Source organism: Amblyomma mixtum, chromosome 2, assembly GCF_055824585.1.
Source record: "Amblyomma mixtum isolate Tamu chromosome 2, ASM5582458v1, whole genome shotgun sequence".
Lineage (NCBI taxonomy): Eukaryota > Metazoa > Arthropoda > Arachnida > Ixodida > Ixodidae > Amblyomma > Amblyomma mixtum.
Window position 1 is genome coordinate 108,229,870 of NC_143013.1, and position 208,258 is coordinate 108,438,127.

At 51.0% G+C, this 208,258-nt stretch overlaps 3 protein-coding genes, 1 long non-coding RNA gene, 1 other non-coding gene and 1 pseudogene across 16 annotated transcripts; 3 read left to right on the forward strand and 3 right to left on the reverse strand.

The window, feature by feature from the left end:
* Window positions 1-22,501: 22,501 nt before the first annotated feature.
* Window positions 22,502-24,937, forward strand: LOC149360510 (uncharacterized). 8 transcript variants are annotated; one of them, XM_089569302.1, is made up of 6 exons: window positions 22,502-22,835; window positions 23,481-23,520; window positions 23,612-23,668; window positions 23,781-23,931; window positions 24,048-24,213; window positions 24,585-24,937. In XM_089569302.1, the coding sequence occupies exons 1-5, from the start codon at window positions 22,702-22,704 to the stop codon at window positions 24,113-24,115; spliced, it is 450 nt and encodes a 149-aa protein (XP_089425428.1). In that variant the 5' UTR covers window positions 22,502-22,701; the 3' UTR covers window positions 24,116-24,213; window positions 24,585-24,937. The 8 variants fall into 8 exon arrangements, 3 of the variants coding, with proteins under 3 accessions (XP_089425428.1, XP_089425430.1, XP_089425429.1); XM_089569304.1 differs by having other exon boundaries at window positions 23,781-23,896; XR_016288327.1 differs by having other exon boundaries at window positions 22,506-23,291.
* A 31,698-nt stretch (window positions 24,938-56,635) lies between these two features.
* On the forward strand, window positions 56,636-61,180 carry LOC149360511 (uncharacterized; annotated as a pseudogene). Its single transcript, XR_016288330.1, has 2 exons — window positions 56,636-57,342; window positions 59,810-61,180. The product of XR_016288330.1 is annotated as an uncharacterized LOC149360511 (transcript).
* Window positions 61,181-67,399: 6,219 nt separating this feature from the next.
* On the reverse strand, window positions 67,400-67,472 carry TRNAV-CAC (transfer RNA valine (anticodon CAC)). Its single transcript has one exon. It is a non-coding gene; the product is annotated as a tRNA-Val (tRNA).
* Window positions 67,473-77,208: 9,736 nt separating this feature from the next.
* On the reverse strand, window positions 77,209-172,788 carry wts (serine/threonine-protein kinase warts). Of its 4 annotated transcripts, none has more exons than XM_089572366.1 (9): window positions 172,112-172,788; window positions 114,708-115,000; window positions 96,702-96,822; window positions 90,938-92,262; window positions 88,525-88,809; window positions 86,307-86,727; window positions 85,431-85,604; window positions 83,642-83,748; window positions 77,209-81,976 (listed from the first exon to the last, which is right to left on the reverse strand). In XM_089572366.1, exons 2-9 carry the CDS (start codon window positions 114,909-114,911, stop codon window positions 81,518-81,520), a joined length of 3,096 nt encoding a protein of 1,031 aa, XP_089428492.1. In that variant the 5' UTR covers window positions 114,912-115,000; window positions 172,112-172,788; the 3' UTR covers window positions 77,209-81,517. The 4 variants fall into 4 exon arrangements, with proteins under 4 accessions (XP_089428492.1, XP_089428490.1, XP_089428491.1 ...); XM_089572364.1 differs by having other exon boundaries at window positions 88,525-88,827; XM_089572365.1 differs by lacking the exon at window positions 172,112-172,788 and adding an exon at window positions 121,504-122,061 and having other exon boundaries at window positions 88,525-88,827.
* On the reverse strand, window positions 157,817-166,750 carry LOC149360514 (uncharacterized). The gene has a single exon (XM_089572363.1). It carries the CDS (start codon window positions 161,864-161,866, stop codon window positions 161,216-161,218), a length of 651 nt encoding a protein of 216 aa, XP_089428489.1. The 5' UTR covers window positions 161,867-166,750; the 3' UTR covers window positions 157,817-161,215.
* Window positions 172,789-188,571: 15,783 nt separating the features above from the next.
* Window positions 188,572-191,261, forward strand: LOC149360515 (uncharacterized). Its single transcript, XR_016288331.1, has 3 exons — window positions 188,572-189,104; window positions 189,172-189,288; window positions 191,027-191,261. It is a non-coding gene; the product is annotated as an uncharacterized LOC149360515 (long non-coding RNA).
* Window positions 191,262-208,258: the final 16,997 nt, after the last annotated feature.

The following is a 208,258-nucleotide window of genomic DNA, read 5'->3' on the forward strand; positions in this document are numbered from 1 at the left end:
AATGATTTGCAAAAAGTTGCCGACGTCATCCAAGGGTCAAGTCGCAACAATGATTTGCAAAAGGTAGCCGACGTCATCCAAGGGTCAAGTGGCAACAATGATTTGCAAAAAGTTGGCAACGTCATGCAAGGGTCACGTGGCAACAATGGTTTGCAAAAAGTTGGCGACGTCATCCAAGGGTCACGTGGCAACAATGGTGTGCAAAAAGTGGCCGACATCATCCAATGGTCAGTGGCAACAATGATTTGCAAAAAGTTGCCGACGTCATCCAATGGTCACGTGGCAAAATGATTTGCAAAAAGTTGCCAACCTCATCCAAGGGTCAAGTTGCAACAATGATTTGCAAAAAGTTGCCGACGTCATCCAAGGGTCACGTGGCAACAATGATTTGCAAAAAGTTGCCGACGTCATCCAAGGGTCACGTGGCAACAATGATTTGCAAAAAGTTGCCGATGTCATCCAAGGCTCACGTGCCAACAATGATTTGCAAAAAGTTGCCGGCGTCATCCAAGGGTCACGTGGCAACAATGATTTGCAAAAAGTTGCCGACGTCGTCCAAGGGTCACTTGGCAACAATGATTTGCAAAAGGTAGCTGACCTCATCCAAGGGTCAAGTTTGAACAATTATTTGCATGAAGTTGCCAACGTCATGCAAGGGTCACGTGGCAACAATGATTTGCAAAAAGTTGGCGACGTCATCCAAGGGTCACGTGGCAATAATGGTTTGCAAAAAGTTGCCGACGTCATCCAAGGGTCACGTGGCAACAATGATTTGCAAAAAGTTTCAGACGTCATCCAAGGGTCACGTGGCAACAATGATTTGCAAAAAGTTTCCGACGTCATCCAAGGGTCACGTGGCAACAATGATTTGCAAAAAGTTGCTGACGTCATGCAAGGGTCACGTGGCAACAATGATTTGCAAAAAGTTGTCGACGTCATGCAAGGGTCACGTGGCAACAATTATTTGCGAAAAGTTGCCGACGTCATGCAAGGGTCACGTGGCAACAATTATTAGCAAAAAGTTTCCGACGTCATCCAAGGGTCACGTGGCAACAATGATTTGCAAAAAGTTGCCGACGTCATGCAAGGGTCACGTGGCAACAATTTGCAAAAAGTTTCCGACGTCATCCAAGGGACACGTGGCAACAATGATTTGCGAAAAGTTGGCGACGTCATGCTAGGGTCAAGTGGCAACAATGATTTGCAAAAAGTGGCCGACGTCATCCAAGGGTCACGTGGCAACAATGATTTGCAAAAAGTTGCCTACATCATCCAAGGGTCACCTGGCAACAATGATTTGCGAAATGTTGCCGAAGACATGCAAGGGTCAAGTGGCAACAATGATTTGCAAAAAGTTCCCAACGTCATCCAAGGGTCATGTGGCAACAATGATTTGCAAAAAGTTGCCGCCGTCATGCTAGGGTCACGTGGCAACAATGATTTGCAAAAAGTTGCCGACGTCATCCAATGGTCACGTGGCAACAATGATTTGCAAAAAGTTGCCAACCTCATCCAAGGGTCAAGTTCCGACAATGATTTGCAAAAAGTTGCCGACGTCGTCCAAGGGTCATGTGGCAACAATGATTTGCGAAAAGTTGCCGGCGTCATCCAAGGGTCACGTGGCAACAATGATTTGCAAAAAGTTGCCGACGTCATCCAAGGCTCACGGGCCAACAATGATTTGCAGAAAGTTGCCGGCGTCATCCAAGGGTCACGTGGCAACAATGATTTGCAAAAGGTTGCCGACGTCATCCAAGGGTCACGTGGCAACAATGATTTGCAAAAGGTAGCCGACGTCATCCAAGGGTCAAGTGGCAACAATTATTTGCATAAAGTTGCCAACGTCATGCAAGGGTCATGTGGCAACAATGATTTGCAAAAAGTTGGCGACGTCATCCAAGGGTCACGTGGCAACAATGATTTGCAAAAAGTTGCCGACGTCATCCAAGGGTCAAGTGGTAACAATGATTTGCAAAAGGTAGCCGACGTCATCCAAGGGTCAAGTGGCAACAATGATTTGCAAAAAGTTGGCAAGTCATGCAAGGGTCACGTGACAACAATGGTTTGCAAAAAGTTGGCGACATCATCCAAGGGTCACGTGGCAACAATGGTGTGCAAAAAGTGGCCGACATCATCCAATGGTCAGTGGCAACAATGATTTGCAAAAAGTTGCCGACGTCATCCAATGGTCACGTGGCAAAATGATTTGCAAAAAGTTGCCAACCTCATCCAAGGGTCAAGTTGCAACAATGATTTGCAAAAAGTTGCCGACGTCATCCAAGGGTCACGTGGCAACAATGATTGCAAAAAGTTGCCGGCGTCATCCAAGGGTCACGTGGCAACAATGATTTGCAAAAAGTTGCCGACGTCATCCAAGGGTCACGTGGCAACAATGATTTGCAAAAGGTAGCCGACCTCATCCAAGGGTCAAGTTTGAACAATTATTTGCATGAAGTTGCCAACGTCATGCAAGGGTCACGTGGCAACAATGATTTGCAAAAAGTTGGCGACGTCATCCAAGGGTCACGTGGCAAAAATGGTTTGCAAAAAGTTGCCGACGTCATCCAAGGGTCACGTGGCAACAATGATTTGCAAAAAGTTTCAGACGTCATCCAAGGGTCACGTGGCAACAATGATTTGCAAAAAGTTTCCGACGTCATCCAAGGGTCACGTGGCAACAATGATTTGCAAACAAGGGTCACGTGGCAACAATTATTTGCGAAAAGTTGCCGACGTCATGCAAGGGTAACGTGGCAACAATTATTTGCAATAAGTTTCTGACGTCTTCCAAGGGTCACGTGGCAACAATGATTTGCAAAAAGTTGCCGACGTCATGCAAGGGTCAAGTGGCAACAATGATTTGCGAAAAGTTGCCGACGTCATGCTAGGGTAACGTGGCAACAATGATTTGCAAAAAGTGGCCGACGTCATCGAAGGGTCACGTGGCAACAATGATTTGCAAAAAGTTGCCTACATCATCCAAGGGTCACCTGGCAACAATGATTTGCGAAAAGTTGCCGAAGACATGCAAGGGTCAAGTGGCAACAATGATTTGCAAAAAGTTGCCGACGTCATGCAAGGGTCAAGTGGCAACAATTATTTGCAAAAAGTTTCCGACGTCATCCAAGGGTCACGTGGCAACAATGATTTGCAAAAAGTTGCCGACGTCATGCAAGGGTCACGTGGCAACAATTTGCAAAAAGTTTCCGACGTCATCCAAGGGTCATGTGGCAACAATAATTTGCAAATAGTTTCCGCCGTCATGCTAGGGTCAAGTTGCGACAATGATTTGCAAAAAGTTGCCGACGTCGTCCAAGGGTCATGTGGCAAGAATGATTTGCGAAATGTTGCCGAAGACATGCAAGGGTCAAGTGGCAACAATGATTTGCAAAAAGTTCCCAACGTCATCAAAGGGTCATGTGGCAACAATGATGTGCAAAAAGTTGCCGCCGCCTTGCTAGGGTCACGTGGCAACAATGATTTGCAAAAAGTTGCCGACGTCATCCAATGGTCACGTGGCAACAATGATTTGCAAAAAGTTGCCAACCTCATCCAAGGGTCAAGTTGCGACAATGATTTGCAAAAAGTTGCCAACCTCATCCAAGGGTCAAGTTGCGACAATGATTTGCAAAAAGTTGCCGAAGTCGTCCAAGGGTCACGTGGCAACAATGATTTGCGAAATATTGCCGACGTCATCCAAGGGTCACGTGGCAACAATGATTTGCAAAAAGTTGCCGACGTCATCCAAGGCTTACGTGCCAACAATGATTTGCAAAAAGTTGCCGGCGTCATCCAAGGGTCACGTGGCAACAATGATTTGCGAAATATTGCCGACGTCATCCAAGGGTCACGTGGCAACAATGATTTGCAAAAAGTTGCCGACGTCATCCAAGGCTCACGTGCCAACAATGATTTGCAAAAAGTTGCCGGCGTCATCCAAGGGTCACGTGGCAACAATGATTTGCAAAAGGTAGCCGACGTCATCCAAGGCTCACGTGCCAACAATGATTTGCAAAAAGTTGCCGACGTCGTCCAAGGGTCACGTGGCAACAATGATTTGCGAAATATTGCCGACGTCATCCAAGGGTCACGTGGCAACAATGATTTGCAAAAAGTTGCCGACGTCATCCAAGGCTCACGTGCCAACAATGATTTGCAAAAAGTTGCCGGCGTCATCCAAGGGTCACGTGGCAACAATGATTTGCAAAAGGTAGCCGACGTCATCCAAGGGTCAAGTGCCAACAATTATTTGCATAAAGTTGCCAACGTCATGCAAGGGTCACGTGGCAACAATGATTTGCAAAAAGTTGGCGACGTCATGCAAGGGTCAAGTGGCAACAATTATTTTCAAAAAGTTTCCGACGTCATCCGAGGGTCACGTGGCAACAATGATTTGCAAAAAGTTGCCGACGTCATGCAAGGGTCACGTGGCAACAATTTGCAAAAAGTTTCTGACGTCATCCACGGGTCACGTGGCAACAATTATTTGCGAAAAGTTGCCGACGTCATGCAAGGGTCACGTGGCAACAATGATTTGCAAAAAGTTGCCGGCGTCATCCAAGGGTCACGTGGCAACAATGATTTGCAAAAAGTTGCCGACGTCATCCAAGGGTCACGTGGCAACAATTATTTGCATAAAGTTGCCAACGTCATGCAAGGGTCACGTGGCAACAATGATTTGCAAAAAGTTGGCGACGTCATCCAAGGGTCACGTGGCAACAATGATTTCCAAAAAGTTGCCGACGTCTTCCAAGGGTCAAGTGTCAACAATGACTTGCATAAAAAGTTGCTGACGTTGAAACGCAAAATCTTTCGCATTTCTCCAATGCAGCAGACTGCATTGCTCTGCAATTTCTTCATATTTCGCTGGTTTTTTTAAGACTCCAAATTTTTGCGCGCGTGTTTTCTTATTTCGAATGATACGTTGCCGCCTGTCCTTCCTTTTTCGTCGCGTGTGGCTGCGCTGTTTTTGCATTCACAGCGTGCATGGATCACCCCGTAGTGTTATTCCCTTACGACCACTAGATAATTTACAATTGAATTTCTTCTTGGTGCTGTTTCAGTCTGAATAATCCAGCAATGGGTAATACGTGGAATGCACAGCTGTATAATCGCTGATAACCGCAGTTTTAATTCGCTACAACGCTTAAAACGGCTTTCTTCAAGAGCTGGGGTAATAAAAACAGCGTTTTTGCCGTTATGTTGCGTTTTTTTGTCATTCCTTCCCTAAACACTTCTTTTTTTATTGCGAGAGCAATACTAGTTGCACTTTCAGCCCGTTGCGTAGCGAGGCCGGTAGCTACCAATGACCTTTAGCATGACCCCCTGCTGTGACGTCATTCCATCTGCCGCAAAAACCAGGGGCCCAACTCGCGCCGTCGCGTAGCGAGGCCGCAGGTACCAAGCGCGGCCTAACTCCTTCTCCTGCCACGCGCGGCGCGCTTAGCGGTCTGACGTCACAGCTGCAAGAGCGGGGCTCCAACTTGCGCCGTCGCGTAGCGAGGCCGCAGCTACCAAGAGCGGCGCGCTTAGCGGTCGGTTCGGGTGTCCACCGAGATGACAGAGAATTACTGCGCCATTTTCTTTCCTCAAAAAGCGGTGCGTTCGAAGGGCAAGACATGGCGCAATAATTCTCTGTCATCTCGGTGGACACCCGAACCACAGGAAGGGAGGAACGCCACCATCCGTTCGGCGCGATGCCTTGCCCTTTGAACGCAACGCTTTTTGAGGAAAGGAAATTCTCTGTCATCTCGGTGGACCCCCGAACCGCACCGCACAGGAAGGGAGGAAGTGGGAGTGAAAGAAGAGGGAAGCTTCTAGGCAATCATCCGTTAGCGTCAGCCGCTCGTTTTGGCGACCGAGGCACGCATAAATCTCCCAGCACGTGGGGGCCCTCGTGTGGTGAGTATAATGCCATGTAAAAAAAAATGGGAATAACTTTCATAAACATAAGCTTTACTAAGAGCACTACCAAGACACACCACCAGCCAAACCAGGCGCAGCCAGGGCTATTGCTTTCGCAACTTACCGGGCTTAACCAAGCTAAGCCTCTGCCATTTTTTTTAATGCGATGTTGATTGCCTCAGGGTATAAAACTGTACGTGATGATAGATGAGGATGCCTAAATAAATGAGAAAAGGTTCGCTGATCTAATGAAATCGAGCAGTGAACGATGATGAGGTCCTTGTGTACAAGCGGTGTATGAAGCACTATTGTCGGGCGAAAGACCCGCTGCCGCCAGGTGCCGGATTCTTGTCGGCTTCAACGCCGGGCAAACCCACAGCAGGTGGTGAATGTCAGCCTCAAGATTTCGGTTCTTGCAAAGCGGACACCCGGGGCGGGGATATAAACCTTTGAATTGCGGCCACTTTCGTGTCACGGCCGGAGTTAGGGCAACCCCGACCCGGATCCTCCGAAGCGCAACCTCCTCTGCACGGGTAAGACCACGGGGGGGGGGGGGGGGGGGGGGGTTACCGCACACGGAGGGATCAGAGCACGTGTGTGGCGCCGGAGGTGTTCCTTCTTTGTTAAAAGGAGGGTGGTGTCGTCCAGAGTGAGGACACGAGGCGGAGACGGCGGAGACAAGGTTGGGATCACGAGGCGGGTCGCAGAATCTGCACGGCTTTGCGAGCTCAGCAGGTCTCAAAGGACCCACTAAATTCGGATTGGCTGCGGGATGCGTGCCGCGAGACGATGGATGTCCTGGCAAAGGCCTGGGGTGCTGCTGACACGTCGTAGTAGGCGTATGACGTGAAGGGCGTCGGTGCGGATGACAATGCGAGCCGTAGGTAGCAGGGGAACGGCGGCCACAGAGCAAAGTGCCTCTTGAACGGCAAGCATCTCCGCACAAAAGTAGGTATGAGGTTCCGGGAAGAGAGAGAGAGAACTTTATTTACACAGGAATTCGGGGCACCCACCAGGGTCCCCGCACGACCCCACTGCACTCAAGTGTTTATGTTCGGAAGGTCCATAACACTGGCAGCACGGCCGGTGGCGATGGTCTGCACGGCCGTGTCCTCCGAGCGCAGCAGGGTCTCCCAGTCCTCCCAGGTCTTGAGGTTCTCTAGGTCCCGCGGGGAGGGTCCGCCGGGCAGAGGGAAATCACGTGGAGGGAAGAGGCGACGGGTTCTGGGCATAGAGTGCATGCCGGAGTGGGGAAGGAGGGATGATAGTGGGCTAGGTTAAGGGGTGAAGGAAGAGTGTGTGTCTGTAGTCTGCGCCAGAGTGTTGCGTGCTTGTTATCTAGGGAGGGATGGGGTGGGGGGGTAGAGCTGGCGTAAGGTTCTGTACGCCTGGGTCAGCTCACTAAATGAGTGCATGCGCTCCTTCGTGAATCCCCGATCAGAGGCCACCTGAGCCCGGTTTAAAGAACCTCGGGCTAAAAGGTTGGCGGCCTCGTTTCCGGGATTCCCGGAGTGCGCGGGCACCCATATCAGCTCCACTTGGCGGGGCAGGGGTGCATCGGGCGAGTCCAGTATGCCAAAAGCAGGGACATGGAGTCGGCCTCGAGCAAAATTTAGAATCGTAGTTTTAGAATCGCTTAAAATGTACCGGGCTTCCGTGCGGGTGATAGCAAGTACAATGGCGGCTTCCTCTGCAGCTTCTGGGGAGGTGTCTGGAAGGAGAGGTAGTGTGAGGAGGGCGGAAAGAGAGGAGGCCACCACAGCTGCTGTCGCTTCATCACCCGTGCAGGCAGCATCCACCCATACGGCGTCCGGCTCGGGGCCGTACGCTCGATGGAGTGCCTTCGCACGGGCTCTGCGGCGCTGCTCATGGTGGGACGGGTGCATATTCCTCGGAAGCGGCCTGATGAGTAGCTCTCGGTGAAGGGATCGTGGGATGGCGAGGAGGGTTGGGTCGTTGGCCGGTGTTTTGATTGCGAGGGTGTCCAGGATATACCGACCTGTGGAGGTTTGTGTGAGCCTGATGTATTGGGCCTGTCGGTGGACCTCCACCAGTTCCCCGATCGTATTGTGGAGGCCCAGGCCTAGTGAGCTGTCTGTGGGTGTGTTGAGGGGAAGGTGAAGTGCTACCTTGAATGCCTTGCGAATCAAAGCATCCAAACCGTTTATGTCATGTTTGGATAGTTGTAAGTATGGGGTAGTGTACAGCACACGGCTGAGGACAAAGGCATGAATGAGGCGACATAAGTCGCGCTCCTTCATGCCTCTATGTCCCGAAACCCTTTTACCATTTTATTGGTCCTCTCAAAAAAGAGGTGAAAAAAACATAAAAGAAAGAGAGAGGATGCCTGGACCAGCAATGCTTTGCCAGGCTTAACGCCAATTCAAAATAAATGAAAAATAACTAAATGTTCCAAAGAAGAGAAAAAAAATTAAGCGAAAAACTGAGCATAAAAAAAACTCATAAGAAAAGAAAAGAAAAGTCTCGTCATAATAAGTTAGACGCAGGCAGATAGCCAAAGCACAGCGTGCAGTCCGCGAAATAAATAATAGTAATAAAAAAAGAGAAAACCCAAGTCACTGCAGTCATTGTCACCATAACAAAGAAAGCACTGAGCGCCGGCCAAAAAATAAAAATCAGAAGAATAAAAACCTAATCAAGACAAAAGAAAAAAAACGAAGTCACAGTCACTCAGTCAAGGACACAGTCACAGTCACGTAGTCAAAACAGAGTCGCAGTCACACAGTCAAGGACGTAGTCACAGTCACAGCCACGCCACGACAAAGCCACCTATGCTCAATAAAGGAGCACGGGGCGCTCCGCTGTGCAAAGCTTGGGGAAGAGAGATTAGAGGAAAGAGAGAAGTCAGCGTGAATAATTTGGAATTGTACTACTTATGAGGTGAACCATTTGAAGGAGAAGAGCACAAGCAGCAGGGTTTCGGAGAACGGAGGGGTAAACAGATGGTGTGATGTCCGATGAGCAGAGATTTTAAACGAGAAACTAAAGAAGCAGTAACGGAACAGTCCCGGAAGTAATGACGGATATTTTCACATAACAATCACAGGAACAAGTTGAAGATGGATACAGGCCAAATCTTTTAAAATAGAACGGAAATCTACCATGCCCAGTAAGTAACGTTATTAGAGGATTCCTGGGTAGACGAATACGGGGAATGTTAAGTGTATCAGGGATCCAGTTGAATAGTTCAGTGCCACCATTATTCTCGCGCCAAAAAATGCTCTATAAAAGAAGTGAAGAATGATACAAACGGGAACGAACGCAACGGTGTGAAAGGGTAGAAATATATAAACTTCCAAACTGGCCGGCACTACCAGCAGCTTGGTCGGCTAACTCGTTTCCAAAGATTCCAGAATGACCCCGGATATGAAATAAAAGAAATGGGGCTAAAGAAGACAAACGATAGAGATCTTTCTTAATTGCAATAATAGTCGGATTGTAAGAAGTTACTGAAGACAGCGCAGAAAGCAGAGGCAGAGAATCAGTGTGAAAATGAACAGGCGTAGAGGGAGGGTTGTGAATAGCATAAACAACAGCAGCATGAAAGGCTACAAGCTCAGCGGCATAGGCGCTAGAGGGTGGTTCTAAAGAGAGACGGTGTACTATCAGCGTCAAATGAAACGCGAACAAGCCAATTGAAACGCGAACAGAACAACTCGCAGATATTATACTACGGAGGCAAAAAACATGAGCAGTTGATTTTCCCATCGAAGCCGAAAAGACTGCTCTTCGGAAATGTTAAAAGCTCACGTCTGTATTTCATCTCCAGCCTCTAATATGCTTGATTTTTTGTGCTCGCGTTCCAGTTGTTTTGTTCGCATTTCATTTGACGCTGATAGTACATGGACAATATTTTGTGTAGAGCTAAGAACAACAAATGCTGCACCAGCTAAGCGAGGAGTGAAAGACCCATCAGTGTAAATATGCAGGGCACGTTGACAAGAAAAGAATACAGCTTCTTGAGAACTAATTTGAACAAAAGAAAATTTAAATTTTAATGAGGGATGGTCTGACCAGGGATCAAATAAAGGTTGAATGTGAGAGGGATCATAAAAATTATTGCCGTACACTACGGATTGGCGTAACGTGAAAAGCATAAACTCTGCGCATAACTGGTCCAGATAGATAGGCAGAGGAAGAACGTTTGCAAGAACATGAAGACAGCGGTTCGCGTAGTATGAAAGGCACCAGTAAGAGCCAGAAGGGGAATTCGTTGAAGCGATAAAACACGATCTCTTGGCCGAGAAAGGGGGCAATGAAACCACCAAGCTGGGGCGGCATAGGTAATTGTAGGGAGAATAACCTAATGATAAATTTGACGCATATGAGAAGGATAAACACGAAAATGGAAATGGAACCAATTAAGGAGCTTGGTGGTAGATGCAAGAATTTTCGTTTGCAAATAATTAACATGGGGAATAAAGCTTAAGTAAGAGTCAAAGACAACACCTAATAATTTAATACTCGGTTCACACTTGAGACTGTAAGTGTCTAGTCGAATAGTCGGCTTACGCTTGTGTAACGCCGGAGCTCCATTAAAAAACAAAACATAAGAACACTTTTCTGGGTTTACCTGAACGCGGAACGTGGTACACCAGTTTTGGATTAAAGTTAAAACATTTGAGCCCAGCGTTGACAACTCGCGGCTAGTTTTGCCAGGGATGAGTACAATGGTGTCATCTGCATATGCCTGAATGTGGATAGGTGAGGGCACAGGAAGGTTTAGGAGATCATATAGCAAAATGTTCCAAAGCAGTGGCGAAAGTGGTGAACCCTGCGGACTGCCGAGGGAAGAAGGCACAGAAAGAGTACAAGAAGGAGATTGATAAGTCAAATGGCGGTTATGAAGGAAAGACTCCAGAAGGGAATATAGATTTCGAGGGCAACGATGTTTTCGTAAAAAATGTAAAACCAGAGGATGCCAAACACTATCAAATCCTCCTCTGAAATCCAGAGAAATTAGAACCACAGGAATCTTTTCTGGAGGGTGGTGGTGTTTTTGCCATCGTTCTGGATGTGCAGGCCCAATACACGGAGGGTGCCAACCTCAGGTACCCGGTCACCATTCAGTTCAATGGCAATGGGGGAGCGGGGACAGCGGTGGTTCTTAGGCCGGATGAGGAAGAGTTCGGAGTTCTCTGGGGAGCAAGAGAGTCCGATGGTCCGTGCGTAATTTTGGGTGAGGGTGGCTGCTTCCTGTAAGGTGTTCTCTATGTCGCCGTCACTGCCGTGGGTGGTCGACAGGGTGATATCGTCAGCATAAAGAGTGTGCTTCAGGTGGGGAATAGTGGCCAATTTTCGGGCGAGGGGGATGAGGGTAATGTTAAAGAGAAAGGGGGAAAGGACGGACCCTTGAGGGGTGCCGATACTCTGAAGAGTGTAGGAGGGGGAAGACAGAGGGCCGAAGTGTATCTCAGCTGTGCGGTCAGTGAGGAATGCTTGAATGTAGGCATACGTGCGCGCACGAGCAGTCATGATCGCCTGATGTTCAATGCGATCAAAAGCTTTGTAGAGATCCAAAGCTAAGACTGCCTTGGTGTGACCCGGAAGAAGCGGGTCGAAAATGTCGTGTGTGAGTTGCAGCATGGCGTCCTGTGCGGATAGATGGGGGCGAAATCCTACCATGCTATGCGGGTAAAGATTGTTGTCCGCCATGTGACTTGTGAGTCTCGCTAACACAACATGCTCTAGGAGCTTCCCGAGGCATGAGGTTAGCGAAATCGGGCGAAGGTTTTGAAGTGTAAGTGTTTTGTTGGGTTTAGGTATGGATATTAAATTCGCGTGGCGCCAGGACTGCGGGAGGTTACCCTCCATCCAGCACTGGTTGAAGTATTTCGTAATGTGGGTGATCGATTCGTCATCCAGATTACGGAGCATGGAGTTTGTGATTTGGTCTGCACCAGGTGCGGAGTTGGCGCGGAGCGTCAGGAGGGCCGCTCTGACTTCCGTCTCCGTGATGTCGGTGTCGAGTGTTGGATTAGCTTGTCCTGTGTATTTCGGTAAAGGTATGGGGCCGCCTGGAGATGTGTACATGGTTTGAAGTGTGTCTAGAAGGGTGTCGGGATCGTCAATGTGTTCATGTGTGAGGCGTGTCACGTGATGCTGTGTTGCTGATTTGGTGCGCGTGGGGTCAATGAGGTGTCGGAGGAGTTGCCATGCGCGTTTGCTGGACAGGTTTCCGGCGATGCCGTCACATATCTGTCCCCAGTTGGATCGGCAGAGCTCCTCAGAGTGTTGTTGGATTTGTGTATGCAGTGCGGCCAGCCGCTTCTTAAGCGTTCTGTTGTGTTTGTTGCCTTTCCAGCGTTCCAGGATGCTGTGATAAGCCTCCTAGAGGTGGGCTAGGCGTGTGTCAAGGGTAGGTGTTTCCGTTGTAGTTTCAATGTCTCGCGTGTTGTGGTGAACGTTATGCTTGAGTGACTGCACCCATTCGTCGATGTCTGCGATGGGAGTGTCTAGGAGGGCGGTGCGTGCAGCGCGAAATGCATCCCAGTTAATGAGTTTGTGTATTGTATTTGCGTGACGGGTGGTTTGTAAGGGACAGGGATTTGTATAATGTAATGATCACTGCCCAGTGCATGTTGTGTTCTGCTCCAGGTAACGCCGCAGATACAGCGGCTCAGCGTCAGGTCAGGACTGGTGTCCATGCTGACACTGTTGCCGATCCGCGCAGGCGTCTGAAACGTGTTGTGCACAGTGAGTTGGAGGTTCTGCAAGAGCAGCCAGAGCCTGCGACCTTGATGTGTCGTGGTTGTGTATCCCCAGTCAGTATGCTGACTGTTGAAGTCCCCACCGATGAGTATGGGATGTTTCCCTGCTAGATGGTGTAGCTTTCGCAGAAGTGATTCTAGCGGTACCATCGGCAGGGACGGGGGGGTGGTATATGTTTTCTATAAATATAGAAGGAAGTGAATGTGTGGGATGTATAAGTTCTGTGACCACGCAGGGCGTCTCAGACGTGATGTGATGAGTTTTGTAGGTGAGGCTGCGGTGAATGAGTGTAGACGCCCTGGGTGTGTTAGTGGTATCCGAGTGTGTAGATGTGTAGCAGGGGAGGGTTGCCCGGTGTGCAGTCTCCTGTAGAAGTAGTATATGGGGCGTGGGTGTGATGGTGGGAAGGAGAAGTTGCAGAGGCGCGCGCTTTGCCCGGAAGTCGCGGCAGTTCCAAGTTAAAAAATGGCTGAGGCTTAGCTAAGGTTAAGCCTAGTCAGATGCGAAGCATATTGATGGCTAGGCTTGGTAAAGTTCCTCGCTTTGTTCTTCAGTTGTTGAACGTTGTCGCCGAGCCGCATATTGAGCACGCCGCTTAGCCAGACGTTCATCCCGCTCTTCATCGGTCTCTGTGGCACGCTGAAGCTTTCGCTTCTCGTTCAAATCAGCCCTGCTTCTAGGCGGCATCCCAACACCTGGCCGCCTCGTAAGTGCCCGGAGAGCGAGGCAAGCTCAGCTTTATACCGCTGCTGTAGCGTCACGTGGTCAGCTGCAGCGCCTCTGATGTGGAGCCTCCACCGCCGCGGCCGACCGCGCGAGCCGGCAGCCCATCTCTCCTCTGCTGTGACGTCATGTTGTCACGTGGTCAGCCGCCGCGCCTCTGATGTGGAGCCTCCACCGCCGCGGCCGACCGCGCGAGCCGGCAGCCCATCTCTCCTCTGCTGTGACGTCATGTTGTCACGTGGTGTCACGTGGTCACGCTAAAGGTCAATGGTAGCTCCACTGCCGCGCTCGACGGGTTGTAGTGTAGCTCTAGTAATATGCTTCGCATAAAAGGGTAGATAATTAGGGTTCCCCCCCGCCATATTGGATGGTGGGGGGATTGAGGATGGAAGTAAGACGGGTGTCAATTGGTATGTGTGGCTCAGGATAGGTGGTTTGTGCTTGCGGAGGAAGGATGGGGGGAGTGGAGGGGGTTTGAAGTTGGTTGAAGCGATGGTTAAGATTATGTTCCAAGAGCTCCATCATCTTGGTAAGCATAGCGTCCATGCGCTGCTCAAGTTTTTCGGTGAGGGTGGCGGCAAGGTGATTGAATCTGGCCTCGAGGCGTGCGTCTAGCTCTTTTAGTTTGTGGTCAAATTTGGCTTCGAGTGCTGCTAATTTAGCGTCTATTTCTAGGGGCACGGGAGTGGGTGTGGCGTCTGTGGTGCGTTGTTTCTTTGCAGGAGGGGTGCTCGAAGTGTGTGTCGATGATGGGGTCGAGTTAATGACAGCGGGTGCGGGTTTAGGGGGCATGGAGGGGGCGGGGGTGCTTAGGAGGGAGGAAAGGCTCCGGGAAGCGAAACCTGGACGTTTTATTCACGGCAGGCTTTTGGAAGGGCAGTAAATTGCAGTAGCGGTTTCGCAGGCCTGGATGCTTGCGTCAACGTATAAAACGATGGAGCCCTGCCGCAGATGGGCGTCTTGTTGTGTAATTCGTTCGCGAAGCGACGCCGCCGCCGCAAGGGTAGATGATGGCCGACGTTGATCAGTTGGTCTGTTGTCGCTTAGCTGCACAAAATGCCAGGGAGGGAGAACTGGTGGAGGCGGCTGTAGAATGGAGTGCGATGAAGCATATGCCCTGAGTGCACACGTTGCGTGTGTAAGGTTAGACTTGAGCCGGCGAGCATCCCGTCTTTGCTGCACCAGCTCATCTAGTGTATTCAGCTGCGCATGTTCTTGGAGCGCCACGATCGGGGTGATGCGGGAAGGCAAGTGATGACCCTCATTGCCTCTCGATTGACAGCTTCAAGGCGATCCCATTGAGCCCTCGTCAAATGCTGGAATTGGGCTTGGTAAACAAGGCGCGGTTGCACAACCGCCCGCACCATGAGAGCGGGCACCGCCTGTTTTAGGAGCAATGCGCCTAATCAGACCTAACGCCTGAATTGCTTGCTTTTTAGCTCGAGAAAGCCAAGCAGTCCCTGTTCCTGACCCGTGTATTGTCAAGCCAAAGATTTTTACGGTCGAACTTTGTTGAAGTGGAGTTCCGGATAGATGGAGACGAATTGGTGTCGCAGCGAGTTTACGGCGTCCCCAGCGGTTGGCAACTGACACGTACGTAGTTTTGCTCACTGAAAGCTGAAGACCAATTGAAGAAGCATAAGTCGACGTTATGTCTAGGGCTGATTGTAGGGCGGAGGCTTGAGTCAACAGATCGCGGTGTGTGCTCCACACAGTGATGTCATCAGCGTACAATAAAAACTTAATTTCATACACATCATGTAAGCGCCAAGCAAGGGGGATAAAAGTAATATTAATTAATGTTGGCGATAATACAGATCTCTGGGGTACGCCACGAAGAGGCACGAAAGATCCAACGGCCTCATCACTGAGGCGTATGGCAAAGTGTCGGCCTTCCAGATAGGATTTTACAAAATTGCGCACCCTAACGGGGAAATGCAGCATGTCAAGGGATTCCAGGATAGCAGCATGACTGATATTGTCGTACGCCTTTTCAACGTCCATGGCCACTACGGTACGCACATTGTGACTGCGAGTTGATGCTATAACTGTCGACGCCAAGACAGCCAGTCCATCTTCTGTACCTATGGACGTCCGAAACCCGATTTGGGCGGGGTGATAGAAACCGTGGTGCTCAAGCCACCACGACAGTCCTGTGGCAAGCATTTTTTCTGTAAGCTTGCACAAAGTGGGCATAAGCGATATAGGCCGGAAATTACCAAGGTCTGTCGGCGGCTTCCCCGGCTTTGGGATGGGGATCACAATAGCCGATTTCCAAGTTTCTGGTGCGACGCCTTCTACCCATACCTTGTTGATGGTAGCGAGGAGTTGAGGGAGTACAGCGGAACTCAAGTTCTTGTACGCCTCGTACGGAGTTGAGTCCGGGCCGGGTTTAGTCTTCCGACGGGCCTCATCTATTGCTGCAAGCAACTCGGGCATGGAAAATGGGCTTGCTATTCCCTCGGCGTCGGCTGTAGATGGTAGCCTATCGACATATGCCGGAATGCCAGCCAAGGGGGCCCCTGTGATCCTTGGAGGCAACACATCATACTTGGGGAAAAACTTCCGTGCTGCTTCTCTTGCGAAATCATCTGGAGTTAAGTTAGCAGCGAAGCATGATGTGGCCGCTGCGTCAGGACGACGGGAACCGTGTTCCATAGCGCGAAATGTTCGCCACAGAGAAGCATTCGATGACTGTGTCGAAAGCTGCTCACACCACGCATACCACTGCCTTCGCGACAGATCACGTTCATATCTGCGAGCCTTGGCCGTAAGATAATTCAGCCTTGTGCGTGCTTGTGCAGAAGCCGAGTCTCGGGAGGCTGCCTTCTCCGCTTGTCGGCGAGCCGCCCACAAGTTAAGCAGACCCACATCCGGTGCCGGGCGATTGACGTGTGTCCAGGTGACAGTTGTAGCCTTATTAAGCGCAGTTTGTATGCAGTCCATAAGTAGTGTAGATGACTGCAGAGAGAGATCTTCGAGGTTGGTGCGAAAGGTGTCCCAATTGACCTCAGAACACCTACGGCGTAATCGGCGGGCCCGTAACGGATGAAGACCGCAGCCATCGTTCGGTTCATGAAACCGAAACTGAAACAGCATGAGCGGATGTAGCGACTGTAGATGAATACCGCGAGGTGGTCCATGCATACAGAAAAGAAAATATACAAATAAAATGAGGTGTCTGTAGGTGTTCAAATGCTGAAAAAAAAAGGAGGGTGGTGGGGGCACGTAGGAGATACGCTGCGGCAAAAAACTGGATCGGCTGTTTCTTAACTTCCTTTACAACTTGAGGGAAAGCGCCTGGCCTTGAAGCAAATATTTAAAATTTTCATAACGAATCTTAGATAATTAACTAATTAGACGAAATTAAAAAACTTACTCTCAGGAGCGCCACGTGATGGGAACGAATTTGTCGTGGGTTGCAGCCAGCTTTTTTAAATCTTTGCGTCAAATTACGTGAAACTCCGTGTACACTCATTCGGGCTCAAAATAGTTACAGAGGTATGTATTCAACTGCATGCGCCAGAGCTGGAGTGTGGTATTTTCATTCAGTTCCAATAATCCTGTAAGGAAAACTGAAACAGCTTTAACGACAGCTTTTGTTTCTGGAACAGAAAGTCATTAAACCTTACTTGTTGCACTTTTTTCCCCTTGAACAGCATATATGAATGTCAGCGCAACACGTGTGAAGGTGACTCTGCTACAATCTGATACATTCGAGGCTGACATTGCCAAAAGCGCGTAAAGCGAACGTTTTTTTTTTTTTTTTGCAGCTGTTTCTCACTTGTGGCCAAACACGCGCGTGCTTCTAAGGCCAACGGCGCCGTTTCCTGCCCGCACCAAAGAATTTCGTTCAGCGCACATGATCCCGGATATATCGGAGTAGATATACAGGGTGTTTCACCTAAGGTTTTACAGAATTTCTAAAAATAGGTTTTTTGAGTAATATAAATTAAATCAAACTGGTTTTGCGGAAAGGGAATGGTGCAGTATCTCTCTCGCATATCTCGGTGGACACCTGAACCGCGCCATAAGGGAAGGGAGGAAGGTAGGAGTGAAAGAAGAAAGAGAGAAAGAGGTGCCGTGTGGAGGTATTCGGAAAAATTGGCGGGGGCTTATTTATTTTTTCTTTATTTAAAACATACTACAGTCATTGAATACCAAGCAGGAGGGCAATACAGGTCATAAGTAAACGCAATTCAGCGCCACCATTAGCAAGCAATCACAAAAAAGCAACACAAGCAATCATAAGCAATCAAAGGGTATAAAACGCGCAGCATGCAGTGCAAACACAGAAAAAGAAGGAAAAAGAAATGAATCAGCAAAAGCGAAGAGTAACATCAACCCAAAGCTTTTCGTACACGTTCTTCGAAAACTTTTACATCATGCGCGGAAAAACTTCTATTGGGAGTGCATTCCATTGGGAGACAGTGCGTGGAAAAAATGAGTTCTTAAACCTGTTAGTACGCGCAAAGATTGGTTCAGGTTGTAAAGATGGGAGTGCCGAGTTTGACGACCCTCACGTGGATGTATGAACAATCGCGCGTTGATACCAAGTTGGTGATTGCAGAGCCGATACAGAAACCGCAGCCTGGAAATTTTTCTTCTGTTTTGGTTAGCTTTGGTTAAGCCTGGTAGGTTGCGAAAGCAGGTGTTTTATACTGCATATGCAGCGCCTCTAGTGGGAAGAGCGCGGCGCGCCGTGGCAAGCGACCGCCGTTACCCCGACGAGCCGAGTTGCTAGCCCGTCTCTCGCTTCTGGTATGACGTCACGCTATAACGTCACTAGGGCCTCTAGCGGTAGGAGCGCGGCGCGCCGTCTAGGTGGTGTTGCTACGAGCCGAGTTGGTAGCCCGTCTCTCGCTCCTGGTATGACGTCACGCTATAACGTCACTAACGCCTCTAGCGGGAGGGGCGTGGCGCGCCGCGGAAAGGGGCCGCCGTTACCCGACGAACCGAGTTGCTAGCCCGTCTCTCGCTCCTGGTATGACGTCACGCCATAACGACACTAGCGCCTCTAGCGGGAGGGGCGTGGCGCGCCGCGGAAAGAAGCCGCCGTTACCCGACGAACCGAGTTGCTAGCCTGTCTCTCGCTCCTGGTATGACGTCACGCTATAACGTCACTAACGCCTCTAGTGGGAGGGGCGTGGCGCGCCGCGGAAAGGGGCCGCCGTTACCCGACGAACCGAGTTGCTAGCCCGTCTCTCGCTCCTGGTATGACGTCACGCCATAACGACACTAGCGCCTCTAGCGGGAGGGGCGTGGCGCGCCGCGGAAAGGGGCCGCCGTTACCCGACGAACCGAGTTGCTAGCCTGTCTCTCGCTCCTGGTATGACGTCACGCTATAACGTCACTAGCGCCTCTAGCGAGAGGAGCGCGGCGCGCCGTGGCAAGCGAGCGCCGTTATCCCGACGAGCCGAGTTGCTAGCCCGTCTCTCGCTCCTGGTATGACGTCACGCTGTGACGTCACTAGGCATGGTATGACGTCAGGGGTCATTCTCAAACGTGCCAAGTGGCCACCGCCACGCGAAAGGCCGTTCTTGGGAGTAGTATTCCTTTTGCAATAATAATTTCGGCCACCTGGGGATCTGTAAGGTGCACTGACATCGCCCAGCACACGGGCGCCGTGTGATGTCGGTGCACCTTAGAGCGCTTTTTCTAGCGTGAGCTACACTGGCCGAGGTTGAGCAGTTTCGCGTGGCTCCTGGAGAGCCGTGCTGTGCATGCGCGAGGAGCAATGACGTCACACGGCGCACAGCTGGCGTGCCTCGCCGCGCGCCCTCGCCTTCCTTTCCTTAAAATTATCGAAGTGTAATACGTTGACAACGTCACTTCTTCCACTCTTTCCTCTTGTCTTTTAACTCTCCCCTATCTGCACGTGGCAGCGGTGGTGGCTCGGCTCGAGCCAGGCGGCACCCGTGCACTTTCCTTTTATTGCGAAACCAATACTGCGCTCATGAACGGCCATTCGCGTAGCGGCGGCCGGTAGCAATGTTTGACCTTTAGAATGACCTCTGACGTCATACCAGGGTGAGAAATGGGCTACCAAGTCGAGTTGTCGCGCAGCAGCGGCCGGTAGCCACGCGTGACGTTTAGAATGACCTCTGACGTCATGTCATGCCTAGTGACGTCAAAACGTGACGTCATATAAGGTGACAGATGGGCTAACAAGTCGAGCCGTCGCGCAGCGGCGGCCGGTAGCCACGCGTGACCTGTAGACGCGGCGCTCTGCGTTCCTTCTGTTGGAGGCGCTGCGCTTTTGGTTTCGCAACCTACCAGGCTTAATAAAGCTAAGCCCCCCCCAATTTCTTTTATCCTTCTCTCAGTCGCAACAACAACGTTGTCAACGCCAACGCCAATGAACACAATGAACGCCGACGGTCTATGGCTTCAGCGCCGCGTTTCTAGCCAACCTTGTCAATGCCTGCAGCCCACATCTCTCTCTCATCAGCCCGCGTACCTATAAGCACGATTCAGGCGTCCACTGACCCAGGGAGCCATTGCACTTCCTTTCCATTAAAATGATCGGAGTGCAAAACGTTGTCAACGCCAACGCCAATGAACGCAACGAACGCCGACGGCCTATGGCTTTAGCGCCGCGTTTGTGGCACAACGTTGTCAATGTCGACGCATGCAGCGCACACCTGTCACTACCGTCACTTAGCTTAAAGCACGGTTGAGGTGTCCACTGTTCCCAGAGAGCAGTTGTCCGCCTTCTCTCTGGTTCAGGTGTCCACCGAGATGTGGACACCTCGCCCTCACCTTATGTTACGTATATCCGGCATAGCAGAGCTAAGCCACTGCCAATATTTTCGGCATAGCACTGTCAGCGGTGTAGTACATAAGAGTACAGCTAAGAAGTGCTATTTAGCAAGTTAGCTAATATTTGATAGCTAACATTTTAACTATTACTGATGGGCTGCTTATAGGGGCCCTGCAACATAATCTGAGTGCATTGTTTTGCTTCCTTGTTGTAATTGTTGAGTTATGGCGACGCTATTACCACCTGTCATAACACGCATATTTTTGTATTTAATATTTTAAGTTGCTCGAGAACCAAAATCATGGCACTGACGGTGTCGGCACACAGCGGTGGTCTTTTTTTATATTTGGTACCTGCATCGCCTTTCAGCATTACAGCAGGGATATTTGCAGCGTATATGACTTCAGCTGGCGGGCGATTATGATTGGATGAACAACTAATGACAAGCTAATTGTGTTCGTTAGCAAAAATATGTTATCTTTTGTTGTGTCCTTTTATATTAAATTGAAAAAAACTACCATCTTTTCTTACGCAAAAGCATTTCAAAGCTTGTTAGAAAAAAAAACCCCAGCAGAGGCGCTGGCTATTACTTTGCACCAAAGAACTTCGTGACCTCCTGCTGCGCCGCTCTGCCCAAGCTCCCGCCCGTGTAAAGGTCTGTCAAAGGCGGAGGAGCGGCTTCTGCTCCGCCTGTATACGAATACTTTGCTGTGCCCGGCAGCTCTGAAACACTTCGACCCTTCTTTCTCGGGCAGCTGTCCGCACTGTGCGGAGAAGTCTTCGGACATCTACCACATGGTGTGGGCCTGCCCCTCCCACCCTGCTATCCCCCCTCACCCCAACCCAACCCGGGAGGACTGGGAGGCGACCCTGCTCGGCTGCTCTGACCTGCAGGCCCAACGGGCCTTGGTCGGGCGAGCCTGGGCGGCGGCCGATGCCACTGGGGTCCCTAACTAGGGACCTCCACCTAGTATTTGTAAGGGCTGGCCCCCTCTGGGTCAGCTCATGCATAACCTCCTGTATTATACCTGTACATAAATGTTTTCCACCACCACCAAGCTCCACCCACAACCTGTGTCGCACTTCACCGCCGTGCAGCAGTTCCTCAGCGCTACTTGCCTTGGTATACAAATATCGTAAGGAAAGACGGCATCGCCTTGTTATCAGAAAGACTGCCAGCTATACTCGAGCAGCGACAAAGCATGCCTGCTTATGTTGCGAGCTTACGGCAACGGCACCGCTCGTGGGCGCTCCGGGCGACGAGCTCTGCTGCTGCCTGGCTGCCGTGGTTGTCGCTAAGCCTACAGCTCGTTTCGCGTCGAAGCCGCAGCGGCCGGCGCTTCGGAAGGCGCCTGCGCTATAATCAAAGGCCTACTCTTCACACCGCTTTTCTGTCAACAGCATCATCTCGCAATAAAATAATAGCGTGGTCAATTTCCGCTACGCCCTCAGCAGCAGAGCTAGCGGGCGCCAGTCTAGCCGGACCCCGTCGGGCCAGAGGCAGCTGCGAGGCGGTTCTCGCAACAAATTCGCTCGTGCCAAAGTTGTCCCTTTTACCAGCAACTCGGTATTGGCCAGTGACCCAGAGAAATGATATATTTCTCATTTTCCTATCCCAGGCTTTATTACTTACGTCAAGAACACTCCCCACGAAACACAAAACGTCTTACAAACGTCTCGGAACAGCTCCAAATGACTACAAACGTCTTGCGCTGCGTTCAAACGTCTCATATATGTCGACAAGAAGAAGTTTCCTCTGCGACGTCTCTTAAACATCTGCAGTCAGATGTTTTGCTGTGAAACTTCTGTGAAACATCTGTAGTAAGATGTTTTCTAGACTTGTTTCTAACACGTGGAACTTGAGACCACGTCAAGGAGACGCGCCTAGCAGTCAGCAGAGAGTTGCCGCCGTGGATTAAACATGCTGTAAATTACGGCGCATAAATTAGATGGCTCTCCTGCTTGACGTTTCGAAGAGCAGGCGCGCCGGTGCAAAGACCGCTCTTTGTATTCGAACACAGAAAGCGCGTTTTCTCCTACGGAGCCCGAATCACGTTCCACATCGAGTGCAGCTAACCCGCCACTCGTAAGGCTGGATTTAGGTAACAAATAATGGCCCTGAAAGCCGACGGTAGTTACGCGAGCGAAAAAATTTGCTTCATGTTGCGAACGCCTCTGTTACGCCTCGGCTAGCTGGCGGCAACACGCGGGTTGACAGGCGCAGCGTACGCTGCCTTCGCCGAGCTCGCTCGCTTATCACCCGCGCGCTATCGTGTCGGCAGATCTTGGAGGCAATAATCTTTCTTGAGTCACGCCGCAGCTTGCTGCTTGGTGTCGATCCGCACGGTGGCGATGCAGGCTAGTTTGTCAAAGTGGTTTTAACCGCTTCAAGCAGAAATAAATCTTAGTGCAAGCTGCAAGTGCTTAGTTTTACATGAAAGTATTAGATTCAGTTTGTTTTTTGGTTCTTTGATGATTTGTTTATTTTTACGTTTAGAAATTTAGTACTTCATTTGGCCATTTAGCGTTGCAGAGGCTAGCGATAGCTACGCGCGCGAAGTGGATGCTGCGTACGTTGTATGTACATTTCGCTGCGCAGTTTTTTCCGCGCTGGTTGGCACTTCACGCCGCTGCAGTTCGCAGTTTCCCCTTTTCCTGCGGTATCGTTTACTACCAGTGTTGCACTGAGATGTGAGCCTCGTTTTCCGCAAAAGTAAGTAACCTTCCATTTCTCTTCTGTGATGAAAGTGTAGGCCGTGCTTTAGCTAAGCCTCTAACGCGCCTGATTGAACGGTCGGCTAGTGTGTCACTCCTTTGGTTTACAAATCACAAAACAGTATCAGCCAGTGCTTTATATACCAAAGTGCTATTTGAGCTTTTGTTAAGTGGATACAGCTAGGCTGCTCTCGCATGCGAGTTGCTTTCTTTACCAAGGCGGTGACAAGGTGAACGTGACAAAGCTTCGAACCAACCAGCTTTGTTTAAGCGTACGTTGATAGGGCGCGTATTTTTTCCTAGACATTGATTAAAGTCTGTGCTCTATTGCATTCTGGCAGGGTTTTATTCTTGCCAAGGACTGTCATCTGGCCACCTGTGTTCTCCAATTCTCCTTGCTGTGATTGCCGTCAGTGAAACTCGTGTTAAAAAGGCTTTGGTTATCTTCACTAAGGTATTTGTTTGGGCTAGTCGGTACATTGTTAAAACTGAAGGCACAGCGCACGAAGGACCTGTCCTGTCCTTCGTGCGCTGTGCCTTCAGTTTTTGGTTATCTTAACTGCGTCAAGCTTTTATTTCTTTACGATTGAGAGCCCCGGCACAAAGGTAGTTTACTCAGTGGTGCTGCTCTATATGTGTGCAGGCTGTTCGACAGTGCAGTGAAGTACTACGGCTCATTGCAGGCATGGCAGCTTTTATTTTTTGGAAAACCATTGCACCGTGCACAGCTGGCGTTGTCTCTGCTTCACTGTGTGCATTTCGTTTTGGGTACAGGCTGTTCAACAGTGGTTTTCAGAGGACCTCCTTGCCTGCTCAACTTCTCAAGTTTTGGTAAGCACGCTTTGCAGCTGACACCTTTTCTTTCACTTCATGATTTCTTGTATAGGTCTAGGCTGTTTGCTAATGTTCATTCCACAAGCCCCATTATTTGTTTGTCCTTTAGAACCCCGACTGTTGGCCGGAGGAGCAAGGACCTGGTCTAGTTTCTCGCAAATTAATCGCAGCACCTTTTACTTGGTTGTTCAGAAGACTTGGCCTGGAGATTGCTTCAGTTCTGAGGTGGGAATCTGGACAAATGCTTCTTGTGCAGTGGTGTAAGTAATCTCTTGCCCGCTGTTTGAGCTTCATCGTATAGATTAGAAAGGGCTTTTTTGGCAATGCAGTGTTAGGAGCCTTATACACACGCACTTTTATTTGTCTTATCTTTCAGATGTGCCCCTGTGTAGCTGTCAAGGAAAGGTCCAAGATTTAACCCATCTCTGGTGTATACTGAAGTGATGCAGGTATTACCAGGACAGCAGCATCTCTACTATGTTTTCGTGCGACGGTGCTAGATGTCAACCATCAACCACTTTTGATTCGGTCACATCTTGCAGGTAAGAGAAAGCCCGTTTGCAAGATGCAGCTTAAAAGGTTCTGTGAGTACAGTGTGCATCACAGTAAGGCAGTGCACTTGCTATTGACTGCTTGGCTTTCAGTGTCCATGCACGCTGTTTGAATTTTGCTTCTGTTAAAGGCCTCCACAGTGACTGACTTCTTGAGTTTATGGTGAGCCGTAGCACTTTGCTGAAATGCCGCTTGCAATGACATACCATATGCATATATGTTTTTGGTTAGCTTATTTTATTGCCTGTGCTGTCACTCTTGCCATTTCCTGGTCTTATTTGCTTCCGACTCCTTATTGGCCATTCTACATGCACCTGACTGACTGTGCTTTTGGTTACTCTAATATTTTTCACTTCTACAGGCTGCAGAACAGAGCTGGATTTGACTTCCCCTTGTTACCGTCTAGTTGGCATCCTCCTTGCAAGAAAAGCGATATTTGGAACACCTAGCGAGCTCTTCACTGCCGTCCACATCACAGCAACTTGATCATCAACGCATCCGTTGTGAACAAGGCCCGGGGCCGAATGAATTTTTGATTTAACAATTGGTTGCTGCTGGACACTTTCCCGCCATCCAAGTGCTTACCGTTGTAATGTCAGCCAAACCAGTGAAGCTACCTCCTCCGTGGCTTCTAACATTAATTTCCTGGTCCCTTTCTTTTTTTGTGTGGGTGTATGCACTGGATTCAATAAAAAGTAACGCAGTGACTGAAAAGTGTGCTAGCACATGTATTTATGGCTCATTACTACAGCCGTACGTCCCTTGTAATGTGGGCTCATTTTTCGGGTCATTGCAAATCAGCTTTGAGTTCATTTTTGAGTGTATACCAGAAAAATGAACTATAACATTTTTAAAGCTTTAGAAGGTTTAAAGGCAGCACTAAAAATCAGTCTTGAAACGCGTAAGATATTACAGGCATCCATTTCGAAAAAAAAAAAAGGAATGTCTAAAAAAATTCTAGAAAAGTTCTACCTCAGAAGTTTTCTAGCCGTATACAAGCGTAGCGTTAGCAGAGCTAATAGAGGGCTAGTAAACGTCTAAGTCTAAAAAACTGCTTAGATGAAACTTCTTCTAGATGTCAAGCTTTTTTTTTCGAGACTTTTTTTTTAGACGACTATTAGCGCTTTTTGTGTTTCGTGGGTCTTTAGCTCGTTTTTATGACGCCGGCAGACGGGATCCAGGCTGGCCGGCCGGCAGGCTCGGCTTACTTCATGTTCGCACAAGAAAATACAAAAACAGAAATGCTACCTGAAAGGATGCTTTCTAGATTCTAGCAACGACAGCATGCCTGTACTAGAGTGGAGCTTTCGGCTCCTTCGCTCCGTCTCAGTCTAGCGCGCACGTGCTTGTAACCATGGAAACGACGCCGTCAGCGTCAGCGAAAACGTGTTACAGCGACCAGGAAACCATGAGACGCTATCTTCCGAGACGTTTTGGTGACGTGCTCGTGTACGCTGTTTCGATTGGGTCCCGCCGTGTGTCGTCATTTGGTGAGTGAAACGGTAAAGCGAAGACCGGGAAAATTTTAGTTGAGGGCAATTTTTTGTTTGCTTGTATTTTGAAAATTCATTCCTTAACTCCCGTTCTGGCGCACCGATTCCAGTAATTCTTTTTGATTCGGTATCTGCGTGTCATGGAGAAATCATCTAAAGCATATAAAAAATCGTTGCTGGGCCCCTTTAATTACTGAGAGGCGTGCAGCCCACCGTAAGTGATATCGACATCAGTTTTTAGAATTTCGAAAATGCGGTTACCCTCGGCGCTGTGGCCCAACAAATTTTGGCTATTTCGACGAGAGGTTGCTTTGCCTGTAAGCTTCTCGAAAGCGCATGTATTAGGGCTAAAGCTTTTATAGGCTCATGGATCACCAAAGTGCCCGCAGGATTTGTCCGTCCTCAGAAAGTGTCCGCGACGCCTGTCAATCACACTTAGTTTAGACAGTTAGTTATGCCATAATTGGTAATTAGTTACTACTTAATTAGTAAATAGTTAGGACTTAATTCGGTATCCTTTACAAAGCATTTACGGATATAGCGAAGACGTAGCATGTCGTAACGCGAAATTATGACGTGATCAGCACGTGTGCGTGACGTCACAGGTGAAGCTGACTGACGACATCACCGGTGGCGCGACTGATGACGTCACAGGTGGCGCCACTGCTCCCCAGTTGCGCGCGCGCTCGTCTCTCGTCGGTCGACGCTTGGTCCCCGGACTGAGCGGACGCTCGATGGTGCCGAAGCGCTGTCTCCTGCTGCGAAGCGCACTCAAAAGTGTAAGAAAGGTTTTCACCTAAACGCGCGTAACGTGACTTAAGTGCTACCCTGAATTTTTTTAGCGCGATGTAAGCAAAATTTGTTGCGCCACAGCCCCCAAAGTATCCGCTTTTCGGAAATTCTAAAAACTGATATGGATATTAATTACGGTGGGCTGCATGTCTATCAATAGTTAAAGAGCCTAAAAGTAACGTTTAAAAAGTTAACTATTCAATTTTAATTACCCACTTGCTGGTTAGCACGTCTTTGCTGCATTCTGATGGTGGTGGTGAAAATATGTTAATGAAATGGTTTATGAGGTTGTAGCCGTGGTTGGAGCTCTCAGTCCGGAACCCCATTGGCGTAGGCTGCTGTCCGGGCTCTTTCGATGAGTTGCTTTTGACTCTTTTCGTCCGAGCTGGACAGAGCTGCCTCCCACCCCTCCTGCGTTGGCTGGTTATTAACAGTGATCGCCTGATTTCGTTGGCAGGCCCATACCATATGGTACAGGTCCGCCTTCTCCCCGCAGAATTTGCATTTCATTTCATTTCATTTTATTACCTTAAAGGCCCCTTAAAAGGGGTGTTACATAAGGGGTGGCAAGAGTAAAATTGTGAGTCAAATGACTCCGGATCTATGGCATGTAGTCTTCGTGGGTTGTTGTAAGTGTTGGTCTGTAGCTTTCGGAGGTGTTGTTCCTCCCCTTTATCTAGTGTCTTAGCCGGCGGAGGGTACACCCGACGGGATAATCTTAAGTGCTGAAGTATGTCATTGTAAGTTAGTAGTGGGGTAGGAGGTTCCACGGCATCCGCACTGGGTGCCCGGGGGAGAAATGCTCGGGCTGAGGCATGTGCGCTCTCGTTCCCTCGGATGCCCTGGTGACCTGGTACCCATATTAAGTGTTTGTGTGTGGGTTGGTAGCCACGGATGTAGCTATCTTGCAGGATTTTAGCTGCTAGCGGTGCGACCCTGCCCCTGAGGTAATTGCGATACGCTGTCTGTGAATCTGTGAGAATGTATATTGAGCTAGTGTGTGTTGCAGCTAGAGCAATCGCCACTTCTTCCGCAGCCAGGATGTCCTGGCTAGCCAGTACTAGTCCGTCAACTGTTGTATTTTGGTGCACTACCGCGACGGCCGTCATTCCCTGCTCGGGACCCGCAGCATCGACATAGAACACGCCCTCGCGCCCGCCGTAGTGTCTTTTCATGGCTTCGGCTCGTGCTTGTCGTCTTGACTGGTGAAAATCAGGGTGCATATTCCTGGGTAGTGGAGCTGCCTTGAGTTGTCCTCTCCATGAGGCTGGGATGTCGGTTTTGGTGTCTAGCTGTCGGGGGCAATTGATGTTTAAATCACTCAGGACTTGTCGGCCAGTTCGAGTTGTGGAGAGCCGTACCACCTGCGCCGTAAGGTGTGCCTCTATCAGCTCATCGATCGTGTTGTGCACACCCAGTCGCAAGAGCCTGTCCGTCGATGTCGCAAGAAGGAGTCCCAGGGCCTTCTTGTAGGCAGTTCTGATTATGATGTCGAGGTTTTTTATGTCACGCTTCTTAAGGCGGAGGTAGGGCGCTACGTAGACGACGCGGCTTACAACGAAAGCCTGCACCAGTCGCAGAGTATCGTCTTCTCGCATCCCTGATTTGCGCGTCGTTATCCTGGCGGTCATCCTGGCGACTTGCTCGCTCACGAGCCGTAGTTTCTGGAGGGCAAGAAGGTTGTTGCCGTTGCTATTTATGTACAGACCCAGTATCTTCAGGGTCTGAACTTCCTTGATGGGTGAGTTGTCTACGCGGATATTGATGGTGTCTTGATTCTTGCGTTGACGGAAGACTATGAGTTCGGATTTTTCGGGTGAGCACGTTAGTCCACACGCCCGGGCATAATTTTGAACTGTTGTCGCCGCGGTTTGTAGTTGTTCTTCAATCATTCCCATACTTCCCGTGGTTGCCCAGATGGTTATATCATCAGCGTACAGGGCGTGGCGTATGCCCTGTACCTGATTGAGAAGAGATGGGAGGTTTAGGAGTGCAATGTTGAAGAGAAGTGGGGATAGTACTGCCCCTTGCGGAGTGCCTCTCGTGCCCATCTTCACTTGCGTTGTGTGTTTTGAGCCGGTGCTGATGTTGACGGTTCTGTCCGTAAGGAAATCGCAGATGTACGAGTAGGCTCGCTGTCCGCAGTTCATGCTGTGGAGGTTGTTGAGGATTGTGGAGTGTTTGACATTGTCAAACGCTCCCTTGAGGTGAAGTGTTAGAAGCGCTCGGTTACTGTTTGTGCGTACGGGATCAATGACTTCACGTTTGATTTGCAGAAGCACATCATGGGTAGACAAGTGTGCCCGGAATCCAAACATCGTGTGTGGCAGTAGCTCATTGTCCTCAAGATAATTGGAGAGACGCGTGTGGACTGCCTTTTCCATGAGTTTGCCTGCGCACGACGTGAGGGATATGGGGCGCAGGTTTTCGATGCTGATTTTCTTGCCGGGTTTGGGAATAAAGTGTACATTGGCTGTTTTCCATGCTTGTGGAATGGTGCCGGTACGCCAACATTCGTTTATGTAATCCGTGAGTTGCTGCTGAGCCTCCGTGCCGAGGTTGGCCAGAAGTCCGACAGTAATTTTGTCTTGTCCCGGGGCTGTGCCTCGGCGCATATCTGCTAGTGCTGCAATGATTTCCTCTGAAGTGAAATCTCTGTCTAGGTCTTCGTTCGGTTCCCCACGGTACTCCTTATTGTAGGGTTGTGGGTCTCGCGCGGTGCAGATATAGCGACGCGTGAGTTCATCCACGAGTTCATGATCCGTGCCTTGAAAGCTGTGTAGGGCTCGATGCAAATTTCTGTGTTGTTCACTTTTCGCTTTCGGAGGGTCAATTAGGCATCGCAGAAGGTTCCATGTAGCCTTGGTGTCTAGGCGGCCTTTGAGGGATTCGCACTTCGTTAGCCAATTGGTGCGAGCGAGGTCCCATGCGTATTGGTCTGCTTGAATAGTAAGCTTGGCTATTCGAAGTCTTAGTTTCCGATTGTGTCTGTTTTTTCCACCGTTTTATAAGACTACGTCTTGCTTCCCAAAGGTGTAGGAGGTGGTTGTCAACAGCTGGGTGGTCCTCCGTGGTGGCAAGATACTTTGTGAGCTTTTCTTTAAGGTCGAGAATGGAAGCCGCCCAATCTTCGTAGCTGGTTATTTGTTCGGATGTGGTTAGTTTGGTGTCCTTTCTGAATGTCTCCCAGTCTGTAATTCTGGCTTGCCCTCGTGGTTTGCTGTGCTTGTTGCTTTCGAAGATGGTCTGCAGCACGTAGTGATCGCTGCCTAGGGTCTCTCCTGTATTGAGCCACTCATAGTTGCGGGCATTGCGGACGAGCGTGAGGTCGGGAGAAGTATCCCGCGTTACGCTGGTTCCGACTCGCGTCGAGTGCTGCGGGCCCGTGAGTAGGGTCAGGGCCATGTCAGCGATGGCGGATGCTAGTTTTCTGCCTTTCGTGTCTTCCCTGGGGTATCCCCATAGGGGGCTAGAAGCATTAAAGTCGCCAACTATAGCTAGGGGAGCTTTTTGGGCTTCTCTTAGGGCTTTAAGAAAGATCACGTCGAAGGCTACGCGGTGCTGTTTGGGGCGACTATATATATTGAGTATATAGGTGGCCTTGCTGTTTCTGTGCTGTGGCAGTATTTTTATGAAGGTATATTCAATGTCGCTGTCTAGATTAAGGTCTACAGTGATTGCCGTGCATGATTTGTGGACCAAGATGCATGTCGAGGGATTTGTTTGATGTGTTGAGTATCCTCTGATCTTAGCCTCCATATTCACTTCTTCCAGGGCTATTATTTGCGGCGTATCGGGATGAGAGTCTATGTATTGCTGTAATGTTTCCCTCTTCCGTTTTGGTCCCCTGCAGTTCCACTGTAGGATAGTAAGTTTATGTCTACGTTGTGGAGCCATGCTGAACACTAGAAACTTGTGCCTCATCATGTGGTGCGCCCTCAGGTTGTAGATCTGGCTGAGTGCTTGGCAGACGACGAGTTCCCATTTTACCCTGCAGCTTTGTGCCTCTGTTGTGAGAAACATCTGATAATTCCTGAAGTTTGCGGTCAATTCTGATCTCCTGCGATTGCATCCTTATTAAAACTGGTTCGAGGTTTTCCATCACGGGTTTAATAACTGATTCGAACATACTTTTGATTGTCGTCTCGATCATAATTTGTAATTTATTTTCAATGAGGTCTTCAATTGTTTTTTCCAAGCGAGTGATGCGTTCCTGGGTTTGGGGGTGCTCTGTATATTGCTGCTTTAGTGCCTGCGATGGTGGTGCCTGCGGAGTTGGTGCCTGGTGGGGTGCGTCTGGTGTAGTTGCTTGCCTCTCGGGGGTGCTAGCATTTAACTGGTGTGGAGACGGAAGGTGTAGCTCTGCCCTATCTTCTTCCATCGGACATGCCTGTGGAGTCGATGGAGGTAATGTGTTGTTTGGATTGACTGCGATGACTAACTGCTGTTTCAATGTGCTATTTTCTGATTTTAGTTGTTCAATCTCTGCTTTAAGTCGTTTGTAAGCCAACGCTTCGGGGGAGGAGGCAGCTACATCTGCCCAGCTCACCTTGCTGCCGTTGCGCTGCTCCTTGTTATGGGGTCCTGTTGTCTTCTCGGCTGGACGACTGCCGTTGTTGTGCGACACATTATCGGTAGTCCCAGGTCCACTGCTTGAAGAGCGTGAGCCGGGTGGTGCTGAGTTGTTGCTGGACTGGTCCTGGTGGGTCAGTCGGTCCCCGCTGCTCGATGGACCTCTGCTGCCGGACCGGTTCCGAAGCCTGGATCTTGACCGGTGGTTGACTTCTCCTGCCTTGGGCTTGGTTTTTTGTGATGTTCGGTACTTGTACTTGCACTGATTCGACCCCATGGGATGTGGACCTTCGCAGACCGTGCACTTGGGTTGGCAGTCGTGGGATTCTGGTACATCTTGCTGACCGCACTGCGGACATCTTGACTTCTAAGGGCAGGGCAAACATCCGCCCGGTGTCCAAGTTTCCCGCACAGTGCGCAAGCTGGCGTTGTTTTCTTGTATAGGCGTACTGGAACCGCTTCACCGTAGTAGAAGACGTGAAACGGAACCTTTCTTCCTTCAAACGTGATGGCCGCCACGTTGGAGGAACCTAATTTTCTCACGCTCACCACTGGTGCGTCCGGGGAGCGAAGCGCGTTCGTGATGTCTTCGTTGGAAACCCTCGGGTCCACTTGTATTACTCCTTTGCAAGTGTCGTCGGAGGGGCGGAGTACACTGCCTGTGCCTTGTCCCCAAGCTGAATTTCGTGAATTGCCAGGATCTTTCTGATTATTTGGGCGTCTCGCACCCCGACGACGATGATGTTCTGTTCCCATATGGGCCAAACGTTGAGCTCGGCTGAGCCCTTGTCGACGCCAGCAGCAATGTGCAAGGCGTTTCCGACCGCGTTGCTTCCCCTGAATTTGCTGAGATCCAGCGTTCCTTTAGGTTTGATTATGATCACTGCATCTTGCTTGTCCAGACGCGGCTGCGGAGGAGGCTTCCAACGCTTGACTTGCGTGCGGGGCGTCTGCTGCAGCGGCGTATCCCCTGCCGCGGTGACGCGTCCATCTGGCGTTCGACCTTTTTGCCGTGCCGAGTGGTTGTCACGGGCTGATGCGCGTTCCCACTCTTCTATCTTGCGTTGGATAATCGCCTCCGTAACCTTGTCGAAAACTGGGGTTTTCGCCTGCGGCATGGTGACAATCTGCATCCCCTCCGGGTCGTATCCCATCAGGGTCGTCATGGTTTGCGGCAGAATTTGCCCGCGGAGCCGCGGCGGGCAGCTAAGTCGTGGCCTAACTGTTAGGCTTAGCAACTCGCGCGATCCGCTTGGTCTTCAAATTCTCGAAGGATTTGAGAAAACGGTCCCACCTGAACAAGGGTGGGTGGTCTCCTCGTTGTTCTGGAAGTGTAGCCAGATGGTGTTGCAGCGCTTCGGCAAATGCTTCGGGAAAGGATCATAAAATTCGGCGGAGCCGATGTGAGACACGTCCGCTCTTCCCGACTGCTGAGGCGCTTCAACAAAACTTGGGTAGGGCCTAGTTGGTACATGATGTTGTGAAGGTAAAGGATGCGCAATCAAAGGACGAACCACGAAGAAAGACACAGGGACACACACAAGTGTGTCCCTGTGCTGAGGCGCGTCTCCTGCATTCTGATGCACTGCACAGCTGGCAATGCCGTGCCGAAAAAGTGCCCTCTTCTAATTCAAAACCCTATTTTTAAAAATTGTGTAACGTCTTAGGAGAAACACCCTGTATACCGTATACAGTCGACGAAGAGCCTCGCGTTTAAGAGGGAAAGCGCTATTGGCCTTCCAACCTGGAAAATGTCGGAGCGTGCAAAAGCCTCTGAAGTTAGTTAATTGATGCGAGAAATGGCGAGAAGTAAACGGCATTTTAGATGCTGGTGACCTTCGCCAATCGGCAGAAATAAAATAAATATTGTCACGACCAGGTTTCAAAACACGCGGCTGCTCAGTTTCGCTGGCCAGTGCACGAGAGCACTATGCTATGGTCGCAGCCGATCACGCCTCTCGATGTGCATTACATATAGTCATCTTCATCAACTCCCATCTGTGCGCAAGTCACGAAAGGAAAGGAGACGCGCTTTAAATCGTGCTTTAAGGTGCGTGAGGTTGGTGTTTATTGGATTAATGGGTTGTGGGGTTTAAAAGGGGGAGATAAACACGTTCTCCCCGTTTAACCGCGGCTGAGCCAGTTCAAAACCGCGCGGACCCCACCCCGTGGTCGCGTACGCTACCGAGCGCACGCCGACCACGGCGGGCCTTGCTCTGCGGGAACAAAGGAACGACACACTGGCTGACACAAACAAGGCATTTATTGCTATAACAACAATAACGCCAGCTAGCAACAAAATACACTGAGGAATCTAGGATGTCCGACTCACCAGCACGGCTACGAGCGAACGTCCGCCCACGGTAGGGCAAAGGGAACTCCGAGGTCGAGCGGGACGGGTTCGGCGGGAGTAAGTTCCGACCGAGGGGCGCCCGTCGACGAAGAGCGAAGCTGCGAGCGAAACGTCCGTTCGCTTCCCGTTGCCGAGGGAGAAGAGACCCCGTAGCTCCCCGCGAGCGCGCAGCAAAACGCCATCCGTGGCGCTGGTGTCGCTGCGACGCAAGCGCCCTCCCCTGTTAGTGGAAAGTCACCGAACCGAGAGGAGTGCTTTGCGGAGGAGCTAACCACAGGGAACTAGCGCGTTGAGGGAAAGCGAACGCAGGGGACGAAAGCGTCCCCACATCCCCCCAACCTTAAATAGACCCACGCGCCTGCAAGTTACATGCTATGGAGGAGTCTCCTGGTCTTCATGCACTTGAGGCAGGTCGTGCAGCGGAGGTCACGCCGACAGGGTGCACGCAGTCTTCCGCGGTATTCCGAAGGCGGCGTGAAGGTCTCCGCTGGGGCGACTCGCATGGCCCGCGGACTACGTGCCCGCAGGCCCGCGAAGAGGAGGGCCGGTTGACCACTGCAGTCCAAGATTCCGCAGTAGTCGCCAGGGCAACAGCAGCCAGACGTGGCTGCTGTCTGGTCTCGCCACGGCTGCCCCGGATGGATGCGGCGAACAGGATACAGGCCGCTCCGTCGCAGCAGGCGGCAGCGAGACGATGTGCACAGGACAGCAAGCCGCAGTGGCTCCAGATCTGTAAAATTTACGAAACACACTCCGCATGCCTTTAACGTAGGTCACGGGAGGGGAAATGGTGTACACAAGGGCCTGGTGGCTCAATGCTCAACTCGCTAGCAAAATGTGTCGGGCGGCTGTGCAACGCAAAGTTCGAGTGAACAAAGCCCTTTCTTGAGTTGAACGAGAATGCTCGGTTCATGCGAGGTTAAAAAAACGGGTGGGCCAGCAAAGTGCGCCCCCTCTCAATACCACGGTCCGGTGGTCGTGTCACTTTTGACAAGGTGCAGGCGGCTATGAATAGCCTTAGGCCTCAATTCCACTGTGAAGGTCAACGACCCCCAACAAAAGAAAGACCCGAAACGGGTTTCGTGCGCGCAGCCGCGAGGAGACATCAGCGTTGTGGGGTGGTCCTCCCCGCTCACTGCACGAAGCAGCTGCTGAGTGATCGGCGCCCACCGTATCGGACGGTGTCGGAACGCCCGGTGCCGAGCTGCAATACCAGCGAGCTCGTTACGGCACCCGTGGCCCCAGGCCACCCGGCTCCCAGAGCCGCGACTCCCAGAGTCGAAAAAGAGACAGCGAGAAAATATATACAGAAAACTCGGACCACCCACGCGGCTTCCGTACTCACTCGCTTCGGGCTCGGCAACTCCGCGGGCGCTAGGCCTCGCGCTCCCTCGATGCGGACCAAGTGGTTCTTGAAGAAACTCCAGGAAGAAAACTTCACAAAAAAACATGCTGAGCATGTCGAAAAGTTCAAACATGCTGCAGCGCAATACACCTCGCACTCAAGAAAGCATGCCGCAGGTCCTAGCGATCAAAATTCACTCTAGGCCTAGCACTTGTCAAGTCCGGACAAAGAGCGTTCCTCGAACCGAACAGACTGTCGTCCAATGTTCCAAGAGCAGGCCCCACGTTGGGCGCCAGATGTGGGGTTAAAACTGGGGGGATAAACACGTATTCCCCGTTTAACCGCGGCTGAGCCAGTTCAAAACCGCGCGGACCCCACCCCGTGGTCGCGTACGCTACCGAGCGCACGCCGACCACGGCGGGCCTTGCTCTGCGGGAACAAAGGAACGACACACTGGCTGACACAAACAAGGCATTTATTGCTATAACAACAATAACGCCAGCTAGCAACAAAATACACTGAGGAATCTAGGATGTCCGACTCACCAGCACGGCTACGAGCGAACGTCCGCCCACGGTAGGGCAAAGGGAACTCCGAGGTCGAGCGGGACGGGTTCGGCGGGAGTAAGTTCCGACCGAGGGGCGCCCGTCGACGAAGAGCGAAGCTGCGAGCGAAACGTCCGTTCGCTTCCCGTTGCCGAGGGAGAAGAGACCCCGTAGCTCCCCGCGAGCGCGCAGCAAAACGCCATCCGTGGCGCTGGTGTCGCTGCGACGCAAGCGCCCTCCCCTGTTAGTGGAAAGTCACCGAACCGAGAGGAGTGCTTTGCGGAGGAGCTAACCACAGGGAACTAGCGCGTTGAGGGAAAGCGAACGCAGGGGACGAAAGCGTCCCCACAGGGTTTATGGGGTTTAACGTCCCAAAGCGACTCAGGCTATGAGGGATGCCGTAGTAGAGGACTCTGGATAATTTCGACCACCTGGGGTTCTTTAACGTGCACTGACATCGCACAGCACACGGGACTCTAGAATTGCACCTGCATCGAAATTCGGACCGCCGCGGTCGGGCTAGAATCCGCATCTTACGGGTTAGCAACCGAGCACCGTAATCACTGAGCCACCGCGTTGATGTCAACCTGCAAAAACGTGCTTCCGTATGATATTTCGTGGGCAATGTTTAACCACCAGCATTTTTTTTTTCAAAATTTCGGCTGGGTACAGCCCTTATACAAAAAAGAGGAATTTTCAGTTCAAAATTGCTATTTTATTGTAACAGACCCTCTGCCTCTGTATCCGGCACCTAGTGCCAGATACCCTTAAGTGTTTTTCACCGCTATAGCTTGTGGGAATCCTGGCTTTCCGCCGTCGCCTTTGCGCGGCTGTGCCGGCCGCCCGCGTTGTTTCTCCTCTTTCCCTTGCTCCCGCCTCAGGCGGTGGAGAGGCGGCTGGGTGACTAATCACTGCCATTTAGCCACAGCTCCGCCCCGGCTCCCCAAGGGCCTTTGCCATTGGCGCCTTTTGGCGGGAATCCGGGACCCGTTTTGGGCGGCCGCGCGCCGCGCGACCGTCCGAGCGGGGCCCAGAGAGAGAGATCCCTCCGAGACAGCGTAAGGTGCGTACGTTACTGTTTGTCCGTGCCGGCCTTTGCCGTTCGGACCAGTGCTTACTCGAGCTCGCCCGCACGTGTCCTCTGACCTGCAGCGGCTCGAGCCTGTTCAGCGGGGTCCAGCGACCTCTGACAGGCGTACCTTGCGTTGAATGCCCACTCTCTCTCGCAACCGGCCCAACGGTCGACACGAGAGAGAGATCACAGCACTGCCGCGGGGACATTCTCCTGCAGCGGCGTGTTAGCGGCGCGCATTACTCTGGTCGCTTCGTGCGCGCAGCGGAGCCTTGCTCCTCGCGCGCCCCCGGGACGGGGTGACGATTGAGTGTGTGTGTACTGCTGAAGGACGACGGGAATAAACGTCTCCTTTGTGAACTTGGAGGCCTATTTCTTTGCGGCGAATCGCTCTCCTCCCAGCGGAGGTTGAGTGCGCTGCAACGGTGTCCCAGTGTGTGTGTGGTGACGGCTGATCGGGGCCCTTGGCTCGCGCGAAGCTCGAACCCGCGGTGGGTGGTGGCCTGTGTCCACTTAGAAACCCACAAGCTGTCGCCGCTGCTCGGGGTCCCAGCTTCTCGCCACCCTCATAAATGAGGTCACCTTTGGTTCCATGCACTCATTGCATTCGAAATTCTTGTGGCTTTAAATTTTCGTTTACTTTACACCGCAGCGGTGGACCAGCGCTTTGAGCACCGTCTCGCATGCGGGAGCTGCGAGGTTCGATCCCCAGTGCCACCGGGGACAGACCAGTGATACAGCGGGTACAAGCTCGCCCCTGGGCTGGTGCTCGGCTTAACCGGAGTGAAATGCTTGAAATGGCCGGGTATATCACCCTGCCTTGTGTACACGAAGATACATCGTGCCATGACGCACTTTGGCCGAAGCTTCCGTTGCGCCATAAAACGTCATCATCTTCATCAACTCTACAACTTTTTACAATGTCCAAAGACACCGCAAGCACGACACCGCACGCCACGAAAATCTCCCCGCCGCGGTGGCGCAGTGGTAACAGCCCTCGGCTGCTGACCCGAAAGACGCGGGTTCGATCCCGGCCGCGGCGGTTAAATTTCTATGGAGGCGAAATTTTAGAGGCCCGTGTACTGTGCGATGTCAGTGTAAGTTAAAGAACACCAGGTGGTCGAAATTTCCGGAGCCCTTCACTACGGCGTCCCTCATAGCCTTAGTCGCTTTGGGACGTTAAACCCCAATGAACGAAACGAATGCAAAATACCCCAGCAGACGAGCAGATAAGCTTCTGGCGCGCATTAGCACAGGTTGTATGCTAGCAGATGATAAAACTCTTAAGCGCTTAGGCCATCCTCGATGGATCGTTTTAATGCGTTAGCAGCCAAACGTTATTAAAATCCGAGGTCGACATTCTAAAGTTATTATATTTGGGCTGGTACACTTAGGTTCGCTATATCTGAGGTGAACACGTTAATTCTTTATATCCGAGGCGCCAAAGTGAGGTTCTTCATATCCGAGGTAACCCACGAAAGTTCGTTATATCCGAGTTCGTAGCCCGGTGGGCCGGTTGACACCTGTCACTGGCTTCTGCCCAAGGGCGGTCGTCATTTCCGCTTGCACAAACTTCTTTAATGGTAACGCATTAGTAATGATACAAGCAGGTCATCTGGCAGGTCACCAGCAAGTATGCCGCACATTAAAATTGATAGATGCGTGACGCGCAGTTGCTCCAAGTCGATTCTTTTCTTTTGTTTGTTTGTTTAACAGCGGGAAGCAGGTAGAGAGCTTTTCCACCGAATGGACGACAGTATTTCATCGCTCCTCGGATGGATGCAGAAAAAACATCCCTGAGTGGGATCTGAGCCATCTCCGCCGGAAACAGAGCAGCTTCGCATCTCGGTGCTTTAGACCAACGGTTCCTCTGTTTATTCAATGCCGGCCGCACCGCTCGCTTCGCAGTGTGAGTCTTTCGGACGCCTGAATCCCGTGAGCTGCCGCGACGCGGCGCTAGCCAGGTGAAGTGACTCATCATCAGCAGCAGTAGCCTGATCACGCCCTCTGCAAGACAAAGGCACTATCATATCTCTACAAATAACCCTGTTGTATGCCAGCTGCGGCCACCCTATCCCCCCACCTTCTTAATCTCACCCGCCCACCTCACTTTCTGCTGCCCCCTGCTACGCTTGTCTTCTCCTGGAATCCCACTCCGTTACCCTTAAGGACCAGTGGTTATCTTCGCTTCGCATTACATGCCCTGCCCAAGCCCTTTTCTTCCTCTTGATTTAGACTAAGATGTCATTAACCCGCGTTTCTTCCCTCACCCACTCCGCCCTCTTCCGGTTAGCTTACACCTATCATTTTTCTTTCCGTACCTCGCTGTGTTGTCCTTAACTTAAGCTGAACCCTCTTTGTTAGCCTCCACGTTTCTGCCCTATAGGTGAGTACCGGTAAGGTACAGCTGTTGTATACTTTCCTCTTGAGGGATATTGGTAAACTGCCATTCATGATCTGAGAGAACCTGCCGTACACGCTCTACCCCATTCTTATTCTTAGCTAGTTATTTCCCTCTCATTATCCGAGTCACTACCTGCCCTACGTAGACGTATTCCCTTACCACTTCCAGCGCCTCGCTACCAATTATGAACTGCTGTTCCCTGTGCGAGGTTGTTGAACATTACTTTGGTTTTTTTGCATGTTAATTTTAGGACCTACGCTTCTACCCTACCAGTGTAACTCATTATGCTGCAGCTCATCTCCTAAGTGATTCAGCAATTCAATGTAATCAGCGAATCGCAGATCACTTGGGTATTCTCCATTAACTCTTATCACCAACTGTTCCCAATCAAGGCCTATGAATATATCCTGTAAACAGAAGGTGAATAGCATTGCCGAGATCGTGTCTTCCTGCCTGACACCCTTTCTTATTGGAATTTTGTTGCTGATTTTATGGAGGACTATGGTAGCTGTGCAACCGCTACAGATATCTTCCAATATTTTTAAATAATGTCTGCACATAGCTCGGCACACTCAATCATGAGCGCACTCATATCGCCTCACTCACACTCACGTCTGTGAGTGTGAGTGAGTGTGAGTGGACGTGACTGTGAGTGCGAGTGAGTGGATTTGAGTGTGGGTGGCCATGAGTGTCAGTAAGTGGATGTCAGTGGATGTCAGTGTGAGTGCGAGTGAGTGGATTTGAGTGTGGGTGGTCATGAGTGTCAGTAAGTGGATGTGAGTGTGAGTGCGAGTGAGTGGTAATGAGTGTGAGTGGATGTGAGTGTGACGTAGTGGATTTGAGTATGGGTGGTCATAAGTGTCAGTAAGTGGATGTGAGTGCGAGTGAGTAGATTTGAGTGTGGGTGGCCATGAGTGTCGGTAAGTGGATGTGAGTGTGAGTGCGAGTGAGTGGATTTGAGTGTGGGTGGCCATGAGTGTCGGTAAGTGGACGTGAGTGTGAGTGCGAGTGAGTGGATTTGAGTGTGGGTGGCCATGAGTGTTGGTAAGTGGACGTGAGTGTGAGTGCGAGTGAGTGGATTTGAGTGTGGGTGGCCATGAGTGTCAGTAAGTGGATGTGAGTGTGAGTGAGTGGATTTGAGTGTGGGTGGCCATGAGTGTCGGTAAGTGGACGTGAGTGTGAGTGCGAGTGAGTGGATTTGAGTGTGGGTGGCCATGAGTGTCAGTAAGTGGATGTGAGTGTGAGTGAGTGTGAGTGAGTGGATTTGAGTGTGGGTGGCCATGAGTGTCAGTAAGTGGATGTGAGTGTGAGTGAGTGGATTTGAGTGTGGGTGGCCATGAGTGTCAGTAAGTGGATGTGAGTGTGAGGGCGAGTGAGTGGATATGAGTGTGGGTGGCCATCAGTGTCAGTAAGTGGAAGTGAGTGCGAGTGAGTGCATTTGAGTGTGGGTGGCCATGAGTGTCGTTAAGTGGACGTGAGTGTGAGTGCGAGTGAGTGGATTTGAGTGTGGCTGGCCATGAGTGTCAGTAAGTGGATGTGAGTGTGAGTGGATTTGAGTGTGGGTGGCCATGAGTGTCAGTAAGTGGATGTGAGTGTGAGTGCGAGTGAGTGGATTTGAGTGTGGGTGGCCATGAGTGTCAGTAAGTGGAAGTGAGTGTGAGTGCGAGTGAGTGGATTTGAGTGTGGGTGGCCATGAGTGTCAGTAAGTGGATGTGAGTTTGAGTGCGAGTGAGGGATTTGAGTGTGGGTGGCCATGAGTGTCAGTAAGTGGATGACAGTGTGAGTGCGAGTGAGTGGATTTGAGTGTGGGTGGCCATGAGTGTCAGTAAGTGGACGTGAGTGTGAGTGCGAGTGAGTGGATTTGAGTGTGGGTGGCCATGAGTGTCAGTAAGTGGATGTGAGTGTGAGTGCGTATAAGTGGATTTGAGTGTGGGCGCCCATGGGTGTCAGTAAGTGGACGTGAGTGTGAGTGAGTGGATTTGAGTGTCGGTGGCCATGAGTGTCAGTAAGTGGATGTGAGTGTGAGTGAGTGGATTTGAGTGTGGGTGGCCATGAGTGTCAGTAAGTGGACGTGAGTGTGAGTGCGAGTGAGTGGATTTGAGTGTGGGTGGCCATGAGTGTCAGTAAGTGGGCGTGAGTGTGAGTGCGAGTGAGTGGATTTGAGTGTGGGTGGCCATGAGTGTCAGTAAGTGGATGTCAGTGTGAGTGCGAGTGAGTGGATTTGAGTGTGGGTGGCCATGAGTGTCAGTAAGTGGACGTGAGTGTGAGTGCGAGTGAGTGGATTTGAGTGTCGGTGGCCATGAGTGTCAGTAAGTGGATGTGAGTGTGAGTGAGTGGATTTGAGTGTGGGTGGCCATGAGTGTCAGTAAGTGGGCGTGAGTGTGAGTGCGAGTGAGTGGATTTGAGTGTGGGTGGCCATGAGTGTCAGTAAGTGGATGTCAGTGTGAGTGCGAGTGAGTGGATTTGAGTGTGGGTGGCCATGAGTGTCAGTAAGTGGGCGTGAGTGTGAGTGAGTGAATTTGAGTGTGGGTGGCCATGAGTGTCAGTAAGTGGGCGTGAGTGTGAGTGAGTGGATTTGAGTGTGGGTGGCCATGAGTGTCAGTAAGTGGATGTGAGTGTGAGTGTGAGTTAGTGGATTTGAGTGTGGGTGGTCATGAGTGTCAGTAAGTGGATGTGAGTGCGAGTGCGAGTGAGTGGTCATGAGTGTGAGTGGATGTGAGTATGAGGGAAGCTGAGTGGGAGTGGTCATCAATGCGAGTGCGTGGATGTGAGTGTGAGGGTAGGTGAGTGTGAGTAGAGATGAGTGGTGAGTCGACATGACTGGTGTGTGGATGCCAGTCGATGTGAGTTGTTGTGAGTGGATGTGAGTGGACGTGAGTGGCAAGTGGATGTGTGTGATGTGCACACCACACTGTCGAGGGATTTTTGTAACGCGGCGTGTCGGCAGTGGTGCGTCGGACAGCGGAGCGCCGTGCGTGCCAGCCCCGCGTTGCACGTGTGCGCGTGCGTATGGTGTGCCCGAGGCAGGCACGAGTAGCGGATGGCAAACCGAGGTGTAAAGGAAGACACCGCATCACAAGTCTGGTCGTTCAAGCGTGAAAGTGGCAGCTGTCGGACCTTGAGTTCGAGCTGCCAGTGACTTCCCTTGGATCATCGACGCAAGACCATTGAGCCTCATTCAAGCGTGGAAGCGGCAGCCGTCAGACTTCGGGTCTGTGCTGCCGTGGACTTCCCTGGAATCAACGATGCAGGCCTACTGCGATCACCACTTTGCTGCCACGGCTTCCTTAGATGGGCTGCATAGGCCTACGGTGTATCGGAACGCCGTCGACAGGGCCTGGCTAGGGTTTTCCTGCTGCAGCTGCCCAGTTCTTGGGGGCGGCTGACAGGAGTTCGTCAGCGTCTCCCGCGGTGTGCATCTCCGTTCCCCGTCTCCTGGCACTCTACAACCGCTTCCCCGGACGCAACGCCAGCGACGCATCGCAAGTCGACATCCCGCGTCTGTGCTACCTGCAAGGCATTCCCGCTCCACTTGGGACGCTTTGTATTTGGTCAACTCTCTCCTTTTTATCCCTAGTGTTGTACGCGTTGCTAGTCTGTGTTTTCCTTGGTGTTTTCGCTTCTTTTGTTGGTTCCTTCCCTTGAAAATATAAACACGGCTTCATTTTTTTTTTTGATTCGTTTGTTGTCTTCTTCGAACCTGCACGCCGAAGCGTTCCCCTCCAGCAGACGGGGACGCGTCACCCTGATTCGCGACAATATGAGGGGTGGGTGGACGCGTCAGCGAAGTTTGCCGCTTGTGTTTCGCGACGACAGTATCCGCTTAGCTGTTGTAAAGGCATTGATAACGGCCACTCCACTTTGGATCCTTTTTCCACGGGGAAAATCTGTACTTGTGGCCCATTCCAGCCATTCCGTGAGGAACTCGCTCGAGCTTTTCAAAAACACTCTCGATTTCCGACGCTGCGATTAGTGTTCATAGTCACCACTTACCTACAATGTGTTTATGCATACTCACGTACGCGTCACTGTCAAGGCAAGCTCATTATTGTAACTTGTACACCGTTCAAAAACGTGTCTAAGGAGCTTAGCTGACGCTAAAAAGGCAATCGTCGTCTCAGCAGCGAGCGTGGCAGCACAGGCGCGTAATATTCATTCGGGCCATTTAAGATGCGTCATAAGTGACCACTTCCTTCGAGCATCGAAACTGTGACAATGGGCGGCGGACGTGATACGTCCTGTATTACTGCGTCCTATAGGACGTACCACGTCCGCCGCTACGGAAGAGAGTGGCGCTAGTGAACACTCTCATAGTTTACTTACATCACACTAAATACCCCTGAAAGCTGCAGGTTAGACAGCCGTCGCCGTAGCTCAGTTGGTGGAGCACAGCACAAGAAATTCGGAGGTCGAGGGCTCGGATCCCATCAGCGGCATGTAATTTTTTCTTCTGCTTTTATTAGCCTTGCATTGATGAAGAACTACAAAAAAGACATCCCTTCTGCTCCTTGCTTTCGGTGGTGGTTGGCTTCCGTCATGTGTGCCATAACGAACACCTCTTTTACCCTCACCTGTATGCTATATTAAGGCGAAAGCCTTTAATGCCTCATACTGTCGTTAGCAGACGCGTCGGCAGCCGTGTCGACAGACGCGGCGGCAGGAGTGTCGACAGACGCGTCGGCAGATTCGTCCGCCTTTCGGCGTCACTGCTTAAAAGGCTCAAGGTTCCAGCATGAATAAAGGCGCATCTAGTGAATGCATGGGCTTCATAAATAAAATAAAAGGAGTAAAGTCAAGAAAATAAAAAAGTAAGAAAATAAACAAAATAAAAACAAAATAAGAATAAGATGTGAAAATAAAAATAAAAAAACAATAAAATTAAGAAAGGAGAAAACGTTGGTTTATGGGGTTTAACGTCCCAAAGCGACTAAAGGCTATGAGAGACGCCGTAGTGGAGGGCTCCGGAAATTTCGACCACCTGGGGTTCTTTAACGTGCACTGACATCGCACAGTACACGGGCCTCTAGAATTTCTCCTCCAAAGAAATTCAACCGCCGCGGCCGGGATCGAACCCGCGTCTTTCGGGTCAGCAGCCGAGCACCTTAACCGCTGAGCCACCGCGGCGGCCAAATAAAAGGGAGAAAAAAAAATTGGAGAAAAAATAAATAAAAACAAAATATTAAAGATAAAAAAGTAAATAAAAACAAACAGTGGCCAGGAAACGCTTTCGCCTTGCAGCACTTTAGAGAGCAAAGTGCCCTCTGAATTTTTTTTTCAAAGTTATTCCTAACACCGAATTTCTATATCGCTACGACCTTTGCACGCTTCATATATTCTGGAAATATGCCGAATGTCATGAACAGGTTAAAAATGTGGGCAAGAACCGCCAAAATGTCTTCTAAAACGAATTTGATTGCATTTATTTTGAGGCCGTCATTACCTCCAGCTTTACTTTTTTTTAGTCCGAGAAACGCTGAGTTGTCGTTGAAGCGAAGAAATCGCTGTCCTTGTTCGAGGCGCATAAGTAAGGTATATAGGACATATTGTGTTTGCTTACTTGCAATGTTAACGAAAAAAAATGGCTGAGGCTTAGCTAAGGTTAAGCCTAGTCAGGTGCGAAGCATATTGATGGCTAGGCTTGGTAAAGTTCCTCGCTTTGTTCTTCAGTTGTTGTAGAACGTTGTCGCCGAGCCGCATATTGAGCACGCCGCTTAGCCAGACGTTCATCCCGCTCTTCATCGGTCTCTGTGGCACGCTGAAGCTTTCGCTTCTCGTTCAAATCAGCCCTGCTTCTAGGCGGCATCCCAACACCTGGCCGCCTCGTAAGTGCCCGGAGAGCGAGGCAAGCTCAGCTTTATACCGCTGCTGTAGCGTCACGTGGTCAGCTGCAGCGCCTCTGATGTGGAGCCTCCACCGCCGCGGCCGACCGCGCGAGCCGGCAGCCCATCTCTCCTCTGCTGTGACGTCATGTTGTCACGTGGTCAGCCGCCGCGCCTCTGATGTGGAGCCTCCACCGCCGCGGCCCACCGCGCGAGCCGGCAGCCCATCTCTCCTCTGCTGTGACGTCATGTTGTCACGTGGTCAGCCGCCGCGCCTCTGATGTGGAGCCTCCACCGCCGCGGCCCACCGCGCGAGCCGGCAGCCCATCTCTCCTCTGCTGTGACGTCATGTTGTCACGTGGTGTCACGTGGTCACGCTAAAGGTCAGTGGTAGCTCCACCGCCGCGCTCGACGGGCTGTAGTGTAGCTCTAGTAATATGCTTCGCATAAAAAGAATTAAGAGCATCTGCTAGAGGCTTCCCTGTATGAGTATAGTATTTCTAGATCTGATTTGCTGGATTTAGTTCGATTTAAGAGTATGTTTAACGTGCTTCACAATTCATCACACCGCCGGGGTGGTTAGTTGGTGCGCCTACCAGGTGGATTTTTAAAAAGTGGATATGTTTTCTATTTTTGTTCAAATGACTGAGTGAACAAACAGGATATATATCGCACTTAAATTTATTAACATCTATGTTCTCCATAAGTTATATGCGAAAATAGCGTCACAATTTAAACTGGGTGCAGGAATAATAACCGACGAATTCTTGCGTGCAAGGTGAGGCGACTCGTAAAGCACGACTAAACCGTGATTGCAATGGCTCTCTGTTTATGTCAGGACAGAATTTCGCAAAAATCCAACGCAGTTTTCAAGCGAAGGTGTTCGGGCTCTTAAAAGGACGAGAGATTTCGATCGCCTGTCAGAGGTCTTTCTTAAAGGGGCACGAAAGGGTCCAGTCAAAAAGGTAGGAATTCCTGGGATGTTAATTAAGGGGCTCCGCTTCCCGAGTATCGTCTAGCAAGAATTTTTCTTTTATGACTTTTGTAGACGTTGAGTTTTCTGTAGTCAAGCTTGGAATTTCAGTGTATTCGCGCCTTTCACTCTCTCGTCACTTTTTGCACGCTCGAAAGTTGGCGCTTCTCGCGCAGGAAATCCCCCGGGGGGGGGGGGGGGGGGGGGGGGGGGCTTCCTGACCTGCCGAAGCGACGCTTCTGATTGGCCGCAACCTTGGTATCTGCGTGACGCCTGAAATAATCTAACCAATAGCCATATCTGAACAGAATTACGCAGAAGCGTGCTACGGAGGAGGGCGCGAGCATGAAAAAAATCGCCAGAAGGGCTCGCCAACTTTCGCGAGCGATTGTGGGTTGTCTGCTTTGTATAGACATGTATTATTTGGTTGGGGTGTTCGTGACGATAGAATGTAGCGACTGAGCGAGCTTAAGTATTCTCCTCGGAAGGTGGGGGTGGCGGGAAAGGATAGGCGGGGGACTGGAAGGTTACGTGGCATTGTGTAAGGCAGTGTTCTATGTCTGCATATGTGTGTGGACAGTTTGGGCACTGAGATGTGGAAGTGTGCCGGTACAGATAAAGTTTGGCTGGTGTACGTAGGAGATTAAACGGTATTCGGCGAAGAATGCGAGCTTCACGGATCGATAAGGATGGGTGTGGTGGCGGTAAATCAGCTAAGTCTAATTTTTGCTGCGTGTAGTATTCGTCGACAGTGCGTTTGTAAGCCCTGACCGCCTGCTCCGTCGGTGCGCTCGTCCATGGGATCCCCGGCGCCCGGTGTACAGTTTCGCAGGCAAGCTGGTGAGCCAGCTCATTGCCGGGGATGCCCATGTGACCAGGAATCCACCGAAGGGTCACCGGTCGTGGGCTTAATGCTAAGAGGGCGGCATCTAAGGCCGATCGGGTAGGGAAAGGGAGGGCTCATTCATGGAAGGCACGCAGAGCTGCCTGCGAGTCTGTATAGACAACGTATTGGGGGGCGGGGGGTAGGGTGGCAAAGTACCGTGGCCCATCTGGCTTGCCTCCTGGGACCTGAACCTGCAACGCGCCCTCGTCACCTTGGCCCAGGACCTATTAAACGCCTAATATAAAGGATGTTAATAAAAAGTGTCACACCACCACCACCTCGGACGGTGTTTCAGAGCCCCTTTAAGTTAGTGCCTCTGGACAAAGGCGCGCCACAGAAATTTCCTTTATGTACAGAAGACAAAACACGTGCCCAGAACGAGCGGACTGTGTGTTCCGCAGCTCCCAAAGCCGCTGCGACCAGGAAGGCAAAATACAATGAAATCCTGTGCGTTTAACTGAACATGCTTACATCCAGACCATTTTAAGTGCGCTAGCTTTTACTACTTACGTCTACCGTCGCGGTGGCTCAGTGGTTACGGCGTTCGGATTCTGCGGAAGGCGCAGAATCGGCGTTCGGCGTTCGGAAGACGCAGGTTCAATCCCGGCCGCGGCGTTTGAATTTCGGCGGAGGCGAAATTCTAGAGGCCCGTGTACTGTGCGATGTCAGCGCACGTTAAAGAACCCCAGGTGGTCGAACTTTCCGGAGCCCCTCACTACGGCGTCCCTCATAACCTGAGTTGCTTTGGGGATGTTAAACCCTTCATAAACCATAAACTGCTTACGTTTGTCAAGGACGCGTCTGTCTTCAATAATAATAAATAAATAAATTGGTTTTTGAGGAAAGGAAATGGCGCAGTATCTGTCTCACATACCTCGGCGGACACCTGAACCGCGCCGTAAGGGAAGGGAGGAAGGTGGGAGTGAAAGAAGAAAGAGAGAAAGGGGTGCCGTAGTGGAGGTTGGTTGGTTGGTAACAACTTTATTCATAGTCCTGCAGAGCTTTCGCCGACGGGGCCTTAGGTCTCCCACGTGGGGACGTCGAGGCGCTGCCTCGCCGTCGCCTCGCGGGCCTGCTGGACGGCCCAGAGTTGGTCCCCGAGGCTGGGGCTGCGCAAGGCAGCGGCCAACCGCGGCGGGAGGGTTCCGGAATTAGCACCGTGAAGGTTTTTGGTACAGTCCCAGAGCATGTGAGTTAAAGTGGCTACATTGGCGTTGCAGACCTTGCATATATTTGTCGGGTATGTACCGGGGTAAAGCCTGTGGTATAGTTCCGGGTTGGGGTACGTGAGCGTCTGCAGTTGTCTGAGGGTCACCGCGTGCGCCCTGTCCAGCTTGTCGCTAGGCGGAGGGAAGGTTCGGCGGGCCAGGCAGAGGGCCTTGGTAATTTCGTTGTAGCTGGTCAAGCAGTCTTTGGTGCTATTCCACGGACGACGGTCGCCGGCGCGGTTCGCGAGCTCGCGCGCCTTGGCGTGTGCCGTCTCGTTGCGGTTGCGATACGTCCTCGATACTTCTCCCATGTGCGCCGGGAACCATTGAATTCTGGTTTGGAATTCTACCTCCTGCTGGACTTGCCTGTTCCTCAGGACTTGGGCCGCTCTCTGTGAGATCCATCCTTTGGCGAAGTTTCTAACCGTCTGACGCGAGTCGCAGAGAACCACGGTGCACGTCGGATCCGTGAGGGCGAGTGCCACCGCCGCTTCCTCCGCCTCTTCTGCGCGTTCGCACGCTACACTTGACGTTATGCGCGTTTTGCCGCACGAATCGACGACCGCAACCGCGAATCGCGAGCGTTCTGCGTATTCCGCGGCGTCAACAAACCTTGTCCCCGTATCGTCTCCATGGCTGTGCAGGAGAGCTCTGGCCCTGGCCACTCTTCTTCCCCGGTTGTGTTCCGGGTGGACGTTTCGTGGAATCGGGTCGACTCTTAGCGTTTGTCTGATCGCGTTTGGAATGGCGACTTTCTGGCCTTGTTGTACGTGGTAACGGATGCCGAGACTTTCCATGATCTGGCGGCCTGCTGTCGTTCCCGTTAATCTTTCCAGTTGTGAAGTGCGCTGCGCCTCGGCGATTTCGCTAAGCGTGTTGTGAAGTCCGAGCTGGAGCAAGCGATGCGTGCTGGTAGACTCGGGTAGACCCAGTGCTATCTTGTACACCCTGCGAATGAGGACATTGATCTTGGCTTCTTCTCCCTTGTACCAGTTGTGGAATGCCGCAACGTACGCAATATGGCTAATGACGAAAGAGTGTATGAGTCGTGTGAGACTCTCCTCTCTCATTCCGTTTCTTCTGCTAGTGACCCTCTTGAGGATTCGCATGGCGTTAGCTGTCTTGTGCTTTAATTTAGTGATCGTTTCGCCGTTGACGCCGTTGGCCTCGATTATCATGCCGAGGACCCTAATTGTGTGTACTATCGGGATGGTTGCTCCGTTTCTCGTACGTAGTCTGATCTCTTCGTACTCGCGCTTTGTCGTTGCCGCATTCCGACCACTCCCGGGTGGTCTGCCCCTCTGCGTGGGGCGGTAGAGTAGGAGTTCTGACTTTTTCGGCGAACATCGTAAACCCGTACCCTCTAGGTATTCCTCTATTGTCTCGATTGCTAGTTGCAGTGCCGTTTCGATGTGACCGTCGCTGCCTTTGTGCACCCAAAGGGTTATATCGTCGGCGTATATTGTGTGCCGGACGTCTTTCAGTTCTTGTAGCTTTTCTGCTAGGCCGATCATGACCAGGTTGAAGAGCGTGGGCGAGATGACGGAGCCCTGCGGGGTGCCGGTGCTCCCCAGCGTTTGCTCTTCTAGCTGGAGGTCCCCTGCCACTAAAACAGCTCGCCTGTCTGTCAAGAAATCTTTAAAGGCCCCCTGCCCACCCGCGGCCAGCAGACACTCTCTACCTCACTTTGAGCGAGCCTCCTCTCCTTCCATTCCCTCCTCGAAATTTTTCTCTCCCGCTCCTCGTCGAGTAGGCTCGGCAAGGCAAAATCACCCCTTCCTTCTCCGGTGTAAGCCGGAGGCGTGGTGTCTGTGGAGTGCGTCACAGGGCGACGTCATGGCCCCGCCTTCAATAGAATTCTTTTCTTGGTTTTTGCATTTTCTCCGCACACTGAACGATCGAGAGGCGCGATCGGCTCGACCACCTAGACTTGTTAGCGAGCGCATCCTTTCATACATCTGTTTGTCATTCCCAGTTAACGAGCCACCTTTTCATTTTCTTTTAGGCCTCCCCACCGTTTCACGAGCGGAGGGGCGGAAGTCGGTTGTGTTCGAAACACACGGCGAAGCGCGGACCCGGCAACCGCCCGTTTGCTTTTCTCCATGCGTGTTTGTGTTCTGTGTGTTTGTGTCTTTTCTCCGCTCCAAAGCATATGTCATTCATTGGAGTCAAGGCGTACGCAAGATGCACGAAAGATAAGCGGTATGTGTGCGGAGCGGTAAAGTGGGCGAGCGAGGGAAAGGCTCTGCTGCACTACTAATTAAAACCTTGTTTTGGGGGGCTCGCATAGAAGAAAAGAAACTGAGAAGGGAGCGCGCACGCAGAGCGTCTCGTGACGGGATCACGGCGGGGGGGGGGGGGGGGGAGGGGGGGGGGGGAGGGGGGGGGGGCGAGCCAACTCCCTCAGTTTTACTGTTTTTTTACTTTTTATGGCTAGGGTTCAAGGCTGTCGCCGCACGCTCCCTCCGCAGTTTTTTTTTTTTTTTGTTCCTTCATGCGGGTTTGTAGGCATGAGCCAGAACAGAAGGCGCTGCGGAAAGCGTTGTGCAGACGACGCGACGCCAAGGCTACGCCCAACCTTCTCCCGTCAGTCAGAACGATGCACCAATGGAGTGCCTTTAGCGAAAGTAGCCCCCCCTGACGTCAGCGGGGTGCAGAGTAGTGGGCCGGGCCCGTTTTTGAAGGAAGGAAAGAACGAACGGGCTTTGATTTGAATTTTCGCAGCTTTTCGGGGCGCGCATGGCTCTAGTATTTTGCAGAGGTTATCTTCGATGCCTCATCTATGCAGTGGGCTTGTTTTTCAAAAATGTCCGGACCCTGGTCAGTGGCCCTTTAACGTAGTTGTACGTGCGTACACCAAGGTTATGCCGCGATATCTGGTGTAAGATCGCCGAGTGCGCGATTCTATCGAACGCGCTTTCAAGGTCGAGGCCGAGAATTGCTTTGGTGCCTCTCGTCTTGCCATCAAGAACGTGGTGCTTCAGTTGTATCATTGCGTCCTGCGTGGACAATTGTGGGCGAAATCCTATGATGGATGGAGTTGAGTTTGCGGGCCGCCGGGCAGCGGGCCATCTCCGTATCCCCCCGGGCGCCGCCGACTTGATCCTTATCTTAAGATGTTTTAAGCGGCATAGCTCTTAAGCAGACAGAGGAAACGCTGGGGTGAAAGGGCTGCCGCCCCAAAAGGTAAAAGCAGCAATGGCAGCGAGGGGTGCCGGAAGGGGATCCGTTCCGCGGACAGTGCGTACGAGTCGCGTACTCCGGCTATTGTCGGGGTTAAGTTCAATGACCCTTCGACCGCGGCGTCGAACAGTGCGAAAGAAAGCTTCAGGGACACTTGAGGGGGAAGCTCGTGTGGGAGGCAGCTGAGTGCAATTACGAATGGTCGTGAGGCTGATGGAAGTGGTCATTCGGGTAACGAGTTGTGATTACTCTGCCTCTGGCCGGAGGGCTCAGATGCCATCCTGTAGTGTTTGGAGCCACAGCTGATGGAAGTGGTGCTTGCGTGCTTTTGCGGTGTTGTCAAAGTGTTTTCACTGTGTGTGGAAAAGCGCAAAAGCGCTATCGGCTTCTTCAAAGGCATGCGGCCCTAGCGAGCAAACAAGCTCGTGGGTACCGGCGTGTCTTTGGTCTATTGAGTTGCAGAGAAAACGCTCTGATTGGTTGTAAGAAGCCCATCTCTCATTGGTCACTAAGTTGGTGCCCAGAATGCTGGGGAAACTTATTTAAGGAGGCGTTTTGGCGCCAAAGGGGGAGACTTGGGCAGGGACTCTTGGTGGAGAGTCGGAATCGCGAGACGGACAGGGTCTAGCTTTGCGCTGGCCACGTTCCGAAGGACGAGGAGCCGCTACGTGTAGCGCGAGTTCAGTCGGCCAGGCAGGACAGGGTTTCGTAGGGGCGAGCTCTGGCCTGGCGCTCCCGATCGTCCTGAATGCTAGCGACCACCCTGGTCGATGTGTATATGTGTAAATAGTTGTAAATAAACCCAGCTTGTACATTTCCGCAAAGAAGTTCGTCTACGTCTCATCTCCCCCCTGCAACGTGTCGCGCCCAAACGGACCCCCATCTCCACCACCACAAAAGAGGAAGACCTGAACCCGAGTTCAACTGGCGCAGTCGACAGGATTGGGCAGCGGCTTTCTGCGGAGGGTGAGCGACGTCAACTGCACTGTACAGAAGATTTTAAGCTGGACCAACATCTACGAAGAGGCTCCAGGATCTGCACCTTCAAGCGAACGAGGCTGGAGGTTCAAGTCAGCGAGCTGCTGTGAGAGCCGGGGCTCAACTCAACTGATGGTGGGTATGCCCCTTTGTGCTCTAAGTGGGCTTGCCAGCGGTTAAGCAATGCGTGCTCCATGGTCTTGCCGACGCAGGACGTCAGCGATATGGGGCGAAGGTTTTCGAGGCTCGGTGCTTTTCCCGGTTTCGGGATTAGTATCATTTTCGCAGTTTTCCATTGTTGCGAGAGGGTGCCGCGCTGCCAGCAGTCATTGATAAATGCCGTTAACTGTTCCACGGATTTGTCGTCAAGATTCTTCAGGGCGCGATTCGACACACCGTCAGGGCCTGGCGCCGATCTGCTGTGTAGGTTGTGCAGCGCCGTCCTGATCTCTTCTGCACTAAAGTCCTTATCCAATTCTACATTCGGATCCCCATCATAAGGGCCGTGTTGTGCAGTCGACGTGTGCGGCAAGTACTTGGCTAGTAACTGGTCGGTCACTGCATCTTCACCGTACTTCTCGAGCTCCCTGTGTAATAGACGTGCGAGGCAGTCACTCTGGTGGGATTTGGTCTTCGTTTCGTCCAACAGATACCTGAGCAGGTTCCACGATTTCCCGTTGTGCAGTTGTCCATCGACTGCATTGCATAACTCGTCCCATTGCTGGCGGTTGAGCGTTCGGCAGTGCTCCTCGATGTTGCGGTTGATCTCAGCTATTTTCTTTCTAAGTCTCCGATTGAGTCTCTGGCCCTTCCACCTGGCCAGGATCGAATTCTTCGCCTCGATGAGATGCGCCAGGCGGCTGTCCATCTTGTCAGTTTCAACCTCAGTTTCGACGGTCTTGGTTGACGCTTTGGCGTCTGCAACCAGCGAGCGGGTCCAGGCTTCGATGTCCGTGATTGTATCACCTGCAGATTCTTTTTGGTCTCGTTTCTTTCTGAAGTCTTCCCAGTCGGTCCATTGGAACTTTCGCTTACTGCCCTGCGCCTTGTCTGGCGTCTGGACGTATATTTCGACGATCATGTGGTCGCTCCCAAGGTCAGTCGACGTGTTTTTCCATGTGGTGGCCGTCGTCCCGGTATTTCGGGCGAACGTAAGGTCCGGGGTCGTGTCTCTGGTAGTAGAGTTACCGATTCTTGTCGGGTGCGCCGGGTCCGTAAGTAACATGAAGTCGAGTTCATGCGCATCTTGTCCGAATTGTCTTCCCTTGGTCGTGCTGTATCCGTAACCCCATGCTGTGTCTGCCGCGTTGAAATCGCCCCCTGCAATCAACGTCCGGGACCCGGCAATCTTCAGCGTCTTCTGAAACAGCGCACGGAAGCGTTGGCGGTGTTTTGACGGGCTGCTGTAAACGTTCAATATGAATATACTTTGTTTCCTCTGCTTGGTGGGTATCAGTTCGATGAAAGCGTGTTCCATCTGGACGCCACTTAGTTCGTGTTCAACGAATGTGAGACGCTTCCTAACGAGCGTGCATACACCCCTCCCCTTGATTTTGCTGTCATGCGTTTTGTAGCCAGTCAAAGTAGCCGCATTGGTGAGTGTTTCTTGGAGTAATATTAGGTCCGGTTTACGTGTTGCGTGCCGGATGTGTTGCTGTAGAACCGCCTTTTTGCCGGCGAAGCCACGGCAGTTCCACTGCCATATTACTATCCCTTGGTTGTCATTGGCCATGTTGATGCTGAAGCGAGTTGTCCGCCTGCCCTTGATGGTGACTCGGTCCCACATCACAGCTAGCCGGCACGTGTCCGTGTTGCGTGAATACGGAGTGATTCATTATTATCTGCATGTTTCCTTCGAGGTTAGTGGTCCTGTTTGCTAGCCCGAGGACTGTTGCGTGAAGGGTCTCAATGGTACTTTGCATTGTGCACAGCATTGTCTTGATGTCTGTAATTTCGGCTGGAACCTGGGTCTCGAAACCACCCTCGTGCTGTTGTTGTAGCGCGCGTTTCTTCGGGGCGGGCGCGTTCGCGTCCGGAACGCTCGTTGGCGCCTGCTGTTGTGCGATTTGTTTGTTTTGTTCCACCACGGCGTGCTCGCGTCTGAGTTCTTGCACCTCCAGCATGAGCTTTTGCACTAGTTCGCGCATTACCGCGTTCTCTTTTCGTATTTCTGCGTTCTCTTTCCTGAGCGCCTCTAAAATGCCATTATCGGCTTTGTGATTTTGCTGATTTTGCCCTGGGACTACAGGCGCTGTTACGACCCCCTCCCGCGCGGTGCCCCGGACAGTATCCGCCCAGCTCACCTTGGCTCCGGGAGTTGGTGTCCTGGATCTCGATGTTTTCTGATCGCGGCTGTCCCTTTGCCGGCTGCGGGAGCGGGATCCGTCACGCGAACTCGACGTTGATCTCAGTCTGGGCGGCTGGATGGGCGGGAAGTCTTGCTGCGTTAGTTGGGCATTTGCGTTTTGGCGTTCCCATCGTCGCCTGCGAATCACGTACGGAGTCTTGTACTATCGCGCTCAATATGAGTTGCAACGCGTGGTCATCGACCGGGGCTCGTTCCGTGGTGTGCCTCCTCCAAACAGTCGCTCGGAATTCTGGGAAAAACTTTTTCCTGACCGGGGGTGCTGTTGTTTCCTGGAACAGCAGTTTCTCCCAGAATTCCGAGCGACTGTTTGGAGGAGGCACACCACGGAACGAGTCCCGGTCGATGACCGCGCGTTGCAACTCATATTGAGCGCGATAGTACCTTGCCTTGCAGCCCTTGTCGGCCGTCATGTGAGCGCCGCCGCACAGGTTACACTTGGGCGAGCACTGGTCTCCCTTGTCGGGGTCGCGGTCTCCGCATCCCCTGCATATGCGGTTGGCGGGATTTGGGCAAACGTCCATGCGGTGGCCGAGGCGTCCGCACTTGTAACAGATGTCAATTTGCTTGCGATACAACGTGCAACGGACGAGTGTTGCGCCGTACCTGACGACGTTGGGCACCTTGAGTCCGTCAAAGGCAATAACGACCGTGGTCGTAGTGCCTATGCGTTTGGCCGCCAGTGCAAGTGGGTTTCTCGGGTTTACGATGTTCTCGTCCAGTGCCTGGGGTCCGTGCGCAATGGGGATGCCATGAATCACTCCCTTGGTTGTATTATCGGGTGCCGTTTCATACGCGTTGACTGCATGTGATTTTCCTTGGATGTCAATTTGCCGTATTTTGGCATAGCGGTCCGCGTTCGTTCGTTTCGCTGTGCTGACGACGACGATGTTCTGGTGTGAGTTGGGACAGACCGTGTCTTCTGCACCTTCGTTTCCCGTTATGCCAGCGGCTGCGAAGATTGCGGCGGTGACCGTCGGGGCGCCGACCTTAACGATGTCGAGACCGCCTTGTGGTCGAACCACGATTTTGATTTCCTCCTTCGGTAGTCTGGGCATGCGTCCCGCTTTAATAACCTTTCCTTTGACATTCTTGGGTTTCGTACCTTGCTGGCTGGTGCCATGCGCGTTCGTTCTTGCATCGATGTCGTGCGTCGAATTCGTACCGCGGTCTCGGGTTTTCGAACGCCGCTCTCCGGCGGTCTTCCATCCGGCTTCTTCGGTAATTTCTTCGGCGGAAATGTCTTCCCCCATCACTTGCACGTTCATTCTTGAGTGACGTTCGTCGGCTTGTGCCGCTTCGGTCAAAACAGTCCGTACACTTGGCACCGCGTTCGTCAGCGGCGCGCAGCTGTTGCGCCCGCTAGGCCTAGCGTCTGGCGAACGCGCCTAGGCCCAGCGAAGCTACGGCGTGGTCGGAATGCAGATAATTCAATATCTCTGAGAAGAATGGTGGCCCACCTCAAAACTGGGTATCCGTCGATGCCTCTCGACTTCACGGATCCGTTGGTGAAATATTGGCGGTAAAATGCTGTTGAAATCGCTGCGAAAACATCTGTAGAAGACAGAGCCGATGTGAACGCGTCCGCTCACCTCGGCGATCGCAGCGCCATCCGTAGTGGAGGTCTCCGGAATAATTTCGACCACCTGGGGATCTTTAACGTGCACCGACATCGCACAGCACACGGGCGCCTCTTGCGTTTTGCCTCCATCGAAACGCGGCCGCCGTGTTCGGGTTCGAACCCGGGTACTCCGGCTCGGTAGACGAGCGCCTTACCACTGAGCCACCGCGAAAGTCATATTGAAAAAAACAACAACCACGTGACAACACTATATCACATAGCAACAGTGGGCGCGTAGCGCCTCATTTAATTCGTATACCTTAGATCCGTTATATATGTGCCAGTATAACGGCCATCGAAGTGGACACCCCCCCCCCCCCCCCCCCCCCCCCCCCCCCCCCCCCCCCATTCCGAGGCCACCAATTGCATAAAATTTGGATGCCACCCGTTTGACACAGAATGTTCCAAGTGTACTGAAATGACTTGGCATATTCCTGAGGATAAAATTACCAATTCAGATGAAGTTCAAAGTTTCTGCGGGATTCGCAACGACGACCTTTCCGCCCCCAAAGCGTGCAGAGGACCTTCAGACGGCCATTACGGCCGAACCGTTTGTCGCAGGGGGTTCCGAATTGTGACAAACTATTCGTCGTCTTGTGATGCATACGTTTATAAATCTCATTAACTGATATAACGAGGAAATGTACCAAATATAGCTAAGGTGGCTGTAAATGCCAATAATAGTACCAAATCCATGAGGTAGATGGCGCTGCATGTTTCATAGAAGAAGGTTGCCTCGATGCCCACGCCCTCGCTTACTTAGAAGGAATATTTGCGGAAACAAAACACCAGAGGATGTTTGGATTTCGCCTTTTCCATGTTTGCTGTGTACACCGATGTAAACACTCGAAGCTCTCGTAGCTAACGCTCGTAAGTCGAACACTGAGGCAGTGTTGACGGAGAATTTTTTAACCAAATGTTATCGCTAGACATCGCGTGTTCAACCCAAAACACGCCCAGAATGTGTTCTAGACAAGCGTTTTGCCCTCCGTACGAATCGCTCCAAAAGAAACTCGCCGACGCCGCACAACGGTTTACTGCCGCCGCGTGCATCCCTGTATATGGAGACGAACGTTCAAGAGGCAGAAGATAACGGCGCAATGCTAGTGTTGGCGATAGCGGAAACAAAAAGACAAAAATAAGCGATAAGAATGCGCTCTCGAGGAGCGGAAAGGCCAATTCGTGCAGATCGCCGCGCATTTAGGGTACACGTTTACCGATGCCTCCTGGAAGTGAGCATCAGAAATACACCCTGGTCGGGTTCTCCGTAGAACTCGACTGGAGGCCGCTGAGGTTCGTGAAGCCTATTCCTTCGTACAGGGTGTGCGCTGCCTGTGGACTTGTGCGCAATAAAACTGCGCTGCTTCCTTGCACGCACACACTGTGCGAGTCATGCTACCAGCAGTGCGCGCAGGACGGAGCCCTCATCTGCCCGCTCGATGGCCACCAGTTGGAGGAGGATGACGTCTACCTGAAGAAGTTCCCTGCCGAGGAGCTGCTCAGGAGAGAGGTAAGGCGGAAAGGAGTTTGGGCATCTAATTCTACTTCACGCGGTTTATGAGTTGGCGCATTATGGACTGAGTTGCTTATGTCGCGTAGAATACAGCGCAAATTGTTTTCAAATTATTTGCTTCTCAAGGTTTCTACAGGTCGTAGAGACCTTATGGTCAGAGCGTCGTTCAACAAACTGAAAGTTGTGGTTAGGTGGGCGTGCAGTGCCGATTCGAGGTTAAATAAAAAATGCCGCGAATATGTCCGCTCAGTAGTGGAAACTGAACGAGGAATAAACAGGTTCTTCAAAAGTGAACCCTGCGTTCTGAACGCAGCCTCTTCGGAAATAACGACTGCAACGTATTCCAGTATTCTTGACTGAATGTTTGTCGTCAGCCGGATATACCTCCATGCAGCTGTCTATAAAGTGTAAGCGATGCTCAAAGTGGTTTCAAAGAAATGCCTCGAAAGGTATAAATAAATGCTTCGAGGCTTGCAAGTTAATCTAGTAGCATACGCGTACTTACGTACGCATCAAAGCTTGGAATCTACTGAGGTTGTCTTTGCGTACAGACACCGCATGGGTTAAAGTACGCCTGCAAGAAAAAGTTGACCAGAGCCTTGTGGTCTCCTGTGTTTCCTGTGCAGACAAAAACGGAAATTGAAGATTGAAAATTGGTTTTGAAAAAAGGAAATGACGCAGTAACTCTCTGACATATCTCGGTGGACACCCGAACCGCGCTGAAACGGCGCGGTTGATTATTTTCTTTTGAATATGTATTTATTGCAGCGAACAGGCCGAATCTAAAACAGGTCGGCTCTCACAGCTGTCTGTGTAGTATACCTCACTGAGTTGCACTCAGGATTAATGTCTGGTTTCGAGCCCCACGAGTAAGCTGGGCGCATATTAAGAGGCGGATCGGCATTGAAGTGGGGTCTAATGCTCACCGTTTGAGGGAGAGAGGGGCTGATCAGAAAAGAGGTAGCTGCGCGGTTGACGTAAGTGCGTGATAAGAGATTCGATGACAAGGCTGGCCGGTACTGCCACGAGCTTGACGTCAATTTGTTCGCTCTGTTTGCCGTTCGAGCCGCAACATCGAAGTGCGAGGTACGCTGATAAGTCTGTCTAATCAGCATTGAAAACGAATGCTACGCCGCGGTGGCTCAGTGGTTACGGTGCTCGGCTGCTGACCCGAAAGACGCGGGTTCGATCCCGGCCGCGGCGGCTGGAATTTCTTTGGAGGAGAAATTCTAGAGGCCCGTGCACTGTGCGATGTCAGTGCACGTTAATGAACCCCCGGTGGTCGAAATTTCCCGAGCCCTCCACTACGGCGTCTCTCATAGCCTTAGTCGCTTTGGGACGTTAAACCCCATAAACCAAACCAAACCATTTTTGTTTATTTTCTTATTTTTTATTTTCTTTTTCTTGACTTTACTCCTTTTATTTTATTTATGAAGCCCATCCATTCACTAGATGCGCCTTTATTCACGCTGGAACCTTGAGCCTTTTAAGCAGTGACGCCGAAAGGCGGACGAATCTGCCGACGCGTCTGTCGACACGGCTGCCGACGCGTCTGTCGACACTCCTGCCGACGCGTCTGTCGACACGGCTGCCGACGCGTCTGCTAACGACAGTATGAGGCATTAAAGGCTTTCGCCTTAAAAGAGAATTAAGTTTACGATTGTGCTGCTAATACCGAAATTCAGCTAGGTCCAGCGTAATCATTGAAATATATTTTAAACTGATGCCCCATGGTACTCTTCAGAGTCACTTTCTTCACAATTTGCGTGCCCTCCCATTCCACCTTTCTCTTTCCAAGTTTTTGACGGAGTCTTTCGACCGCACGTACAAACCGACGACAACGAAGGCTCCGCAAAGCGCGATGCTTCTGATGCGTCCAAAGGGTGGTCACGTGATAACTGTTCGGCACGTCTCCCTCCCGAAAACGGCGAACAAAGCCCCAATCCCGTGCTGGTTATGAACATGTTATCGTAAAGCAGACCGAAGCGTACAGTCTTTGTCAGAAGTAACCAGGCTGCACGTTTTTCTTCATAGTCGTATATTAAAGTTATGTCAGCCCTCAAGCTCTAAATCTCTGTATGGTAAGGAGAACCCCTGTTCTCACCTTCAGAGAACTTTTTGGTCTTTAGGGAAGCCATGAGGGCTCTGTTATACAAATGAGAAGCAAACCATGGAGCCTGGTTACGTTTGACAAAGACTGTACCTCGGCGGCGGAACGTTTCTCATAAACAGATCTCGCAGTGAAACTGAATGGATCCTAATGTTGCGGCGTGCACCCTGGAAAAACGGTCTGTGCTATGAGGAGTTAAACGAACCAGTGCTGCACATGAACTGTTAAAAAGGCATCTGTCGACCTTTGTGTCGGTTACAGTATAGATGCATAATATTAAAAGACCGTCACGACAGCCAAGTTCCTGATTCGTAATCACAATGGCTCTGGAAATGCTTTTGTTTACTCTCGCAGGTGAGGTGCTGGAACGAAGAAAGCGGCTGTGGGGCAGTGCTTCCTGCATCCCAAATCGTGCATCACTTCCAGCAAGAATGTCGGCAGCACTCCATCTGCTGTCCAAAGTGTTCGAACACAGTTCTCTGCAGCGACGTGTGCGCGCACTTGAGGTCGTGGTGTGGCGATACACCGGCGCCTCCAGCGTCCGAACGCGAAAGGGAGTCACGCCGCCAGGACGAGAGTGCAATTCTGACATCCTTCCAGCGAGTCTTGGAAGAACAGGGCGGACAGCTGAAGGCACTTCTGGAGAGGGTGCTCTCTGCAAGTGGCGCCAATAGCGACCGACTGAACGAAATCAGTCACGGTGTGAACAGCTGCCGAGAAGCGCTAAGAGAACTCTCGGAAGGCATCAGTAGCGTGAACGACACAGTGGGGCTGAATGTGGCTCAAGGAACGGCTGAACAACGCGACTGTCTGAAAAAATGCTCGGATGAAATAGCCGCATTCAGTCGAGACACGAAACAGCGTTTCAATGCGAGCAGGCTAACTCTCAAAAGCATTTCCAAAAGCATAGATGCGTTAGAAGTACTGCTCAAGGATAGCCTGTCAAAAGGGGACAGTGGTGAGGACAGTGACGAGGACAGTGACGAGGACAGTGGTGATAGCGGTTGAACGACTGCGGGAGGCTCCGAAGGAACTAGAACAAGTTGTAGGAACTAACAGTGCAATGGGCCGTGTAAACAAAGTAGTGCCCAAGTCACGTGAACTACAAGCATCTGTGTGCGAGTTGATCGTAAAGGGCGTAAAAAGAGTAAAACAAAGAGCTTGGTTGGAAGACGTGGCTGCGTACAGGAGCAAGCAGGCATACCTCTGTGACTACTGTATGTCCTCCGGTGTGCTGATTTGCAGTAGGAATGACAGTTTAGAGCTGCGTCCACTCTCTTGCGACATGGAGGACGTTGTGTAGTGGCCGCTGAAACAAATGATAAGCATGCTAGTCTTTAACTTAAAGAAAGTCGGTGCCCGAACGCTGCCCGTACCACCGATGGTCCAAATTCATCTTCTCAAAGACCGCAGGAGGGACACGTACAACACGCATTTACTACTTCCATATCGCCTTCCTTCGAAAACCTCATCAGACGGCTACGTGCAGGACAATCAGCTTCGAGTTTTGTTTGAGCTTCTGCCATGATTTGCGACTGAGACCGAGCAGCGGCTATGTCAGCTTCGTCGGGTTCAAGCTCCTTGCACATAGTAGCTGTTGAGCCAGGGTCAAACAGCCGGCGTTTGCGGAAGCTTCGACGTCTGGCTTCCTACGAGTTCACCTTGAGGACCTTCTCTTATTTTTTTTTTTTGCTTCAAAATAAAGTTGTCACTACCACCATTATACCTACGAGTTTGCTTCTGCGCGTATTTCCCATTTTGCTCTAATTTAGTTAAAAAACAAAGTGTCCTCACTGTTTTCTCTGAATCAAGCGAGGAGGCAAATCTAAAATTGGTGTTTAATAAAAGGCAACGCATTCTTCTTACGGTTAGAAATGTTGCAACTTGCGATGCTCCCTTGCTAATCCGTGCATCGCGGAGATTAATCTTCTGCATGAAATTTATTTGGTATACTCGTATCTTTATCTACCAGGGTGTAGAGTTGAACATCGAGATAACCCAGTCGAAAGGGACCGCTATTTCTTTGTTATAGCAGATGTTTTGTTACAGCGCCACGCAACCTTGATTGCATCTGTCGCATGCCAACGGGCTTACCTGCCACTGTGTACGTATACCGACTACAACACACCTGGCGTTCATTGTGCCATCGATGTTCGTTGTAATAGCCTTCAATACTCACATCTAACACCCGCCAGACGGCCAGTCTTTGTCAAAAGTAACCAGGCCGCATGGTTTGCTTCTAGCTTCTGTAGTGGAGCCCTTGTGACTTTCCTAAAGGTCAAAAGTGGTTGCAAGGTAAGAAGACCCCCAATCCTTACCTTTAACGACCATTTCAGCTTCAGGGAAGCTGTAAGGGCTCCACTGTACGAGCTAGAAGCAAACCATGCAGCCTGGTTACTTTTGACAAAGACTGTACGTACACCCACAGAATAAGAGAGACAGTACATTATTTGTCAACTTGATTTTAGTCGCCAAGGATGGAACGAGCTTGTTCCACTAGAGCCATTTGATCCTCAAACTGGTCCGCCGCCGCGGTGGTTCAGTGGTTAAGGCGCTCGGCTGCTGACCCGAAAGACGCGGGTTCGATCCCCGCCAGGGCTGTCGCATTTCGATAGAGGCGGGATGCTAGAAGCCAGTGTAATGTGCGATTTCAGTGCACGTTGAAGAAACCCAGAAGGTCGAAATTTTCGAAGCCCTTCATTGCGGCGTCCCTCATAGCCTGAGTCGCTTTGGGACGTTGAACACCCATAAACCATAAATCAAACTAGTCCGAGGTCAGGCAGGCACGGGTAAGGAAAGCGGGCGGATTGTTTGGCGATTGGGCATGAGTAGAGGCAATACTCTAGGTTTCCGGAAGGTGTAGGGTAGTTAGGGCAGGCTGGGGTAGCTCGGAGGTGATGTAGGTAGGACCGGGAAGGGCTGTGTAATACCTGCATGTTTAGCTGTATTCTACGGAGTATGCGGTATGAAGGTGCTGGTAGCACTGGGTAGCAGGGAAGGCAGTGTCTGGAGGGCCTCCCTGACGTTGCCATAGTGGGTGTTGGATGTTGCGCATGTCAGGATGGCCGAGCGGTCCAAGACCAACAGGACACGTAACCCTACTCAACGTGCAACCGTGTATCTCTTGGCCCGCATGTACTTTGGGGTGAAAGCAGCTCTTGGAGGAATGATGTCGCTGTAAAAGTGAGCGCGCGTCGGCGATTTCGTGACTAGCACCCTTTTCGGTTTGCTTCACCCCTCTTCTCATGACCACGTGATCGACAACACTCCAGAGCATGACAGCAGTGTCTTGTGTAATGAGTACGCTAGAACGAAGGCTTTGTGACGGCAGCCTTCTGGCCAACAGAAGTTGCTTTGTGTTATCGTCTTGCGCCGTTTCACCCTGCGAAACTAGCGAGACTTCGATAGCGCCAAGCTAAGCCAACGCATCGCCAAATGGTTTTACCTATGCAACTACGTTACAAAAACAGAAACTTGAAGGGAGGCTAAAGGGAACTATCAAACTATGCAAGAAGTGTAAATGATTTCTCGGGAAGACTAGCGCCATTTTTTCGGAGGTGGTGCTCGTAAACGCTGCCCGGCAGCTTGGTGTTTTGCGGTGTTCCTGAACTAAGAATACGGCTTGTTTTGTTCAAGTCAGCCAACGAACCACATTACCTACACGGCGGAAGCGGTTGTAAGCCGCATAGCGGCCTGAGCGACGCTGAAGGGCTTGCTCCCGAGACGACCTATTATGTGTTATCTATTGCAGAGCCCATATTTCCAGTTATGAATGGTAACTGTAATTGCAACTGTGCACACAAATGTACGGCGAAGGAGCCGCACGCGCAGATATACTGATCACGTGATGCTGGCGTACTACGGCTCAACGCAGTAGGCCTACACCTGCATCGCGCACCGATCATCGCGCAGTGCGTCTCTCTCGATGGTGCCTGTCACGACTTAGAATTTTCATATCGTTTAATTCTTTCATATCGCATGAAAGAGTTCGAAGTTAAGCAGGTCAAGTCACATGCGTATCGTTTACCGCAGTTTTTGCGGTTTGCTGTCCTGTTCCGGTGGAAGTAAAATCATACGTTGTGCCTTTTACCTGAGTTTATTAACATTTTAGTTCTAAGTACAGAAAACTAAGGGCCGGGTTTGCAGTACCTCCTCGGCTATGCCTCGGCATTCGGCTCCTGATTTGCCTGGTCCATCTCGGTCTACTCAATGTGCGCTGACAGGCACTTTTGCATCTCATCCTGATCGAAGTCTGTGATCGCGCGCTGAGCTACAGCCGCAGGAAGTCTCCCATATAAAGGACGTTGGTGAGAATCGAGCATTGCGATTGGGTACTGCAGGTTAGGAACGTTTGAGTGTCCTGTGGGAACGATCACTAGTGCCGAGAAGCTGCGTGTGTTGTCTTGTCGTGACAGTTATTGCTATATATTCAGTGCACGATCCTATTTCTTTAATTACTTTTTTTTTCCAGATGGCGCATATCATACACACATCCGTTAGAAATCGGCGAAATGGTGGATTATGTCAAGGAGGGGCCAGAAATTTGCAGTGCCCATGTTGTGCCCATATTCCTACATGTTGTGCCCATATTCCTACATGTTGCAACATACAAAACGAGTTCGCGTTTGCAGACAATGCGTTCAAGGCTTGATGCGGCACCGCACTCATAAAACAGAGGTACTATCAGCGTCAATTGAAACACGAACAAGCCAATTGAAACGCGAACAGCACAACTCGCAGATATTATACTAGGGAGGCAAAATACATGAACAGTTGATTTTCCCATCGAAGCCGAAAAGACCGCTCTTCTGAAATGTTAATAGCCACGCCTGTATTTCACCTCCAGCCTCTAATATGCTTGATTTTTTGCGCTCGCGTTTCAGGTGTTTTGTTCGCATTTCATTTGACGCTGATAGTACATTTACCATCCCTATTACGACACGGTCTCGGTAATTTCACGGTAACGAAGACACCTTGTTAAACAACGCACGACGCGATAGAAATAGAAAAAAAAAAACACTTGTCCTGGGCTTGTATACCAGGTTCAGCATCGTTAACGGACTTCCTCCCGTGCGCCTATACCATCCACAAAATCTGTTCAACATATCCGAGAGTTTGCAATTGGTACTAAGACTTCCCCGTTTGCGCAAGACGTCTATTTGCGATTTAAGTCCAGGTCGGTGCGAAAACGGTGTAACAAAAACATGTCGCAGCCGCATTGGAATGTCTTTGGATCTTCCCGAACGCATTCTCGGCGATCTGCTTCCGATTTCTTTTTATTATTTGTGCAGTCCACGATCACGCAGTGCTGTACCAACGACTACGCAACAGTGAACGGCATCCATAAATGATGCAAACCTTTGATTTGATTTATTGGGGTTTAACGTCCCAAAGCAACTGGGGCTATGAGGGACGCCGTAGTGAAGGGCTCCGGAAATTTCGACCACCTGGTGTTCTTTAAAGTGCACTGACATCGCACAGCACACGGGCCTTTAGAATTTCGCCTCCATTGAAATTCAGCCGCCGCGGTCGGGATCGAACCCGCGTCTTTCGGGTCAGCAGCCGAGCGCCGTAACCACTGAGCCACCGTGGCGGGGCTGATTCAAACCTTTAAAACGGCAAAAGTCTGGCGAAGAAGGCTACTCTGCAATGCATGAACAGCGCGACCGCGCAGCCCACTCAATCGAGGCTGGCAACAATGGACCGGCGGAAACGGGATGGCCATCCATGGAGGAAAGAATGTTTCCTTCCTCCATAGGGATGGCTGTTTCTTTTTTTTTTATTCGAGCTGTTTACCATTAGGCATAATGAAAAGGGAAAGAAAGTCATAAAAAGGAGTGCAAACAATCCTTGCTTAAAAAGCGGCAAAAGTTCGCGATAAAGCGATTATAATGAGTCCACTTGCGATAGTCGTCTGCAACGTCCCATGGCAGGCCTACCTTTCTTAGGAAGCGTCGTCTCACGGAAGCTGTAGCCGGGCAAGTCCACAGCAAGTGTTTTTCGTCACACTGGTCGGGCGCAGCACCACAATGGGGACACTTGTCAGTCACTTCGAAACGTTTGTCACGCCACCGATGACGCACAGAAGGAGTCAGAGCCGCTCCTGCCCGAATCTGGCGCACAGATACCTCCTCCTCCTGAGTGAGACTCAGGGGGAGAGGGTACGAACACGGAGGAATTCGAGCGCGTGTTCGCTGACGCAAAGCCTGTTTCTCGGAAACATGGGACAGGGACGGATCTGAGGGAAGAGGGGAAGGTGGCGGGATATCGGATGTGTCAAGGTGTGTCATTGCATCCACATGAATATTATGCGGATCCTGGGCATGCCCGCTAATCCAATGTATACGCACAGGACAGGGGTATTTTGTGCAAAGTTGGTGAATGGATTGTGTAACTTCGAATGTGCGCCGGACAGCCTTGAGCTGCTTGAGGGCGGCAGGGGAGTCGGTGTAAATGTGAACAATATCGAAAGTGGGTACGAGTGGAAGGGAAGCAATGGCATTGTGTATCGCCTGAAGCTCCAAGGCAAGGCGGAGCAAGTATCCGCGCTTAATGTAGCGCGGGAGTTAAGATGAGGATGGGAGGGACTGTAAACTGCAGTAACTCCCTGCAGTGCTGTGTGTGATGCATCGGTGTATATTATGCACCCTGAAGGAAGATGGTCGGCTGATATCGGCGTCGAAGCAGAGGAGCGATTGTCTATGAGTTGACAGTACGACCATGGAGGAAGAGTCTGTAAACGATGAAGCTGAAGCGACATCTTGCGTGCTCTGTTTGCCTCACGCTGGTCGATAATTTCACTTAATGTATTAAGTCAATTGAGCGTACTCTTGCAGACAGGGGGGTAAAGCTGAGCTAGCAAAGCGGTCCACGCATATATGTAAGTCGCCATCTTGTATTAACTCTTGTATTAACTCTATGGTTGTATTCACTCTATGGCTGTTGACGGCCAATGTATGGGGTTAGAGAGTATTTTCCTCCTCCCCAGCTTGCCTTCAATTACAGAAACCCCTCTCTCGCCATGGGCGTATTCTCCGCTCGCGTTTACGCCTATCTGCCTTCCTGCTCATTTAATGAAATGTGCAGTAAGCATATTTTATTGCCGGACATACTGATTGTAAAACAACGCAATCTTGAAACATACAATTTGTGGAAATTTGCATTTCTGCTGTTGTAGTCATGTTTAGAGTCTACACTAACCAAGCCCAGTACGATACGCTGTCTTCCCGGCATTCCCTTGCATGGTGGGTGAAGCACCCTTTAAGAATCTCGCATAGACGGTAATGTCAGCTTGGCCCCTAGGTAATAAACTCTATGCCCCCTAGTTGCCCCGCCAGTGCCCCAGTCATTGCAGCCGGCGACAGCAACGCCCCCGCATCTTGCTTACGTCACAGATCGGTGTTGGTGTATACAATCACTCCTTCTCCGGGTTTATCACGCAAAGAAATGTTTGGATGCCTGTCTTCGCGATGCACACTTGCGCTAGCCACCCGTTGCTTTTCATCTGTTACCGCCTCACCGTTTTGTTTCGTTATATGTGTCTCTTCCTGCAGTAAAGAACTAGTTGACATCCAGCGACCGAGTGTCCTGTGCTGCTTCTATGTTTTCGTCCTTTATGGTGGCGCCAATTAAGCTTATAGAATTTTTCGTGTGTGTGTGACGTACCTAAAAGAGAAAAACCAACCTGTCCCCATTCCTGCAACAGCCTCGAAAAAGGCTAGCAGTATGTTCGAAATAAATGAATTTAAAAAAAAAATATTTCTCGGCGTTCGAGGTCGGGAAGGAACAGAGGCCGGATAAACAAGCGCACGTGCGGCACCAACACAGAGTGGCGAGCAGTCATGACAGTCACAGGCTCACAGCTGGCATGATCATGGACGCCGCTTTGCCCCGCCTTCCTTGCGGACCAGAAAGCGAAGACTGAAATAGAAAAAAAAAAAAAAATGTTTCCGCCCGGGATCGAACCGGGGACCTTGCGCGTGTGAGGCGCACGTGATAACCACTACACCACGGAAACGGGTGGTGCACAGAGCGGTTGTTGTGGACTAGAATTCAGAGTTGAAATGCATTGCAAATAATTTTTATATAATCGTGTTGGTGTTGCGTAGTGCTCTCCTTGTGTCCCTAGTTGATGCTAGTGGACAGCATGGCACCGACGCGCACGCGTGGCCATAAATAAGGAAGCTTGGAGCGTTGCACGAGTCGGTCAAGGATGGCCAGTAGCGCAGAGCTATTCTAGGCATGAGCGCAGGCTACATCCGGGTTCAGGGCTCGGGACGTCCCTAGTCATTGAAAATCCCTGTCTCACACCAGACCGGTCATGAAGCCAGTCAACCGAGTCAACGCTCCACTTTCCTTCGTGTGAGTAGCGGATTCAAGGGGCGGGTGCCCCTTCCTCCCGATAAAGATTTAGAGAGTATTTTCGGGACGACTGTGTCCATCACACAAGAACAACGCAAAAAAACTGAGAACGACAGGACGAAAGACGCGACTTTGTGCATTGAAATACACTGAAATACACACCAGACTTTTGGACATGCCGTCCAACTTCCGGTGGACTCACTAGTGCCCTCTTCGGAAAGCGGGAATGCAGCATCCAACCGCCTAGTGGAATCAGTGGCAAAGACGGTACGTGCGTTTCGCTTTGACCGACTTTGAAGCATTTTTCGTGTATGCGTAGCCTCCTGTTCTGGAGCTCTCCACCTTAAATTTGTTACGATGAAAATCAAGGCAAGTTCATTGCGTCTGCGCTGAAAGAGTAGACGGAGTGCAGTTCAGTAGCATAGATCATGCAAGCGAGGCGCCCGGATGATACGTGCGCACCTTTCGATTCAGTTCGGTTCGGTTTGGTTTTGTTTATGGGGTTTAACGTCCCAAAGCGACTAAGGCTATGAGAGACGCCGTAGTGGAGGGCTCCGGAAATTTCGACCACTGGGGTTCTTCAACGTGCACTGACATCGCATAGTACACGGGCCTCGAATTTCTCCTCCAAAGAAATTCAGCCGCCGCGGCCGGGATCGAACCCACGTCTTTCGGGCCAGCAGCCGAGCACCATGGCCACTGAGCCACCGCGGCGGCTCAGTTCGTGCACTAGCGCCAATTGTATTGCCCTACACAGTGCAAGTGTTTCACTGAAGCTCTTTAATCGTGTTAGCTGCGACTGCTGCGGTAAGGCACTTAGGGAGCTAAATTTTTGGCAGCTATAGCCGGATACAACTAAGGAACGAAGCAGCAACTTCGCCTCCTCAAAGGAGGCCCTCCAGATTTTCGTGATGTCGTCGTTAATTCGCAATTTCCTGTCATGCGCAATTTATCCGTGGTTAATCTCTTGTCACGGTAGCGCGACAGTGCATTAACCACAACGTCAAGGAAATCAGTCGACGCCATTGACTGGAAGGCCTCCTTTGGGGGGCATTTCGCCGCCTCGTTCCGGAGTGTGTCACCATGTCTTGCCAAATGGGACTGCCACAGACTGCCCACGTTTCTAAAAAGTGGAACCCTCAGTTTTCGACAGTAATGTTGCTAATAAGGTGTTTATGAACTAACTATCCACATAACTAGAGTTACATCTGCTCTTCGCCGAACTGGTGCTAGCAACAGTATGCCGCGCTACTCAAGGTTTTGCTTCACAGCACATTCAGAGTCAGGTCTTTGGCCAACATCAGATGCTGTAACTAGAGCAGATCTTAGAGCGAGAACAAAAGAACCATTGGACATGGGCAGAATAACTTATGGCAACCCCAAAAACACTGATAATGGCATCGGGCCTTATATTAGTCAGGGAATGGGTTGAATTGTCTGCACGGGCGATGGTCGCCACGGAAGCTAGAAAAAGCCCAATATACAAATTATGAATTTTTACACATAAGGCGAGTTAAATGGTGGTAACAAGAGAGAGCTCATTGCTTCTGCCTGCCCATGGGAGAACCATTTTAGCTTCTGGCACTCTCGAGCTGACCAATGGGCACCACCTCTAACAAAAACCTGGGGTTCTTGACTGTTCACGATACGAACTAGTCGAGCGAGCCATCCAGTGAACGCAACGGCCGTCGTTCGCCATCGCGAATCGTGCATCGGTGCAACGATGATAAAGGAACAAACGGGCCACAGGTTTGTGGAAGAGTTTTTGTTTTATTGTTATTTCTGTGCCAAGGCAACACAAGAGCAGAAGAAAATAAAGGCTTCAGAGCAAAAAGAAACAAGGAAGGGAGAGAGACAGTGTCTTGTGAAAACAAAAGAAATGCAAAGCACTTCAAGAAAAGTGTCAGAAAGAAGATTAGAGTCTGAAGAAGACATGAAAGAGAGAGAGAGAGAAACAAAAACAAAAGCCTTTATGAGACATCCTCAGCATGGAAGCATTTGCGAGCGCTCTGCGTAGTTATGGCAGACACAAATTATGAAGGGACAAAAAAGGACAAGCGACACTTAAGCGGGGTGCGCTTAACCCTGTTGCTCGTCCCTTTTTTGCCCGTTCTTAATCTGCGTCTGTCGTAACTATGCAATGCCCGCGGATGCTCCCATTGGTCAACCAACTAGCCCGAACACAAGCTAATCCTCAGAATAACGCGAGGCTGAAAACTGTACAAGGCTTCTTTGTTTTGACTAAAAGCCCGCCTTCCTATGTACACCATCCTAGAGAGGAAAACAAAATTGGAGAAAAAAAAAAAAACTCGTGTTGCCCCCAAAAAAACAAATACACGAAACAAGACGCCTATATATATAAAACGAGAAGCTACAAGGAGAACAGGGAACAACAGTCTTATGTCCAACCAAAAATTTACAATATGTACACACGGCACAGAACAAATCAAGAAACAAAGAGAGTTACAGCAAAAAAAAAGACAAGGAAAGGCGGAAGAACAGCGAGGCGCTTCTCACGGTACTTCGTTTCTCTCGGACAGAAGTAGGGCTTGAGCCGTAGAGGCAAATCGTAACCAAAATCACATCTGCAGTAGTACCGCAATGGAACGCCACCCCCTATGCGATCACAAAGCAGGCATTTTCAAGCATCCACAGGTATGTATACATATGTCCCATAAATCAGTACAAAAACTAGTCAGCTTTGTCATCTTTCGACAAAACGACAAAGCCTCATCAGCGTCGCCCCTCGTGCAAATTACAAAACAGTGCAGAGGTCTTCACCCTGCCCAAGTCATCAGCACAAAAGTTGTCTTTAGCTGTTCGGATTCTTTCTCATATGCCTAGAGTGATACCCAGTGCATTTTTGTGACACTGTAACCTTCACAGCCAACAAATCACCCCTTGTGCAAACAAGGTTCCCGTAAACATGAGCAGCAGCAAGTCACAAATGCCACCTTTCCAGCAATGCTAAAATGGCGTAACAAGTTGTAAAGATGTTGCGAATTGAAGTCTAGTGTCTGTCCAGTGTGTTTCTGCTCTCTGTCCTTTGTGTGTATTTTAACGTAGTAATATGTCGCAGTCTGTGGATGTTGTAAACAGGACTGACATGACTTGCACACTTTTTAACTAGAAAAAATTAACAGTCGTTCACTAATGTGTTCTGTTGCCCGTACATGCAGCCCATGAAACATCGCGCAACGAAAAAGTTTTAACATCATCCCAAAGAAAGCAACACTTAGATTCGCTGGCACTATCGCCAATAAGATACAAATTCTCAGAACACATGATGGTTTGACACTGTGTTTCTATATTTACATGCCAAAACACAATGACTGAAATTTCAACTGAATGAGTATCTACAGCTACATATGTTGCAACTAAGAACAAAGCAGTGTTCTGTCTTTTCTGTAAACCACGTTCCGTGGGCACAAGCAGAAAAACCAGACTGCATCGCCAAGGCACTTTATCTGAGGCTACCGATACGATAGGCCAAAGCTTAAAGACACTTGTCCCCCCCCCCCGGTGTGTTAAAGGGAAGCTGAAACGGTTTTTTGAGAATTCGAGGTTATTGTAGAATTCGAATCTATCAAGCATCTAGATAAAGCACGAGAAGTATTTTCGCACTAGCATTTAAAATGGTGTCATAATCATCGATTAAAACCGCGACGATGTTTAGGCTTCTCCTCACTACGTTGGAGGAGTGCGGGGAAACTCGGCAGTGACGTCATTGTTGCCGAAATTTTAGATGTCCGCTGCTTATGCCTGCATGCTGCTGTGTCGTCAGATGGCACCAAACAATGCATCGTGAGCTTCACCTTCGATGGCATCGATTTTCTTTCATGGAATAACCGTTTCTTCGCTGGAAACGTACTGTCGTCATACGTGACGTCATTATCGGGGCCTCTGCTCATCGCTGTGCACTTCAGAGAAGCATGAACGCCGACGACGACTTTATTCGGTGATTACGCCACCATTTCAAATGCTGGAGCAAAACGATTTTGCAGGCTTTACCTGCACGTTTCGCACATTCGACAACCTTAAATTCATCGAATTCTAAAACCGCTTCAGTAGCCCTTTAAGCAATTTAAGGCACAATTGGCTGCAAAGAAGTTGCGTTATAAAAATATCCACTCCAATGAAGCAGGACTTCCAGGAGCAATTTGTGTTACAAAACTTGAGCCATGAATTTTCATCCCAGTGCCTAAGCGACACCTCTAAAAGGTCATTTTAATGAATGCTGGCATGGTAAGCGTTTATCACTTTGTTTGAAAAACAAGACTTGTTCTTGTTTCACATTTACAAATAATGTTCATGGACCAGGAAAAGAAGGCCTTTGCACCATCACAGACGGACAAGACGACCGACGCTAGCACAAACCATGCGGAATTTTCAAAATAGAACTGCGGTATCTCATCGAGCAGTTGCACATTACATGCTGTCAGCGGGCCATGGAAACCAACGGCAGACACCAGAGCGCAAGTTTTCAAGACGAGGGACGGATAGAGAAGAAATGCTGTAATTCACCAGGTAAACATGCGTCAGTCTGTGAGGCCAAAATGGAGTTAACGTGAACAACAGTTGCTCCAACGGCCTTCTTCTCTTTCATTCCATTAGGTGAATATTAAGTAGCAGAAAAACACATGAGTGATCAAGGGTTTCTTCTAAAGTGTACTCACTCATCACCCACCGTAGCGATCCTTCCTACCAACATACCTGAAAATCTGTCCTACACTGCAGCGTTTCGTAAGTACCGCACAATTCAGGCATCAACAATTTCACTACATAGACAGGTGCAACCAAGCTTTGTTCGGTTTTTCAAGTGCTGAATGCTCACAAAGCACCAGTGGAGGCAAGTGCGTTACCTAAAGCAAGCTCTGCAAACAGGCACACAAGCGGTGAAAACATAAAGCGCTATTAAATCAAAACGCTTCAGAAATATATTAACACTGTTCGTGACCCTAGAGAGAGTGCTAAAAACACTGCCCTTGCATTTCGAAACATACAGCCCCCCCCCCCCCCCCCCCCCTCCCATTCCACGCCTGCATTTACAAGACATCAAGCGCTGTGCTACACCAACCTAATGTACTGCAGTTCCCCATATGGCACGTAAGAATACATTTGTAACCCAACACAGGCACAGGAGCACAGCAGGTTCAACACAGCCAGCAACCAATTCACAATTTGTTGGATGCATTTCTGGTTCAAACAAAAAACAAACAGTTCCTTGTGCAAATGCAACTCTATGTCCTCACAGCCTACTCTGCAAGCAGCAAGGTGACACGGGTAGAAAAAGACCATCTGCAGCGATGAACTTAGAATTTCTGCGGGGTGTCTGAAGCCCTTGACAGTCAGTGAGGAGCTGGCCTGAATGAATACAGAAAGTACCATGTTTGAATGACAAAGATGCAAAGCAGCTAATTTCACTGGAAAAGTAGCTTTCATCAGCTAAAAAAATGCCAGGAAATGAAATAGGCATATCCCAACCGCCAGCCTTTTCACTAGCAAACTGTGATAATGTAGATAACTTTTGTGTGTGTGCGCGCACGTGTGTGTGCATGCGTGTGTGTTTTACACACATCTCAGAGGCTAGCCCCCACTGCCATAGCCAGCAATCACGGAGTCCGTTATAGCACAGGCATCATCATTAGTACCAGGAGTTCGAATCACCAGCCAGGAAAAAAAAGTTCCATTTCCAACTCCCAATTTCTCAGCCATAAATGTCTTTTGCTGCAAAACAAATGTCAACAGAGCCAAAGTGTCTAACTACATTGTGATGAAAGGTTGGACGAAACTGCCCTCAGAGTCCCTTTGAAGCAGGGCAACATCTACGCACCGTCACTACCAGTAAGGAATAGTCCTAGCTCCTACCTAGCATACAAAGGTTCCCCCCCCTTCCCCCCCCCCCCCAAATGAATCCCTATTTCACCAGGAGAGCAAAACTAAGACCTCGTTACGGCTTGCGCACACTTCCAGCTTGCTTCTATTACAGTAATTTCGTGCATTCTGACAGAAGAGCACTACGAAACAGCGGAAAATGTCAAATGTCTTTTGCTGCAAAACAAATGTCAACAGAGCCAAAGTGTCTAACTACATTGTGATGAAAGGTTGGACGAAACTGCCCTCAGAGTCCCTTTGAAGCAGGGCAACATCTACGCACCGTCACTACCAGTAAGGAATAGTCCTAGCTCCTACCTAGCATACAAAGGTCCCCCCCCTTCCCCCCCCCCCCCCCCCAAATGAATCCCTATTTCACCAGGAGAGCAAAACTAAGACCTCGTTACAGCTTGCACACACTTCCAGCTTGCTTCTATTACAGTAACTTCGTGCATTCTGACAGAAGAGCACTACGAAACAGCGGAAAATGTCAAATGTCTTTTGCTGCAAAACAAATGTCAACAGAACTACATTGTGATGAAAGGTTGGACGAAACTGCCCTCAGAGTCCCTTTGAAGCAGGGCAACATCTACGCACCGTCACTACAAGTAAGGAATAGTCCTAGCTCCTACCTAGCATACAAAGGTTCCCCCCCCCCCTTCCCCCCCCCCCCCCCAAATGAATCCCTATTTCACCAGGAGAGCAAAACTAAGACCTCGTTACGGCTTGCGCACACTTCCAGCTTGCTTCTATTACAGTAACTTCGTGCATTCTGACAGAAGAGCACTACGAAACAGCGGAAAATGTCAAATGTCTTTTGCTGCAAAACAAATGTCAACAGAACTACATTGTGATGAAAGGTTGGACGAAACTGCCCTCAGAGTCCCTTTGAAGCAGGGCAACATCTACGCACCGTCACTACAAGTAAGGAATAGTCCTAGCTCCTACCTAGCATACAAAGGTTCCCCCCCCTTCCCCCCCCCCCCCCCCCCCAAATGAATCCCTATTTCACCAGGAGAGCAAAAACTAAGACCTCGTTACGGCTTGCGTACACTTCCAGCTTGCTTCTATTACAGTAACTTTGTGCATTCTGACAGAAGAGCACTACGAAACAGCGGAAAATGTCAAATGTCTTTTGCTGCAAAACAAATGTCAACAGAGCCAAAGTGTCTAACTACATTGTGATGAAAGGTTGGACGAAACTGCCCTCAGAGTCCCTTTGAAGCAGGGCAACATCTACGCACCGTCACTACCAGTAAGGAATAGTCCTAGCTCCTACCTAGCATACAAAGGTCCCCCCCTGCCCCCCCCCCAAATGAATCCCTATTTCACCAGGAGAGCAAAACTAAGACCTCGTTACAGCTTGCACACACTTCCAGCTTGCTTCTATTACAGTAACTTCGTGCATTCTGACAGAAGAGCACTACGAAACAGCGGAAAATGTCAAATGTCTTTTGCTGCAAAACAAATGTCAACAGAACTACATTGTGATGAAAGGTTGGACGAAACTGCCCTCAGAGTCCCTTTGAAGCAGGGCAACATCTACGCACCGTCACTACAAGTAAGGAATAGTCCTAGCTCCTACCTAGCATACAAAGGTTCCCCCCCCCCCCCCCCCAAATGAATCCCTATTTCACCAGGAGAGCAAAACTAAGACCTCGTTACGGCTTGCGCACACTTCCAGCTTGCTTCTATTACAGTAACTTCGTGCATTCTGACAGAAGAGCACTACGAAACAGCGGAAAATGTCAAATGTCTTTTGCTGCAAAACAAATGTCAACAGAACTACATTGTGATGAAAGGTTGGACAAAACTGCCCTCAGAGTCCCTTTGAAGCAGGGCAACATCTACGCACCGTCACTACAAGTAAGGAATAGTCCTAGCTCCTACCTAGCATACAAAGGTTCCCCCCCCTTCCCCCCCCCCCCCAAATGAATCCCTATTTCACCAGGAGAGCAAAACTAAGACCTCGTTACGGCTTGCGCACACTTCCAGCTTGCTTCTATTACAGTAACTTCGTGCATTCTGACAGAAGAGCACTACGAAACAGCGGAAAATGTCAAATGTCTTTTGCTGCAAAACAAATGTCAACAGAGCCAAAGTGTCTAACTACATTGTGATGAAAGGTTGGACGAAACTGCCCTCAGAGTCCCTTTGAAGCAGGGCAACATCTACGCACCGTCACTACCAGTAAGGAATAGTCCTAGCTCCTACCTAGCATACAAAGGTCCCCCCCTTCCCCCCCCCCCCCCCCCCCCCCAAATGAATCCCTATTTCACCAGGAGAGCAAAACTAAGACCTCGTTACAGCTTGCACACACTTCCAGCTTGCTTCTATTACAGTAACTTCGTGCATTCTGACAGAAGAGCACTACGAAACAGCGGAAAATGTCAAATGTCTTGCTGCAAAACAAATGTCAACAGAACTACATTGTGATGAAAGGTTGGACGAAACTGCCCTCAGAGTCCCTTTGAAGCAGGGCAACATCTACGCACCGTCACTACAAGTAAGGAATAGTCCTAGCTCCTACCTAGCATACAAAGGTTCCCCCCCCCTTCCCCCCCCCCCCCCAAATGAATCCCTATTTCACCAGGAGAGCAAAACTAAGACCTCGTTACGGCTTGCGCACACTTCCAGCTTGCTTCTATTACAGTAACTTCGTGCATTCTGACAGAAGAGCACTACGAAACAGCGGAAAATGTCAAATGTCTTTTGCTGCAAAAGAAATGTCAACAGAACTACATTGTGATGAAAGGTTGGACGAAACTGCCCTCAGAGTCCCTTTGAAGCAGGGCAACATCTACGCACCGTCACTACAAGTAAGGAATAGTCCTAGCTCCTACCTAGCATACAAAGGTTCCCCCCCCTTCCCCCCCCCCCCCCCCCCCCCAAATGAATCCCTATTTCACCAGGAGAGCAAAACTAAGACCTCGTTACGGCTTGCGCACACTTCCAGCTTGCTTCTATTACAGTAACTTCGTGCATTCTGACAGAAGAGCACTACGAAACAGCGGAAAATGTCAAATTTCTTTTGCTGCAAAACAAATGTCAACAGAACTACATTGTGATGAAAGGTTGGACGAAACTGCCCTCAGAGTCCCTTTGAAGCAGGGCAACATCTACGCACCGTCACTACAAGTAAGGAATAGTCCTAGCTCCTACCTAGCATACAAAGGTTCCCCCCCCTTCCCCCCCCCCCCCCTAAATGAATCCCTATTTCACCAGGAGAGCAAAACTAAGACCTCGTTACGGCTTGCGCACACTTCCAGCTTGCTTCTATTACAGTAACTTCGTGCATTCTGACAGAAGAGCACTACGAAACAGCGGAAAATGTCAAATGTCTTTTGCTGCAAAACAAATGTCAACAGAGCCAAAGTGTCTAACTACATTGTGATGAAAGGTTGGACGAAACTGCCCTCAGAGTCCCTTTGAAGCAGGGCAACATCTACGCACCGTCACTACCAGTAAGGAATAGTCCTAGCTCCTACCTAGCATACAAAGGTTCCCCCCACCCCCTCCCCCCCCCCCCCCCCCCAAATGAATCCCTATTTCACCAGGAGAGCAAAACTAAGACCTCGTTACAGCTTGCGCACACTTCCAGCTTGCTTCTATTACAGTAACTTCGTGCATTCTGACAGAAGAGCACTACGAAACAGCGGAAAATGTCAAATGTCTTTTGCTGCAAAACAAATGTCAACAGAGCCAAAGTGTCTAACTACATTGTGATGAAAGGTTGGACGAAACTGCCCTCAGAGTCCCTTTGAAGCAGGGCAACATCTACGCACCGTCACTACCAGTAAGGAATAGTCCTAGCTCCTACCTAGCATACAAAGGTTCCCCCCCCCTTCCCCCCCCCCCCCAAATGAATCCCTATTTCACCAGGAGAGCAAAACTAAGACCTCGTTACAGCTTGCGCACACTTCCAGCTTGCTTCTATTACAGTAACTTCGTGCATTCTGACAGAAGAGCACTACGAAACAGCGGAAAATGTCGAAGATGCAGAAACTGCACCTGCTCCTGCCCACAGCTGCTTTCAGCTGCAATGTGAACAGGTCACTCGGTAGAGACAGAAGAAAAAAGCTGGCAGCACTGTCTGCATGCTAACATGCACAAACTTGAATCCTCACTGCACAAACAAAGGCAGGAGGGAGGTTAACAACTATTTCATCCTTTTTCCCCTCAAAAGGCACTGCCTACACTACGTCACGCAAGGCACTGCGTCACACTTTGTGTGACGCCTGTGCCTTACGACCTTTGTGTGACGCAAGGCACAGGTCCACACGCAGGACATCCTGTGTGTGCATCCCTCAAGTCGCTTTCTCGCACCAGGGGAAACTGAACTCACAAGGATTGTCGCACAGCCTATGGAAAGGGCATTTTGGTGAAAAGGCTCAAGGAGTGGCTCACGCAGGCACTGCTGGAGAGAATCATGCCACCGGGTGGCCATCACGCAACTTGCAACAACTGCCAGCATTACGAGCTGAACTGGGCTCTTCTTTCCTGTACAGCGTATGCGTCAATAAATGAGTGGGAAAAGAGAACCAAGTCCAATAAGGCTCATAAAAATTGAGTTTCCTGAGCAGGCAACGATGCAGATAAGGCACAGTCTACACTGATTTCAAATGAAAACCTTTACAGTGTGCCACTCCCTAAGATTCCTCCAAGGCCACGCATGCAGCAAAACCTTAAAAACAGAGTTTATCATGATATTCTGGAGTAATTGCTTAGCACAAACAAACGGAATAAGTTGGAGCTAGTCTAGACAAGCGTTTGTCTTGTTTCTCTATAACTGTCCCATTTTTAGTGCTAACATCTTCGAATGATCAAGGCCATATAGCCCAACTCCATGCTCAAAGAGGGTTATCAATACTTGTCCAGGCAATCTCCTTCATCAACTGTTTGCAGCAACAGAAAAATAATCGTCTCAAATTCTGGTTTCTCGATGACTTACTACCCTGGTGCTAAATGTGACACCTGACAATTCCCTGCAGCCTAATTTACGACAGGCATTTCATCTGTCAGAGTGAGAAAAAACACTATGGCAGCAAAGCACTAACTTTTCCCTAATGAAAGGCACTATTTAAGGTAACTGGATGAACCTAGTCAGCTTTCAAGCCGCAATTACTCTTCAAGCTTAAGCCTCGCTTGTTAGAACCAACCGAAGTCTTCTTCACTAGAAATTGCAACTTCGCAGATCACTAAGCTCAGAATAAAATTAGGAAACTGTTTCGGCCACCGCTTTGAACACTGTGAGTACAAAGATGTTAGGGTCATGCAACAAGGTTTGCCATTAGAAATGGCATATAACAGTTGTACACGAAGGCACATGATGATGAAGGCACATGAACGAACAAGTCTTGCAACAATACAGGAATAGAAACAAGCCTAGAAAGGCACGCCTACTGAACCTGCCTTTAACACACTTTTTCAAAGTTGCGTACTAGTGCAGAAGTTGAACTGTTGCAAGAATTGTAAACCCCCCTCCCAAAAAAAATATTATTTGCCCGCACCTCATAACAGTTAAACCTCGATTCAATGAAGTCCGTGAAATCAGCAGTTTACTTCATAATACTGAAATTTGCAACACCAAAATTCATCTCCTTGCATGCTAAGAAACCGCCAAAAACACGCTGCAGGTAACTCACAGGAAAAGGCTTTATTTTCGATTAAATTGCTCCTTTACTTCTCCCCTTTCTTCACCAGCTGCAAGGCTACGAAGGCAGCAAGGTATGAGCATACGCCAAAGTCTACTTCGTAATAACATTGAGGCTAAAAATACACGGTGTTCAATGGACGCGAAGTTATGAAAACTGGAATAATTCGTTACATCGAGGATTTCGTTACGCTGAAGTTCGTTGCATCGAGGTTTAACTGTACAACTACGTACGCAAGCTACCGCGGTGCGCTAGTTGCGCGGTTCTCACCACACCAATTCTGCGGAAACGGCATCCAGAAGACCGCGCCTCACGCTCTACCCCTTTCGCCATCAAAGAGAGCAACGAGATAAAGGTGGAACGAAAGGTGGAACACACCAAAACCAAACGTACTCGGCAAATTACAGAGAGGAAGAGAGAAACGCACGGAAGACACGGCCGGAAAAAGAGGCAGGAACTGACAGGTGTAAAGAGAGAGAGGAGAACAGGCACTCACAGACTTCTCCAAAAATCCTTGCAGATCAAATAAATAACACAGAGGGCATGAACTCCTCAAGAGGAGAGGTAGCTGGTGGAAGCTATTATACAAGAGGTAATAATAATAATAATAATATAATAATAATAATAGCATTATAGAACAACAAGCAACAATGGCGCTGGCGGCCAGCGAGCGGCACGTCCTTCTCTCCTGCCTTTTTGTGTTGTCCACCGCCGCTGGACGCACGCGCGCGCGCGCCGGGATAAAAAAAAAAACGTGTCCTCCCGCCACGCCACGTGCAGGTGACGGCTTTCCTCGCCGCGAACCGCCTCGGTACGTATCACAGTCCAGCAACACATCTCCCGGCACCACGGCAGGCCGCCTTCCCCTCGAGACAGGTCAGACAGACGGGGGAGGGCGGAGAAGGGAGGATGGGTGACGGCAGGAGGGCATGTACACCTTCTCGCGAAATTGGAACACAGTTTTCTTTTTTCTTCTTTTTCTCCTAGTAAAGGACCGGGACTTGGCTTCGCTTTGTCGCCAAAGCAAGAGAAAAAAAAACACACACACACGGAGTAGTGAAGCAACTGTGCCACGGTGAATGGCACGGTGCAGTCAGTACGACGGGCTCCTCAGATCCAGGCGGACTGTCGGCAATGGGAGCACAGCCTCTCTGAGAGTTGGTCTTGAAGAAAAGTCGTCTCACTTTTTTCTTCTTCTTCTTTTGTTCTTGGTGCCAACAACAGGCAAAGAAAGTGGCATGTGCCGGCATATCAACTATTTTTGCACACGTTTTTGATTGTGCAGCGCTGGCAACACCACGCAATGCTGGCATTGCCCTCGTTGAAGACAACTGCTGCTTGGGGCACGTCGATCTTCTGACGGCTTCAGCGGAAGACGTGGCAGGAAATGACGGCCATCGGGAAGTGAGTTCTCACATGCCACAACTTGAGGTACAGCACAGCCGCTTGTCCCACGAAGACAAAGTTGAATGCGGGCCCCAGAAGACCGAGAACGATGACAGCCTCGGCATTCCCAGCCACAACCCAATGGGCATTGAAAGTTCCCTGGACGTCCCACGGACGTTCAGGATGTCCGCAGGACGTCCAAGAGAGGTTCAGTGCCCATTGGGAAGGCATGCGAGCAGCAAATGCATAGACCCAAACTGCTGCCAGACACAAAGGCCAATGCTTTCAGCAGATACAAGTGATGGATAATTCACTGCTCTCAGCGGGCACATTTCCGGATGCGTAGCTCAGCTTCTCAAGCTCTTGAGCCTTCACGGCGATTGCTAGGCCCCAGCAGACACTGCAGATGCACACTAGGCAGGGATAGTAGGCCTGGAGTGTTTGCCAACTGTGCTTGCAAGAGACAAGACCCTCTGCATGCTCCAGTTTCTGCCATGGACCAGCAGTGCTTATGGTGAGGCAAACAGTGGCAGCCCCGGTCTCAGAAGGGCTGCTTTTCAGATATAGGCCTGCAGTGATGACCAACCATGCACAAGGGGAGACCAGTGCTCCTTCCCAGAGGAACCAGCTTCAGGCATGGCCAGTTTGCTGCGGCTCCCACATCCAGCTGCGGCCGTCAACCTCTCGGACGACACCACTCAGAGAGGGCCACCAATAGATGCACATCGGGGCTTCCGACAACTGTGCTCCCGACCAGAACGCTCATCAGGAAAAAGCAGGGCCATGGTCACACGTAAACTGGCGACCCCTGTCCATCGAGACCGTCCTCGTTGCTCTGCGACCCCGTGACCCCCAGGGCGGCTCCTGTACCAGCCCGAACCGGGTACGCCTGCCCGCCGTCGTCGAAAAACCTCCGGAAAGTGAACTCGAAGAATGCGTGCTCCGGATGCCGTCCGTTGGGCTCCGGGGCGGTGGGGGGAGGCTTGTCGAGCGCAGTGTCGTCCACGGAATCAAAGTTGGACGTGTCGGCCGGGTAGCGGATGTTGGGAATGTAAGGGGCCGGCTTGTTGCGCAGGCCGCCCTCAAAGTCGATGGAGGCGAAGAAGGGGTGCGCCTTGATCTCGTCGGCACCATTCCGGCCCAGCCGCTGTTCGGCCCCGCAGCAGAGCCGCAGGATCAAGTCCGTGCTCTCAGGCGACAGCTGGGCCTGCTTGGGAATCTGCAGGGTCGTCTCCCAGTGGAGCACCTGCATGACGAGCAGGCACAGCCTGTGAGTAAGGACTGCCACAGCTCTAATCTGCTCACTAACTCTGCAAGGGGCTACAGTTTTTCTTAAAGGCTCCCACTAACTCTACAAAGGGCTACAGTTATTGTAAAGCCTCCCACTAACTCTACGAGGGGCTACAGTTACTGTAAAGGCTCCCACTAACTCTACAAGGGGCTACAGTTACTGTAAAGGCTCCCACTAACTCTACAAGGGGCTACAGTTACTGTAAAGGCTCCCACTAACTCTACAAGGGGCTACAGTTACTGTAAAGGCTCCCACTAACTCTACAAGGGGCTACAGTTATTGTAAAGGCTCCCACTAACTCTACAAGGGGCTACAGTTACTGTAAAGGCTCCCACTAACTCTACAAGGGGCTACAGTTACTGTAAAGGCTCCCACTAACTCTACAAGGGGCTACAGTTACTGTAAAGGCTCCCACTAACTCTACAAGGGGCTACAGTTATTGTAAAGGCTCCCACTAACTCTACAAGGGGCTACAGTTATTGTAAAGGCTCCCACTAACTCTACAAGGGGCTACAGTTATTGTAAAGGCTCCCACTAACTCTACAAGGGGCTACAGTTACTGTAAAGGCTCCCACTAACTCTACAAGGGGCTACAGTTATTGTAAAGGCTCCCACTAACTCTACAAGGGGCTACAGTTATTGTAAAGGCTCCCACTAACTCTACAAGGGGCTACAGTTACTGTAAAGGCTCCCACTAACTCTACAAGGGGCTACAGTTATTGTAAAGGCTCCCACTAACTCTACAAGGGGCTACAGTTATTGTAAAGGCTCCCACTAACTCTACAAGGGGCTACAGTTACTGTAAAGGCTCCCACTAACTCTACAAGGGGCTACAGTTACTGTAAAGGCTCCCACTAACTCTACAAGGGGCTACAGTTACTGTAAAGGCTCCCACTAACTCTAGAAGGGGCTGCAGTTATTGTAAAGCCTCCCACTAACTCTACAAGGGGCTACACTTGATGCAGAGGTTCCCAGAGTTGCGCGCAGATCCGCCATATTGCTCTCCCAAGCATCCAAATTACGAGGGAAAGCCGTAACTCTTGAATTCAAGAGGCGGACTTGGTGCAGTGGTTAGAGCGAGCGCAGGCTCAATCCGCTTGATTCTGGCTGCCGAAATTTTTATTTTAGGCAAACTACTGCTGCACTGAATGTCGCAGCTTGCTAGTAATGCGTCGGCTGTACTGAGGTCTACCTGAATGAGTTACGAACACAGCACTCGCCATGTAGTGGATGGGTGGCACCATCTGTTGTAAACGCCACAAATCACTAATGCTTTCTTTTTAACAATTAGCGAACACTTGTGTAAAATTACGTATTACTGATAAGAAAACTGCAAGGCACGAGAAGACGTAGGTGTAAGAATGGACTCTCAGCAATGGTCTGGTGCTAAACGACGCAAGTTGGCTTCGCCGCAATGCACGGATGCTTTTCAACCACATGATCGCGTTTAGCCAATAGAAGAGCAAGCGGCGCAGGGAAAACAAACACAAAACTCTTGGAATCTATACAGTAACTCAACAAGGGGCATGACAAGCCTATACACATCATTGCCTTCCCAGCCACTAGGCTTCACCAACAAGTGAGCTACTTCTCCGAGCACATGCAGCGCCAGATCATTACCTTGTACTGCGTTTCACTGGGCGTGTTGGCCAGGAAAGGTGGCTGGCCAACCAGCATCTCGTACAGGATCACGCCAACACTCCACCAGTCACACGACTGTCCATAACCTGCAAGTGAAACGATGGGCGTCACGTGGAGCGGACTCACTGGCCAATCTAGGGTCACATTTCTCTAAATGTGAACCTGCAGTCTTTGGTGCCTGCAGTGACCCTGTAGACTTTGTAGCATTTCCAGCAGCTAACCCACTCCTTCGTCTTTCTTCGTCTTTCTCGTCTTTCTCGCCTGCTTCAGCTTTGCACAGAAAGGGCGGCGCCACCTACCAGGCCATTCATATTGGTGCACTTCCGGTTTCGCGAGTCCATTTTGCACACAACTGACCACATGCAATGCAGGCGCACTCATGAAGAGAGAGGGATGCTCACGCTGTTAGGTGGCCACCTTTTGAACCCTCCTAACAGATTTCATGCCCACTATGCTTCACCTCAAAAATATAAAAAAAATCTGTCCCAGTTATGACTCAAGCTTACCTGAGAGAGAGAGGGAAGACAGTGAGGGAGAACAGTTCATCTTGCAAGAAGTGTGGATAAACAGCACTACTGCATGATTACAGGAAGCTATATTGCCAGATAGTTATCCTTTGCCACAGCATGCCACGCAAAAGAAAAATGGGAAAGTTGAGAGCAATGACTCCGCAGACCATGTTTAAAACACTAACATACCAGGCATATATCCTTCTTAAAGTGGCAGCTGCATAGCAGCCTTTCTCTGGGATCAGAATCAGCACCCTCTGCATCAGCCTTGACCTTTCCTCAACCAACCCTCAGTGGGGGGTCACAAGCCAGGCTACGGGAACTTATGCTCCGACTGCTCGAAAACATTGCACAAGAAATGAGCATCTGCCAGTTGTGCATTCGGTTCAAAACATTTTCGAATCATACAATCACAAACACTTGCATCATGTCAGCGCTCACGCATTGCCCATTTCAGAAATAAACCCTGCCTGAATGCACAGTGTTCCTTCTGGGATCTGTATATCACCTCCAAGTCAACCCGATGACAACTGCAGATGCATGTAAAGCTTGGAATCCTGGAACCAGAGCAGTTGGCTCAAGTTTCATGGACTGGCCCAATCCTCGTGACGACTTGTTTTCAGTTGGAGGCTATTGCAGGCACCATAGTGACAATAGGCCTGCCCTCAGTGCTATGTAAAGCCTAGCGGCGGCCCTTACAACAAATGATGCCCCAGGACACAACACGACAGTACGGCAGCAGCGCAAGCTACAATGCAAGTAGGGCCATCCCCTTCACACACCCTTGCCACGCCCAACGACAAACCGCCAGTTCTGGACCACCAGTTCCCAAGCACAACACCCTCGATGAGATCCAGCCTGCTTAGCCCTCACGCATCGGTTTCACTGCACTGCAGGCCCCTGGGCACTGAAACTCCCTTGGACGTCCTGTGGACGTTCTGTGGACGTCCATGGGATGTCCAAGAGAGTTCCAGGGCCAACTGGGTACTGGCCCACAAATGCTGCCACGCTTCAATAAGAGAGCATAGTCACTTACGTGCCAATTTTTGCTGCTCAGCATATCAGCAAAGTTTGTTCGATTCAAGCCCTTCATTCTGCACTTCCTTAACATTCAGCCCACCAATTTTCATGCTGTTTTCGATGGCTCACAAACTTCCAGGACATTTCCAAACGTGATAGTCCACACGACCGCACTTAATTCGCCCCAATTCACTCCCTATCACTTCGCAGTTGCACCATGCGTGCAGGTCACCACTCACCGTGCCTCGCCAGCACCTCGGGTGCAATGTAGTTTGGCGTGCCCACCAGCGACTGTGCCAGGCACCGCTGGTGTTCTTTTCTCCGCCGCCTCTCCAGCGGTTTGCTCTTGGAACAATGGCAGTCCTCCGACCAGTTCTTGTCCGGCTCCATCGAGTCCTGGCGCGCATGCTCGCCTGCCACACCAAAAAGCAAGAACCGCCGTGAGCACCACCGCAGGCTATCACACAGCACTGTGGCCAACGCGCGCTGCAAAAAGCCCCTTCCCATCCCAAAACAGGGGCAAGAAACAGAGCTAGCAGTTTCATGTCTTTCCTCGTCGCCATTGAAGTGGTCAGGCCACAGAACACACAGGTTCTGGAGTAATCACCACGAGGTGCTGCATTCAAAGAAAGGCCAATGCCTCCGAAACCAAACAGCTGAGGTTATATTTCAGTTTCTGCACGCAGCTCACGCCCTGTAAAAAAGGTTGATGGGCCCTGACAGATAACCTCGTCATGAGCAAGACTGGAATTCTGAACTGCACTGCACTGGTCTGCACTCGTCTGCAGAATTTTTCCCATTGTACTGCAACCCAAGGTGGCCACAGAGAAGCAGAAAGCTCTTTGCAACTAGGGCCAGTAGTTCTGTGGTCACCCAAACACCACATGCAAGGCATCACAAATAGTATTCATCCAGGACTTCAGTCAACAATAAGGCAACTTCTACATTACAGAATTCACACATTGTCAAATTGAAATGCAAGCAACCTTTCGAGTTTAGACATGCATGCTTAATAACTACTGGGGGCCCCAGACTGATCTTGAGACAAAATGATGTATTCCACACCAGTCAATGCCAACCACAGTAGCAGCACCAGCTAATAGGGCATTGCTCACCGTTCTTCTGGTAGTACTTGGAGTTGTGTGTCCACCGGAAGCCCGTGCAGAGGCCGAAGTCGGTGAGCTTGATGTGGCCGTCGCGGTCGATGAGCACGTTGTCCGGCTTGATGTCGCGGTGGATGAAGCCCAGCTTGTGGACACTCTCCAGGGCCAGCACCAGCTCGGCGATGTAGAAGCGGGCCAGGGGCTCCTCGAAGATGCTGAAGCGGATGAGGAGGGACATGAGGTCCCCCCCGGGGATGTAGTCCATGACGAAGTACAGGTTCTGCTCGTCCTGGAAGGAGTAGTACAGCTTGACGACCCACTCGTTGTCCGCCTCGGCCAGGATGTCCCGCTCGGCCTTGACATGGGCCACCTGGTTGCGCTTGAGCACGTCCTCCTTGCTCAGCGTCTTCATGGCATACAGCTGGCTCGTGTCCTGGAACAAGCAAGGGGGGACAGGGACGGTTCCCGTCACCTCTGCGGCACTTAAAGGCCGATTCACATGACGGTCCGTTCGCCCGCGGCCCGCGCATCCCGTGTTCAAATGCCACTAAAAACTGGCTTGCGATCCCAAGACGTCAAGCGGATGCGACGGACCAAAAGAGCAGACGACGCGCTGAGTGTACCACAGTTGCCATATTATTTTAAAGTGTTTGGCAAGGCTGGTCGAACCGATTTTTCCTCCCGACCCATGACTGTGCGATTGAATGAAAGAAAAACTTTACTGAACTGCAGAGGAAGTCCTGCGAAGCGGGTGTAGCCCTTTGTCCAATTCCACAATGTCCTGGGCTGTCTTGCTAGCCCAGAGCTAGCGCATGCACCTTCGTGGGCCGCCGCTAGTTCCAGTGAGGGCTTGACCAGTCCGCAGGCCAACAGCGCGCCTCTCAATGTGGTGACACATGAACACGTAGTGCGCAGGCCGCGGGTGAACAGACTGTCGTGTGAATCGGCCTTAAGGGACCACCAATTGAAGTTTAGGGACCAAAAATTTTCTGCCCAACTTGTATTCTGGAAGAGGGCTGATACGGGCTGGCTGGTACATGTTGGCAGAAAGGGTGTAAGAGCGCTAAGATGGGACAAAAGGGAATGCGTGCGTCTCATTCCCTCTTGTCCCGTCTTCAGGGTTAATTAGAGAAATATGGGGAGGCCTCTGCCCTGCAGTGGGCCTAGTCAGGCTGATGATGATGGTGATGAGCACTGTTATGTCCTTTCCATCAAAACTTATGTGTCCAAGGCACCCGATTCCATTCTTAATTCAATAAAAAATTGCGTGGACACTTTGGCAACTAAAGTGTTGAAAGGAGAAAGCCGAGGACACTATGCCGTGATGAATTCCGGTGGGTGTTACATCACCCATTCCCGTGGCTATATCAATACCCAAATTGTACATCTTTCGGGATCTTAAGCATTAATTACGCTTAATTACATATTTCTCCATCTAATTTGACACAAATCCGACGTTTTTCCAACCATTCGAACTGAACCGCAGCGGCAGCGTTTTGATGGAGGCAAAATGCAAAAGGCGTCCGTGTGCTGTACGATGTCAGTGCACATTAAAGATCCCCAGGTGGTGGAAATCATTCCGGAGACTTCCACAACAGCACCATTTGCTTGAATATAATGCAAGTATTTTCCCTCATAGCACTTGTACCACATTCGGAACCAAGCTACGAACATAATGTGAATATGGTTCCTCTGCACTTCAAGATACCCACACCAAGCTTCTGAGCAGCGAGGACAATCTGAAATAAGGGAGTAATTACTCCCTTATTACAAATTTACTCCACCTTGGGGGTTTCCCCTAAAAATTTGACCAACACTGTTCCCACTTCGAGTTATTGATCAATTTGCTCTCGCTCTACCATAAGCTTGCCGTCCCGGTTAGCTCAGTTGGTAGAACGACTGCTCCGGTATAGCGGTGGTCCCGGGTTCGAACCCCGGACCAGGACGAATTTTTCTTTAACTACGAAGTTTCTGAGGAAGCTGTGTAGCTTTCTTTTGTAGCCGTATGGCTGCGCTCGGGTGGATGCCAATGAGTAATTTACTCCCTTATTACAAATTTACTCCACCTTGGGGGTTTCCCCTAAACATTTGACAGACGACAATCTGAAAACACATTTTAATCCACTGTCAGCCTCTTTGATACGACGCGGCACTGCGTGTGAGCATATGCAAGTGAACAGTCATGCACCAGCCTTGCCACAGCCGAAGGGAGACAGCCACAGGCTCTCACCTGCTTGCGGACGAGGGCCACCTCCCCGAAGGCTCCGACCCCTATGCGCTTGAGGTGGCTGAACATGGACTTGTCCATCTTGGCACGGCTCCGGCGAATGTAGTTGGACTCCTTCTGGTAGAGCATGTTGCGGATCTGGCGCTGGGCTTCCTCGGAGAGGCCCACCTTGGCCATCTCAGCCTCCAGCTGCTGCCGCCGGTGCTGGCGCTGCTCGTGGCTCTTGAGGATGTTCTCCACGTGCTGCTCCATGAAGAACTTGTACGCCTCCGGCGAGTAGTTGCGCACCTGCGAGGGAGGCCCACGCTGCAAGAGCTCCTCATCCCTGCCCACGACCAGCCAGCTCGCGGTGGCCAATTGCGGCAGTTAAATGAACACCAGGGGTGGTATTCTGCCGGTGTCGCCTTTTGCGACATGTCGCATATGGGCGGGGCCTAAAAAAGTGCTTACAGATGCTCGAAGAAACGGAAAAAGCCGCCAGCACTTTCGTCTGCGGTGCATTCATTCACTCCAAGAAGTGACAATTTACCACTGCTGATCAACTAGCAGCAGTAGTTTCGTATCTTTTATAGCAAGAATATTTGCCATCACATGACGTCTAATGTTCAAAAAAAATTTGCAAATTTAATATAAACTCGCTTTACTTCATTTAAGTCTATAAAACACCGTGAAAAAGCTCCAAATCTATTTTTTCTTTCGATCCGGACGGTTGTGCTAGGTTTCGGCTGCGTTTCGGGCAGTTGCAGACGGTAGCAGTGTAGCTGGAGGTCCCATTAGGCTTGCGCGCTCCAGAATCGAGAGCGTATCTAAAAAACTAGGCTGAATTGCAGCTTAAACTTTATCGTCGAAGCAAGGTAAGTCATAGCGAAAAGTAACAACACCAGTAGTTGCCGGTAAACATGCCGACCGGAATCGCAAGGACTGCTGAATTGGCTGAAGCGGGCGACTCTCGCTTGAAAGGACGTCGCCATGTTTTCACGCCAAGGCCGCAAAAGCCGCAACTGCCGATTGCGTTCGTACGCTAACGGTAGCCCGTCGCCCGCGCGAATCGCTTCAGCGCATTCCGTTGTTCGACTAAGCGTAGTAAATTGGGGCGCCGTCACGATGACGTAGCAGGAAGGCGGGTCCGTGTCGTCACGCCGCCGTCACCGCGGCTCGAGCCAATCAGCGAAGAGCGAATGCGACATGTCGCAAAAGGCGACACCGGGAGAATACCACCCCAGGCTTTCTTCAGCTCCCAGACGCCTTTCAATCCTTCCTTATGTTTTGCATTGCTTGAAGATGCATTCACAATATTTTAACCAGTCATGATCATCACAGCATCATTTTCTAAACGAGAAATGGCTTTCTTCAGAAAACTTGTAGCAGTGCAGTAGCACATGCACCTCACTCAATAAAGCAACGAATACTCACAACTACTGATGCATCAAATAGTTACAGCCAGTACTCCACAAGCTCTCAAAACAGTGAGTACAATGAAACTGAAGCGAACTGCTGCAATACCTGACAGCAAATCGGCACTAAAGGGTGACCTAAGTTGCCTAGCCACACCAACAATCAACGCATAAGACGAATGAGCCATAGAGGGTTGCAGGTGTGGTAGCTGTTGCAATAAAAGAAAAAAGGTGTGGAAAGCTCTAGTATAAGTACTATCGCGCTCAATATGACTTGCAACCCGCGAGCGTGTGGCCGCACGGTTTTCGGAAGCATGGTGGGGCCGACAAGCGGCGTGCCTGAAAACTAAGTGGGAAAGGATTCTGCTGTTCCAGCAGCCAGGCGCATCCCCAGCGTCGTCCGCTCAACGAAATCTGAGCTGGTTGATCCTCACAGGTGCCGGCGCGTCTAGCCTTGCACAGGCGTGACTTCAAATCGCCAAAACCGCTCCAGTCATACTGTGATTGAAGAGCGATTTGGGCCACGGGTTTGTCGGGCATGACAGGTGAAAGCAAAAGGAATGAAACAAAATCAACCATGACATGCGCCTTGCATTCGTCACGCAAGCGCCAGCAATGCGATAAGGCTATGGTACTGCCAAGACCGCAGGGGAGAAGGCTGAGTGGTGGAACAGCAAAATCCTTTCCCTTTAGTTTTCAAGCGCGTCGCTTGTCGACTCCACCATGCTTCCGGTGAGCGCTCCGGCCACGCTGCTCGAGGTTGCAAGTCATATTGAGCGCGATAGTACATCTTCGCACCATATGCTCACTTGCTGCACCTAATGCTAGATGATACCAAGGCACACTAGAACAACACAAAGCACTTGGATGCTTGGGCCTACTTTTGCACAGTAGATGTGCTGAGCTCTTGTCTCACTGTGACTAAATTTCACGACTCTTTTGACACCTTTACATTCTTACATAAAACGTAGCAACAGCTCCACCACGCACACTGGGCACTGAAGCAGAGATGAGGCCCATACCTTGGAGGCGCGCCTCTCTTCCTCCTTCTCCTGGGGCCAGGCCCGGCGGATGGGGATGGGTGACTGGTGCGTTGTCTTGCCCCGGCCCGAGTCGTGCGTCGAGTCCGACTGGGTGGATGGCGACGACGCCGATGTGACCGACACAAATGACACGGGCGACTCGGAGCGAGATGCAGAGCTCGCCGTGTCGGTTGCCACAGGCGATGCCTTGCGCAGCCCCCCGCTGGCACCGAGAGTTGCGCCCACCAGGGCTGACACCTGGGACGAGCAGATGCTCGCCACAGTGGTCACCAGGTCCGAAGTGGCTGACGCCGTCGTTGTGGCCACCGTCCTGCTGCCAAGAAGCGCGGAAGACGTCTTGCCACCCAGAGCCCTCTGCGCTGCCAGCGCCGCCACGGACGACGCATAGCTTGGCGGCTCGGTGGTGGGCACAGTGGTGGGTGGCAGCGGAGGCGGCGGCGGGTCCTGGCGGTGCAGGGCGTACGGAGGCGGCGGGGCCCCGTTGTGCGCCGCATACGGCGGCGGCTGTGGCTGCGGCGGCTGCACGGCGGTGACCGAGGCCACGCCTCCTCCGCCCTGGTTGGGGTAGGGCGGCGGTTCGTGGGGCCTCGACGAGGCGACCGAGAAGGCCGGAGGTGGAGGCGCGAAGTTGTACGGCGCCAGCGGCGCCGTGGGCGCTATGGCCGTCTGCAGGACGGGTTTCTGGACCTGCGTACTCTTCACCGACTGCATGATGACCGGAGACTGGGACTTGGCCTGCCGCGCAGAGAAGGCCTGCAGGGGCCGCGGCGGGGGCGGCGGGACGCCGGACGGAGGCGGCGGCGTGTAGGCCGGCGGAAGGGCGCGCGACTTGGAGCTGCCGGAGGCGACCGAGTACTCGCTGCTGCTGCTGACGGTCGTGTTGGCGGGGCTCTGGCGGCCGCCCGAGCTGGACGAGGCCGCGTAGGACGGCGCCGACGACAGGCTGCCGCTGCACGGGTATGGGGGCGGCGCGGCGCCGCTGGGGTACAGCAGACGGCCGCTGCCCATCATGGGGCCCTTGAGCGGGCCGGCGGAGCCCGACGAGGCGCTGCTGTAGCCGCCCACCGAAGAGGGCGCCCGGGGCGGCTGCTTGAGCAGCGGGTGGTGGGAGTTGCTGGTCAGCTGCGCGGCGGCCACCCCTCGGGGCGGGGGCGGCGGCGGAGGGGGCTCGCTGGGCGGGAAGTCCGGCCGCTGCACGGGGCTGTCGGAGCGCGCCGCCTCGAGCATGGAGCGCTCCCAGAGGGGCACGCCGTCCGCCTGCAGGCTCGCCTTGCGCAGGGCCTTCATGCCGGGCACCGGCTTGCCTGCGCACGCCGCCACCACCGCTGCTCAGCTCGCCTCACGACAGGCACATGACTCTAGCTGAGTAGCCAGTTTCTCAGAGACGCGATTCGCTCCAGACATGGACGACGGCAACGCTGACAACGCGGCGAGTCGTGGCCCAGCTGGCCGACGTGTACCGGACTAGCTGGAGCGATCCCGTATCAAAGCACGGACAGCGCGCCACCCGACCTGCGTCGGTCCTTCTAACGCACCGGGCCTCGAAGCATGGGCTCCATCGGAGCGAAGAGGGGACGCTGGCGACTCCGGCACCGCCGTGGCTGGCTACTCCGCGGCGGCGTCTTCCGCAGGCGCTGTCGGCCTGATCGAGCACCGGGCGACTGACACGCGGCGCGCTCCCCCGTGACGGTGCAGCGCTGACCGGGGAGGGCGTATAAATAGAAGGCCGCGGGGCCCGTCCGCCAGGGACGCCGCCCGTCCGTCTGCGTGCGTCAAGGCGGCCCCAAACAAACGCGCGCTCGGGCCCTGGCGCGTGGCCCCAGACTCGTCTGGCCGCGGCGCGAGCCGGATTCCTGCCGTTTTGTTTCTAGGCGTGACTCAGGGGCTCTTGGCACACGCGGCGTGAGCGCCCATTTGACTACACCGTCGTCTTTTTTGCAACCGGGGACCCTCCCCTCTGGCGCGGCGAAAACGGCTGAAACGGGGCTCCGGCCGGTCTCCGGGGTTCGATTTCTGGGTCGCGCTCTAGCCACGACTAGGCACGTTTCTTTGCTCTCTTCTTTTTTTTTTTTTCCTCCTGGAAAAAAAAAGGGGGGGGGGGGGGGGGGGAGACGCTCTACGTAACGATACTTCTGTCTCGCGGCTGGCACGTTGCGCGGTCCGTGAAACGCCGGCTGCGAATCTGGAAGGCCTCCTCTCAACTGGAGCAAACCTTGCCCGCTAATGTCGCAAGCGGGTTACGTTTAGCGCGAAACTCCCCCGCCTTCACAGCCCGCTGCTGCACCTTGGTGTATGGAACGCCTTCAGCTGGCGATATCCGGCGCCTGCTACGTATCTGACGCCCCCCAAACGAACGCCGACCACGCGTGCCTACGCAGCCCCTGCAGTGGAGCAGACGTCTGGACGCGAGGACCACGTGACCTGTGAGAAGGAGCAACGGCGAGGGCAAGCTTCCTATCATGGTTAAGGAAAGCAGCGCGACAAAAAATGGCTGTGGTTTAGCTCTGGTTACACCTGGTAGAGCAGCGAGAGTCGTAGCTTCTTTCAGAGACGCAGAACTCGATTCATCGTTATCTGTCGTGGATGCGCTGTCGTCGGCTAAGCGGGCCCGTCTAGCCGCGTCGTCCTTACGCCGGTCGATGAGTAAGATTTTCCGAAGTCGCATCTCTATGTGAGATAAGTCCCAACCAGGCTCCGTGCTTAGCACGTACGGAAAACTTCTAGGCTCTAACCGACACCGCCGGTCGATGAGTAAGATTTTCCCGAAGTTGTATCTCTGTGTGAGATAGTATCTCTGTGTGAGATAGTATCTCAGTGTGAGATAAGTACCTTCTAAGTTGCAGTACTTGAAACGTCTGAGTGACTTCATGCTTCTGTAACTGAGTTTGCCTTTAATATACTCTGTAAATATAATTTCCCTTTCGTACCTTCTGCTTCTGGACTCCTGTGCTTCAAAACACCACCGAACAACTCACGTTTGGAGGAGGCTGAACTCCCCCGAAGAAAAGCAAACGAACCTGAAGAAAGAAAAGAATTTACTCAGCGCGCTCTTCCTCGGTCTCCTCGGCACGCCACCTCCTCTTGCCTTCGTTCCTACGACGCGCCCTAGCTTCCTCTGAGCTGTCCATTTCTACCACAGGATCCGTATCGTTGTGATATACCCGCCGCATCTCGGACGACACTTCGCGCATGCGCAAAACTGACAAGGCGGGCGGCTAGAATTTCGATGGCGGCTAAATTCCAGAGGCCCGTGTGCTGTGCGATGTGAGTGCACGTTAAAGAACCCCAGGTGGTAGAATTTTCCAGAGCCCTTCACTACGGCATCCCTCATAGCCTAAGTAGCTTTGGGAAACCGTCATAAACCATTTCTTTATCTCACTGTTTATCCCTTCCTTGATGGCGCGGTTCGGGTGTCCATAGATATATGTGAGACAGTTACGGCGTATTCGCTTTCCTCAGACGCCAATTTTCAATTTTACGAAGGAACGCCATCGCCCGTTCGGCGCGACGCCTTGCCCGTGGTGCCACGGCGCAGCGCGCAGCCACGCTGACCTCGCGAAGAGGCCGTCGTAGTGTAGCTCTCGCTACAAAAACGAGGAAGAAAAAAGAAGTGTCACAGACTAACAAGCCCAAACAGCCACATTAGTTTAAGCTTCCTATAACCAAGCTAACCTTAAATTTGAAAAAGAAAAGAAAAGCGCACAAAAGAAGACAGGACGAACGAGAAGACATGGACAAGCGTGCCGAAGCTTATTCTCCTCTGGCCTTAAATCGAGGATTGTCGCGAATCGGTGCTTGACGGAAGGAAGTCGGAATAAAAAATGCCCAGGCTTAGCTTGGTTAAGCCAAGAATGCGTTGCATATTGCGCGGTCTTTTTGCGCGAGGTATTGCTTGGCGGCACTCGATTTTCTCAGCAGCTTTTCCTCCGTGACGTATGGATGGATGGATGGATAGGAGCGCCCCCTTTGAAACGGGGCGGTGGCAACCGCCACCATGCTCAGCCGTACTTTTTTTTTATTTTGCTGTCTGTTTCTCTTTTTTTTCTTTTTTTTGTTTTTTTAAACGGCTGGTTCTCCACCGGCATATTTCTAAACAGTATGTACAGTCTTGGACAAAAGTCTTAAAATCTTTTTGCTTCAGCCGCAGAACAGAAATATTACGGCGCTATTAAAGACTGAATGACCTTGAAATGCTAGCAGATGGTCTACTCTTGCGGTAGAGAAACTGCCAGCTTGACTTGTGCTTTCGATGATCCGCTACACGGAGCATTCTAGGAACACCCATTTCGCAGCAGCTGAACGCTGTGGCCTTAAGACTTTTGACCAAGACTGTACACTCTTACGAAATGCAACCATATGCGACCGGCTGCAAAAGACAATGTCGCACATCAAAGATGCAAAGCAATTCGAGAGGTCCCGAGGCAAGCACAGAAGCGAGGCAGCTAGTAATAAGTTATGACATGCAGCCGCACTTAAGGCAATGTATCTACATTGCACATGACGTCACGTGTTGGCGTATACAGCAGCACTGCGTCATCACCGCTTCGCCTACTGCTTTGGGCTGGAACATGACACGAGGACCCTGGATTCCACATCGCTTATTATACGACGATGACTGAGGCTCCTCATCTTTCTCCGCCAGTTTAGCGTTACCGCGTCTACCGTTGGAACTAACCGCGCATGCGTGCGAAGCAGGTACAAGCAGCGCAGAGCCGGCGGCGACAGCGGCGGGCTAGGAGCAACGTAAAGCTGGTGCAATGCAGCGTGGGCCAGTTGGGCCTGCCTTCCGGGCCCTGCGGCGAATCCGCGCTGGCAAAGAGCGCCACCGGTGACGATACGACAGCGGAATGAGTCGACGCGGCATCAGCGCGCGGCGGCCCGGTCGGAGGTTGTTGACGAATGCCGCTCGACTCGGCGCCCCTGGCAGCGAGCCTGAATACTTCGCGGAGACCGGAAGAGGGGCTCTACTTTCAACTGCGCCGGGAGGGAGCCGCACAGGCGCCTGCCGACGACCAGCAGGCCGTTGCGGCGGACGTCGCTACATGGGCGCCTACATTAGGGTGTTTTCGAACAGTGGGGACAGCAGGGCTCCAGTGCGCATGCGTAGAAGAATAACTCTTCCCGGCTTATGGTCCTGCGCACGCACACTGACGGCCCGCGATTCCCCTATCCCCTTAACCGATAGGGTACCCCTATTGCGAAGCTATCAAGTCAACAACTTCGGGTCGGGCCGTGAAGTCCCTTGAGGTCGAGTCATCCCGACATGAACAGATACGAGCCACGCAACGATGCGCCTGGAAGCTGCAGTACACCGCACTCCGAACAAACTCACTCTCCTACGGCGCTGCGACGCAGACCTGAAGCTCGGGAACGCGGACTTATGTACAGGGTCAATCCCACTTAGCGGGAACACGGCTCTGCGTGGCCACGCACGCGCGGAATGCCACTGCTTTTACGCGGTCATGAATCAATGCAGAGTGGCACACGAGATGAGGGACCTTGACGTGGTGCTTCGTGTCATCTGCCCCTTTGCACGAGATTGTTGCAGGCTTGTGTGTGTTCCCCGTAAGTGTGACTGACCCTGTACGCCGGCAAGGCTTAGCAGCCTCACAGAATGAGAGGTACGCAGTCCGAGACACAGGACGTGTACCGTGTCCCCCTTCTTCGCTCGGCTGTGGTACACAGTGCTGGAAGTCATGCGCACATCGAGATTCAACGCGTGCAGCTCAGAGAAGGCACTCACTGGACGGCGCACTCCGGGACAGCCCGTTGACCATGGGGGGAGGCGGCGGCGGAGGCTCCTTCTCCTGGCCGTACTCCATGCCCTTGGAGGCGCTCCATTTGGAGCTGCGCGAACTGGTGTCCTGCGAAAAGGTGGAAAAGAGGCGGCGTGAGGGGGCACAGTCACTGAGAGAGAAAGGCCCGTGATGCGGGCCCCGACGGGACACACATGAGGAAAAATTAACTCAATTCGCACTAGGCGCTTCAGCGAACAAGCAAAGCAAAACAAAAAATTGGAGGGGACGCTTGAAGGGACAGTGAACAACTTTTCGAGAATTCCGCGATATTCAAGGAAGCAAAATTTATGCAGCCTGTAGGGAAAGCATGTCTAGTGTTTTTGCGCTACCTTTTAAAACAGTGACATAATCAACGACCGAATTTCGCGCTTCTCCTCACACCCCCGTAGTAGTGCGGAGAAAGTCGGTGTGACGTCACGGAAGGTAATATTTCAAATTGCCGCTCGCGTCAACCCCGCCCTGCCGTGCCTCGTCGGATGATGCCAAGCAACGCTCGGCGGGCTTTTGTCTTCGGTGGCGTCGGTTTGTTTTCTTCAAATCAAGCGTTTACGCGTTGGAAACATATCGATACCTTCGATGACGTCATCATGCGGCCCCCCACTTGGCGCTGTGCGCTGCGGAGGCTTGAAGGACGTCGCGATTTTAATCGGCCATTACGTCACCATTTCAAATGCTCGCCCAAAAGGATTTCGTATGCTTTAATTTCAAGTTTCACACATTCGACCGCTTTAAGCTCGTCGATTTCTCAAACCTACGCAGCTGTCCTTCAAGCTCCGCCTTAGTGGGGACCTGCCACACTGGTTCCCTATGGTTAGCTTCCCGGCGATGCACCCTTGCTTGCCTGGTTAGTTAACTAATAAGGGAAGCGCTGGAGCCGCAGCGACACGAGCGCCGAGCCGAAGAGGGGGAGACGGCCCTCTTCGGCTCGCTCTCCGCCAGCGGGGCGAGGCCTCGTGGTGGGAACACTCTCCACCAGCCCGTCCCGTCCGGCCTCGGAGTTTCCCCTTGTCCTGGCGTGGGCGAAAGTTAGATCGTAACCGTGCCGGTGAGCCGGACGTCCTCGATTCCTCAGTGTATTCTGTTGCTAGCTGGCATTATTGTTGTTATAGCAATAAATGTATGTTTGCGTCAGCCAAAGTGTCGTTCCTTTGTTTCCGCCACAGCAAGGCCCGCCGTGGTCGGCGAGCGCTCGGTAGCGAACGCGATCACGGGGTGGGCTCCGGCGGTTCTGAATTGTGTCAGCCACGCTTAAGCGGGGAGAAAGCATTTATCCCCCCTATTAAAACCGCACATGATATGACGCGATAGCGTGGTCATCTTCGACTCTACATTCATGTGCCCCTGGGAGCCCTCATACCCCTCCTGGCGCAGTGGTGCAGCGGTTAAGCGATGCGCCACTGCACTGCGACGGCAGGGGCTGTCACCGGTGGGTCTTGTGAGACCCAAGTTGCTCTTCCCGAGCAACCTCTCACGATCAACAATTAACTGCCACCTTCCAAGGTGGTCAGTTTGCTCGCAATCCGTTGGGAAGGTTGTGATGAGGCCACAAGGTCACGTGAACTGGGCTGCTTCTCCGGCGGGTGGCCCCTGGGCCACCCTGTTTTTTGCTCACAACGCTGACGCTGTGCTTTAAGGGTAACGGGGCCTTTAAAGCTGTCGCGTTAAAAAACAAAAGCAGCTCCTGGCTGTTGCTTCCTTTCTGCCACGGGGCAAAGTGGCAGCAGCAGCTACAAGTATCGCCCCACCCATGTTGATGTGGACGGGAAGCGCGGATCACGGAACCTGGACCTCACCACCGCCATAGATGGCACCGCTTCAGCGGGTAGACCACGGCAATGCTCCATTCTCAGTGGCCCAAAGGACATCGCGTGATGACTAGCCTGGCAATGTCAGCGGAGTTCCTGGTCTATGGGGATTTAACGTCCCAAAGCGACTCAGGCTATGAGGGAAGCCGTTAGTGGAGGGCTTCGGGTAATTTCGGCCACCTGGGATTCGTTAACGTGCGCTGACATCGCACAGTACACGGACCTCTTGCATTTGTGTGGAGGCTGTTCCTGTTCATGCAGATATATTACTGCGCTATTCCTACAAGTGCATGTCGTAAATCTAGTAAAACATCCGCAACACGGAAACCATTGCAAAAAAATTCACATACTCAGTGAAGGCGAATCACGCGGTAGCGTATGCGTTAGCATGTGGCACGTCGGGACACGCGTTATCGTGCTGTGCATCCTTCGCGGAACAGACGCACTAGGTGGCGGGGGGTCACTGTCCTCTTCATTTACCCATGGCCTCCGAGATCACCCGCACGCGGGGAGGCCATGACTTACTACTACTCCATTCAGCTGCCCCTCACAACGCGCCGACACGGTTTTCGTCCTCTTCACCCTCCCACCGCCCACTTCTGACTGGCGGCCGTACCTCCTGTCGACCCCTCTCCACTTCTCTGATTGGTCGCCGCGGCTTCCCCTCTCCCTATTACACTCGACGGCATCACACAACACCAGACGGAGAGATTTTGCGAAGACGGCAGTAGCAATGCTAACACATAAGGAATGCGACGCGCCACGCACCGCTTCTCATCACAGCACGAAACTGTCACCGACCGCTGCAATTACGATCCTTCTCCATCGATTTCATTCCGTTCCACTCCTGCCAGAGGCAAGCACACAGGCATGCACGGCGATATCGGAGGCGTGGTCTCGCTTGATCCAATGATGCATCAGCAGCCTTTGTCTGGTGCGGACGCTTCGTCAATATGATTCGCAAACAGCAGCAGGCCGGAGATCCTACATGCCATAGCCTTCGTACGGGTGAAAGCTTAAAATTATTATTATTTAGCTTAAAATTATTACGCACTGGATTCCAAGAGAAGGGAAGCGTAGCAGGGGGCGGCAGAATATTCGGGTGGCGGTTGAGATGAAGAAATTTGTCTAGATAGGGTGGTCGCAGCTGGCACCGGACAGGGTTAATTGAGAGATATGGGTGAGGTCTCTGTCCTGCAGTGGGCGTAGAGAGGCTGATGATGACGACCTCCTCGTCAAGAGCAGGTGCAAGTATAAAGTGTGGTGCAGCAACGAAGCGAACATGAAGGATGACTACGACGAACTATGCCATTACCGTTTGCGTCAGTATACGACGACCTTATGCTTCACACAGCAGCCACCATGGATGGATGGATAAGGCGGTGGCTCACGCTACCTAGCCATGACTCGTGAAATTTCGCTCGTCTTGATTTTAGCCGCCAATCAGTTAATCTTCGCTTGGTTATTTCTACCCACTTAAAATCATATACTTAAATATGCCTTGAATAATTCAGCGCCACTGCTTTCAACTGTAGGGTGGAGACCTTTACGAGAACGGTATCAAGGGTCGTCGAAGTGGCGCCATCTGGTAGAAGCGCACCGATTCAGTCACTAGACGGTGGCGCCATCTCTGCTACAAATACCAATCGCAACTCACTTCGGGCGTCCTTTGCAGAAATGGCTGACAGGAAAAAAGTACTGTATACGCGGACACTTAAAGTGTGCTGCAAAGGACAATGCGTAGAATGGGCAAGAGAGAAAATTGAAAAGAAAACTACCGCAAATGAGAGCAGGAGCTGTGCACTGACATACGGTTTCGATGGATACTTTTGGCACCGTTCTCGACTCGAGAAAACGGTTCGCCTCTACTAGCAAGGATGGTCGCTCTCGCCATTGCACAACTTGGACGCCGTGCAAAGCTAGCGTGGTCTGGCCGCCGAGAACTGGGCTGACTGCGCTCAACGGGTGACACAGTGGGCGCGTTGCCGTATCATATGGGAACCCGCGGCCCATTTTCAAGGCTTCGAAGTGGACAGAGGACCTATCGGCGATCAACGCGGAGTCAGCCACCAGGAGAGACAAGGGCAGATCGGTCGAAAAAGGCGGACATACGCGACGGAAGCCTACATTACTATGAGGGGGGCACGAGCTTTTTGTCCGGCGTCTTCCCCTGCAAGTCACCTCACCTACCAGCTACAACTCTACATATTTATGTTTACCCATCCAAAATGCAAATACTTGCAATTATTCCTGTCTTCTCATCCCCAATCACCGCCCTCATCCTGCCTTCATTCCTGCTGGGAAGCTATGGCGGAGGAAGATAACGTCACGGCTGCCGGTATACACTGCCGGTGGTAACGATAACCACATAGCTGTAAAATTTGAGAGAGCTTGGAAAACCGGCCGCATGCAGGCTCTTGGTTTGGCAGGTGCATTCCTCAACCTTAACCTAAGGCTTAGCTCTGATGTTATATTTTTGCTATTTTCGGCTGATGTGTCCCGTCCATCATTCAACACACAAAAATGCAACGACGGCCAAGCCGTGTGAGGCGTAAGACCGCGCTCAACACTATAGTGGGAAAACAGCGTGGACATGACTCCGCGGAGCTGCGCGACGGCTCCGCTGCGATTTCCCGCAATTGTGAGCAGTGCTTGAAGGGATGCAGTAACAAAATTTCCCGGCCGCCGCGGTGGCTCAGCGGTTATGGCACTCGGATGCTGACCCGAAAGATGCGGGTTGGATCCCAGCCGCGGCGGTTGAATTTCTATGTATGCGAAATTCTAGAGGCCCATGTACTGCGCGATGCCAGTGCACGTTAAAGAACCGCAGGTGGTCGAAATTTCCGGAGCCCTCCACTACGGCGTCCCTCATAGTCTGAGTCGCTTTGGGACTCCCACAAACCAAACCAAACAAAATTTCCAACGCTAACCAACGATATAATTTGTTTCATGAAGGTAGGAAGATGCTTTCTAGCGAGTTGCAGTTGCAGACGTTGAGCGGAACGTAATTTAATACGATTTTGAATGCTGTCCGAGGAGCCGCCCGGCACTTCCCCACATCGAATGACGTCAAGGTGTAACTGCCCCAATCATTGTGACGTCACCGAGCAAAGTGGTTGTTCACAGGAGCAGACAGCGCTTGCCGGCGACGCCGACGGCACCAGTATTGTGGTAGTCCAGGTTTGCCGGTCGACCCTGACGTCAAATTACACTTCAGGGCTGGCGTGCATGATTACTAAGACCGTGAACTGCACCGCTCTGCATGACTACTAAGACCGTGACCGTGAATGCACGAAAAAAAAATGGAGAGCCAAACACTTTGTGTCTGTACCCTTTCAGGCGCAGTGAACAAAACAGGGTACTTACATTACGAATTCGCAGCTTTTTGTGAAAGCGTGCCAACAGCGATTCCTTCGCTTCAGACAAATTCAACGGTCTTCGTAGCTGGCGTTTCAACGTCACCAACGTCACGCCTTGCGCAAAAATTTGTGCATGCAACCGTTGTCGTTCTGGGCTCGCAAACCTGACAAATCGTCTTTCTTGGGACCTGCACAATCTATTTAGGCGCGGCATCTGACACGAGCTACGCGGAAACGATGACAACCTGCTTCGCAGCGACACGGCTGCCCTGTTCGCAACTCCGGGCTTCACGCGCAGTCCACCAAGAGGAGCGCGCTTCCCGAGGAGTGAACTCTCTCGAGAATGTGCGCGTGTGGTCAGGAGAAGGAGGCCTGCCACTCGCGGGGCCAACAAAGCAAGCGCTGTCACATCTCCGCCGACCTTCGGGGCCTGCTGCTGCTGATGCACAGCCTCTGGCGATCAGCACATGAACGGCATCAGTGCCGCACCCAGCGAACGACTCTCAGCACCCTGCGGAGAAAGTATCCTGGCCACGGTGCTTCTACGCCGCACCAGCCGGTGCCCGACGGACGACCCCGAAGGCGCCGTTCCCGTGCGCCGAGCTTCTGGTGCGGCCTCGGACGATTCGGCGGCGCCCATGCGCCCACCCCGAAATAGCCGCCAGCCGGCCACCGGCAGATGCGCGCAGCAGACGTGCCGCGGCTCGGACACACGCGCGCTCTCCAGGGTGCGAGCTTTGGCCGCCGGCCACCAGCCTTCCCGGAACGTCGGGGGAAGAGGCAGAGCGCGCCGCAACCCGCACTCGCCGATTCCGCTCGTGCATCTGTGTGCGCGCCACGCATGCCGGGAAATGAGCGCGCCGCAGCGCGGCTCTTCCATCTGGCGCGACGTCTCGTGCGTCATCGTCTTTCGGGTAAGAGCCCCCCCCCCCCCCCCCTTTCCCCAATGACAAGGTGCTACGCGCCCGGACCCCGCAGGTTCCCCCAGACGACGACCTCGGGAAAGTTTCAGGGTCGACACAGCGTCTTTCGACGATCGAGGGCCCGGACATGTGGCGAGGCGTGCAGACGGCTCGGCGTCGTCCTCATGCCTTCGAGTCGATCGTACAGCGGTGAATAAAAAACTAATAATAATAATAATGACCTCGCATACGGCGGCGGCTTTATCCCAGAACATGCAGCGCCTTCTAGCCGCAGTCTGCACACGTCTGAGAGACCTAACGGCGGGCTACATGTTGCGAACCGTCGTCGTTCTTTTACCCCTGACCTGTGCTCTGCCGTGAAGCCTTCCTCCCAACGCTGTAGGGATGCTCCCTTGTACAGGTAGAGTTACCGGCGCAGTTCGAGTTATGCGTACACGTTGAAACTAGCGCAAAGAACTCGGCTGATCCAAAAGTAACAGAAAAGTAAAGATTAAATAATTCCATAAGTACGGGAAGTAGGACAAAACAGGTTCCAAACAAATGGTCACAAAAAAGGGCGTTTTTTTTTTAATTTTGCTAGCATGTTTTCTTCTTTACAGTGATGAATGAAACATCACTAAACATGACAAAGCACGTGGTATTCGCCTTCGACCGCTCAATAATTTATAATCAAATTTTCTCACGTGCCGTTTCCGTTTCAAGAGCTCTGTGACGTCAGAGTATGTATAACCCTCGTAAGGCGCACAAAAACAGCAATTTAGTCGCTGTTTTTTTTATTCGCTGTCATTCCATCTATTGAGGCTGGCTACCTGACTTGTTAATGCGAAAGTATTTGATGGCTGTGTCGCGTCATCAAAATTGTCCGCACGATTGTGTCGTTCGATAAAGATAAATGTGCAAAAGCTTGATTCTGCTAGTGCGTGATAAGACCTTGCTGAGAGAAAAATGTGGTTCATGAGTTGTAATTAGTTAACTGCACGCGAAAATTACACCTGGACGTCAAAAACAGCCATGGACGTCGATATAGTACATGGATGGTTTGGTTTGGTTTATGGGGTTTAACGTCCCAAAGCGACTAAAGCTATGAGAGACGCCGTAGTGGAGGGCTCCGGAAATTTCGACCACCTGGGGTTCTTTAACGTGCACTGACATCGCACAGTACACGGGCCTCTGGAATTTCTCCTCCAAAGAAATTCAACCACCGCGGCCGGGATCGAACCCGCGCCTTTCGGGTCAGCAGCCGAGCACCATAAGCACTGAGCCACCGCGGCGGCTACATGGACGTGAGAGCAGAAACAGAGGTCGATATAGTATGCGGACATTTTGGTTCCGCATTGCTCCACTGCGCGTCGCCGCAATGATCTCAAAGTTTTTAGCGTTGTCGTGAATTAAAACGATGAAGCAGCGATTATAACGTAGTTCTTTATTGTGTTGACACCGAAACAGAAACGGCATGAGAAAGAAATTCGATTACAAATTATTAAGCGGCCGCTGGCGAATACCACGCGGTAATACATGTATACTAATGCCTTACGCATCATTACAAAGAAGAAAACATGCACCCAAAAATTAGGTGTCTATACTCCTTTAAACAATAGACTTCGCTGTTAGAATAGTTACATTACACAACGACAGGCAGTGCTCAAGTTGTGCCAGTGGGTTGTAATAGTTGGGGAGTGGTGCTACAGCGACACCCTTCGGTGACAAATGGCAATGAAATTCAGAATTACCGAGCGGCCTTTCGCCGTGCTACATTCGATAAAAAATGTGCAAAACGCTGAGGCAGCGTATGGTTGTCGAGCGTTAGCAATATCGAACGGGCATTGCGTCATTAGCCATCTTCGCTGTATCCGGTAAAAATTAAATCGTTAAACACGGATATCTACTTTCTTTGATGCCAAAGTACACAGAGCAAGAAGACAAAGCGTTTGACACCACTTCAAACGTCCTGCGTCAATTAGTTTAGACGTAATGGACGTTTCAAATTTCAAGAAATCAAGGTTTGGGGAAACAAAGGTCGTCGGTGCGAATCCCTACGATATGCTACGCGTTGATTCGACCAGTACTCTTATGCTCCGTAACGCGCCGAATCGTTTGATACCACTCCCAACAATCTACCCCAATTAGGTGGTCCACAATCTGTGTGCCAATGGTACCACCCACTGGTCCCACTTGAATCACCTTGCGTTTCACACTATCGCGGCCTTCAGTAACGCGAGTATTCCAGCTAGCGGAAACGTCAAGGGCCGGAAGTGGAATGTTTAATCCCGGCGCGAAAGCCAGTCCGTGGTCCGTCGCCTCAATCCACACTGAATGTTGACGACCTACTCTCTCAAATCCGTCGGGAACGGCTCCTTACAACAGTTTTCGATGGAAAACAGTGATTCACCACATGGATAGGCGCCGCGGGGTTCGACGCCCGGCGGCGTAGCGCCAACTCTTTCTCACCAAGCTGTCTTCCTGGTCTACAACATGAGCCAAGCGGCGAAGTCAACCGAGTCCCATTCTGCAATGCGCAAAACGGCAGGAATCTCGATTCCACTCCGTTTCAGAAGCCGCCGAAGTGGCGGCATCCGTCGTCGCGCGACGTTTTTTCGCGATCTGACCTCTTCAACAGGACACGTCCGGGAACGGCGACGGCCTTCGGGGGCACCACTTTTTACGCTCTAAAAAAAGCTTCTCACGGGAACCGCCCGCGTCCGGCACTCGAGCGCAAAACAGGCGCTTTGAAGCCCCCGCCGCCCGAGATACGCGCATCCGGGGCATCTGTATTCCGTTCTGGCCCCGGTCCAGGCAGACGCCGCGCACGGCCCGGCGAATTTAATCCCGCGGTCGGACCCCCGGCGAATGACCGTCTCCCGCGTACACGCCGCCGCAAAATAAGAAAAAACGGAAAAGGGGGCCGAAATTAACGAAGCCCACTTATCAGTTCGCGACTGCCGGGCGCTTCTTATTAATTCCCTTCGAAGCGAAAGTCGCAGGAGCGATCCAGAGACTCTCGCGTTAATCTGCTGCTGCCTTTCGGACAATGTTTCTCTGCAGTTGGGCTTGATTGAGCTACGAAAAACATGGGAGTCCGAGAGCGCGTTTACTCGTGGTGGATCCGGGCGCTGGGGGCATTGAAGTCGCGGCCTCAAACTTATTTGCGTCGTCAGAGGTTGAGGAGTCTGGACGTTTCTGGCAGTCTTGTCAGCACATTCCGCGACCTTCAGATGGCCGGCGTTAAGCAAAAAGAAAGAAAGAAAGAAAGAAAGAAAGAAAGAAAGAAAGAAAGAAAGAAAGAAAGAAAGAAAGAAAGAAAGAAAGAAAGAAAGAAACGCCTCGGTCGACAGCGCGACGACCAGTGACCTGCCTGACTGTGCCTCACCCCCGTTTCCCCTCACAAGTGTACTACCTAGGACCAAGAACCGTTTGAAGCTCGAGACGACGCGTGTTAGACACGGGATGCAATCGACCCCCCTCCCCCCCCCCCCCCCCCCCCACCCCCGCCGCCGTCTACCCTTCCCCGCTCAGGATAGCACACCCAAACGCTGAACCACGCTGACGTATTCGAAAGGGTCAGCGCAGTTCCGAGGGGGCCCGGCCTTAGACACAGGGAGAGGGGGGGGGGGGACAACTGGCACCCCAACGAGAGTCGCGTGGACAGTGCCACGGCGAGTGGTCCGAATCGGGCGCTCGGCTGTCGCCACGGCAAAGAAGAACGCGACGCCAACGGCGCAACAACGGGCCCCCCCTCGCCGCAGTGTTGTTGACGGCCCAACCGGGGCGTCAAAGGCAAGAAGCGGGGGAGAGGGCAGAGAAAGCGCTCGGCCGTCCGCGCGGTCCCAGCCATGGCGGCGCGTCCGCCGGTCCGGCCGGCGCCAGGCGACCGGTTTGCGCCCAGGCCGCCCATTACTGCCGCCGAGGGGGGAGGGGGGGGGGGGGGGGTGCACCCGTGTCCTCGACCGCCGAAGAGCCCCGTTCGGCCGACCCGACAAGGGGTAGCCGGGTCCCGAAAATTAAATTACCGGCCGACGAGGGGGCCCCCACAACCGCCGCAGCATCGCATCAGCTCGGACGTCTCGACGGCGACGACGCTCCCTCCTCGACAGACGACGTCTTCCGATAAGAGGGTGCAGCGTGCCATGCGGTTGCGCAAGCGGAGGGGAGGGGAGGAGATGCGCGGTGCTAACCCCCTCCTCGGGAAAAAAAAAAGAAGTCGAAGGGGAGCGGTTGCTTCGGCCTGCCAGGCGACGAAACACGTGCTCCAGCAAGCTCCGTGCCCCCCCCCCCCCCCCCCCCCCCCTTTCTCGTGCGAGCCAGCCGAGGGCAACGAGGCCGGATAGCGAGCGCCGCGCGTCACCGCGGCACGCGCTCGTCAAGAGTGGGGCTCGAGGGCGCAGGAGAACAGACACCCGAGCGTGCAGCACGACCACGGGTCGGCGGGCTGTAGGGTCGGCCCCAACCAGCACAATCTGCCGGAACTTCGGAGCTGGCACCGGCTAGTGGGGAGGCCATGTTTGCAATGATACTCTTCCGGAGTCGTTCCTTCGCACTCTTTTTGGCGCATATCAGATCAAATTTATTTCATATCCACACACGACGTAGGCGGTAAACAAAAGGCCGAAAGTTTTCGACCTGGCGGGGAACTGTGCCCCTTTCGAATTTGCACATACAATAATGAATAATATCGCGGCAGTTGCGGTTTGTGACGCCTCGTCTGAGAGCTACACAATACCGGCAGCCGCTCTGTATCGCAGGCGGGGCGCTGACTGATCACGAGGAAGCAAAAGTTGTACTCGCGAACTTCCTCGCCCATGGACGATTTCCGAGGTCAGCTCTCGTCACTCTCCAAGGCCACACCGGTTTACGTTACGTGCGATGCCCAATTTAAGCGCCACCGGTTGCGTATGTTCTTCCGCGGCATTTAGGTGACTGAAACTGTGTCGCTGTTATCACGCTCGAACCGTGGGCATCAGCCGAGTCCAGCTGTCCTTCCCCGGACCGGCGGTTGACGTCCGGAGACAGGCGAGTCTCTTGAAGGAAACAGTTTGAAAGGATGCTTCTCCGTGCAGAGCAGCTACACGCAGCACGTGGGTACACTGCAAACAAAAAAAAAAAGAGTAAAAAAGGGAGTAAACTGTCCTCTAGCGCACACCCTTACATAAAAGGGCGTACGGTAGAGGAGACCTTACTCTCTTTTTCACTCCCATATAAGCGTATTTGTGTTTAGAGTGTACTACCACGCCGAATATGGTTCGCTACTGACAAGCGCCTTCCCTTCTTCAACTACTACTTCCTTCCGTGGAGTTTCTCGCATAGTTTCGGTTTCGCTTCCTTCCGGAGTATTTAGCCTTCAATGCGCTCCTTCACGTTGGCCGCACTTATGTCGGGCCTAGTTGGTGCATGATAATGCTACAAATGACCGATGTGCGCAAAACTCTCAGACAATGTTGCGCCTGTCCTCCTGTTTCTCTCGTGCACGCGGATTGCCTTATGCTAGTGGGACCACACACGTCGGAGAACGTAGCTCGGTTGAAAAAGCTCGGCGTCAGCTCCGCTCGACTGCGACCTCATAAGCAACGCCCCTCCTTTATATAATCCGCCACACCGTGCTGTGAGATGAAAGGTGGACACCGTGGATCAGGGAAATAAATCTCAATTTGTGTCGTTCGCGATAGCTGCTGCGACACAGTGGCAGAATCGCAGCCCCGAGATCACCGACGCCCTCCGCCCCGTCGTCGCTACAGCCGAATCTCGGAACGGTTCGTGCTTCGTAGCGCGCTCGTATACTAATTTCCCATACGCGGCGAGGGACTCGGTGCGAAGCTCTACGACGCCACCTTGATTTCGCCGAGACCGAGTTCTCGCGAAAAGATCAAATACGCTGCACCCATTCTTAAAAGGACGAGCCCGCGTGGGGAAAAGAAGTGAATATTCCGAATTTGGCCGCCTTTCGGAGAAAAGACGAAGGATGTATCGTAAACTCAGCGAAGATGGACAGCAACGTAGGAGATGTTTTCTTTCCGGGCACACCACGATCGACCCATAAAGCTTTCCCTTTCTTTTCGTTGCGTTAAACTTACCTCAGCTGCTCTTGACTTTCCACCCGTACGACACCTTGTGTTCTATCAAAGCTAGTCTGTGGCCCTGTGGCGAAACGATTTTCCTCGGTCAACTTTCGGCCAGTCTGACGAATGACATTTGATAGAACGCTTAGTGGTTCACTCGCGCCCACACGACACAACGAGAGACAAGCACAAAATTCATTCCGCCGATCCCCGCAAAGCCACTCACAAGCCCGGTGGAAAAGCTGTGCCTGTTTTCCCCGTTTTTAAAGCCTGCGAGTAATAAAACAAAAAGGAGGCTAAAACTGTCCGTGCGCGAAAAATAGGGGTGAGGGTGGGGGTATTTAGGTTCCCTAAGAAAACGCGTGCGATCTGAAGATACAACGCACTCGAATATGCGCAGCTTCTGATCGCATACGCAGCAGAGGTGTAAGCTTCATGCCAGGCGACACGTACCTGACGAGGATGTGGCATTACGCGTACAATTCCAGGAACGGCGGCGCAGCCACCAAAGGCCCGGGAATCCCATTTAGAATATTGTGCGCAACAACAGTACTCTCCGCGACGCGCATGGCCTAAAAAGAAACGTAAAAAAAAAACTTTAGGACATGCGCTGAGAGAAAGGGCTAAAGCTAAAAGAAAAGCAACGCGATAACGGTTAGGAGCAGTGAGCCCGAAAACGAAAGCAACAGAACAAGGAGAACGGAGGTACGAGAGGAAAAAGGCGAGCGGGGGTGGAGGAGGACGACCGGGCCACGTGCCACTGCGGTCACGTGCCACACAGATACAAATAAAAGCAGCAAAAGGGGGCGGCAAAATACGCTGACACACGCACCGCCGCGAAGAAGGCCACGCGAAGGACGCCTCCCCCCCTCCCTTAGACAACAGCCGCGGAGAATCTCCCAGGCTCCGAGGAGGGTGAGAGGGGGGGGGGGGGGCGAGCACAGCTTGTCCCGAGGGCGAACAGCAGAAGCTCGTCCCGACACGACCAAAGCAAACGGTGGAAGTGCAAACGCGCACGGAGAGAAGCCCGGCTCCGCGGAGGACCGAGATGCCTTCGCCCCCCCCCCCCCCCTCCACAGCCCCGGGGGCAGAGTGCGCGCGGTAGCCTTTGCCCCCTGTTCGCCCCCCGCCCCGAGTCTGTTTCTATTTATGCTTTAATTCCGGCAGCCATCATGATGGTCGCCGCCAGCGCGCCGGCTGTTCTTCTCGGAGGGGAGAGGAAGCCAGGCACGCTCGGAATGCGGCGGCGGCGGCCGGGCGCTTTTGTTGCCGCGGTCTGCGGTGGGCGTGGCGGCCTGGCCGCCCCCTCTCCCCCCAGCCGCGACCTTGACGATGGAGCGAAGAAAGGGAGACGACGACGACAGTTGGCGGCGGCTCGGAACACGAAGAGCGAGCGGGGCAGCCGAAACGTCTCCTCCGGGCCACGGCGCGACGCCCGAGCAGGGCGCCACGGGGAAAGGGTGCGTGGCCCCTTCTTTTGTCCGAAGCTCCTCGGGGCGCTGCTGCAACGCGACCCCCGTTGCGGCCCCTCACCCTCCTCCCCACTGATCTGCCACCGGACGCGGAGGACGTACCCGTGACCGGTCACCGCAACCGAGGCTCCGTTTAGTGCGCGCTGCTACTCGCTCCGTTTCTCCGGGGCTTCCTCCACTCGACACGGCGACCAAAGTTCCTATTTCGGCACGAGTCCCGGTATAACCAACCCACCGCTTGTTTCGCCGCACCGCATGTTAAGAAAGCCAAGGAGTAAAGGCGGGTTCACACTGGCGAGTCGTGGATGTCGCGCGTTGTTACACTCCCTCCCCGCTTTCCTAGTGCTTCGAAAAATCGTAACTAACAGCCCAAAATCGGTCGCGCGACATCTACGATTCGCCACAGCGAATCCGCCTTAAAGGGATACTGAGGCGGTTTTCGAATCAGCTAACCTTCTAGGGTTTTGAAGTAGTGTCATTGCTGATCACGTCTGTGAAATTATTTTTTCGATTTTGGCTAAAACAGTGGCGCAATAACCAGTTAAAAACGCGATGTTTAAATTTCCCGCGCCCCGCGCGAGCGCAGGAGAGGGGAACAGCGGAGAGGGAAACCTCGTCCATGTCGGCCAGCGTGACGTCATGTTGAGGAGCCGGGGATGCTTCGGAGCACCCGAGCGCGCTTTCAGCGTGCGTTGTTTCTCGTGCTGCATGCGTTGTTCCTCGTACTGCGTGCGTTGTGACGTACAAAGCGTGTCAGCCGACCTTGAGAATCAGATTCAACAGGTACTACTCTGCGTTCGTGTCCACGAACAACTACGGCCGCGACTGTGTCGTCTTCCACTGTTTTCCGCACGATCACAAGCTCGCAGCGCAACCGCTCGCTGCTGTGACGAAGAATTCATGCCGACTAAAGCAAGCTTACTCTGCTCGAAACACTTTCGTAAGAGCGGCTACAGGCAGAGCTTGTCCTAGTGTGATCTCTGGAGATTTCTGCCGAAAAGGCGCGGCTGAACCATGACACAGTTCCATCGATTTCCTCGCGCATGAGAGGCGTGTCACCACTCCGAAGAAGCGCCTCTTTTAAAAATAGAAACATGCTCACTTAGCCCCTGAAGAAACCTTATAGAGGCTTAAGCATGTGTCGCTCTCCTCAGCTTAGGTGCGGCCAGACCACCTGAGACGTGCTCAGCAAGGCTCGGTTAGTGATTTTATACTCGGTTCGACGTGTCCAAGCAAGCAAGCAAGCAGAGCAAAGCACAATAAAGCAAAGCAAGCAAGCATCGAAGCTCTTCATATGCGGCATCTCGTTTAATCCTAGCTAAGCAATTAAAATGAAAGCGTTCGACGTTGATTTGGGATGCAAATTTATGAGAGAAATGAATGCCAACCGAGTTTTTGCAAAAAAACACCGCAGCCTTACTCGGTTTCTTCATCAAGTTGTGGCAGCGGGCGAGTTGGAGCTAGCTTGGCTTTTAAACACACATATAGTTGGCAACTACTTCACTGAACCTAAACTGCAAATCTAGGAAGGGCGAACGTTTCCGAGGCAGCGATTAATATTTTCTGGCATCTGCTGAACGCGCCAGGAGTAAAGCAGCAGCCTTGTGCGCGTATTTGGCTTGGTTTCCAGCGCACCATGATTGCGTCGCTAATTTTGACACCAACTTTGTGCTCCTTCATCGTTTCCTTAAAATTCTTTCTTGCCCCAACCTGCAACGCCGGGTACTGAGAATAGGATTTCTTGTACACAGTGCTTTGGGCCTTTTCTTTAGGATGACGCTCTTCCGGGCGAGCCAGGAGGCGTCCGGTGGTGGTAATTGACTTGAGTATTGTTCGCACCCCTTCCTTTCCGAGAATACGAGCCGAGGTTGTGCTGGCACCTTTTACGTATGGTCTGCATCGCGTCTTTGACGCTGGCGTATGCTTGTGCTAGGCATAGAATTTTTTGCTTGTGTCTTTTTTGGTTTCAGGCGATACGTGGAATGAGCAAACTGTAGTATCCTTTTCTTCGGTGGTCAGTAAAAAAAAAAACAGTCGCCGTATTCGCTTTTACAACGACACGGAAAGCTGCGATCGGCACACAACGCAACGCCGGATCCGCGTCGGCAGCTTCTCCAGTCCTCAAAGTGACGTCACGATCTCTCTTGACCAATGACGGGCGGCGGCGCGCCGCGCGGCGTGCCCCGCGGCACAGGCCGCATATTTCGGCTAAAGAAGGCAATTCGCGCTTGTTTTTGCCGTATTTGGATGCGATATTCCAGTATACAGCATGAAAAACTATAGCACGCCGCTGCCAGCCCGATTTTCAGAAAAAAGTGCTTCAGTCTCCCTTTAACTTTGAGGCTTCTAGAACGAGAAGGCCGCAGCGACAGATGCGCGCCACACCCACATGAAATTCGCATAGCATGTTCATTCACCAGAGCCGAGACGCACCCTTACGAATAACAGGGGGGGGGGGGGGGGGGGGGGGGGGCAGCAGGTTAACGCCTGACTTCGAGGTTACGACAAAGGCACCTGAAGGCCGCGCACCCCCACAACTGATTACAAGTACGGATGGCTGGGAGAGTTTGGAGGGCAGGCAATTCGCTTCAACGTTTATTACGTTTCGTGTTCTTCCCTTTGATCTTGCCTCTGCAACGTTGTCCAGAACGAAGCGACTGCAGAGCACGCCATGCGGCTACGACACCTAACATGAGGCCAAATCAGCTCTTTAGCCCGGCCGCGGCGGCTGAACTTCGATGGAGGCGAAATTCTAGAGGCTCGTGTGCTGTGCGATGTCAGTGCACGTTAAAGAACCCCAGGTGGTCGAAATTTCCGTAGCCCTTCACTACAGCATCCCTCATAGCCTGAGTCGCTTTGGGACGTTAAACCCCAATAATCAAACCAGCTCTTTAGCAGCTCGCTGTCGAAGCACACGGCGTCTCAAACACTTCACTGGCATCGGCCCCCGGCGCCTTAAAGGGACCACGAAATAAATTTATCGACATTACGTAAAGATAGGCAATCCATCACTCGTCACCCCAGCGCAAGAATTTTTGAGCTAGCATTAATAACAACGAAGTTATAGACGATTAAAAATCACGCTCCTCCTCTCCCCCCTCAACTCGTACGCGCGAGGCACCATAAAAAAATAGAGAAAACAGCTCCGGGACTGCGCTCCGCCCATGAATACGTCACTCGCTGACGTTCGGTTTACGACTTCCGGTTGTCGCACTCCCGAGGAGCAGCGTGCGTCGGCAGCGTCTCTCCGGTCTCTGCGCTTTCTTGGCTCCCGAACCTAGCTGGCTCGCGCTTGCCCGAGGGGGTCGCGCGGCGGCTCGAGCAGACGATTTTCACCGCTACCGGACGTGTGCCCGTGACGTCGTAGCTGCCGCGGCTCGAGCGAATGACAGCGTGTGGTGGCCTGCCGACGTCATGGGGCTAGTGACGTCTGTTTTCCCGATTTTGGTTCCAAAATGGCTCCCTACGAAGACACCAAACAGCCCGCGAATTTTAAAAAACACGGTTCTTAAAAATTCATAATAAATTGCCGGCTCAGTTCCGAAGACTCATACTTGGTGTCAATGCTTCTGAGCATCACTTCTAACATTTACAAGCGGCTTTTAATTCTTTGCATGGTCCCTTTAAAGCAAACGGTACCGCTAAGAAGGCAATTGCGCAACGCCTGATGTACATATTGTTACGGGGAGGTCTCGACAAACAATTGTGCAGCCCAGAGAGGAACTCTACGACCTGAGGCCTTGAGAACCGCCACGCATGCCCCCTCAGCGTCGTCGTCTTGAAGAGCACCGACAGTCACTTCGTTGTCAGTGGGTAACGATTAACGCCCACCGGTGTCCAACTTAGACAACTTTTCTCTGGGTTGTCCAAACACGTGAGACCCCATTGGCGAGCAGCCGTCCACCATCCTCTCCAGAAAACAAAGCCGGCTGGGTTCGGAGGCGCATGCCTTCTTTCGCCAACGGTGATATGGACAACGTAGGAAACCTCCGTGATGTAGGCAATCCAGGAGACGCGCAGAGACGTCACTCCCGCCCAAGGCGATCGTGCGGCATGTTCATGGAAGTCGCGACCCCTCTGTCCACTTCCTTCGAAGCCAGCCTTGAGATGTTTACCCTGCGACGGACGGGGTGACCACGCGACACTGTAAACGGAGCGAGAGACGGCGGGAGCGCCAGCTGACAATGTCACGCAAGTCTGCGAAGAATGAGAAGAGCGCACCAAGGCGCCAGTGACAGGGCTGACAGTTTTGGCTTGGGGTCTGGTGAAGTCACCGGGACACCTGCGGGGCCCAGCGGAGTCTGTGCGCGGAAGGCGGGATGGGAGAAAGAGCCGCACGTACCTCAGAGGAGGCGACCGAGGGCGCGTACGAGCCGGACTCGCTGGCCGTGGACGAGGCGCTGGAGCGGCGGTCCCTGGCTCCTCCCCCCTGATGGGCGAAGGGCATGAGGCTGTTGCGGATCTGCTGGAGCGCCTTCTGGCGGTACTCCTTGTGCGCGGGTGCCCCCCCGGGCCCACCGGGGGGCTCGCCGCAGGGCCGCATCATGGCCGCCTCAGCCCTTCTCCGGGAGGTCCCCCGCTAGGCCCATCGGGGGCCCCCCCTGGTGGCGAGCCGCCCGCGACACCCTGCACGTCCTGCGCACACAACAACAAGGACACCATGCAGTCACAGAGTCACTCTTCCAGAGGGGAACAGACAACCAGTAGTAAGGTGGAAAGTTGGGCGAGTTGAATCTTATTCATGATGAAGTTTAGCGCCAAAAACGAGGACAAAGAAGGAGTGAAGCGCTCGTGTTGTGTCTTCACTCCTTCTTTGTCCTCGTTTTTGGCGCTAAACTTCATCATGAGACAACCAGTGTCCAGGAAGGACACCGGGGGTCATTCCTGCACTCTGCTCCTCCATCCACCCTGGACACATCAGCTCCTCCCGCGAGGGGAAGAAGTTTACAGCAGTACGTGAGCAAAACAGTAACGTCTACATCACTCTCGCGCATACGTACACGACGGATACGAACCCTTCAAGGTGACACCGGCGGCAGCACAGGATAGCGCCGGTTGGCCACGTGAAACCAGGACCAGCACTAAGAAACCGGAACTAAGAAACTGGGCGCGCTGCTTGACCACAAGTGTTAGCACGCGATGCCAGCTCGAGGAGGCCCGAAAAGATATTTGCCCTCGTGCGACGGCAGTGCAAGAGCAAGGCCAGTTGGCTACACACTACGTGGGGCTCCACTGGTCAGACACAAGTATCCGCTGATATAATTACGTGTACAAAGCCCGCATTTATGACTGCTTACGCGTGGGAATGCGAAATCATTGATGTCCTGGGTGCACTGACCCCCCCAAAACACACACACACACACACGTACACGCATGCACACGAACACACGCGCGCACACACACGAACACACGCGCACACACACACACGTACACAGACCCACACACACACACGTACACACACACACGCACGTACACACACGCACACAGGCGCGCGTATGACTCCACGCGGAACGCTGTACGACGAACGGTTGCGTCAAAATTTTGGTACGAACATACGCGGGAAAACTGGCGCCACAATGAGGTCGGCCAGTGGGGATTATATACCGGGTGTTTTTTTTTTAGAAGGTCCAAAATTTTTTTAAAACAAAGGTAAATTGCTTTAGATTTATTTTAGCACTGGGGCTATACTGGAGGCTACGGCGGGCGCCAGGCAAGAGGAAAACTGCTTTAATTAGTTCGCTGATTAACTAAATATGTTAATTAACTTTTCTAATTGTTGTTTTAGGCGATATGTTGTATTCGCAGAATTGGAGATCGTCCTCTAAACAGTCCAACCGAGAAAAAACAGTTTTAATTAAAAATTTTTCACGCACGCTACGAGGCGCGAGAAAGTCACCCTGGTAGGAATCTTCACACCGTAACGCAGCGGCAGGAGCGCCTCTGACGTAGTTCACTCCGCCCTGCGCTTTGCGTCACGCGTCCCGGACTGGAGGCCTGCGCTATCGCTGCTTATCTCGCTTCGCTCCGCGGCCTCACGGAATGCCGCGCTGGAACAAAAACGCATTGACACAAAGTGCAGGGCGGAGCGAGCGCTCACAGACGCTGTGTTGCAGTGTGCAGCTGCCTACCAGGGCGACTTTTTCTCGCTTTGTTACGCGCGCAAAAATTTTTTTCATGAAAATCTTTTTTCTTGGCAGGACTGTTTGGAAGACGATCTCCAATTCTGCTAATACAACATATCCCCTAAAATAAAAATTATAAAAGTTAATTAACGTAATACGTTAATCAGCGAACTAATTAAAGTAGTTTGCCTCTTACCTGGTGTCCGCCGTAGCCCTCAGTATAGCCCCAGGGTTAAAATAAATCTAAAGGAATTTACCTTTCTTTAAAAATTTTGGACCTTCTAAAAAAAACACCCGGTATGGACGAACGATATGTAATATGACTTTCTGAAATGGCAGTGCTCGGCTTGCTGTGTGCGTCACACGACCGCTATGAGGCACACAGCAACGTCACCGCATTTTTTCTTGCCATCGCTCAGATTTTCTGCACCATCTCTGTGCACACACACAGACGCCGCTGGCTTTTCTCGTAATGGGGCTCGTAAGGCTCTCGCCTTAAAAGACGTGGGTAGTCCACGTTGACCTGACTGAGCTTGTGCTTGGCCTCTAATGCATTAAAGTGGTGTGGTGCAGCGCGCAAGCAAGAGACGCCGCGAAGAGTCGACGACAAAAGTAGGTGAGCAACGGGGCTGAAATCTCGCGCGCATATCACCAGGGAGATCGTACGAGTGCGCCACATTTCGTAGAGTGACAACACTCGGCCAAGGCTAGGCACGACCTATCTTATGCGAAAATCAGTAGTATATATGGAAACCAGAAAAAGCGACAGTAATCTTTCGTCGAAATGCGCGAACCCGGAAAGCCTCTCGGAAGCGCCGCCCACTAAGTGCTCCAAGAACGTCTGTCAGGGACAGGGCACGCAGTTATAAAAAATTCAGGGGGCACTTTGCTGACCTAAAGTGCAGCGAGGCGAAAGCCTTAAGCGCGATGTTGCTGCTTGTACCACTGATGTGTGGTTAAGCTTCGGCTTTAAGAGTGGAACACGACAGCGTCTTGCAACGCTGCCAGGGAGTCCATAGAACGCCATCGCCCGTACGGCTCTACGCCTCGCTCGTCGGTAAATTGGTTTTTGAGGAAAACAAATGTATCTGTCTCGCATATCTCGGTGGACACCTAGACCTCGCCGTAAGGGAAGGGAGGAAGATGGGAGAACGAAGACACCGTATTCACTAGACGCGCCTTTGTTCATTCCAAACCACCAAGCTGGCATGGCGGAGTGGTTAGCGTGCTCGTCTCGTACTCCGGAGACCCTGGTTGGATTCCCCAACTAGACCAATTTCCAACTCGGTTTTATTTATTTGTTTATTATTTACCTTAACCTAGAAAGGTTAATTAGGCTAATTCGTTCATTAAGAAATTAACTAAACTCGGTCCCACTTACTTAGAGCATCACTATACCATCCCTTCAATTGGTTGCATGGTTACTAGCCGAAGTACAATTGGCCCCGTTCGAAATTCGCACACTGTGACGTCACGACCGTTTCGACCAATTGAAAAGCGTGACATTTCTGTCGACAACCCCTGCTTACAACGATGAGGCATTAAACCCTTCCGCCTTAATAAAAAAATTCATCGCTTTCCCGTCTGCCAAACAAGGCCAACAGACTTTCCTGTTGTGATAATCACTCCTCGATACGAGCGGTGGTGGTGCCTAGAGGAACCAAGCGCGCCGCAGCTGCGATCGTGTATTAAGACGAAAGCCTTTTTAATGCCTCATACTGTCGTTAACAGACGCGTCGGCAGCCGTGTCGGCAGATTTGTCCGCCTTTCGGCGTCACTGCTTAAAAAGAAACTGCGCCGAGGGTGGGAATCGAACCAGGGCCTTCGGCATTTGAAGCGGAGACGCTACCACTCCGCCACGAAGGCTTTTTTTATGTGAAGCATACTACTTTAGCTACTACTTCAGCCCTTCACCGTGGTTATGCGCCTCCAAATCACGTGATACATGACGTCACACCACGGGACACGATGACGTCACGACAGTGGAGAAACGGGGGCCCACCTCGCGCCGTCGCTGTGGTTGTGCGCCTCCAAATCACGTGACACGACGTCACACCACGTGACACGATAACGTCACGACAGTGGAGAAACTGGGGCCCACCTCGCGCCGTCGCTGTGGTTGTGCGCCTCCAAATTACGCGACACGATGATGCTTCGCATTCTCCAGGCTTAACCAAGTTAAGCCTCAGCCATTTTTTTCTTCAACATGGTATTTATTACAGTGATGTAATGTTCTATGTACAGGGTCAATCACACTTAGAGGGAACACGGCTCCGCGTGGCTGCGCACACGCAAAGCACCATTGCGACCAAGCCGTTGGCAAACTTGTGCAAAGCGGCAGATGGCACGAAGCACGACACTGAATACTCTCTTCTCGTGTCCCACTCTACATGAATTCATCAGCGGGTTAGACGCAATGGCACTCCGCAGGTACGTGGCCACGCGGAGCTGTGTTCCCTCTAAGTGTGATTGACCCTGTACATGAACTATATACAAGCCATTATGAAAACAGTGTTAAACAATACATATTGAAAAGACCATGCACTAGAAAAGGGGGCAATGCAGAGCACATCACTAATAGTGAGTGCCACTCCGGTTCATACTCAGTCTGGGCTCAAGGCTCGAGCATGAATAAAGGCGCATCTAGTGAATGCATGGGTTACATAAATAAAATAAAAGGAATAAAGTAAAGAAAAAGGAAAATAAAAATAAGCAAAAATGAAAACAAAATAAGATATGAAAATAAAAATAAAAACAATGAAAATAAGAAAAGCAGCAAACATAAAAATAAAAAACAAACAAAATATGGAAAATAAAAAGTAAATAAAACAAACAGTGCACCAGGAAACGCTTTCGCCTTGCAGTACTCTAGAGAGCCGAAGTGCCCTTGAATTTTTTTTCGTTCAGACCTGCTCCAAAATAAAACCTCTTGGGAGGACTTCGATCAGGACAGGTCAAGCCCGGGGCGATCCCCTTGTTACAGATTTTGGCCGTGCACGTATACGGACAAAATTTACGCGAGACGGGTTCACAAAAAAAAAATAATAAAACGCGATCGGGCAAACAAGTTCACTGCAAAGCCTGGAAGAACGAGGGAATATGCATGCTCTACTGCGCATTGCGCAGCGTGGCAAGGCTCGTTACTTTTTTTTTTTTTTTTTCTCCGCGAATGCGCTTCCCGTAAACCTTTCGTCTTATGACTATTTGCCCAACTTCCGTCTCAGCACTACTTCCAACCCAACCGCTGCATTCCGTACACCGAGCAACTGTTGGGGTGCAGCGCACATTGGTTCGTACCCGCAGTCGCGACACGCGCACTGCGGGCGCAGCACACGGAACCGCCGCCGGGTGAAAAGCGCTGAACAGTCGATTGCCTCACACCCACTTTCACTTTACGAGCACGCGTCTTTTTTGTTTCCTGCAACTCGAGACAAGGACACGTTTCATGTGCGCGTTGGGAGGGGGCCCGGAGGCATAGGGGATACACGAGAACGCGGTCTGAGTGTGTAAAAAAAGAAAAAAAGAAAGCTTACGCAACCCTCGATGTGTGTTTTGAAAGCGTTAGCAGCCAAACGTTGGTTACGTCCGAGGCTGACACATCAAAGTTCGTTATATTCGAGGTAGTTATACTAAATTCGTTCGTAGTCCGGTGGGCAGGATCGCGGTCGCCGTTTCCGTGTGCACGGGCCTTTCTAATCCTAAAGCACTGACAAACAACTACACTCCCACACTTCGCCCCTTCCTACGACCGAAGTGACAGCGACGGCTGGAGCGCAGAAGGGGGGATTAGGGAAAAAGCGGTCGCCCTCCCCTCTATCTTAAGAAAAAAAACGGAAGCACAAGAAAGCCACGTTAGGTTCGTAATTTTCCAACGATCAAACTTGCGAGAAATTCGCGGGGCAAAGTGTTCATTAAAATGCGGCCAGCCAGCGAACCCGCTGCTCGGGAGCAACCATCTCCCTTTACAAAGCCTTCATCTCCTCTCTCCCCCAGGCGCACCAGGAGAGGGACCTTACGCTCTCACCCAAGCAGGGGGACGGATTTCCCGGCACAGCCATTGGCAGAGCTCGCGCGCGCGCAGCAGTGAAAGCAGCTTCGCAGCGCGCAATGCGCCAGAGCAGTGGGGAAGAAGAAACGTCCCAAAAAGAGGTTTGGTTTGGTTTGTGGAGTTTAACGTCCCAAAGCGACTAAGGCTATGAGAGACGCCGTAGTGGAGGGCTCCGGAAATTTCGACCACCTGGGGTTCTTTAACGTACACTGACATCGCACAGTACACGGGCCTCTAGAATTTCTCCTCCAAAGAAATTCCAGCCGCCGCGGCCGGGATCGAACCCGCGTCTTTTGGGTCAGCAGCCGAGCACCATAACCGCTGAGCCACCGCGGCGGCCCAAAAAGAGGCGGCGTGCGATCCGAGTAGTGATGCAAAACTGTCGATAGTACTATTGATACTATCGATAGTTGAGTGACTATCGAACTATCGATAGCGCTATATCGATAGTACTATCGATAGTTATTACTATCGATAGTACTATCGATAGTTATTACTATCGATAGTACTATTGATAATTCTGTTGATAGTACTATCGATTCTGTAAAATCAATCACGCGTACTCACTGCATCCTAAACTTGACTTCATGAGTGTGTGGTATGAGGTGATGGTCTCCGTAACGACAGGACTCGCCCGTTTTCGCGGCCTACGCAATAGTCTTACCATCGACAGTTTCACTATCGATAGTCTTGCTATCGATAGCGGTACTATCGCTAGTAATACTATCGATAGCAACACTATCGACAGTATTACTATCGATAGTAGACTATCGATAGTAATACTATCGATAGACTATCGATAATACTATCAATAGTTTTATACACTATCGATAGTTTCAAAAAAACTATCGATACTATCGATAGTCAATTTTTCGATAGTTTTGCATCACTAGATCCGAGGCAAGAGGAAACCGCGCTCTAAGGGAGCTCAACCCCTGCCCCGCTCCATCGCCGCGCAACTCACTCACTCGCTCGCTCTGTTCCGGGGCCGTCCGTTGGCCGATGCCGCGGTGACGTCGGGGAGGCGAAACTTGCGCTGTCGAGCCCCGTCTCCGCGGGAGCGCGCGCGAAGTTTGTGTGTACGCGCTGTCACGTCGCCTCTACGGACACGTGCCACCTATGACGGCCACGGTGCTGCGTCACCGCAGCAGTGCGCACCGTCTCTGCCTCCCCGAGAAAGCACGCGGGGAACAGCTGCGGGAGCCCCCCCGGTGACGTCAATCAGTGCGCGGCAGCAGCAGCCGGTCACGCGCCGTCTCAGCTGCCGCGGCCGCGTCTGCGGCGCCAACGCGACAGCTGCGGCGACGGACCTACTACCCGGCGAGGGCCGAGGAATGCCCGCGCTGCCGCCCCGACGAATTCGTAATTGCCCGTCGAATGCTAGGAAACTGCGGTAGCGGTGTCTGCTTTGCAAAGGAAGACCAGGCGACCGGGCCGCGATGCTCAATGGCGGCCATGTAGTCAGGCAGTGATCACCGGGTGGCAGGGCGAATCCTGGCACACTCCCCCGGCGACTACTCCCGTTCTCCCTAAGCACGGAGACATGCGCAGGGCGGGTAATGCGAAAGGATAACCGCTTAAGGGTAACGGAGTAGATTCCAAGAGAAGACAAGCGTAGCAGGGGGCGGCAGAAAGTTAGGTGGGCGGATGAGATTAAGAAGTCTCAGGTAAAAAGGGCCGTCAGAGGGTCATGTGCGCGGATGAGATAATGAAGTGTCAGGGGATAAGCTGACCGCAGCTAGAAAAGGATATCGGAAAGGCGTTTGTCCTGAGGTGGACGTTGTCGGGACGACGATGATCCCTAGGTAGTTCCTACACCAATTATTTCTGACGACCGCACAAGAAAAATGCCCGTACAGCCTGCCAGCGAGGCGAGCATTTTTAAACTCAAAATCCCAGCCGAGATCAACGGTCTGCGGTCCTGCAAAGAAATGGCTCCACGGAAACCTTCGCGAGGAAGGCTCGAATACGCGAAGCATACATGTGGACAACAAGAAGTCGTGCAAAGTATTTGTACACTCAAAGCGTGGCAAAAAGCATCAACGGGGATGTAATTTGTGCAAAATCAAGCACAAAAAGAAACGGTAGGGTTTAAGCGTAGTTAAACCGAGTAGACGTGCGAAAGCATCTTTTTAGCCTCATTACCTCATGGTTTTACTTTTCTGGGTCGTCGGCACGTCTGGCGACGGTTATAGACTCAGGCTAATAAGCTCTGATCGAGGTTAAGCTGATCTGATTTGCCAGTGGTTACGGCGCTCGGCTGCTGACCCGAAATACGCGGGTTCGATCCCGGCCGCGGCGGCCGAATTTCGATGAAGGCGAAATTCTAGAGGCCCGTGAGCTGTGCGATGTCAGTGCACATTACAGAACACCAGGTGGTCGAAATTTCCGGAGCCCTCTACTACGGCGTCCCTCATAGCCTGAGTCGCTTTGCGACGTTAAACTCCAATAAACCAATAACCAAACCGATCTGATCTGTCCGCGCCGCACATGGAAGTTGATTGTTTGTTTTATGGGGTTTAACGTCCCAAAGCGAATAATGCTATGAGAGACGCCGTAGTGGAGGGCTCCGGAAATTTCGACCACCCGGGGTTCTTTAACGTGCACTGACATCGCACAGTACACGGGCCTCTAGAATTTCTCCTCCAAAGAAATTCAACCGCCGCGGCTGGGATCGAACCCACGTCTTTCGGGTCAGCAGCCGAGCACCATAACCGCTGAGCCACCACCACCAGCTAGTTATCTGAGCTTCGTAGGGCGATCCTTCCTTTGGGATATCTAAACAAAAGTAATTTTATATACTTCTCGCGGCTAATGCCAATTTAGAAATGATATAGATATATGCTCTAAAGAAATTTTATTCGCAGGATTCCTCCGCGAGTCTCACTCTAGACACGAAAGGACTACAGAGGGAGTAAACTGTCCTTTACAGCGCGCTTCCTTTTTCGGGGCAGGGCATGCTATCCATGCCCTGGAGCAGATCTGCATCCCTAAAAATACGGGATACTTACGGCTGCCAACGGAAACAAACTCCCTCTTCAAAAGAAGCAAAAGTTCTAGCAGTTATAAGCATTCCGCGTATTTCGTGATCGAAATCTACCCCAGAACTAGGAGCAGCGCAACGTGCCCATAAAAAGGAGCGAGCTAAAGAACAGCCTAGTACCCCCCTGTTACTCCCATGTAGGCGTACTCGTGTGCATTCGTGGCAGAGTGTAACTTCTGCCACTGCAGCGTCTGTCATGCCGAGCTTTATGCCACAGTTTACAAAGGAAAACCTCGTAGCACTGTTTTACATTTCTTCTTTTCAAAGTTCATTAAGGTATGAGGGTCCCAACATACGCATGCGCACGCCTTCGAAGCTAGTATATTGGGTTCAACGTCCCAAAGAGAAACGTTGGTTAATGAGGGACACCGTAGTGGAGGGCTCCGCGGACTAATTTAGGCCACCTCGGATTCTCTAACATTCACTGACATCGCACGGTACACTCTTGCATTTCAGCTCAATCGAAACGAGGCGACCGCGGTCGGGATATCACATGGCAGTGACCCGGTAGCATAAACACTCCTCCCGCGTACGTGCAGGTTTGCTAACGGCCTCGAAGTTATACGATACAGTCTAGACCAGATACCCGGGTATATCGAACTACTGTTTATATCGAACAGTCAGAACATCCCCTTGAAAACATGCAAAAGTATGGCGTTGCTGTTCGCGTTCATCGAACGCGTTCCGCAGCACATTCGATATATCGAACGGCAAGCAGCACCCCTCCAAGTGGCGCTACTGCGATCACCTTTCGATCACTTTTCCGATCACTTTTCGCGCGGCCTCAGGCTCATGCCAGTAGCGCTAGCGCTGCGAAACCGCGTCAAGAGGTGAACGTGCAGTGTTCGTTACGGGTGACCTTCTTGTGTTCATTTTCCACGCTGCACTGCTGTCATGAGGATGAAGCCAACCTAACTAACTAAAGCCAAGCGGCAGTCCCTCGCCTGGCGTGCTCCGCTCGCTTCGCTGACGTAGGCGTTGTGGAAACCAACGATACCTCAATTTGAATGAATTATCATTCTGTCAAAGGCCCCAAAACATGTCAAACTGGCAGCGTATAAGGCTTTGGTGCGGCCTCGTCTGGAATATGCTTGTTGCTTATGGGACCCATTTACGGCCAAGAATATCTCCAAATTAGAAAGAGTGCAGAGGACAGCGGCCCGTTTCATTTGCAATCGATACAAACGAACAGATAGTGTATCAGCTATGATCAATTCTATTGGCCTAGAATCTCTTCACACAAGGCGCACTGAAGCAAGATTGAAATTTTTGTTCCTAATATATAATAATCTGATTAGAATAAACACCCATGATTATATTACTCCTGTTTCACGAGCAAGTACGCGTTATAACCATGGAAAAATGCTGCAAGAATTTCGTGCATACTCTAACACAGTAAAACACTCATTTTTTTTCAAATCAATAGCAGAGTGGAATGAATTGCCGAAGTGTGTAGTGAACAGCCCAAATGTGGAAACCTTTGTCGATAATTTCAGAGCCTTTTCTATGTGAAACCCATGTCTTTTTGGTTTCTTTTTTTTTCGCATTATCGTTTGCTCTTGCATGAAGTTTGTGCATATCTTGTGTTTTTTTATTTGTATCTCTGCCCATGCCCGTGCTCATGCCTGCTTGGAGTCGAGCGACTCTGCAGTATGAAATAAATAAATAAATAAATAAATAAATGTGCAGCGCACTGGTAATAGGATTAGACATATTACGATAGGATGTGGCTATAGTTACAAAGCACCGTCCGCTGCGGCTTCGATGTGAACCCCGTTAGGCCTAGCAAAGCAGCGTTGCTCTGCCAGCTCTCCGGTTGGGCGGCACGTATCTCAAAGAAGCGGTTTGGTTTGGTTTATGTGGGTTTGACGTCCCAAAGCGACTCAGGCTATGAGGGACGCCATAGTGGAAGGTTCCGGTAATTTCGACCACCTGGAGTTCTTTAACGTGCACTGACATCGCACAGTACACAAGCTTATACAATTTCGCCTCCATAGAAATTCGACCGCCGCGGCCGGGATCGAACCCGCGTCTTTCGGGTCAGCGGCCGAGCACCATAACCACAGAGTCACCGGGGCGGCGCAATGAATCTTTGCTTCTCGGTTACATACAGTTTATCTTAATGTTTGCGTATATCGAATTAGCGATATATGGAACTATTTCGCGACCCTTTTCGAACTCGATATATCCGAGTTCCCCTGTAACGCCGTAGGCGTTCCTTCACGGTACATGCAGGTTTACACAATGGCTAAACGAGGCTATGTAAGTCTTTCTCAAAAGTAACCAGGCTGCGTGGTTTGCTTCTAGCTCGTACTGTGGAGCCCTTACAGCTTCCCTGAAGCTGAAATGGCCGTTAAAGGTAAGGACTGGGGGGTCTTCTTACCTTCCAACACCTTTTGATCTTTAGGAAAACCACAAGGGCCCCACTATACAAAAGCTAGAAGCAAACCATGCAGCCTGGTTACTTTTGACAAATACGGTACACCCGTTCTGTTGACTGCCGCGACGCACAGCGCAGCATGTCAAGGGAGCCCAAGCCGCGGAATGTTCAGAACGATATACGGGGACGACCGAAAGCGAGTGAGCACGTGTCGCCCCCAAACCCTTGTTTTTCTTTTTGTCTCTGCCGAGGGCTTGTGGCCCTGCTCCTCTATTTTTGTTTATCTCTTTCTCCCACCCCATAAACTGCGCCTCCGACGGCTCGTGCGAAGGCCAGCAGTCACGCGTTTACTTCAGCGAATGGACAAGGGTCGCAATCACTGCGCATCCGCCTTCGACAACAGCCACAAATATGACCTTGCCGGGGTCAGGCCTTGAGCAAACGTACAAAGTTGAAAAAAAAAAGTCATACCATACAACTAGATCTGCCATAGCTAACAGGTTAGACAATCGAAAAAAGAATATGTTTGGAAGGAGCGACCGCCGAGCCCATACTTTTTAACTACGATGTCACTCGACGAAGTTTGAAGAACTCAAGGCACAGACCATTCTACAAGACTCGAAGCGCTCACAGACTGGCTGGAACAACGGAAGTGGGGTGGAGGCACACAGCTGCAATGAAAAAAAGTAGTGTTTCGGTCACTCACAACATCATTATACTATATCCCCCACCTCGCGTACGCTAGCTTCCTGGGCACCTGTTACCACAACAGAGGGCAGCCTCGCTTTTGATGCGATCATACGGTGTCGGCAAGAAGGCGGCAAAGATTCTTTCCAGCCCATGCAGCTTCCAAGTATACAGGGCACCCGACCCGCCGCGGTGCCCCAGTAGATAGCACACATAAACGATCCCGGGAACGACCCTTTTCTGTTTTGCGCTTATGTACGGCACTCTCGCCTTTATTTTTTCCCCGTTTTCATGTGCACATTCTGCTGTGTTCTGCATACTCACTCTTTTAGTGCAATCGTTTCCTCCGCGTTCAATGTTAAAACTTTTTCTCAACGCATCGAATCCCGGCAGCGAAACGCGAAAGTCGCCCGCGTGCTGTGCGATGTATCCGCGCACGCAACAGTAGAAGCCCAGCTGATCGAAACTGATCCGGAGCCCTCCGCTACGGCAGGATGGGTGGAGGGAGGGGGCCCCGTCTGACTCATGCATTTCTTGGACTCCATCACCCCCTCCACAAATCCAGCCCTGCAGTACAGAGCCTCCTTTATGCGTAGCATATTGCAATCACTCAGTTCAGCCCTTAAGCGCGGCCGGGCAGCCACCAAACCACGTGACGTGACGTCACCATGACGTCACCAAACCACGTAAAGGAAAAAGAAAGAAAAGAAAAAACGAACAACAACAAAAAAACAAAAAAAGAAAAACTAAGAACAACAAGGAAAAAAAAGGACGGCTGAGCATGGTGGCGGTTGCCACCGCCCCGCTTCAAAGGGGGCGCTCCTATCCATCCATCCATCCATCCATACGTCACGGAGGAAAAGCTGCTGAGAAAATCGAGTGCCGCCAAGCATTACCTCGCGCAAAAAGACCGCGCAATATGCATCTTTGTTTCCTTTCGTTCACACACAAGACTTCTAGTTGACGCAACACGTGCGAGCCGCAACATAAGCCCCCTCGAAAATTTTCGAGAACAGAACAACAAACGAAATGCATTCAAAAGACGGGATTTCGAAACAAGCAGAACAGCACGGAATGCGACGATGATCACGGATGTGGGAGGACCTCCACGTGCTCGACGCGGCGGCACTCGACGCCCCGCGTTCCCAGCACACACACAGGTGTGTTTGCACGCCGGTATGCGACAGCGCTGAGCGGGACGAAGGTAAATCATTTATAGAGCGCACGGCGCTATTTTCCACCGCACGAACGCGCACCGGTATGCGGCCACACATCCTGCAAAACCTCTCCACTGAGGAATGCGGAAAAAAATAAATAAACAAAATCCGCCCGCGCAGTGCTGTGCGATGTCAGTGCACGCTGGAGAGTCCCAGGTGGTCGAAATTAATGCGCAGCCCTGCACAGCGGCGACTCTATCTCCTTCATCGGTCGAATTTCTATGAAGGCGAAATTCTAGAGGCCCGTGTGCTGTGCGATGTCAGTGCACGTTAAAGAACCCCAGATGGACGAAATTTCCGGAGCCCCCACTACGGCGTCCCTCGTAGCCTGAGTCGCTTGGGGACGTTAAACCCCCATAAACCTTCACAGCGCAGTTGAGGTGCACACGGAGATGTATGGTACCCCGATCATCTTTTAACCTCGTCGTAATATCCAGAAATTACGAAAAAAAAACTTTCAGGACCAATAGCCAAAGGTATACGTGGAGCCCAACGACACATCGGCTACGAGGGACGGCATTAGTGGAGGGCTGCCTCCATAGCATAGCAAGCCTTGTGTATTTCGCCTATATCGATATACGACCGCCGCGGCCGCGAAAAAGTTGATACTTGGTCTTTTGAGGAAAGTGACGCAGTAAACTGTCTCATATATTTCGGTGAACACCAGAACCACTCCGTAAGGGACGGGATAAAGCAGGGAGTGAAAAAAGAAAGGAAGAAAGAGGTGCCGTCGTGGAGGGCTCCCAAATAATATCGACCATCTGGGGATGGTGGTGGTGGTGGAAAACTTAAAAAAAAACGAAAAAAAAAATTGCTGGGGTTTAGCTTTGGTTAAACCTGGTAGGTTGCGTAAGCATCCATAGCGTTCCATTCGGGATCATCACCGGCTGGACACAATTCGGTTTCGACAGAGGCGCGGTGAGCTCCGTCTAGCGAGCGTCTTGAGCGCGCCGCTTAGCGAGGCGCTGTTCGCGTTCTTCATCTGTCTCCGAAGCCCGTTGTCGTTTCCTGGCTTCGTCAAGCCGACGTAGCCTCCCTTTCTGTTTATCAGACGGCATAACGACGGAGCCGGCAAGCGAGTGAACGCATTTTAAACCCTCCCCCCGTTCTCCAGCCTCCTCTCCACACTCCGCAGCTGGCGAGAGCTCGGCGAGGGCAGCGCCTCCACTCGGCAGCGGCGCGGCTACAGCTGTAGTGAGTCGCGCCTCGCGCCGCCCTTCAAGGTCAAACGTGCCTCGCGGCCGCCCCGACGCGAAGGGCTGAAACCTGTCGTAATATTGCTTACGCAATAAAACCGGAGGGGACACTCAAGCTCCGCCTTGCGGGTATGACGCGATAGCCTGTGTCGGCACATCGTTCTCGACAAACCCGATGCCACGAGCGCCAGCATTGCGTCCGCGCCGAACGAACGGGCAGCAAGCCGCAAGCTTCGTGGTGAACGCGCATTGGCTGTGCGCTGCGTTGTTCGCCGCTCACCGCGTGATTCCTGCGCCCCCGCACGGCCCCACTGCGCCCGAACGAGACGAGCGGGAGGCGCTGCCGTCGCGCGCTATCTGTTGGGGCCATGGAGGAAAAAAAACTGAGGAGGGAGCGTCCGGCGACAACCTTGAAGCCTCGTCTTAACAAGTAAAGATATAGCAAAAAAAAAAGAGAGTGTGCCCCCCGCCCCCCCCCCCCCCCCCCCCCGTGATCACACCACGTGATAGCGTGCGGTAAAGTCTAGCCCCGCTGCGCGCGCGCATGCGCCGATTAGCGCGGCAGACTAACTGTAGATCAACTTCCTTGCTGTAGACGCCCGCGCCGCGGGTCGCGCATACGCGCGCACTAAAACATACCGGAATCAAAACATAAAGGACCGGCTCGGAGAGCGAGAAAATGAGGGAGAAAACGACTTCAAAACACTCGGCTTGCGAACGCTGGCCGCGTGACGTCATGCTCCCTCCTTAGTTTTTTTTCCTCCATGGTTGGGGCAGTACGTGGAGTACATTGCGAGGAGGAGGAAGAGCGAGTGGTTTTAGTGGGCGCAGCCTGACGGCACTAGGCGCGCGCCAAGCGAAGAGAAAAAGTAGCGAAAACGTACTTTGCTACTCACTTAACTGGGACTTCTGTAATTTCCATGCTCATAACTACTAATATACACCACAGTAAAGCACCCTTCTAAGACAACACCGTATTCACTAGACGCGCTTTTGTTCATTCCAAACCATCGAGCTGACGTGGCGGGATGGTCAGCATGCTCGTCTCGCACTCCGGAGGTCCTGGTTCGATTCCTCAACTCGACCAATTTCGTACTCGGATTTATTTATTAACGATTCTGGGATTTTTCGCCCACGGCCAATGCCGCCGACGACGACACCGGCTTTTCTGCGACACGGGGCGCTTAATGTTGTCGCGTTAAAATTACGCAGCAGCATTGCGGGCGGTGAACCTTCAGGCAGCCGGTTGTGGCGTCCAAACCGTGCCTAGTCGCAACAAAGAAGCCTCCCACTGCTGAGGACTGTTTTAAGTTCAGACACCGTCCCCTCTCGCCCCATCAAAATCATCTGTGTACCTGGGGATCTTTAACGTGCACTGACATCGTACAGCACACGGGTGCTTTCTGCGTTCCGCCTCCATCGAAACGCGGCCGCCGCGGTCGGGTTCGAACTTCGTTTTTGAGGAGAGAGAAAAAAAATGCCGCCGCGCGGTGGCTCAGCGGTTATGGTGCTCGGCTGCTGGCTGTCGGGACGCAAGGTAGCAGATCCCACCGCTGCCACCAGTTGTCGTGACGCAAGGTAGCAGATCCCACCGCTGCCACCAGTTGTTGCAGCTCGAGGTAGCGTGGCCAGTTGTTGTTGCACCAAGGGGGCTCGTACAGGATGAGGAACAGTCTGAACTTCCGAGTTGGTTAGAGATTACAAAAACAAGCAGATTTAATGGCAAGAAACGGAGACACTTATTTACATAAATTTACAAAAAGAAGAGCAAGGAATCAAAAGTTAAGAGTTCATAGCGTCGAGCGTCTGGATGAGCCTGTTAACCAAGGCTCAGAGCCACTGGATGAACCTATTACCGAAGGTCCAGAGCGTTCGTGCCCACTTTGGTCGCAGGTTATATAGCCCAAGACTCCGCCCCTGCACCAGGCGACATTCCATCGCGACACAAAAGATCGGCACCAGCACCGCCATCGAAGACCTGTTGAGCCTCCTCACTAGGCGGTAACTCATCGTGGCACAAAAGATCGGCACCACACGTCACTGCCAACTAAGACACCTGCTTAGAGCCCGCACGTGGGAACTGGCGAGTCCGCATTCCTAAGTCCGCAGTCCGCATTCCTATAGCATTGTGTCGTGTTGACGTCACAGCCGCAGCTGCGCAGGCTTCCTCTGATTCGTTCCGGGTTTTCCCTTCAAGACGAGGGACACCCCCTCTTCTCCTGTCGTCGGTTGCCCCCCGAAGGGGAGGTCGCCCTCGCCGAGCCGAGTGTGGGAAGAGCCTCGTCGGCCACCTCCCAGAAAGCCACCCTTTTTCGTGAGGTCATCGTGGGGTCAAGTTGAAGTCAAACGACCCGTCAAAATTGCCGCTACGTTGAATCTCCCTCTGTTTCATCTCAGGTCTCAAGCTGGGTCGTAACATGGCCCAAAAGACGCGGGTTCGATCCCGGCCGCGGCGGCTAGAATTTCTTTGGAGGAGAAATTCTAAAGGTCCGTGTACTGTGCGATGTCAGTGCACGTTAAAGAACCCCAGGTGGTCGAAATTTCCGGAGCCCTTGACTACGGCGTCTCTCATAGCCTGAGTCGCTTTAAGACGTTAAACCCCTAAACCAAACCTGAGGAGAGAAAATGGCACAGTAATTTCTCATATCTCGATGGACACCCGAGCCGGGCCATAAAGGAAGCGAGGAAGGTGAGAAAGAAAGAAGTGCCGTAGTGGAGGGCTCCGTAATGGATGAGCAGCCAAACGCCAACGCTAGAGACATCGCACCACCGAGAAGCGAGATCGTTAATATGTGCCTTTCCCTTCCTAGGGGATGAAAAGGCGACACCTACAGGGGAAGAAATCCAAAAGCTGTGAGGACCCTCTTCTCAAGTGAGGACCTACCGGAAAATTTGCACTGAAGCCACACTTTCTGCGAAAAAAGCCCACGATATGAGTCGTGGAAACGAACATCCTCGCCCCTCCCCCTCCTTCCAACCACCCTCTCCCCAGAAACCCGCCCCAGCATGTCAAACGCAACAGAGGCGCCTGCGTAGAGGAACATCTGCGCACTGCCGCCGGTCACCGGACACGGAGCCCGGCCGAAGCCTTTCCGCCCAGGCCGGAAACCCAGGGAACACCTTGGCACGCCGACACACAATGCATGAGCCCGCCTGCGGGCTGGACTGGCGGACGCGCAACAAATCGGACACTCACATGTACCCCTCTACACACATATACGCATCGCATTCGCGTTGCAGCCCCAGTGGCTTATTCCGGAGCCTTTGATTGCGACGTCCCGCATAGCCCGCGCGCAGACCCCACACATTATTGCAATTCCATTGACAGGGACATAAAAGTGACTCCTTTCTTTTTTTTTATCTTTTTCCTCTTTTTTCCACTGCCAGCGGGGAAACAATGTGGCCGGCCATGTGTTCGTTTCGCCTCCCCTTGCAGCCGCTTCGTAAGCGGCATCCGGCACGCCGAGACCACGACAGGGGCACGCACGGAGAGCGTGAGGCCATCCCCACAGCGACGTGAACGGCAGACGCGCGCGCGCGGCAATAATTGCTCGAATGAAGAACGAGGAATGCGCACGTCATCCGGCGCCTGGAAAAAATATCTCGGCGCCCATAGAGAAAGGGAAAGGGTAAGAGAAAAGAGGTCTATGCGGAGTACACGATTCCACTCATGCGCAAGGACTTCGCGCACCTGTGCGAGGGGGAAGCCAGCAGAGAGGGAAAGTGCTTGCAGGCCGACGTCTCCCGGTGATTGCTGCGGTAATTCGGGGTGCCGACGTCATGAACAAATGCCAAATGAACGTTTCGGCGTAGAGTGGGAACGCGCGGTGGTCCAGGGACCCAAGGGTGGTCTAAACACACTTGCCTCAATAAAGTCTCTCTCTCTCTCTGGCGTGTAGGTACTTCCACCTCCCTGCCGGAGACACGGATCTCTCCGGTACTTTCCACAGCGTGTTTAACTGAGAGATCACCACTGGGAAGAATTCGGGACAAGAGGCAGTGCAGAGTACCAGAGTAATCGCCGATTCGCACGTGATCTGCTACACCGTCGACGCCGCTCAAACGGCAAACGGGTCATATAACAGCTGCGCTGCAAGACACCGACGCTGCGCGGTGAAGAGAACGGACGAACAGATGCAAGCAACGAAGCAAGACAAAGCACGCGATAGTACCACGGGCGCTAGTCTATTGGGCGCGAACCCACGGTGCGCCCCAGAGGCAGTTGGTTTTATGGAGTGGTCGCATCTCAATAATGTATTCGTTTTTTTTTTCGTCAAACAAATAAAGTGGTTCAGCATGGTTCCGTGAGATGACGTTCGCCAGAACGGCAGGTTATAACACGAGACAAAGGCATGCACTAACAATCACCCCTTTGAACGCGCGAAATAACTGCTTTAAATATTCTTTTTTTCCGAGGACAATTACTGATTGGAATAAACTTAATAGCGAGACTGTTAATCAAAATTCTTTACTTCTGTTTGAAAAGTGCCTGTAAATGTTGTGAATTTGTGTGTGTTTATATGCTTGTATTTTGTTTTGTCCCACCCTGCTATGATCTGTACAAGATCGCAGTATCTATAAATAAATAAATAAATAAAAATAACGACATGGTTTGGACCTTCGTGTGTAACGGGGCAGAGAGATGGGAGATGCACGGAGCAGACAGGCAGCGTCAGGCCGGTGAAAGTCAATGCTCCGCGAGCGTCTTTCACCTGCCCCTGTGCGTGCGGTTAAAGGCCCCAAAGAGAGAGAGAGAGAGAGCTGCGCTACTGATTGCTGTGCCCTCGATAGGCGGCTAAAATATATGCACCTAATATGCATCCGCTAGGCGGCGCCGCGTCTCGATCGCCCAGCCAGGGCACCTTTGGTAGGCGCCCGCCCGTTACAAAGGGAAGGCTACATCATCATCATCATCACCAAGTCGATGCAGGCACAGTCACTCTTCCTGAGGCCCTACGGTTTAAAGATGACAATGGCCATGTAAACAAATCTGCAGTAGAGGTTAGCAAAAAGCGATTGGAGGATCGGTGGCTGAAAAGCAGAGATGTGGCATAAGGTTAGAATTGTAGGAAACCGTAGGTAAAGATGATGGCGAATCTTAATGAGAATTGCCAACACAGGTGAACAAAAATAAAGAAAGAAAAGCTGAGCATGGTGGCAACTGCCACCACCCCGTTTCAAAGGGGGCGCTCCTGTCCATCCATCCAACGCAACGACCACGCACCTTCGCGAGTGACGCCGAAGCGCGACACTGGGGGCAGAGATTGAGTGAGAGACAGGGCCGTTACGGTCTCAAGGGTCTCCCTCCTGGCGTCGGTGTGCAGCACCAACACATCGCAGCAGTCATGCGTCTTATACGCAGTGGCGCAAGTGACCCGCGACCTTTTGCTCCTGTCCCCGCATACTTCATGCCTGGTTACTTTCGTGTCTGCCGGCATTGCGGAATCGGCCGGAAGACGCGGCCTCTGCTCGTTGGAAGAAGAGAAGAGAAAAAAAAAAGTCGTCGCAGCCCCGTCAGTGGACGTTTTTCACGCAACTCTTTCGTTCTCTTTTGCTTCGCCCGCAGAGGGGGAGAGAGAGAAACGAGGGCGTGGGATTGCGATGGGACGCGCAGGTGCTCCCCCCCCCCCCCCCCCCTCGCGGTCGCCACGCAGTGCGTGACGCCACGATGACGCAATCCTCCGCACGGGCAGCAGCAAGGCAAGTGGCACGAGACAGGGGCCGGGGCAGGGACCGGACGGGACAACAAACAGCCGGACACGGCGTCGCAGATAAGCGGCGGCGAATGTCGATGCCCGCCCCTCGACGGAACGCATATCCACCCGGACCTCGCCGATCGTCTTTCCGGAGACGACGTTGGGGGACGGCCAAGCGGGGGCTTCTTGGGCGGGTTCCCGCCCCCGGCGGACGACGCCAAAAAAGGTCCGATGAGCTGGGAACGCGTCGGACACGTGAAGCAAGCCGTCGGAAATGCCCGCTGCGAATGCTTCCGAATGGGACACGTGACGATTTTGCGACGTCAACCCAACAGTGCGTACTTCGTGGCACGAGAGCATTTGTTGGGGGGACAGAAGTGTTCCTGTAAATGCTCCCGCAGGGAGCAGAGTTGCGCGAAGCCCCCTCCCCCAGCGCCGCTCGTAGCACTATTCGCGGAGCAGCGATCACATGACCCCGCCGACATGAAATGTTTCAATTCGTGTCGGCTCACACCCAACCTAAGAGCTGGAGGGGGCCAGCCGCTAACATCTTGAGCGCAGTCTGCTTTGTTGTCCGACTGAAGGGGTATTGTGAAGTCCCTTGTACCCCCTGGACCCCTCCGGCTCATATGTGGGTATAATCCGACACTAAGCGGAACATTTGACTTCAGAGGGATCATGTGACACGAGCGGCACAGGGAAAACAGTCGCGCAACTCTGCTCCCTGCGGGGACACCTGTCGACCTCGGTTAAAATCAATTTTACGGCTTTCCCTCTCCGGCTACGCTGACATTTTTGTTCGGCAACTGAAGAGGCATTGACATATTTTTTTTTTTCACCTCTACTCGATTCAAATGCGCGACGTCACACAAGACCGAAAAGAAATCCGTGAGCCGTGACCTCCGTTCCGAAGTGAATGGCGGCGCTGCCTCGCGGATCCGCAAGCTCAGCTCAGTAGTGAGAGTACAGCCTCTTTGTCATTAGGACGCGGTAACCTATTGTTACAGGCCGACTCCAATTCGTCACCCGTGTCTCTTTAAAGAGCAGGAAGGAAGGGGGGGGGGGGGGGTGCGGATCCACGAAGATGGGGCAAACGTTCCGCGGTCGCAACGGCTACTCAGCAAAGGCGACAGCCCAACAATGAGTGCGCCGTGTCGGCCGCGCGTGCTCTCAGATACAAGCGCAACAGTGGGTGTCGCATCGCACATTCACACCGGGCACCGTGGCTAGCGCGCAAACTGTTGACCGGCGCAACACAGCGCGCGCGTTTCCGTCACCCTGAGCTCGAGGACACTACAGCGGGTCGCGCGTGTCCTCAGTAAAAAAGCGGCGCTTGTGGCCCTCACGCCGACAAGCGAATTCGGACATAAAGCCATCGTTCCGTCTTCGTTCTCCCAGCTAACAGGTCCCCTGTCGTTGCGTCGTCCAGTCTGTCAGCCTATACCCTATAACTACTCCCTTTCCTCTATAAATGCTCCTTTTTTCCATCAGTTCACCGCCTGTGTCATGACCACTCCCCCGTAGTGGGTACGTGCCATTTTATCTGAGGCCAATCAATGAGCCAACCAAGCGGCCTCCCGCCACGCGTGTGACAGCACTTTCTGCCATCTCTGGACAGTCCCTCCGTGGATTCGACTTCGGTTTCACTCGAAATGAGGCCCACTTCTTTGCAAAAGCGCCCATCATTGAGGGAAACACATCCGGCACACGTAACGAAAACCCGAGGGCAAGAGGAGGCAATCCCGGCACTGGGCTTGTCTTCCAGACCATGTGCCGCCACGACAATTGCTTATTATTATTATGATTATTATTAGGCCCGTCGACAGGGATATCTGCGGCGAGAGCAGCCGGATGGGCTCCGCATAATCTGCGCCGAGAGCAAAACGAAGACCTTCGTCCACGGGGGGGGGGGGGGGGGGGGGGTCACCGCGGCGGCGGCGAACAATGCGGCAATTATCGCGCGACGACCAACGCCGAGGGGCAGCGTCCACCCGATAAAAGGAACAGGAAACCGAGACGGCTGGACGACGGCGCAGACCGCGGTCGGCCTCAGCCTCCCATTTCAAGTAGGCAAGAGCGCCGTTCGCGTCGCGCCTTCGCTGCCAGCAATACCGACGACGACGCAAACGCGGCACCGCAGGACAGGTCCGGCGACCTCGCCACTTCCCCTCCTATCCAGAGCCGCTGACGAGCGAACACCGCCACCGGACAGTAGGCACCGTTCACGCGCCTGTTTACGCACCTCAATGAATGACTGGGCAAGGCGGACGCAAACACGCGCGTCACTCCAGCTCACTACTGCGGCGTTGCCGTAACCAAATGAAGTCGAAGAAGGACGGGGTGGAGTACCACGTGACCAGTGGCGAACGGCGGGGAACCAAACCCCCGGGTGTTAAAGGGCAACTGCAGAACTTTTTTGAGAATTTCACGATATTCAAGGATTCAAATCTATATAGGCTGTAGGTAAAGCATGCCAAGTGTTTTTGCTCTAGCATTTAAAATAGTGACGTAATCGACGATTGAGTTCTGCGCTTCTCCTCAATGCGCTGGAGGAGTGCAGGAAAGCTCAGCGTGACGTCACGGAAGGTATGATTTCAAATTACCGTTGTCGTCAGCCACACCCTGCCCTGACTCGTTAGACGCTGCCAAACAACTCTCGGCAGGGTTCGCCTTCGGTGGCGTCGGTTTTTTTTCCTTCAAAGCAGGCGTTTGTGCGTTGGAAATGTACCGATACCTTCGATGACGTCATCATGCGCCCCCCACTTGGCGTTGTACGCAGCGGAGAAGCTTGAAGGGCGTTCGGATTTTAATCGGCGATAACTTCACTATTGCAAGTGCTAGCCCAAAAAGACTTCGCATGCTTCACCTGCAAGTTCCACACATTCGACCCTCTTAAGTTCGTTGATTTCTAAAACCTATGCAGTTTCCCTTTAAGCACACGAAGGCAGGGAGAAAGTCCAGAGAGCAAAGCGCTGCGATTCCGGACAAAGCGCGGCATATACCGGGCGGAAGCGAAGCGATAGACAGAAGAGAGCCGCTCGAAACCGCTATCAATCATGCGTTCGATTTCCTCCCTCCCCAGCTTATCTTCCCCGTGCAGATCACTTCCGGGGTTTAAGCGACCGCGTGGGACGAGCCTGGCCTACGCCAAGGCCGGATGTTTACTCCCGTACAGCTCAGCATCACGGCGGACTCGACACCCCGGTGACAGGGTGGAGTGGAGGATGACTACGGAAGCTTTCAGACTGGAGTCATGCTCACACGCGAACAGGCCCTGCATTCCGCCCACGCAAACTGTCGCAGCTGTTTACTAAAACTCCTGCCGTAACCAACGCTGCTCTACTGTAACACGCAGCCGTAACCAAACAGTAAGTGCAGGTCACACTAGGGACAATTACTTGCCGAGCTCCGAGGTTCGGGTGCACTCCTCCCCCGCCGTGACCCAGAGACACTATACGTGCTTCCAGCGAAGATGAGCGACGACTATGTCGAAAACGTGCGAGCCCCGCGCACCCTAAAGGCCCTTCAGCCGCGCATTTTGGGCAAAACGGAAAGACAACAAGAACGAACAGCGTCCAGCCAGTGACGTCCCGAACGATGCACGTCCCCATCCGACCTCAATGGATGGCAACATAATAGACGAGCGAGACGCGTGGCCACACCGCTTTGGAACAGCTTACCGACGTGCAACCATTATAATCCAAAATGAGCAAGAAGCGGGCTTTTCATGCGGAAGCATTGTACGGCTCATCGGCAACGAAACCCGACGTTGTCCAGCAGCAGTGGTCCGAAAACCACAGTGACGTCACCGTGGTCTCGCATAATGACAGCAGTAGACGATAAGATGATAACGCGTGGTCATATATAGACAATGTAGCAAAGTCATTAGACGAGACAGTAGTAGTTAGCGATAGAGAGAGGATGGGCAGATGGTTCTTGATAATCACAAAGTGAATACGGGAGGGGAAAGCCGGAGGGTGCTTGTCAACGTTTCGACAAGGCGACTTGAATTCGTCCTGTCTTTATCATTAGCGGGGTCTTCATTCCTTCCTCCTCCGAGGAAGGCCCGGTGAGGGGTAGGAGGGTGGGAAATGTGTTATGAAGCAGAGGGTGAATCTTGTGCATGATAGCTGCTAGCAGTAGCAGTAGTAGTAGTAGTAGTAGTAGTAGTAGTAGTAGTAGTAGTAGACTTTTATTCAGGCACAATTTACAGGCCCAGCATGTCGACCGCCTGGGCGACTAGACGCCGCTGTTCTTCCTCCCCTTCAGCGCCAAGCCAGTCGAGCCAGGTGGTGATGGATAGAGAAGGTGGGGGGTAGGAACCCGACTGCTGAGCAGCCGGGCAATAGAAGAGGCAATGGGCCAGGTCCGCATAGATACAGGGACAGTTGGGACAGGAAGGGTCCGCTCGATAGCGATAGAGAAAGAGGCGGGACGGGGTGATGACTGCATTCATTTGGATGTGACGAAGAAGGCGAGCCTCCGCCACCGTGAGTGATGGATGAGGGGGAGGGCAAAGGAGCTTGTCGAGGCAGAGCTCGAGGTAGACCTCATTTATGGTGCGGCTCAGGGTGAGGCTTCCACCGCTCTCTCAGGGCTTCGACCAGGGGATCAATGGTGCCCGGAAAAGTGTGTCGCGGGCGAGCTGATGGGCCAGCTCATTGCCGTCAATCCCTGAATGGCCGGGACCCAGCGGAGGAAAACGATGGAAGGCTGCAGTGCGGAGATCACTCGTTTGACCTCCTGTTGGAGAGAAAGGGTTAGGGTGCGGCTTGAGAGCCTGAATAGACTGTATACTCTGGGAGAGAGAGAGAGAGAAGGAGGGCAAATGACTGGAGGGCATACGCAACGGCGAGAACCTCAAGGGACAATGCGTCCGGAGGGCGCAGGTACGACCCGCTGGTGTGGGTTTCAGGAGCAGGGAGGTGGGGGTGGTACAGGGCGTAGCCGCAGGAACCTCGAGGAGCCACGAAGGAGGCATCCGTGTAGGCTACACCCTGGATATCAAAGAGAGGGAAATGGTGCTGCGCAGCCGCATGACGACGGCGGGCGTACAGGACGGGGGACATGTTGGGCGGGAGGGGGAGGATTGGAATATTGGGAGCCGGGGTGGGTGTGGGAGAGAAACCCACCTGAGCCAATAACCACTGACCCTGACGGGTCAGAGAGAGCCAGGCAGGCTGCGAGTTATGGTGGAGTAAGAGAACGGAGAGGATAGAAGAGGCCTGTGGCAAAGAGCTTCGGCAGAGGTAGTGATAGAGATGTTGAGAGCTGCGTTGTAGAGGCCCACAAGGGCAGTCTCGAAAGCGTTGAGTCTGAGTGAAGGAAGCATAGGGTGCAAAGTACAAGACCTTGTTGAGAGCCAGCGGGTGGGCAACTGGGCACGCGTGAGCCTCGTGGAGACCTGAGCGTCGAGTGACCACGCGCCGCAGGAGGTGAGTTACCGAGTGGCAGGTGGTGACAGCGTGGTGGAGGGCTTGCGCATTCTTGGCCGCATGCAAAGGAAAGCCAAGAACTTTGCACTGGGTGACCAGAAAGATGGAGAGAAGTGGTTGTGTGAGCGCTGGTACGAAGTGCTTGAGGAGAAGCTCGGATTTCTCGAGAGCAGGAGAGAGGCCAGCGGTGGTGAGAAAGGTGTCCAGATCTAGGCCACGTTGCAGGGTGTCCTGTACGTGACCGGAGACAAACACCAGAGAGTGATGTCACCGACGTAAAAGATGTGCTGCAGGTCAGGCATTTCGGCTGGCTGGGAGGCGATGGGCCATGGCGAGATTGAAAAGGGTAGGAGAGAGAACAGCACCTTGGGAAGTGCCACGGGTGAGGTGCATGGTGGGGCTCGGACATATTAAGTGTATACTCGAAAGCGAGCCACTCGGTAAGATCGGTTAGAGAGGAGTGAGCGGATAAAAGAGCACATGCGGGAGCCACAAGCCAGGGAGGCGAGTTGGGAAAGGATGTGGTCGTGGCAAACACCGCCGAAGGCCTTGAAGGACATTAGCGGCGTGTTCTGCGCGTTCTCTCCTCGCAGTCTGAAAGACCTTGGTTCGACAGCTGCTAAAGAAGAATCATTCCTGGACAAGATTCTCCCTCCCCATCATAACACCCTTTGCACTTCACACCCTTCTCCCTGGCACCGCGTCTTCCTTCTCGGAGTGAAGACCCTATTTAAACCCCGCTAATGATTAACGCTTTGCCCACACGAAAAGTCCTCTCGCCGAAACGCTGGCCAACACCCTGAGGCTTTCCCCTCCCTTGTTCAGTTTGTGAGTAGTAGTTAGTGGCAGTTTTGGAATTATAAAGGACGCTTCTAAATAACGATGACGGTCATCAGCGCCATTGATAAAGGCCTTTAAGGTGAAGCCCTTCACGGTCATGACCTTATGTCAACTGCCTTTAAAGGCCTTTAGGTCACGCGATGCTTTCGCATTCACAGCACGTAAGGACCTAAAGTGCCCACCGTACCCCTTTTCCTTTTTTTTTTTTTTTTTGCCTCGGAGCTTTCCTTATGTACCAAAATCCACATCATGCCCTTTCAAGTTCGCGGCCGGAGTAAAAGTACTCCGTAAAATACCTCACTTTGTACGGCAATCGATTTAAAATTACGCCAAAATTGTGGTAAATGGCTGTGCCTGCTTGTTCGATGTGACCGTCTTTCGATGTATCCGCTATGTCACCACACACTGCCAGTTATACGCGTCACTCGCCGGGCCGGGAAAAACCTCGTGGACCCGGCAAGGACCGCCCAGATCTTCCGGGCAATATGAGGGGCAATATGCAATGAGGTAGGGGCAATATGAAAGGGGAAGCGAGCATTCCACCGGTGACTGCTACTTCACATGTATGAGCGACAAGCATGTTTCCCAATAGGGCCACAGCATCAGCCTCGTATGAGAAAGGTTCCCCTTGCACCTATATAAGGGCGGAGCTGCTTTCAAAAGCCCTTTCATGAACACAGCAAATGACCAAGTTTATGCGCCATTTTCAACCTGAGTGCAGAGTACATAACCGGACCCGAAAATTACGAGACCACCGACCGTTCACTCTCATATCGCAGCCGCGTCACGGCAGCTGCGGCCGACGGCATCCGGGAGGGTTTTTTCACTGCGGGACCCGTCGTACGCCCCCCGGCGGGCACCGCGTGGCGAGAGCGGCCTGCCGCGCACACACAAACACACACCGTTTCGCTCTTCCGAGGCCACGGCACGCACGAAAGACCGCCGTAGAAACTGTTTCGGAGCCGGTGCGCAAGCAATGTTTTCATCGCTCGCTCACAGTGCACCGCCACATCCCCCCCCCCCCCCCCCCCTCCCTGATACGTTCCGCACTCAGATAAGGGCCGATAGCGGAAACATTCCCCGCGGCCGCCCAGTACATCCCGCCGACACATCCGCAAAGCCGCAATTATTAGCGGGGGTGCTCGTGCCTATCTGGCGGGCCGGCGCCTCTATCTAATCCGGAGTCTTTCTTCGTGTCGTTTCCCCGGCGCGCCGACACAACCCAGAGAGCGCGCAAGGACGCCAGTGCAGCGCCGTCGTTATTACGGCCGCGCCGACGACACTGCCACCGAGAGGGAAGGCGCCTCAACGCGAAAATGTTGCCACAATGAACGGAGAGGGGGGGACGCGGCAGAATTCAACGACAAAACAGGCTTCGTGATGAATGTAATGTCACGGTAACTGCTGCGGCGGGCATCTGGACCGCGCCGCGGGGGAACGCAATGACCAGGGTTGCCGTTGGTGGCTACTTTGCTCCAAATTGGCTACTTTTCGACCCCGTCTGGCGATGAAAATTTCACGCTGGCTCCTTGGCTACTTTCTGGCTACTTTGAACTTCTATTTTGGCGCATTTACTAGCCATTTTTTTTTTTTTTGCAATTGCATATACAATAGCAAGCAAGAACAGAAAAGAACAATTATTTCCAAGCTTTGCTGTCCTCATCGCAGTCCTGGTCGCCTTGACGCGCGCGCGCGTCCTCGACGCATATATTCCTCCAACGAACTGGAGTCTGAAATACGCCAGCAGCAGAGAATTAGCGGTGCACTTGATCGCGCATCATGTTTGACTTTCCGGCACGCAGCGGCATCGTACAAGGACACTTGCGGCGAATGCCCTTTTCAAAACCTGGCGCAAGGAGCACTGAAAATTTTGACCCTGATGCAGAGCGCGTGTTCTCTTGCGTGAACTTGACGAAAACAGAGATCCGTAACAAAATGAAGCTGGATTTGCTTATGGCAATTCTGCGAATCAAATTTGGGCTACGACTCCAAGAAAAAGAGCATCATCGTTTAACGTTCCTGCTGAGTTGTTGAATAGAATGTGCCAAAATTACTCCGGCAAGAGCACTATCTACTCTAGATAAACTACGCGGACTGAACTTTTATTTATTTGCAACGTACCTGATACTTGAAGGCCGAGCAAGAGGCCCAAAATTCCGTGCTCTTTATTTACTCTGTGTTTTTGTGTTGATTCGAAGTGATATTATTTATTGTTCATTAATAAAAGTGGCTTATAATAATGGTTATTTTCTACTTGGCTACAAATTTGGCGCCAATATCAGGTGGCGTGGCTACTTTTGGCTGCTTTTAGCTCCAGTTCTGGCTCTTTTTGAAAAATTCCCAACGGCAACCCTGGCAATGACGACGGCGAATAACTGACACGTGACCAGAACCAAAGCAAAGACACGGTCCACGCAACGTTCTCTCGTGCTTGGCAAGCACACTTTGTAGGCTTGCACCACAATCTGAACCAATGAGAGACCAGCTGAGCTGGCATTCAAGGAGGACTGTTTGGATATAGTCCTCAAGCTACTTGTTCACACACCTAATTGCGTAACAAACAGTGGTACCACACGGATATGGTGTAAGACGATGAAGACATAGGAAAGCCCACTGCAAAATGAAGGTATCAGACATGCTGCGAAAGCTGCTGATGGTGAAAAAAAAAAAACTCAAAAGAACAAAAAAAACACCCGATTGTTCACCCACCCAAGGAACTAATAAGAGAATGTGGTAGCCATGACCACAACCCACCCGACTGTCCTTGCAAATACGGCCAACCATATGGCCACAGACTGCACACTCTCAACAATGCTCAATGCCCGGTACAGATTCCTTTGGCTCAGGACCACTTGACAAAATTGACATGGTGAGCTAGTCAGTATGGATCCATTACTGAAGAAAATGCAGCGCGTAAGACAAGGATAAGTAAGAAGCAACATACAGCACCAAACTCACCGAACGGCAGACAAACGGTAACTGTTCCAACACAAAAACGAGACTGCTAAGCCGGACAGTGAGCTCGGAATGATTGGAATGCACGACATGCCAACAGAAGATGGCAGATCACTTGTCACTGAGTGAAAAAGCACCTGCAGGGTCTCAAACCACAGTAACACAGTCAAGGTAGCACAATGCGGCAAGTCTGGAATGAGGAGCAGGAATGCGGCTCGACGCTCGCAACCAAGCACAGCCAGCAATCTTTCTTTTGTCTTTTTTTCAACACATAGATCATGCAATCTCATTAACTGTTGTGAGTGCACAGGGATGCTTTCAGAACTCGCACAGTATATGCTTTCGTACCGCTGTGCTGAGGTCGCAGTATGCCAGCTCAAAACCTGCAAACCCGCCGTGCTGCACACAGGTAAGCAATTTCTATAGCACGTTAACAGCTGCTGCTCCTGCCGCTCTCCTGGCAACAGCTCATGGTCATGTGAGCAGACACGTTTAAAAAAAACCGACTAATTATTGATCAGTTTTTACTGCATATCTGATCACTGGAACACAATGAGGGACTCTCCTTGCAACCCTTGCATGGGACTGCAGCAAAGGGTACACCTAGCCTCATAACTAGTGAAGACTCTTTGCTATGTCACAGTATTGTGCAGCTCTCATCATAAGGCGACAATCTGAAACAGCACCATAGCTTCAAAACATAGCCAACAGGCTATGTATTAACAGCCGTAGCCTGGCCATCATATATAAACCATAACACAGGTCATTTATCAGGGCTCCCTCGCTGAATTTGTATAACACAACTAATCACGCCGCTAGTCAAATAACCTACCATGAACGTGCACTGACAGTGTCATGTCACTCCTCGAAGGCCTTCCCAAAGTCACAACTATACAGCAATGTAGCTACACAGTGCAATCACTCGCTGCTTACAAGTAAAGTTGTGCCTCATAAATACGGACACTTTAGTTCCGGCGCAAAATTGTGCATAAAGCGAGACGTCTGCAATAACGAATCATGAAGAAAAAATATTCAGGAAAAAAAAAAAGGTTATGATTATGGTCAGCTTCTGTGCATGGTGGTGGTCAGAGAAGTTGAAATTAGACACAATTTTTGGAGCTCCAAGCCCATTATCATGGTCGGCCATTATAGCTTAAGTAATGTAGCGCAGCATCACGCACCTCGTTTATGTGATACTCTTTACTGCATTTTATGATGGCCCACCTCCTGCTATGACTGTTCACATTATGTGACCCCACGAATCAGTCGGCTGAGAGCTGCTCAATTAGGCATTCTAAGTAGCGAAAACTGCAGAAAGTTTTCTCCACAGCCATTCATGCAATACGGCAAATGGTAAAGGCGTCGACTCTGCAACTTTACACTATAAATAGCATGAAACAAAAAAAAAGTAATAGGGCCACCAGTCATTCGTTCGCACTTTTACACTGCATTGCTCTGTTGACCTGTATTCAAAATGCAGAAAATGCAACATCTCGTTGTGGTAGTAAAGATTTTGTTCTCATCACTGCCCATCATAATGCGACAAAACACATGACACCCAATGGACTCTATGCATTTACCCCCTGTACATTGTCCAGAGAGCGAGTTTACATACTAACGAGACGTAAATGCATTGAAGAAGTTTGGTCTACTGAAAAACTGTTCACAATTGGAGTCATCTGTATTAACGAGGCACGAATGTAGTCGCAACTGAAAGTTTCAAAACAGAAGTAGAGTAACTGATTAATTAGTAGAGCCTGCAAATATATTTTCGTTTACGTCTTCTGTGAAAACTGCTGTTAACTTTTCCATCAGCAGGTAGAGATTTCGTTCATTGTTGTGTCACCAAGAGCATCTACTGCTACTGCTGTGTTTTCTTAAGACCTGACCAAAATATGTCAACACATACTCGGCAAAGTAAATCTAGGCAGGTTCCTTTTTACATATTATAAAATGTTCCTAAGTACCAGCAACTATTTTTTCCCTTGCATGCCTTTGGTTCTCCATGCTCCATGGCTAAAATTGCAGCTTTTCAAAGACTGTTCTTTAGGAATTGAAACGCTATTGAGTGGCCAACTTTAGTTATGTCCCGCTCAGGGAATTTTCTCTTTCTCGAGAAATTTGAGAGGTAAAATTTGGCAAAAAGAGTATTTTTTACGGAGTTTCAAGGAATTTTAAGAACAACACTGTATCACTTGTTCCAAAGTAGTAGACTCTGCAAGCTGCAGCAGAGAAAACGAGCCTGAAATACGGAACTGCGGTTCTCTTTAAGGGAATTCTCAGTTACAGCTTGGAACATCACTGGCCACCTTCATCTCCCAGGCCTTTGTGGAAAAGGCGCAGCACTTATGCCTTGCAAGGCCCCACTGTGCACCCTTCAACAAAAGGACCCTGCTTTCAAGGGCCTCCAAGTGCCTAAGCGAGAGAAACACAAGCCCGTTGTGAGGATTAGTGTGCGCATATGATTTCTATCCGTCCACAAGGTGACATCCTTTCCAATGAGACATCGAGCTTGGTGAACAAGGCTCCAAAACAAATTCAAGGAAAAAAAAAAGCTTCAATGGCACTTCAAAACCGACAGCAGTACATTGAATTACATATCATCATCCTGGCAGGTGGATGCAGTCATGTACCCCAGTTGTGCAGCATCCATGTCGAGCTTAGCTTTCTGGCAAAACCTAACATGAGTGTGCCGCTGAGGCTTTGCGGCGCACCCAGCGAGCACCTGCATGCCCCACTTAAGTTTGTTTTGAGTCTGACTACTGCAGGGTGCCTGTCAAGCACTTCAAGCGGTCCGATCCATCACTCCGAGCGGCTAAACAAGCGTCCTGCGAACCCTGGCCCCACCGCGGGAAACTCCGCGTGGGGGGGGTTCCTGGGCTGACGTTCTGGTGACCGAGCAATGCTGTGGCTGTTTTGTGCCAATTGGAGAAACCAAAGAGCTTTGCCTGCCCGCAATACAGTGGCATAGCGACAAAGACATTCGAGAGAGTGTGTGCTCTTGTACCTGGGAGGTACCCCGGGTTATATGGTGTATGGTTTTGTTTTCATCATTGATGAGCAAGAGTGTGATCTGTTATTAGATCAACAGATAACAGCAGCTCCACAACACAACAATATATGCAGATTAGGCTTTCATCTACACACACTGGTTTCCATCACCGTGGCTCTATGATCCACCGGTGTAGCTTCACGGCCAACGGAAAAATTGATCTGCTACTTTTGCAGCTGCCAGATCACAAACCACACCACTTAAGCAATCTCATTCTTTGTTAATACTTTTGCCCTTTCGCACTGTTCAATGCATACAAAACTTAAGATGAAGTGGAGCAAGCTTTTTAAAGATGTACACAAGAGAAGTAACTGAATGCATTAAAAAGTTCGCACCTACTGTGTTTCAATTCTGCTAATCATGCTCTTGAACTACGGCCAATCGTTCAACGACTTCTGTGGGGACATGACTGCTTGAGGTGGCTCAAAAGAAAAAGCTTTAAGCCCCAATGAAGCCTAGTAGCTGAGCCACGCTAGCTTCTCACTGGTAACATCCTCGAAATTAAATGGAGGAATCTGATATCAGCGCAAACAGCTGGCATTACGGGGGTGCTGCCCCCTTTGTAGAAATGTTAGGGGGCGACCCCACCTCACTCTGTTCTGGCATCTTTGATGAGCTGTCAGTTTTACACCAGTGATTGAACTTCGGCAGATCCAGCCTAGTGTTTCAGTACGACAAGAACCTTGCTATCTACATGAGCATCACGTGCCAATTTCTGCATGGCTACGTTTCACTGTGGCATGATGTCACTGCATTTCCTGTCGCTCACTGAAGAATCCAGAAGTGCCCCCGTGTCTGGGCACCTCTTATCCAAACATATGTTCCACCTGCCCCATCACATGAGCACAACAAACCTGCAATTCAACGTTATTTGCAGGCAACGTTTCTGCCTGGTACCTGCACGCATGCATGTTTGTCTTGTGTACTCAAAGTCAGTGCTTTTTGCAAATGTTAAGAAAGTAATGGAAATCCCTGTACTTGTTTTGGGCAGATGAGGGTTTATTTTTTCTGTCCCTGCATTCGCTATTCCGCAAAAAAAAAAAAAAAGGTGCTCTGTACTTGAAAATTTAAAACCACCGTGCGGGCCTCTCTGTGGTTAAAAGGCACATTAATGATCTACCTAAAGCCAGCTCGATTCGAATCGGTTGATGAATCAAGCAAATTGAATGAATCAAGCAAGATGAATCAAGTTCACACCTGCCACAAAGGCAGCCAGCATGTGAAAATATGGAAGGTGAATAACAATCATAAGCGTGCGCAGGTCTTTCCATAACAGGGGGCGGGGGCAAAGTTCATGATAGCCAGTTCATGTCTTCTGGATAGCAAAGAACAATACGACAGAAAATTTGTGGCTCCCTTCGTCTATTAGGGGGCCGCTGCCCCCCTTGCCCTTGTTGGCGTACGTCTATGATAACGATGTTTCTTTATTTTCAGCTTCAAAACACCTTAGCACCCCACACCTGAAGCAGTGGCAAACTCAAACGTGCTTTGAGACACATCACACTTGAAAATGAGCTGCTTTTACTCTAAGCAACGGTGAATACCCAAAGAAGAGATGTGCTGAAGTTTAGGAAGCAAGTATGGCAAACAGCAAATAAAAAAAAATCAGTCAACCAGATGATGTGTGCTAGCAGTAGCAGATTAAACAAGCTGTGATATATGGTGGTTTCACAAATTGCAGTGAGGTAGAAGCAAACATAAGTCGAACTCATCACAACCTGCCTTTATAGAGCTGATCCCATAACCAGCAATCTAAGACGCAAATATATCATAAGGAGCAGAAAAGTCTTAACCATTTGCTCAAAAAACACAAACACTGATTCCAAGTAAACAAGAATGACGCAGCAGCCTGTAATGCTCAACACAGCTTCCACAAAACAAAGGGGTTACAAAGAGGACAATGTCAGTCGTACGTTGACAATGGTGGACTTTAATTTAAAGCAGCATCCCAAAATAACTACACTCTCCACGATGAAAAAATGCAGCTTACACCCACATCACAGAGTATCACCATACACAAAGAACAATGCCACCACCGCACCCAACACTGACCAAGGCCGAAGCTGAGGCATGGCGTCAGCTTCAGACTCATGCGTATCCCAACCTATATCACAAACACTTTTGTTCCCGACCCTCTTCCCGGACAAATACCCGAGCTGCCAAGAACACCGACCTAAACCGTATCATTCCATTTGGGCCTGCACAACACCACCCGGCATTGTCCCGCCCATAACCCATCCCACCCCTTTCTCTTGGGACGATGCCCTCGCAAGCATGGAGCCAACTGACCAGCACCGGCTCATCGAGCGTGCTGAGAAGATAGAGGTGGCAAATGGGGTCATGGGCCAAGAGCCCTTCTTCTTGAGACCGCTCTGACCGGCACGAACCCGCAAGACCAACAACTGCTGCTCTGGCAGGTTTGCAGGTTCGAGGGGGCTGTCAAGAAGACAAGCACGGTATTGTTTATAGTAAAAGTATTTCCTCCTCCTCCTCTGAGGGCTCTTATTAAGCAAATCGTTGCTGTCAGGTACATTTCGTCAAATACTTAATGCGCCTGATGTAGATGCATGTTGCAACAGATGTCAATGCAGCAGCACTGAATGACAATGGTGCATCCACCGTTCTTTTTTCTCTGTCCTAAACCGGTTTAGGCCTCAAACGCAATTACAAGCTTCATTATTACTGCCTGCACTAATAGCAAATAACCCGCACAAAAAGCTCAAGGAAACGCACAGCCACAGTTACTCGCGATGCCCTGCCACCATTCTAATTAATAAACACTACCACAACACATTACAGCTGCTCAAATAAAAGGTGATGTGTTCAAGGTAATGTGTTCCACTATAACTGCCCATTGCGAACTTTTTTTCTGCACCTGGAAAATATGTCAATAAGAGAGAGTTTTTATATATCACGTCTACTAAGTGCACAACGGCTACCTTGACACATTCACTGCGTCGTGGGTCACCAGGTGGCCGCGTCGTGTGTGCAAGCCATGCGGGTATGAATACCAAGTCACACAACGAAGCCGTGGGGGACAACTCTGGTGTTTCAAAGAGCCAGCAAAAAGTGCAGATCATATGTTGGCAGCTCAAAAAAAAGCTGGCTGCACCAATGGCTCACCAGTTAACCATGCCACACCAAAGAAATGCACATGAATTACTGCTCCGGAACTGCCACAATGAATGTGTCAATAAAAAACAAACATTGCTGATCATACGAAAAATTCAACAACAATTAATGATTTCAGATGTACAATGATGCTCTTGCTGTGAACCTTCGGGGTTTGTGCCCAGATGCAAAAAGGAATGCGCTTTAAAAAGGTAGCACAACAGTAGTCCATCTGGTTCCAATACTTGAGGCCTACGCCTTGAGCATCGATTTCTGAGAATTTTTCGATACCACAACTACACTAAGCAACTACAACGTTCGGAAAGTTAGTTGCTGTCTGCTAGAAGGAGTGGCGCATCACAATCAACACGTATGCACACTACGTGTTTTCAAGTACATCCACATCTCCACAACGTCAGCACTGATTCTCAAAGAGGAATGCTCTTTTTCAATGTGCAACAATTCCACAATGTGTACGCTCTGTTCACTGCCTTGACTTTCATGTTTTACTTCTCTTTGTCACGTGAAACCTGTTAAGCTCCACTCATCTTCTTTCCATTTGTGCATCGTGCAAGTCAGCATTGGTCTCTGAAAGTGTTGTGGCGAGCGAGTGCTGTGGTGAATGAGTTCCCTAGCTGCTTGCTCACTTGATTCCGACATTCTACCTCTCCTAACTGGCGCTCTTAACCACCTGGTGCCTGTTTTAAGCTTAACAATTTCGCTGTCACCCCCACTATCATGGTGGTCATGGCAGGACGAAAACGTGGGAAAGGGTCAAATGAAGTGCAGGATGTTGCCAGTCACGGTACATGAGCTTTGTCACAATTAAAGATGCTCATTTGTACATAGGACATGTGACGAAGTGCTTTTGGGGCACAGATCAAGCCAGTGCAAAGCAGTCCACTAGCTCTGCATGTGTTGCACGCTGTGTATATGAAACAGAGTATACATTCAAAGCAGGACAAAGGCATCGACCATGGACCTCCAATTAACCCTGTTCTATGCCAGCTGCAAGCGCGCTACACCAGCAAACTTTGTACCAACACCTAGCCTTGTGGTTTGCTACCGACCTATGTAACCTGCTTGTAGAATCCACTCCTTAACCTAAGAAGCTGCTATCCATTCTCCGTTTCATTCCCTGCGCATGCTCATTCCCTCTTCACGATTTTGACTAGGACACAATTAATTTATTTGTTCCCTAATCCATTCTCCTCTGCCATCATCTCTTCAAGAGACACTGAGGGCAACTCCATCCAGTCATACTGTTCTCAGCAAAAAATTCAGGGAGGCACTTTGCTGACCTAAAGTGCGGGGAGGCGAAAGCCTTCAGTGCGGTGTTGCTGCTTGTGTCACTGATGTGCGGTTACGATGTTTTAAGCTTCGCATCTAAGAGTGGAACGCGACAGCGTCTTGCAACGCTGCCAGGGAGTCCCCAGAACGCCATCGCCCGTTTCGCTCTAGACCTTGCTCATCGGTAAACTGGTTTCTGAGGAAAGGAAATGTATGTCTCGCATATCTTGGTGGACACCTGAACCTCGCTGTAACGGGAAGGGAGGAAGATGAGAATGAACGAAGACACCTATTCACTAGATGCACCTTTGTTCTTTCCAAACCATCGAGCTGGCATGGCGGAGTGGTTAGCGTGCTCGTCTCGCACTGCGGAGACCCTGGTTCGATTCCCCAACTTGACCAATTTCCTATTCGGTTTTATTTATTTATCTGGTCTGAATAGAAAGGTTAATTAGGCTAATTGCTGAAATGTTATTACTCAATTAGTTATTAATTATCATGCAATTATCATACAATGCCTTAAATCGCGTTCCGATATCATTCGAATGCCATCGTATCGACTGAGTAATGATTGGCATATGCCCATATAAGGCACGTAACCGAAACGCGGACACATCTGCCGACACAGCTGCTAATGACAGTATGAGGCATTAAAGTATTTCGCCTTAAAAATGAATTCTCTGGCTCTTTTTGGCTGTGCTAAGATCTGTCCAGCAGAAAAAAAGAAGTTGATTTGGACAATTAGGCCAAATGCGCATATGTGCGCTAACTCAAGGTGGTTGTTGGTGTGTGTGCTCTTTCATGCAAAAGCGAAAGGACGACATGGCTACACCTGCCATAGAACCTGCCTTGTGCCATTGCGCCACTGTTCAACTGCCCATCAGCAACATCTTGGCAAGTGAGCCACCCGATGGGCAGGTGAGCAGTGGCGCAAGGCAGGTGTGCTGTGGCAGGTGTCGCCATCGGTGACACTTGGGTTCCGACCTAGGTTGCTCTTCCCGAGCAGCATCACAATTAAATGAGCTGCCGCCTGACATGGTGGGCTACCCGGTGAGCAGGTGAGCAGCGCGCCACAAAACTGGCTTCAGACATATGGACAGACAGACAGAAAAACAGACCGACAGACAAACCGACAAGCACATAACGCCCAAATGCAAGGGATGGCCACTATAAGTACTAGCACGCTAAAAACCATTTATGGCTGGGAAAACTAAATTTAGGAATTTTTCCGCCACTCGATTCAAACTTCTGTCATCCACACCAAGAAGGGCGCTATTTTGAGGTGAATGGCAGCGTAGCACAGCCTCTCAGTTCCACGCAAAAAGTTCGGTGTCAATCAGCAGCTAGAAATAGTGACACCCGTGTTTAGTTTCTTGGCCCTTTCTGGCTTATAAAGGCTCTGTTTTCGGTGAGAAGGATCTTTTAGTCGTTAAACTGCCGCTGTCTATCGACATGACACAGGCCAATTTCAATTTGTCCTCAGCGTACTTTCAATCACTCTCCTTTAATCACTTTCATCACTCTCCTTTCCAGTTACCCGTGTCATCTGCTGTTTAGTCTCGACTCCTTTTTGGTTTGACTCCATGTTCCTACCCCACAGATGAGTCCTGGCAAGATGCAGCCGTTATATGCTCTCCTCTTGAGGAATGCCATTATGTTTCTATTCGTGACCTGACAGCACCTGCCAAATGCACTCCACTCTGAGCACATCCTTCAGGCTATTTCACCTTCACGGTCCAGACCTACCACCACTACCAGCTCATGACAGGTGCATTTCCTTACCACTTCCCCGCTTAACAATTTAATTCAAGTCAAATTATGCCTCGCAGAGTTTTCCTCAGAAGACAATGACAAATTTTAACCCCTCTCTACAGTTCATTAACCCATGGCTTCTGCACAGCAGTTCTCATTTCGAACGACGCATACCTGACACTTGACACGGCATGACAGCAGGAAGGCTGGCACGTGTGAAAACAGCAGCCCACGCACCATGGTAATCACTTGTTCACAAGGACAGCAATGCGTCAGTACATGAACTTTTTTGCCCCTGCTGTTGCGAAACGCTGCGAGAGTTTCAGTACTGTCACCGAGGTTCCAATCAGGCTTCAAACTTGCAGAATCCCCAGTCACTGGTGACAGCAACTGCAGAATTACAGCCAGCAAGAATGCTGGGACATGACAGTAAAAAAATCCATCACAGGACTACACAAGCACCGCTGCATTCCAGGTCTTCACGTCACGCCACCATCAAATGCATTCCATTCAGGTGACTGAGGAACGTAGAGCTACATTACAGAAAAATCCCTTCTAAATCAACCGCTATTCACCGACAGATGGCAATGCTCTGCAAGCTACAACCAGCAGTTAAGAGAAGGAAACAGTGCAAAAGACGGACGTGACATGACTGCACAGGCATTTCATGCACCAACTAGCCTGCCAAAAACCCCTTCTGGATTACAACCAGTAATTGCGCACATATAATCCAAGAGAACAAACAGCAGCGAAAATTTGGCATGATGATGGTGCAGTTTTTCGCTGCAAGGGCAGCTTTGGCTGAAGAGCGCCATGGCAGTAGCCAAAGCTGCTATCATTTCACTGGTATGGCTCCCTTTGTAACTATCGTCATTGCCAAAACCCTATAGGGTACAGGGACAGCATGTGCTTGTGGTATGATTCATGCACGCAAGCAGTGAAACGCTCAGCCATTTGTACATCGTCTGCCAGCATGCTGATCACCCACGAAAGCCTGCCCGAGGACTACCTTTTTCCTCTGCAAGAGCCGAAGGTAGCACAGGTTTTTTTTCTCAGTGGCATGAGAAATGCCATCCTACTCCCATAGAGGGCAACATGGAGAGCAAAAGACCGAAGAAACATAAAAAGAGAGATCAAGCATGCCCTCAGAGAGAGTTCTCCCAAAAATTTTTCACCATGAAAAAATGGCAAACGTTTTTGTGCATGCAACCACAGCAAGCAAGCATTCTGTAAAAGCATGATCATTAGAAAATAAAAAGTATTATTATCAGTTCACTACAGAACAGCCTCTTCCACTGACCCTGTCTTGTGCCAGCTACAGCCACCCCACACCTACAAACTTCCTCATGTCGTCTACCCCTTTCCCACCTGCTAGGCTTGCCTTCTCTTGGAATCCACTCCGTTGCTCAAACGGACCATCAGTTATCCGTTCTCCGCACATGCCAGTATTTAGCACTCCTTCCCTAACCGATTCTACTCCTAAAATATCTCTTTATTTAAACTGCAAATGCACGAATCCTGTGAGACTTGCCATCGGCTTTCAACATGTATGATTAACAGAACCCGATCAAATTGTGTCTTCCAGTAATACTGTCACGAACTAGAAGACGACAAAGTGGGCAGTGGCACGACACGGAGTGCTTGCACTAGGCCCGCAGCCAATAAATCATTCCATCGCCATATGTCATGTAGTCCTGTCTTCATTGGGCTTGCCATCACGTAACATTTGGCACAAGGTGCTGGGTAATCATCACCATCCTGGTCCTGGTGCTTCGGTGCGAGTTCCATACTGCCCGGCTGTGCCCCCACCCCCCTGACCAGAACCGAACTCACCGTTCACCCCGACCCCCCCCCCCAACCACGAGACAAGACGAACGGACCCAAATCCAAACCAAAGCAAGCTCAGGAATGGGAGCTATGTCTTAATATATTATTCAGGGTAGGCTAGCGCACATAACATTGTCTACAATGGCTCCCCGAAGGCCCTTGAGCTCCTTAGAACGAAAAAAAGAACAAGGTGAAAAATCTTGGCTTGCTACGGCTTTAAAAATAGCTTTCGTCCCACTTTCCGCAATGGCAGCAACAACAGGCACCACAAGTGCTGTGCATATAAATGGAAGTAAATGCCCCATGTGCCAAGCAGTACCAGGGCAGAATATTGAACAAACCAAACTCATAACTGCTGCGAACAAAGCGACATCCGTGCAACAAGAATTCTATAAAAATAAAAAGGCCTACCACTTTTTGCACAGCCTTCACACTGAGCCACAAATCGGGATCAGTTAGTGGCAGCAACATATGAACAAGTTGCTCACGTGCTGAATTCTCAACACAAATCTGACTGACAGCAAAGTTACTGTGCATCGCCTCTGCACTACAGTGGCTGCATTTAAAAATAACCCTAATAGGGTGCTGTTGTGATAGGGTGCTGTTGTGACAGAACAGCACCCTATTAGGGTGCTGTTCTGAGGGAGGTCGTGCTCTCGTCTATGGACCCGACATCGCAGCTTGCTGCGGTGCTTCGGGGTGCCGACGTCATGAACAAACACCACATGAACGTTTCGACGCAGAGTGGGACCGTGCGGTGGTCCCAAGGGGAGTCAATACACCTTCCTCAATACAGTTTTTCTCTCTCTCTCTCGGCATGCAAGCTTGCTTTTAATCGCACCACACAAGGCAAATTACGCAGCAGCAGCATCAGGTACCAGCACGTGGCCTTTGGGAGTGAGTAGTACCTCCATTCACATTTGTACAGCTGCACAAAGCATATGCCAGCCAGAGTATAAATAGGTCAGCCGGCAAATGAACGTCAAAAACGAAAAACCCCACGTGGATCCAACGACGCACAGATGCAACGGAAAGCAGGCAAGGACTGCGCACAACGAAATCCCCAACATAAAAGTTTGTGGGGTAGGAATTTTTGGCTCTGGAGTTCTTTCCTTACACAACAATAGCAGAACCCCCTAAGTGGAATAATTGACAAGACTGGAAACTACCTCGACATGCTCCACTCTCCCTCCATCTGGTATGCTGCGCCCAAAAATTTTGTTAACCCCAGCACTATTCAGAGCACTGCTGACATGTCCTTTCTCTGTTTCTGTTCCAGTCGAGAAACGAACACCTTGCAGACATGTCATGCACTCAAAATGATATCAGCCAATGACAGCACTACAAATTTGCAGCCCTTTACTTCTTGCCTTTGGCTCCATGTTGCACTAGCTTCTTCACTTCTACCTGAAGCCTAAACGGACCATCAGCAACAGAAAAAAAGCATAGCACTAGGGTGACCAGGAGCTTGTCACTGTCCACGCCTGACCCATCTCCACCACACGATGGTGTGCACGCTTTAACCACGCAGAGCCTCCCTCCTGGTAAAAGCCACGACCACAGCAGCATGGTTAAAGACAAAAAATGCTTGTGTGATGCTACCGTCCTGTCCTTAGGCCACCTGCAGTTATGAGCATAGATTAGATCACCCCTTCTTCCTATTCCGTCAAGTCGCAATGAAAGAAACTCCCCAACTTCTCACAGCTGGAACGAAAGACAGCTGTGCTCTAGCTTGGCTAGGTGAACCAGAGAAATGTCAGCAGGGACACAGGCACCGCACACAATGGAACTGCAATGACAGCCAGCGAGGTCAGCACCTGTCTTGTCTGTCTCTCCCTGCTGTGAGTATTTTCTGCGCTGTTGTGAATCATGGATATACACCAACTCGACCAAACAATTCTTCACTCAACAAAGGAGCCGCTTTACTTTGTTCACCGCACAAGCCTGTTCTTTTGAAGTGAAGACTCACATATGCATTTTCCCAAAATGCCTGCTATAGAAAAGCTGCACAGTAGCTTGTACGGCGAACAAAACAAAGGCATGGGGCTTTCACAATGATAGCTTCAGAGGCTTTATGAGTAATGCAACATGAATTACTAGTCTCTTTTTTTTTTTCCCAGCTTGAGACGCACAGTCCATGGTGAATAGGGTTACACCGACACCTCAAGGGCATCCAGAAATCCAAGTACAGCAATTGCTCTATTTGTTGCAACATCCATCCCCACTAGAAACTTGCAGAAAAGGACAAAGTGATGACAATCCTTTGCTCGAAAGCTGTCAATAACGATGAGACAAAATTCAGGGGTGATCAAATGGACTGATGCAGAGGAAATCACCAATCTATTCCAATTCTGATTCTATTCCATTTCTATTCACAATCACTTCTTTTATCCACCTCTGCCGAGTCATTCTTAGTCCAGCCCCCTCCCCTACAAGTGGAGAGGTGGTACGTGGTAGAGAGTGAAACACCCTTAAACACCACCTATCACAGTTGGCAGGTTGACGCCTTAGTGTTCCGGAGACTGAGATGGGGTCCGATTGATTAGATTGGGCGAGACTGATAAAGCGAGCCTGTTACTTAAGCCGCCATGTTTTATTCTCTCATAGTGGCCAACAGAGTGCTAACATTCGGCTAGATACCGATTACAAACACTACACTACCCTCCTTGGGGAAAGTTAAATGGATGTGCACACACTGTCACAGTTCACTGTAGAGGGGTCTCTCACTGGCAAACAGTCACAAAGTCAGGTCTCAAAGTCAGAGAGATGACGTGGAGGTCTTCTGTTTCTCTGTGGATAGCGCCGTGTTGGAGAACTCTGGTGCAATGCAGGTGGTGTAGGCGGGTGCAATATAGGAGGTGCAGGCTGGTTCACTACAGGTGGTGGATACATGATGTCATCGCAGTGGAGCGGTGTTGTGGCTGATGCTTGTTTGAGGCCGGAGACATCTTTGAAAAAACTTGAGTTGCGCGTTATTACTCTGTTTCCTCTCGATGCCTTGATTTGTGATCCATGAATGCTTACAATGGTATAAGGGTCTGGATCATAGTATGGAGTGAACTTGTCGCGTCTCTCTTGCTTGCACAAGACTCGTTGACCGATACAGAAGCGATATGGTTGAGTATGTCTTCGTGTGTCAGCATGATGTTTGTTGTATGCCTTTTTCTCGAGCACGGTTGTTTTCAACCTTGTTAAGTCTTCATTGTGCGGAGGAGCTTCAGTGTAGCACGGCAGAAGATTCCTCATTGGTCTGCCAAACAGCAGTTCATATGGTGATCTTCCTGTTGTAAGGTGTTTGGAAGATCTATATGACATCAGGAAAGTGTCAAGCTCTACTTTCCAATCTGTGTTCTCAAGCTGACTTGTGTGAACATGCTTTTTCAATGTTCTCATGAACCGTTCTGCTTCACCATTAGCTTGAGGCCACAAAGGTGTGATCCGATGGTGTTGAAATCCTAACTTTTTCGAGAGTGCAGCAAACTCTCTGCCTTGGAATGGTGGTCCATTGTCAGTTTTTACTTGTGCAGGGATTCCGAACTGGCAAAACACTCGTCGCAGCAAGGGAAGCACATTGTTCGCACTTGTGGAATGTGTGACTTGTACTACTGGGTATCGCGAGAAGTCATCTATTACCACCATAGCGTACTTTCCATCTGGGAACGGACCACAAAAGTCAACCGAAACTTCCTCCCAGGGACCATTGGGTGGTTCAGTGATGGCAAGTGGTTCTTGCTTTGCTTGGGGAACGACTGCTTGACATGGTAGGCAGCTTTTGATCAAAGTGTGCACTAGTTTATCCATGCCTGGAAACCAAACTTTTTCTCTCAGCATCTGTTTTGTTTTGACGATCCCTTGATGACCTTTGTGGGCGAGCAGTACTGCTTGCTTCTGCAGGCTAGTGGGAAGAACTAGGCGCGTTCCTCGAAGGACGATGCCCTCAGGTGTTGTTGTTAGTTCATTCTTTATGGATGCAAATGGCTTCAGTTCAACTGAGACCCAGCTGCTAGGTGTCGGGTGCTGGATAGCACTGACAAGTAATTGTAGCTGCTGGTCTGCTTTAGTTGCTTCAGCCACTTCTTGAACTGAGAAGGCATTTGGGATGCTGTGGCACTGGATGAAGTTAACATACTTGTTGGGTACTTTGTCGATGCGGGCATGTATTTTCATCTCAGGAATCGGGTGCCTGGAAAGGTAATCGGAAGGGTTGCTACTTCCTGCGGTGTGCTGCACATCAAACTTGTACTGTTGAATGCGTAGAGCGAGGCGTTCAATGCGGGCAGATGGTGATGATCTTGGGCTTCCCAGTATGCTCACTAAAGGCTTGTGATCAGTCAGCAAAAGAAAGTGAATTCCACAAAGATAAAGGCGAAAGTGTTCCATTGCCCATACAGCTGCGAGCATTTCACGTTCTATTTGGGAGTAGCGGCTTTCAGCAGGAGTGAGCGTTCTACCTGCATAGGCTATCACTGCAATGTGTTCACCGACACGTTGTGTGAGGATAGCACCCAGTCCATGTGGACTTGCGTCTACTACCAGTTCTGTCGGCTTGGATGGGTCAAAGTAAGCAAGGGTGGATGCATCAGACATGGCTTGCTTTAAGCTCTCAAAAGCATTCTGCTGTCGTTTTGTCCACTCCCATGCAACATTCTTCAACGTCAGTTCACGTAATGGCTGTGTGAGATCGGCTAGATTTCTCAGGAATCTGGCTGAATAGTTGATCATGCCTAGCAGGCTCTTCACTTCTTGCGGTGACTCTGGTGTTTTGATTTGTAGGAAGGCTGCTATCTTCTTGGGATCAGGACGAACGCCGTCAGCTGAGAAAATAAGTCCAAAGAAGCTTCAGTTCTCGTTGATGAAAGTGACACCTTTTTTTCGTTGAGTGTCAGTCCAGCTTCTTGGAGTCGCTGCAGAACTGCGTCATGAGGCGTCATGCTCTGGTTTTGTTTGTCCAAAAACAAGGATGTCGTCACTAACATTCAGGACACTGGGGATGCCATTGAGCACTTGGCGGATGGTGTTTTGAAAGATTTCAGCCGCAGTGCTGATGCCAAAGTTGAGACGTTTGTAGCGAAACAAGCCAACATGTGTTGAGAAAGTTGTCAGCTGCCTTGAAGAAGTGTCAAGTTCCAACTGATGATATCCATTCTTCAGGTCAAGGTTGGAGAATACTGTTGTTCCATTCAAGGCAACAATGATGTCATCCACTGTTGGACACAAATGTCGTTCACGTTGAATGGCACTGTTCACAACACGCATGTCAACGCAGATTCGAATTTCATCAGGCTGATGTGGTTTCGGCACAATAACCACAGGGGACACCCACGGTGTAGGTCCGATGGCTGGCTCTATGATGTCTTCTGACAGGAGGCGTTCAAGTTCTTTTTCTGTGGCATCACGTAAGGCAAACAGAATACGCTTGTGTGGTTGTGCAACAGGTGGAACTGTGTCGTTCACAAAAAGGTGGATGTGCTGATTTTTGAGTTTTCCAACTCCACTAAACAATTTGGGGAATGTTTCCACGATTGACTTGTCACCTGGATTGTCAGAAACTTGGTACGTGATATGGACAAGCCCCAGGTTGGTTGCTGCTGTGAAGCTTAGGAGTGGTGCACAGTTTCCTGGAATGACAAAAATGTCGTCTTCAATGCACTTATCTTTGTATCTCATTGTAACAGAGATTTTGCCCAAAAGTTGAAGTGGAGATGTTGATTTGTATGGGAACACTCTGATGGATGTTTCTTGGATATTCACATTTAGGCGACAGCTCTTGAAGTCATTTTCGCCAACAATTGACACTGTAGCACCTGTGTCAATTATGAAAGTGACTGGCACATTGTTGACAGTGACAACAGCCTTTGGAGATGAACTTGCTTGAGGGGAAGCCATGGCAACAAAAACGTACTCGTCGCTGCTTGGACTGGTGTCACAGGTTGCAGGCTCTCTAGTACTTGAATTCTTCTTACTGCAGGCTAACTGTGTGTTTGAGTCATTTTCATAGTCCACTGCATGCACTGTTCTCCTGGTTGAGCGACAGAACCGTGCAAAGTGACCAACCTTGTTACATGCCTTGCAAGTGTAGCCCCATGCAGCACAACTGGATCGACCACCTTGGTGAGGCCACTTGCCGCCACAGTTGCGACAATCTGCTGACGAGACACGAGGTCGCTGCGGTGTGTAGGCCTGCCGTGGCATCTGTCGTTCATTGTTGGCCATGGTGTTCTCCTTCCTTGCTCACTGTGAACACCGCCGCGTTGTTATCGACGTGCTTTTCGATTTCGGACACATCCCGTTCGACATCCTCGAGCATTCTTCCTTGCTTAAGTAAGTCCGGTAACGTGAGGGAATGAAGCATGGCATACTTTCGGAGGCGAGACGACGTTGTGGCGAGGATGATTTGGTTCTTGACTTCAGAGTCGACGTTTTCGAAGTTACAGTGGCGAGAAAGCTGCCGGAGGCGCGCGTAGAAGGCGTCCAGTGACTCACCAACGTTTTGCTGAGCTTGACGAAATTTGTAGATAGCAAATGTTGAGTTCACTCGCGGCGCAAAATAGGCATTCAGTTTCGCTCGAGCTGCAACGTATTCCGGCGTCGATGTACTCGGCGTGGTTTGGGTCGTGCTTGTAGCCGTTGCACCTTGCGCAGCACTGTCGGGGAGTGAGCGATACATGTCGTAGACTTCTTCACCGACGTAGTGCAGGAGGAGCGCCTTCTTGCGTGCATCTGCCGAGATATCGCAAGCTAAAAGAAAGTTTTCGAACCTTTCTATCCACTTCGTCCATTCGTGACCAATACTGTTGTCGTCGGTAGAGCGAAGGTCAAAACTCGGGAAGGCAGGGAGCACATGTTCCATGGCTACGATTGCCGGTAGCCGCTTGTTGCTGATGGGTGATTGGACGGACTGACTCTTGATGTAGTGGTACTCATATGAGATAAAAGAGCACTTCTGACACCATCTTAGTGTTCCCGGAGACTGTGATGGGGTCCGATTGATTAGATTGGGCGAGACTGATAAAGCGAGCCCATGGAGGAAGGAAAAAAATTTTCCTTCCTCCTAAATTTTCCTTCCTCCAAGAGCGAGCCTGTTACTTAAGCCGCCATGTTTTATTCTCTCATAGTGGCCAACAGAGTGCTAACATTCGGCTAGATACCGATTACAAACACTACAGACGCTTCCCACAAATGCCTCTGCCGGACAGTTTCGCCTTCATGGAGCTCCCAAAGCCATTGCGTTAAAAAGAGAACAAAGAATGCAATGGAATGTTTTTACTACAACAGCACATAAGAATTCCTTCTGCATTTATTGCCCTCCAACTGTCAAGTTGCTTATATGTTTGAAAGATTTGTGAGCTTGTCAAGTGTTGTTTTGGCTTCATCAAGCGACAAGTTGTGTTTGGCAACGGGAAATGGGCTATCTTTCCCACCTACCCATTGCATCAGCCTCGCTTCACAATGCTTTCATTTCCTCAAAGCGTTTCCGAAACAATCACTGTGAGCAAGCTGACCAGCCAAAGCACATACCAACTGCTCTTCAGCTATCACGTGGAGCAGCAGATAAGATTTCTTTGTCTTATCCGCTGAATCCACATTCCAACATGGTTTCGCCAGTGGCTGGACAACAGCCAAAAACAGGTTTCTACACAGGAATGGCGTTGTGCTCTATCACTCCAACTACTGCCCTGTTTCAATGCTGATAATAACACTGGAAAATGATTTCCCTCAACAGACGAGAGCATCGCTCGAGCAATACAACAGAGGTTCAGAGACTGTAGCTGAACTGACTCAGTATCCGCTGTATTTAGGTGCCAAATTTACCCAGTCATATTAATTAAGGAAGTACAGTACATTTCAGTTCAACACCACTCAGAAGACAAAAAGAAAAGGTGTTTACTTATGCCTAATTTAGTTGAAGAGATTGACATGAAAAATCAATTAATTACCGGATTACTCTGAAAATGACAAGAGTTTACAATCATACTGGGGCACAAAAGAAGGACACAGCTGTACCTTGCTGCGATTGTAACAACTTCTCCAGCACACAACATGCACGCATGTGTGAAAGGATTCTTAAAAGCATTGTGCAGCAGTCACATTTCAAGCAGCGCCTAGAGATTTCAACTGAATCTCTCAGCGACTGGCTAGATACTGCTCCATGCACCGAATCGCCAGCACCAACTTCCGCCAATTCACTCGTGGTCACTGCTGTAAACCTGAGTCGCGCTCTCGACCGAGTCCTCAAAGCACAAGACGAGACAGAAACTCAGCCTAACACTTTGCGGTCCTCTGCCAAAAAGGAGGCAGTGGACAAAAAACTGAGTGGACCATCAAGCATGCCATAGTGAAAAGAGAGCTGAGTAATGTGAATCTCACACGAGGGCATTCTCTGTTTGAGTTCCTTTGAAAACCAAGATATTTTGTAACTGCCGGTGCAAAGAAGACCAACGAAAGTCACTGCCTTGGCTGCGCTGATCAGGCAGGTCCACTTCAGCGAGTTTTGTTAAACCGGATCCACTCTCAATGGAAATGAAGCAGAAGCTATCATGTGCAACTCTCACTGAGCATCTTCTGAACGACACCATGGCACAGCAGCAGGCTGAACTTTTACCAAGCAGGCTGATCTCTAGGCTGTCCTTCAATAAATCCTCCCTCTCCTACATAGCACACTGCTTCAGGCTTTGCAAAACTGTATTTGCCAACGTAATACACTTTGCCTGTATGCCTGGCATCAACCTGTCATTTGAACCCCGATGCACGGTACGTTGAACTGACCAGACAATTGTTAGCAACCCTGAAAGTCGACCTTAGTGGTCATGATTCATGGCATAAACAATGGGGGAAGAAAAAAAAAAGGCAGGCCTTTCGGCCTACAGCGTTCGTTCTGTGTGTACAGTTTTCTTCGATTATCATTTTTTTCTTTTTTTCACTCCATCTTTGCCATAAATGGCCCAATCTTGAGTTGCAAGCTTTGCACAGAGTTACAAGGAAACTATTCGGTTCAACTCTCGTTTTGAAATGACCTGCAGTCAGCTGAGACTGCAAGGACTGAGTAAGAGGCAATAAAGGCCAGGAAAATTTCAAAATAGGCACAACACCCACAATACACTCTTTAATGTAACACTAGGCTATCTAGATTATTCAAACAAACTCGTCAAGGTCCACACTCCCTCTGGCGATACATAACCTGAAGACGTGATCACAGTCAAATTTCGTATCCCCTATCACAGTGCAACATTCCTTCCAGTGCGCACTCAGCCATATCCTGATGAATGATGCATGCACTCTCAGCAAAAGGTAGCAAACAAAGCGAAAGTACAGCGACACAAAAGTGGCATCAAAGTAAATCCACTGTCAGTGTTCACTAAATTTAATAAATTTATGCAGTAAGGAAAACAAAATAAAATGATTTGATGTGACTACAACCGTGGAAGAGAATACGACGAACAACCAGGTCCCCGGCTTTGCAAATGGCGCTAGCTAATGGAAATGGTTTCAACCGGGCACTGCGTCCTGCCTTCCATCCCCATGAGGACTGAACCCTGGCCGCGCACCCGAATCGACAGTTTGCAGAATGAAAGGAAAGCTGACATACAGGGAGATATCTTCCGACCCACAAACCTTCACTCACAGACCACGTTTTCACTTCCTGCTCTGCACACAGAAAACAGGGTTTTGCGTGAGGGGAAATGGGTCAGTCGCCCTCCAATGCTTTCTTTTTCGTTAAGGAGAGAGGGGGTTGTCCTTTAACCTACATGAACCTGAAGCCAGGATGCCTGCCACCAGCTTTGATAGTTTGGTTTGGTGTATTGGGTCTAACGTCCCAAAGCAACTCAGGCTTTGAGGGACGCCGTAGTTAAGGGCTCCGGAAATTTCGACCACCTGGGGTTCTTTAGCGTGCACTGACATTGCACAGTACACAGGCCTCTAGGATTTCGCCTCCATCGAAATTCGACCGCCGCGGCCGGGATCGAACCCGCGTCTTTCGGGTCAGCAGCCGAGCACCATAACCATTGAGCCATCGCAGCGGGGCCACCAGCTTTGAGAGTGAGTGTAATGAACACTTGTCGAAAGGGTACAATGGCGGATTCCTTTCAGGAATACCTGTCCGGACTCGCTCCCCTGAAAACAAAAGGGGAGAGCGTGAGTGTTTATTGTAGGTAACCTAGACACCAAGTCAGTGGAAAGTTTCGACTGCTGGAAAGCTTTTTCGGTACCTCTATTGCGTCTTCTGGACAACTCCACTCCGCAAATTAAGCCCTGGGCATTCCGCCCCTTTACAAAAAAAAGAATCTGAGAATTACCCTTATGAACAAGGGTGTCTAGTTGGAAGGTATCTTCCTGTAAGTCAGCTGTCCTGCCATTCTGCAAGATGTCGACTGGCCGAGGCGGTGGAAGAGGATAGAGCATTCTATTACGTCACAAAGCTTCGCTCGGCCTTGCAAGCAAGAAGCAATGCACACGTCCACTGCCCGACACAAGCTGAGTGCAACAGTACTGCTCACTCTGTGTCCGCAAAAAGGTAGTTTCAGTCTCAAGGCACTTTTGTTTCGGAACAATCAGTTGTTCATCTGAATGTAACAAAGTGCTCAATGCATTGCGATGTCATTGTAGCTCATATTTTTTTTCCCTTGCAAACAATAATGCAGTTTAGAACAGTGCTAAGAGTACCATGCTTTCAGTTTCAGAAAGCCACGGGAAACAAGTGCAGACAAGCTTGACTGCACATTTCGCAGCATGCAATTGAACTGACAACTGCATTATCTTCTTCCAAGCTTCCAGGGACCAACCTTCCCTGTAATTAATAACAACACTGCCCCTATTTGAGAAACTCTTCTTCAGTTTACACAAATATCCTCGGTAATTAGAACACAGCAATTAAATGTAATCATCAGGGGGCCAGCTCACTATAGCAAACACTGTAGCTGTAGTGAATGTAAATATAACAAGCTAATGCATGTTAAGTTCTGTTTACAGTTTATTCTTTACCACTCCTATCAACACCCTCCCTGGGGCTGGGAGACAAGGGTCAGCTTGCTTGATCAAACCGGAAAGTTAACTAGCATTAAGGCAGGTTGATTTGTGACTAACTTTCTCATCTAGATGACAAATAAACATATAGACATCGCCACACGGAATCAATAACACCGCTCAGCGCTAGAATCAATGCTTTCAAATCCTCATTTTTTTTCTCGCACAATAACTCACTGGAATGAACTCCCACCTGAGGTTGTAAACAGCACCGATGCCATTGACAATGCTGCTTACTGATAGTTGCTGAGTTGTTTTTCCTTGTTCTTCCCTATGTCCTATTACTCATATGTTAGTTTTCTGCTATGTAATTTCCGTGCTTCTTTTTATGCATTTTCTGCCCCTCCCGCTTGTACCCATATTAAGGTCTGCAGTATTCTATAAATAAATAAATAAATAAATAATTAAATAGAAGTTAAAGGTCAATTTTGAAACGTTAGTCCATTTGGGCCTATATTCCGAGCTTCCGTCATTTTCGGCCGCGCCTGGCTAGTTGAGACGCTGGAAGCAGATGTCAGTTCGGTTGCGACCGTGAATGGTGGCAGGATGCCACTTCACTGTAGTTGCTGCAGCAAAACGCCCAGCAGCAGTATTGTCTTTTTTGCCTATAAATGGAATGTGACAAAAAAAAAAAAAACAGCCACATTTTTAATAGCCCCTCAGATGCTACAATAAAGGGGTAATCAAAAGCTGTTTCATTCACCCATTGGAGTAAAACAAACAAACAAAAAATTTCATCATGAAATTATGGTTGAATTGCGTAGTTAGGCCAAATGTGAATAAGGTGCGACAACAGTTCGGTTTTCACTTCGCTCGCGGTGTTCAGATCAAGGGTTCACGGGTGGCAGTTGTTAGGATAGCAATAAACGGGTTAATGTCCATATATGCGGAATTGGTCATTCTCTCTGTTCATACAGTTGATCTCTGAGAGTCTCCCTACTCCTCCTGTCGTAGTGGTGCAGTGGTAAAACGATGCGCCACTGCCCTGCGATGAAAGATGCTGCCATCGTTGGGACTTGGGTTGCTTGGGTTGGGTTGCGGCCCAGGTTGCTCTTCGCAAGCCGCCTCTCATGACTGAATTACCACCTGACATGGCAAGCAGGTTGCTAGGTATATATATATATATAGCGAAGGGGAACGAGGGGGTTATACTAATGAGAGAAGCCAACAGCCACAGAGACCAAGGGAACACAGGGGATTATTTTTTAATCTAATTTGTGGTGTTCATCAAATGGAGAATATTACTGAATGTGTTATCACTTAAATGTAATTGATTAGAAAAGCAGAAGAAAAGACAACCACATGCCGCCGGTGGGATCCGAACCCACGACCTCCGAATCACGCATCCGGTGCTGTACCAACTGAGCTACGGCGATGCTGTCACTGTAGCTCAGTTGGTAGGATGCTCCAACAGCTAATACAGAATTCGAGAATATCGAATGCACTTTTTTGCATACAGTAAACATAAGCATTTTGCAGGACATTATGCTTTACGTAACACCATTCAACGTTTGCAAATGCGGAGGCAACGATAACTCCGGTGGTAGTGATGCCATATGGTTTTCATGAAGTGAACCATATCTGCAACAAACTGGTGCTCGTTAGGCCTAGGGGCTACCGAACTGTCTAACAAAATAAAAACCAGGCTAAATTTATCGTCCCTCCAATTTCTTAAAGGCAGGATATGATAAAGCGAAGCCCCGCATATGATTTATAGCCAGCTGACATGCCGAAAAGCGCTGTAACACCGACGAGTTCACTACGAAGAAAGAGGCTCTGGATCAGAGCACGCAGCAATGTTGGCTATACATCTCACTGGGGCCCATGGGCATCTGCTATGGGAACATATGCTACGCGTGCGAAGTCACTGCCCAGTTTCTCTACAGTTTTCGTTGCATCCAAGCTGCCACATCCCCTTCCGCTGTTTTCAACCATCAAGTGTGGTCGAAAATGACGGTTTCGAAGATAACAAAACTCAGAATACTGGCCCTGGATTGCTCAAGCAACATGTCACAGACATCCTTTCTTGTGGGTCTACAGGAGAGAGAGTTCGCCACTCATTTTTGCCATACTTTCACTCTGAGCATCTTCACTCAACGGCAACGGGGTCGCTAGAAGCTCTAGCTCGCAAAGCCAGCCATATCTGGTTTGCCAGACATTTCTGCTCTGACAGGGGGAATCATGTTCCTTCCCCACAGCATTTAGCCAAAATCTATTATTCATAGCACTCATCATTACACAGGGAGAGGGGGGGGGGGGGGCAGTTATTATCTTCCTAAATTTACTTTTTTTCACATCAATCTCCAATCACATCCCCATGCCGCAAGAGACAGAAGCAACACTCAAGATTCTATACTTTCATTTTCCCCCAATTTTTTTGAAATTCTTCCATGTTCGCGCACCAGGAGTGTACATACCGAAGTCCGAGCTTCACATCATTGTTATCATATCTCCTAATTTTCATTAGCTAAGCCATCCCAATAAGAGCTCATCCTTTAGCTTTCTCATACTCTCCTTTTTAACAGCCGTTCCAATGGCTACACCAGTACCAATGTTTTTATCTTTTTTCTTTTCTATTCTGCAAACTTTTTTTTTGTTATTTATTATTTTTCTACTTTTCGTACTGGATTAAGCACGACATTTAGCGGCACAGGCTGGGAACTTATTTTTTATTCTTTTTCTTAGTCCCACCAAAGTATTAGCACGGCCGCTAGATACAAAGCGCAAAGCGAGCTTTGCGCTTTGCATCAAGCGGCCGTGGTATTAGTATCCAACAGGTCACAAGGACAGCGACCAACAATGACAGTTGCAATTCCTTTTAGCGCAATGCCTACTCATAACTGTAGTGTAGCTTAGCAGTGATAAAAAGAACATTACGTGGCATAATATTTAACATCTTCAAGCTAAACTTAGCCTGTGAGAGATGCCGGCAGTGAAGGCCTCCAGATTAACACGACCCCTTGAGTTTATCCCCTTGAGCACATGGACGTATTTGCATTTGACTGCATCTTAGCTGGCTTAGCTGGGATTGATTTTGCAACCTTGGGTTCAACCACCCTAGCCGAATGCCAAAGCCAGTAAGCCACCGTGGTGTGCAGTAGTGACAGAAAAATATTTTGGTGGAGCAAACTGATGGCAGCAGCCCTGGAGAGGTACCTTCACCTGTCCGCACATAAAATGAAACAGATGGTCACCTTCTCCGTTTAGACTACTCCTAGAAGAGCGGCACGACCGTGAGCAACCCAGAACCAAAACCGGACACAAACAAAGCCCACTCCAGGAGCAGTACGCGTGAAAAGCTAAGCGAATTAGTACAAACACTGATTGCGGAAGGCTCCCATTTTACACTAGCTGAGGAGCACATGCATTACTGCTTGCACGTCGTACTGGAGAATCTCACAGAGAACCTGGCAACCCTGACACATTTTTCTTCGCTCTTGCTGTGGAGCATGCACGTGATTTGTGCATATTTTTGTGTAGCTTTTTGTACTTGAACTCCCTTCCGAAAAAAAGTTTTGCTGCAGGCAAAAACTTGTGTGTGTTCTACCTTGTCCTTTGCCTGCTTCACACTGTTCCACGTGTAACTCAAAGTCCCTTTTCTGCAGGAACTAGACCGCGGTAAGTGGACACGTGCGGGTTATCTCATTATATCTGCATTTATTCAATGCCCATTGTTATCTGATGTCTTTTTGTGTTCTTTCTATTGCTCTTATGTTTTGCTATTTTATGCCTTTTTTGTTAAATTATGCCCGCTAACTATTGTATAACTTATTCATTGCCACAAATTACACTAATAGGTTTTAACTTGATTGTATACTTTTACAGCTCCTCTGCCAAACTTATGCACTTTCCTTATGTATTCCTGATGGGAGGTCCCCCAGACAGTTTTCACTTTGGGACCTCCTACTGTAGTAACTTTTTTATGAAACTTACAACTCATTTGTATTTCGTTTTAATAAACCTTCAAACCTTCAAGGGTCAACGACATTCAAAAAAAAAGTGAGGGGAATGCGAACAATGCCGTCTTAAGGCTCAAAGCATACAGTATCGCTTCCAGATTTTCAGGATACGTCAATTTCAGATCCACAAGTCAACACAACAGCGACACCCAGCGAAACAGTGCAGGCACTCACTATACAGTAGTCCACAAACTTGTCTAGGGCGCTCAAGCGGCGCAGCGGGAACTACATTTGCATCATATACGAGTGACACAGGGCTTCAAGCAACGCCTTATCATGCATGCACATTACCGTATATTGTGCTAACTTTGCATGCCTGCAAAAATGGTACCGAGCCCGCCAGGCAGCGTCCATTGTCACAAATACATAACAGCGAACTCCATTCAAATGCTCTAGACAGTTATGTGGACGACTATACGCCATTCAACACACTGAGGCGACCCAATCGGAGCTCACAGACTTTCCCCACTGCGTTGTTAGACGTTACTTACGCCCAAACGTTCGCTTACGCAGGTCTATTCATTTGTGTCTATCACCCAAGTGTCAGCTTAAACTCATCCTCCCAACAAACGCGTACGGAACCAAGAATGGGGCCACTGAAAATGCAGCCTCACGCCTGTCGGTAAGGCGACACTACGCATTCGCGCGGCTCACGCGCGCTGACCGACGTGCCAGCGTCGTTAGAAGAGCCTTGGAACTCGGAAATGCGAGACCGCCGAGCGTTTCGCTGCTTTTATTTTTCTCTCCACAGGGCAGGAAAGCGCTGATGTGCGTCTAAAAACAAAGAGGCGCAAAACGATAATGCCCGTATTCTTCCACCCAGGCGGCTAGTAGAGATTGCGCTGGCGAACTCAACGCTGAACGCGAATCCTGGCGGCTCGGCAACCTAGGCTGTTATTTTGCAGCAGTAGCAAGGCGGCCGCTGAAGCTGATCCTACCTCTTATCGGCGCAGTCGTTCGCTCAGATCATTGTGAGCTAGGCAGCATTATTGAGAAATTTTCTGACCCGAGGGTATTCGCGCACGCGCCGTCCCAAAGGGTGGACCACGTCCGTGCGATGTCGACTGAATCGCGGCAACAACACAGGCCGCTACGTAAACAATCCGCGCGCACGGAGGAGACAGAATGCTACTGGGGGGGAACTGAAAAAAAAAAAAGATTTCCGAACGGAAAGTGCGCACAAACAAAGCGACGCGAGTCGACCGAGCCAACTGCGTGACTCACGGACAGTGCAGCAGCTCGCTGTGTGCGGGCTGCACTGTTGACACTTCGTGGATGCGCGAACTTAATGCGAAACCCCAATCCGCCAGCGCTGCTGGGGCTCGTTTGAAACGTTCGCAACGACACGCCGTGAAATAGCTTCCGCGAAAGCGGCAACGCGGAAAAAGCCGCTCGGCGGCGGTCAAGCGCTGTTTTAGTGCCGCCGAGGACGCCCCTATTTTTTGTTTCGCCTGCGCTTCCCTCCCGTCTGCTGCGTGCGTACACCGAAACCAGAACCCGGCGACAAGCGGCCGAAGACTGCACCAAAGCGAGCTCCGGTCGCGACTTCTCCGACGACGCGCGTCTCAGAACCAGACCGTCCCGATCGTGCCACGAGCACCCGACGCGGCGGAACCGAGCGCGTCGCGAGCGAAACCGAGTCGCCGTTAGGCTTAGCATGAATAAACTTTCTGCCGGTCGTCAGCGAGCGCTTCAACGGACCGCCCGCCTCGACAGGAACCAAATAACGCTTCGAAACGGAAAGCACGCATCTTTAAAGCTGCTTCACAACGCACATTTTGCACTCGGATCTGTTGTAGCGGCGCAGAATAAAGCGCGCTGCAGCGCTGGTAATGTGATATCCCGAAGCAGACCGCGGCACGCACGATCGGCGTCCGTGCTCGCGCCACGGGCAGCGATCGGATCGCACGGCATCGCTCAGCGTCGTGGCATCGAGTGTGCCTACGTGAGCCGTGCATTCCGAGAGCCGCGCGGCCGCTCGGAGACAGCGCACGGGCAACCCCAATTTGCTGCCTCGGCAGTCGCCATGTTGGCTAGCCCTCACCGCCCGGGCAGCACCAAGAAAGCGCGTTCGCGGACAGCGCGCAGCATTGAGGAAAGGCGCTCGCACCTACCTACGTGGTTACCGGGATACGTGTAATCCAGAGCACCGAGCGTCACCACAACGTGCACTAGTCACAACGACGCGCGGCACTGCACTTCCAAACATGGTCTCCGACGGACCACGGCGCAGATCATTTACACGTAGGACCGAGCGGGCATGGTATCCTCAGAGCGGTCGGCCGGCTTCTTCACCACGCGAACACTTCAAGCACAGCACAGGGCCGTTGGCCGTCGCCGAAAACACCGCGACATGGTCGCTGTCTGCCGCATTCGTTCAGAAACAGTTCACTCGGGAATCCATGAAAAAGCGCCCGGGAGCCAAGTTTGAGTGGCGTACAAGCTCCTCCCACCTTCCACATTGTTGACATTCCAGTGCGGTCACGTGACGCGCTTGATTGACGCACGCTCCGCCCCCCGCGTGCCTCGCATTCCTGGGGCCGACACGTGACTCGCCGAGGGGACTCCGCCGGTCTGCCGCCGGTCGGCCGCGCGGATTTGCACGATTTTCTCTCGCCGACGAGATAAAGGAGGGGTCGCTTTCTGTGGCCGCACGGCGGCGGCACCGCTGCCGCCTCTCGGACACTGCGACGGCGTAAATCAAAGGCTGTGCGCGCCGCGAATGCCGACACGGCTGCTCCGATAGTCTCACGTCGGCCCTTCGCACTTCCTCGTTGCTGACTGCGCGCTACCGCTGCACAATCGTCGCTTTCTTTTCTCTCTGCCGCCACTCTTGCGAAACGCCGACATATGCGTCGTCGTCCGATGTGTCGATCACATAGCGCCGCGTGGACGAAATACGAACCCGCTCCGCTTCTACGCAGCGCGTGCGCTGCGCTCATTCTGGTCTTGCATGCCTCGCTCTCTTCTTTCGTGTTCGCAAATAGCTTTCGCCGGCGCCGGAATGGGCGTGCAACAAACCGCGGCTTGTTCCGCACCCACGCTCGCGGCATACCGGGGCTCAGCTCCGTAGCTACGCGCCACGAAACGCAAGCGTCCAGCGCAAGACGCGCGCCGGGATATTCCAGCTTCTGCGTCGTCTTGTCACTCTGTGCATTTTCGCCGTTGAAAGTCATTATTTCAGAATTAATTCTAAAGCTAGAGAGGCGTGCCTTAGCGCAGTGCTCCGGGTTCCATCCACCTATAATGGCGTTCTTCAAAGTGCACCAAAGTCTAGAGTACGCACTTAATTTTGCATTTCGCCCTCATCAAAATACAACGCCGCTGGGAACAGAGGAATTTGTGAAAGTGCCAGGTACACAGATGAGAGTTTGGGCCAGTTGTTTTTCGTGCCAGTCAGTAAACTAGAAAGGCCTCACAGTCAGAGCCTGAGTAGAGAACATCGTGTGTTTCTGCTTAGCTAAGCGTAAGGTCCAAGAATGCATGCAGGCTGAAATGGCTGCAGTTTGCTTGCATGCGGTCGCTGTTAAAAAGTGCGCACATTCGTCACACACATCTCAGCTGGTCACAAAACACCAGAAGAATCTGGAACATTGAGTACATTTTCAGGTTCATCTGTGAGAGGAAAGATAAATCCAGGGCCCAGTCGCGTGTTGCAAATTTAAAGGTAATCTAATGAATTACGGTGTCAATTTAATTTTATCTATATTACTTCAAAATAGACTGACTGTCAGGCTTGCCTTCGACAAGGGCTTGAAGATTCATCCCTGTCTTTCATCGCATTGCAGGGTAGCAAACCGGTTTCTTGTTCCCTTTAACCTCCTGCGATTCCTTCTCCTAAACCAGACCGTGACGATGAAGGCGTGGCATATGACGCAATAAGGCTCCTTGCCGCACTGGTTGGGTTTCTACTCGATTCTAAATCAAGGCCACTGAACGACACGTCGGCATTGCGTCGCTGACGCAACTTTAGCCACCGATCTGTTAATCCGCTTGAGGTGCCGCCCTTAGGACAAAGATATGGGCCACATAAACGAGGCGGTGATGTCACGCTAATGAACAGGCGCCACTGTTGACGCCGTTAATCGTCACAGGAACGACCAGAAAATTTGTCTGGCCATGTGGTTTAATGACGCGGGTTAACGTCATCTTAGTTGAAATGAAGAGGAAGAAATGGGCTTTAATTTGCAGGGCATGTAATGCGAAGGCAAGGTAACCGCACAAGATTACACAAAGCTGAGCGGGCCGTGTCTGCTAGTCAGACTGACCCATTCATGGAGACAAAACAGGGCCCTTGGTGTGCCCGACTCGTTCAGGCTCGGAGGTACCGGATCTCGTGGACTAGATGAAGTAGTAGCGTGAGCCGGAGTGCAGCGAACACCTCTGTATAGTTTATTTACATTTTGTGCAACGTAAAAGCAAGCGGGTGTCTCTCTGGGCCACATTCGTTAAGTTTGATAGGGCTCAAATTCCCTAAAGTCCCCAGATTGAGGAGTGGCCTACCGAGGAGGGTGTGTCCTGTAAAGTTCACTTTGGTGCACGATCACACGCCCCTGAACTTGGGGACACGCCTCCCTCCTGTCAAGTCTTGAGCTTGAGGGTGAGGAGGATTCCATAGTAGTCTGCTGTAGACCAGCATCTGGCGTTCCATGCTCAGGTGGCGGTCGACACGCGTTGCTCCCACCTGTTCTTCAAAGACCCTACGCGCAAGGCAGGCACACGGGAGGAATGGGAGTGGGGGGGGGCGGGGGGGGGGGGGGGGGGGCAGGCATGAATAGCTATTGGAAAGAGGGCCTTCAGTTCGTCACGTTCTTTATGGTGAATGACAGCCGCGCTGTGACACGGTCAAGCACAGTTATTAGACCCAGTCTCCCAAATGGCACCCGGCTCTTCACCGGGTGGTTCACAGCGGTAGACCTAACAATATTGGCCGATTACACAGAGGGTACAGTGAACCACATGCTTGTACCAGAGAGGAAAGTGTGCTGTCTGCTTCCGTGGGGCGCTTGCTGTCATCGTTCCTAACAAGGAGAGAACGCCCGGGTGAAGATCAGACCGTGGAGGCCAGGTCGGATGCATGTCACCCAACTTGGCACCCCACGAAGCTGACGGGAAACAACAAAGGACGCTCGCGAGAGTCGGGTGTCGCCTCGCCGTCATGCAGGGCAATGGGCAGCAGAGATGGTGGTGGTGAAAACATTTATTAGGAAGGGGCGGGAGGTATGTTTGGATCAGCCCTTAAGGGACCGATCCTTACATACACTTGGTGGGGTCCCTAGTTTGGGACCCCAGTGGCGGTGGCCGGAGGAGTGGATAGCCCCGTAGCACCACAATTCGGCACTTTGATCAAATGGGAACGCAATTATCATGGAATATGGTTGACAGGATCATAACAACGGTCAGCTGGCTTTAGCCCTGCGATGACTAGGGCGTGTGAAAAGCAAGGGTGTAGGCGGAGTGTGCGTGACACGCGCAGAAAAGGAATGTTGTGTGTCTTCCTTTTCCTTTTACTGTGAGGAAGGATTCAAAAAGCACTCTGTCCAATCGTTTAGGTCGTTTGTTGTGATCGGATGTTTGCTGAATGTGGACCGGATTCCCGAGGTTTTAAACCCGAGCAAGAGCCCTGTCTTTCATTCTGGACTCGACCTAGAACCTCTGCATCTTTGGTTATGCCGAGGGGGAAAGATTTCCCGGTTAGCCAGTTCCATCTTGTTCTCTCTGCTTAATATACTATAACATTTTGTAAATCTCTGGTACTGCTCCAGCAATAATATTACGGAGCACGCTTTGGCTATCAAACTCTTCTCACGTGTCACCGAGCAAAAATTAGAGAGTACTTTACACACGTCAGAACACGCAGCTTTGTGTACTCGCGTATGATCCCAAGGAACCACACAGTAAGAAAGATAGTGGAGTGAGCAGCTTGACCGCTTGTGCCGCTTATGACCATTGCATTTCTTCTGCCGCCTCGGAGAGAGTAAAGGGCAAACGGTATCTCCGAGATCACTGACCCTTATCTGCACACAAAGCATGTCTATCCGGTGGCTTACTGCTAATGCACGTTGAGCAAACGCGGCCGGTGTCAAACAGCCAAGAGCGATAAAGATATATGTGACGGAACGGAGACCACGGTGGCACGGCGCTTCCAGAGGAAAGGCTGAAACCTTTAGGGCCGGGAGGCCGTGTGTATGAGGCTGTTAGACGGTGAAACTCCGAGATCGCGACCCCCCGTTCCCCGTACAAGGGCCAACGACCAGGCGAAGCCAACGACACCCAAAACTGTTTCAACGATCCAGAAGAATCTACTCAAGATCATGCCTCCAAACTGACCCAAGCGCGCGTGATAAAGCCAGCGCCGATCCTTCAAGATCTCGAGTGACCCGGCTTGAGGACCGCCAATCGAGTCGCTGCATTGAGTCACGTGACTGCGCCGGCACCAGTCATGCTCTAAATCGTTAATTAAACTGAAATTATCCAACCTTGTAAGAAAGGCGTGCAGTGAATTTGATAGGTACAGAGGGCAAAACACATGCCTAGAACAAACAAACTGTGTGTTCCGGAACTCCCAAAGCCGCTGCGACCAAGAAGGAAAAAAATGACGGTGAAATTCTATGAGTTACTCTGCACATGTTTACATCCAGACCATTTTTAACCAAATCTTATCGCTAGATATCGCGTGCTACACCAGAAACACGCTCAGAGCGTGTTCTAGACATGCGTTTTGCCCTCTGTACTCTCAGGTCATGAATTGCTGCTGCCAGTATCCTTGTTAGAAAAGTTATGTAACAGCTGTATCTTATACGGTACTTGTCTATGAGGCAGAAACGTGGAGGCTATGAAAAGGGTTGAGCTATGAAAGTTGAGCACAACGCAGCGAGCTATAGAGATAGGGAACAAACGTGAGCTAAATAAATGGACATGGGCAGCGCATGTAATGCGGAGGCAAGATAACCGATCGTCGTTATTAAGAGCAACGGACTGGATCCCAGAGAAGGCAAACGTAGCAGGAGGCGGCAGAAAGTCAGGTGAGTGGATGAGATTACGAAGCCTGCAGGGATAAGCTGCCTGCAGAAGGAATATGGCCAGCAGTGGACGTAGTTAAAGAGGCTGTGAAAGGGGGTATCAATAATGATGCGATATGCCTAGATTGCTAAAGGACGCAGCCTCACAAATATCCTCCAGCAAACATTTTTTTTATGCGTTTTGTGGAAGCTGAGTTATTTGTAGTCAAAATTTGAATTTCCAAGTCGGCCTCTCCTCCGACGGGCGTGGGAAGCCCGCAGGGGGCGGAGCCAACGCCTCCTAAACTGGTTTGGCGTCGGCGGCGCGGCGAACCAATGGTGGCATTCCGCTGCTGACGTAAAGAGCGCTACATGACGCAATGCGCGCGGGCTAAGGCGAAAGCTCGCCACCGCTGGTCGCCGCGAGGCGCGGAAGCGAGAATTCTTAAAAGTGTATAGTAAATTATCAGCTCGCTTTTTTAGGTCTTGTACGTGGCATGCACGCTCGGTGGCCTGTACTCTGCATAATACAAGCATTTTATAGCCAACCTTCTTCTACCCTGAACTCTACAAGCACCGTTTGTAGGAAGGAAAGCGTGACACATCTCCGAACGCCGTAGACGTCACTGTGTGTAGCTAAAGAGCCGCAGTGAAATAAAGTAAAAAAAAAATTACAGGGGGCACTTTGGCTTTCTAAAGTGCTGCAAGGCGAAAGCGTTTCCTGGCCACTGTTTGTTTTTATTTACTTTTTTATTTTTCATATTTTGTTTTCATTTATTTTTTGCTCCTTTTCTTAATGTTATTGCTTTTTTATTTTTATTTTCACATCTTACTTTTATTTTTGTTTATTTTCTTATTTTATTTTTTATTTTCCTTTTCTTGACCTTACTCCTCTGATTTTATTTATGAAGCCCATGCATTCACTAGATGCGCCTTTATTCATGCTAGAACCTTGAGCATTTTAAGCGGTGACGCCGAAAGGCGGACGAATCTGCCGACGCGTCTGTCGACACGGCTGCCGACGCGTCTGTCGACACTCCTGCTGTCGACACTCCTGCCGGCGCGTCTGCTAACGACAGTATGAGGGACTTTTTGTGGGCCTCAGTGATGTTATGGTTCTACCCCCCCCCCCCCCCTTCCCTCTTGTGTGTTCCCTCCAAGGCAGTGCGGGGTCCTGCTGCAACGGGGTGTCTCCGAGTACGCGCTCCCATGCGACCACCGGGGAGTGAGAAGCGGCGGCCGCCACAACGCGCGGAGGAGACATCGGGACTAGCCGACTCCATTCTTCAACGCTCCGCCGCTGCGGTGTAACTGCCACCATATGTGTTCCCGACCTAAGTGGTTTCCATTAAGCAGCGCCCAGTGGAGCATAAACGACCCTACGACAATACACCACCTCCAGAGAGCGCTCAGCCCCTGACGCCACGCACGGAGACGAGTTGCTGTTATTCACACGTGCTTCGCTCTTTCGTCGCGGCGCGGGTACCGCCGTTGCAGGTGTTCCCCTTCTGGAGGCCCTTGGACCAATGCACGAGACCCCACTGGCCGGTTTTCTGCAGAGCCTGCTGCTCCTGTTTAACTAAAAGCCAGCTGCGTTTGGTTAACTGCGCTCCCACTTGTCGGTGAGGAGGCGACCTGAGGAAAGGACACATTCGGGAGATTCATCCCGGTGTCTCAGCCGAGGAAGACGATGGAGACAGGGGCACCCTGAATTAATACCAGACTTTGGCCAGCTGAGAAAGCGAGCCAGTGAGAGTCGTTGACCCCACCCAAAGGCGGCGCCCGAGGCGAAGTCCCTGTGATTAGGCGAAAAAGGCGGGAAGACGACGGGAGAGGATATTAAAAGTGCTTCGACACGTTCCTCGAGCAGCGATTCCGTGAGCAGTCTTCTCAGCGTTTAATTTGTTTGTTATTAATGCAACCCATGTTTTAAGTATGTCAATACAGTCTTCCTTTGCTTCTCCTACTCCCCGTCTCCGGCCCACGTTCCTTCCTCAATCGGCACAGCAGCGGTGTTTCAGTACCCGATGTCTGGCGAGACACTCTACATGGCACGGCGAGTCGTAACAATGGAGCATAACTGCAGGACAAAGAAGGCGCAAGCAGTGAGCGCATGTCCCTGGTCTCCTTTCAACGTGAGTACCCATGTTTGCGACTTTTTTTTATCCTGCAGCACAAGATGTGGTTCTCCGCGTATGCGCTTTACACTTTGTGATGGCATTAAATTGCGGGCGTCGTCGCCCTGTGCTTCCTGTGGACAGGGCCGCGGATTAAGAAAAATGGGGGCCCTGGGCTAATGCGCATGTAGGCCCCCTCTCCCTTTCCCTCCACTGACCCCCCTGCCCCCTCCTTCATTACTGGAATTTATCCCATGTTTCACTGTAACTCCATCTAATTAAACAAAAAGAACGCAGTGTGATTATTGGGATTCATGCAACAGTAACGCATTAGCATCAGTTTTACAGCGCACAAAAGTAACAAAACACAACAAGACTCTTGAGACGCGCTACACATGTCCGTCTGTGGCCGAGCACCTAACGCCATGGAAGAGCCACGTGGGCCGACCGACAGCTTGTGGGGCTGCCTCTTTAGTGCTGAATTCGTATGAGGTGTCCACGGCTCCTTTAATAGCATCACAGACATTCAGAAAAAGAACAAAAGGATCTATCCTCCTCCGGATAGATCGCTTAGCTCGGCTGAGGCCTATGACTGGAGAAGACTCCAAGCTAGAAACTTCGCATCCCCGCTCTGGAGGAGCTGGACAGGAGGTGACACGAGGGAAGATGCGGAGGTGTGCGAGTTCTGCGGGCATACCGCTACACTCGAACACATACTATGGAGATGCCCCAGTGCCCCAGGATATGGCAGAATCAATAATGCAGAGGAATGGGAGACCATACTCAGCCATAGTGCCGACCTTAGCATACAACGATACGCTACCCGCCTGGCAGCAGAAGCTGCGCGACTATACCGTTGCTAGTCTTCCAGCTGCGACGCTGCCCCTCCCCGGACGCCTGCGTGCGGACCCGGAGGGGCACGGGTCTTCTTCTGGCGGAAATAAAGTTTCTTCACTCACTCACTTGTGGGGCTGCATTGCAGCGCGCGCCGCCTCTTCTCCTCTTCCAATGACGTCGTACACGAGCCAACAGACCGGTTTCGTTCGTAGCATTGTTCTAATGCTAACGCCGTAAAGAAAAGCAGGCTGAGCTATAATAGGATACAACTTAAAAAAAACAGCAGTTGCTAACACTGGGCCGCGGTCCGCGGCGTCTTGTATTACTCCGCTGGCCGACCGCAACAGTAAACGAAATCAGCTTTTTAATGCTTGACTATATCAAACAATCCACATGTCAAAATCCTAGAGCTTATAATCTTTTTCTTGTGTTGAGCTTCTTGTTTTGGTCACAAGAAACGTTTAAGCAGCGGATTACTTTTTCGTCGCGGAGGAATTCTGTGCGCGGAGGCTGAATGTGGGCGGAGCTTCACTGCAGACTTAAGTTGTATCCGACTATAGCTTCCTACAGTTGAACTCGGTACTCCGTCAGCGACTAGGAAATAGAAACACTCGTTAATTAGTTCCCCGAGAGGGCATTATTAAAAGTTATTAAAATTAATTTGATGAACGTTCACTACTGCCCTCGTGGGCACATCTGAATAGCAGAATTTAAATACTGGTTCAATGGTTATCATGCTCGGCGCTGAGCAGCGGTGCTGAGCCGCGTTTTGATGCAGGCGAAATGCAAAAAGGTGCCCGTGTGCTGTGCGATTTCAGAGCACGTTAAAGATCCGCAGATGGTCGAAATTATTCCCGAGCCCTTCATGACAGCTGCTCTTTCTCTCTTTCATTCACACCTTCTACCCTGCCCTCAACACGCGGTTGAGGTGTCCACCTAGAAGTGAGCTAGGCAGTTACTGTGTATTTTATTTCCTCAAAAATTAAAATTCACCTGGCTCTACAAAACCAATCCCGAGGAAAAAAGAACGGCTGCGGCGGTCGCATTTCATGGAGGCGAAATGCAAGGAGGCCCGTGCACTATGCGATATATCAGTGCACATTAAAGAACCCGAGGTGGTCGAAATTATCCGGAGCCTTCCACTGTGGCGTCCCGCATAGCCGGACTTGATTTCGGACGTCAAAGCCTGTAAACCTAAACATAAAGCAATAAACGAGTGTTTCGCTTTCCTAGTGGCCGCCGGAGCACAAAGTGAAACTGTGGGACTTCCGAGAAGCGAGCACAGCCTGATTTGTTTTTCAGTTTGGTAAAGCTAAAGAAGAAAATCCGGTGTTGAATAAAACAATTCTCACGACAAAATTTCATATCTGTGCGAAATTCGAACTCAAACAATCGACTCGTGTAGCTGAGAGCACCATACTACTGCGCGTGTTTATTTTCCCAACAGTCTGTATATATGATACTGCACACGTAGACGCTGCTTCAAATTCCGCTGCGCATTTTAGTTTCGTTTTTGCCTACCCTGCTCTAATCGTACTTGTGACGATAAAGCGTTGCATTTCCTAACATTTAAATGCCATGCAGAGGGCGCAAAGCAAATATTTTTTACATCTATCATCGCACTGCAGATTAGCGAGGCCGGAGTCCCGTCTCGCCGCTCTGTAAAAACGGATGTTATGCCGACGCCAGGACTCTCAAACACACTACACCTTCAACACTGCACTTTCAGACGCCACTGGACGGGGGGATTGACAGAAAACCACAAAAACCCTTCGGCAATCCGCCAGTAAACGCATATATCGCTTCATAAGAAAGGGGGGCCCCCTCGGGGTGGCGGTGGATTCCTGTTTTTACAGCTCGACAAGCTCTCAACCGATTAGGCTAAACGAAGTTACATAATGAAATGAAGGGCGGCGCAACAAGGACACTAACAAGAGAGGGGACACCACATGCGCACACTATACCAACTATACACTATGGAAAGGTGGCATATTTAAACATACAGCTCAGTCATGACACTCATCGCATTATCGCTCCGAACCCAACACGTGGAAAAAAGCACCAACATCAGGATAACACACAAGAAATCTTTAACCTCTGCAGAAAAACCTAAAAGATTCTCATAACAGAGCTTAGAGGAGGCCATCTCGTAGCAAAAGCAGTGTCAAACAGTCGTAGCAAAAGCAGAGTCAAACATGAGAAACAAAAGCAGTCAAAAAGAAATTACAATCGTAGCAAAGGCAGTTAAACGCATTAAGCAAAAGCAGTCAGAACCCGAAAAAACAACATAACAGAAAAGACAAAAACAGTAACAAAATTAACAACCCGCCTAAACAAACAACAGACGGCCGCTAGAAATGCAGGGCTGAAAAAATGCACAGTACATGACGTCACAAAAAACTGTCAAGAAAGTACACTTCATTTCTACGGAGGGATACTGAAGAGTCGCTAACACAAGTGGCTCCCTTCTTATTGATCACAAAAGCCTCAAGAATTTCACGTGCCACCTGATCGCGACTCCTGCATGACTGAGCTGTATGTTTAAATATGCCACCTTTCCATGCAATAAACAGCTGGTAGTGTGCGCATGTGGTGTCCCCTCTCTTGTTAGTGTCCTTGTTGCGCCGCCGTTCATTTCATCATGCACCAACTCGCCCCTCAGGCCATTCTTCTGAAGTTACATAAGGTGGGGGCCCATCTCGTCGTTCTGGTTTTCTCGCTTCATATACGTGTCGCTCAAAGTTCCATTGCCCGCGGTTCCATATACTAAGCAAGTTAGAATAAATGGGCCCCTTCTCCTGCTGTCGGAGGTGAGGCCCTGGGCTGCAGCCCCCTTAGACCCCCCCCCCCCCCCCCCCCCCCCCCTTAATCCAGCGCTGCCTGTGGAATGTATCCGAGAATTCCACGAGGCAGTTTTCTGCAGTACATGCACAGTAAAGTTGCCTGGCGAGGCTTAATAGCAGAAAGACAAATGCACGGACCTATACAGGTGAACGCACGCAGATCTAAGGACAACGAACAGAGAGACGGACGTCCTGTAGACGGTGCGCCATACAGCAGGACATCCAGACATTTTGAGAGACGTAAGTGATCAACGGACCAGCCGACAGACAGACGGACGGACGGACGGACGGACGGACAGACAGACAGACAGACAGACAGACAGACAGACAGACAGACAGACAGACAGACAGACAGACAGACAGACAGACAGACAGACAGACAGACAGACAGACAGACAGACAGACATGCAGACAGACAGACAGACAGACAGACAGACAGACAGACAGACAAAACGGGCGGACACGTGAACAGGTGGATGGTTGGACGGGCACACAGACGGAAAGACGGACAGGCAACTGACGGACGGAACTACGAAGAGAGGGACAGACGTATACACGCTGAAAGACAGGAATAATATGGACGCTCGGACCAACTGAAAGACACTACCAGGGACAAACAGAGGGACCGACGGACAAATGTACATACTGAAAGACTGCAATATTGACAGTAGGACCGACTGGAAGGCAATGTCGTAACCGACTTCATGTGTACGCCGTGTGGGGGCAACAGCCGGGCCAGCGGAACCCGCAAGTGTGCGATCAACCCCTCGGCGGGGCCAGCCTGCATCACGGGACCCGCTGTGGGGAGTGCCACGTCAGCAAGTCCCACGTCACGCCAGGGCTGCGAAGTCGATGCAAGAGGGAAACTTCCACGTCGACAGAACCACGCTTGCCGGTGGGAGAGAGATGAGGACGACGACCCTCGGCGAGGGGATGAAAAGGAGCAAGCTCAGGATACCAGAGAGGCCTTCCCCGCGCTTCGAAGTGAAGGAAAGACCTGCCGTAGGAGAGATCCGAGAGCAGTCGAACACCTTCCACCTCCAAGCCGAGTACGATCAAAATCTTGCCCACCTGCCCGTGCAGACAACCAAGTGTTTCGCTACACCCCGTAACTATCACTGCCTCTGCAGACTGCCCCAGCCTTCCCACCAGGGAAACATCGCTTCGTGTGTGCGCCGACTACGAAGGACTTGTCAGGAGAACCTTCGCCCTCCTGGGTGAGCTCCACAGGCACCAATAGTCCGACAAGTATTTTCTGATTAAACTTGTTTCCCTGTTCGCGCAGCCTGTGCCTCTTTTCTTCTCACTGTTCGTGAACCGCATATGAATGTGTGATCCCAATTGTGGGCATCACAGCCATAGCGGGGACCAACCGAGAGACAGATGGCCAGACGTAAAAACAGAATCGGGCCGACTGAAAGGCAATAGCAGGGACCGAAAGAGACAGACGTACACACTGAAAGACAGGAATAGGGAGGATCAGACCAACTGAAAAGAAATAGCAAGGACCGACCTAAAGATTGACGGACAGACGTGCACACTGAAATACAGCTATATGGACAAAAGTTAGAGTGGGCGATTAAAAGTAATGAAAAATAATAATGCCCCGCCCGCACCGCTAAAAGCACAACGGGCTAGCTATATGGACAGTAGGACCGACCGAAAGGCAATAACAGGGGCCAACAAACGGATAGACGTACACACTGAAAGATAGCAATATTGCAACGGATAATCCCTGCATGGGAAGACGACGCAGAGGAAATGCCTTTGCGGTGCGCGCGCTTTGTCCGGTGCTCACTGTGATCTGTGCCCTGGTCACCCTTGCGCCTCCCTGGCCTTCGGACAATGTATAACAATATGACTCACGAAAAAGTTTAGCGCACTCACGACGAACGACAAGGTATACACAAGAAAACTTGTCTTGTCTGCCTTGTCGTTCGTCGTGAGTGCGCTAAACTTTTTAGTGATGCATTACCAACTAGCTCAGATGTCGATCCTTCTAACAATATGACAGCGGGACAGACTGAAAGGTAATAGCAGGGACCAACAGAAAGACAGACGAAGAGACGTACAGACCGAAAGACCGGAATATGGAGGATCGGACCGACTGAAAGAATAGCACCAACCGACATAGAGATAGACGGACAGGCGTACACCCTGAAAGACAGGAATATGGACGGTCGGACTAAGTGAAAGGCAATAGAATGGACGGACAGAGAGAAAGAGATGGAAAAACGTAGAAGTTGAAAGACAGGAATATGGACGGCCGGACCGACTGAAAGCAATAGCAGGGACTGATAGAGAGACAGACCGACACACGTATACACTGAAGGCAATAGCTGGCATCAACAGTGAGAAATACTGACAGATGCACATCCTGGAAAACAAGCATATGGGGGTTCGGACGGACTCAAAGCGAATAGCAGGGACTGACAGAGAGGCAGAGGAATAGGCAAACACACTGAAAGACGAAAATATGGGGGGTTGTACCTACTGAAAGCCAGTAGCAGGAACCGAAGGAGAGAGACGTACACACTAAAACACACATATGCGGACGGTCGGACCCGCTGAAAGGCAATACCGACAGAGAGACAGATGTCGACACTGAAAGGCAAGAATATGGACTGTCTGACCGACTGTGAGGCGGGACGCGCTTGCGGGAGCGCGCGCCTTCAGGTGTATTCCAGAAAAATTATTTCTTTTTTTCTGGCGGGCGCACCCCGAACGCCCGGCCTTAGCCATAGCGGCGTTACAGCACCCGTGGAAATGCCAACTTTCGGAGGGGCGAAGTACCAACTTTGTACCAATGCATGACGAGCCATGCTACATGACCCATATGAAGCAAAACCATTAGGCTCTATACGTAAGATGATGCACGCTACAAATATACCTCGTCGATCGGTAACTATCACATAGCGACATGGTTGCATCCAACAACCTTGTTCGTTTTTCCTATGCTTCGTCATAAACGAACAATGTATGCACACCACAGCCTTCCAAAAGGGAATGAAGTTACACAGCCTTTGTCAAAAGTTTAAAGTCCAGGGGTTCGTTTCTAAGCCGTGCTGTGGGTCTTCTGTGACATTCGTGGTGTGGTGGTGGAAAACATTTATTCATCAGGTTTGGGGGGACTTCGGTATGGGGATAGAGCCTTAATCTAGGGCCCCAACAGCCCTCATGGTCGCCACAGCCGGAGAGACCAGGTTACCAGGTGGCGCTGATCAGGCGAGCGGAGGGCACGCTCCCAGCCGGCTGCATGCGGAACGTGCAGCGCCCGAATGGCCTGGCAGGCCCAGGCGGTGTGAAAAAGAGTTGCATGTTCCCCGCATAGCAGACAAATGGCGCGGTAGCGGGTAGGGTAAAGGCGGTAGTACACCGCAAGGTTAGGGTAGGTGCAGGTGGGAGTTCTACCCAGGCAGGACCAGAAACAGTCTTACCTTCAGGCGATTTTGAACTGAGAATGTATTACGAGCATCACTGTGTTGCTCGGAAGCAAACTTCATGGGCTCCAATCTTCTGAAAAAGGGTGTACTACCTGTGCGTTGATGGCAGTTGGGGAGAAAAGACTGTGAGTAACGACGATTCTCGATGTGCGACAAGGGTAAGTCCTCTAACCGATTCCGTGTAGTACCACATGCCCCGCCATCTTGGCAATCTGCCCAGTAAAGAAAGCATGCAGCTGTGTGCTCAGAAAGGAGAGCCCGCTTGGCGTCGCAGATAAGGGCGCACTTGGATGAAATCCCCGATAAGGCCGCGTTCCGCTCGCGTGCTGTCCTCAGCGTGGAGTTAAAGGTGTCGAAAGTGCATTCCTATGCGATAGGGCTCCGCTGCCGTCCGGCCTTATCGTTCGCGGGCCTTTCACGGCCGCTCAACTATATACAGCTGCTCGGTGAAGGCGCAGTATACATGATACTGCGCAGACGAGCAGCCGAGAGCGGCGCTTATAAAGGAGACTTCCCGATGAACACTGACACAACCACTTTCCAAGCGAAGGATAGTAGGGGACAATGGGAAATGGTACACTTAACACGTGTCTCTCGGCGGCTGCAGTCTCTCTATAAAGTATAAATTTTCTCACGAAGAAGATACATGCTCCGCCTGCACGAACGTCAATCGTGCGACCGTACCTTAATTATAAGCAAATTCAAATTGGTTTCTTGAAAGAAAAATGGCTGCGGCTTAGCTCAGCTAACCCTAGTTATGTGAGCGAAAGCTTTGGTACCACCTGGTTAAGCCTCGGTTAACCTGCGGTTAGGCCTGGCTATAGACATGCAGACATGCATATGTCTGCGCCTAACCAGCTATATAGGTGATACCAAAGCTTTCGCTTGTATAACCTGTTAGCTCAGCTAGGCCGCAGTCATCTTTTTTTCTAAATCTCTCGCACGGTTTTTGCTGCTTCTTTGCGTCTAGGAAAAGTGCTCCGTCATTTGCCCTTCTTTCCGCAGTGCGAGAAAGAGCAGCTCTATTCTCCGGCTATCCGAATTGAGGAAGGCGAAAAGAAAACATAAACATTACGCATTCATTAACCTGTGTCAGACATCTGCACGGTGATCGGATTGGGCGATAAGAAGTATTGATGGTAGAACCGTTACGAAGTAGTGCAGAAGTCAGCAGAAGGCGAACATGGCCTTGGGAGCGGCAGGAAGCGACAGAGGGGACTTTGCAGAGGAAGACCTAGCGTATAGCACAGTAATGGGGAATTACTTGACGCTGAAAGAGACGGACAGCTTCTGCAGATGCGGCACAGAAAGGGTACCAACAGTGAAGAGGCCCGAACAGACATTTTGGCTTTCGTGGCAGCAAACCCTCATGCTGGCATGAGAGATGTGACTGCTTGAGGTGAGCACTTCAATGTCGAGATTTCTGAGGAAGGCTGAGATGCACACGTATCACCTCCAGCTGCGCAAAAAGTTACAAGTATACAGATACCTGCAATGTCCGTTTGGCCGCGAAGTGGACCTTGGTGCAGACTGACGAAATAACCGGACTTAATTGACAAGATGCTTTGAACTGACGAAGCTAACTTCTCTAGAAATGTCAAGTCAACATTCATAGCCCGCTTTACTGGAACGATGCGAACCAGCATGGGGTGGCGCAGTCAAGACAGTACAGTGGTCATTCAGTGTCTGGTGTGCGATCTAAGTAGACGCTAACTGCGTTGCGGTATTTGAAAGACATCTTGCGAGGCCCATTCTAATATTTTCGCTGCAACCTCCCTCTTGCACTCCCACTGACCACTTGGTTTCAGCACGATGGGGCCCCGGCTCACACCAGCAGCCTTGCACGGGCTTGGCTTCGTGGAGCCTTCAAAGACCAGTGGGGGGCGGCATGGACCAGTAGCCGCAACGGCACCTGACTTGACTTACGGAGAGAGGGAAGGAAAACCGCGGAGTGAGGAGTGGAAAGACTGGACATACTTATCCTTACTTATCGATAAAAACTTATACAGCGACTGTCGCGCCCGGTCTTCACGTGAGGCGAATCGTGGTACAAATAAGCCCAAATAGGAGTATAAATGGCTAGTGTCCGCTTTTAAACTCCTTTTTGAAAATTGCGCAATCGACTTTAAGTTGTAAAAAAGAGGAAATCCTCCTTTTTTACTGCCGTCGCGAAATCGAGGAGTAAAATAAAGCATTTACATGATTTTACTACTTTTCCAAGCAGGAGTATGTCGGCTTCAATACTCCTTCAGGCCCTTTATGCACTCCTTAGTGTCTGCCCGCCGCCTAGTGGCAGCTGCCGGTTCGCTACACTTGCAGGTGACGACGCCGGCTCTGTCGTCGCTGCCTGCTCGCCTCTGCTTTTGCTGCTTCACGCACGTTTGTCATGTTACAAGACACCGGATCGCCGCAACCTCGCGACAGTGCCGCAGACAGTGCCTGTGAAGCCCCCAGTGTATTCGGAGAACGCTTGGTGCTGCATCGCCTGCGACGGCAGTCTGCGAGAGGCTTAGCCAGCCGAGCTCAGCCGAGCCAACATGGCGGTGTGTGACGAGTCGACCTCCCCGAAGCCGCCAGTTTGCCACCCGCTCCTTTGCGCGCTCTTGTCGTGACGTAAGACTGGACATCATCGACCTTAGCAGCAACGTGCTGCAATGAACGTCTCACTCAAGCCAGCAATATGTGCAGAAGCAGCGGCTAGTCATTCATTGTCTACGCAGCATACAAGTGTTGGCTGCTGCCGTTTCGCCGCGCCAACATGGCGGTATGTGTGTGACGCACCAGTTTTCTCGACATCGTCGGCCCCTCGTTCTTTCGCTGTATTGCAAGAATACTAAAGACCGGATTATCATCGTCGTGTGTTCTGGTAAGCAGTATTAAACTCTCCTTTGATGCCATAGACGCGCATGCACTTAACGCCGCTCCCTTTTCAGTGTGCGTAGACTTGCTGTGAACCACGGGTGCGCCGAGATGAAAGACTTAACGAGAACAGCAAAACAGCAAAGGCTTCATTGTGGTCCGGTGGAGCCAACTCACACAGCAGGCATGAAGTAAGTATATGAGAAATTTGTTGTTGCATGCGGCTGAAAAAAAGAGTGTGGCACTGCAGTCGTGGCTGTTACGCTAACATGTACAGCTGGAAGTACGGTCAGTTCTTCTAGGGACCAAATTTTCTTCATGCGTTCACGCCCCATGAATATGGAAAAGCTGTACAGGCAATGACAGGTGAAAATGCACAGCCTTGGGGTCTGTGAATTTTTGTCACGTTATTACGAACAGTGCTGAGAACCCTGCCCTAATCGGTTGCTTCCTTTCCTGTGTTTTAAGAGGGCCTTGTTATGCAAACAATGCAAGCGATTTTATTCTTTTCAGTCATAGCACAGGACATGACGACGCCTTAGCGCTCACGGAGATTAGCTAAACTGTTACATTTTCCGAGTTTCGGCAGCGGACATGAGGTTTCAACCATACTGAACGCTGCCTTTTCTGGATGGTTAGGCGTCTAGTTCCAAAATGTGGTATCTTGTAAGGTCTTCGCATTTGAAAAATGTTAAAAGAAGTTTCCACTTCGCGTGCAGTTTCCGAACACATTCCATTATGTGAAACTCGTGGAGGCAAGCGTTCCGGTTCAGACTGCTGATCCCAGGAAGGCAGCGAAAGAAAAAGAATAAAGCAGACGCCAGTGTACAAGATCCCCTGCTCGTGCTGGACGTAGTACATTGGCGAAAGCAAGCATTTCCCAGAAAAACTGAAGCAGCACAAAGCGGATGCCAAACAAATGAACAAGGAAGGAAGCGCGGGTTGACAAGACTGACTTCGAGGGAACTATCCTTGCATCAACTGTCTACGATCAGTGACCCGGCGGATGACTAACCGAAGGCTTAAAAAAAGGCAAGCTGTGACTCACTCGCAGTCACACCTGCTGAAAGAACCAAGAAGATTCCGAAACATGTTTTTTTTTTTTTTCATTGGCGTTCTTTCCCGAAAGTATATTCCTTTCCCAGCCAGATAGGCCTGTGTAGAATGTTTTCTTTTGAACCCTGGCCACGAATGTGAGGGCAAAGCTTAACAGAAGACAGGTGGCGGCGGGAGGGTGGGTCTGTTGGTAGCTTTCTATTCCTAACAATGCCTGCTATGTCAGTCGCCCTTGCCCTGCCTTTGACCTATACACAGAATGACGACGTCCTGAAAATGCGTAGCTGCGGGCTCTCCCATCAAGGAAATTGCATGTAAGCTTCCGCTGCGTGTATGCAAAGCGCTGTCTTTTGTTTGCTTGTTTTGATTTCAGTAATTGGTTCTGATATGGTGCCCGAAAAGCATGAGGAACCTCTGACAAGTAAAAAAAAAATTATATCTCGAGGCCTCTTTCGGTGCAGGAACGCAGCCAAAGGCAGCGCGAATGCGCAAGTGCCTCAGTAAGACCATTTTATTTTTTTCAGTTTTATGCTTTGCGGAAAAAATGTTCCCTATCGATGCTGCTTCCCATTCGCCGTATTGCCTTAACGTTTACGAAAGCGGCTCTCTGGAATTTGTGATTCCCTGAAAACCGCGTTTAGCCGCTGTCATCCGACAGGGTACAGGTATGTATTAGCTAGTTGATTACCTACTATGTTCTACTAGCTAATCTTTAGTCATGAAAAACGTTTAAACTTCAATAATACCTACTTTATTTAAAAGTGCACTCTGAACGGCTTTGGGACGTTGACTTCTACACTTGAAGCACGTCATACTTCAAGCTTAGAGGTGCAATTCCTCTGATGCATTTTTTTTTTCTAATCTTTCTTTCAGAAGGAGCCTGTATGTTGACAGCGAAGCATTTCAAGGTTCCCTCCTTGCTTTCAAGTGTGGCATCTCTATTTTCATTCCTTTGGGTATTTAAATTATGTACCCAAAGACAGCGTGGGTTAAGGCACTCTTCTTTTCTACAGGGGCCAAGACGTAGGTTCTCTGTAACCGTCGAAAGCAAGCTGCCGAACACATGTCTCAAATGTTTTGTACCCAATAAAATATTGTTTGAAATAAATCACTGTAAGTTCGTCGACGCATTTATCCTGGAATATCAAGCTCTAAAATGAGCCTTCCATACGAATACTTTATTTCAAATCGGCTTTCGCATCAAGTGAAGTAATATACTCGTCTGGGAATCATAAATGTAACCCTATAGTAAGAAAAATTTCTCGAAAAATTTCCTGTCAAAACTACTTAAAAGGAACAGGCACGTACTCCTGAAATGTACTATAAAAGTAGCTGCAAAGGAGGATATAATACTTCTATTAATTGCCATGCTAACTCCTTTGTGATCACAACTTTACTCCTAAATAAACTCCCGTCTGCAGAGCCGTAACACTTCACTCCTTCCAGCACTCCGAAAGTACCCCTTCAAGCAGAGGAGTAGACGATATACTCCTATTCTGAGGAGTATAAAAACCCCTTTTCGGGAGTGCGCTACGCGATGAGCCATTTACTCCTATCCGGGTGTTTTTCGGTTTGCAGTGTACGTACGGGAACCGATCTCTCGGGGAGATTTAAAAGACGAAAAAGAAAACAAAAGACAAATGATAAAAAAATAAATAAATAAGCAAAAAAGGTGGTTAGAGCTCGCACGGCTTAGCAGTGGGCCTTGGTGAACCGAGCGGCGAGAAGAGAATCGACGAGAAACCGGAGCAGGCTTCGCAATGCCTGGATTTCGGAGGATGGGGAAACGCGCGGGAAGAGGATATCTTCCGCTTTGGAACAAGGCAGACCCATCCTCTTGTAAAATGCAACCAATACGGTGGAGCGGCCAGACAGTTCTTGGCACTCCAGAAGAAGGTGTTCCAACGTCTCGTCCAGTCCGTCGCAAAGGGTGCACTCAGGAGAGCCCAGCCGTCCGTGGCGGCATGCAGGGCGCGCTCCGCCGTCCAAAAGCAGCCGATCCTGAGGCGTCCACGCGTTCCAGGCACCGGAATGGGGAGTAGGCGGGGCTGTCGGCCGGCTACGACACGTGGGTCCGGATGCTGCAACCGGAGCTCCAGCTGCACCGCGTGTTTCGCTAAGTAAAAGAGCGAGACGTCGAGGCTCAGAGGTGCGTATAGGACAAGGCGGGCTGCGTTAGCCAGCTTGTCAGCGCCTCGTTGCCGCTGATGCCGATGTGGGCGGGTCCCCACTGCAGCCGCGTGGCGAGACCTCGGTCTTCTGCAGGGCACGGAATTTCGCGGCGAGTCGCTGCACCGTCGGCGTTCCCCTGTTTGGCCGGGACATGGTACGGAGGGCTGCCCCCCAGTCGCATAAAACGACTGAATTCCGCCAAGTTTCGTTGCTCAGCGATGAGATCAGACGCGAGGTGGACACCAGCGATCTCAGAGTTCGTAGAAGAGGCCACGAATGCTAGTCTGCACTGACGGTTCGCGGCGATGGCTGGGGCGGTACAGACAGCGGCGCCGATGTCCGGGAGGGACGAGCCGTCGCTGAAAACTTGGATGGCGCTGCCGTGACCGTCGAGTACGGCCGCAACCTCCTGTCGAATTGCGATGTCCGATGTAGACCGCTTGCTGCGAACGCCTCGAACGCCGGTGGCGATGCGGGGGGGGGGGGGGGGGGGGGGGACCTCTCGGTAAGGCGGCGGTGGGAGTACGGAGGTGTTCCCCGTAGCGCCGACCAGGTCATCAAAGAACTCCACCGCGGTTCCCTTGTGCGAATGGCACTGGTGTCGAAAGCGCAGTGGTAAGGTACAATGCTGCTGTGCGCGTAAGGAGAGGGGCCATTTGCGCGCGTCTCCCCGTATACGTGCCTTATGGCCTGACGGTGATCTGTGTGCAACTTCGTTCATTGGCTCGCCTTCAGGCGGTCCGGCGGGAAAGCGTAGAGTACTACCCGCGCGGAGGCCAGCGCCTCGTACATGCGGTGAGCGAGTTGCGGGGAGCAGCCGCGGCCACTGGCGAGGAGTCGCCGCACAACGTTGCGCATGCACCGATCGAGCTTGCGCCAAGTGCCGCCTGACCGCCGGAGCCAAGGAGAGCTGGTGGTCGATGACGAGCCCTAGGTACGTCACTTGTCGACGCCAGGGAAGCTCGAATCCTCACAGATGGAGCCGCGGGGTTCAGTGGCCCGCTGCTGCAGCACGGGGGTGGATCAGCAATGCCTTCGGCTTCGTCCCGAGAGCTGCAGGCCCCGAGTCCGAAGATGCGCATCAACGACATCAAGAGCATGCTGGAGAGCGTGACGAAAGCGCGTACCTTATTGGTTTGCGGGGCCTCTGTTCCAGAGGGCGATGTCGTCGGCGTAGATGGACCCGCGGACCTGGTGGCGGGCATCGCGGTGGACAGAGGCGGCTAAGTTGGAGAGAGCCAGATTGGAGAGGAAAGGATACAGCACGCTACCTTGCCGCACTCCGCACTACACTGGATAGGGGTGGCTAAGGACGCAGCCGACACGAAGACAGAGCGACCTGTCGCTGAGGAAGGCCCGGACGAAACAGAGAAGGCGATTGCAAACTACTAGTTCTTCGAGTGCGGCGAACACGGTGCTTTGAGGGAGGCGGTCGAAGGCGCACGTCATCTCGCACGCCGGTGGCCTGGGTTCGATTCCCCTCTCGACCTCAATTTTCTTTTCTGATCTCTCATGACGTCATATGACCGATGATGTCACAGGGTCAACGCCTATGGGAGGAGAAGGTATAGGCTGACTCCTTCCCAGCGCGGGCATCTTTAAGCGTGGCGACGACGTCCGCCATGGAGTCAGCAGTGCTGCTCGGCGAGCACATCGACCACACGAGCGATCCACTCGATGCGATGAAGAGCGAGCGCCTCGAAAAGCTTACACACGACCGAAGTCAGAGAAACTGGACGGTACGACGAGATGGCTTAATGGGGCAACCACAGCGACCTTCCAGATGACCGGGAGCTCTCCGGAGGCCCAGATCTTGTTGAAACACTCCAGGAGAGCTTCTTGCTGTGGCCCATCGAGGCTGTGAAGAATTTGATAGGTCATATCCGTCGGTTTCAGGAGCGCTTCGGCGTTTTGTCCGAGACAGCGCGCGCCTAAGCTCAGCGCGGGTGAAGTCCGCCGAACACAGAGCGACGACCTCGGCAGCGTGCGGGTTGTATGCTGTCAAAGAAGGGTGGGGGAGGCGCCAGGGAGCTTTGGGGCGTGGTGGCGCGGGCAGGGAGTGGCACACCATTGTAGACGATGTGCGGCGCGTCAGTGAGACAGCTGTAGAGGGGAGGCGGATTCATACTGGCGAGCCCTGGAGGTCACGCGTCCGGTTTAAATCGATCTGCTACACTGCCTCCCCGCTTGTCTAGTGCTCCGGAAACCGTAACTAATTGCCCTAAATCGATATAGCGGCGTTTGCGACTCGCCATTGTGAATCCGCAGAAGGGACTGCGGCGACGGGACAAGTTCCGGTTGGAGGTGTGGGGTTGTGGCGGCCTGCGGTGCCGCATGATCTGAGCAAAAAGGGGTATTGTATGCCACGACAGGGAGAAAAAGGGCACCTCCAAACCTGTTTCCATTCACCGAGGAAGTCGACTTGCCATCCTCGATCTACCCCCCCCCCCCCCCCCCCCCCCCCCGTCTAGCGCATTGATGCGACGCGCTTTCTTAGCGCATTATCACCGTTTATATGAATGCGATGCGCTAAAAAGTTGATTCGATGCGCTGCTGTCGCATTCATGTAAATGCGGCTTGTCACACTCTTCTGGCTTCACGCCGTTGCCTTTGCGCGGCAGCTGCCAGCGTCCCGCGTCGTTCTCCTTTTTCCCTTCTCCCGCCTCAGACGACGGACAGGTGGCTGGGTGACTTGTCACTGTCATTCGGCCACAGCTCCGCCCCGACCTCCCCAATGGCCTTTGCCATTGGTGCATTTTGGGCGGGAATTCAGGACTCGTTCTGGCGTCCGTGCGACCGTCTGAGTGGGGCCCAGAGGGAGACACCTCCGAGGCATCGTAAGGTGCGAACGCTACTATTCTTGTCCGCCGGCCTTTGTTCGATCGGACCAGTGCATACTCGAGCTCCTTCGACTTACAGCGTCTCGAGACTGTCTACGCCGTACAGCGACCTCTGACAGGCGTACCTTGTGTTGACTGCCCACTCTTTCTCGCAAACGGCCCAACGGTCGCCGCGAGAGAGATCAGAACACTGCCGTGGATACCTCCTCCTGAGCATCGTGCTTGCGGCGCGCATGGCTCTTTGTTGCTTTCGTGCACGGAATGAGGCCTTGTTCTGCGCGCGACTCCGGACCGCGTGACAGTGAACGTGTGCGTCCCCAGAGTACGGTGTGAATAAACGTCTCCTGTGTCAACGTGGAGGCCTGTTTCCTTGCGGCCAGTCGCTCTCCTACTTGCGGAGGTTGAGTGCGCCGCAGTGGTTCCCCGAGTTGCGTGTCGTGCCGGCTGGTCGGGGCCCTCGACTCGCCCGAAGCCCGAACCCGCGTTGGTTGGTGGCCTTTGCCCATCAGTAAACCCACTAGGAGATACGCGCGTAACAAAGTAACTGACCAAAGCGAGGGAAGACAATGGATCGTGGTACACCAGCGCACGACGTTTGTCGACGAGAAGACGTGTAAGATAACGGAGCAATACACCAAAGCGCACATCTGTGCTACTTAAAGTAATCGAACGGATCACCTTCTCATCAAATCCACAACTTCAGCACATTGTTAATTTTATCGCATGACGGAGTGTAACTCCTACACGATAGCAAGCTAGCTACGGCTCGCACGTTGAATCTACTGACCTTTTTCGCTTGAAACCGGATTTCGAAAATTGAATTCGTGCAACGCCTCTTCCTTAATTTTTATTGTTTATTAATAAACCAATAATAGTACTGTTATCGTTTTTTTTCACCATAAGCCAACAAGCCCAGCCCCTACTTATGGGTCGCTCTCCATGGCTGGCTTGAGATCAAAGTGAGTGTATGAGATGCGTGTATTTGCTGCGCTGTATTGTAGTATACAGTGCTCAAGAGTCACCCCCTTTGCCCCTTGCTTCCAAGGAAGTGTTAAGTGAAGTTTTGAGCGTTCAAAATTGACAGCTCTGGCTCTTCAGGGTTACTTTAGCATGTTACCAAAAGTTGCATGTATGTTGTTTGCAGGTTAAGTTAAAGTTAAACGTTCTGTTGGGCGAGTTGGCGCTGACGTACGTGTATTTTGATTTCCTTGCCTGTGATTTCATTTCTAGCGCTTTCATGAAAAATCATTAAGGTTAGGAAAAGTTGGTTCCAATGTTTATTCGTAACGCAGAAATGATAGAAAAAAGGGACGTTGAAGGGGAAAAATGATACCATATTTTTCAGACTCAAGCTGTGTTTTTTTTTGCATTTTGTTCGCGCATGCGTCTCGGAACAACTGGGCAAAATATGAGGTCATTTAATGCAGCGATTAATTAGTAATTGAAGTTCTCCTGAGCCGTGTGGCAGATTGTTGAATGGTAGAATTAAGTCATGAGAGGGGGACAAAGGCTAACCCGCCGCGGTGGCTCAGTGCTAAGGCGCTCGTCTACTGAGCCTGAGTACCCGGGTTCGAACCCGACCGCGGCGGCCGCGTTTCGATGGAGGAGAAACGCAAGAGGCACCCGTGTGCTGTGCGATGTCAGCGCACGTTAAACATCCCCAGGTGGTGGAAATTATTCCGGAGACCTACACTACGGCACCTCTTTCTCTCTTTCTTCTTTCACTCCTTCCCTTACGGCGCGGTTCAGGTGTCCGCCGAGATATGCGAGACAGATACTGCGCCATTTACTTCCCTCAAAAAACCAATTTACCAATTTTTACAAAGGCCAGTGCCGTTCCCTTTTCTGTCTAGCTTCAGCCCGATCTCGGCGACTTCACCACAATGTGCCACGGCTGGACTCCAGTAGGCGCGCGCTCTGCTCCGCAACGACCGTTGATTCGCTGGCATCCGTCTATAGCGTCGTGCAAAGGAAGCCCGGACTCGCGAACACGTCACGGCTTGCAGCATAATTCATTCAGGCTTGCCCAGCGGGATCCCTCTCCCCTTTTCGCTATAGCATCGGCTCGAGAGACAACCGATGCTTTGCCGGCAGTCCTTCGCCAGCTGCAGACTTTTAAACGGCTGTGCCCCTGGCGTCCATTAGTCCAATTCAAATAGTGACCAGCGGCATGACCTGATTGGAGAGTTCGAACGGCTGGCTGCTGCAACGGTTCTAGATTGTATAAAAGCCGAGCCGCGCTGAGTGGAGCAGCAGACGAGACGAAGACATCTATAGTGAGGGAGACGTTCTCCCGGTGGATTGGCGCGCTCCTTAGTGCGAGCCTGCCCCTGTGCCGACTATGTAACGCCTTTGCACTACATACTGTACATAAATGTTTCGTTGTCTCACCGTCGTCTTGACCGTTTCATCGCTCAGCTCTGCGCAAGAGTGGCAGCAGGCTGCGATGCCCTAGACCCAACAGTGGTGACAGGGTGGGAGGCTAGTCCCAACACCGTGCGCGCGGCAGTTTTGCAGCAGACGACGGCGTTGTCGGTTTATGACGTCACTCAGACTGCTTCAGTTGCTGCCAGAGGGAGGGGCTCAGTGCCGATAACTTCCTACTTCTTTTTTTAAGTACGCATAAACACGCCACGGCTCCGCAGTTGCCTTTATCTGCGTTCTGACGGGCGAAAAGCCGATAAACCGCTGATAGCTCCGGCACTCTGTGGTGATACATCGGACGCAATCATCAGCAGGAAATTAATTGATATCTCAGGCGCAATAAATGTTCGCCGGGCCGAAGTGCATAGTCAAACGGACTGCTGAGGGACAACTTATGGAAAAAAAGAGACCGTATACGCGTTCGAGCTCTGCTTGCGACTTGCAAGAATTGCACAAAATGACTCGAAACTACATCAGTCCATTTCCCCAGCATAGACTTTCGCAAGCCTGGAGATCATGACCTAGAGAGACTGTCGAGGTACACGCTTCAAGCGTATACGTAGCCGAAAAGCCCCGCTGGAGGTCTCTGAGCTGGTCCATGACCTCAGAATTGTTACAAGAGAAGTAAATGTCAGTAACTGAGTGTAATTGCCTAATATCAGAGGCGTAAATATATTTATGACAGCTGCATCCTCACATTGATGTGCCGCGCACGTCCTTACGAACACAACACCAGAGTTGCAACGACCAATTTCTTGTATCGACTGGAGCTCGTAAACCTGTGGTGTTTGCCTCTGCTCTTGACTTGCGGTTTCGTTTTCTTTTCGCTATCGACAAGATAACAACGCGAAAATAACAATGAAAAGAAAGGTGACGCTTCATGGGTGCTGGCCCATTTAGCACGTGCAGCAACTCCTATCTATTTACCGCGAGGCACAATTAAGAAACGCATATAAACTTGTTTGGTGTGCGTAACGTGTTCGTGCAAGACGAAACCAAAACAAAACAAAAGAAAGACACGCAGCCCGCGGAGCATTCATCATTTGATGTGAGTGGGTAATCGCACGTAGCGATGCTTTTTTTTTTCGTTTTTGCAAACGTGATCTCCGTGTGTCTTGTCAACAAAGTCGATATGGTATAGCACCGTTCTTTTGTCCTCATCACTTCCTGATTAAAATAACATAACGGTGCTGCGATCATGTTGAACGTGCTGCCATTATACAGGCTCCGTCGTGTCATTTCTCTCACGTTGCGTGTCATACACACTGCTGGACTAATGCACAGCGCGGCGCGGGGTGCGTCTGCACTGCAGGAAGAGGGTGATTTTAATGCGATGCCATTAGAGTTGCGCAAACACCAAAGCCCCACCGATGTCCTTTGTCCGAAACTTCGCTGATTGGTCGAGAGGGGTCATGCGACCTTATGATGTCATCACAACCTGCCCCGATTGGTCGAGAGAGGTCACGTGACCTGGCAACGTGGAGTGCTCACAAAAATTCACTGGACGACCATGAAACCTGATGAGAGAAAGCTGCGATAGTGGTTGAATTCAAGCTCGATGATTATTTGATGTTTTCATTATAATCAATGCTTTTACGTTAAGCCAAGGCTTCACACTCGCGACATATTTTTTGGGGAGGAAGGATTAGGGGTGGGTGCCGCTTCTGGAGGGTGGAAATGGGGTGGGAAGGTGGTGCGCTGCTTCTGGAAGGCAGCTCGCTTGCCACTGAGTCTTTGAATTCAATTTCGCCGTCGCTTTTTCGCACCGCTGCTGCGTGGGCTTCTATAGCCGGATACAAGTAAAGAAAAAAGCGGCTTTTCTCTTTCAAAGGACCCCCTTTCCACCAATGGCGTCGGCTGATTCTTATGAACCTGCTAGCATGACAATGCAGGAATTGGTAGATGAAAGGGGATAGTGCCCTTCCGTTATTGTCACGCTACTCGTGCTAGTACGTTCATGAGAATCACGCAGTCGACGCCATCGACTGGAAGGGGGTCCCCTGACGGGAAAAGCCGCTTTTTTTCTTGGCTTGAACCCGACTATGGTGGGTAGAGGCCTTGCGGAGGAAGGAGGTATAGGTGCTTGGTGGAGCTTCTGGAGGGTGAAGACGTCATTCACCGTGGCTTCACACAGCGAAAATTGTCTTCCTTTACATAGATAAGGGCAGCACTTCGCCAAGTGTCACTTTTACTGCTATCAAAGTGAAAAATTCAGCAGTGCTCAGCATACTAAGCGCATCATTCAGCGAGAGCTGTTAAACTGCGCGCTGCGCATGCCGTCCTTGGCTGCTCGGTTCTGACGTCATGCGCGAACGGTTCACGTGGCCTCACGATAGAACTTCTGCGCATAGCTCTGCGCCACGCTCTCTACGCAGCAAGAGAGCGGCAAGCGCCGCGCAGGCGGGGGCCCTGTGCCTCACTAAAACCTGCCTCCAGTGAGGCACACGCATGGAGTGGCTTATACAAACATTTCCCACTATTAAACAACCGCAACAAAACCTCCCCCTATATGCTTTCCTTGGTTTCAATGACTGCTGGCTTTTTCGTGATCCTTATTTGCCGCTCATTTCCCTACCCTTGTGAGTTCAACAGCGTAACGATACCGCGGCGGTGGCTTAATGGATTTGGCGTTTTGCTGCTGATCCCATCGGTTTGGATCCTGGACGCAGCGGTGCTTCGAAGGAAGCGCGATAGAAAAATGCCCGGGTGCCGAGCGATGCCAGCGGGCGTTAAAGAATCTGAGATGGACTATAGGTTAATCCACTACGGCGTCCCTATAGCCCATGCTGGTTTATTGGTTTATTGGAGTTTAACGTCCCAAAGCGACTCAGGCTATGAGGGACGCTATAGTGAAGGGCTCCGGAAATTTCGACCTCCTGGGGTTCTTTAACGTGCACTGACATCGCACAGCACACGGGCCTCTAGAATTTCGCCTCCATCAAAATTTGGCCGCCGCGGCCGGGATCGAACCCGCGTCTTTTGGGCCAGCAGCCGAGCGCCGTAACCATTTAGCCATGTGTCGCTTCGGGAAGCTAAACCCTGCAGTTGTAAATTTAAATTTCAAAAACTTCGGCTCTGGCAATCTTGATGGTTTGGTTTGGTTTGGTTTATGGGGTTTAACGTCCCAAAGCGACTGAGGCTATGAGAGACGCCGTAGTGAAGGGCTCCGGAAATTTCGACCACCTGGGGTTCTTTAACGTGCACTGACATCGCACAGTACACGGGCCTCTAGAATTTCTCCTCCAAAGAAATTCCAGCCGCCGCGGCCGGGATCGAACCCGCGTCTTTCGGGTCAGCAGCCGAGCACCATAGCCACTGAGCCACCGCGGCGGCTCTGGCAATCTTGATGTCATATCTATAGCGTAACATGGTTCTCGAACAGCTCACACCCTCCACGTTCTAAGTGGCAGCTTAGGGCTAACTCGAGGTTCCGCGTGCGCCACTATGGCTGCGGGTGGCGCTGTCGAACACGCTGAAGGCCAGACTACACGCAACACAAATACGCTTGAAAAGTTGGAGGCTATGCAGCCGCCGCCGTAGCAAAGTTACGTCATGCGGATGTCGTGGTTTCGGATACCGATAGGGGATCTGGTTGTCTTACATTCTGCTTTCTATTATGCTATCTTTTACCTAAATTACTGCACAACTAACTTCTCGCCCTGGTGGACACCACAAAAACAAAATTGGCTGTGGTTTAGCTGTGGTTAAACATATGGAGTGACGCCGTGATAGCAACAGCTGGCCGAGTGGAACTCGCTGAGTTGAATTGCAAAGTCCGTCTTTCATCGCTGCGTTTCGCTTGGCATTCCTTCTTCATCTTCCCTGGACGTGGACGGACAGTTACTGCGTCCGTACCCTTGTCTGACTGACTCCTAGCAAAAGGCATTCACTATAGAGTTTACCCGTGGTGCTAGGGTCGCAGTCAAACAGAAATCACACATCCCTACCCAGAGTTTCTAAGAACTCCGACCTCCATCAGCATCCCGTGACATCCCGACTGGCTCTGAAGTATATACGCATAAACACGAGTCAGGTGAATTTTCTACTCACAAAAGCTGTGCAGTGGTCGACGCGAATTTTCGATCACCGTTGGCGGATGCCTCTTCTGAATGTCGAATGGAAGCGCCGAAGTATACCTCTTCTCTCTTCCACGTTAATCACCTCTCGCATCCAAGTGCACGCCACCTTCCGTCACCTTAAGTTTTGAAGGAACCAGCTTAAAATGGCCTTTCTGGTGCCTTGAAGGTGAATTGCTGGGCCTTCATGCGCAGCGTGGAACAGTTCCAACATTCTCTCAAAGCTTGCCGCGACTCTTGGTTCGTTCTTGATAGCACAAGCTGTAGATAACCACACACTTATCTCGAGCTTTGCACTCCATCCACCCTCTTAGCCTGAAAGATGCGGTTTTCTTTTCTGCTTTGAACGCGCTTGATTATTTCGCATTCCTCTCTGGATGCTCTCTTGACAGTTCTTGGAAGTCGGCTGCAGTGCTTCACTCCGACCCAACCCGGGCGGTCTTGGCGGCATGTCGTCTAATATAGGCCCTTGACGTGAACTGATATGGATGCATCTGCAAGCTGGCAGGGGCAGTGGACTTTGGCATATGTCGCAGCTACTTCAGATATTATTTCTGTCAAAGCGCAGAAATCATGCCATCTGTGGATATCTTGGAAGTATGTCAAGTTCTCTACGAAGAGGGAAAATTCGCCTAGATGCCCCGCAAAACTCACTCGTCCAGATTTCCTCATCGAATTCAACGTTAGGCAGAGGATGCATACAGTGCTTTAGGGATGACCAGGAAACTCTAAGACGCGATTCCCCGGGTTTCGGCACCATGATATTCGAGAAAGGAATACCATCTGCAAGAACATGTAGCACAGAGAGCCACAAAGTCCAGCCGTCGTCAAGCCATGAAACAAAAATATGGCGGATGTATTGACACCTAACTTTTGAGTGCGTGTTTTCTTCATTGTAATGACACATAAGGCATTATTACACATGGATTACCACGTGGTACTCTCCTACGACTGCGAAGCAATTTAAAATCGAATTTCTTTCTCGTGCTGTTTTCGTTTCAACAGCCGAAAGATGACTGATGTCAAAGTGTGCGTACTCGTATAGGTCACGCGAGACATGAAAAAAAACTAACATAATCGGTTTCATCGTTTTAATTCACTACAATGCTAAAGCTAGCCTGCTTCAAGAGCCGGAATGACAACGAATGCAGAAGCAGTTTTTTCATGCTTCACGTGACCTATAACCTCTCTTTGACGTCACAGTCATCGTTCGGCTGTTGAAACCGAAACTGAAATGGCATGACAAAAAAATTCGATAGTAAATTATTTAGCCATGGTAAGCCAATACCACGTGGCGATTCAGGCATAGTAGTGTCCTCCGCATCTTTGTAGAGAAGATAACATGGCACCAAAATTGGGCTTCTGTACTCCTTTAATATATTGAGTGCTCCTCGAGAAAAACGAAGAGCCCCGCCGTGGTGGCTCAGTGGTTACGGCGCTCGGCTGCTGACCCGAAAGACGTGGATTCGATCCCAGCCGCGGCGGCTGAATTTCGATGGAGGCGAAATTCCAGAGGCCCGTGTAATGTGCGATGTCATGAAGTGCCGTTAAAGAACCCCAGGTGGTCGAAATTTCCGGAGCCCTTCACTACGACGTCCCTCATACCCTGAGTTGCATTGGGACGTTAAACCCCGACAAACCATACCAAACCAGAAAAACGAAGATAAATGTTTTCTGAGGCATATTGAAGAAACAAGCAACTGGTGCTGCTGCTGTGAAGTCGGGTAACGATGTGAATCCGGACGTCAGCAGGTTGAGCCTGTCGACGTATGTCAGCAAGCAGTCTAGAAAAGGTAATGAGCTGACAAAGGCGCAACGGTACAAGTCACATGGCTGTGCGACCTTGCGCACAGGGCTTGTGGGGCCCGTGAAGTAACCGTTCTCCCCTCTCCAGTCACGGCGGCCGCGTTATAGAGGAACACAAAAGACATGCCTTACGCTTTTAAGAACAAGGTCGGGTAAAAAGTAGCCAGATACTTGTCCGAAAAACCAGTATACCTTCTCATAGTAGGATATAACTTAAAAAAAAAAAAACAGCAGTTGTTAACACTGGGCTACGGTCCACGGCGTTCTGTATTACTCCGCTAGCCAATCACAAAAGTAAACGAAATCAGCTTTTTAACGTTTAACTTTATTAAACAACCCACATATCAAATTTCTAGAGCTTATAACCTTTTTCTTGTTATTAGATTCTTGTTTAGGTGAGAAGAGAAGTTTTAACAACGGACTACTTTATTGCCGTGGAGGAATTATGTGCGCCGGTCCTGTTTATCGGATAGCGTCACCGTTGTTGACAGTGCGTGGCGACACCGCTCCCATTGTTCTGCACATACGTGTGTGACGACATGTGAATTGGCCCACATACTCACTAAGCATCGAATATCGGAATTATGTGGAACAGTATAGAGTAAGTTGCATTCCCGCTGCAGTGTTTTTAAGTGCGACAGCACTAATCCTGAGGTTCAGACCCGGGCGGATTCGTATTTGTATGCGCACTACAAGAGTATAGAAAAAAGAAGCAGAAAACAAAAAAAAAGAAAAAAGTAGATACCCCATAGTTTCGTATTCGAAACACGATGATGGCCACAAAATTTGGCCCATCCTACCCCACAAATTTGGCTCACCCTAGCCCCAAATTTGGCCTCGGCATATTTGGACCACAATTGGCGTGCAACCTCATTCGACTGTGCCCACCAAGAAAGATGGTGGCCCCAGATTTGAACTACCCATCCCCCAAAATTTTCAATACGGCCGTAAACGCTATGGTTTGGATAAAAAGCTCTCGAGTGACATGAAAATGGTGCGACCCAGCTACAGGTGTGCTTTCAACGAGTAGCCTTAGCGTAGCCCTTTCAAAAATGAAAGCTTGCCCCATTGTGCGAAAACCCGCCTGTGTGTGTGCGACAACACCCGATGGTACCCATAAAAGGTGGCGTCCACATGCAGATGGTCGGTGCATCCGAATGCAACCTGATGCGGAGGAGGGGGGGGGGGGGGAGGGTAGCGGGACACGGTAGGGCGGCGACTGCGTTCACGAAGTGTGCGGGCAGGCTTTCGCCTTTTAAAACAGTCTTAATTGTTTCTGGCGAATTTTTTAAAGGCCCCGTAAAACAGAAAATCCAGTGTCGGCGTCGTGAGCGAAAAATCAAGAGCATGGCTCTGGCAGGCGATCCCCAGAGAGCAACCTAGGAGGCAGGTGGGCCCCCTAGGTCACGTGACCTTCCGGCGTCATCACGACCTGCCCACCACTGGGAGCACCTGCCATCGCAGGGCAGTGGCGCATCGCTTAACCCCTGCGCCACTGCGCCAGGAGGGGAGGACTCCCAGGGACTTGTGAATTTAAAGTAGAGAATGATCTTCTGCATATATGGGAATTAACCCATCACGCTAACGCGTCATAGTCTGAGTGTCCCCTCCAATTTTTTTTAACAGCAAATATGAAAGCCCGCGAAGTTCAAAAAATACACGTTACAGAGTGCTCACTCCGTACATCCGAATGCGTTGCGACTACAGCCCTCATCCTCAACCTGGTAAAACGCTGCCAGATTCGCCTGTTCTGCGCTGCAGGTGGTTCAGGTTGCAGGAATTAAGCGAGCGCTTTTCAGTGCCTGGCTGCAGTGACTTTGATATATGGTATATAGAGCATGTTTGTTTGATTTAATCGCGTTTAAGCTTGCTTCTTAGCGTTATTGTTACAGCTTTACAGAGACGCTGACGGTAGGATTGCAATTGTCTCAAGTACGTTTTCTGTAATTTTTGTCTCAGCTATGATAAACTTCTGGGAATTTATCACAATAAGGCAAATGCTATCATATTCAGGGCAAATTCCAAAGACCTCGCGCGGTCATGGAGTATGTGTTCCTGGGTTATGCACCAAGCGGCCACATGGCCATTCGTGAGACGTCTGCTGAATCATTTTTGGGCTTCCTTGATATCTCCAAGGTATTTTTTGCTCCCCTGATATCTTCCATTCCAGATATCAGCGGGTTATGCCATGAGCGCAACTTTTCTCACCGAGCTAGATCAAATGAGCAGAGTTGAAAACGGCAGTGCTCTATTCTTATAGGTCAAAAGAGGATAACGTGATCTGTATTGGCGTCGCAAAGTTTTCTGTACCTCTCACGAGTGATGATGTGCACACTGCGACACTCCCCCAATACAGCTAGCTATCGCTGTAAAGAAGTACGAATAAACGTCCGCTTTTGTCTTGTACAAGCGCTAACACGTTACTCCCAGTAGTGTTGCAATTACCTGCCACAAAAATACAGCACAATTCCTGCTTTTAAGTCACCCAAATAACTCTGACATCACACACGGCACTGCCGGAGCAGCTAATGTTTGCAGCGCCATCTGGCACTTTTTCTAAGAGTTACTCTCAGTACTCCTCATCACCGCGCATACGAAAAATAGCATGGCCTCCGAGATTTTGCGCAAGAATTTTGAAGACTATGTCAAACTGGTTATGTGCGACGCGCTCATGTGCGTCGTGTTCACTGTTTCTACACGCGCGTTGCAGCCAAAGGCGGATTTATGGGTCACTCTTTGAGGGCGTGATTTACGGGGGCGGGGGTTGCCTCATTTCTACCATTCACTTCTTGGACTTACTTCATCGAAAAAAGGGTGTTTAGCATGGTTTTCCTATGTAAAATTTCTCGCTTTGGGGAGCTGTAGACCTGCCTGCCCTTAAATACACCTCTGGTTGCAGCACTGCGTCACCTAATTTTAAACTCTCAACGACACAAAAGGTAATTAAAGCTGCGTGCACTTTACTGCAGGTGGTATTTGTAATGGTAAAGACGGCTCGACAAACCAGAACATGGCCTTGATTTCGCCGTACACTAACTTACGTTTGAGGTAAAGTGACAGAGCCCTTGATTTGCAGGTCGTGATGGCGATGAGGTTCACACACATTAAGCTAGCATCTTGCATGGGCTGTTGCGAAATGAAGGTGCCCTGTGTAGGAGAAGTAGCAACGATTAATATCTTGGTGAGTTTTGGCGGCACGTTCGGTTGCTCGAAGACTAGTTCAGGGTGTTCTCGTGTCTCTTTAGTCCTTGTAGCTTCGCGCTGCTGCTTTTCACAATGACATCAACCTGTTCGGCGATATGTCCATAAGCTGGCACATCAACAATATACCTCTGACAAATACTTGGCGGGACTAAACACTGGGAGGTTTCCCTGGTGCAAACTGGCTTTTGAAAATTCGTTTTTGATGAAAGAAAATGGCCCAGTAACTGTCTCTGTGGACACTCGAACCGGTGGACACTCGGTATCTCGGTGGACACTCGAACCGCGCCGTAAGGGGAGGGATAAAGGAGGAAGTGAAAGAAGAAAGGAAGAAAGAAGTGCCGTAGCGCAGGTCTCCGGAATAATTACGACCACCTGGGGATCTTTAATGTGCACTGACATCGCACAGCACACGGGCGCCTTTTGCATTTCGCCCCATCGTTACGCGGCTGCCGCGGCCGGGTTTGAACCCGGAAACTCCGGCTCAGTAGCCGAGCGCCCTAACCACTGAGCCGCCGCGGCGGGTGCACTTTTCTTGGAAGTACGCTGAACCACACCAAACTGAAGCACTTCAACTGCTGCTTCCTTGGGAAACTGCGGCGTAAAAAATATGTTTTCCCAACCTTCACGAGGATAATGTTGGCACTCTGGCAACCACGTGCGGGGAACCTGAGCTACCTGAGCCCTTGAGTTCTGCGAACCCACTACTGCCACAGGTGTGGTTTCAGTACTGGGGGAGGAGTTCGGGGAAGGGGAGGGGGGTGTCATATATCTTCTCAATGCACTTTTAAGGCTTTCTGCACCAAAAAAGAAAAGAGGTTAGTTTTTTTCATACAAATTAACCGTCTATAAAAATACAGCTCCCCACCCACCCCATATTTAAATTCACCACTGACCCAACGTTAATTAGTTCCATTAACGTTGCACTGACCTACCACTACGTGCCTCTCACGTTCTAATATATGCGCCAGCGAGCTCCTGAAAAGTTGTGCAAAAGAAAAATATTTTGAACGGGGGATAAAAAAGGATTTGTGGTTTTTGAGGTAAGGAAGTGAAGCAGTATGAATACTCGGGTTAAGCGCCTATGCAGCAAAGTTCTTCGACTGAGTATTGGAGGCGCCGGACTGCTTCTAGCGATCCCTACGACAGAGAGCGTCACGAAGCCGCTTTGGCTCGAAACGGATGAAGAACGGGAGGTAGTCAATCGGAGAAGCAGAGGCAACAAGGGTATCTCAAGCGGAAAAGGGCAGCGGATGCTGCCAACGTCTCCGCGCTGACATCGGCCACTGGTACAGTTGACTTTCGCTATGTTTTTCCATTTTTCCTCCAAAAAAGCCCGCGAAATACATGGTTCAAGTGATGCTTCCCTCCCCAGGGACCCATAAATCAGCCCTTGGCATTACGTGAAATCAAACAATAGAAGTGCCCAAATCGATTGAATGTAAAACATTTTATTCATCGGAAAGAGCTGGGTGCTAAGATGTCGTGTTAAGTGGTCGAAAATACATAGCCCTCGGCGACTTCGTCAGCCCACTCCATCGCCAGAACTTGCGTTCTGGGGTCAGAGCGAGCCAGCACGGTCTCCC

Bases quoted from the DNA above. Each gene is read 5' to 3' on its own strand.
- LOC149360510 (XM_089569303.1), top strand. From the start codon at position 22,702: ATGTACATTTCGCTGCGCAGTTTTTTCCGCGCTGGTTGGCACTTCACG. The intron at 22,836-23,480 runs GTAAGTAACCTT...ATATGTGTGCAG, and splicing joins GAGCCTCGTTTTCCGCAAAA to GCTGTTCGACAGTGCAGTGA. The intron at 23,521-23,611 runs GCATGGCAGCTT...TTTTGGGTACAG, and splicing joins AGTACTACGGCTCATTGCAG to GCTGTTCAACAGTGGTTTTC.
- wts (XM_089572364.1), bottom strand. From the start codon at position 114,911: ATGATGCGGCCCTGCGGCGAGCCCCCCGGTGGGCCCGGGGGGGCACCC. The intron at 96,823-114,707 runs GTACGTGCGGCT...ACCTTTTCGCAG, and splicing joins CCTCGGTCGCCTCCTCTGAG to GACACCAGTTCGCGCAGCTC. The intron at 85,605-86,306 runs GTGAGCAATGCC...TTGGTGTGGCAG, and splicing joins CAAGTACTACCAGAAGAACG to GCGAGCATGCGCGCCAGGAC.
- LOC149360514 (XM_089572363.1), bottom strand. From the start codon at position 161,866: ATGGAACATGTGCTCCCTGCCTTCCCGAGTTTTGACCTTCGCTCTACC.